Source organism: Nematostella vectensis, chromosome 5 (genome assembly GCF_932526225.1).
Source record: "Nematostella vectensis chromosome 5, jaNemVect1.1, whole genome shotgun sequence".
NCBI lineage: Eukaryota > Metazoa > Cnidaria > Anthozoa > Actiniaria > Edwardsiidae > Nematostella > Nematostella vectensis.
This window is the reverse complement of record NC_064038.1, coordinates 12,908,404-13,113,962: the sequence shown is the minus strand read 5'-3', so window position 1 is coordinate 13,113,962 and position 205,559 is coordinate 12,908,404. Positions and strand designations below refer to the sequence as shown.

Below are 205,559 nucleotides of genomic sequence, written 5' to 3'. Positions count from 1 at the left end.
GTCAGTCATCACTGTCATCGAATGTCGGAAGTCGTTCGTAAGAAAAGGTCGAAGGTCACGTCTCCTACCAGCAGTATCCTCAACCAGCGGTAACACCGGCATACGATGTTAACGGGCTTCTCAGATTATCTCTTCATTTCACCTCCGCCTCATACAGCGACCCAATTGCTACTGCGTGTAACGATCACAAAATGAACACTATGTTTTACTTCATAATCTTTGTCTTACTTCTCAGTTGCATCTTCGCAGATGTAAAAAGGTCAGTATAATTTATTATTACATAAATACGCGATAGTAGGCCGTAAACGCCGCCGGCTACTCTTTAGAATTCTTGCCCCGCCGAATCGCAGTATTCTGTTGCGCTAGTCACGTAAAGTGATATAAAATTTTAAATTTTAAGGCACCGGTACGTACCTAATTAGCGGCCGACGCGGAATTTTAGATAATTTTATAATTCTGTCGACAGTTAGCTTATCATTGCCAGCTTGATTATTGTACGCCTACATTATAAGGATTGTACTGTAACTGTATTAAAAAAATATTTTTGCGCTCACGAGAAAAGTAATCATGGATGGAATTACTAATTTTGCTCTTTATTGGTGATACGTTTTGCGTGTACGTATGATTTGGTGCACATTATTTTGCTTATAAGAGATTAGCAGTTTACGTGGAGAAACACGATGCATACCGATCTGCTGAGTGGCTGTTTAGAGTCATCAAAAGCTTTGAGTAGCCTTAGATGTCTACGAGGTCAAGGCAAAAAAAGTTTTTTAAGTCTGATCGAGTCCTCCATTACTCTCTAAATTTCCGTTATAGGTCGTGAGATAACTCACGAGAGAGAAAAAAGCATTACAGTAAATTGAACCACGACAACATCCGCAGTTTTGCAATAGATCCCCTTAGGCGGCAGTGTAATAGTATGATCATCAATAACACCCGGTACTAACTCCAATGAGAAAATATCTTAAATTTGAGTATCTTTGGTGCTGATTTTTTTTAAAAATTAAACCAACTAGGCTAACTAGCCTGGATTTATTATAAGAAACACCGATGAAAATGAACCGTTAGAAGTTTTTTTAATTCATGTCTCCCACGTTTGCAATAAATATAGCCAAATAGCTTATTTTTGTAGCAAAATGCCCATGTTCTGTATTTCTTAATTTTTTTCCCGCCTTAGAATACTGTTTTTTGCGTAGCCATTAAGCATTTTGAAGCACGTTTCAGCTGATCATCAAGAGTGAAAACACAATTATGATTCTAATGCAGTTTCCAAAGAAGATCACGGAAAAGGAATGTTTTCTTTTGCGCGTTAGGGTATACTGCAAGAAAACAACGTTTTGGTGATAGCGGAATTATTGACACATAGCTTACAAATATTTCCGCTTACGATTCATTCAATTGCTCTAAGAATTTGTGACGTAAAATGGATTTGTCAAAAATGCAAACGACGTTAGACTTTGGTCTTCAAGATAAAAGAAAACATACTGCGTGAGCTTATTCACGTCCCTTATTCAGCTAAGTATCAGCATTCTGCATTAGCAATTTTTTCTTCTAAATCAGCCGGTTTCATCTGACAATATTATCTTCAAGTGAAGTGGGTTTGTCTAAATGCCAGTTTAGATCTCAAAATAAAGTCACGCTACATATCTGGTTTATACTGAGTCCCAAATGTATATCGATGGTCTAAAGGCTGTAGTAAACAGTGTTAACAATGCCCATAGCTCTGCAATAATGCATGTGTATTGTGTACTTTAATGGTTTATTTCCAATACGCATGTGTTTAAAATAAATATTCACAAGTATCGCTCAACCCTCATTACCGCCCCCTACAACGCCTACCATAATCACCTTGAAGTCTAAGAGAGGCTTCAACAGTTCAAGAGAGGCTTAAAAAAGTCTGAAATGTCTAGAACTCTGAGTCTAAAATAAAGAGATAACAATATTTCTGAAACCTAAAAATGACGCTATTGTCGAATGTAGGATTATCGATGTATAATGAAAACTTAACCACAAATGACTTTTGGCCGTTTTTAAAATAGTTAGCCACGGGGTATAATTGATATAAGTAGTAGGCTAGTTATGCAATAAATGAGGCTAGTTATGTAATGAATGTGAATTATTAAGTACACAAATCTGTAAATGGAATCTTTTTATTTTTCTTTGGGGGGGGGGAGGGTAAACTCTGCCCAGCTACCACAGTTTCTCGTGAAACTTCGGGAAAATGAAACATAATTTGAAGAGTGTCTTGACTGTTTTCTAGTTACATAACCATATTAGCCTTGTGTGGTTTTTAAAGGGAATTGTGGCGCAGAAAGGAGTTGAGAGAAAACATCCCCAAGTTTTCGTGGGTTGCCTGTGCAGCTGCCACGGACAGGTTTAGGGCGACAAAGGCGGATCTAGCTTTTCGTGGTGGGGGGGGGGGGGGTGGGGGGGGGCTTGGCTCAGTGACAAAGGGGGGAGGGGGTATTTTTTGTTACCGCAGCCCAAACTCAATTAGCAGGGATAGCTGCAAGGTACATTTCCGAATGTTTCAAGCTAAGGGAAACGCTAATATGAAAAATTAAACCTAAAGCACAATAGAAATCTGAAGTACAAATACAAATACAAATAAAAATAAAAAAAGGAAAGGGAAAAAAAGGGAAGAAAAAAAGAAAAAAGAAAATACAATGTAAAACTAAGTAGTAACTAAAAACAATCAGAAAAGATTTAGAAAAAGAAAAAAAGAAAGAAAGGAAATACAATGTAAACTAAAACTAAGAACAATCACATAATAGCTGTTGTACGTCTTATATACGTACTATTTTACCTTTTTTTTAAAATTTTTTGGTCACTAACCGATGTAACTTTACTGTTTCAAGGGACCAATAAATAAAATCTGTCTATCTGTCTGTCTGTCTGTCTGTCTGTCCAAAGGGGGGGGGGGGGGGGGGGGGCGGGGTTAAACCCCCTAAACCCTCCCCCTAGATCCGCTACTGACTTGTGCTATTTTGTCTTTTGAGGCGCTCTTACCGAGAGAACCTCGATTTCATCGAGAACAAACGAAAACGAAACCATGTCTTCAGATATTGCGCACTTCACTCTTCTTTATAAAGACATTTATAGTTCAGTCTATGCTTGTTCATTCTTACTTTTTAAGCATTCTAAGGCTGAAAAAAATCCATAACCAGGGGCGGTGGACGGGGAGTTGCGGAGGTGGAGGCGCTTGGCACGACTGTTAGGCAGACTAATAAGCCTCGTCAATGATTAGTTCTCTACACGGGGCAGAATAATAAACAGCGGGACTAAACCCTCACACATTGGGGCGGGAATTAACTTTTTGTAGGATATCGAATTTTTGAAGATAGGTTTCAGCAGCATGTTAAGTGAAAACATGTGAAGCATTCTAGTTGCCGCGGGAGATTAAATGTCAGCATTCAAGGTAACATTGACTAAATAACATGAGAAGTGGGTTTTATTGAAAGAAAGCTTGGTAAATTACGTACGTTTCTTACGGGGCCAGGTAACTTATCCGTGGCGTATTTCTCTTGAGTAGCCATTATCAATGCCAGCCAAAATGTATGTTTGTCAAATTCTTGCGATCCCCAATCGGCCTGATATCTGACGGGAATCTAGCCTGCGTCGCAGCCAGAGATAACCTATAATATATGCAGGTAATTTCCGGCTGCGACGCAGGCAAACAAGGGAGGTATAACACATTTTTTTCACGTTAGATATTTTTATATTATCATCTCGTACATTTACAGCCTACATAAAAAAATACTGGAAGGATACATGGCGATGTGTTTTTTTTTTTCATAATAAGTCAGGCCCCAAAAGGCCAAATTTAATGCTATTCTAAAAACAAAACTGAAATGTGCGCTTTTTATGACTTTGATAAGCGTTTGATGTTATTACCCTATGATTTCTTTAAGCAATCCACCAAAGATCATAACTAAAGACGGTAATATTGTGATCAAGGCGGGTGAAGACGGGGATATCGTATTCGAGCCGAGTGCAGGGAGACAAGTCCGGATAGGTGCTGCTGTGCTGGTATGTTCTGGTTCCTTCTCCCTGACCACACCCATGCACCACAGCACCCCCTCTGATGTATTTATTGTTATCTATTGTTCATTTATTAATGTTACCATAAAGACAGCGTGCTCGTGCGGAGAGCACGCCAAACTTGATTGTTGAAAGCATAGTTAGTATGTTGAAAGTGAAAAAAATCAGTGTTGTGTTGAGAGTGTAAGTTCAGTGTTGTGTTGAGAGTAGAAGTTCAGTGTTGTGTTGAGAGTAGAAGTTCAGTGTTGTGTTGAGAGTAGAAGTTCAGTGTTGTGTTGAGAGTAGAAGCTCAGTGTTGTGTGGAGAGAAGAAGTTCAGTGTTGTGTTGAGAGTAGAAGTTCAGTGTTGTGTTGAGAGTAGAAGTTCAGTGTTGTGTTGAGAGTAGAAGTTCAGTGTTGTGTTGAGAGTAGAAGTTCAGTGTTGTGTTACGAGTAGAAGTTCAGTGTTGTGTTGAGAGTAGAAGTTCAGTGTTGTGTTGATAGTAGAAGTTCAGTGTTGTGTGGAGAGTAGAAGTTCAGTGTTGTGTGGAGAGTAGAAGTTCAGTGTTGTGTTGATAGTAGAAGTTCAGTGTTGTGTGGAGAGTAGAAGTTCAGTGTTGTGTGGAGAGTAGAAGTTCAGTGTTGTCTGGAGAGTAGAAGTTCAGTGTTGTGTTGAGAGTAGAAGTTCAGTGTTGTGTTGAGAGTAGAAGTTCAGTGTTGTGTTGAGAGTAGAAGTTCAGTGTTCTGTTGAAAGTAGAAGTTCAGTGTTGTGTGGAGAGTAGAAGTTCAGTGTTATGTTGAGAGTAGAAGTTCAGTGTTGTGTTGAGAGTAGAGGTTCATTGTTGTGTTGAGAGTAGAGGTTCAGTGTTGTGTTGAGAGTATAAGGCCAGTTTTGTGTGGAGAGTAGAAGTTCAGTGTTGTGTTGAGAGTAGAAGCTCAGTGTTGTGTGGAGAGTAGAAGTTCAGTGTTGTGTGGAGAGTAGAAGTTCAGTGTTGTGTGGAGAGTAGAAGTTCATTGTTGTGTTGAGAGTAGAAGTTCAGTGTTGTGTGGAGAGTAGAAGTTCAGTTTTGTGTGGAGAGTAGAAGTTCAGTGTTGTGTTGAGAGTAGAAGTTCAGTGTTGTGTTGAGAGTAGAAGTTCAGTGTTGTGTTGAGAGTAGAAGTTTAGTGTTGTGTTGAGAGTAGAAGTTTAGTGTTGTGTTGAGAGTAGAAGTTTAGTGTTATGTTAAGAGTAGAAGTTCAGTGTTGTGTTGAGAGTAGAAGTTCAGTGTTGTGTGGAGAGTAGAAGTTCAGTGTTGTGTTAAGAGTAGAAGTTCAGTGTTGTGTTGAGAGTAGAAGTTCAGTGTTGTGTGGAGAGTAGAAGTTCAGTGTTGTGTTGAGAGTAGAAGTTCAGTGTTGTGTTGAGAGTAGAAGTTCAGTGTTGTGTTGAGAGTAGAAGTTCAGTGTTGTGTTGAGAGTAGAAGTTCAGTGTTGTGTTGCGAGTAGAAGTTCAGTGTTGTGTTGAGAGTAGAAGTTCAGTGTTGTGTTGAGAGTAGAAGTTCAGTGTTGTGTCGAGAGTAGAAGTCCAGTGTTGTGTTGAGAGTAGAAGTCCAGTGTTGTGTTGAGAGTAGAAGTTCAGTGTTGTGTTGAGAGTAGAAGTCCAGTGTTGTGTTGAGAGTAGAAGTTCAGTGTTGTGTTTAGAGTATAAGTTCAGTGTTATGTTGAGAGTAAAAGTTCAGTGTTATGTTGAGAGTAGAAGTTCAGTGTTGTGTGGAGAGTAGAAGTTCAGTGTTATGTTGAGAGTAGAAGTTCAGTGTTGTGTTGAGAATAGAAGTTCAGTGTTATGTTGAGAGTAGAAGTTCAGTGTTATGTTGAGAGTAGAAGTTCAGTGTTGTGTTGAGAGTAGAAGTTCAGTGTTATGTTGAGAGTAGAAGTTCAGTGTTGTGTGGAGAGTAGAAGTTCAGTGTTGTCTGGAGAGTAGAAGTTCAGTGTTGTGTGGAGAGTAGAAGTTCAGTGTTGTGTGGAGAGTAGAAGTTCAGTGTTGTGTGGAGAGTAGAAGTTCAGTGTTGTGTGGAGAGTAGAAGTTTAGTGTTGTGTTGAGAGTAGAAGTTCAGTGTTGTGTTGAGAGTAGAAGTTCAGTGTTATGTTGAGAGTAGAAGTTCAGTGTTGTGTTGAGAGTAGAGGTTCAGTGTTGTGTTGAGAGTAGAAGTTCAGTGTTGTGTGGAGAGTAGAAGTTCAGTGTTGTGTGGAGAGTAGAAGTTCAGTGTTATGTTGAGAGTAAAAGTTCAGTGTTGTGTTGATAGTGGAAGTTTAGTGTTGTGTTGAGAGTAGAAGTTTAGTGTTGTGTTGAGAGTAGAAGTTTAGTGTTATGTTAAGAGTAGAAGTTCAGTGTTGTGTTGAGAGTAGAAGTTCAGTGTTGTGTGGAGAGTAGAAGTTCAGTGTTGTGTTAAGAGTAGAAGTTCAGTGTTGTGTTGAGAGTAGAAGTTCAGTGTTGTGTTACGAGTAGAAGTTCAGTGTTGTGTTGAGAGTAGAAGTTCAGTGTTGTGTTGAGAGTAGAAGTTCAGTGTTGTGTTGAGAGTAGAAGTTCAGTGTTGTGTTGAGAGTAGAAGTTCAGTGTTGTGTTGAGAGTAGAAGTTCAGTGTTGTGTTGAGAGTAGAAGTTCAGTGTTGTGTTGAGAGTAGAAGTTCAGTGTTGTGTCGAGAGTAGAAGTCCAGTGTTGTGTTGAGAGTAGAAGTCCAGTGTTGTGTTGAGAGTAGAAGTTCAGTGTTGTGTTGAGAGTAGAAGTCCAGTGTTGTGTTGAGAGTAGAAGTTCAGTGTTGTGTTGAGAGTAGAAGTTCAGTGTTATGTTGAGAGTAAAAGTTCAGTGTTATGTTGAGAGTAGAAGTTCAGTGTTGTGTGGAGAGTAGAAGTTCAGTGTTATGTTGAGAGTAGAAGTTCAGTGTTGTGTTGAGAGTAGAAGTTCAGTGTTATGTTGAGAGTAGAAGTTCAGTGTTATGTTGAGAGTAGAAGTTCAGTGTTGTGTTGAGAGTAGAAGTTCAGTGTTATGTTGAGAGTAGAAGTTCAGTGTTGTGTGGAGAGTAGAAGTTCAGTGTTGTGTGGAGAGTAGAAGTTCAGTGTTGTGTGGAGAGTAGAAGTTCAGTGTTGTGTGGAGAGTAGAAGTTTAGTGTTGTGTTGAGAGTAGAAGTTCAGTGTTGTGTTGAGAGTAAAAGTTCAGTGTTGTGTGGAGAGTAGAAGTTCAGTGTTGTGTGGAGAGTAGAAGTTCAGTGTTGTGTGGAGAGTAAAAGTTCAGTGTTGTGTGGAGAGTAGAAGTTCAGTGTTGTGTGGAGAGTAGAAGTTCAGTGTTGTGTGGAGAGTAAAAGTTTAGTGTTGTGTGGAGAGTAGAAGTCCAGTGTTGTGTGGAGAGTAGAAGTTCAGTGTTGTGTTGAGAGTAGAAGTTCAGTGTTGTGTGGAGAGTAGAAGTTCAGTGTTGTGTTACGAGTAGAAGTTCAGTGTTGTGTTACGAGTAGAAGTTCAGTGTTGTGTGGAGAGTAGAAGTTCAGTGTTCTCTAGAGAGTAGAAGTTCAGTGTTGTGTGGAGAGTAGAAGTTCAGTGTTGTGTGGAGAGTAGAAGCTCAGTGTTGTGTTGAGAGTAGAAGTTCAGTGTTGTGTGGAGAGTAGAAGTTTAGTGTTGTGTTGAGAGTAGAAGTTCAGTGTTGTGTTGAGAGTAAAAGTTCAGTGTTGTGTGGAGAGTAAAAGTTCAGTGTTGTGTGGAGAGTAGAAGTTCAGTGTTGTGTGGAGAGTAGAAGTTCAGTGTTGTGTGGAGAGTAGAAGTTCAGTGTTGTGTGGAGAGTAGAAGTTCAGTGTTGTCTGGAGAGTAGAAGCTCAGTGTTGTGTTGAGAGTAGAAGTTCAGTGTTGTGTTGAGAGTAGAAGTCCAGTTTTGTGTGGAGAGAAGAAGTTTAGTGTTGTGTTGAGAGTAGAAGTTCAGTGTTGTGTTGAGAGTAAAAGTTCAGTGTTGTGTTGATAGTGGAAGTTCAGTGTTGTGTTGAGAGTTGAAGTTCAGTGTTGTGTTGAGAGTAGAAGTTCAGTGTTGTGTTGAGAGTAGAAGTTCAGTGTTGTGTTGAGAGTAGAAGTTCAGTGTTGTGTTGAGAGTAGAAGTTCAGTGTTGTGTTGAGAGTAGAAGTTCAGTGTTGTGTTGAGAGTAGAAGCTCAGTGTTGTGTTGAGAGTAGAAGTTCAGTGTTGTGTTGAGATTAGAAGTTCAGTGTTGTGTTGAGAGTAGAAGTTCAGTGTTGTGTTGAGAGTAGAAGTTCAGTGTTGTGTTGAGAGAAGAAGTTCAGTGTTGTGTTGAGAGTAGAAGCTCAGTGTTGTGTTGAGAGTAGAAGTTCAGTGTTGTGTTGAGAGTAGAAGTTCAGTGTTGTGTTGAGAGTAGAAGTTCAGTGTTATGTTGAGAGTAGAAGTTCAGTGTTGTGTTGAGAGTAGAGGTTCAGTGTTATGTTGAGAGTAAAAGTTCAGTGTTGTGTTGATAGTGGAAGTTCAGTGTTGTGTTGAGAGTAGAAGTTCAGTGTTGTGTTGAGAGTAGAAGTTCAGTGTTGTGTTGAGAGAAGAAGTTCAGTGTTGTGTGGAGAGTAGAAGTTCAGTGTTATGTTGAGAGTAAAAGTTCAGTGTTGTGTTGAGAGTAGAAGTCCAGTTTTGTGTGGAGAGAACAAGTTTAGTGTTGTGTTGAGAGTAGAAGTTCAGTGTTGTGTTGAGAGTAGAAGTTCAGTGTTGTGTTGAGAGTAAAAGTTCAGTGTTGTGTGGAGAGTAGAAGTTCAGTGTTGTGTGGAGAGTAGAAGTTCAGTGTTGTGTGGAGAGTAGAAGTTCAGTGTTGTGTGGAGAGTAGAAGTTCAGTGTTGTCTGGAGAGTAGAAGCTCAGTGTTGTGTTGAGAGTAGAAGTTCAGTGTTGTGTTGAGAGTAGAAGTCCAGTTTTGTGTGGAGAGAAGAAGTTTAGTGTTGTGTTGAGAGTAGAAGTTCAGTGTTGTGTTGAGAGTAAAAGTTCAGTGTTGTGTTGATAGTGGAAGTTCAGTGTTGTGTTGAGAGTTGAAGTTCAGTGTTGTGTTGAGAGTAGAAGTTCAGTGTTGTGTTGACAGTAGAAGTTCAGTGTTGTGTTGAGAGAAGAAGTTCAGTGTTGTGTGGAGAGTAGAAGTTCAGTGTTATGTTGAGAGTAAAAGTTCAGTGTTGTGTTGAGAGTAGAAGTTCAGTGTTGTGTTGAGAGTAAAAGTTCAGTGTTGTGTGGAGAGTAAAAGTTCAGTGTTGTGTGGAGAGTAGAAGTTCAGTGTTGTGTGGAGAGTAGAAGTTCAGTGTTGTGTGGAGAGTAGAAGTTCAGTGTTGTGTGGAGAGTAGAAGTTCAGTGTTGTCTGGAGAGTAGAAGCTCAGTGTTGTGTTGAGAGTAGAAGTTCAGTGTTGTGTTGAGAGTAGAAGTCCAGTTTTGTGTGGAGAGAAGAAGTTTAGTGTTGTGTTGAGAGTAGAAGTTCAGTGTTGTGTTGAGAGTAAAAGTTCAGTGTTGTGTTGATAGTGGAAGTTCAGTGTTGTGTTGAGAGTTGAAGTTCAGTGTTGTGTTGAGAGTAGAAGTTCAGTGTTGTGTAGAGAGTAGAAGTTCAGTGTTGTGTTGAGAGTAGAAGTTCAGTGTTGTGTTGAGAGTAGAAGTTCAGTGTTGTGTGGAGAGTAGAAGTTCAGTGTTGTGTGGAGAGTAGAAGTTCAGTGTTGTGTTGAGAGTAGAAGTTCAGTGTTGTGTTGATAGCAGAAGTTCAGTGTTGTGTTGAGAGTAGAAGCTCAGTGTTGTGTTGAGAGTAGAAGTTCAGTGTTGTGTTGAGATTAGAAGTTCAGTGTTGTGTTGAGATTAGAAGTTCAGTGTTGTATATATACTGTAAATCTAACAATTAGACTTCGAGTTCGAGTTTTGTATTAGTCAATAGATTGTCAAGAGGCGCTGCGAGTCGACTATTTGACTCATAGAAAACGAAAAGGAGTAGTAGTCTAATTGTTTTAGTATAAATCCACTCACATACTACCTTAAAATAAATGACGATTTAAATCATTCTCAGTAATGAATAACCGCTTTTGTCGCCGCTTTTTCGCTAAACCTCTCCCTGAACAGATGGCCCTCTGCGACCCCTCTCTCTTATATATATTCTCATCTATGTCCAAATCTTATCTGATAACCACACCCAAGGACCGTCTGCACCCCTCTCTCCCTTATATAATTATATCCTTAGCACCCCCCTGCTCTGATAAAACACTACATAAGGACCCCTTTGCGCCCCTTCTCCCCTATCTTTACTCGTCTATGCCTTGCTGGTCTTCCTTACCACAACCAAGACACTTCTTCCACTAATCATCTTTCTTTATACCTTTTTTTTTCGTTTCCTAACAACACATGGGCAAAAGAAGACAAAGGACAAAGACCGCTCTCTAACCTGTTGCATTTTAAGACCCAATTTACCCTTTACTCCGGTTGACTTTCGAATGTGAATTCTTTTTTTTAATTTTGAGCCAATTATCTCCTGCCAGAATGCTACAAGCAGTCAAGGACCAAAAGGCGAGGTGAGCGTGTGGGTAATTTATAAAGTTTACCGGAACCCAGGGGTGGATCCACGAATTGCAGTAGGAAGGGGACAAAGCCAGGATATAAAGAAAGGTGGAAGCCTGATTAATTGTCCTTCCGTTGATTTTTTTTTTATACTTTTTATTTACTTTTTTAGCAAGATCTCTAAAAATGGGTCAGGGAGCTTGAGGATCCATTGGTCCACCTACGGACGCCATTATGTATACCTCTATATACTCAGGGAGACCTTATAAGCTAACCGTAAGTTTTTTCTTTTTTACTACAGCCTGGAGCAAGAGGACCCCCGGGTGTGGTAAGTGTATAAGCCAAAAAACACCATGGCTTGCGACATTCTAAGATTAACCGGAAAGAGAATATTTTGACAGATAAATGAAATGCTAGGTATCTAAGACAAACTTTTTATTTTCAATAGTTTTCCATGTGTTATCTCATTAGTACCATACGGTACGGGTTTAAGAGTCAGTCGAGTACGCAGGTCGCGTACGCAGGATTTGCTGAGGGGGGGGGGGGGGGGGTGGGGGAGTGACGTCTTAGGTATCATACGGAAAAGCATAGGATTTGACTATCCTTCAATAAGGAATGACCAACTTTTGGCGCCTAGTGAAGTGCAGGTTAACGTCCTTATCCTAAAAGATGAGGGATTCACAATCCCCAATACAGAAAGCCAGGCTTATAAACCATAAAAAATGACATAAAAAATTATTTTGTAACAGGCTGGTCCTAAAGGCGACAGAGGAGAGGTGAGTAAAGATTTCGTAGCTAGATGTGGGTTCATTCGCGCTCTTTCATAGCTGTGCAAATATGTATTAAATCTAAATAGAGTGATCAATAGGATAACCTTAAATTCTCTTAGCTTAGAGACGCACAATGTTCAACCCCTTTTAAATACATGCCGGTAATTCCCTATGCCGTGACCAGATCCATGTCAATACCCTCCCTTCTCCTTTTGCTAGACTGGTGCCCAGGGCCCGCGCGGACCACCGGGACAAGTCCTGTACATGGTGAGTTATCACTGTTTAAATGTACAATATACGACATTGTAATTAAAAAAGTTCGGATACATTTAAAGGCTCCTTGTGGATACGTCAGCCCTATGCAATATATCCTTAAGGAGTCGAAGTCAGTTCAATATTTGAAAATAATCTGTATAAAGAAATCTTGAAATATCCTTATTAATAAAAAAGTTTTATACATCAAATAAATTCGCAATCGCTTCCCTAAATCTGCCGTATGTTTGTTGCTAGGGCTTGTTCCAGATAAGACGAGGGAATAACGGTAGTTAACCCTATTCAGACCGGGCTTTCGGGGGGCTTTCTTTGACCGGGGGGTGGGGGAGGCTCTTTCGGCCCCCCATCCGTACCTTTTGAACCATTGGAATCATTGGAACTATTATGACCAAATTTTAAAAGAATCATTATCTGACAAAGAGAAACAAAATGATATATGACGTCATTATGACGTCATTTACGGACAGATGGCTATAAATAGCCTATCTTTCCAAACCTTTGCATAGAACATCCAAAATCCCAATTAATTATCATAATCAGTTCGTATTCAAAAAGCGTCCGATATTCTTATACAAATTGTCTTTGTGACGTCACGATGACGTCACTTAAAAGCAGAAACGGGCAATATTTCTGTTTTTTTAGATGCGTATTTCTGTATGTTTTTTTTCGATAGTCTTATTATCTTGCAGTAGACATATATTATTAGTGACACTGTTTCTATATCAACAATATATGACATCTGTGACGTCATTGATTGGCATAATACCTTTAATATAACAAGTTTGCGAATGGAATCTTAATTAAAGTAATAATTTTAATATCTTTCCCAACATTTTTTTCTACTTTTTATTTAAAATAGAGGAACATAAAAAGGATTTTGCCAAATTTAGAAACTTGGTTGCTATGGTTACCAGGGTACACATATCAAAATTTTGTTTACACCAAACTGATCCCAGATAAATTTTAGTAAAAGTCATCAAATGTCAATGCTCTAGCCCTACTAGTTTAAAAACTATTACAGATCAAAGGTGCTGGGGGCCTCAAAAGCCCCCGGTCTAAATAGGAAGAGAAGTTCAATAAAATCTGAGTTTGACATTATTCCAGGCGAATACACAAGCAGTCCTTGAAGTAGCTTTCTCGCGTTTATAACGCGCAAAAACTGTCATCGCCGCTTTGCAGTTCACAATTTACATGCAAGACCTTTGGCGCAACAAAACCAATAAAATCAGTTTCCGTGAAAACGTCAGTATTACAGCAGCAAATAAAGATTTAAGTGTCCCTTCACCGAGGGGCCGATCCAGGAGCTCCAGAAAGGGGGGGGGGGGGGGGGGCGAAACAAGGGTTTCAAGAAAGGGGGGCCGGATTCAATGCTCTTCCGTGTATTTCCTTAAAATCTGAAAATAGGGGCGGCCGGGGCCCGCTCGGGCCACTCCCAAATCCGCCTCTGGTACCACACGTTCCACCATCCCATATGCCTCCCCCGCTTCAAAACTATAGGTGACGTTTTACTTGTAATGTTCCTTTATTCACAGAATAGCACCAGCGGCAACACAACTGCCGTCCCAGGGCCAAAGGGAGACAAAGGAGATCCCGGCAGACCGGGGTTGAACGGGACCGATGGTCGTGTAAGTGAATTTTAAAGAAAGCCAATCACGCCGCCAATTTCAAGCTCTCGTTCAGTACCGACCGTGGATAGTTATTTTGAAGTTTCATGCAAATAAAACGATAAATGTTCAATTGTAAACAATAATAAAGGAGTGGACATTCTTTAACGGCAGTAGCGGCAGGTGGACAGGCCGACGGGTGCATTTACAGGCCCGCAGTAAAACAATAAGGAGAATAAATGTTGCTATGCGAGCTGACAGACGGATGGTCCTGTAAACTTGAGAAAATAAAATAAAAAACACGAAACAGATCGCCAATGTGAACAGAAAGAAAAATCTTATCGTTGCAAATGTTTGTTTCGTTTTCAGCCTGGACTTAAAGGTGAACCCGGAGAGGTATGTACCGTCTCCCCTGTGAAGTATTCACTGCGTAACAAAAAAAAAACCAGTAGCCGATAGGGAAGAGGGGCGGGGAAAACGGTGGGATGGTGAGAAGTTGGGGCGGTGGTGAGAAGGTGGGGCGGGGGAGAGGGTGGGATGGTGAGAAGGTGGGGCGGGGGAGGGGATGGGCTGGTGAGAAGGTAGGGCGGGGGAGGGGGTGGGGTGGTGAGAAGGTGGGGCGGGGGAGGGGTGGGGTGGTGATAAAGTAGGGAAGAGGTGGGGTGGTGAGAAGGTAGGGAGGGGGAGGGGTTGGGGTGGTGAGAAGGTAGGGTAGGGTAGGGGGTGGGGTGTTGAGAAGGTAGGGCAGGGGTGGGGAGGGGAAGAGGGTGGGATGTTAAAAAGGTGGGGCATCAGGGGTGGGGTGGTGAAAAGGTAGGGCGGGGGAGGGGGTGGGGTGGGGTGGTGAGAAGGTCGGGCGGGGTGGTGAGAAGGTAGGGAGGGGGAAGGGGTGGGGTGGTGAGAAGGTAGGGTAGGGTAGGGGGTGGGGTGGTGAGAAGGTAGGGCAGGGGTGGGGCGGGGGAGAGGGTGGGGTGTTGAAAAGGTAGGGCGGGGGAGGGGGTGGGGTGGTGAGAAGGTAGGGCGGGGGAGGGGTTGGGGTGGTGAGAAGGTGGGGCGGGGGAGGGGGTGGGGTGGTGAGAAGGTAGGGCGGGGGAGGGGTTGGGGTGGTGAGAAGGTGGGGCGGGGGAGGGAGAGGGGTGGTGAGAAGGTAGGGAAGGGGTGGGGTGGTGAGAAGGTAGGGAGGGGGAAGGGGTGGGGTGGTGAAAAGGTAGGGTAGGGTAGGGGGTGGGGTGGTGAGAAGGTGGGGCGGGGGAGAGGGTGGGGTGTTGAAAAGGTAGGGCGGGGGAGGGGGTGGGGTGGTGAGAAGGTAGGGCGGGGGAGGGGTTGGGGTGGTGAGAAGGTGGGGCGGGGGAGGGAGAGGGGTGGTGAGAAGGTAGGGAAGGGGTGGGGTGGTGAGAAGGTAGGGAGGGGGAAGGGGTGGGGTGGTGAGAAGGTAGGGTAGGGTAGGGGGTGGGGTGGTGAGAAGGTGGGGCGGGGGAGAGGGTGGGGTGTTGAAAAGGTAGGGCGGGGGAGGGGGTGGGGTGGTGAGAAGGTAGGGCGGGGGAGGGGTTGGGGTGGTGAGAAGGTGGGGCGGGGGAGGGAGATGGGTGGTGAGAAGGTAGGGAAGGGGTGGGGTGGTGAGAAGGTAGGGTAGGGTAGGGGGTGTGGTGGTGAGAAGGTAGGGCAGGGGTGGGGCGGGGGAGAGGGTGGGGTGTTGAAAAGGTGGGGCGGGGGAGGGGGTGGGGTGGTGAGAAGGTGGGGCGGGGGAGGGAGAGGGGTGGTGAGAAGGTAGGGAAGGGGTGGGGTGGTGAGAAGGTAGGAAGGTAGTAAGGATAGTTTGGCTATCCGACGGAGTTTTAGACTAGCAAAGGTCGCATGCGTGATCCGCACAATTGGCATCACGCTAGCCCGGTCGCAGCTCTAGATCCCACATGGATCTGAGCTGTGGTTTAAAGCACTTCGTTCGAGTCGAAGTTGCCCTGCAGTTTTTTTGCCGATGAAGTTTAACTGAGGCAAACCGGCTATGCCATGCTGACGAGTCCTAATAAGGACGAAACAGCTGTCCATGGTTGCCGAACTGCACGGGTAATAGACTGTGCTAGCGTCCCGTCTTGGCCCGACTGGTGCCAATATGTGTATGCTAGTGTGCTTCTAAAGTTCACATTTATGTATACATACTCGCAAGGATAGTTGGCTATCCGACGGAGTTTTAGACTAGCAAAGTTCGCATGCGTGATCCGCACAATTGGCATCACGCTAGCCCGGGCGCAGCTCTAGATCGAACATGGATCTAAGCTGTGGTTTAAAGCACTTCGTTCGAGTTGTAGTCGCCCTGCAGTTTTTTTTTGCCGATGAAGTTTAACTGAGGCAAACCGGCTATGCCATGCTGACGAGTCCTAATAAGGACGAAACAGCTGTCCATGGTTGCCGAACTGCACGGGTAATAGACTGTGCTAGCGTCCCATCTTGGCCCGACTGGTGCCAATGTGTGTATGCTAGTGTGCTTCTAAAGTTCACTGGAAGGTAGGGCGGGGGAGGGGGTGGGGTGGTGAGAAGGTGGGGCGGGGGAGGGAGTGGGGTGGTGAGAAGGTAGGGCAGGGGAGGGGGTGGGGTTGGGAAGGGGGTGGGGTGGTGAGAAGGTGGGGCCGGGGGAGGAGGTAGGGTGGTGAGAAGGTAGGGTGGGGTAGGGGGTGGGGGGGGGGGTAAGAAGGTGGGGCGGGGAAAGGGGTGGGGTGGTAAGAAGGTAGGGTGGGGGAGCTGAATTGCTTACTTAGTGAATACATTTTTTTATTACAGAAACATGTTATAAGACAATCCAGGCACAATCCTAGGTTGTAACCGTTTTGTATTAATCTACCGTTTAATGGTTCTTTGCCAGCGAGGATTGGACGGGGCTAAAGGAGCAAATGGCACCAGAGGGGAGCTGGGACCGAAGGGTGATAGGGGCTTGCCTGGGAGAGCCATCAGCCCGTCTTTTGCGAGGTAATGCGGTGATTATTTGTTACTAGTCTGCACACAAGATAGAGAGAGAGAGAAAGAGAGAGAGAGAGAGAGAGCCATTTTCCGTCCTTCCCTTATTTATTGATGTTCATATCTATTTCAGCTGCACAAATGAAAGCGATGTTGGACAGATGAGGTTTGATAATGGTTTCCTGCAGGTAAGATCAATCGCTTCCCTATGATAAATAAATATTTATTTTCCTCGCAATTTGTCAGCACGATTTTTTTTTAAGATGGCAACATTTAAATTTAAAACACTGCGAGAATGTTATATAAGGTATTTGTTGTTGGTAGGGATTTTTACCAAATAAAATCTAAAATATAATGCCATACATCATTGGGATGTGAAGTTTTCCTTTTCAACCTAATAATGTGTTTGTTACTTGGAACAACAAAAATGGGTTCTTGGAATATAAAACTGTCTTCTTTAATTATTCCCGTTTTTGCTGTTGATAGAAACATCAATAATGCAATAATTTATGGGTGTGTCGAACAGGGCACTTGTGAAAAGAGATCACGTGACCTTTTGATTGGCAAATTTAAAACGAAATATTAAAATCTTTAAATGAAAGCAAACCCTTCCTCAAAGAAAAACTTTCTGGCATTTTTCTTCACTGAATAAGTTACGTAGTTGCTGTTTTTTTTTTTTGGCCGCTATTTGATTGAAAATGCTTTTATGTGACTATGCCATTGAGTGGGAGCATAAAATGGCAGCTTGTTTGGCCTTCTTTAAAGCCGCATTGTCACCAGTTTACTTCCGGTCGATTACCTAACAAAATCCGATTATTTTTAACGGAAAGCGAGAAATATTTCAAAAAATTGAAAGCAGTGTGTCTATTAGAATTTTCTTTGAGGATGTGATTGATAATTTAGAGCGGATGGCCTGTTAAATATTTCGGCTTCTAATAGATTCAACGGTTGAGGTTTCCGTCGGACCTCCGGAAGTAAACTGGTGAAATGCGGCTTTAACCAATAGTGTGTTTATCGCGTTAGGTGTGTACCGGAACAGGGGGGTGGAGGTCTATGCAGTATCAGGGCTGCGAGCCCCTGAACGTGGCTCAGAGGAATTTGGACGCATTCAAAAAGTCAAGCTTTGCGGTGCTGTTTCAATTTAACAAAAACTTGGATGTCAATCTTGGCAATGGGACCACAGAAAACATTACAGCAGGTGAGTGGAATATGCGGGAAACAACCAAATAACATAGTTATATGCATGTCTTTATCTTGTTTTTTATGGATTTTTGAATCGATATTAGTATTTCTATGTTAGTTTTTCTAAATTTGTTAAAATATTCTATATGCTTGATCGAATATGATGATGATGATGATGATGATGATGATGATGATGATGGATCAAGATGATGTTAATGTAATGATGACGATGATTATGATGCTGAGGATGTTATCATCAATCCTTTCATGAGCTAGTTGTAGAATCACCCTGACCCACAATTTCTCGATTTCTTCAAATAAACCTAAATTTAATACTTGTAACTCGGTGTACGAATTGGCACCAGCTAGTCACATCACATTAGCTGCCCGGCCCCTCCCTTTCCATTGCCCCTGTGTCAGAATACCAACACCACCAACAACCTTTATCACTACCATTAAGTTCATAATTCTGATGTCATTGGTAATTTATCTATATTTCTTACCAACAGACTTCCAAAATGGTTCTCTATCCCCCTCCCCGAGCTACGAAGAAAGTGCAATGGGATCAGCGATTCACCTCACAGGAAATCAGCACATCAACTTCCAGGGCCTCCCCCTCAAGATGTGGAGCCGCTCTGATTGGTCCGTGATGGTATTTCTAAAGGTTATCGATAGTGGATTGAACGCGGACAAGGAGGTGCCCATATTGGGCTCTGGGACAACTCAAACTGGACGAGGATTCCATTTGGGTCTTCGACGAAAGGTAATAACAGGAATCCTTTCCTAGGAGCGTATAGCTGTACCATCTACTCTTACATTTGAACATGGATTATTGTTAAAGAGCTCTTGTCAGCCACACCTTTGTTATGTCTTCATTTATTTTTGGAAGGCACATACTGTAATGTGCTAAAATCTTGAAATAAGCATCTAAAAACAAATTTTAATAATTTATTTAATATAATAAATAATTAATAATAAATATTTAATTACCAAATTCAATTCAAAATATTGTATCAGCTTGCCCAAATCAGCCGATGGAAATGGATGTTTTTTCACACTTTTGTACTTTGCTAGAATGACAAAATGGCGGCTGGCAGAGGCTGTTTAAGGGATTAAAAAATAATGCAGAGATTTCTGATAATGGTAAATTGGCATCCAATAATGTTAAAATTTTAAGGTTAATCTTTTGTATTTTGATTTTTCTTCAGAAACTGCTGATTGGTTTCTATAGCAACGACATGGAAGGGAATACAGAATTAAACTATGACCAGTGGTACCACGTGACCTTTATTTGGAAGTCGTCAGGGTCGAGAGGGACTAGGTCAGACTTAAAAATACAATCGATTATATTGCTAAGGCTAAGTTCAAACGTCGTATTATCCATGAGTCGTATTCAATGCAAGTGAATGGAGTCGATTGTTTCATCTTTATTTGCATGCATTTGCATTGAATACGGCTCATGGATAATACGACGTTTGAGCTTACCCTTATTTTACCACTCCGCAGGCATCTTAACCTGGAAAGAAAAGAAAAAGGAAAGAAGAATCATGCCAAATTCAAATTCTAAACTCAAGGAAGTCGAGATCTAAAAAAACTAGAAAGGCTCTTTTTCTATTCTCTTTCACTGCCGTCCAGTTGGTTTAGGTTAAGGAATTACAACAGTATAGGCCGCTAACATAAAATAGAATTGGCGAAAAAAGATTATCGATCTAAGGAGACTTCTATATTCAGTAGAGCTCGCGTCAAGTAAATCACGCGACGTCAAAACTGTATGATAAGGACATACTAAAGTCATGTGACCGCAAACAGAAAAAAAAATATCATTAAAACCGAAAATAAATTCATATCTTGCATTTAATTCGTTGAGATGCCTGAGGAGACTACACTACAGCAAAGTTTTGACGCAATATTAATTTACCCGAATGACTAGATTTCAATGTTAAATATTTTAACAGCTGCAGGTTAACATATCAACACTTCTGCGTCCTCAAATCCTTGATCCAGCGCTCACGCGGTTATATATTCGAACAACTAGCAAGCAAAATGAACTCTCACTTACATGCTTTTGCATTTTCGGCACAAACAAACAATCAAACAAACAAACAAGCAAACAAACAATCAAACAAACAAACAAACAAAGAAACAAACAAGCAAACAAACAAACAATCAAACAAACAAACAAACAAACAAGCAAACAAACAAACAAACAAACAATCAAACAAACAAACAAACAAGCAAGGAAGCAAACAAACAAACAAACAAACAACAAGCAAGCAAGCAAACAAACAAACGAACGAACAAACACACAAACAAACAAAGAAAGGGACGTACAAAAGGAAAAGAAAAGAGGGTGGGGTGAAGAACACAACAACAACAAAAATTTTACACGGAACAAGAACACCTTACGAATGCATGCAGCCCAAACAAGACTGAAGTAAAGCAAAATGCACACAGAAAAGAAGCCCTAGGGACAAGAAGAAAAAAAAAACAAGCACATCTGAAACGCCCCGCCCTTTCCCCCCTCCCTCTCATTACTTTTATTTTTTCAATGGTCCGTCTCTTAAACATGTTGATTTATCTGAAACCCATCCCTTCGCAGACAAATATTTATTGATGGCGTCCTTGACAAGGAAGAAAACGATGTGGTCTACTATAGCGGCGACTCAGACAACAGTGAGATTGGAGCGTGGTGGGACTCATCAAATAAACCTACAAACCTGGTGATTGACACTCTTTACATTATAAATACTATAGTTGACTACAGAGTGCAACCCGACGCGCAGACACTCTGCCAGGCACGTGGAGTTAATTCAAACATGCCTTGAGCTAAATGTCCTAATAAACTAGTTCAAACGTTTTCATTCCAAAAAAAAATATGGGACACGCTGCAATAACTTGATTTAGTTTAGAGTTTTGCACTTTTGTTGATCCAGAAATTCCAGAAAAGACCCCCCTACCCCAACGGAATTTTCAATTCATTCCGTAAGGGGTAAGAATCTTTTTCGAAATCACGCATTTGATTAAAAAACCAATTGAAGTTTTAATATTATTATTATTGAAGAATAAATAGACCACAGATCAGTTCTAAAAGGACTAGGTAGTCTACGTAGCGTGGTAAAATCGGGATAAAATCAACTTGAAAATGTATGTTTTAAGCCTATGTGAAACTACTCTCTGACTTTTTTACAGAGGTGTAAAACACCTATTCTAATCTTGTTTGCCTGTTCTCGAAAAATGTTTTTCAATTTCGCTAGCTTATCAGGCGTTCACAATAGAGCAATCTCGTAAACTAGATTATGGGAGTACAGGGGGATTATATACTTGAGGCGAATGAGACATCTAGATGACAATAGTATTCTTGGACGTTCTAAACTCTTGGCGTGGAATTGTCTGACGGCGTTGGGTAAGATTTTTCCTATGACGTCACTGTACAAAACACTGGAAGCCCGATCCAATTTTCCTTGCAAATTCGACTATCATATCCAAGATCTTCTTATAATCAGCACTGATGTAGAAGTGAGTAAAAAGATATTTAAGCTAATGGGGTTGCTCTATTTGCCAGCACGTTAGTTGATATAATTTTGAAATTTGTCTTTGAAAAAATAGAGGGAAATTTTGATTGTAACTCGTTTTCGTTCGTTCTAAATTTTCGTTCTTTTGTAAAATCTACTGGTATAAATCTGTGACGTATTTAATAGTTGGTGATTGATTTGTTTATTAATAGAAAATAGAAACTGACAGGGACTTAAAAAAACAAAAGGAAACAGTCCAGAAATTTTGAGACGAGACGTGTTAACGCGTCGATTGTCGATTTTAACATTTCCGTGACCATAATTAGGAAAAATAATATATATATAAAGCCTATTTGATAATAAAGTAAGTTACATATTGAGAAGTTCTATTAATTTTTAATGATACTTTTAAACTTTTTATACTTTTCAGGTGGGGGGGGGGGGGTGTCGTCCGTGTAGTAGAATAGCATCATCTACCCCTTTCCTCTGAACTCTTCCAGGTACTTCAAACCAATTTTATGAAAAGTTAGGGGGAGGGGAGGGGGCCTGACAACATACCACGCCCCTCCTGGTCATTTCCTTATATATTTTTTAAGTTATTGGTGGGGGGGGGGGGGGGGGGGGGGGGCACGCTCCCCCAGTGTCCCACCCCCTGCTACGGCCCTATTCAATGTCTGATAATAGAATAAAATGCTGCCCATGGAAAATTCATAACGCAACCCCGGTTATAAGCCATCCCACCCCCTTTCCTCTGTGACCTTGACTGGTAGATTTTTATATTCGAGGAGTAATAATTGTATAACTACTTCCCTGACGCAACTAATGGACAAAATTTATAATTGATAATAATTGATGAAGGTTAAAGAGCGAGTGAGCATCAATTGGTATCAATTGAATTTTGAAAACCATTAAGTAAGTTGATATCAATTATCATCGAATTTATTAGTTGCCTTTAATTATCAATTAGTTACATCAAGGACGCTTCTTGATAGCCTTGTCCCCAGGCTACTCCCTTGCTGTCAGCTCCATGATGCTTTGCGCCCAGATTCACACTTTCCAATATGGCAGACGCTTCATGCTGGGGGCAGAACAGAAATGGCCAGTGACGTCATAGCCATGCAGAACGTGATAGGCCCGCCGAGAAACCTAGGGACGAGGCCAGCTTCTTCATATTATGCTGATAGATTCCGCTCGACTGCATGCAAAATAAAAGTACGGACAATTACGTTGTCTGCGCGCGAAAATGTTAATAAACGTTCAGATCTCGCCCTACAAAACTTTTTTCTCCTGTTTCTCGGATATACAAACCATTAATCATGTCTAGTACTCCTTCCCCCCCCCCCCCCCCCCCCCCCCCCGAGCAGTTCATCTACCGCGTGTGAACACAACACAATCTTCACAATACAATACTTTTGTGATAAATTCTTTTAATTATTCTTTTAATTTTATCTGTTTCTTAATTATTGAAAAAAACTGACTATGACTCTCTAACATGCTTATCACTTTTCAATATAAACAATTTTTTTCACTTCGCAAATAATTACATTTTGTTTACAACAAACACAGCTGCAACGTTTCCTCGACACTTCAGATCGTCGCCAACAGAAAGAAAATAGACATTTGCTTATAACACCTAATGCTTCGTTTCTTTAACATTACATCCTGATAACACCCAAAAGTTTCCCACAAACGCTTCGGTTACAAAAAACACTTTCGTTACAAAATGCAATCTGTCAAAAAATAAATTATATCCGTTGATGGCCAAGCGGTTAAATACAGCGCAGAGAAAGTAATTATAACTTTTTTTTTGTATTGACAAAACGACATGGCGCCCGATCAAGCCGCGTTTTTATTTTTTATTTATTCGGATTCAAATTCAATTAAAATGATATTGTTTTGGTTTGAAGCCCATGGACCTATCGCATCGAAACAATGTTTTTACAAAGTTTTTTTTTTTTTTTCAACCGAATCTTTCGAAATTACTATTTGAGGTCAATTGGCTACACAAATCAAACATTCACCATGATCCACAGAGTTTGTCTTGGTCTTATTCTTGTATTTCGCTTACAAAAAAGAACTTCTACTTACCTTTAAATCATTTTCATGAAAAAATGAGAAAATCATGCAGGTGCTTTCAGCATTTCCGCACCTTCACTTTTTAACCTTTCTGATAATGCGTTTCTTCCTATCGTTCTTAAGAGACTATCATGTTCTCTTCTATCGATTAAAAGAGCTCAAAATCACAAAATAATATGTTTTTTTTTTTTTAGTATGGGTGACTTTATGTGAAGTTCATTACCATTTTCAATATCTGGTGTGTAGTCTCTTTTTATCCACCAACGTCTTGTCAGCCTGTCAGTCTAAGCATCACCTTGTGAAGTGCAATCGAGGATCTTACTAACACCTCAGTCTTACCAAATTAATGAACAAGCATTTATGCTGTAAAGAACGCCGTGTATAGAACGCTTGTCCTTACTTTCCCTCGCACTCATCAACAACTTTGCCATAGTCGCTAAAAAGTCCGGGATGAGCGCGACCTTGCGTAAAATGCAACGGAAAATCTAAACCCCTTTTTCCTGGTTTTGATCTCTTCAACACAACACAGCTGAACACAAGAGGCTTAATTTCTAGCAAAGTTTTCGTGAATACATCGAAAGACAGGACATTTATTGAAGAAGTCTAAACGCTGTGAAAACGGGAAAAGTTTCAAAATGGATCGGTTTGATTTGGGTCAATATCTAGAGATGATCGCTCGGAAGCTGACGGTTTGAATCTTTGATAAGGTGAAATGCAACGGAAAATCTGAACCCATTTTCCTGGTTTAAATCTCTCCCATTTTTGCGTGCTTACTTTTGAAAGACTTATACACGGTGGTCGTCCAATCTTGTCGAATTCTCTCATCGATAGATATCGGTCGTTCCAAAAGAAGCAGGTGAAATAAATGTGTCAGGAGGATTATCGGCGGTCTATGTAGCACAGCGAGGGAAGAAAAAATTGCACAGCTCCAAAACACCGATCGTGAAGATTGTTTTCCATGGTGTGCATCGTGTACTGACAACAAGACAAAGTAAAACACAGTCATAACCATGAAGCAGTTTTTGTGCTCGCATCCTTGACCCTCGCGATACCATTAGGTGAAATATCTTTTACTGATTGGATCTGCATTTATCTGAACAATGTAATTAGATAGCTATCTGGTCTTATATTAAACGACGACCTGACTACATTGAATAATATATCCTGGACGAAATCCTAAAATACATTAGAGTAGAATCTGGACATCTGCATATACATCGAATGTTACCTAAAAATACGTTGAATAATATAATAAATGGTAAATCTGGATTTAATTTCAGACCGAATTTGAACCAAGCGATAAGATCAGGACTATATAGAACAAATATATGGGGAATTCTGAATAAATACAATCTGAAAGAAATATTCAGCACCTGGGCTATCGATGATGAACAGTAACAACTCCAGTTTGTCTCCTAACTATCAAACAATCTACATGAACGCCACCATCTTTGGAGGTATAGTCGTTCCTGGACTTATTCTCAATACCATGGCGGTCATCATCACGTGCACTGTGGCCAGGAAACATCTGGTTCCCACCAACATCTTCCTGGCAACACTAGCAGCCGTGGACTTGACAAGTATACTACTCACTACCACCCCCACTGCATTTTATTACATATTTGGAGGGTGGGGTCAGGTTGAACATAGCGTGTGCTTATATCAAGGGATTTTATCAGTTTTTAGCACCTTGGCGACTGGGTCGGTAGCAACGATAATCTCCGTAGATCGCTTCGTAGCAACTTTGAGGCCACTATGGTACCATGCTCACCGGCCTGACCATTCCGCGACCAAACTCGTACTGGGAGTTCTAGCATCTTCTTTTGCGTTTTCTCTGCTACCGCTGACCGGACTTGGGAAATTACAAGCTCATTACCCAGGATCCTTTTGTACACTGTCTTACTCGCCCCAATCCATGATGGCCGTTGGTTATGCTCTCGCCTTCGCTGTGCTTTGCCTACTGGAAGGTATAATAGTAGTCGGGTGCAACCTGATTATTTGTATCTATATGTTTCGGTATCGAAGACGAGTAGAGCCGTTGCTAAGCCATGTATTGTGCGTGTTGGCCACGCGGCGGAGAAAACGGGAGGCGCAATACTCACACGTCATGTTGGCAGTTTCTATGCTGTTTATTATCTGCTGGATTCCTTTTATGGTGAGTATAGCGTATTGCGTTAATAGTTGTAACGGCCGGGTTTGGAACACCGGTTCGACCGAATGGCTCGACCTTTTCGGGTGAAAGGTAAGAAATAACAACGAAACCACGCCGCACGACATCGGGACAGAAGTAAATTTATTGCAGAACATGCAGAAATCACACACGTGTAGACACTTTACCAATAAGGGCATGACATATAAGGAAATTTAACAAAGGCTTCCCAAAATATGAGAAATAAAAACATACACACTCTTTACACCCACACAAAATTGTCAGGTCCGTTTAATAAGCTATCAAATAGTTGTCAGCTACTTTGCTGCCGTGAGAACTAAGTGGCACGGGCTTTGTTTTTCAAGCCAGATTTTATCTTATTGATTTATTTATTCTTTACTGTACTTTTTTGTTTGTTAATTTATTAAAATAGTTATGTTCAGGAAGACGGAACATCATTATTAGCATCGATATATAACCAATGTTATTGTCGTGATCATCGCCACTGTCATCATGATCATCATTATCCTTATCTTGACCTCTGTCTCCTTGAAAGGAATACTTTCTTTGTGGACTGTATGTTTTTTTTTCTGCTTGACAAACAGCTCAATGAAATAGCATCCAATGTTGATGTTTTCAGATGCGTGCGCTCTGTGGCCTGTCCGGTGTCCGGGTATCGCCGGAGTATAGTGCTTGGGCCGTTCGCTTACTACTCTTCAAGTACACGCTTGACCCTTGTACTTACTTGCTGACCAGAAAAGAGTACCGTCACGCATTCACAACACTAATCAAGTGTCACGCGTCACGCAACGTGACACCACTGGCTGCACCGGCAGAGATGGCAGACACGGCTTTGTAAATATAGGCGTTACACATTCACAAACCTGATCACCTGTTACACATCACGCAACGACACCATGAATCCAAGAGATATTTGATATTTACAATCATGTGTGCGAGTAAGTGCGTAAGGACTTTCAATAAAGATGCAACCCAAGCCAGCGTCCCCCAGTGGTTCTTTTACGTCTCCAATACAGGCTAATAGGGACCTTATGTGTGTGTGTGTGTGGGGGGGGTGGGAGGGGGGGGGGGGGGGGTTCAACAAAATATTACGGCCAAATAGAAACAAAATAAGACATTTCTACAGTAGCGCTGTGCACGGGCCATAAATACGATCTAGGCTCTTCACTTGTCTCGACCTCGAGGGTGACAACTCAGGGCAACACTTTAGCATCATGGTTTATGGTTTACACCAGTTTACTTCCGGAGGTCCGACGGAAACCTCAACCGTTAAAAGACAAAAGAATCTATTAAAATCCGAGATATTTAACAGGCCATCCGCTCTAAATTATCAATCACACCCTCAAAGAAACTTCCAATAGACACACTGCTTTCAATAGTTTGAAGTATTTTTCGCGTTTTCCGTTAAAAAATCATCGGATATTGTTACGTAATCGACCGGAAGTAAACTGGTGACAATGCGGCTTTAAGCACCTGGAGTATCCTCAGTGGTGACTCTAACTATATACGGTCTAGAGGTAGCTTTGGAAGGCATGTTCTCAAATTGCGTTTCTTACTCGTTGTGTTGCCAGCAATTTGTTGCTAACAATAGATCAGCAGGTATCAACTAATTATGTTAATTTGGGCGACGCGTCGAGTCGAGCGATCATCCAAGAGAAATATCAACAACTCGATATTGTTATCATGATCCTATCACGCTAATTCAAAACATAGAGATAAAGCAAACATAACAACTAGAAAGAATGAAATCGGATAAAGTCCTCTTCACTTGCGCACGTTAGATTCGCGCGCGGACGATTTTTTTTTTTTTTTTTTTTTTTTTTTTTGTGGTTGTCGCGTCGTTTTCAGAAAGTCATTTTACGCATCCTCTTCAGGAAGCGACGCTGGCAAACTGAGCTTAATGAAAGGAAGGCTTAAAGTAAAGAACCCACTTTTTTCAAGAAAATCTATCCATTCTCGATTCATCCGTGCAATTGCTATAAGACCCCTCTCCGCAGGATCCCTTTTTAAAGACGTCACCAAAGAAAGGCAGTTATTCGCTCCCTAAGCCAAGTAGAACAATCCTCCACTTGCTGAACTTTGTGATAAAACTGGCTGGACGGAAGTCGCGCGAGTCCACTACACACAAACGTAACTTTGTGGCAGTCACAGCAAATTATTTGTCCCGTGTTGAGTAGGGTCTCTAAGCATTCCACGCAGAAAATGTGTGCGCACTTAAGAACCTTTAAAGCCTTTTTACTTTTTCCACATTTGCAGCAGTTGTGAGTCGGCCAGGTCTTGTTTTGGTCACCCAGTAATGTGTTAGGGCTTGAATCTTCCATGAACGAGACGACAGAATTTCCACGCACTTATAATTTTCAAACTGAACTGTCGAGCTTGTCAGAGGGGCAAAGGTCTTTTCGTCATTGAACCGCGAGAAGCACAATGCGTAATGCGATACCCACCACATTATCTGTCGATCACGACTTGCTTGCTTGCTCCATTCAAAAGTTTGAGGAAAGTAATAGTTTCAATAACGTTGTACTGTATCAAACTTGTGTACAACACGGTAATAATTTTCTTACTTCGTGCTCGAGTGTAACAATAAGCCACTTGCTGGGTACAATGTGATAACGGTGAAGCAGATTGCAATATAAACAAAAGACGCGAAATCATTAACGCCTTTTAATCTTTTTAAATATAATTACAGTGATAATAAGAAATCAGAAGCGCCGATCAGCCGAACTTTTTTTATAATAAAATTTCATGTTTTTCATCCAGGATTATTTTGTACCTTTGGAAAGTGTTCTGACTTTGACTTTTAAAATTCCCTCTGGTTTTGATAAAATATTAGCTCTTCATGAGAATGTTTGTCAGGTCTAGAATGCCATCAAAAATATATACTTTGGACAGAAAGGAAACATCGGTATATATTGGGACACTTTTTCGAAAACACAAAGATAATTATTTCGTCATTTCAAATGCTAGGCAAAATCCACAAAAATCCTTGCGAAAAAATATGTATTTTTTTAATAAAAAACCTTTTTATAAGAACGTCCAGGCTGAGATTTCACCAAATTTTAAGAAAATGCTAAGAACATGGCGAGGCTCAGATAGCAGCAAAATATTGCTTTTTTCAGTCCTGATGCGTTCTAAAATGCAGACGTTCTTATAAAAAAAGAGTTAAAAACAAAAAGATAAATAGAATTCAATAAAGACCCCGGCGGACAAACTTGAGGCAGCAATTCTGGCAGACTCTGGCGCTGTTTGTACGGGCTTTATTCCAACATACAGTTGTAACAAGCCTGCTAGCCGGCTTTACAGTTGGTTTATTCGCAAATTACAATTTTCGGAGTTTCGGAATTCCTGTGACGCGCAAAGCGTGCCTGGGGGAGGCACGTCACAGACATCCCGAAACTTACGAGTGCAATCTTATTTGAAATAAGCGTTCATTGTTTGTAAGTCACTTCTGCAGCACGATATCTAAAGCCTTTTACTACGAAGATTGCTACAATGCCTCCAAGAGTATCCAGTTTCATCTTAGCCTGCATATCAAGCCGAAAGGGTTGGAAAGGAGAAAGACGAGACGAGTTGTGCGCGCTAGGAAAGACGAGGCGCGCGCGCATAACCTCGTCTCGTCTGTCTTCTTCCCCAACTCTTTGGGCTCGCTACGCAGGATAGTTTCATCTGGGAAGTAGCAGTTTACTGTACTGCATGTGTACTGTATCATTGAAACAAATGACATTTCAGTGCTGCCACTGCAATAGCGCACATGGACATGTAACGTTATAGAAAATATCATTTTCCAGTGCTGATAACACAACACATTGAAGAGATTGCTGTAATAAGATCATTTTCTATTGGGCGTAAACTTAGTTGATGTTAGATTATTCTTTGAACTGCCACTCCTGGCGACACATAGGGCACAGTTGTTGATGGAGTTGTGAGTTGAGCCACTTGAGAATACAGTGCATATGAAACACGTGAGAACATCTTCCCCATACTGAAATAATAATAATAATAAATAATAATAATAATAATAATAATAATAATAATAATAATAATAATAATAATAATAATAATAATAATAACAAATAATAATAATAATAACAAATAATAATGATAATAACAAATAATAATAATAATAATAATAACAAATAATAATAATAATAATAATAATAATAATAATAATAATAATAATAATAATAATAATAATAATAATAATAATAATAACAGATAATAATAATAACAAATAATAATAATAATAATAACAAATAATAATAATAATAACAAATAATAATAATAATGACAATGACAATGGTAATGACAATGACAATGATAATGATAATTCTCAAGCAAAAGCAAAAAAGAAAATTAAAGAAAATATCTCCCATAGGGATGTTCTTATCCTGTTTTTTGCGAGGGAATACAGTATCCCTCACACATCCAAGCTACCCCATTTCCTGATATCCTTGATATTTCTTACTTGTTTTGAAAATGAGCTAAACAGTAATGATAACACACACAAAAAAATAATAGAAAAAATGAAGTACTTACAGCCAAATTCGTTGTTGTGCAACAACAACGACACAAGGTCTGGGGGTTTGTCTTGTTTTGGTTATTTGGTTTGATTGACGACGCGCTATTCCCAAACGAAGAAAGGAATTTTGTATTCTGGCAGGCCGCACAACAATGAATTTGGCTATAAATGTTTTCACTATTTGTTTTCAAATTTGATTCTAGTAATATTTATTATTCATCAATAGTTGAACCGAAAGCAGAGTGATGCTCTAAACAGCATGTGGACAGGGCTTATGGCTTTTGGAGGCTGAGATGAGTGAGAGGGGAGGTTTTAGGAGTTATTGACCACTCTTTATCGTAACCAACATACACAGGAAAGAGGGAAAAGAAAATTCACATTGTTCTCTTCCATCCATCCTATTTTGAGCCAACGCATATAGAGGGTTAGCGGTATCCCCATAAAATTCACTCCCATACTGCAATGGAATAGAATAGGAACCTAATAAAGTATCAGGTCTAGGTTTACACTTGAGTTGGAGCCGTGCTGTTGTGTCAACCTTACCACTATTTCAAGATGTGTTACAGTGGTAGAAGCCTTATTAATAAATAAATAAATAAATAAATAAATAAATAAATAAATAAATAAATAAATAAATAAATAAATAAATAAATAAATAAATAAATAAATAAATAAATAAATAAATAAATAAATAAATTTGACAGGTGCGGGCACTCGAGCGCATACTCGTGTAGGAGACGATACTCGGTTTGCAGAATACAACATTTTAGGTCCATTTCCTCATCATATGTATTTTCCCTTTCAATTGACAAAGGATATAATGAGAGTTTAAGGTTGGGGAGTTTAGTTTAGGGTTCCAAAATATGTAAAGTATTTTTCGCGCGATTCAAAAGCAGAATCACCCGCTCTTATATACTAAGTATTATAATCGGAGTTGAAGTCAAATTTTAAAATAATACCACTAGACTTTTTTGCCCCCAATTTCATTAACTAGCTAACTTAGCTAGTATTTGAATTCCCGATTCGTAAATAGATTTCTGTAAATAATAAGAACCTCAACTGATGGTCATCATTCTTTACGAAACACATTCCGCATTGTGAGCACATTCGCACTGTTTATGCGCCAACAAAAATACAGCTTTGTTGAAAAGCTTTATTATTGTCAATTTAGTGAACCTATGGAATAATAAAGAAGAATGATATTTTTTAAAATATTATTGATGATAAGTACAGAAAATTTTATTTCAAAGAAAATTGTTGTCATTCTCATCTTTTGCGATTATCGGATAGCCGGATGTTATTGGGCAGTTGAAAATGAAGCACACCGTTGAAGAGAGTACAATGTAAAGAAAATAGCCAAAAATATGGATATGATATGAATAATATGGATCGTTACACACACACGCGCATGCAGACAGACAGACAGACATGCATGCATGCATGCATGCAAGCAAACAAACAAACAAACAAACAAACAACTAAATAAAAAAATAAATAAATAAATAAAATCTGTTCAGCATTGTACCTACCTAGAGGGCAGTCATCGCCAGGGACCTTGCAATCTGGACAGCAACCATCAAATGGCATGCGGCAGATACCACAGTTATCGTCGTTTGCCATCCATTTCCATGTTGCCACACCAACCCACCTTCCAGAATGAAATCCTATTATCAGCTTATGAAATACTCACAACAGTTCTTTTTCAGTTGTTTTTAAAAAAATTCCAAAGTTTTCTACTTATTCTTTGGAATAATTTTTTTTGTAACATATTCATCTAATGCTGGATCTTTACCTCCATAATAATATGTAAGGAAAAGAAAAAAACGACCATGGCATAAGAAATTGTAAAAATATTTATAAAGTTTTTTTGTTATACTGTTGTAACCATAGAGCTAGATGATGCAAATAAAACTAATGTCAAAAGTGCATTCGCCACATACACCTATTTCAAAATACATTGTCAGCACAAACCGCAAATGGCAGTGCTACCATCCAAAAAAGGCAAGGGAATCATCATATTTTAAGGAAAGTAGGAAAATATGAATAACTCGTTTAATTAGTTTATTTACTTTTTAATCTTGGGGGTAAGGAATTGTCACTTATTCTCGCCTGGGACCTATTCTCGACCACACTAAATTAATTATTAAATAAACCCCTTCTGGCAGCTGGGATATCGGGGGATAATGTTCAAGGATGAGAAATGGTACGAAAAATAAACAGTGAAATTTTGAGGACCATTTCTCATCCGCGGGCATTATCTGCCGATATCACAGTGAGCCAAAGAAGGGGTTTATTTATTTTATATCCCAGTGACTCGTTATCGACTAATATTTGTCCTGAGAAATTGTGCATGTGACCCGTATTGACCAATGAGCGCGCGTGAAAATTCTTCATTGGGATATAATGTCAAATATTTCGTAAACTACAAAGAACAAGCCAAAAACGACCCATGGAGTCAAAAACAACAGCGTGAAACATCTAAAGCCTTTTACAAATGTTTATTATTTTGCTTAGCTTAGAGAATTTTTATATTACGCATCATAAAATAAGGTACAAAAATTATGTTTGACTGTACTATGTAAGGACGAAAAAATTCTGTAAAAATATTCAGCATTTACCGATTGTGATGAAAATCGCTCGGCCAATCTCCCATTCTGTTGTTGGTGTCCCAGGGTGCTTTCTGGCCTTTGTTTCAGCCTCAGCGTGACACGCACGCGTAATGTCAGTTTCTTTTGCAAACTACATTTATCAGAGATAATTGTCTGTGGTATCTTAGCTAAAAATTCAACAATTTTTCCTTGCTGTTTTCCCAAACGAACCAGAATAAGTTCAGAGCGGTCAAGAATAGGTTCAACTGGATGAGAATAGGTTCGGCAAAGGGTTCATATTTACTTTGATTTTTCGGGAATACATTCAAAAAATAAAGTGGTCGAGAATAGGTTCCAATACCTTAACTATACTTACAAGCAGTGATTTGTCTTATAACAATATCATCTCTACCAACTAGAGCTTATTTTGTTTTATACTATGCAAGGAAACTCTAGACAAAATATAAACACAATACAAGCTAACACAACCTTCAATTTTAATTTTGCCATTTTCTGCTCCTGTCCTGAGGAGATTTTCATTAAAGAAAAAATTAAAAAATATATTAAACCACAGGGTACCCAAAAATAGTTATAGAAAACAGCTCTAAAACTTGTTTTATCTATGGATTCGCTAAGTCAAATGAGCCATAACTTACCCTAAAACCACAAAAAGCCGGCAAATGTGCATGAAAAAGAGACAAACAACGATCGTTAGAAATAAACTCACTGACGTGACATAAGACATTCAAAAAAGTAATACTTCTTTGTTAAAATCAAGGACGGTAAATCTGTCAATTTAAATGACAATCAAACATTAATGTATAATTTAATCTAACCAAAAAGGCATAAAGTGAATTTAAAGCAAACTTACGTTTTATTTTCACCTTCATTCCGCAGTCTCCGACATAAACTGGATCATTGAAAATGGCGCCGAATATTCTAGTTCCCAGTCCCTTCTCTGCCTATGGATGGAAGGCCTGACGGTTTTGGCTCATAGTGAGTTTGTTACATAAAAATGTCAGTCTGTGTTCGGATATTCTTCCGAAATAGAGCTCTTTTTCGGGGTGCTCTTGGTATTTTACGGCATTATTCTTTGAAGTGCATAGGCAGCAGTGATCATTTAAAGAGCAATCGTGTAAGTTGCCATGACTAATTTACTAAAGAAAAAAGCGTCTCATGACAATTCAATTCGATCCTTTCTTATGTTTCCTGTTTAGATATACACTCCCAGATTTTTGGGTCAGTTGTTTTTCAAGCATGGCATAACAAGGTAATGTTAATGTACGGTACAAATGTACAACATCTATTGTATTTTGCAGGACACATCATTTGTTTATAAGTAGTCATAATTTAAACACACTCTCATACTTTCTAAATTTCAGTTACCTCCTGATTCTGCATTTGAATAGTGGAATCAATCAATCAATCAATCAATCAATCTTTTATTGAATATTTTAAATGTATATATATACAATAAGGAAAAAGCCGAAGCCAGAGGCTTATTAGGCTTGGTCAGCAAAGTATGTAAAACATGATAGGACTTTACAATTTTAGCAAACTTAAACACAAAAGCACACACACCCACGCACACACCAACGCACACACACACCCACTCGAGCATCACACACACACACAAAAAAAAATAATAAGTTCTGAATACTACTCTACATGCATAATAACTAAAAATTCTACTTGTCGACTTGTTGCTTTGTAGGCTTATGTACCCAGATTCAAAGTCTGACACTATTTTCTTTGCAAGTTTTCAGAGTGAAATAGCATTCCATAAAGTAACAGATGACACTCTAGATGGTTTGTCTGAATTCTTTGATGATTTCTGTGACAAATACCAATTGCCAAGGCCAGATGAATATGATGTACAGTTTCGAGTAAGTATACAATCACCAAGTCACCTTTGGAAGTCATCACATCCAAAGAATGCTAAAAATTTATTGCATCTACATAATATAATCACTGTTTATATTTCATGCAGTAGTATTATTTTTGCTCTTCTCAGAAATAGTCCAGTTTCTAATTCTGCTGTGCCCACTTAAGATGGACAGCATTCAGGTTGTATAAATAACACTTCAAGCTTTGGTTAGGGACAAACTCCATGTGCATACCAACAGAATCCCCTGGAATAAATGAATTTAAAAACTTAAGAATGATACTGAACCATTTGCCTGAAACAGAGGCTTGCACTGTGTTTATGCATTCTTATTGACTATGATCTTCACTCAGGCTTTCTGAGTGCTAGTATTTACAAGAAGTTAGCTAAGTAATTTTCTGACCACTTTCCTTTTTATAGGATGGTGTTCTTACTGTTAAATTTGGTGGTAAGTTTAATAGAAAATCTTTTATCATCAGTGTGAAGAAACCCATGGAAGAACAATGAATCTGCCCACCCTCTCATCTTGAAACCCTTGTTTGCCCCCCCCCCCCCCCCACCCCGTTGTAACTTCTGGATTCCCAGAAGGAGGGCTACGTGGATATTAACATGACAGGGGTGGGGTGGGGGGTAAATTGTTCACCCCTAATTTGTAGGATGAATTATAATGTAAATTGTAATTTGTCAAATGAATGCCATAATTTTCAGGCGAAATTGGTACCTATGTGATAAATAAACAGACTCCTAACAGACAGATCTGGCTGTCATCTCCTAACAGGTAGGTCTAATATCTAACCCATCCAACCCATCCATGCTGTTCAACTACAATTTATTATATCATAGTAAATCCCATAAACTTTGTTCACAAAGGTCATTTGACTCATTCAAATTTTACTTTATATTCCAAGGAATGATCAATGGAGTATGGATTGGGTTGGTATCCCCCCGCCCCATTTCGAAAGATTTCTGGTGCATTCATTTGTATTTCCCACCTCTTATGTTTATTTTGTGTCAATCTTCTTCAGAATCTGGATCTGCCAGTTTATTTTTCATTCATTTTATATTTTCTTTTCTGTCAGTGGTCCAAAAAGGTATGATTTCGTGGATGGAATCTGGGTGTACCACCACACAAATGAGTCCTTGCATTGCTTGTTATCCCGCGAGATGTCACAAATAACCGAGAAAGAGGTCAACATGAGGACTTTACCATTTGGCAAGGAATGGAAGGAAGAAAGTTGATGTGAACTTTGCTGCACTTTTGAGATCAAAGTCAAAGATGTAAAGTCAATATGCAAAACTTGACCCAGTAATGCAGCTTAACAATTTTTGAATTATCGAGCAACTGACCAAAAGAATTGTAAGATATCCAAGATAGATGAAAGAAACATCGAAATTACAGTGGCAGCGACAGCAACAATAATGGCACATTATTATTTTTATAAACATTGAACCATCTCCATAACATTATCAAAGACAACAACATTGTCAGCCATACCCTTTGTATTTATTTTCTTGTCACATATGGGTAGGCAATTTATGTGAAAAAATTTAGAAATAATATGTAAACATCGAAAACCAAAGTTTTATTATATTTAATTTAAGAAATTTGGAAATTAGTGGTGTGTTGTGGTGTTCATAGGTGTGTTGTGGTGTTTATATGTGTGTTGTGGTGTTCATAGGTGTGTTGTGGTGTTTATAGGTGTCTTGTGTTATGGTGTTTAATATATATATATATATATATATTTGTGATGTGGTTAGGTGGCTGTGACTCGATATTCTATGTTGTGGTATGGCGTGGCTTATTTGTGTGAGCGTGAGACCTAAAACCGGGAAAAAAGAAAACGCTCCCCTATTGACACATTCCCTGCTAGCAGAGGCCTCTTTTCTTTTAATTTTGCTGCGAACGCCAGCCCAGCGAAATGTAAATAAAAGAGACCTCTAATAGCAGGGAAGTTGACACTGTGGATAAGAAAATTGATACCCTCCCTACTTTTCAATTAAAAAAGACCAAAGTCTTTATTGAACCCCTCTTCTATTTCTACGCACATGATTATGGTTGTTGCGATGATAGACTATCACGTTGCGATTGTTATTTTAAAATTAAAAAAATATATCCTCTCCCGATAACCGAGGAATTTTGGAAGTGTGTTTGAGAAACTTAGAGGGGATTTTGTACTCTTAAAGGTAGGCTTTGGTAAGTGGTATTGACGAATTGATGTTTACAGGCGTACATGCCAGTATATAAGTGAAAAAAAATAAACAGAATCTGGTATGGTTTTTGCAAACTTCTGAAGCTAGTCATATTATGTTCGATGCCTGTTGTTGACAATCAGTCTTCGATGCGATTATTCTTGCCACGCCGGTAAGCATTTTTTTTAAAGCGCTCAAAATGCGTGGTAAAGAAGATGCGATCGCGACTTTACACTCAGCCCACAGTCGATTTGGTCAAATTTATTACAGAACATATTCTGGTATTCTCGGAGTCCCAGCGCTCGTCGAATGCGCCCCTAAATGACCTGACTTTCGCAGCCCGAGTAAGGAAAGCTCTGGGTCCGCGAGTATAAACCATCTGGCTTTCTTGAATCCTTCCATTTAAAACCTTAAAAAGGGCAAAGTAATACTTACTTTTATCTGTAATAACGTAAATACTTAACTGCTGCGGACGGCATTTGATAGGCTGTCTTGGCGTATTTTTTCTTAGATAATGCTTTCCAAAACTCGTGTTCGAGGAAAGAAAACCAGTAAAAGTGATCTATAGTTTCCGTTTGAGCAATATTTTCGTTTATACGAAATAATCTCTTTGGGGTCCAAGCACATCTGTACCATAACATACAACTTAAACTTAGTTCCGTCAACAAAATTAATCTAAGAAAATGAGACAAACAGAAAGTTGTTTGATAATTGCGGAAAATAGTGTACAGCAAAAGATTTACTTCTAATGAAATGACGCGATAAAAGTATGTATTATTTTGGTCCAAACGTATTTTTCTTTTTTCAGTTGATTTACGATGCACAAAGCACCCCTTGAAGGCAATAAGATTTGATGCTCATGAAATCATATGGTAAATGTGACCGTCCACGGGAAAACGTACACTTAGGTTTTCAATTAATTATGGTATGTGTCGGTCTTTCTTTTTATTTTTAATTATCTTAAGGATACAGAAAGCACTTGCAGGGAAAACACGGGTGTTCTACCTTGGTTGATTAGTCTCTTTTTGTTGTAAATTGTGTTTCTCCAAATTACTGAAGCAATGCACGTCATCCTCAATTTACCGGGCGCCTGAGTGAACCAGAGTTTAACAGAAAAGCCAAGGCAGTTAATCATTCGAATAATGACTTTAAATGGACAATGTAGCACATTGGTTCTCGTGTGCAACAAAATGCAATAGTCAAAATGTAGTATCCAAGGAAAAACAAAACATAATTATAGCGTTTCAGTGACAAATAAGCTTTTTATTCCACTCGGTTAAGGAAAAGCATCTTCCTTTGTGCATGAAAGGGACCAAACTTTTTTTTTTCAACTGCATTAAATTTTCGTTTTTTCTTATTGTCGAATCCGTTGTATCGCGACCCGCGTTTTCAAAACACGATTTGTTTTTGTTTTCTGTTCCGTCAGTAAAACCATTCTGAGCCAATAAAAGTCTCGCTTTATGCTGCACTTCCCTGGCTATCCTCTGGACAAAAACCAGACAGTGTCGCGACAGAAAGCCAGGCAACTGCACTAGGCGAGAGATGGCAAGAATCTGATTGGCTTAGAATAAATTGACTGGCGGAACAGAAAATCCCAAAAGACAAAAACAAATCGATGTTTTGAAAATGCGGCGTCGCGATACAGCGGATTCGACAGTAATTAACCTAACTAATTTATATTTGGAGACATTGTCGCGACATTAAGACTTTCTTCTATAAAACATGCATAACTATTTAATAATTTGACCAAATGCCTTAGGTTCAGTGGCGTCAAAAATGGCTGCCATAGCAATGCATCCTGGGTAGAGTTAGCTGTTCCCGTTAAAAGCTATATACTCTGCCACTCTCAAAGGGGCTATGTTATGGGTTGCGAAATCACGCGCGTGTTGTGAAGCGAAGTGCATATCCAAGAGAGGGCCTCTTCTGCAAAAAGTCTTTTGTCACATGTTGTCATAAATTTGTCGGGACTACTTAGTAATCGGGGTCAACCACTATGCCTACTGTGTAATCTACATTTTACTGACGAGGGAACCGCGTGATCTTATCTTCTCAAAACATTTTTTTTTTCGATATCTATATTTCGATATTTATGTACTAGAGGCAAAGACACAGTTTCTTGAATGCTACACCTTCTAACTTTTGAAACAAAGGGAAACGGATTCGATGTCATTTTGGACGGTTTGGGATTTTAGCCCGGGTTACAAAGACTAGTTTTTCAGGTTTGACAGAAAAGCAGCCATTGGCATAGACGAAGATGGATCTTTAGTGTGAATGAAAAGGGCAGCCCTCGGTGAAAACATAGTTGGAAAGTACGGCAGCTCTCGCCTCTAAAGGTTAAGAACGCACTTTTCGCTTAATCTTGTGAGTATCACTGTTCTTATTGTGTTCCATTACACTTAACATTGAATTCCTTATTTGAACAATATTATGTTCATAACTATTGTGAGTTTTTAGCTTATAACTGACTATCCTAGCTTCGTGAGGTCAATTAAAGCAAAATAAATGACAATGAACAAACTGACAAACTGGTACTAACGTAATGAAACTTGTATAAACAAAATCGTCTCGATTGAATAGGAAGGAAGTGATTCGGATACTTCGACTTTTTGTGATTAATTTGCAGTGTGCTGAAACTTTGTTAAGGTTTCTCTTTTGTAGAGTTTTGCGTCTAATACATAGCTTGCACATGGAGTTGAGAAAAACCAACCATATCGTCAATGAAAAAAAATTAAGTTTACGCTGGGTATATACATTGATGTGCGGCATAACTAGATTTTAGACAGAGTATTAAAAACTTTATCCTTATAGTAAAGAGCTCGAATATCTCCTTAAGGAGATGGACACGCTCCTTTGTGTTTTTTCATCTTCTCGTTACCTCCGTTACGATCACAATAAGCCAAAATGTAGGTGTCTTCTACTAAAAACCGATCAAATGTATTTCTAACACTTCCGAATCGATTATCTAGAAATGTAATTGCGAGTGGCATTTGTGTGCACTAAACTCGACGTCGATGGAAGTACTATATTTGACTTAAAGAGCACTTTGCTGAATGCAATTGAGCCTCAAAACAACCGAAAAAGGCCCAAAGAACTCAAGCTAATGCTTGAAATATAATTTTAGGCTATAAACATTCCATAAAGAAAATCTGATTTGTTTGACCAGAAGCTGAAGATCCTAAACTCGTGGTAACGGAGGTTTCAGGCGGTTAAGTTTGGATGATAGATGATATTAGCAAGCCGAAACTGAAGCCCGTGGTCCGTTCTTTATCAAATAAAATATTTTTTTCTTGATAATTGGTAACTTCGAGAAGTTACCTATGTTAAATAATGCCAAATTGGAGCGGAGAGATAAGAGCGTAACCTCCGTTACAGCATTTTTTCCAAGATCAAAAATTCTCAGTGGATTGTGAACTTTGTAGGTTTTACAACTGATTGGTATGTACGCAATACCCTATTATATATAGATATTTCTGCTAAGCGTGAATTCAAAGATATGACCATGCAACAAATGTGACAAAGCAACAGATTGTTTAAAAAGTAACTTCCGTTACCCAGCGTTCAACATAACTTCCGTTACCACGTTACCAGCTTTTCTTTATGGAATGTTTATAGCCTAAAATGTGACCATGCAACAGATGTGACAAAGCAACAGATTGTTTAAAAAGTAACTTCCGTTACCCAGCGTTCAACATAATATATGTTAATTAAGGTAACGGAGGTTATAAAGAAATTTTGGACATTGAATCATTGAAAGGTCTAGCTTCATACCTTGAAAAACATCAATATGTGATCTTGTAGGATAATATTCTGTCCACTTTAACAAAAAGACAGGTTTTAATCGTAATGTGTACATTTAGCGTAGAATGGGTGATATGATTGTGCTATGTCCACGTTGCATAACCACATGGATAAAGGCGCGCAGCTGCAAATCTAAGTTGGGAGAATTCCCTTAAGGTTAATGTTGGTGATTCAGCTTGATAATAGGGGAGATGCATTCATTTATTTCTTGATAATCAGCTTTTCCTCCATTGTTTTTGAGCTGTTTGCGCGTTGAGAGTATCTAGAGGGCTACAAATGTCATCACCTTGAAGAAACATATATGTCGAAAAGATTAAATATTGTAAGGCATATTTCAATATAAATAATATGAATTTAACTGTTTTAATCAACAAAATATTTTTCTATTTGCTGTTTGCAAAGAACTAGTTCATAATACTTTATTTATCCCTTTCTTTTTCTGTTTCTATTTGATTCTCTTTTATACTTTCAATTGAAAAAACAACATAATATAATTGTCTTTTTTGTTATAGCAACGAAACCAGCGCAAGCTGTTTTTTCTTCTTTTTTTTCTGTCAAAGATGCTGAGATATAATGATAAGCACTTCTAGAAATACCAAGTGAGTAATGGGACAAATTTTGTTTCCATTGGCTACGAATTACTTTAGTTTTGTTACCTCCATGACAGGCCACTTGATAAAGTGCTGAAGTCTTAAAGCTTTCACAGACTGCAAGGAGTAATATCACAAATGAACATTAGGTTGGCGAGAAGTTCTGCCCTGTTATCGATAACTCACTGGTCTGATATCGCCCTGATGTATCTCGAAGATGTGACTTGGTTGACTAACTTTGTCTGTCGATAGATGATTGATATCTACTTGGTGAAAGCACAAGAGCGACATTGACTTTAAGGTATTTTTTTTTATCAACAACAAATAATATATATATATATATATATATATATATATATATATATATATATATATGTACGCACGTGATCTATATATATATATATATATATATATATGTATCCCAGTTCACATCCGCTATTGGTAATGCAAGAAGAAAGAGAAATGAGGTTTTCTTGGAGTCAAACCCCATTTAGGCTCCCCCATTTATCTTCACTTGGCCATCTTGATGAAGTTCATATTAGCACAGCTACTGTAACGACTTTTTGGCGTTTTTTTTTTGTTTTTTCTTAACACTTTATTAAATACCCTTTAGCAATTGAACTCGTGTTACACCAATGTGCAAAATAACCTGCAAATTTTACACTTTAAATTTAACAAATGGAGACATGGTAGAACCTAATTTTTAAATAAAGCCAACAACTTTGAATTTCCCAAATCATTATCAAGTGCGTGTAAGCGAGAACCGTTTACTTGGCGGTACCAACACTTTGAAGCGGTTTGTTTGACCTTCTAGTCCGGATGATATCGACTACACTATGTTGAAAGAAAATGCTGTTAATAGGAAGTATTTGCTTAATTCAGAGCAGCATGTGGTTTAGAGAAGCTTCACCACAAATTATCATAAATAACACTCTCTTTTATTATCTGCCCCTCATATTTCTTTTTTTTTTTTCTATATCCAACTCAAAATCCGAAATTCGAGGAATCTTCATCCTATTTCTCCGTTGCCCTACTTCGTTCACGTGATCTTTTGAAGGCAAACGCTCAAACCAGTCAAACTGTAACAGCTTTAACAAACCTCGGTGATGGGTAATTTGGGGTTCCTGTGGTGGTGGTGTTTTTTTTAAGCTCGATTGTGTTCTAATGCAGTAACCATTGACGAATCAATCGAGCGATTACGTTTCTAAGCCTCAGATACTTTACAAAAGTCCACATTGTGCGGCGTTATACAGCAACGTATATTTCCTCTATATAATCACGCTATTATTTATCCCCGACTTGTATTATTGACGTTGGGAAGTTATGCTTTTGTGCACGACATATAGATCTCGATAAAAACTTGGTCTAACGGAAGTGATAGATCACCATTGTAAAAATACTGGTCAGATCAATGTTTTTTAGAATCCATCTGAAGTTGCTAGCCGAGGCTATTGATCACATGAAGTCTGGGCTTGAGGTAGTATAGCTAAATCTTAAAGAAGAGCTGTCTAGCAACAAGTAAGTCTGGCAAGAAATAAGAATAATCCCGATAGCATTGCGATATATAAATCACTTTGCGATATATAAATCTTTTAGTATTCTAATACAGGATGCGCATATGTCGGGATAAAATAATATTTATTTTGGAGTGCGTTTCTGTGTGTTTTTGGCGGGGGGAGGGGGAGGGGAGTTTTATATCAGTCGAACCGCTAGAAAAATGATATTCACTTTTCTTTTCTAATCTCAACCGGCATTTTCAGGTATGATAATTATATTTACCAGATGTTGATCGTGGTTTAAAAGGAAGTCTTTATTTTCTTGGTAATGGTGAAGGAAGATTGCTAAATGCATTTAGCCTGTTCATTTTCCACCACAACGCCTTTTAATTGTACTATTAACTTTTAGTAATACTGCAAACTCTCTACTGTTTTAGAAATTATTACTGCTGCGTCATGGAAAAATAGAATAAACTGAAAAATAAATAAAAAATTGTGGGTGGTCAACGCGAGATTTTCCGTCGTCAATATTTATTTCTTTTTTCGGAGTCCGTGATCAAGAAATGCCCTTGTTGAGACTCTGGAGAAAATCTAAGAGTGCAAAAACTTCGACACTTCGAGATTTCAATAATATTTTGCAAGATTTGGACAATTTTAGAGGTCATTCGCCAACCATAAATAAGGAAGTATTTTGATTGTGTTTTTTTATTTCCCCTTTCCCCTTATGTTACTTTTTACTTTTTTTCGAGTATTTTTTTCGAAATCTTTTGAGCAAAAAAGGGGTTACCAGAAAATACCAGTTTTTTTAAACAAGATTTATAGTCTGCTTCAGGCATTTAACATAAAAAATGCAATAAACCAATTATGCGATGAACCGTCAAAATCGGTAATTATACCCTAGCTCCTGGGCTCTCATTTTCTCTTTATTATCTCTCTTATTTATTATCTCTATATTCTTGAGGTTATAGATATATAGCTGTTATATTCTGGAAAATATGTGACGTCAGAAAATGAATCAGAAAAATTGAGAACCAATGCAGGCCTCGGAACCTCAATCTGATCACAATTGTGTCATAATAAAATCGGAAGAAGATTCTTGCTTTAATTTACTAGCCTTCCTCAAACAGAGCAAGCCAAGTTTAAGCGACAAATAACAAAGGTTTGTGATCATTAACGAGATCGTAATTCTTTTGAGAGAACAAAACATCAAGGAATAGGACCATCATTGATTATTTGCTAAACCAGTGTGCTTCGCAGTCAGTGTCTAATGCATTCGAACGCTATACTTAAAGTTTTGTTCGGTCTAAGAAATCATTTCAAAGGTGACAGACTTTGAATAAGATGGAACATTCTCGATCAGTGGGTTAAGCCAGCGGCGTAGCCAGTCCCCCAAAAGGGACTTTTAAGGCATTTTCATATGTATTTTAGATGGCTCATATATTTACTGTATTTTTGGCTGCTGAAAGGGGGGGCCCGGGCCCCCTAGGCCACCCCCCTGGCTATACCCCTGTCAGCACACGTTTGGGGCCTTGCAAAAGCTCCAAAAAGCTAAAGAAACTTGCTCAACATATTGACAAAAATATATTCAAAGGTTACCAAACGGTAACTCTACTGGTAGGAATGTCGAGATAGCCGTATTGTAATAACAATAGAAGACCCAAAAAAGCTATAAAAGTGCTCAAATTGTGGTTTATTATTTTAAAAAATCCTAGAATTTAGAGAAAAAAAAGCGTATCCAACATCATCGGCCTACTGAATGATCCGAAACACCCGAATAGAAAACCTCAATAACTGATTTAATGATTTGGGCTATTTTTATCAAATTTGGGTATAATATAATTAGATTATATAACTTGAAAACTCTTATTTGTTTAGAAATGAAGCTACTTATGGTGATCTCCCTGCTGTATGCCATCAACCCCAGCACTATGGTAACAGCATCAGACATGAGTTTGCAGTCCTTCTGTCCGACTTCTATCCACTCCATGGGCTCGAAAATCACCAAGGAAAACTTTGTGCTTAACGGGCACGTGAGCAAAACCTTTGAGGCTCAAAGCCTGGTCAGTTGTAGCCAGCGGTGTCTTCAAAAAGACTGGTGTATTTCTGTAAACTTTGGCGTGTCTCTTGCCGAGCGAGGAGACTGCCAATTGAACGCTAAGGGGGTGGAGAACGAGATATCGGATGACCTAGCTACGAGAGAAGGCTGGCTGTACGTGCAGCTGAGGTCTCCTCAGGTACCTTGAGCTTTTTTGACAGAAAATGAATGCATTTCTTAAAAAGTTATTGGTGTTTCTTTATCGCGCTATGGAAACCGAGGTATTTATTTGGATGAGTTCAAGTACAGATCAGTAGAGTATGATGGGAAAATTAGACTTAAAAATATTTTATAAATTATCGTCTTTACCAATCAGTGCGTTATAGGATTTTACAAAAAAAAACATAACTGCAGGTATCCTTTTGTTTTCTTATCCCCAAGTTCACAACCCTCGTAAATGCTTGTGCATCTAATAAATGCGTCCATGGAGGCACTTGTGAGTTTGATTGCTCGACATTAACATCCCGATGCCGATGCGTCGCAGGTTATACTGGAGAGCACTGTGAAGGTTTGTAGTCAAGGGTATGTCTTTATTAATAACGATACCGGTGACAATAGTGACAGCATTAACGGCGATAAAAGCAACAACAAAGCATAAAAAAAGCTGACTGATACATATCAATCAATGGCTGTCGTTTTTTCTAAATGGTCAAAAAGAGCTTGGGGCGAGCTCGCGGGAGACCTGTGATATTCTAAAACGTTAGAGACTAGGCTCCATATCTAAGTTGGCTGCCAGCAAAATCGTAGTAAACAGGAATTGCTGCAAGTTTATTTGGGAAACTCTGGACTTGCAAAGCTCTAGAGCGATAAAAAAGCAAAAAAAAAAGAAAAACAATTTCTATATTGTATAGAATTATGTGTTAAGACTAATGTGATACTTGCCAGTTAACGTTGATGACTGCGCAAGCAGCCCATGCACCAACAACGGAACGTGTGTTGATGGAATCAACTCTTTCGCATGCACATGTCCGTTGGGATTTACTGGAACAAGATGTGAAACAGGTAAACCAACGTTTAGCCTCTTAGGGGACGGTTAAGAAAGAGGAGTACCTATAGAAATGTTTCTTGTCAAAGAACAGCACGTGAAGGTAGAAGAGTTTTGTCATAACGCAACCGTAAGTCAAGAAGGGTTTTTTTCTGATGTTGTGCGATTGAGAAAATGCGTTTTTGTTTGTCAGGTTTGTAGTAGAAGTTTACACGCACTAAAATTTTGTCGTTAACTTAAATCACACAATTCGATGGTTATAGAAATTAAAGAATGCACCAGCGCTCCATGTCAAAACGGCGGAAGCTGCGTTGATAGAAGAGATGGATACACGTGCACTTGCGAAGCAGGATACAACGGAATAAACTGCGAAATAGGTGTGTATTTTACAAGCTTATGTGGCGAGATAATCTTTTTATTAAAGAAAGCTTATTCTCAAGTTTCGTTTTTATTTTATAGAAATAAACGAATGTGACAGCGGTCCATGTAATAACGGAGGAACATGCACCGATAGAGTAAATGGCTATGAATGTGTGTGCAATGCAGGGTACACCGGGACACGATGCGAAATAGGTAAATTTCAAAAGTTGTGTTCAGTTTTCGATTGCCTTAAAAAGCTTGTTGAAATTGCTATCCATGTTATATTTGCATTGGAGTTTGATGTTTATGTAAATATATTCACTGTATTTTACCTCAGATATTGACGAATGCACAAGCAGCCCATGCGTGAACGGTGGAACCTGCACAGATGCAGTCAATAACTATACGTGCGCCTGTCTTCCAGGATTTACTGGTCAAAGATGCGAAATAGGCAAGTTTTTTTTTCAACTATTGTATATAATGACAACCGCTTGGACAGAAAGTATTCAACTTTTAATTGTAAATAAAAATGATGTTGATGATGATGATGACTGGTATCAGTTAAACACAATTATATCCCATGCATTTGATTTATTTGGAAAAAAGGATATTTATTTGGAGTACTGTATATATTATAAATGTATCAATCAAAAAATTTAAATTTGGCAGGGTCGACTACTAGTTTTTGTGAGTCTTTGCATCATGGCAAGATACCCGATTTTTGACAAGGTCTTATCCCTCCAAACGGTGTCCCTTTAAACGGGGTTCTTTCCACTGTACTTATATCCTCTAAAGACTAACATTCAAAGCATTTAGCCAGGCAAAGTTACCTGTTATATTATAACTCTAATTAAAAGGCCTTAGGCTTTGAAAGGTTAACCCTATTAAGACCGGTCTTTTTGGGGATATTCCTCTGACCTGGGGGGGGGGGGAGGAAGGGGGGGGGGGGGGGGTGGGGGTCTCTTTCGGCCCCCCATCCGTAAATTTTGAATCTTTGGAGCTATCATGACCAAATTTTCAAAGAATCATTATTTGACAAAGAGGAACAAAATGATATATATATGATACATATAATGAACAAAATGATATTATGACGTCATATTGACATATTGACACAAACGGGCAATATTCCTGTTTATTTAGTATTTCTTTATGTCTTTTTTCGATTATCTTATTATCTTACAGTAGACATATATTATTAGTGACACTGTTTCTATGACAACAATATATCACACATGTGACGTCATTGATTGGCATGGCACTTTTAATATAGCATAAGTATGCAAATGGACTCTTAATTAAAGAAATAATTTAAATATCTTTCCCAAAAATGTTTTTTGTACTTTTTATTTAAAATAGAGGAATTTAAAAGGATTTGTCAAATTTAAATGCCATCTTGGATTAAATAACATTTATTTTTTTTAATCAATAAAAACTGGATGACAAAATCTAAAGCTTTTTGACAATATTTAATCTTCGTTTCAAGTGTTATTTATGATTTCAGGTGGATATGAATGTTTTTTTTATATTTCTACAAGCACTGTTTCGAGAGGGTCAAAAATTGACAAAAACACCACCCCTCCCCCTAAAATAGATATGTAATTTTTTATTGTGTTTTTTTTTTCAAAACTTTTAATAAAGCGTTTATATGACATGGATTTATGTTGATCACGTCGTATTAATAGTTGATCTTAACGACTTAAAGCGTTTTGCCTGATTTTCATTAAACCTATGTCTCAAAACTTGGTTGCTATGGTTACCAGGGTACACAAAATTTTGTTTACACCAAACTGATTCCAGATAAATCTTAGGAAAAGTCATCAAATTTCAATGCTCTAGCCCTACTAGTTCAAAACTTATTACAGATCAAAGGTGCTGGGGGCCTCAAAAGCCCACCCCCCGGTCTAAATAGCGTTAAGAAAAAAAAAGTATTTATGACGAACGCTACATGGAGCTCCAATTGCCTTGTGAGGAAGGTACCATGTTAGTGTGAATATATTTATGTTGCATTATCTTAGTAATTTAACCTATGGGAAAACATCGTCTTAGAACCGATGGTGGTGGCTTATGGAGGTGGCTTATGACATTCAAGGATATTTTATCGTAACTTGTGCAGATATCGATGAATGCGCAAGTAATCCTTGTATAAATGGCGGTACTTGTACTGACATGGTGAATGGATACAACTGCACCTGCCCGCCTGGGTACAACGGAACAACGTGCGAAATCGGTGAGTGATAACATGAACGCTTGAAACAAAATACTGTGCAACCCCGTTTGGGAAACTAGGTTATTAAGAACGCCTGGTCATTGGGACAGCTTTCAAGGTTCAAATGAGAACCAATCAGCCCGCTTAACAAGGACGCTTCGTTTATAAGGACATTTACGCACAAAGTCCTTGTTGAGTTCCGCTGTAATTGTTCTCTAAGCTGGTTCTGGTTGAGTCTGGCTCGTACAATCCTTGTAAATATCGAGGTTCCAGCGTTGATTAACTGAGATGTTTCAAATAATGTTGCACTCGGAAAACGCATTTAACCCGCATCGCTTCATGGGTATCATATAAACATATAAGTGTAATGGACCTATTTACATTTACTTCGGTTTCAGTTACCAACATTTATGTCATTAAACATACCCATAAACCACTGGGGGCTACTTTACATAGACTCTGGTGGGCAACCTTTTTTAAATAGTTTTTTGAATGAGTTAAATGTAAAAGGGACGGGTTGATCATCATCGTTTTCCTTAAGACGGCGAAGTTTGGATCTTCTTGTGTACTCCAAAATGATTCACCCGAGCACAAGGACTCTTTAAAGAGCTCCAGTTTCAATTTTCGGTACATTATTGATAATTCTAACCAATTTAAATCCCCACCACTAAAACGTTCTATTACATGTCATAGTGACATGCCATAGCATATTCTCTCGTATCACTAGCTACCATTTTTTTTTTGGGGGGGGGTGTGACGGGGGATGAATAGTCTTTTCGAATGATGTGAAGACTGTGGATTATTTTGAGACTGTTTATTTCTAGCTACAATTAACATAAGCCACTACTTCCTAAGGAAGCGATAAACATGAACACCCGTTCTTCAAGGGGAGATCTAAGACATTGTAATCTACAATCATTCCCTTATTTTTTTTTTTTTTTTTTGCCTCCTTGTAGACATCAATGAATGCGCTAGCAATCCTTGTTTGAACGGTGGTACTTGTAATGACTTGGTGAACGGATATAACTGCAACTGCCCGCCTGGATACAATGGTACAACATGCGAAATTGGTAAGTGATGTTTGTACATATATCAATAAACCCTGCAACTGTGGACATAAAAAAACATCGATACGTTGGTTGTAATTCTTACAAAATGAATGACTACCACCGCAAACATCTACTGTTCAGATAGATAGACAGATGAATTACTTTTAATGCTTCTGCATTCCTAAACTCTTTCAAATTCTGTAAAGGTTAGCTTTAACCCCATTGTAATTTCTTATACATAAAAACTTACAGCATCTACACATCCCACTTTTTGTAGATATCAATGAATGCGCCAGCAATCCATGTGTAAATGGGGGCACCTGTGCGGACTTGGTGAACGGATTTAACTGCACGTGCCCGCCTGGGTACAAAGGAACAAAATGCGAAATCGGTAAGTGCGTTTGCATTCACATGCTGTTTGTATTGCAGTGAGGCTCTACAATACAACGCGGCTTCTTTTTAGAGGCGTCACTGTATTAAAGACACAATATGGTTTTAATTAATTGAACGATTTTCAGTATTTTTTTTTATTTCATATAGTTAATAGCGCATTTGATCAAGCTAAGTAAAACGCATACAACTATTTCACAAAAAGGTTGTCAGTGCAATTGGCGAATGACAAATGGTAAATTGGTCCAAAATTACCGTCACCACTAGGGACGGTAATTTCAGTTAATGGAGCCGGAGCCAGGCTCAAAGGTCACTCATAATATCGTACGAGTACACGTATCATGCTACGATAGCACAGGTATTACTCAATATCTTTCACGTGAGATACCTTACTATACTCGTTCTTGATTCTTATTGGTCGCTATCTACCCATATAAAGCGCCACACCTAAAGTAAAGCTTTTTCGCTTAATAAGCTACGGGTACTGCAAAGAAACATTTGTAATCGGGAAAATATGCCTAAACGTTCGCGTTTGTCTGGAGGAGATGAGTTTTCTCGCCTGTCTACCGAGGTGCTTGGTCTGCGACTACAAGCCCTCAACCTGCCCTCTGGTGGAACACGGCAGCAACAAATAGATCGCCTCCGGCAAGCCACTCGAGGCGGTGAGGAGGCTTCACCTTCAGCCCCGAGTAGCAGAAGGGAGCGCCAAGCGCCCACCAGTAATCCGACGGATCCGACAACCAGTCATCCGACGAATCCGACCGGCTTTTCTGAAGCCCAGCTGTCTGTAATACGGAAAACTGTGTCCGACGCTCTCGCAAGTTGGCGACCACCACAACAGGACCCTCCATCACCACCAGTCGTCGCAAGCGAAGGCACTCCTGGCTCGGCGTCTCCCTTGGGCCTCGATCACTGGACGAGGCACTAGAGGGCAAGATTACTCGGGGTGAGTACATCGATTTTGCTCTCCTTCTCCCCGATAATCTTGCGCACGCCGGGCCCGAATTCCAACTTGGTTTCGCCGAAAACTCGGAGAGCGTCAGGCTCTTGCGCAATAAACGACAGAGCATAGACTCCTTCTATAAATGGGTCATCGCATACACGCGGTATGCGCTAGCGATCGTCACGGCATTTCCAAGACGGGCCCGGGAGATGATCCAGCACCAAGCGATCATTTCATCAGTGGTGGCAAAATACCGGGGTTTTGCGTGGCTAACATACAATGAGAACTTTCGCCGCTATGTCGCTCAGGATTGCTCAATTCCCTGGGATCGTGTCAATCTTGAACAGCGGACGGTAACATTCGCCGGGCTGGCTAAACCGCACTGCGCTTCGTGTTCCAGCCCCTTCCATCGCTCCGGAGACTGCCCTTCCGGTCAACACCGCCTCGCCACACACCGTTCACCGCGAATTCATCGTAACAACGTGTGCTTCGACTTCAACCGAGTCACCGGCTGTTCCCGTCAAGCCTGCATCTACCCCCACGTTTGCCAAAAATGCGCCGACTCCCATCCCGCTCACCAGTGTCGCGCCGAAATCTCCGCATCCGCAGGCCAGCGCCAAGGCAACAGAAGCCAAGCTCTGGTTCGCCCAGCTGCACAGTAAAAGGAAGGGAACGATAAGTACACCGATTAAAATAGATCTTCTAGAACAGGAACTATCTTCCCATCCAGATCGGGAATTCTTAACTTCCCTACTTAATTCTTTACGTTTCGGTGCCCGCATTGGTTTTGATGGCACCCAAACGTCTCGTGTTTCACCTAATCTTTTTTCACCTCGGGAGCACCCTGAGATAATTTCAAAAAACATAGAAAAAGAGGTAAACTTGATCGTATTGCAGGCTCGTATTGCCACCCAGTTGGGGTAGTGCCCAAAAAAACATTCGGCCGACTGAAGCACTATTTATCATTCATCCTTCGCCAAGGGAGATAGCATAAACGATGGAATTCCTAAAGACTCTTACTCACTCCAGTACGTTAGAGTGGACGACGCTATTAGCATTCTCACCTCACTCGGCAAAGGTGCCTTTATGGCAAAAACCGACCTCAAATCGGCGTTTCGTCTAATTCCAATACACCCGAACGACTGTAATTTACTGGGGGGCGCTGGGAGTCTCGTTATTATGTGGATTTATATTTGCCTTTTGGTTTACGCTCGACGCCGTTTTTATCTAATCAACTCTCCGAAGCGCTAGTGTGGGTTCTTAAACATAATTACAACGTTCGTAATGTTATTCATATATTGGATGACTTCTTCGTAGCGGAGTCATCTAAACTAGGTTGTTTAGAGAGTTTCACAAGACTGCTTAAATTCTTTATCTCAGTGGGGGCCCCTGTTGTGGCTTCCAAAACAATCGGTCCTAGTACAACACTTGAATTCATGGGAATCGAGCTCGATACCCTACGTATGGAGGCGTGCTTACCTTCAGATAAATTAGAACGTCTTAAAGCTTCCTTGCGGGATTTCAAGCGAAAGCGTTCCGCTCGCCTCATAGAGCTTCAATCCTTAATCGGCACTTTGCAATTCGTCTGCCGCGTTGTTGTTCCGGGTAGAACTTTCCTTCAGCGCATCATAGATCTCACGCGTCGGGTAAATAACCGATTTCATCACGTCAAATTGAGCCACGGTTTTTTTTCAGGATTTAGCAATTTGGCAGCAGTTTACGGAGAACTGGAACTCTAAAGCTTTCTTCCTCGAAGAAGAAATCCGTACCAGCCCGGATATGGAACTCTATTCCGACCCTAGCGGTAGTATCGGTTTCGGCGGTTACTTCTCTGGGCGCTGGTTCCAAGGCCGATGGCCGCCTCACCTCGCCATATCCAAAAAGACAGGCATTAGTATCGAATGGCAAGAATTATTTCCTATGGTAGTAGCCCGAGTTCTCGGGCAAGCGAACTCAGTTCTGGTGTGACAATCAATCAGTCGTTCACATTGTCAACACAGGTCACTCAAAAGCGCCCAGGATTATGTCACTTATGCGTCACTTTGTAGGCATTTTCATGGCTCATAATTTTGTTGTGCGTTGTCGCTTCGTACCAGGTCATTTCAACGGCCTTTCTGATGCACTTTCTCGGTTTCAGATGGCACGATTCAGAGAGCTCGCACCGGCCGCGGACCAGACCCCTTGTGTCATCCCGCCTTCGCTAATGACGCTCTAACGCGCGAGGTAAAACACTACGCTGATAAGGCCCTGGCTATCAACACCAAACGAACTTATCACGCAGGCGAGAAACAGTTCATTGACTTCGCCTCATGAATAGGCTTTTTGACAGCCACGGGGACATTTTCCCAGCTAGTGAGAGTACTCTTATCTATTTTGTTACCTTTCTCGCGTGTAGAGTAAAGCACGGTACTATTCGCACATACTTGGCGGCCGTTCGCAACATGCACATCGAAAACGGATTCCAGGACCCTAAACAGGGTCAGCTAATTAAAAAAAAGGTTTTGCGGGGCATTTTACGGGTGCAGGGTCAGCATAAAACAGCCCGTCAACCCGTAACTCCACAGCTCTTAAAAGCCATTCGACCGGTTTTGCTTAGCTGGCTAAGCGCGCACGATTTCCGTATGATTTGGGCGGCATTCACACTTGCCTTTTTCGTTTTTTTACGTTGTAGTGAGTTTACTTGCCCGGGCGTACGCAACTTTGACATAGTTTATAACTTATCTCCAGTCGACATAAATTTCCACCCTAACTCTTCAGCACCGCTTTACATGAAAGTCGCCATTAAGGCATCCAAAACCGACCCTTTCAGGCAAGGCACCGTTTTGACAATCGCACGCTCGGGTTGTGACCTATGCGCCGTGTCCGCGATGCAAGAGTTTGTTCGCATCTGTGGGTTTTTCGGTTTCGTTCCGGTAAATACCTAACTCGGTCATTGGTCTCTAGCATTCTTAGAGACGCAGCACGCGCTTGCGGCCTTCCTCATAGCAGTTTAAAGGGGCACTCATTTAGAATTGGGGCGGCAAGCTGTGCTGCCGCTGCAGGCCTGCCCGACTGGCTTATCAAAGTGCTTGGTCGTTGGTCCTCTGATTGCTACCAGCTATACGTACGTACACCACAAAACATTTTATTAACTGCTGCACCAAAAATGACGATAGTCCAGCCTGTCACTCTGACTTAAGCATTGTTGTTATTGCGCTTTGGGGGATGCATTCTGCATCTTGTGGCGATTAGTTCTGTCTGACGACTTCCCAAAGCTGGGTTTGTTTGCTATAAGGTGTGCTTGTGCGTTTGTGGACCAGCCAATACTCTTGTCCGATCCTTCACTCGGAGTGTAGGGGAGATGAGTGAGGCCTAAAGGTCATATGCTTACACTACAGTTGCTACGTCACGCGCTAGTCGTCACGTCACGCTAACTCGCTTTCGATCGGTCTGTCTCCCCCCATATTCTGCCATAGTCGTGCCTAGTGTATTCATCGCGTTGCAAAGCGGGCATTTCCTTTTTACGCGTAAAGCAACATTAACTTATGGGTATTAATTATTCGTAAAATTAAGGTATTAAATACAGTCCAGCAATGTCTGAGCGAAGCATTGGTAACCTTTTATGGATAATTGTTTTGATTTATCCATATCCTTCGAGACACATGGTTACTTTCGGTAGTAGAACTGCCATTTGCCAATCGCCATTAGCACTGACAATTTTTAGTGAATTAGGTGTATAATTTTACTGCACGTGCCCGCCTGGGTACAACGAAACAAAATGCGAAATTGGTAAGTGCGTTTGCATTCACCTATTATATGTATGCAGTGAGCCGAACATTCGGGGCCGAGGAAAAATAGCAGCTTCTATTAGAGGTGCCAAGGCACAAGATGATTTTGACGAATTTGTCGATTTTCAGTATCTTTATTTCATAGTTATAAGCATTTTTTCAAGCTATATAAAACGACACATATAATACACATTATGTGATATGCACACCCGCCTATGGTAAATGGTAAATGATAAAAAATTTGATAAATAATAGCTTTTGCATGCGTTATTATAATAATAAACATTTTTTTAGATATCAACGAGTGTGAAAGCAATCCGTGTGCCAATGGCGGGACTTGTGCAGACCAAGTCAACTCGTTCTCGTGTACCTGCGTATCGGGATATATAGGCCTCAAGTGCGAGACAGGTATTAAGATATAACGAAAGAGCGGTAGGTGGGTGGTTGCCTGAAGGCAAAATAAGAATTGTATCCAGAAAGGCCTACTTCGTAGGAAAATTTCACTTGTGGCGTAAAGAGCTGGGATGACTTCGCTTCCTTAGCCTGAGGACTTAAGCCAGGGTCCATGGTAATTGCCTCACCCTTGAAACTCCATATACATAAAACTTACAGCATTTACACATCACACTTTTTGTAGATATTAATGAATGCGCCAGCAATCCATGTGTCAATGGGGGCACCTGTACGGACTTAGTGAACGGATTTCACTGCACGTGCCCGCCTGGGTACAACGGAACAAAATGCGAAATTGGTAAGTGCGTTTGCATTCACCTATTATATATATGCAGTGAGCCGAACATTCGGGGCGAGGAAAAATAGCAGCTTCTATTAGAGGTGCCAAGGCACAAGATGATTCTGACGAATTTTTCGATTTTCAGTATCTTTATTTCATAGTTATAAGCATTTTTTCAAGCTATATAAAACGACACATATAATACACATTATGTGATATGTACACGCGTCAATGGTAAATGTCTATTGATAAAATATAGCTTTGGCATGCGCTATAACAAAAACAATAACAATAACGATAACGATAATAATAAGAAACAATTTTTTTAGATATCAACGAGTGTGATAGCAACCCGTGTGCCAATGGCGGGACTTGTGCAGACCAAGTCAACTCGTTCTCGTGTACCTGCGTATCGGGATATACAGGCCTCCAGTGCAAGACAGGTACAGTATTAAGATATAACGAGAAGGCGGTAGGTGGGTGGTTGCCTGAAGGTGAAATAAGAATGTATTCAGAAAGGCCTTATTCCGTTACAATGGTAATCCGGAGATCATTATACTATACGAATATAGCACTTGTTATGTGGTGTAAAGAGCTGCGATACGGGCTTCGCTTCTCGATTACTTCATCCAGGGTCAGATTAGCTTTGTGAGGTATAAAGACTGGCTCTTAACAACAGGGATTGCGAGTCCTTCGAATGAGGTGTTAACCCGGAGGTCTCGTGTGTCATAGCACTTCGTTTCTGTTTTCGAGGAAGTGAAAGAACCCCTTGGATGCTGACCCGTAAAACAAGTATAAGCACCTAATTACACACTCGTTATTGTAAGCTTGGTGGACTAAACCGTTTCTAAAGTATTTTAACCCCCAAATCTTTTGCATGCGAAGCGCAACACATATGATGTTTTACAATGTTGATTGGCGCTTTTCAAATACGAATAGTTTTCCTTAAGACGGCGATGTTTGGATCTTCTTGTGTACTCCAGCTACCTACCGTTCCAAAATGATTCACCCGAGCACAAGGACTCTTTAAAGAGCTCCAGTTTCAATTTTCTGTACATAATTGATAATTCTAACCAATTTAAATACCCACCACTAAAACGTTCTACCACGAGTCATAGTGTTTTCTCTCGTATTGCTAGTTACCACTTTTTTTTGGTGGGGGGGGGGGGGGGGGGGTTGGTGACGGGGGATGAATAGTCTTTTCGAATGTTGTGAAGACTGTGGATTATTTTGAGACTGTTTATTTCTAGCTACAATTAACATAAGCCACTACTTCCTAAGAAAGCCATAAACATGAACACCCCTTCTTCAAGGGGAGATCTAAGACATTGCAATCTACAATCATTCCCTTATTATTTTGCCTCCTTGTAGACATCAATGAATGCGCTAGCAATCCTTGTTTGAATGGTGGTACTTGTAATGACTTGGTGAATGGATATAACTGCAAATGCCAGCCTGGATACAATGGTACAACATGCGAAATTGGTAAGTGATGTTTGTACATATATCAATAAACCCTGCAACTGTGGATATAAAAAAACATCGATACGTTGGTTGTAATTCTTGCAAAAAAATGACTACCACCGCGGGTATCTGCTGATCAGATAGATAGACAGATGGATTCCTTTTAATGCTTCTGCATCCCTACACTCTTTCAAATTCTGTAAAGGGTAGCTTAAACCCCATTGTAATTTCTTATACATAAAAACTTACAGCATCTACACATCCCACTTTTTGTAGATATCAATGAATGCGCCAGCAATCAGTGTGTAAATGGGGGGACATGTACGGACTTGGTGAACGGATTTAACTGCACGTGCCCGCCTGGGTACAACGGAACAAAATGCGAAATCAGTAAGTGCGTTTGCATTCACATGCTGTTTGTATTGCAGTGAGGCTCCACAATACAACGCGGCTTCTTTTTAGAGGCGTCACTGTATTAAAGACAATATGGTTTTAATCAATTGATCGATTTTCAGTATTTTTTTATTTCATATAGTTAATAGCGCATTTGTTTAAGCTAAGTGAAACGCATACAACTATTCCACAAAAAGTTGTCAGTGCAACTGGCGAATGGCAAATGGCTTATGGGTACTAATTATTCGTAAAATTAAAGATGTCACACTATGTTTCTTTAATGAAATATATATATATATATATTTGATAACGTCAGCTTATTTTTGCTTTTATTGACGTCATGCTTCGTTTCTGAGATATGGATATTTTTGTTCTTAATGAAAGTGGAATAGTTTAGCTTATAGTGATGTCATTGATGACGTCAGAAATCACGTGACCATATTTCTGCACCCCTTGTCACAAAAATGGCAACTGCCAAGTTCGGTTGTGAAACAATGTTTCCTTCAAGTTTTTTTTTTGCTTTTTGTTTTTTTTGCTTTTAATTACGTTTTTTGCTTTAAGTGAGGTCATTGATGACGTCACACAACACGTGACCATATTGTTGCATCCCCCTTGACACCTCCATGACACCTACCGAGTTTGGTTGCCATCCGATGTTTCCTCTGGAAATATAAATCTTTTGTCTTTTTTATGACGTCAGCATATTTTTGCTTCTAGTGACATCATCGATGACGTCATAACCACGTGACTATATTGGTGCACCACCTTGACACATACATGTCACATACCAAGTTTAGTTGTCATATAATGTTTCGTTTAAGAAATATGAATATAGATATGACATCGGGATAGTTTTTCTGAAAGTGACTTCATCGATGACGTCACGCATCACGTGTCCATATCTTGTCACCGCCCTTGACACATACATGACACCTACCAAGTTTGGTTGTTATACAATATTTCTTTCAAGAAATATGAATGTTTTTGGTTTTTTGTATAAAGTAACGTCATTGATGACGTCAAACAACACGTGACCATTTTTTGCATCCCCCTTGACACCTACATGACACCTTCCGCGTTAGCTTGCCATATGATGTTTCCTTCGTGAAATAAAAATATTTTTTACTTTGATGACGTCAGCATATTTTTGCTTCTAGTGACGTCATCGATGACGTCACAAATCACGTGACTACATTTTTACAATATTTGTTACCATATTTGTTTTATATGCCACTTTTTCTTAGGTATGGGGCTCCTCTATGATAAAGTATAGCTTTCTCATGCGTTATAATAATAACAATCGCATCTTTTTTTAGATATCAACGAGTGTGAAAACAACCCCTGTGTCAATGGCGGGACTTGTGCAGACCAAGTCAACTCGTTCTCGTGTACCTGCGTATCGGGATATACAGGCCTCAAGTGCGAGACAGGTATTAAGATATAACGAAAAAGCGGTAGGTGGGTGGTTGCCTGAAGGTAAAATAATTTATTCAGAAAGGCCTTATTCGCAGGAAAATATCACTTGTGGCGTAAAGAGCTGGAATGACTTCGCTTCCTTAGCCTGAGGACTCAAGCCAGGGTCCATGGTAATTGCCTCACCCTTGAAACTCCATATACATAAAACTTACAGCATTTACACATCACACTTTTTGTAGATATTAATGAATGCGCCAGCAATCCATGTGTCAATGGGGGCACCTGTACGGACTTAGTGAACGGATTTCACTGCACGTGCCCGCCTGGGTACAACGGAACAAAATGCGAAATTGGTAAGTGCGTTTGCATTCACCTATTATATGTATGCAGTGAGCCGAACATTCGGGGCGAGGAAAAATAGCAGCTTCTATTAGAGGTGCCAAGGCACAAGATGATTCTGACGAATTTTTCGATTTTCAGTATCTTTATTTCATAGTTATAAGCATTTTTTCAAGCTATATAAAACGACACATATAATACACGTTATGTGATATGTACACGCGTCCAATGGTTAATGTCTATTGATAAAGTATAGCTTTGGAATGCTTTATAACAAAAACAATAACAATAACGATAACAATAATAAACAATTTTTTTTAGATATCAACGAGTGTGAAAGCAACCCGTGTGCCAATGGCGGGACATGTGCAGACCAAGTCAACTCGTTCTCGTGTACCTGCGTATTGGGATATACAGGCCTCAAGTGCGAGACAGGTATTAAGATATATAACAAGAAAACGATAATTTGGTGGTTGCGTGAAGGTAAAATAAGAATTGTATTCAAAAAGGCCTACTCCGTTTCAACTGTAATTCGGAGATCTTTATAATATACAGACCGCTCGTGGCGTAAAGAGCTCAGATAACTCAGTAATAAGGGCTTATGCTTCGTAAGGCCGACAACTTAATCCAGGGTTAGATTAGCTTTCTGGGGTTTAAAACCTGGCTCTTAACAACACGGATTGCGAGCCCCTCGAAGGAGGTGTTAACCCGGAGTACTCTGATGTCATCGCACTTCGTTGATTTCGAGAAAGTAAAAGAACCCCTTGGTATGCTGACTCGTGGAACAAGTATAAGCACCTAATTACACATTCGTTATTGTAAGCTTGGTGGAGTAAACCATTTCTAAAGTATTTTAACTCCCAGTATTTTAAATGCGAAGCGCAATTTATATGATGTTTTACGATGTTGATTGGCGCATTTCAAATAGGAATCGTTTTCCTTGAGACAGCGATGCTTAGACCTTCTTGTGTACTCCAGCTACCTACCGTTCTAAAATGATTCACCCGAGCACAAGGACTCTTTAAAGAGCTCCAGTTTCAATTTTCTGTACATAATCTGATAATTCTAACCAATTTATAATTCCCATCACTAAAACGTTCTACTACATGTCCTAGTGTTTTCTTTCGTATCGCTAGCTACCACTTTTTTGGCAGAGGGGGGGAGGTCTTTTCAAATGTTGATTGGCGCTTTTCAAACACGAAACAGTGAGGTTACTTTTTTATATGTTTTTACTACCTTTATTAGCGGTAATTGTAATAAAAACCTGTACATTTTTTCCTCAGCAAATAGATTATTTTCAGGAGCTTTTTCCCCTTTTTATTAACGTATTTTCTTTTGTAAATTATTTACCAATATTGCACCATGTGTTTTTGATAGCGAATACATTTCAAAATGCGAAAAACGTATGTAATGTGTCATTGATTTTGACTTTGTTTTGCTTGTTTTTTTAGACATTGATGAATGTGCCAGTAATCCTTGTATAAATGGCGGCACTTGTACGGAGCTAGTGAACGGATTCAAGTGCACGTGTGTTCCTGGGTACAATGGAACGAGATGTGAGATCGGTAAGTTCTATCATAAACGGCCTTACTTATCGCTTTGTGTTTTTTAAGTATCGGGCTCTCACACTTTGAAAAAAAAATTAGCTTATCTCGGGAAGCTAAAAAAAAAGAAATTGTACAGAATCAGTCAATTATATTCTCAATTTATAAGGTATACCATGGAGAGTTAGTCCGTTTCTGTTTATTATTCGTTAAAGGATACATTTAACGTTCTATTCAGCTTTATTAACTTCTTAAGGAAGGCATTTTAAAACCTGAGAAAACCTGGGCTCAGCAATCTTTAGATAAGCCAACTTTTTTCCATGGAGCATAGCCGTGCCGTCACTTATTAGTACAGTGAAAGTCAATTTTTTGTCACGTTTTTGTTTTTCTTTTTACTGTTGTGTGTTGCAAAGACGCAAAATGTCTCTATAGGGTCTAACACTATCTTGGTATTTGATCTCACAGGTGAGATCATGTTTCACATTGACTAAAAAAAGCAACCAAATGTGAAGAAAAATATCCACCTCCAATATCGGATGATTGGGTAGAGCCCTTGCATTAATTTTTTTTGTTGAATGTATTGTAAAACCTTTCAAGGTGGTTGTTTATGATATTTTTTTCACATAATTTTCCCTCCATTCTTATCAAATATATTCCCCACGGATAGTGTCCTTCGCATGTATTGCCTTATATTGGCATAGATGCCCATACTTAGAAGAGCTAAAGTTTTCCCTCTCGCTGATCCCCAGAAAACATGGTGAAAAATACTGAATCCTGTCAATTTGAGACTCGCGGCAAAAATTATTTAGCAAAACTTGCTTGCTTGGTCAAATCTTTTCTTACTAATCATATAAAGTCCTTAGACCCAGGCCTCCAAAAGATTGCCCGAGCAGGTTTGAAGGTCACCCAAATATTGATATGGAAAAAGGTGTTGCTGACCAGGGCAATTTAATCGCAGACATAGACGAGTGCAGCAGCAACCCTTGCCTTAATGGTGCAACATGTTCGGACTTACTCAACAACTACACATGTACCTGCGCTTCAGGATTCCAAGGAGAACGATGTGAACAAAGTGAGTTCTTTGACGCCCAGATTGTGCAAAATCGTTTAGTCCAATGGTGTAATATAAAGAAGAAGAAGAATCGAACACTAAGATTTCGTCCGTCAGCTTATTATCCTATTTAACGTTATCTTATAAATATTATTTAAACTATTTTAGATATTGATGATTGCGTTCCGGGAGTTTGTCTCAATGGTGGTACTTGCATCGATGGTGTCAACAGTTACACATGCTCATGCGTAACAGGATTTATTGGACCCTCATGTAAAACAGGTAGGGAATCCTAATCCATTCAGTCCAGTTTCCAGGTTTATTGATTTGTTTTTTCTATATTTTCACAAATTAACAATAAGTTCACGATAACCCAAATTACTTCACTTAAAAATAGATGAGCAAAGTTTCAGTAGAAGGTGAAAGAGGGGGAGGGGGGCCGGCCCTTAGAACTCTTTTAATCTCCTGGACTCGCCACTGAGATAAGAATGGGTGGCGCAGTTTGCATAGCATTGATAAGCATTGCTCTGTAGTGCCTGTGCTTCAGGGTTTCCGGTTTATTTCACGGTTCTGGTATGACTGAAAAAACTAGGTCGTTGAAGCAGGGAGATAGATTAACACAATGTTGAAATGGTATGTTTGACGCCTCTGTGAAGACAGGTGGTAGAATCAGAGTAGTTTTACTGACGTTTTAGAGCGGTTGCCCCTCGTTGGATCAAAAGCCTGAGTTGAGTTGTTCTTTTGTCTTTTCTCGAACGGTTTTCTCCCATTCTCCTCCCTCCACGCAATCCAAAAGTTTCACATGTCTATCCTTCTCACGTACAATTTTTAACGAGCCCCTGGCACGTAGGTGTTAACGTGGTTTAAGAGTTCAATGCGTTTTTACCAAGGGGGAGTCGCGTCTTGTGCGCCACTACACACTTGAGTACTTCATGATGATTAATTGCAAAATAAAGATTAAGATGCTTAGCGATCAGTCTTAAGGGATATATGGTCTTGAAGAAATGCATCCAACCAACGTGAAAGTTACTCGTCAGGCAAATTATTTTATTTGAATACGAGACTATGAAATAGGAATAGCACGATTCGGTCAATAATCCGACGGTTTTATAAAATCTTTAGGGGAGAGGTGGGCTTCCCAGAAAATAGCCGACTGTGCGTATCTGAAACAAAATGCCCTCGCTACGCCCGGCTGCGCACTAATAGTAATTTGTGGAATATTTCAGAGACTTCTTGTCAACTTGCGTTTTATGGGCGGAGCACAAGTAACTTTGCGGCAGTGACGATGCCTTTGATTAAATTTGAAGAGTTCACTATCTGTGCGTGGTACTCGCTCGCTCAGGAATGGCAAGAGAACGTCATCATGTCCTACGTGACAAGCAACAACAGATCACAGATACAGGTTGCTATAAGAAAAGATGGAAAACTTGAACTGATGGTTAATTGGAACACTGTGTAAGTTCATGCCACTTGAGATTATAGTGACGCCTCACTATAATAGCAGCTAAAGGTACGGTAATACGAGCAGTAAAAACCGTACAACGTTTGTGGCAGCAAAGCAAAAATGTTTGTAAGTGACTTTGCTCGTTTTACTACAAGCGCGAAACTTTTGTCGCAGCAATTCTTTTGTTGCAAGCTGAAAAATTATGCTGCAAAAGGTAGAAGATGGTTCTACTTTTTGCAACAAAACTCGGAGATGTAGCCTGTAATACTACATCAACCCAGCTTGTCTCGCAGCAAAAAGACGTCAAGCATACGCAAGCAGTTGCTATAAGGTTTGTGATTGGTTGACGAAAAGTCACACATCAGTTAAACGGAGGAAAACGATGGCGGATCAACAGCAAGAACAAGTCTTCTTTTTTTGCGTTTGTGCGCCGTAAAACGCGCAACATCGCCTTCGAACTTTTTTTTTGCAAATGCTGCCGCAAAAAGGTTGTACGATTTTGCTGCTCGTTTTACCGTACTTTACTGTCGAATCCGTTGTATCGCCGCATTTTCAAAACATCGATTTGTTTTTGTCTTTTGAGATTTTCTGTTTCGCCAGTCAAATTATTCTAAGCCAATCAGATTCTTGCCATCTCTCGCCTAGTGCGGTTGCCTGGCTTTCTGTCGCGACACTGCGACCTGGCTTCCTATCGCACAAAGCGATACTCTTATTGGCTACTACTGTCAGTTTAAACACTCTTGCATTCCTGTTCATACCGACTGACTAAGTAGAGACAGTGATTCATGCAATGCTATTCAGGCCTGGGGACCAAGGTGGCAGTTTTTTCTAACGTTTCCTAACCTTCCCAAGTCTGCTTTGCACTCGCTCTTAACTGGTCATTCAAGACGGCGCTTGAGCTTCGCTGGCTCAAGCTCCACCAAGCATGACATTCCTGACATTCAAATAGATATTTTGCCTCTTTTGCGAGCCATACAAATACAGTAGTATTGAATGAAACCTATAAAGCTTACTGGCGAACTCGTACGGTACCCGTGCGGCTGAATTGCGGCTCTTATTCTTGTGTAGACTTTATTCCTCTTTCTATTGAAATAATATGATTTAATATTTGTTAGACAACACCGATTACACCGATTCTAATCTGATGTTTGAAAAGGCATATGACTATTGACTCCACAGTTATTATGTCCAATTCAATAATTATTCTTAAAACTCCCACCAGAGTAGACTTATATGCTGGTTATCCAAAAAAGTTGTAATGTTGTCTTTGTTTTTAAAGTACTGTTCCTGTGAGCGCCAATTTTCTCAGCATCATTGGCTGGCACTTCTTGTGCGTACAGTGGAAGACTGATGGAAAGGCCACTGTCTATGGCGATAAGACGAGCTTTGGCGATGATACATTTGATAAGCTCAAGAACCTGGGCATCGTCGGTGGTGGTAAAGTCGTCCTTGGCGCGTCTCAAAGATGCCTGGAGGGATGTTTCGATGATCGTTTAACATTCCATGGAAATGTTTCTCAAGTAAACATCTGGAACAGCAAGCTCAGTAGTGGTGACATTGAGCTTGTTTTTGTGGGGAGCTGTCTAAGCTATGGAGCAGTTGATAGTCCTGTCCTTGGCTGGAAGACAATACAAGCGAGCCCTTTGAATGGTGCAGTTGGTGGAGTTTGTCCGGTCAGTTGCCCATTTGGACCAACGGGAGGTGAGATAGTAATTTGTATAGGTGATTATACAGTTCAATTCTGAATTAATTTTCAAATCATCGATTTGTTTTTGTCTTTTGGGATTTTCTGTTCTGCCAGTCAATTTATTCTAAGCCAATCAGATTCAAGTCATTTCTCGCCTATTGCAGTTGCCTTCCTATCGCGACACTGTCTGGTTTCCGTCCAGATAGTGCAGGAAAATGGTTAGTCTCCTTCGCAGCCCCCAGCGGTCATAGTCACACATCGCTCCCCGCCCGTAGGGGCTGCTCAGATTCGAACTACATTCGTTTCCCGCTTTTAGCCAATCAAATTTTGGGTACCATATTTCGGGAACCGTTCGCGCCATGGCAAGCAAACCAATCACGATCCGTGTATTATCCGCGGGGAGCGTTGTGTGACCGCTGGGGGCTGCGAAGGAGACTAGAAAATGGTTCAGAATTGTTCAAATTATGCAGATCTCATAAGGAAAAAAATCCCCTTCTTTCGGATGATTTGATTTTATCCCGGTCAATTTGAGTCCAGTTTATATTTAACTCTCCGTAATTGAAGCGCAGTTACTGTAGTTGATGTAGCTTGCGTGACGTCCAAGCGCGTGATCCAAGCGTGACTTCCACCTGGGTGGTCTTCACCGTTCACATCATTCATTATGTCGGCGCCAAAAAGTACAAAAGTAGACGATTGCTGTTTGAGCGCTAAATCGGTATAGAAACGTTTTAGAAATGGATATTATTGCTATTTCCTTGCGTATTGCATAGAAATTTGCTAGCGTCTAAAACCAGAAACCAGACAAGGGAATCTAATCAAACATTAGTTTAGGATCAAGGGCGTAGCTAAGGGGGTGGCCTAGGGGGCCCGGGCCCCCCCTTTAAGCAGCCAAAAATACAATAAATGTATAACGTTACCATATATCGCACTGATTGCGTATTTTTTAACCCTATAGTTAAGTTATTTTTTTATTAATTTTGATAAGTTCGGATGGGTAAAAGTTTGCCTCGCGCGGAAAACTAGTGTTTTCATTTAATTCAGCTATTACCATTAAATTCCACAAATATTTCCACCTAATCAGAGCGCGCGTAGAATTTAATATGGTATTATAAGAGTATTTTCGGTTTTATTGTCTGTTCCAGCCCTCTCCTGCGAGTTTCTATTTCCGGATGCAAGCATTTCTGAATTTCCTACTGTTACCATGGCGACTTCGCTGACCGAGTTTACCATCTGCTCGTGGTACTCAATAGCGGACAAGTGGTCGGACAGGACTATTGTGTCCTACATCACCGGCGACAACAGCAGCGAGCTGGAGGTTACCATCAGGAAGGATGGGAGAGTCGCACTAACAATCAACTGGAAGACAGTGTAAGCAGAAACACATGAGAGGGGGCACTCGAATATTTACTTGTGGGGGTGTTTCCTGGCCGTATTCCAGGTTTACTGTTCCAGTTTCTCTCATTTGCTATTGTTTTATTGCTCTCTACTCTCTCTGATTATATTCCAAAACCTTCTCCCTGTGTCTCGTTATGTACCCCTTTCTCTACCCCATCCATTACCCCCTTGTTGTCACCCTGGTGTCATGGTACGAGTACTCGCTTTTAAGCAACAACCTGGGCGAATATAGGAGAGAATAGAGATAGAAAGTGATGGGTACTTTTAATGATCGATGCCTATCTAAGAAGCATCACTCAGTTGAAGCAACCGCCACAAAAAGCTCTTAACCGCCTCTAGATTAAATGTAACCAAAGAAAGGGGAGGCATTCTAGATTATGGTAAGTACGAGGGATCTTTAAGCGCAGATTTCCAAGATTTAGAGGTGGTGACCCCGATTTTTCGCACTCATACACATTTATGAGTTTAGGCGAAGTTTGGGATAGGAAACGTCTTATAAAAATTCTTATAAACTTGTGGTACCTCTGCATAAATTATATTTTTTAACGAAATGTTTGTTTTTAAATTGCTTGTTTTTATTCATCACAGCATCGTCCCGAGTCAAGGCTACTTTCTCCCACTTTCAGGATGGCATCACTTCTGTCTCAACTGGGGAAGCGACGGGAAAGTCGCAGTTGTCAGCGAAAACGTTGATTTTGGCGATGACACGTTCGACGCTCTGAAAAGCCTCTCAATTACAGGAGGCGGCAAGCTCATGCTTGGCGTGGCCCAAAGATGCTATGGCGGCTGTTTTCAAGAATCTTCTAAGTTTCTTGGAAACCTGACGCAGCTGAATATGTGGAGCGGTAGGCTCAGTACTGGCGATTGTGAAAAAGTATTTGTGGGAGGATGTAAAACCTTCGGTGACGTAACTCTCCCATCAGCTGTTGATTGGAGGAGTATTCAAGCTCAGCCAATCAGCGGACCTGTCTCTACCACGTGCCCTGCCAAGTGCCAACCCAGCTCAGTTCAAGGTAAGACTCACATTTTAACTAGTTGTTATGATTTGATGGTGCCGTAGCGATGATTTCCCGACGATTGTGAGTCAGGGGATTAGTATGATGACGATGATGATTATGACGATGAGGACGACGACTAAGGCGTCGCAACGACGGCGACGGGACGGCGAAGACTACACGATAGTGCTGGTGATGGTGATGGCGGTGGCGGTGGCGTTGGTGTTGTCGTTGGTGATGGCGATGGTGAAAAGGAGTTGAGAGAAGAGGAGAGTTGGAGAAGAGGTTACGCGATTGCATCTCTTTGGCTTATAAGGCTTTTCTTATTTTTTTTTTTAAGAAATGTCACATGAATACGTATTCCCTGACCGTAGCACGTCAAACTTTGCTACCATTGGATTGGCCACCAGTTTTATGGAGTTCACCATTTGTGCCTGGTATTCGCTGGGAAGTTATGGCAGCAATAACGTCATAATGTCTTACGTTACCCATGACAACAGCAGTCAGTTCCAGATAGTCGTAAAGTCCAATGGAAAGATGGAAGTCATGATAAACTGGAAAAGCGCGTGAGTTTCTCTGTAGGGAAAAAGCTGCGGGAATGCGTTCATCTTCAATATAACATTATACTCCACTTATGGGACCGTTTATTGTTTGAGCATAGAAGGGGGCTTGGAAAATGGGTGGGAGATTATCAAAATCCTAATTTTTTCAGGCTTCTTTTGCGAATATGTATTTTTGTAGCCGGACGCTTCCATCGCCTCGTGTGCATTTTTCATACCCCCTCCCCTCCTTTGCCATAATAGTTTCATTGTGTATAGCTCCCCTTTTATTCTATCTATCATAATTTATTACAATTCTGTCATTTTCAGCGTTGTTCCCCCTATCCAAACTCTGCCACTGTCCGGCTGGCATCACTTCTGTCTGGTTTGGGGGGCAAGCGATGGCAAGCTGGAGCTGTTCAGCGACAGAGCAAGTATTGGATCACAGACCTTTGCCAGCCTGGAGAGTGTCACCATCCATGGCGGAGGACGGCTTGTGATTGGTCAAGCTCAGCGCTGTATGGGCGGGTGCTTTAATGGTGCACTGACATACCACGGCAACCTGACACAGGTCAACTTATGGAACTTCAAATTTGGAAGTTCGAAGAATGCGCAGCTGTACGATGCGACCTGTAAGAGCTTCGGGGATGTTCGTGACCCTATCGCCTTATACTGGGGGAGCATACTTGCCGAGCCAATCAGCGGGAGCGCGTACAAGAACTCACCGGCCTCCTGCTGAACTTTGTTTCTTACTTGACTATTATACATTTTCAAATGAAATTCATAGTGTCCTTTTAATATCAGTAGAAAAGGTGATTGGATAGTAATGTTACTTTGATACTTGAGACTACTCCCTTATAAAAAAAAGGGAATTTAGGAGTTACGAGAGCGGAGATACAACATGGCCGAGTAGGCAGCCGACATACTCATGTCTGATGGCTTATGTCTGATGGCTCATGTCTGATGGCTCCTTAAGAGTTCAGGCTCGCGAGATTCTACCGCATTACCACTATCCATAAGACCCGTCAGAGTTCGAGTTAGCGGGGTTCTATTGTATCACCACTATCCATAAGACCCGTCAGAGTTCGAGTGAGCGGGGTTCTATTGTATCACCACTATCCATAAGACACGTCAGAGTTCGAGTTAGCGGGGTTCTATTGTATCACCACTATCCATAAGACCCGTCAGAGTTCGAGTTAGCGGGGTTCTACTGTAATACCACTATCCATAAGACCCGTGAGAATTCGAGTTAGCGGGGTTCTACTGTATTACCACTGTCCATTAGACCCGTCAGAGTTCGAGTTAGCGGGGTTCTACTTTTTATTAACTATCTTTATTTACTTACTTATTTATTCACTATACTTTCATTAACATATTTTGTAACAGAACTTTTAATCAACAGTAAAATTATACATCTAATAACAAGGTAATGTTTCAATATATGTCAATAAAAAAAGGACAACTTTAATTTTTTAATGTTGTAACCAAAAGCTAATGAGGCTTGTATTCTGCCAAAATGAATAAACCTTCTCCTTAATAAGATAATGATGATGATCAGGATGTAATGATGATGACAATGATTGGTAAGGGTGATGGGATAGTGATGATGATGAGGAGGACGATAAGGATGATTATGGTGATGATGAGAAGGACAGGGATAGTCATAATGATAGGGATGTCAATGATTATAATTAGGGACGTACTCGTTCAGGGGAGTGGGGGTGAGTAAGGAACAAAAAAATTTCATACACGATTAAAAGCCTGGATAAAATGCATGCGTAAGGAAGCAAAATACATGCAACAATTTAAAAAAATTCATGGCCGTCTTAGAGACAAAAAAAAATGCACGACTGAAACCTCCCCACCCCCCACCCCCACCATTCTTTCCAATAGTCCCACCCTAGCAAAAAGACCAAATAAAAAGTATGTACGTAACAAAATGACGGCAGGTAGGTTAGCGACGGGTGTAACGTAACCCACCCCACTCCCCCCAAACCCCACCCTACCCTCTACCGATTCAGTGTTCTGTTAAACAACTTATTGTGATGAAGATGATGTTTACAATGAACACGACGCAAGGGGTTATTGAGATTATTATGTAACGAAGACGCTGAGTTATTTAGACATTGTCCTCCAAACATTCTTCTACTGTTATCACACTTGCTCGATATGATTGCTTGGTCTCATCTATTTCGTTAAGTTCCGCCCCAGAAATCCGCCTCTTCAGTGAGCTCTTGACCCTCCCGAACATGCTTTGCCGCCTGTTGCTTTTCACATCGAATGTGGCGTTTCTCTTCCGGTTGAGAGATCGTTTAATAGTACGCCCAATCGAGAATAATCTTGGGCGAGTGTAGCCTCCAACCAGATTCTCGGATTGGTCAAACAACCTTTGGTGTGCAATCAAGTCCTTGAGAACTCTTTTAGCGGAAGTATGCCCAAACACACCATGGAAATAAAATGTTAACTTCTCGCCAACTTTTTCTTTATTATTCAAGCTTAATATGTGAAGTTTTTGCTCGTGCTGACGTGCGCCGATAACTTCGTGCCACTCGAATTCAGACAACAACTTTCCCGGTTCTCCATCGGGTTTGCCCTCATAGAAAATCAGCCCTCTGTTGCAACAGCCAATAACAATTGAGTTTCCATTCTCGTCAGTTGCTCCGTGGTGTGTGCAAATACCATAAAAGGGAATGCTTTCGGCGGCTCTAAGAAAACGATTCCCGGCTCGCGCTGGTGACTCTCCGATGAGTTTCTTATGCATCTTTTTGACTATTTCTTCGTAGTCGCTTTCGTTGATCTCCCCATCGGAGTTCAGGCCATTTGGTGGCACAAAAAAACGGCTGTTTTCCCTAACAAGATACCCTTTAGAATTTTTCTTTGAATCGTAATCACCAAGTTTTAACTGAGCAAAGTAGCTGTCCAAAACAGCCTGTTGATCTATTGACACTGGCTTCAGAAATTTCCCGCGTATAATAGAATCCTTAACTTGTAAACATAGCAGCTCCCGCGAAATTTCACTAAGTAGATCAATGTTACGAGGATAAAATCGAACAGCAAACTGGAAACCTGTTAATTTAAGGAACTGTGAGCGTAGATCTTTCTCCATTTCGAGCCAGCTCAAAGCTCCATCTTCCCATTTCGTTGACTGGATGCCAAAGTAACCTTGGTCGCGGGGAGGAATATTCAGCTCAATGCAAACACGGCGTAGCAATTCTTTTCCCTTGGTTTCCTTCCGTTTCTCGAAACTTGTGGTAAAAGTACTGTTATCAAGAAGAACGACTTGGCACTTGAATAACCCAGATTCTCGAGGCATTTTTAGAAAAAAAAAACTTTCTCTCTTTTGCTTCACGTCCAACTCCTTGGCTAGCTTCCACGGCGTACTAACGGATTTGTAGCCCCCAACGGAGATAACATTCTTGTCAATCCGTGCAGTTGACAAAAACCATCTGATTGGTCGGGCAGAATGACTGACTAAATGACGTCTCTCTTGCCGAGCTTTTTTTAACAAAAGACCTTTGCAGCTTTTTTGAACGCGTGTCAGTCATTGTCAATCAACTGTTGGTGGCAGATGATTGACATTTTGAAGCTATCAAAGGTATCAGAGCTTTAATAAAGAAGAGGAAAAGCTTTGCGGGAGTATTCGGTGGATCGATGTTTTTTTTTGGGAGCTCGAGTTATCGGAATATTAGTAATATGGATAATATTGATGTTAAAATCTGTACCAGAAATTTTTGTTCATGACCGTGTTATGCAATAAAACGCATCACAATGAAATAATAGTACAAATATTATATGCGCCCTTTTGAAGGGAGGCTAAATTGCAATAAAATTTATTAATTAAGCAGGTCAGAAAAAATCCGTGAAAGGGGAGAGTGGTTATGAACTATGGAGTATTTTACACAGGTAGTCGTTAAGAAGGTAAGGAAAGTCCGTAAGACGGGAAAATTTTACGGGGGGAGGGGTGGAGTACACAGTTTTGGTTACTTTTCTGGTACTACAGTTTTTTTTTTTTTATCCCGCCTAAGAACTAAGGAAACTAAAGTTTCTTGGACTAAGGCCTGTGACAAAGACTGTAGCGTGCAACTTCTGATTATTGAAGACTTCAAAACACACTAATTAACAGAGCTAGAGTCGCTGTAAGCTAGGACTAGACAGCATGAGTGAAAATAAATAGAAGAACAATGTAACGCTAAACGGCAAAGCTAGCCAATCACCTGAACGCACAAGGAAGAACAAGATATGAAGGTGTGGTTTGAATTAGCCTATCAGCGCACCGCTCAATCGAGTATTTGCATCGCTCGGTTTCCTCCTTTCTGGGTAGTTGAAATGTGTACAAACTCAGCCTTTTATGGTTTAGAATTTGTTTGGGGGTCTGATACTCGCTGGGAATATGGAGACATTCATATTGTATCGTGCTGTGGTGGGTGTTTTGCGGGATTGTACTCGCATTTCAATTATTCCAATCGCGGCTTGACTGATCGCAGATCTCCGAAGCTTCTAAAGGTTACTGACCTTTATATTTTTTCTAGATAGATAGATAGATTTTTAGATAGATATAGCTTTATTAATCCTTTGCAGCCAGTAAGCTGGATTACAAACCATACATTTAAATAAAAAATATCAAATATTCAAGCCAAGTCGGTGCCGTAGTAGGCCTAGAATTAAGGACTTTAAAAAGCCCTGTGCAAACTGCGCCAACACCAACCACCATTGCTGGGCCAACAGTGCTGGCGGATTGCTGGGCCGTAGTTAGGTGTGCAAATAGGCTCGGTTTCCAGCCGGGTTGGTTTCGGTGCGCCCGCGATCCTCTCGCATTCCACGGCCTGCCGGCTGGGCACAGGGTACGAGGCTTTGTCTGGATTAGCCAATCAGAAAATTACAACTCGAAAGTCCGTCGGAAAATACGTTTGCATAATTATCACAACAAGAGTTCAAAATGGCGGCTGTCGTAGAAAGTGTTTAACTCAGCGTTTGAAGAGTACGTTTACAAAGACTAGACCCCAGCCACAGGTTGCCGTTAAAGAGCTTCTTTCTGGTAAGAATAAAGCAACCATTCATACTAAAAAACAATAACAACTACAATTGTTTTTTTGTAGCAATTTCACTTCATTTAAAATTTGCGCGCTTCTGAAGTGGCGGGAACGCAGGGAAACCCCGGTGCGTCCTCACATCACGAATAATTATCTCAGTTTTAAGGACCTGCGATATAAAAGGCTCGCGCCTGGTCCAAGTCGTCATCCCCACTAGACTTTGTCGAGAGCAGAGCTCCATAAAAAGAAGCAAGAGATCAAGTTCGAAATAATGTCTTAAACATCAATGGTGCAAAAACAACTATATTTTCAATCTTCTCTGTTGACTGGACAGATAAAAAATAGAGAAGGGAGCGATCTTGAAGCAAAAAGGCTTTCAGGTTTCGTTTAACAACGACGGCGACTGCAGGGAGAACGAGTGATCCCAAAAAGCTTTCAAAACCCGTTTATTTATCCTCCAAAAAAAAACTATAGTAAAGCCTTAGAATCTTTTCTAACATAGTGAACAAGGATAGTCTAGTTTTCAGGACACACGTTCCCGCCCTCGCTACACCATGAAACTTGGAGTTTTTGAGTTGTCGTTTGACTTTTTGAAGAAAAACGGCTGAAATGTATCAGACAGAATCCATTTCAGAGTATATTCACGTCTGGCTCTTCGAATTATCTATTGTTTTCTACGTTGCCGCTAAGTCCCTATATTATGGTGACACGATATAGAAACATTTAAAATGATGAGGGCACAGCCCTCCCTTATTGAAAATGTTAGGAACAACAACAGCAGCAGCAGCAGCAACAAGAACAACAACGACGACGACGACGACGATGATGATGCTGCTGATGCTGATGATGATGCTGATGATGATGCTGATGCTGATGCTGATGATGATGCTGATGATGATGATGATGATGATGATGATGATGATGATGATGATGATGATGATGATGATGATGATGCTGATGATGATGATGACGACGATGATGATGGTGATGCTGATGCTGATGCTGATGCTGATGCTGATGCTGATGATGATGATGATGATGATGATGATGATGATGATGATGCTGATGATGATGATGATGATGATGCTGATGATGATGATGATGCTGATGATGATGATGACGACGATGATGATGGTGATGCTGATGCTGATGCTGATGCTGATGATGATGATGATGATGATGATGATGATGATGATGATGATGATGATGATGATGATGATGATGATGATGCTGATGATGATGATGACGACGATGATGATGGTGATGATGATGATGATGATGATGATGATGATGATGATGATGATGATGATGATGATGATGATGCTGATGATAATGACGACAATGATGATGCTGATGCTGATGATGATGCTGATGCTGATGATGATGATGATGATGATGATGCTGATGATGATGATGATGATGACGACAATGCTGATGCTGATGCTGATGATGATTCTGATGCTGATGCTGATGCTGATGCTGATGCTGATGCTGATGCTGATGCTGATGCTGATGCTGATGCTGATGCTGATGCTGATGATGATGCTGATGATGATGATAGTACAACGGAATTGTGGCCGCCGAATAGAGGAAGGCCTCCTAATTAATCATTAGGCGGTTCTTATAAGGTACGGTAACACATGCAAAGCAAAATCGTACAACTAGAAAAGTAGAAAAGAAGTAGAAAAATGGTGGTTCTACTATTTGCAACAAAACCCAAAGATGTAGCCCGCATTACTTCTATTACTACATCAACCAAACTTGTTTCGCATCAAAAAGAAGTCAAGCATACGCAAGCAGTTGCAATAGCGTTTGTTATTGGTTGGACGAAAGTCGTATCGCTGTCTAGAAAAAAAAGACAGATCAACAGCAAGAACCAGTCTATCCTTTTCTGCGTAAAAACTGGTTCGCCGGTAGTAAAACGCGCAACATCGCCTTCGATTTTTTTTTTTTTTTTTTTTGCAAATGCTGCCACAAAAGTTCGGTACGGTATTGCTGCTCGTATTACCGTACCTATAAATCGCAAAGTCACCAGTTTGCTTCCGTTGGATATCTGATGGTTTTACAGGAACGCGAAAAATATTTCAAAATTGTAAAAGCAATGTGTTTTATATATGTTTCTTTGAGGATGTGTGAGTAATAATTTAGAGCGGGTGGCCTGTTAAATAGCATGGAATCTTATAGTATCTATTGTCTCTTGTCGGTTGAGGTTTTCGTCGGCCCTCCGGAAGTAGACTGGTGCGATTGCAAATTTAATAAAGCGACCACTGCTTACCACTTTTCTATACTAAAAGTCCATATATCTCTAGGCACTGTGCGTTTATATCTCAAGCGTTTAACAGTTTGCAGGACTTGCAACATTAGCAAAACCGTTGAATACGGCATAATCGCGAATCGTCTTCCATTGAAGAGCCAGATCGCTCTCTGCTATGACGTTATTTATGCAGCCAGCTTCAAACACGTCTTTTGTTTTACCTTTCCCCAAAGTATTGCTGTAGAATGCGAATCCCGAGATGTTGCCGCTTAGAGAGAAGGTTCCTCCCTGGCCAATTCTGAGAGTACCGTTTGCAGCAAAAAGTTTTTGATTCGTTGACAAAACATCTTGTTCGCCGGTTTTTTCCCCATTATCATAAAACTTAAATCTTCCGTTGTTGTGATCCCATTCTAGGCAGAAATGGTTCCATCCACTGCTCGTTGGTAAACTTTCAGCTAAGACAAAGGGGCTGCAACATACGCAGATAGGGTCCTTTATAATATTTTATATAAAAGCAACAAAACCAACACAAAAGTCTGTCCTCGAGTACTTTGTATTAATCTCGATCAAACGGAGATGATTAATAACCAGATGTAGGTTTCGAAAGATAGGCTATTAATAACCAAATGTCCTTAAATGACGTTATAATTACGTCATATTGTGCTGCTATGGCAACACAATATATATATACATACATATATATATATATATATATATATATATATATATATATATATATATATATATATATATATATATATATATATATATATATATATATATATATATATATATATATATATATACATATATATATATATACATATATATATATATATATATATATATATATATATATATATATATATATATATATATATATATATATATATATATATATATATATATATGTATATAATGATGGTTGAAGGCTTTCATAGAAAGTGCTCAATACTCGAAAGTAGAGCGGTGTATAGTGTTGGTTTGAGAAAAATACAAACTACATAGGTTTCCCTAAAGGTCTGTTTCGTGGTTGCCCACTCATCAGGGGATGAGTGGGCAACCACGAAACAGACCTTTAGGGAAACCTATGTAGTTTGTATTTTTCTCAAACCAACACTATATATGTATATGTATATATATGTATATATATGTATATATTTTTTCTCTTTGTCAGATAATGAAAATTTGGTCATAATAGCTCCAATAGTTCAGAATTTACGGATGGGGAGCCCCCCGCCGGTCAGAGGGACCCCCAAAAGCCCGGTCTGAATGTTTGACCAGAACCCCGTGAGAGCGAGAAAGAGCTGAACTCTCATCGTTTCTCATCAGCTCTCATCTCCGTTTGATCGAGGCTTTAGACTGTTAACAACTGTTTCAAACAGTGGACAATTTATCATCTATATCATTTGATCGATTCTACATCTATATTATTTCGTAAGGGTACTGTCTTAGATTTTGACAGAGGCTCCTATGACCCGAGAAAAAAACCTTTTGTGTTTTGGCGCTAAAGTTCTAGATGTTTTTATGCTGTTTATACACTTTAGCGATTTTGTACGCTCTTTGTACGAGTAAATTTTAATCGCCGGCTGAAAATATCAGGTATATCTGCTGCCGTGGCGGCGAATTCTAGACGTCTGATTTGTCCGATAATTGAGATCAAATTCGCTCGCGATCGCCGGAGATTGAATTCGCTCATAGGCTCATACGAGCGTACAAAATCGCCTAGTGTGTCGTTAAAGGCTTTAAGACGAACAAGAAGTTCGTCTTTAAGCCGAGAAAAAGTTCGAGAAAAAATCTTTCTATCCTTTAGGATTAGGAATAGCTTTACCTAATTTTATTGTTGTGCGCAACGTAAACGTCTTTTGATTTGAAGCCGAGTCCTAGTGCGTCTTTACCGTCGCCACTGATGTAAGAGAAGATGACATTCTCGTCCTCCCAGTTAGCAATCTGGTACCATGTACATACGGTAAACGCATTAAGAGAAGGCAACCGTGCGGTGATATCTATGAAGTTGTCTTTACTGTGGTTTCGAAACACAAACACGACTCCAACATCTAGAATTTAATGAAACACAAATAAAAACGAGACGTATACAAGGTACGGAGGAAGGTTTTCTATAAGGTTAAAGTTTTGTTTTTGTTTTACTTTATTAATTACATTTAGTTCATCTATGGCCTCTCGATGAAGGGAGAGGGGCGAGACTAGACTGCCTTTAACCCCCGCAGAGGGTGGATTAAAAAAATTCAAAAAAGGTTCGGGCTGGCGTGAGAGTACAGGGAAAGCCATTTAAAGGTCACATAATGTTCAGTAGCGGATCTAGGGGGAGGGTTTAGGGGGTTTAAACCCCCCTTTGGGCTGCCAGAAAGCCATATGTAACAACAAATTACCCCCTTCCCCCTCGGTCACTGAGCCAAACCCCCTTTAGCGAAAAGCTAGATCCGCCCCTGATGTTAGATGGGTTATTTAAAAAAATTGGGAAATGGCCATAATCAGAGAATCCCTGATCAAGGAAGGAGATAAAATATCAAATTTGCTGCAGTAAACAGCTCTTTTACCTAGTTAAATTACTTACCGACAGCACATTGACGGCCACCAAATCCTGGTGTGCACGCGCATGTAAAATTGTTGACGATATCTGTGCATGTGCCATTGTGGGCGCAGGGTGCGCTGGCGCACTCGTCAAAGTCAACTAATAACCACAACAGAAACAAACTAAAGTTTTGTGTATCAAGATTGAAAAAATAGCAACTAGCTGCTAAATAATGCTTTATGTTCCGTACCCTCTGTAACAACGTGCATGCTTACAATACAGGCGGGTAAGCAGGCGGGTACGCAGGCGGGTACGAAGGCGGGTACACAGGCGGGTACACAGGGGGGTACGCAGGGGGCTAGCGCAACCCCTCCCTCCCCCCCTTGGCCACCAAAAATGGGTCATTTCTTATATTAAGGAATCTTCAAATACTAGGCTATTTCCGTATGATACTTGAGACACACCATTCCCCCCTCAGACAATCTTAGGTACGCGCCTGCAATAGAGCGAAAGTAAAAGCGTATGGTTTGAGAAGTAGGAACACTTTTTAAGTCTCCGTCCTCTGTCCATTATTTCTATGCGTACACAGCCACACAATGATCACATTGATAACTATAACCTGGAAAGCAGAGGCAAGAACGGTCGACAATACCCAAATAAAAAGCTGACGGGTCTTATAGGGGAAGCCCACATAAAATGCATTCTATTTTAGATATTTGTCTGTGTTTTCTATTCACATATTCTTTGAATACAGGGTTTTACTGAATTGACGTACCTTCACATTTGGCCCCTGTATATCCGGATACACAGATGCAGTGATGTAAGTGCAGGTTCGTGCAGTTGACTTTACAAGTGGCTCCGTTATAGCAATCCGTGCAATTGCTCAGCAGCCGATTGAACTAGACAATTTCAAAGCCATTTAATTTTGATTTTTTGTTTCTTTTAAAGGAAATCGATCAGTCATTACTTAGTTATTACTTATATATGCCACTAACTATGTAACTAACACAGTTTTAGATTAACAGTCGGCGAATGGAGTCTCATACTAATTGATGCTTTTTGCGACTTCTATCTTTAACGTTTTTTTACCTGTGTGGTTCTGAGTCGTGAGTACACCCATCCTGCCCTAGGTTCGAACTCTGGATTTTGGGTTTTGACGTTTTCACCGCTTTCTATCTCATAATCCTTCAACTCGCACTTTCCTCCCTCCACGCGAGACATATCGTAGTTAATTGATATACACCAGTCTTTTTGGAGACACCGCTGACTGCATGTGATCAGACTTTGAGCCTGCAGGCTCTCGTTCACACGACCTAATAGATATTGGTCCATTTTTGTGATGCGCGCGCCTGGTGAGTGAATAGACGCTGGACAGAACGACTCAAGGCTCAGATCTGACGCAGATACCATTTCAATCAGGCTTATCACTTGAAATAAGCAAAGTATCCAGGACATCATCTTTAAAAGAAATAAGCTACAATTACAATTAAATGGGGGCTGAGCAGAACGATTCGAGGCTCAGAGGTCTGATGCGGCTTTTATAGCAATCACGGTTATATATATATTTTTTAATAAGCAATTCGTCATAGCCGTAGCAGTACACGAATTATTTGGGGGGGGGGCACGATGCGGAAACAATAAGAAAACAATGGGGGCACAGCCACGCCCCTACTGGTCATTTCCTTATTATTTTTTAATATTGGGGGGGGGGGGGGGGGGGGCTACTGCCCTGTTCATCATGTTAAGGAAAAGGTCATGTTCCAGTGACCTTTGCTTAACTAACTACTTTATGACCTAGATAGCCAAAATAAGCTCTGGCTTCCGGTAGCTGTGCTGTATCTGATTTCTGTGTGAACGGATAACAATGCATAATGAGTTTCTTAACGAATTGACTTTATTGGTGTGTTGCCATAGAACACAAAAGATATGACCAAATAGCAGTACCTTATTCTAATATGCTTTCATATACTTTGAATAATTCCCAGAGAAAATATGACTTTTTCCCCAGCTTACTTTCCCTTGCAGCATACGCAGTTTTGTTTTTTATTTACACTCAAATGACACTTAAAATATTGATATTTCGTTATTTCGAAAAAAAACAATAACAAAAATCCGACGATTTTAGTTTTTTTTCTTGATACGTATCGATTCTATAATACATAATACATTATAATTTTAAGTTTCAGATTTATACTTTGATAATTTTTCAATCATCACAAAGAAATTGAAATCGAAAAGCACTCGTCCTTTCATCCTCACACTATCCTAATGTCCGAACAAGCTTACCAAAATACGACCAAATCCGAAAACATCTACGCCACGGTGTTGTTACTCATTTGAACATAAGTGACACGCGCATGTAGCGTAGGCTTTAATTGATAATTTCAATTTCTACTTTTTAAAACATAGATTAACACATCTCCATTCCTTTTAGATACTGTACTTACATGTATCTGTGGAATTGCTTTCAGGGTTGCAAGGAAATCAGAGCTGTTGTAACCAGCACCTGGCGCTATAGCTAATGCCTGGATCGTGCAAAGCTTTTTATTCTATTTTTTAAAACTTTAAGCCAATGTTTGCTTGTCACTTAGCGACTATTGTTTGTCCCAAAGAAACTTTTGTGTCGTGGGGAGACTTTCATCTAGGCTCTGATTAGTTTTTTTTTTATAAAAGCGCAGCATTGACTGACTTTACCGACTCCAAATTGAATCTTCTTCTTTGATCATTTATTTTTGATCTGATATGAAAAATCAACAAAGGCGAAAGACCAATATCCGCTCAAGTAATTGGAGGCAAAACTCATCTCATAGAGGGTATGTGGTATTATGGCTAGGAAGACTATTGACAAGCTGTAGAAAAACTGGTCTGAGTAGGCGTGGTGGGATCACAAGAAAATATACTCTTTTTTATAAGAACCTTTTCTATAAAAACGTCCAGCCTGAGAAGTCGTTAGTTTTTAGAAGTTTTTAGAACATGCTAAGAACATGTCGAGGCTCAGATAGCAGTAAAGTTCTTTTTTTTTTATTAGCGGATCACTCACAACTCCCTTATGATGCTTTCTAAAATGCAGAATCAAATTCTGTTCGTAGCAACACTGATAGTAACAGGCGCGTACACGGGCGGATGCGCAGGGTGCGCGCGCACCCCCCCCCCCCCCCCCCCTGGCGGCCAAAGAGGGGTCATTTCTTGTTAAGGAATCTTCAAATACTATGCTTTTTCCATATGATACCTATGCTCAGAAGGCATTTTCTAGCATCAATCTCCTAAAAGTGCGAGACTCGAAATCCTTTTGTCCGTAAAGCGGGGTTAATTTTGTATTAAAAATGTCTTTCGGGACACAAGTGTCCGTTGTCCGTATTAACGGGTGTCCGTATAAAGCGAGTTAAATTATAAGAGAATATATGAGACTTTTGTCGGGATATTGAACACGTCCGTATTAAGCGGGTGTCCATGGAGCGGGGTTCCCTGCAAGCAGGTTAAAATCAGAGGCCATCGAAATCACGTCTTTCCTTACCCGTGGTGCAATTATTTAATACAATTTATTTTGTTTAAAAACTGATGATAAAAAAATTAAAGAGTCAGAACGAATTAAACTGTAACTGTTCTTGTTTACATTCTTTTTTCGTTAATGCGTTTGTATCAAAAAGCTATTTTTTTACCCTGCAAGCAGGTTAAAAATCAGAGGCCATCGACATCACGTCATTCCTTACCCGTGGTGCAACCATTTTGATACAATCTAATTTGTTAAAAAAATTATGATAAAATTATTAAAGAGTAAGAACAAATTAAACTGCAGCTGTTCTTGTCTACATTCTTTTTTCGTTATGCGTTCGTATAAAAAAGCTCTTAATAAAAAGATAATTTCTGGACGATTTCGCCAAGTGAGGGATGCGCCTTTTAAATTGTATTTCTAGTTTACACATCTTCCTTGAGGATTTATCTTCTGTTATTCCAGGTGTTATTATTTAAATGCAATTTTTTTGCAGGTTTGGAGATATTCTTATGTAGTCAGTATTTGACACAAGAAAACAAATGGCAAACCAAACTTTGTCAAGTGATCTAAAACTGGGCTGAAAGAAGAGGATCAAATATATAGAGAATACTACATGGAAAGTGCGCGCGTACGGTTTTTATTCACGGGTTGTGCAGTATCAAAAAACGAACGAGTGAGCGCAGCGAACGATTGGATTTTTTTTATACAAAACAACAACTAAATAAAAACTGTACAAAGCACTTTCCATTCTGTATTTTGTTTATTATATACAAACTGAGATATTTATAATAAGCTTATTATATAAAATTTTATTAGACTTGGCTGCGGGTTTGTGCTGTTCGACGGTTCAGTTAAAGACAGACAGAAACTTACATTGAAATGAATCTGTCACGCAAGAAATAAATAAATAACTAAATGGACAATGCTTGTACGATTTTTATGCACTCGTTGATGCTTGGGATTGAAGCTATTCAAGTGCAGTGAAAAAAATATCGTTCGTCCAATCAGAACCGCGAACGACTTTTCTTCACGGTGAAAAAAATATCGTTCGCGTCACTGATTTGCTAAGACCAATGAACGAACGAAAATTTACTGAATATGTTTTCAGTGAGTATTTCTCAGTATGTAAATAATACAATTTTATTACTTATATAGTGCAAAATACATTATGTATAAATGCATGACTTAATAGTAATCTCACATTAAAATATGTTAACTCATCCCCATTAGGCAGGTGCCACAAGATTTTGTACCTCATCACAAGCCTAATGTATGTGAGAATATTCATACATTCTCTGCGCAAATGTTCATACATTCTCCGTATTCACCCGCATTGGCTCTCTTGTTTGTTTTTTTAAACATATTTACTGTCTTTCACCCGATTTCACAAGATTTATGTCCAAGTTGGATTGACAGCTATGCAAAAGAACAGACAAGCTAGAAATAATTTCCAGGATCTGATGTTAGCAATATAGTTTTATGCAAATTCTCTGCATTCCCTACAAAGTGAACGCTTTGAGAGAAAACACAGTTTCATTTTTAATCATTTTATGTACTGTGTGGTTCTCCATTTCTCATCTCCTAGTTTAATAGCTGTCCTTCTGAGATGGGTACTTCTCTGACAAAGTACTGGCTTGACACTCTAGCTATACTTGGAGCCACTGAAGTTTTATCATCATCGCCATCAAGATTAAATATCTGCGCAATTTCTCCAGAAAAACAGGCTCTATTGTCTGATTCCCCATCCACTAGTGTAATATCCACTTCGCTCCCGGTTTTATCGGCTATCATCTTCTTTACTCCGTATTCATTCAGACTTTTGTTTTTGTGTTCGTTTCTATTTGTGACCTGATTAATGAACTGCTTATAGGCTATGTTTGTATAATTCCGTGTCAGTTTTGAGTTCTTCCCCACATCTGATTTCAAATCATTCTTGAATCCCTTTAACTGCTCTTGTCTAAGTTGTTCAAAGTACTCGTCGTCTGAACTTTCAGGAGAACTCAACTTAGCCGCCATCTTGGATAACTTAAGCCTCGCTCTCGTGATCCTGTTACCATAGAAACCTCACTACTCTCCTGTTGCCTTCAAAGCAGCGGCCTATTTCCGCCATTTCCTGAAATATCTCTTGATTTTTAATCTCAATATCAATAAATACAATACCAAAGCACATCGACATGAAAAAGGGAGCAGCAAAGGGTGCAAAGACGGTATGTAAACTCACTGCATTTCCTATGAAATGATTATTTTGTCTGTTTACGTCAGTAATTGGTCCGCCATGTTGGTTACTGGAGTTTACTGAAAAGCTTACGGATTTTTTTCGTGATTTTGCTCATTTATTTTATTTCGCTGAGCTATAGTTTTACATATCATTTTGTTCAGCATTTATTTAACTGTGTTGTGGTATACAAGTATTTTTCTTCTTAGCATAAGTAATCGGGATGTAAGAATGTCGGAGTTGTTGTTGATGGTGGGTCACATATTGTGCATAAGACAAATGTAGTGATGGATCTAGTCGTCTTGTTTTGTCGAAAAAATCGAGTCTTTAATTTGTGAATGTCTTCTGTACATGCCATTATCATTTACTAAAAAATTATTAAAATTTAAAATTATTTAAAATTTATTACCTTTTAGTGCTTATTAAATTTACGAGATTGAAACTACTTTATTAACTTATATTTCTATATTTGGCTATGTGCACGATGTTGGTACCCAACCATGTAACATGCGTACTGCAGCGCACTATGGACCGGGTTTGAAGCAGGTACCCTGTACGAGCATGGTTCTCGTATTTCAACCAAAGTACCATGCACCTTTGGTTTTAGATTCGTGCACGCTTCTTCCAAGCCTTAAATCAAAACCGTGCACGGCCCAACCATTCTTAATAGCCCGGTGCGTGCACGCTCTAAACAAGTCCATGCACGGTCCGGCTGTCTACAGATCGTGTGTTTCGAAGTTGAGTTAGCATACGATCCAACCGTTTATCGATATTCATTAAATAGAGGACAAGAAGAATGACGAGAGCTTGAGAACACAACCATTGAATTTGCCATCAAGAAAAATAGTACAATAGCTTTTACGAGTTTGATCGCGAAAACGTGCATTTACTCACTGTCAAAAAGATTACGGTTATCTTGCATAAGCCAAGAGCCTTTTCCTGCTAGCAGAGGCCTCTTTTCTCTGTATTTCGCTATGCTAGCCCAGCGAAATACAGAGAAAAGAGGCCTCTGCTAGCACGGAAAAGAGCCTCGGACGTGTTGTTAATAACTAATCTTAATTCAGCGCACTGTCTAAACAACAGTAGGTTAATTGGCTGCTGACATCTCCCGGTACAGTAAGCTTGTGAAGACGCACAAAACAAAAACCCATCTGACAAAACTTCCTATTTTATTATTTAAAAACCATTTTATCGGCTAAACGTTAGAATACCCGGAATAATTTGCATGTTCATTGTATTTACTGGCTCGTTATATAGAAATAGAGGTGTAAAGTCCTATTCAGCTGTTGGGTCGTTTAATTAACTACGACAATACACGAAACGAATGTTACGTATATCAATCACCAAAGGGGTTCATTCAAGTGCATGGTATTTGATAGTGAAGGAAGCGCTCACATACCAAAAGTGTGCGATAAAACTTTGAAGGCTTTTAGAGAGATAACACAATGCAGCCCGAAATATTTTTATAATTATTATTTGACAGTAAGATGTCGAAAATAGTGTTGAAAGTGAGAAATCCAGCTTGCTTATATAAGCGAAAAAAGAAATTAAACCTACATTCTCAGAGTTCAGAAAAGCCAAAACACGTTCCAACAACGAAAAATATATTATTCATTGGAAGATGAGTACCACACGTCGTATACTACCTCCAACTGCTACCCCCGTACTGGAATACGGATTGTTATTTTCCTCTTTTAAAACTTCAGGGCCACACTGCTAACTTTTAACAAGTAGTATTCTTCACCTGGGTCACCGGAAGCGACCGCGATCACGCTATCCCGCTTTGAGAGAGATCAGCGTTTCGATCTTGTCGGCTGTTCGGAGAGTGTAGTTGTTGTGCGCTCAGCAAAATTATCGTGCTCTAGATCACGAGTCTCCCATGCGTCTACATAATCAGAGTTGCTACAGTTCTCGTTGTCTCCTGCCAAACATGCTGCACAATTACATGGATGCGGGGTAGAATAGGGCTTGATGCGTGTTGGTTAGTGCGCTTAGATTATTCTAAACTGAGTTTGACTGGGTAAGATGCGGTATCCGACCAGGTATAAATATTTTCGAAGCGTTCAACTTTTCCCCGGTCTCTTATGCGCTTGAACACGGGTGTGGGTATAATAAAGGGCTTAATGCGTGTTACTTGGTGCGCTTATGATTCGAAACTGACTTCGACCGGGTAAGATGCGGTGTCATAGCCATGCTATTTACGAGATCTCAGAATAAGGGGGACACAGCGTTCTCTCCCGAAAATGTTGCATGTTATATTCACAAACTGTTGCTTTAAGAACGAAATTTAAGCGGATTTGGATATATCATCTCATGTTGAATCCCTGGGTTGGTAAGTCTTGACGTTAACAAGTTTTAATATAGACGATATTTTGAGTGCACTTTGAGTGCTCTCGCAGGGGGACATGTTGTCGTTACGCATTCATCGTTCAATTACTCCAAAAATCATTGTTGAGTATCAACATCGTGCACATAGCCATTTAAGCTTACTTACTTATGCACTAGTCAATTGAAACCCCCACCCCCATGGTCCCGGGGAAGGGTGGGGGATTAAACTTTGACCCTGTACAAAACAGAGAAAAGCCCCCACCCCCTCAGTGAAATGCCCCTACCCCTTGGGATGCAAACTATAGGCAACTACCCGACAACAAGTCATCTGAAATAAGCCTTTATATTTCAAAGCCAGTACACCTCAGCGACAAAAAAAAAAATTTGATATTCATATTTTTTTTTTCATATTTGTTTTCGCATATTTCGCCATGCAACTTGTCACATGCTGATACATGGAATTGCTTGCTACAGAAGAAAAAGAGTCTCAAACAAGCAACTGACATGACTTTTGCAAAGTACATTTGTGAGGCTATTCACTTGTCCCCAAGCCCGCAGGGTGGGGACAATTCTTAGAATCCAAAACATTCAATCCCCCAACCCCCTCGGGACAGATTCTTGTTCAAAAGTGCTCTAAACCCCCAACTTCATCGGGACCATGGGGGTGGGGGTTTCAAATGACTGGTGCATTAATTACTTACTTAAAGTAGTGATAGAATAGAGATAAATACTTTCTCTTGACAACAACGATAAAGAACCTCTTGGGCCAGGTTGTGCTCATACTTTTTGGATTTGAGTATTAAAATATATTACTTCTCAGAGTTATCATGCCTACCGATGGACAAAGGAGGTCAGTTTAGCCTCTAAATCACATTTTTGATTGATGCAAAATTCATAACTGATCAACTGGGCATTGGGGAACACATAGTATCTGGCGTGATTAGTTAATAAAATCCTATACCAAGGTCAGGTCACAGTTAAGTATACGTTATACTGTGTAGTAACACATCCACTATATCTTCTTTATTTCTAGCATTTAGATTGTGTGTTAATTATTGTTTAGGAAAAAAAGACTGGTGTTACACCATCCAATGCAGCTATCAAGTCAACTAGCAAAACTGCTGCCACTAAAACCAAGAGAAAGGTACACCCCACCCCAATTCACACTCATACAAGCAATTTGAATGCCACAAAAAGGTAACAAGAGCAAAGTACAGGAAAACTGTGGCATTCACAGGGAATATGTGGAATCATATTCTACAATCAACTGCATGCAACACAGAACAAGGTTTTGATGAATCTACCAAAAGTAATTTATGACAAAATTATTTCCTGGAAGAGCTTTTGGTTATTATGTAACTAAGGTCCTTTGGGTCTCACTTAAAAGCTTATCATCTATTTATGTAGTTGTTTAGTATTGTTTTATGTTTTGCATTATTGCTTACCATATGGGATTGTTTATTTTTAGGAAGAGGATGACATGACACAGATTGGTGACGACATGGATGAGTGGATGCAGGTATTCTGGGTCATCCTTTATGTGAAACTATGATATGAATCTATTATAGACTGATTTGTCTATCAATTCATTTCTTGAAACAAGCTATGATTTTAAAAATAAGCCCCATTTTCAAATAAGTCCCCCCTCTCTCTATTTAGTTGGTTGATTGGTTCAATATGCAATGGATGCCTGACTCTCAAAGAATTATGAAATTCCAAATAATCATGAAACTCCAAAAACCAAAGCTGACAGCATTTATTTTTTTCCTGATACAAGTTTTTTTGACAGCAGAGAAAAGGAGGTAGCTTCATATCCTGTTGTCTAATGATTTGTTGATTACTTGAATTCATTTAACTCATTTTTTGATTAGAAACATGGCTAAAGTAGTTGCATAATCATGGTATTTGACAAACAGAATAACTTTGTGTGATACTACACTTATCAGCAAATAAAAAAAATTAAATTGAACACTTATTAAACAAACAAATAATAATATGATAAATAACCAAAAAAGATGCTTGCTTGCTTTTTGTTTGCTTTGCTTGCTCATGCTCTGCAGCTAATAGAAATGGAATAAGTATCAGTAGCTGTGGGCATTTCTTGGCTGATTTTAGCTTTAATCCTGCTACTCTTAAGGCCATGTTTGTCAAACATTGAAATCGAATGTTTGCGCAAGCATGTTTGGCAAAGTGGCTAAACTTAAAAACATTTTTATAAAACATGAGCGCGCACACTTTTTCCGTTATGATTATCCGAGAAATCGAAGGGGTGACATGGGAATTTATAGCGGTGATTGGATAAAATCATGAAGCCCACACAATGTTTTGTGTGATGAGTGGCTAAACGATAATAAATATTTGCGTTCAACGCAAATGTTTGGTTAAAATGTTTTGATCTTGTTCAAACATCTGTACGTGTTGTGGAAGCCATTTGAGTACCATGTTTTGTGGGTGGCTGAACAAACAAAAATTTTAGTAAACACAATGTTTGACAAACATTTTTGAATGTTTAGCCAGGCCTTTATGCTATATTTTAAATATAGCTAAATAATTTAGCATTTTCTATATGTCTTTTATTAAAATTGTAAAAAAAAATCTGGTTAAGACAAGATGGCAAGTAAATAACCCCTGATTAAATTTACACTTTGCTTAATAAATCTTAAATGTATTATGGTTTAATAAATAAAATGCATTTCTCTCTACCTTATTATAAAATAACCCCCTTTTATCATTCTTTAAGTCTTGAGTAACAGCTGCTGTTTTTTTTTTGCCTTAAGTTTTATTTAATGATTAAACCTTTTAATGCTTTATGATTTCTTTAAAATTTATAAACTGCTAACAACTATCATTTGCAGCAACAACAGCATCATTCTAGATCCAATAGTCCTATACACCATACTGCAGCTCTGCCGTCCGCGAGTGCTGTAAGTTTGGCTGCTGCCGCTGCCAAGCATGGGAACATAACACTAATACAACTTATAACACTTCTTCTAAACACTTTAAATGTTATTTTTCTATTAACCACCTAAAGTTAGTAGTACACTTAACAACCTAACTAGAAAAACAAATTTAAAACAAATGGATATTTCAGCTAAATCGTAGTTTCCCACTACTCTCAGAATTCAAAATCTGTTTGTGGGTGTTGTGATGTTAATCATACCACATGGACAGGGCCATAGCAGGGGATGGGGGTAATAGGGGCATGTGCCCCGCCCTCCGCCAACCAATATTTTAAAAAAATGACCATTAGGGGTGGCTGCGCCCCCAATATTTTCTTAATGTTTCTGTATTGTGCCCTCTCCCCCCCCCCCCACCAATATTTAGAAGCCTGCTACAGCTCATCATACCGATTCCTTGCTTTTCTCAGTCATACATATGGTTTATGTTGTGAAGTCATTGATGGGTGGTTTAGATGTACATCGGATGATTGATTACATGTTATACCCAGATGGTTTTGAATTCTCAGTGTATGCATACTATGAATTTGGTTAAAAATGAAATGAAATGAAGAGTTTGGTTGCAAAGTTCTGTAAGTTATTTCAAGTGTTTACAATCAGTAAATGTCTCAATAAAATAAAGATTAATAGGTTGGGTGCATATTATCCAGAATTGGGATTTGGACTATCTAGTATTCATTCGCTTTTGTTGCATGTATTAGAGTAAAGCACTGTTTCACATTCCCTTCTGCACATTGTGCTTTCCTGAGCATGAAAATGTGCACGCACATGCAGTTACCATTTACATTTTTTCCACCTGTTAACTGTATGACTGTATTCCACACCCAGCCGAAACAACTCATCAAGCCTGATGACCAGCTGGAGCTCTCTGAAGCTGAACTAAAAGAGGAATTTACTCGGATACTAACAGCAAATAACCCCCATGCCCCCAGCAATATAGTCCGCTACAGTTTCAAGGTTGGTCTGTGTTAGTCCGTATGAAATTATTGGTTAGTTGTATATTGGTTAATGTTTTGTTGTTTTCTTCTCAGGAGCGATGTTACAAACAGACCTCAAGTGTAGATCAGCTGGCAATTCATTTTGCCCTTGATGGGTAAGCTACAGAACGGGGGCGCAGCTCTGCCATAAAGCCCAAATGTACCAAAAATATGCAACTAATAACCACAAATGGGCTTCTAGCCAAATTCATTGTTGCACCTAATAATTCAAATCCATTTCTCGTCTGGGATTAGCATGTAGTTAATCATACCACCGTGATCAATCAATTCCCTTGAGCTGTGTGCAGTGTGCAGTCAAAAGGAAAATGAAAGCCATTGGTTGGTTTAGACGAGACCAGGATTTTGGATTGCCAAGGTCGGGCAACAATTAATTCGGTCATAAAGCACATTAAGTTGTATTCTATAGTACAAGGAGGGGGTGTGGGTGTCTCTAACTTCCCCATCCATCAAAAATTGTTTTCGAAGAATCATAACACCATTTGATTATTGTAAAGAACATATGTATGTGCATTGTCAGCATTATCTGTGCCACACCCATGGCATTGGTCGCACCCTCAAACTCTGATGGCTTCCTCTGTTTGCATAGGAATATGCTACACAAAGACTCAGATGAGGCCAGGAGGCAGAGGACAAGGCAGGGGCTTGTTGACGGTAAGGGATGTTTATTTGTTAAAACCTACATGTCAAGTTTTATTGAGCAGTGAATGAGTCATTTGAATTAGAAGTCTAACATGTTATATAAGCCTCATTATGGTACTATATTTTGTTGGCATTTAATTTGGCACAAATAGCTAGTTTTGTTGTTGTTGTTGTTAGACTTATTTTCACGATCTAAGGAAAATTGTCATTTCTAGCTACAAGAACTACAGACAGGTGGTACATAGCTTTGATGACTTCAAAAAGTTTGGAGATATTAAAGTTTGCAGGAATGAAATTTGGAGCGAAAATTGAAAAATTTAAGTGACACAAAACATAGTACCAATAAGGTCATCCTTTCTGATGCTCTGGGAAAGATCTTGTTTGTTGTTTTGTCATACTTACAACCTCTACTAACTTTTTAACACTAATAATCATCATCTTGTTTTATTCCATACTGTGAAGTGCTTAATAGCCAGCTGACATTCTTATGTTAGTACACATAACACTAACAAGTTGTTTGACTTTTTTCATTAATTGCTTATTAGTTATAAGTGACTCATATAGGAAAGTAAGAATAACTCAAACATTTTTCCTTCAAGGGAAAACATATTGAACTTTTATTATATTTTTAGGTATCTCTGTACTTTAAGTTCTTTTACCTCATGAACTTCCTAAGCTACTAATTAACTTCCTACCTTGATTAAGCAGTCACTTTGTGCTGTCTCAGGCAGGGGTGTATCCAGAATTCTATAAGGGGGCGGGGATGGGTGTTCATTTGCATTATTTGCATCACATGCATTTAATCAAACAGAATTTTTTTACTCAAAATGGAGTTGGATATCCACTTAATCATCACAACCCCCTGATGTGAATCACGGGTGGCCCAGTGTGTTAGCCTGTTAGGATATGGGGGCCCCTCACCTCTGCTGAAACTGGTTTGATTTCCGTTCAAGACATGGATAGTATCTTTCTGTTTCTGAGCCCTGAATTTGACTTGTTGAATGTATGTGAGCTTACTAGAAGCTTGTGTTCCTCAGTTTAAAGATGGGACATTCTTAAAACAATAGGATTTTAAACGTGAGGCACTTAGAACATGGTTTGTATAAGCGCTATATAAATTCTATTTTTAGTTTTTATTTCAGGATAAAGTTTCGTCTTTCTGTTGTAACAGTCACGTAAATTGGTTGACATGACACCTAGGAATGCACCACATCCCCCCCCCCCCCACCCAATCACCAAATCATGAGTTTTCCCCTGCAGTTAATGTAGTCACTGGTACTAATCTACTCTTTTATCTCTCTCTTTTTACCTTATGAAGCCGAGACCAGTGAAGCTGGGGAGGAAGATGCTGATAAGGAGAATAAACCAGAGGAGGAAAAGGTACGGCCACACACTCATTTTCCAATTGAAGGCAGAATTTACTTTAAACTAGAATGCCAACCTTGTTGCCATTTCACTCTTTCACGCAATACCAGTAAAACCGAGCCTCACAAAGCATCAATTTCAATCAGCTTATTCAAACAAGTACAGGCATGTGTCCAGAAGGAGGGGCTTGAGGGCTCTACCCTGCTCATATGACGAGATGAGTTTGACTCCGGTTGACCTCTTTGTTTTTACTTAACAAGACGGTAAATGTTATCTTTGTATTTGGTAAGAAAATGTTTCTAGATGGATCTAGGGATATATTGCTACAGCAAAGAATGCTGATTTGAACTTAATTTATCCGTGGTCAATGAATGATTACTACGGACCCCACCCCTAAATAATACCAGACTCCAATCGTGATGGTTCAGTTTTCTTTTGAATAGATTATAATTCTCAAACGATTAGTTTTTAATTAACATTCTTTCAAGATATATTGTTTCCTTACCGTTTTATAGGAGAAAACAGATGAGGAAAAGCCAAGATCAGAGTCTATCATCGGTACTGGGAGCAGCAAGAAAGAGCAGAAGCTAACCAACCAGTTCAACTTCAGTGAGAGGGCCTCACAGACGTACAATAATCCTTACAGAGTAAGCAACACATAGATATATAAAAAAAAACTGGCGATTTAGCTGGTGGTCTCCTATGCCGTCATTCACACCTCTGTCAGTCTGTCACGTGATTCACTTGAACTCAGGAGTATTTAATAACAGATCAGAATGACTGTGTAAGAGGGTTTTAAGGCTGGTAATCTTTTAAGCCTATAAAAACTGTAGACAAGCTGAAGAATAATAGCTACATAATTGGTATGACTGGAAAAATACAGACAAGCTAAAGAATAACTAGGTGCTATCAATGGAAAAATACAGAAAAGCTGAAGAATAACTAGTTGGTATGAATGGAAAAACAGCAGACGAGCTGTAGAACAAATAGGTGGTATGAATGGAAAAATTGCAGACAAGCTGTAGAATAACTAGGTGTATGACTGGAAAAATACAGACAAGCTGTAGAATAACTAGATGGTATGATTAGAAAAAATACAGACAAGCTGTTGAATAACTAGGTGGTCTAGAAAAAACTACAGACAAGCTGTAGAATAACTAGTTGGTATGAATGGAAAAACTGCAGACAAGCTGAAGAATAACTAGGTGGTCTGCGTAGGCAAGGTGGAACAGGAAAATAAGTCAACCCAAGATTGAAATGGTGTGTTTTATGCCTCCCTGAAAACAGTGGTTTGGCTGTGGTTTTTGGCGTTAGCCCTTCGTTGGAACAAAGAGACTTATGTTGTATTCACACCAACACCACCATGTTTAGTTAAACAAGGTTTTCTTTGCCTGATAACTTACCAAGTTTCTCATTGTGTTGAATTCTTACTAGCTAAATGATCACTTAGTTACATGTGCAGCACAGTCTATTCAGTTTTGTTCTTGGTTCTGTCCACTCTTGGGATTGAGATTTAAATATTCTTTAAACTGGTTCAAGTACTGGTGTGAATGCGGTATAAGCCGGATCGGGGACTGTATTTATAGTGTAGTATTCAAACATTGAATAGTCGGCAGAAGCACCTGCGAGCCGACAAAAAGTCGAAAAGGTACAAAAGGCAATTAGATCGGGTGCTATGGGGATCTATGCAAGTTGGCAACTCTAAATAAGAGACTCAGTTAGTTGGGAAGGAAACTGTTCACACTCCATGATGAACACTTGATGCCACTTTGTGTTTATTTTTTAAAAAAGGAACGTGGTACGGCAACTGCTATGGGGATCTATGCAAGTTGGCAACTCTAAATAAGAGACCCAGTTAGTTGGGTACAATAGGCAATTAGATCGGGTGCTATGGGGATCTATGCAAGTTGGCAACTCTAAATAAGAGACCCAGTTGGTTGGGTACATTAGGCAATTAGATCGGGTTCTATGGGGATCTATGCAAGTTGGCAACTCTAAATAAGAGACCCAGTTAGTTGGGTACAATAGGCAATTAGATCGGGTGCTATGGGGATCTATGCAAGTTGGCAACTCTAAATAAGAGACCCAGTTAGTTGGGAAGGAAACTGAAGGCTATTTACACTCCATGATAAAAACTTGATACCACTTTGTGTTTTTGAAAAAAAGGAACGTGGTACTGCGACTGAACCCCCGCCACGAGCAAACTTCTCCGCCTCTGCCAACCAGGTAAGCACTTCTACAGGGAGGACAAGGGGCCTCCTTGGATCTGATCATAACCAAATTTGCTCTGTGATTTGCGATAACTGGGAATTGTGAACGTTATTCGTGATATCATCGTGACCCGTGAAATATCAACAGCACTTTTCATGGTGTCGCGTTCTGCTTTTTAATTTTCTATTTTCGCGAACATTATTTCAATTCGTGAGTCATAAAATTGGAATTTACGATAGATACACGCTCAAAGACCCAGCGTACTTTGCGACCGCTCCCAAACGTCACCCCCGCAAAGTACGCTGGATGTTCGAGCATGGAAAAATATTGTCAGTTCGTGAGGGTCAGTACGCAGCTCTTACAAGCTGCAATTTGATTGGGCAAATGAACATTTCCCGCACCTCGACACAAAGAACGAGAAGAATAGAGACAAAAGAACTCCTTTGTAGAACAAAGATAATAGGAGACAAAGCAGCTGCGTACTTACTCGTTCGTGATTGTTACCCCCACTTTCATTACCTGTACATACTTTGTTTTGTTAACTATAATTGTGCTAGTTGTGGCGAATTAAGTGTTCTGAATGACTGTCGTCTTTTTACGTGTCAGTGGGAGATCTATGATGCATACGTCGAGGATCTTGAACGACAGGTGAGTAGAATGTGTGACATGTCACCGAACATGACATTTTTTTGTATTCTTCCATCACACGCGTGGGGTCAGGGCGTCGTTGTTCGCCCATCTTGGCATGAATTGATCAAAGCAAATTTCCGTTATGCACCGGAACATAAAAAATACTCATTTTAAACATTTTACAAAATGATGCGAAACGCTGAAAAGCACAACGCGGTCATTATTGGTGGTTTTTTCGGACAATAGCAGCTTTGACTGGCCATTTGCACCTTTTCGCTTTGATACTTTGTTTGGTACTTTGATATAAAAGAAAATGAAAAATAGTTAAAGACTACTATCAACTACGATCTGCCAGAGCCGTAATTTTGCATTTACTATAAAAGGAAAATGAGCATGGTTGATTGTCACACAGGAAAAGATCAAAGAGAAAGAATCTCGCAAGACGCAAACACTGAAGAAAGAGGAGGACAAGAAAAAGAAACTCACGCAAGTGGAGATGCAGGTCAGTAAGAAATTAACAAACAAGCAAACAATCTAACAACAAACAAAAAGGAAATTAACAAGCAAACAAGCGCAAAAAACCAACAAACAAGCCAATAAAAACACCAAAAAGCGAGTAAAAAACTAACGCAGCAAACAGAAAACAAGCTAACAATGCAGTTAAATAAACAAGCAAACTAACAAACACAAGTAATCAAACAACAAGCAAACTAAAAAAACACTAAAAGGGAGAAAACTAATAAAAAAAACATACACAAGCAAACGAGCGGGCACAAGCAGCCAGACAACAAGAAAACAAATAAACAACAAATGAGCCACAAACAGCATACACACGAAAAACAAGCAATATTCAGCCAAACGATAAACAAATGACAATCGCACAAAAAAGGAAAACAGAAAAGAACACGATAAGCAATCAAAGGCATTATTCGAACCGTGTCATGTGCTGCACGATGTTTTCGATGTCTGGGAGATAACATGTTACTTGTTGACTCTACCTAGGGTGATGATATCACGAGGATTTCAAAGCCGGCGCAGATAGTTGAGCGAATGGTGAATCAGAACACATATGACGACATAGCACAGGGTAAGTAACGGCTAACGTGGACCTGCCACCTTTTTTTGGTGTTGTTTTGTGCAAGCCTTTTCCCTAATGTGAAAGCTTACCGTGTATTATACAGTACGTATACATCTATTTCAAATAAGGCTGCACTCGGAGAGAGTCTGTGTATCGCAACACGCATTGCCTCATGGGTATCTAATAGACAAGCAAAAAACGTAAAAAAAACCCACGCTTTTACAGCTGTAGCATCCTTGTGTATGTATGTCCTGTATGTTCCTTCGCACGGCTTTCAGATATACCCATATATTACCAATGGACCACTGTGGGTTATTCTCGTGTTCAATCTTATTTGAAATAGTTGTATACGTTTTCTTCGCTAATGAACAGCCATGAATTGTTATACATAGACGGTTATTCTTTAGCATCATGATGCATGTGTCGTTTCCCTGCAGACTTTAAGTACTGGGAAGACCCGTCCGATGAGTTTCGTGAACCTGACGGCACGCTACTTCCACTGTGGAAATTCTCCTGGGAAAAATCCAAGAGGCTTGCCGTCACCTCGCTCTGCTGGTGCATATGACCTTATTAACAGATTGATTTGATAGAAAGCATCCATAGTTATATCTGCCTGCGTTGTATTTTCTTTATGGTAAAAGTATGTGGCGCATACGACGTCGTAGGCAAAATCGTGCTGTACATGCAAATCATCATTGTTCGTGTGAAAATTGCGGATTAATGTTGTTATTGGCCTTATCCTATTTGTGATCAAAAATCACATTAACTTACAGGTTTGTAAAGTGCTATCGTTTTAGTAACAAGTATTTTGCTGTGTTCTTGTTATTGATAGGAACCCAATATATAACGATTTGTTTTCCGTGGCGCATGGTTCATGTAAGTACATTAATGACTATTTATCACTACAAGATTCCTAAAGTGTGCTAAAAAGAATACCAATCTTTCAACCTTGAAACCATGTTAATGTCGGTCGCTTTTCCGCAGACGACTTCCTAAAACAAGATGGTGGCGGCGCCATGAGTTTCTTTAGTTTGAAGAACCCTTCATACCCCGAGTAAGTAGAATGCAGCAACCATCAGATACAGTAAGACAATGTTAAAAGGATTTTCTGAGGTACAGCGGGGATCCACTCACTACGTTGTCAAAAGTCACCTGAATTCATAAATCTACGCCAAACATAAGTTTCGCAAGAATTAAAAATCGCGACAACTTGCGCTGGCTTCCGTTTCGTTTCGTAAGGGCTGTAAACAGTGTAAAGAGTGTCCATGTTAGTATATTTGACAGTTAGAAATCACTTCTGTTGTTGTAAGAGTAAAAAAAAAAAGAACCTTTATCTTTTTGTCTCCAGGTATGGCATCAAGACCGAAAGTGGCGTTATGTGCTTGGACATCCACCCGGAACACCCTCACATGCTTGCTGCTGGCTTTTATGATGGTGCGCCCACTTGTATCGCAAAGCCGTTTGTCCCATGTTTAATTGTAATAACTAAAAGCAAAATGCTCATAAGGCCTAACATTCGACCACTGGTTAGCCTTCTAGCGTCCCCCCATTTGGGGCAAATCAGACAATTTTTATTGTTGTTGTTGTTGTTGTTTTTCGAACGCGCGAAGGCTAGCAGGTTTAATATCGCTATGACGGGGAAATGTTTCTAAAAAGCTAATTTAACATGCGGATAATTTCTAGCGAGAAATAATAATAATTAATGACAAACAAAATATCCAATGCGACTAGAATTTTATGCGATCTTTTGTAAGGTGTCATTGAATTTTGGACTTCGCCACTCAGCGTTAATTATTAGCGCGAGAATGATCAAGGAAAAAACAGAGTTTCGCACTGGTATTTTGCTAGGACGACGGCTGTCATAAGCTCTTTTAAGCTCCCTACAGCCACCGTGGTATCTGCCTCTAGTGGTTATCTGGTTGAACTTGCTCTATCGATTGCACATACGCTATTCTTCTTTAACTAATAGAGCCGTGTTTGTTTGCATTTCCAGGCAGCGTGGCAGTGTATAGCATAAGCGAGAAGATGAACAAGCCTCTGCACCAGTCCACTGCAAAGACTGGCAAACACACGGACCCTGTTTGGCAGGTACGAGCCGGTATACACCCATTTCAAATAAGGTCACACCCGAAAATTCATATGTAGTAAGTCACAGTTCTTCATGAGTATGGATTCTCATCCTCGCCCGCTAAGGTCCACTTCTCCTTATACCAGGGGCAAGAGGGGTTCTCTTTCCCTCCTTGCCCCTGGATATGAGAAGGTTGGATCCTGGCATGCAAGGATATGGTATTCCTTGCCCTTAAAGGCGAAGTCTCGCTCCATTGACCACAAGATCAAAGAAATGCTGGCGAACTATTTTGCAGCCCCTCCAAACATATTGTACAAACAGCCCCAGCTGTTGCTGGGCCAGCGTCTCTCCAGCAGTGCTGGCGTGAATGCACCATCTCTCCTTTACAGACCATAGACTACGTGTTTATGTATCTTGTGTTAGAAATTCGGCACTCTCTTTAAGATAGGAACCTTAAAAACGTTCAGCCAGAGATTTCATCAAATTCTAACATATAAGAATATGTCGAGCAGCAGCATTTGTCATACTATAGCGACCTGAAATCATTTCATTTATGTAATTCTATTTTTAATACTCAATTGGTATCATAATCTTTAGTAAAATCTCAGATCATTCATAAAAACGTTTCCTGCCTTATAGTGCTCCAAAAATAAAAAAACGGCTAAGCCTCAACTGAAAACTAGATGTTATAAGGAAAAAGAGTGTGTACTAATTTCGCTCGACTACTTCCAGGTGAAATGGCAAAAAGACGATCTGGACAATAACCTGAACTTCTTTTCTGTGTCCTCTGATGGCCGAGTTGTTCAGTGGACCATCGTTAAGGTATTCGTGTCATATGAACTTTCCTTGAAAAAACATATGGTATTAAAGACCAAGATACCTTAGACATTTTAATTAATAAATCATAAAAAATATATTTCTTTTAATTTGTTGAAACTTATCAAGGTCTCCAGAAGGCTTTGTTCTCTGGTTGAATCAAATTTACTTTTATCCGTATATTGTCACGAAACATTGAAAAAATGTTGCCCTCGGCTGTGATTGATTTAATTTCAACTTAAAAACATGCGCGTATGGACCAAGAGTTTAAGGTTGTACACGACTTTTGGCCGTAGACTGCTCGAAGTTTTAGTTGAGACTTTTGCATGTCGTACCATTATGCAGAGCGAGCTGTCACACACGGATATCATCAACCTGGAACTCCCGGAGAAAAGCGAGGGGCCTGAGGGTACACAGATCAAAAGCCTTGGCTGCGGCACATCTTTCGACTTTCACAAGACCATCAATTACTTATTTCTTGTTGGTGAGTTTAAAGGCCTGGATAAACTAGAAGACATGAAGCGCGAAATGTTTCCTAGTTTAACCACCTCGAAAATCATTCTAGCATGCGCCCTACATGTTTTTGTTAGTGGTTAAACTAGTAAACATTTAGAACACATGTCGCACGCTACGTGTCTCCTAAGTTAGCCAGGCCTTAAGAAGAGCGTCCAATTTTTGACAAAAAGAAGTTCAATTAACAAGGCAATCACGTCTTGACCATTCATCTTCGAAACAAAACAGCACCCACAGTATCTTCCCATATTGGTTACGCTAGAAACCAAAGGCAATTCTAACAAGGGGTGGGTAAGGCGTACTTTTAGCCTCTGGGACCCAGGCTAATATTGGTGATACATTCGTTACACTTCCAACTCTTCTCGCGTTACATGAGGGCGGGCAGCCCTTGTCTACGATGAAATAAGCTGAGTTTTAAAGGGTCACTTGGTCCTTGTTCAAAAAACTGTTAGAAAAACTGACACAGTGTGCAATGATACAACGTAAAATCTCACTGTTACTTCTCACTTTACATCCAAGTATAAAAAATGGAGCGGAACGAGTATCTTATGTATGAATAAAGCCTGAACTGAAACAAACAAACAAAAAAATCTTCAATACTTTTCCATTCACTCGATGTACAGGGACACGTCCAGGAGTCTTACCACCACCGAACTAATGCCTAGTGCACACTAGCGACATATCGACGTAACGACATGGGCGCGCGCACTCTTATCTTCGACATAACGACATGGACATAACGACATAAGAGAAAAAACATGTTTTTTTCTTTTATGTCATTATGTCCATGTTGTTATGTCGGGCTAAACATAGTGCGCGCGACCATGTCGTTATGTTGCTAGTGTGCACTAGGCGTAAGACGCTCAAACCACTTTATATTATGTTCATATGAAAAACCAAAAGTCCATTAGTGAAGTTTGCCTGGTTATTTTGCCTAATCCACATGATTGTGATTGCTTTCTGGTTTCCCTAAATAACACTGCAACCTGACAAAGTGTCCCCTTAACGTTAGACGGCTAGTTTTTTTCTCCATACTATTTATCTTCTGCTGATTGTGTGTCTGCGCTTTATCAGGTACGGAGGAGGGAAAGATCCACAAGTGCTCCAAAACCTACACCAGCACATACCTCGATACCTTTGACGTAAGTTTTTTGATTCAGTCAAAGCTCTGTGGCCGACGCTGCTCTCGTTAGCGAGAACTTACAAATAAAGATGAGACAATCGACTTGGTTAAATTTTCCATTAAATACGGCTCATGAACTTGCTCTTAAACACTTAAATACCTGGCTTAATTGCTCGTTGTTCGAGTACTAAGAAAAATAATTTCGATTTGTTTGAGACAAGAGTATTACTTTTTGACAAGCTGGCAATGGTTAATGTTACTCAAGTTTTGCATAAAAAAATCTTGATGATGTGTAAATTTCGATACTTGTTAACTTGTCATCAAGTTTTTATTATTCTTATTATTAAAGGTATATGTATTATTTACAAGTGAATCTTTGTGACTATTTAGGCGCATCACATGTCCGTGTATTCAGTCAGGTGGAATCCGTTTCACCCGAAGACCTTCATCTCCTGCAGCGCAGACTGGACAGTCAAGATATGGGACCACACGCATCTGTAAGCTCACTCACACACTTCTGTAAGCTCATTCACATGCATCTGTAAGCTCACGTGACACGTATCTGCAAGCTCACGTGACACACAACTGTAAGCTCACTCACACACAACTGTAAGCTCACTCACACACATCTGTAAGCTCGCTCACACGCATATGTAAGCTCACTCACACGCATCTGTAAGCTCACTCACACTCTTCTGTAAGCTCACTCACACACATTTGTATACTCACATATTCACATCTGTAAGCTCACTCACACACTTCTGTGAGCTCACTCACACACATATGTAAGCTCACTCACACGCATCTGTAAGCTCGCTCACACGCATCTGTAAGCTCGCTCACACGCATCTGTAAGCTCACTCACACGCATCTGTAAGCTCGCTCACACGCATCTGTAAGCTCACTCACACACTTCTGTAAGCTCATTCACATGCATCTGTAAGCTCACTCACACACATCTGTAAGCTCGCTCACACGCATCTGTAAGCTCACTCACACTCTTCTGTAAGCTCACTCACACACATTTGTATACTCACATATTCACATCTGTAAGCTCACTCACACACTTCTGTGAGCTCACTCACACACATCTGTAACCTCACTCAAACACATCTTTAAGCTCACTCACACACATTTGTAAGCTCACATATTCACACCTGTAAGCTCACTCACACATCTGTAAGCTCAGGTGACACGTCTTACATTAGTCGTACATGATAAGACATTTCCCCAAACCACTGCAAAAGTTACAAACGAAATATAAAGTACGCAATAACATTTTCCAACGTTTGCAGTAATCCCCATTGTATCATCTCTGCATCTGACTTTCCAGAGAGCCGATGTTCACGTTTGATCTAAACAGCTCTGTCGGGGACGTTCAATGGGCTCCTTATGCGTCAACTGTATTCGCAGCTTGCACAGCAGATGGAAAGGTAAGACACCAGTGCCACATGTATCAAGCAAACGTAGCCCCCTCCGTAGGCGTATCTGAACGCGTGTCTGAACGTTAGAAAACCGGGAATGAACAAAATCCTATGTTAAGGGGAGAGAGGACAGTGCCAAATGGGGGTCGCTACAGGGCCTCCGAGTGGACTGAACTTGCTCCTTATCTGGTGGTGGCAAAGGCAAGTGCCAAGTTAAAGAGTAAAAGATAATTGGCCACGCGTGAAGTGTAGAAGGGCAAATAAAAACGGGAGGATGGGGCTCTGTCATCCCTCTCCCTAGGCGCGCTATTCCGCTTCTCATGCTACGATGGGGAACAGGTAAGAGCCATAGGAAGAACGTAGCAAGCACGTGGTATAGTTCAATGTTACGGGCATAAGCCAGAAGGTCTTGACACAAATACGGGTAAGGTCAACCAATGGACTGCACTCCTCATGAAACACTTTCGAAGCATCCCCAGTAACTGCACCCAATAGTTATTCCTATACATGTGTCTAGAAGAAGAGAAAAGATAAATATTTTGCCCTATTTTCTTTTAGATCCATGTTTACGACTTGAATGTGAATAAATACGAGCCGCTCTGCGAGCAATCAGGTGAGTGATAGTTGATGTTTCGGTTTTTGAAACTAATTCATTCGGGTGCATCGCAAATGGTTCGCTTTGTATTACGTAATAAAGCCTCGCCTGTGACACAACTCACTTATAGATTTAAAGTATAATAGAGGCTTTACTATAAATAACTGCAGTGTATTCTAACTTGATGGTATAACTCATGTATTTTATGTCACAAAACGCTGCAAAACAAGGCACAATGCGTTTATGCTTTCTGGGCCTTTTATTCCAATCTACATCCGAGCCACTTAGTATTAGTCGATAGCCTGTGTACATAGACGCTCGAAGTGAGTAAACGCTAAGGAAGAAATCTCAGAACAGACTCCCGACCCAGCCTCCTTTTCTTTGTCCACGCGCACAAAGACCCTGCATATATGTAGGCTAGCCTGCTAGCTGATCGGTGGCATTGTTGTTCCTTTTCAGTGGTAGCGAAGAAAAAATCTAAACTGACGCATCTCGCGTTCAACCCCGATCATCCTATACTCATTGTCGGTGATAGCAGGTAAATTGAAAATTGAAATTGAACAAAGGAATTACACATGTCTTGACTATCCTATTTGGGTCAGGGTGTATCGAATGTTTTTTTTATTAACAAAATCAGGTTATCAAACTGAGCGATTATTAAAATGATGATCCAAATGTAAAAGCTTGTCCAAACAAGATGTCTGAGAAGTTAAATGCTATCTTTTTTGTGTCTGCGATATGCTGATTTTGTTATTTTTGAGCAGGGGTTACGTCAACTCTCTCAAAGTGTCTCCGAATCTGCGCAAGGCCACACAGCCGAAGGTGCGTAGAAACGTCAATACAATCTTCACCAAGATGACTGGCAATTATTGTCCATAAGTTCATGTCATTTCACTGTTATCTTCCTCACTGTTATCTTCCTCGCGGATTCCTGTTTTAACTACTACGTACTTGTAATCTTTTGTTCATTCTGTCTATGACTGGCAAAATCTGTATTTCGTTTCTGTAGTTCGTTTGTTTTCATTCATTGTATTAAAGCCGCATTGTCACCAGTTTACTTTCGGAGGTCCGACGGAAATCTCAACCGTTAAAAGACAAAAGGCCATCCGCTCTAAATTATCAATCACATCCTCAAAGAAACTACCAGTAAACACACTGCTTTCAATATTTTGAAACATTTTTCGCGTTTTCCGTTAAAAATAATCAAAATTACGTAATCGAACGGAAGTAAACTGATGACAATGCGGCTTTAAAGTTAACTTGCTGATAACCCTCTATTCATTTCTTGTCTTCTCTTGTATTTTGACTTCTCTCTTCCGCTTCTTAAGGAGATCATTCCTGTTCTCGTTGACGAGGATAGTATCTTCATTCCTGTCCCACAACAAGACACGGTAACCTTTCCTTTCTTGGAGCTTCTTTGCTTTATGCAATACTTTCTACTTTCTACCCACTTTGTCTTTTTTTCTCTGTCTTGGCCCATTCTTCTGGCTCTTGAGTCGAGAATTCATCGCCGGGGAAGATGTTTTGTTTTCGCTCAACAGCAACTATAGTAAAAAAATAGCAACTGTAACAACATAAGAACAATAACGACGACAACTTCTTCAGCAACAGCGGCTACAACTGTAACAACAAAAACACAACAACACCAGCGTAATAACAACAGCGACACAAACAACAACAGAAGCAATGATAATTGCAGCGACAGCAACATCACTAGCAGCAACTACAGTGAAAACAATATCAACAGCAGCAGCAACGAAAACATCAGCAGCCTTTGATAACAACAATAATTAGAACAAACAACGACAACATCAGCAGCCTTCTGATAACAACAATAATGAGAACAAACAACGACAACATCAGCAACCTTATGATAACAACAACAATGAAAAAAACACGACAACATCAGCAGCCTTATGATGACAACAATAATGAGAACTAACAACAACAACATCATCGGCAGCCTAAAAAGTCTGATAATAACAACAGCAACCTAGTAAAAACAACAACAATAACATTACCAGCCTGATAGTAACAACGAGAACATCAGCAGCCTGATGATAACAACAACGAAAACATTAGCAGCCTTTGATAACAACAATAATGAGAACAAACAACGACAACATCATCGGCAGCCTAAAAAAAGCCTTATAATAACAACAGCAACCTAGTAAAAACAACGACAATGACATTACCAGCCCGATAGTAACAACGAGAACATCAGCAGCCTGATGATAACAACAACGAAAACATTAGCAGCCTGATGATAACAACAACGAGAACATTTGCAGCCTGTTAATAACAACAATAAAAACAAACAATGACAACATCATCAGCAGGCTGATAAATAACAACAGCGAAAAGATCATCAGCAGTCTGATAATAGCAACCATGATAACATCAGCAGCCTTGTGAAACAGCAGCGAAACAGCCGTATCAGCAACATAGCAATGACAATATTAACAACAATAACAACAATAAGAGTTATGCAATAACATCAAAAGTAGCAGAAGAAATAGCAGATTAGCAGCAACTATAGTAGCAAAAACTTTAAAAAAATACAAAACTATTGTTATTATAGTCGTCCTAATAGCAATAGTGATAACTAAACCCCACTGTCTCTTTATTACAGGAGAAGGCAAAAGGCGTTGAGAATGAAGTCGCCAAGATGGACAAGCTCTTGAGCCTTGTGCGGGAACCCCCAGAGAAGAAATAAACCGCGATTAACTCATCTAAGCAATCATACTCATAAGATGTAAATAGCGGGTGGACCACACAAACCAATGGTCTTAAGTTTTCATAGCAACAGTTGCCCCTAAGGCCACTGACCTGTGGTCTCTGAGGGCTCCATATTTTGGGGTATTACCAAGAGTTATTTGGACATATGTACAGTTAGTGTTTTTGACAAATAAAATTCAAGGCTTGATCGTGCCCTCGCAAGGATGTATTTGCAAATAAACAGAATGTTGACATAATGTCGGTCCAATACTTCAACTTATTAGTGCGACGCGCGCTACCGTGCATACGTTGGCCAAGTAGCTTGCACGGACCACAGTTTTGATTTTTACACACACTTCATAACTAGGAGTATTCCATCGTGTTCCATATGTCCTCAAGCAGGTAACGATCAGGCTAGTCCCAGAAGTTCTCTCCTGTGCTCGGAGATAACCGTGAGGCGGCTTGGGGCTGGGACGAGCTCCATGTGACGTCGAAACCCTACCATCCACTGGAAACCCGATAAGAGTAATGCCAGGTTCAAATCACAAAGTACACTTCTCGCATCTTTCCTGCTTTTTATTAGTTTGCTTCACAAAATGGTCACGCGCGTCTCTGTAAAACTAATCATTAGATTAACGCATCACTTGATTGACTTTCCCTCGTGCAGAACTTTAGCATATTAATAAAATGGTGCGACCGAAAGGAAAGCATATGGCATTCTCGAGTGTGGAAATAATACTCTTGAATATTAGTATGGCCTAGTCAAATAGTCGGAGCTCCGATGGAAGTGCGAGTTTCAGGTGATGCCGATATGAAGAAAAAGTTGTGGTTTTAGGGCAAAAAATCGGCCGGACTGGCACGAAACCAGAAACCGCATTGGTTTGACTTGAGACAAAGAAAACTACCAAAAAATATGGTACGCAACAGTGTTTGGGCGAGTACTACTGACTTTTTAACAGCAAGCGCTATTTGAATGAATACGGGCAGTCGCAACAAGATTCGCGAGGCTCAGTAATTATCAATCAAGTTCGACTGAAAATTTCTGAAGATTGTACAGCCAACAAAAATAGAATCAAGCCATCTTCATGAAGATGCGCGCAAGTAGACTTGCAGCAAACCCCCTTTCATGATGACCATGTGCGCCAATACACCCCACGTGATATAAAACCTGGTGTAGACGCCCCGATTTTATGTATGTGTATTCGGCGTCGATACAGCTTATTTCAGCACCGTGGTGAAGGTACGGTCACGGTACAAGTGTAGATGTAAATTAGCAAACGAGGACAAAAATGTCAAAACTTATCATTCATTTTATTATATACACTGCAAACGCTTGGCCCATTACAACCCATAACATCAGACTCCATAAATCCGAAATTCTGATGTCTCAGGAATATTAATTCGTCAAAAGTAAATTTGTATATTTTTGTCCTAAGGTCTATGTACAAGGAGGTTAAGATAGATGGTTGCGAAACTCAGTTTGTTGAAAATTTGCTTCTGTATGAGGCGAGCAGGCGGGCAGGATGCACTTTGTCGATTTGTGGTCGTTTCAGGGCTTCTTTGAGCTTGCGTTGATATTCACGTTCGGCCTCCTGGTGAAAGGAAAGAGAGTCGGTATATTAACATGGAACGACCAACGATTAGGCGCATAGACAGAATTTGCTTGGTGATGGAATAATCACAAAGAAAGGTTTATACATAAAAAAGGCCATAAAGGATCGTGGCTGATTTCTACCGAACAATTTGCACCCTATCCCATTCGCTCTTTTACCCCCTTGAAACGCTAGGCTTTCGCGCAAGCGGAAAAAAAAAAAAAAAAAAAAACTCTCTAGCTCCCCTTCCCGGTAAGGAAAACTTCTGAAAATTGAGCTGCGGTGTGACAAATAATTATCCAATCAAATGAGCTCTTTTGCGCATCTTCTAGCAACAAAACAATAGAGCATTGTCTTGTAGCATTCAGACAAGTCACGCGCGGCAGCAATATTTGATTCCTGGCGACTCGACAGCAGAAGATCGGAATATACCCCAGCCACCCGTACCTGTCCGAGAAGGAACTCCTCTCTCTCGTCTTCTTTGCTCCTCTCCTTCAGGTGATTCTGGTAGTCGATCTGCATATCAAGATCTCGCTGGTGCCCAGCCTCCCTCTGCCGAATGCGTTCCTGGTTCTCTCGTTCCAGTCTCTCGTGCTCTAGCCACGCTTTGTGCATTCTCTCCTTCTCCGCTCGTTCTGCTTCAGCCTCAGCTTCCGCGATTTGTTCTGAACAAAAACAACAGTCAGTCAGAACATGATGGACAATTATGAAAAGTTTTACGTGACTTTCATTGCTGTACTTTTATAATAACTAAGTTTATGTCATTGATAATTTAGGCCGACTTACATCAAATAGACAGGAATTTTCAGAATTGATAATAATAATTACACTTTCCGTAGCTTTTACGTTATCCAAAGTAATTATTTTACTATAGGGTTTGCTGCCAAATCAGGAATCAAACATTTTAAATTCCAAACTCTGCGAGAACATTATGTGAAAAAACTCTCAACAGCTCTCGTTGACATATCATGACGTCTCTCTTTTAATTAATTATCATGTCGATGTTGAACAAAATTTAGAGTCAATGAGAATAATTAGACGGTCGTTCGAGTTGAAACTTTCATAGACTCTAAACAACTATTTTCTCCGCTAGATCGAGTCTTAAACACGCTAGTTGACTAGAGATCTGGGTAGAGACCAAGCAGCAGCAATTGCACTTACTTCTCTCATGCATCTGTAATTGTCTGGTTTGTAGAACATTGTCCAGTAACTTCTTCCTGGCTGCTCGTTCTATCCTGTATTGCTCCATCTTCTTCGCCCACTGTTTTTCTACCTCTGCATTCACGTGAGCCTCAAGGGCCCTCTCTCGGTCTTCCTCATCTTTGCGGTTCATCTCACAGTATTTCATGAAGCGTAGATTCTCTTCTCGGAGCTCCTTCTTCCGTTGTGATTCCTCCATGGCTTCATTGCGTGTGTCGTCAAGGAGTTTTTCAAGGATTTTCATGTCTAGCGCAAGCTCTTCTTGTTTCTCCTTGGCCTGTGATAAGATAAGCAATCAGTTGGTCTGAAGACATTATAAAAGATCTATCATTTAATATGTGCAAAAGGCTTCAAACTTCTGAACCTCTCTTTGGCTTAGAGCAAAAAGTAAAGCACAAGGCCTCTGATAAACGAGGTTAATACAAAGGGTCATAATACCCCATTTTAATATGTCTTTAGTCACACATTAAAATATCTCACCTCCTTTTCATTCTTGAGTCTTATAGATACATCTCGTGCACGCTTAGCTGCCTCCTGCTTACGGAGCTTCTCTTGCTTGAGGAATTCCTCCTCCTGAGCTCTCATTGCATTCTGCTCCTTCAGCCATTCCGCCTCAAGCTCCTTAAGTCTTCTCTCCTCCTCTCTCTGTTTAGCGTTCGCTTCAGACTGTAGCTGGAGTACCCGCAGTGTCTCTCTATTCCTCTCCATTTGTTCCATGGCCTCCTGTTCCTCACGCTGTGCCTTCGCCTTGACGTCACGTTCCCAGAGATCAGCATACATTTTTTCTAGATCCTTCTCACGTTGTTTCTGCTCGTTCTTCATTCTGATCTGGTCTGAGCGCTCACTGAATACCTCATCTTGATGACGACGGGACAAATGGCTCCTGAGCTCCTCGCATTCCTCCCTGGGAAAGATGATGAGATGAGCAGGTTGGTTTGTTGCAAATAAAGTAAACTCAGGAGGGTACATGGCCTTTTAAGCTATAAGTCACCTTGTGGAATATTAAGGTCATTTTACATGAGGCAATTTCACCTGCAACTTGCAGTGAAAACCTTGTTGTGTGTTACTTCCAATTTTTCCTTCAACTTTCAATGCTACAGAAAATATATTGCAAGTATAAGAAAAAATTGGTTTCTACTTTTAATAACATTTCAAGAAAATGTTTTACTGTGTATCATGTTTCCACAAACTGCATTTTTTATTTATCATCGCTGCATTGAAAGTTGCAGAACAAATTGCCTTGTGTGAACATGGCCTAAATGTTGATGCTATATTTCTGCATATCCTAGTTCCTACCTCCATCTCTGATCATATTTCTCTTTAACAATTTGCAGTCTTTCTGCCTCTCTTTTCTCCTTTAAGAATCTTGCTCTCTCTCTCATTTTTGCTTGTCTTTCAAGAGTTGTCTCCTCTTTTGCTTCCATTTCTTGTATGAACTGCTGCTCTTCATTTAGTAAAAGATCACGCAACCTAAGAGTTTCAATGTTACCAGTTAAAATAGCTCAATACTGTAGGTAATCAGAGACAAAGACAATTTGCTTATATATACAATGAACATTTTGTTATGAAAATATTGTGCAATCATACCTTTCTCTGCGATCTTCGAGTTTGAATTTCTCTTTTTGGACCAGTCTGTCTACCCTTCTTATAACAGTATTCTTCAGGATTCTTTTATCAGTAGCTTTTTCCCATTCAGACTGAAAATACAAATAATAGTGTTTAAAAAGTGCCAGAATAATTGCATCAACAATAAAATGTACATAGGATATAAGCACACAAATGTATGTATCTTATAACAGTTTATTAGACTAAATATATAAATATAACGAGGCATCATCTTACAGTGTCTATGGTAAGCAATTTTTAGTTATCCAATCTTTACCTTTAGATCGCATTGCTGTTGATATTTTGACTCTGCGATCGCCTCATCTCTTAACTCGTCTCGTCGTCTTCCCTCGAGAATAAGATGCTCAACGGGTCGCTTGTTTGTCGGTTTAGCTTTCTATAATCGAAAGAAAGTTAATGGTTTATCGATTATCATGTATGGTAGTCAACAAATTTACATATTGTTCACATTGTACTCAATATCAAATTTAACCAAATTTTGGAATGTTTTTAAGCTGTTAACAAAATATTGGTGACACAAACATGCTTCTAAACTTCCCAGTATATATTAATTCTTTAGATACTGTTTTCATTGCGACATACTCGCTTAGAAACAAATAATAACAGACAGGCAAAATAAGCGATGAGGATAAATGAAGAGTCCATAAGTTCGTCGCAAAAACCGTTTAATTCGAGGTAAATTGCGCGAAACTTACGATTGCTACTGAGTTAGGAGTTGGTCCGGTAAACTCCCGACAGCGGCGTACATGTTGGACCATCATTTTGAGAGTATTTCAGGGAGGAAATCGTTTCCACTTCGCTTTATCAGTGAGTCGTGTCTAGATCTGAATTGTTCATGGCATGGAGTCGGTGTTAGTTCAACTTTCCTGAGTTTCCATAGTAACGAGAGCCAAATAGACTCGCTCTGACGTGGCAGAAAGGAGACTGGGAAAAAGTAACACAGGAAGCCCATAAATAGAATCTAATACCAATAAAACGAAGGCTTGTAACTATGTCTTCTGAACACTTTTTCGTCGCATTCTGAAAAGAAAATTTATTTTAGGCTCAAGGGGCTTGAATTAAAAAGGCTTACTTTTCAAAACTAATGCCTTTTTCGCCTCCTTTTCAAAAACGATTCTAAAGAATTAAAAAATGGACCTGCGGTATTCGATGTGAGCTAGAAAGAGCAAATGACAATAGAAAAGAAAAAAATATTAATAATAAATAGGATTCCCCCCTTTCCCCTCACCACCCCCTTTTATTTTCAGCGAAGTCTGGTAACGAGTTGTGTTGATGCTGAATATGCGCCCGCGAGCTGAGTGCACGTGTGTACGACAGCTGAGGACATACTTGACAAATATCACCCAAACATCGTTATTTACGCCATTTTTCACCATCATTCTCGCCCTAACGATGTAAGAAAGCGACGAAAAAGACTCAGTATGTCTAAGGAGGTCCCAGAATCGCTGAAACAGTTTATCCGGGCTCTACTATTATCCGCGAAAAATGGCGTTAAACAGACTCGGTTCATATCTGAGTACAAAACATACACAGGCGAATCTAGCTTGAATTTCCAAGAACTGGGTTACCAAAGCCTCTACGAGTTTCTTTTAGCCATCCCTGATGTTGCCAGGGTTAACTATTCACCTAAACATTGCGAGAATTTAGTATTTGGGGTTGCGCAAAAGGATGTTTATGCGTCGGACCACGCTAAGAAAGCTTCCAAAAAGTCAACCGGATTGCCTCCTAGACCACCGTCGCAATGGGAAAAGAAAGAAAACAACACTACTAATAGCAAGAAATCCGGTGCTAAAGGTGGCAAAACGTCGAACAGTCTGGTGAATTCACAAAGATCAGTAAATATTAGCACGAAATCACTTAAAGTAACTGTAGATTGTTCCTCTGGGATCCAGATTTCCCCCAACGCTAAAGGCTGGTATGGGGTGCTTATATCCAATCTGCCAGAGCCTTTTACAGAGGTATGGTTTGTTTTGTAGTTCTGCCATGAAAAAGCCTGAATTATCAGGTGCTCTGAGATTGTTCACTTCACTTCACCTCACCCCCCTCACATCTGACTATATTTTATGTATCTCTTCTGCGACACCATCTGTAGTATTTGACCCTTATTATCAAATATCCTGAAAATAGCCTGAAATATCCGATACCCAGTGATTGTTCACTTCACCTTTCTGTCCCCCACTTCCACCACTGCAAGCTGATTTCAATAATAATAAGCTTTTAAACAACCACCACTATTAGGTTCCTCTGGTAGATATTAGATGACTGCTTTCTATTCAATCCTAGGTTTTACAAGAGCTATACACTTTTGAAGTTCCCATAAAGCTTTTTGTTTTTTTTAATTAGAATTAACCTTGTCCATACTAACCTTCATCGTAGTCACCAATCCTTTGAAATTCAGACTTAAAGTTTGATCTTCAAAGTTCTGTAAAAACTATTGAATTTAATCAAAGGTTTATGTACTCCAATTTTCTCTTGTGTGTTTTTTAGTAGTATGGCACTCAGTTTTCATGATGAATTAGTTATCTTGTAAGAAAAACTACAGACAGGCTGTAGAAAAAACAATGTGATCTGTACAGGCATGCTGGAACATAGAATTTAAACGACACAGTGCCTTTTAGCAAAAAGCTAGGTCTATAGTACTCTATCCCTGATCGTCTACTTCTATATTTTAGGAGGATATAAAAGGACTCTTTTCCAAGTTTGGAACACTAAAAGAGGCAAAGATAGTTCAATTGGAGACAAGCAGGTTAGTGATCATTATTTTTTTACAAAGGAAACTTTGGATGGATGACATATTTCTTTTGGCTCCAATCTAAAATATCAAGAGGGCCATACTGTTGGTCAGTTCATGATGTCTTATCAATTCTAGAAATATAGAAAAAAATTGTATTGAATGTTTGTATATTTTATAGAGAGAGACCTTTAAATGCCCAACAAATAAAGGCCTGTTTACACTAGAAGTTTTTTGTTGTGAGACAAAGGTTGTGTTTTTATATTTTTTTTATTGAACCAAAATCAATTTGGGGTTGCTATAAAAATCTCTGTTTGCTATCCATGGGTATCCACTTGATAGTGGTTTAACTATAAAATTGAATATTAGCAGCATATTTTACTGCAGTTATATTATCTAGCTCTACACAAATGCAGTAAATTGTTAATGTGGCCATTTTGCTTGCTTATGAAAGGAAATTTGCGTTTGCCAAATATTCTGAGCATGATGCTGCTGTGTCTGCTTTACTGGAAATGGATGGCTATGTGATCAGGGGATCCCAACTGAGGTTAAAACCAGCTACACAAAAGCAAGCACCACAGACCACAGCCCAGCCAAGTAGTTTATTCAACACATCCAAAGCGAATATGGTGGGCAAATAATGTTGAATTCCTAATTGCCACAGGCCTGTAGCCTGTAGACCAAGGTGCTTAGCCCCAATCCCCCTTTCCTTGTATATTCCACACTTATTTGACTGTGAGATGTACTGTACTCAAATAGAAAAATGTATGACTGACAAAAGCTATATTTTAACTGTCTGGCATGGAATAAGTAAAAACATCCCTCTGCCCTTGCCCCAAAACCTGGCTATGGCTTAGTGCCATTTGACAGCCATGCCAAGGGTAAAGAGAGTACCTGCTGAAATTGAACCCTGCCTGCTGTTTCCTAATGTAAGGCATGTTTATGTATTTTCAGCAAAAAGTAGTCAAGGAGCTTAAAAAAGTGGAAATCTCTGGTATACAATCTTCAAACAGCAATGACCCAAAGTGCTTTACTGTTATTGTTAGATTTGCGAAACCTATAAAAGGGATAACAGAGGTATGTGGTTATGCTGTCTTTTTGTGAAAATTGATTAAAAGTTAATGAGAAATTGCATCAAATATAATATACAAGCATTGCTATATAATTCAACTTTTTCTGTTAATCAGTTTGATGCCTTTGATCACTTTTCCTGCATTAAATGCCTTATGTTTAATTTCTTTGTGAGTAGAAATCAAAATCGTTACAGTTGTGGTCAACTTTTAAAGGAGCTTTATTATATGTGTTATTTTGCAGAGCTTTTTTAACCTTCTTTTGGGTGGTATTTTTTGTGTGAAAATAATTCACCAATTGACTCATTGGCTGCCATCTTGAATTTAAGGGTAAATTTGGCTCTACATGTAAACTAAAATTCTACATCAATAATACTGCAAAGGTCGGAAACATTTTCTACATTATTTGAGCTCGTAGAGGTGAACTCACTGAGCTAACTGGGTGCATTTGGCCTCAAATAAACCGCTTAGAAACAGGTTAAGCTTTATTATGTGTATTATAAATCATTTCAGGTTGAGCTGTATCAAATCTTCTCTGCCCATGGATCCGCTACGAAGATAGAAAAATATGACAGGTGACATTATAACGGTTTTTGTTTCGTTAAACTTTTTTTTGTTAAACATTTTTTTATCAAATCATTTTTTTTTTTAATCAACTCCAACAGCTATGCCATACTCGGGTTTGACACGGTGGAAAATGTAATAGGTGTTCTTCAACACAAGCCATACTTTTACAACAAGATCTTACTGACAGTTGAGCCCTGGACTGAAAGCTCTGCACCAATTAGTCCCCAGTCTCCAAGGCAAGACCAGGCCACAGGCTTCAGTTCACTGGGCACCACAGTAGCTCAGCCAACTGTCCCTACAAGAAGTGATGTGAAAGAAATTTTATTGACTGGTGTGTATGTTGTTTATTTTTAGTCGTTTTGGTACATTAGGGTCCTTATGATTTACGACTATAGACAACAACGAAACTCATCCTAGAACTCAACACGTTGCCACATCACAATCAATGTGACATACGCCCGTTATTTGGTGCCCATTATAGCCCTTTCACCAGGAAGCAATAGAAATTGTTGCCCTTTCCCCTTGCTCAAGTGCTTTGTCTACACAGTCGCTATAAAGGCAGAATAATAATCCCCCTCGTCCACTTTGTTTAGTCTTTTAAACCCCATGCAATCAGCGCAAACATTCCCGGTGAAGACAGCCGGCCCAGCAATGTTGGCGTGATTTCTACATCATGTCAGGAGCATGCTCGAAGGTTCAGCGTACTTTGCGGACCTTTGGGAGCGCCCGCAAAGTATGCTGGATCTTCGAACGCAAAGTATGCTGGATCTTCGAGCATGTGTCAGGAGCTGTTGTGTAGAAGTTTGCCAACATTGTCTTTTTGTCAGCTTAGCAAGTTGGTGCCAAGAATGGCCGATGTTGACGCTGTACTCTATTTTTATCCATAACAGGCTACTCTTTCCGCCATTTCTTTTTTTTAAGAGACTCAACTTCACCCACATCCTCACGCACCCGTCTGCAGCCGTAAAATTGTCAATAAAGTGATCTGTACTTTATTATGGCCATTGCTCAAAAGTCTATATCATCGTTATTTTGGGGTGGAAAATGCGCACATTGGTGCTTGCGATGCTGTTTCGAGGTCCTGTTCCTGCGTTTTTTGTCAACATATTATCGTCTTTCGAGAGCTGGAGTTCTGTCTGCACGACAGTACATAGAAATGAATGCGATTACAGCAATTAAAGTTGACACACGTTACGGAAAGATCACGGTACTTTTACCTCGATGCACGCAGAGATAACCCTACTGTCACACGGCACGGAAAAATCGCGATTACATCACTGTCCCCTCGATACGGAAATCGCGAAGGATTCTTGTCGGCACCTAAATATCAAAGACTGCGAGTGGGGCTATTGCACGGAATGGTTGCGAGGTTGCTGTCCGCATAGATCCACTATATTAGGTGTTGAACACTTTGTTTCCGTTTTTCTGCAAGTCAAAGTTTTCTTTTAAATTCTATCGTTTTTTCCGTCTACTACGTTCATCGTTTTGCACTCGGTGCGAAAGCTAAGTTTGTGAATTAGTTTTGCCGGGCTACCTGTGCGGTATAACGTGTGGAATCACGTGGTACGTCTATTCAATCTCTGCAAGTTTTCCGCCATTTTCGAATAACGAAGTGAACAATTTCACGCTATTGGGTAAATACTTGTGCATTGTTGGTAGGTTAGCTAATTGTTATTGATTTTTTTTTTTTACTTAGTGCACATCGTTGGTTCGTGTCAAATCATTCTAACTAGCATTCATATACAAAAAACCGAGCATTTCGTCTCGTGCTTAGAAATTTGTTTGACTCCATCTTGAGGTGCCAAATTCAACAATCGACGATTCTGTTTTGAATCAGTCTGACCCCTTTTTTTCATGATGAGGGATGTCATCTTCAGAGATCGAGCTCAATTTGCTGCTGTTCAAGTAAAAGTATTTTTAAATTAGATTAATTCACGATCACCCGAAACCCACGAATACTTAAGTTACTTACTAAAGTTCGTGAACGTTTTGATATTCAAAAATGTTACCCAAACACAGCAACGTTTTTCCAACTTTCGACAACTTATCTCTCCGCAGCGAGAATGTTTCGAATCTCGATAAGGTTCCAATGGTACGAAACGGAACAGTATTGCGTCCAAGAACGAAAATTCACAAAGGATAAATTTCTATCTTCTAATTCCATCAAGTAGCTGTGTCACACAAAGCATCCATTTTCATCAGCTAATTCATACAAGCAACTAGGATACTTTTAATCAATTATTGTTAACTGAGCACCAGACTTTGTGGATCGTGGATAGTTACATAACAAAGTAGAGGCTGTCTGACATTCTTTAATATACATGCTTACCAGTTTTTCAAGTCCTCTTCAGGATTCACCACCAAATGCTATAAGAACGACATTGTATTTTTATAAATTCTCAAAAATTCTGGCTAGTGAACAAGAAATACCACATTTAAGAATTAAGAGATTATCATTATTTTACTACAAAAATAGTTATACTTTTTTTCCTGCATGTTCCTCCTATTCTTTTTCCCTGAATAAGATATGATTGATTTGCAAACTTTTTCCAAAGGGTTTTCTTATGGATAGGGAAAAATATTAGGGCTGCCTAACTTAACTGTTGTTAAGGAAGAATGCTGGTGATCAAGAGAGCAACAAAAATTTTTATTTTTTGCTTGTGTTTGCAATTTGTCATCTATGTCTGCTTTTTGAATACTTTTGTTTAATTTTCAGATAAAGCAAGGAAAAATTCCAACAGTTCGTCCTCAAGTTTTGGCGACGCTGGATATATTTCAGGCAATGGTAGCAGGGACTCCAACCCAGCATTGAATACAGTTACCCCTAGCCACCAAGGGTTACCTGGCAACCAGATACCTGAGACATCTTATGTAATTCAGAATGAAGATGTTGAAGCTAAAGTTTTGCTGACTGTAGATGAGATGGACATTATGTTGAAGACAAGTGGTCAAAAAGGATTTAGAACTTTTGAAAATTTCCCCAATGAGATAAATGTGCTGGTCACAGAAATTGTTGACAGTTGCCACTTTTGGGTCATCGTATCTGATGGGGTGAGAAGGAATTGCTTGTTTGTTGTAATAAATTGTTTTGGTTCTATGACTTTTTTAAATTACATTACAATCCCCCCCCCCAAAAAAAAAAAACATGAATAGTACATCTTACTAACAGAGCCTATTTCTACTAACACCATTTTAACAGCCTACCAATTTAAAAATGTGTGTAAAATGGACTGAACATTTCTTGCCAAATTGCTTTAAGGCAAATGCAACTACATTGTTTAATACTTTTTTAGAGTGGTAACTGGGACAAATTGGAGAAGTTACGAGAGGAGTTGCAGCGTATTGAAGTGAAGCCAGGACAAGCAGACAAATATTGCTTAGGGGCTGCTAAATTTAGTGATGATAACCTTTGGTACAGGTAGGTAAAACATTGCTCTGTAGCGGGCAAATAGCTCAATCAATAGAGGGTCGGAATTTTATGTTGTATGCTTCTCTGAAACCAGAGTAATTTTTTTTATGTTTCAAGCATCAGCTCTTTTATCAATAGAGGGTCGAAATTTTATGTTGTATGCTTCTCTGAAACCAGAGTAATTTTTTTTCAAGCATTAGCTCTTTTTTGGTGAAAAATGCTTGAAAGATTTGAGGTACATGAGGGTGTAAAATTCATCGTCAGATATATCACTTGATTTTTAATTCAAATTAAATTTATTTTAGAATAAATGCAGTGATTGGTTACTCCCTGCATTTATTGAGCTTATCGTTTTCCTTCCACAGGTGCTTTGTACTTGATATGTCGCCTGACAGGCAGCGCGCCAAGGTTCTTTACGCTGATTATGGCAACTCTGAATGGGTGTCAGTGCAAGACTTCACCCTCCTTGACAAGTCCTTCTGGTCTCTCCCTCCCCAAGCTCTCCCTGTTCGTCTCGCAGGTCTTGAGCCAGCCTGCCCACCAGGCAAAAACTTGAGTGATGGTGGAGTAGAGCTAAGTCGACTAATTTGCAACAAGGCTTGCATGGCAAGGAAACACAAGAACACCACACTCAATCTGGTGTGTAAAACAATTGACGATCTCATTTTCCTCCCCCACCCTCTCGTTTTGACCAAAAATTAAGAAGAAATTTATAGAACTGTGCACAGTATTTTTTTAAATCAGCCATTCTAGATCAATCCCTTGAATAATAATCCTAATATGCTAAGGATTTCTATATATAGAACTGGAGGTGAAATCTTTGGGGACTGACTATAGGCAGCTATCTACTCAATCCTCAGGTGTAAAAGTTCTGCTTATGCTGGGACTGAATCTTTGAGAGCTTTCATAAACAACCATCTACTTCATCCTGTTATGTGTAGTGTTCAGCTTTTTATGTCTTCAAAGCCAAGTTCTGGGGATATGATATGGTGACACAGGCAGACTATACACAACCATTTTATCAACATATGTGTAATAGTTATGCTTTCTGTCTTTAGCCCCATATACTTGAGGTAGATATCTTTGTGGACGGCCAGTGTATAAATACCCTGATGGAGTCTAGAGGGTTTGCCCAAGGAGTCAAGATATCAAAAAGCATGTTTAAGAGGACGAACATGACACAAATCAGCATTACTTGGGTATGCATGACATTACTAGGTTGAAAGGGGGGTGGGGGGTAGGCTATTTGGGTATTATGACATTACTGGGGGGGGGGTACTGGGTATGTGTGAAATTGTTTGGAGGGGTAGGCTATTTGGGTATTATGACATTACTAGGGGGGTACTGGGTATGTGTGAAATTGTTTGGAGGGGTAGGCTATCTGGTATTATGACATTGCTAGGTGGGGGGTACTGGGTATGTGTGAAATTGTTTGGAGGGGTAGGCTATCTGGGTATTATGACATTGCTAGGTGGGGGGGTACTGGGTATGTGTGAAATTGTTTGGAGGGGTAGGCTATTTGGGTATTATGACATTACTTGGGGGGTACTGGGTATGTGTGAAATTGTTTGGAGGGGTAGGCTATCTGGGTATTATGACATTGCTAGGTGGGGGGGTACTGGGTATGTATGAAATTGTTTGGAGGGGTAGGCTATCTGGGTATTATGACATTGCTAGGTGGGGGGGTACTGGGTATGTGTGAAATTGTTTGGAGGGGTAGGCTATCTGGGTATTATGACATTGCTAGGTGGGGGGGTACTGGGTATGTGTGAAATTGTTTGGAGGGGTAGGCTATCTGGATATTATGACATTACTAGGGGGGGGTACTGGGTATGTGTGAAATTGTTTGGAGGGGTAGAATAACAGGGTATTATGACATTGCTAGGTGGGGGGTACTGGCTATGTTTGAAATTGTTTGGAGGGGTAGGCTATCTGGGTATTATGACATTGCTAGGTGGGGAGGGGGGTACTGGGTATGTGTGAAATTGTTTGGAGGGGTAGGCTATCTGGGTATTATGACATTGCTAGGTGGGGGGGTACTGGGTATGTGTGAAATTGTTTGAAGGGGTAGGCCATCTGGGTATTATGACATTAGAGAGCTTAAGCAAGTCAACACGACCGGCATCAAAAACGGCACGCGCTCTGACGAATTGTTGGAAAAACGGTGTTGACGTCCGTGACCGCTCGCGTAGAACGTTAAAATAGGGAAAATGCCGTTCTAGATTTCCTGTCAGGGACGTCAACGCCGTTTTTCAGCAATTCGTGACCGCGAGCGCCGTTTTTGATGCCGTTCGTGTTGACTTGCTTAAGCTCTCTATTGCTAGGTGTGTGTGTGTGTGTGGGGAGGGGGGGGGGTACTGGGTATGTTTGAAATTGTTTGGAGGGGTAGGCTATCTGGGTATTATGACATTGCTAGGTGGGGAAGGGGGTACTGGGTATGTGTGAAATTGTTTGGAGGGGTAGGCTATCTGGGTATTATGACATTGCTAGGTGGGGGGGTACTAGGTATGTGTGAAATTGTTTGGAGGGGTAGGTTATCTGGGTATTATGACATTGCTAGGTGGGGGGTACTAGGTATGTGTGAAATTGTTTGGAGGGGTAGGCTATTTGGGTATTATGACATTGCTAGGTGGGGGGGTACTAGGTATGTGTGAAATTGTTTGGAGGGGTAGGCTATTTGGGTATTATGACATTGCTAGGTGGGGGGTACTAGGTATGTGTGAAATTGTTTGGAGGGGTAGGCTATTTGGGTATTATGACATTGCTAGGTGGGGGGGTACTAGGTATGTGTGAAATTGTTTGGAGGGGTAGGCTATTTGGGTATTATGACATTGCTAGGTTGGGTATGTAGGCCTGTAGCCACTCTATAAACAGGTTCGGACTAACCCCCCCCCCCTCCCTATTAATAGGGATCTTTAAAATATATTTTAAATACAAGATTGTATTTATTTGAAGTATTTATTGCCTAATGCAATAAGACGAGGGGAGAGGTATACCAGAAATTTGGTATACCACAAATCCTGGCTACGGGCCTGGTATGAAATTAGAGAGTTTAAGCAAATCAACTGGAACGACATCGATAGACAGTTATTATGGTGTAGGAAGTAAAAATACCCGAGGTTCATTTTTTAGTGAATGGTTTTGATTAACAAAGAGCTAGGGGAACACATTGACAAGTGAAATCCTTGTAGCTTTAAGTCCCATCGTTTTCTTTTTTTTTCATTTTTACCAGGTTTATGGCATTGAGAAATTTCTATATCAAGAAGTGAGTGAACCTGCAAAGAGAGAGCTTGAGCAAATAAACAAGGAGTTGAAAGCTATCCCCCTCACAGAGCAGGTGAGTATGATAAGAGGTCTACCAACATCAAATGGAAGAGCTACATGAGGAAGATATACCTACAGATGTTCTATTGTAAGGAAAAAAAGGTCGCAAATGCAAAATGGTATACCCTCTAGTTTATGTTAGTCTCCCGCGGCTGTTGACCAGCCATGCAAGGTTTGAGAGCTTTCAAAAATTGGCAAAGCAAACTATATATTTGGCGAATTTACCCCAAAAGTATCGTCAGTCAAGTTTCAATTTTTTTTAAAGAAATACAGCTGAAGCTATACCATGAGATCTCATGAATCTTGTTCTGATTATGATTAAGTCTTGATTATAAGTTGGGATGGCAAAAAAAGTTAAGCCTTGTGTAAACGGTTCTAGCACCTCTGGCAAAGACAACCACCAGCAATGCTAGCGCTGTCTGTACATCATGCTGAGCAGTGGCATATCCAGAGTTGGCTCCTTGGGTTCTAATAAAACTGTCCTTTAAGTAAAATGATGCCTGTACTTTCGGACGACTTGTCATAAATTCGACCACCTTTTGAATCTGACTCGATCAGCTACTGCCAATAGAAGGCGCTGTCATGTAGCTGGCCACCATTTTTGTTGTCTGGTGGCTAGATGTTGGTCATGTTTGCTCTGGGTTTTAGATTGAATTGCTCTTTGTTTGCAGCTGTTTCCTCAAGTGGGTTCCCTCGCATGCTTGCTACTTCCTGGTGGAGAAAGGGCACGTGTCAAGATAGTGGGGCTTCAGGGTGGATTCCATAATGGCATGATGTTTCCAGTGATCCAGGTAAGGCAAGGGAGCACGACAGAATGTTTTTTAATTTACACGCGACTACGACTCTTACGAAAAATAAACCACTTCTTTATGCAACGCATCACGTTTGTTTGTTTTGTAAGGGGAGTTATCACTTGCGCTGTTGGGGGCACAGGCTCGGATTATGTCTGTCAACAGGGTCTTTGTTCGTATAATGGACAAGACAGAGAGTTATAGTAGAAATGACGGGGAGTGACAGGGCTTTCATTAACTTTCAGAGTAGGCAGTGGAGATTGATAAGTAAGGGGTGGAAGTCATTTTATCTTCTTAGTTCAAACCTTTTTTTTTTTTAATAAGTAGCCGGCGCTCGGTGGAAAATAGCCGCCGCTTCCGCCGGCAACCGGGGCCTAATGAATCCCCTGAGTGAAACTGTAACTCTGGTATGTTGTGATGTAATGATCGGAACAGAAATTGCTATCAAGCTATGTCAGTATTATCCTCAGTAATACCATAACCTCTCTCAACTATGTAAAGTCTTTCGAACCTTCATGAGTGTGATTTTTTCTCTTTCGCATTCTGGAAGTTTTGTTGACTTTTATCAGTGGGATTTTTATCTCCTTATTACGCGCTCTCCCAATTTGAGTGTCCTACATTGCGTTGTATTTTGGTTTCTAATTTGGCGATTCAGTAATCAGCTTTAATTCCTTAAAGAATATTGAATACATTTGCCTCTTTGCCTGGAAATTAACTTGATGTAGATGAAGCATTCCGAGTATTTTGCAATGAGTGCGGAAGGTTGGACATCGTTTTAGTCATCGCTATTCCTAGTTTAGTGGCAGTCCGTCAAGTACTACATCTAGCTCTCCCTGACACAAGAAACGAAGAATAAGAGTGAAGGAGGGCGACAGAAAGTATCCGTTAAATTGCTTTGTGTGGTCCATCTTGGTGGAATATTTCTTGTCGTGGCTAAGCTTATTTGTAATGGAATTGTATACCTCGTGTTTCTCCTCACAGTTAACTTTAGATCCCTTATTTCAGTCAAATATCTTCTAGGAAACTATCACACGCATAGGGAGAAGACACACCTCCAAAACTGCAGCTCTGATTGGCTTAGAGCCATCAAGCCCACCACAGTTTCACTCCCCTTTATTTATTTATTTTTTGCCTCTCCAAGGCACCCGATGCACTTGATGCCTCTCTTGTCGGCACTTCCTGCCTAACCTGCACATATCCAATATCTTTGGGTGGTCTGTAACCGATAAAACGAACAAAAGCCAGTTGACAAATACAATCCACTGCCCAATCAGTGCAAGTAGTTCCCTTACAAAACAGACACAGATGACGGGTCGCATAACAAAAGCTCTCAATCTACACATTCTACCATGCTATCTTGGGTAAGCTGGATGGAAAGGAAATATACATTTTTTTTAGATTTTGTTTTTTAATAGTGCCTTCTTGGTAGATTTTTCAAGACTTTTTCTACCTTGATCCCAACAAGCCCAAATAGCCCAAATTAGCTGGTGCATCTGCATAAAAACAGTAACAAAGGTTTGGCTGACTCAGTCACAGAAGAACTGTTAATCTCCCCGGCCTCTTGCTCTGCTTTTTTTTTCTCCCGCCCAAGGACCCCTTCCCCCTCCCCTTAGCGCCGCTATGCAGACTAGAATCAGAAAAACTACACAGACACTCCTGTGGTGAACAGCTCCTTGTGCTCCATGCTCATTACACGAGACAACAGGGCAGCCTTTATTTTCCTGAGCTTTCTGCCGATGCAGGCTATGGCTGACTTAGACGTAAATTTATCCTCTGCAGGCAGATGTCCTCTTGATCGACTTAGGCTGTATGAAGAAAGTGCATGTAAATAAGCTCCTTCGAATCAACAACTCCTTGGCAAGCTACCAAGCGCAGGTCAGATATGGAACCCTCGCTGGTTTAAAGCACTTCCCTGAAGAACCAGGGAGGAGGCAAGGCATGGAGGCGCTAATCAAACATCGGTTTAAGGTGGGTTACCATGGCGTTCAATATTATGACTGCCTTCCATGATTACCACATTTGTTTAGACGTGTATAGTCCAGTCATTCTATTGATTTAGTTGCAAGTAGCTGCAGGCTAGTCAACCTAGGTCTTAGGGTATGAAATTTTAGTCTCTATATACCAACTATCAACCAGCCAGCCACAGCACTTGGGTCCGTTTTTATAACCTAACATCCCCCTTGCTTTAAGGCAACCCGAAATTATGCTGAGCACCATCTGCTATAGCATTGACTGCATAAACTCAGTCAGAGCTTGAGAGCGATATATAATTTCACAACTCTACAGAAGAGCTCAAATCCCTCTTTTTATATATAATTTCACAACTCTACATAAGAGCTCAAATCCCTCTTTTTATATATAATTTCACAACTCTACATAAGAGCTCAAATCCCTCTTTTTATGCAAATAGAATCCTTAAGTAATGTAAATAAAAACTACTGTTACAGGACGGGTTGTCATATTGTTTAGGTTATTGTTACCTGTCGTCTAGTATTTCATGTTCCTATCATAGGGATATACACCTATCTCAAATAACGTTGTCAGTGCAAATGGCCATTGTCAAATGGCAGTTCTTCTATCAAAAAATACCACGGAACTCGTCAAATTTCTACTGAATGTAGTGACATGTGGAAAATTTTTGTGATTATATTACTTATGGTCTTTATTCTTACAAAAAATTATACCTATAAGCAGTGATTATACCTATAAGCAGCCTATTGCCATTCGCCATTTGCACTGACAACGTTTATTGAAATAGGTGTATATAATAGCGTAATTGTTCTGGGTATTTTCTAGGGGGCTGGGAGAAGATAATTTTATAATAATAGGAATAGTAAAAGTTATAAGCATTTTAGATAGGGTTGATTTGGGGGAAGGTGAGATACCTGAAGCATAATTAAAGTGTAGAATCCTGTCTCTATGTGTGTCCCTCGCTGAAGTTTGGTCTTCGTAGGGGTTTTGGGGGGGAGGGGGGGTGTTGATGGGGGACATACCTATAATTTAGAGTAAAAAAAAAATTGCTGGCTCCGCTTTTAGGTAGTGCCTAAATCTATACAATATATTAAAACTCTGACTTTACTACAACTTTTTTGCTTCACTAAATTGGGTCATTTTGTAGTAGTTTTTTTGGTGGGACACCTAGGTTTTTTAAATAACGATTGATTTTTTGTCAGTCATCTTATTTCGTTATTTATCAGGACAGCAAGAATCTCAAGTACTCGAGTACAACCTTTAGGCTAGGGAATTATATATTATTTGATTTCATGTGCAGTGGTTTCTATCACTTTGGTTGGATGCATATTTCCATAGTATCTATCCCTTAGACTAATTTTTGAGTATTTTGAGCTCATAGAAGTTTTTTCGCCGGCTGGTTTAATGTGGTATGGAATTAATGTGTTTTTGCGCTTTCCTTCTAATCCTACATTTGGTAGGGTTAGAAAATTGGTCCCCTGATATCTGTCAGTGTTTTAACCTACTGTTTTGTTTTTGTTATTGTTGTTCTTCTGAATCGAAACGCTATAAGCCTGCGTTGTAAATTGGTACCTGATATCTGTCAGTGTGCTAAACTACTGCTTTTTTTCCTTCTGAGTTTAGACGCTAGAAGCTTCAGTTGTGAATTGGTTCCCTGACATCTGTGAGCTAGAAGTGTTTGACAGTGATGGCTCAAGTATCAATCTTGAGATAGCTGAGTTGTTGAGATCACATAGGGAAAATTCCATCACCTCACAAACCAGCCTAGTGTCGAATGGCCTGGACAAGTTATCAGACAGAACAACAGGTACGTCATTAATACAGCAAAACTTGTAAAACCAGGCATGTTGAGGCCTGTGATTTCTGTCCTCATATTTTCGCACCCCGAAGAAAATGCCATTTTTGCCTGCCATAGCGAGTTCTAGTTCATTTTATTAAAAAGAGACTGCGGCGAGCGCCTTTCGGACCCCACCCTGTAAACGCAGGTTTTAGAATACTCAAGATATGACATAACGGTGAAAGAAAATTTGTATAATCTTTACAGGCACATGCCCCGAGGGTTCAGCGGTTGATACGAGTATGGCACATCCCTATCTAAATGTGTGTACAGTACACTAAAAGCACCTTTTTGCCTACCATAGACTTCTATCTTTAATCACCTTACATGTCTATCTATCATTTTTCCGCGGAGAGTTTCTCTTGTTTTTATCTTATCTTACCTATTATTAGATGCAAGAACTAATTGTTGTTTCTTTAGAACGTCGCTTTTCTCAGAGCAGCGCGGGCAGCGATTGGGAAAAGCCCGGGCCAACGAGCGGACCAATGGCATTGCCCTCAATTAGCCAATCAGAAACGAGTAACCAGACACGTGTTCACGATGTAACCGAGCCAATCATTGTGACGGGATCACCGCTACAAGCTGGTAGTGATTTTTACATGCCCCCACCCCCAATGGATTCTCCAGCAATGGCCAGCCAAGGTACAACTGAAACAAAATAATAAAAAATACCACCAAACTAAATAGCCTTTTCCACCAAATTCCCAAGAGAAAAAAATCCATTTTTCAACGGCTTATTTTGGGAAGCTTTCAGAATTGCGTATATTATTATACGTTGTGCAGGCCCGTAGCCAAGATTTTGAGCGGGGGGGTTCGTTTATCCATTTAGCGGACCATTTTCTCTTAGGTAGCTCGTCTTAGCTTGCAGCCCCCCCCCCCCCCCCCCCCCCCCCGGGCCTGTTGTGTTGACTATTTCGAGAGCGCGCGCTTTTTTTAGATCCACGCAATTTGAGTGTCTTCACTAGTGAATAATCAGCTAGCAGATTCGATTTTGAGAAGTGGCGTCCTTTGTAAATTGGGCATACATTTTGTTTTCGAGAAAGTGTGTTTTACTGAATCAATTTATAACAAAACCGTTATTGAATTCGTTTTTAGTGCCTGGAGTGAACAATATCTCGCCAAGTGGCCGGCCTTCGGCCTCGCCTGATTTCGCTTGTCTGGACATCGATTATTCCCGATATCACTAAAACCCCATCCAATTATTGTTTAAGAGTTGATCTTTAGATGGGTATTTCAAGATTTTATCACATATAATTCGCCCTTACGGGATTACTGTCGAATCTCTTGTATCGCGACGACGCATTTTCAAATCATCGATTTGTTTTTGTCTTTTGGGAATTTCTGTTCCGCCAGTCAAATTATTCTAAGCCAATCAGATTCTTGCCATCTCTCGCCTAGTGCAGTTGCTGCCTGGCTTTCTGTCGTAACACTTTCTGGTTTTTGTCCAGAGGATAGCCAGGGAAGTGCACAAAGAGAGGCTCTGATTGACTCAAAATGGTTTTACTGACGGAACAGAAAACCAAAACAAATCGTGTTTTGAAAACGCGGGTTGCGATACAACGGATTCGGCAGTAAAAAGAATCAGTTTATCTGAATTAATTCAGATTCTACAGTCCATGGAAAAAGTGCCCTATATAGGTTTATTTCAGCCCACTTATTTACGGTTTACCTATGAAATATTACCTTGAATAACAGAGTCTGCTTATCTGTTTAGGCATGGCAGTGGCACAGAAGCAACCCCTGGACAACACTACCAAGGGTGGGATATCCAGAGGACAGCCAACACTCACTGTACCAGCGAGAACTAGCGTGGCAACCCATCAACAGCCTAGGCCCCACACGCAACCTTCTGCTCAGTCCCGTAGTTATGGATTACCTCCTCAACAGCCTGGAAGTCACCCAGTCTTTGGTACTACAAGCGAGCAGCGTGGATTACCTCCTCAACAGCCTGCAAGTCACCCAGTCTTTGGTACTACAAGCGAGCAGCGTGGATTACCTCCTCAACAGCCTGCAAGTCACCCAGTCTTTGGTACTACAAGCGAGAAGCGTGGATTACCTCCTCAACAGCCTGCAAGTCACCCAGTTTTTGGTACTACAAGCGAGCAGCCTATATTACCTCCTCAACAGCCTGCAAGTCACCCAGTCTTTGGTACTACAAGCGAGCAGCCTATATTACCTCCTCAACAGCCTGCAAGTCACCCAGTCTTTGGTACTACCAGCGAGCAGCGTCAAGGAGGTGGTGGACGGGGCTCGCCACGTGGCTCTCCGCAGCCCTTAGAGAATATCTACCATAGAAAGCCTGGTCAATCAATCAGGGGCTTTCAACCGACTGGAGTGTCACAGACGGCACAACCTATTAGCAGGGGTAGTGTGGGGAGTGGTTTACCCCCAAGGAACGTTAACATGGGGTCACCTACAACGACAATTGGACACAGCGATCAACATGTTTCTAGACCCTATTCAGAAAAAATACCACAGGCTCCCCAGCAAGCTATTGAAAGCTCTAGACCAACACAAAACACTGGAACACCCAGCAGACTTGATCAAAATCCAGATAGCCTCAACCCTAAATATTATAATGCTGCGCCGTTACCCGTAACTGCCGTGCGACAGGGGTTACCGGCATGCTCGTCTGCTATAAATAGGGAGGCCGAGTGGAAAAATGAGCGGGAATTGCTGGTCAAGCGTCTTGATGAACAGAGGACAAGGATATTCGTTCTTCAGGAGGATATCAGTAGGCAGTCAGACCTGGAGGTGTTGAAGGCGAAACTAGAGAAGCAAGTCAGGTGAGAAGGCTTGTACCACATGTGATGAATTACAGTAGACCCCCATTAGAACTGAGTTCCATCTACCTTCGATTCACCTTCGATTCTGACCTTCTTTAGTATTTTTAGCTTAAATTCTCAAAACTATCTGCAGACGGAACCTCTCTGAAGCCCTTAGTCATAACGTTCGTGCTTGTATTGGCACTTGTGTTGGTGGCAGTCCGTCGATACCGGTAGGAATTCACTGTTTTACTCTTGTTCCTTTGTATAGAATTACCACAATTGAAAACGAGGTCTTGAAGCTACGTAAAGAGATTGAACAGCTGGAGGCTTCAAAGGCGAGTCTACAACTGACACTGATGAAGTAGAGTACGGACACATCAAAGTTTAGATGGATGTTCAAGTTGTGATAACTAATGCTCTACAAGAAGTGTCGACCTAAGAGCAGAGTCTTAGAATCGACTAGAAAGATCTTGGTCAAGGGTTTTAAGAATATTTCTTTAAAAAGAGCGTCGACCTAAAAGCAGAGCTGTGGTCTCGTCTAGAAGGATATAGATCAACGACTGATCTTGGAGGATGTGGAACGGAGAGTGGTCAAGAAGGAACGAGAAATGGTCTGGAAGGATCTAGAACAAGGCGTGGTTTATAACGATCTAGAACAAGAAATGGTCTAGGTGGATCTAGAACGACGAGTTGTCTAGAAGGATCTAGAACGACGAGTTGTCTAGGTGGATCTAGAACGACGAGTGGTCTAGAAGGATCTAGAACGACGAGTGGTCTAGAAGGATCTAGAACGACGAGTGGTTTAGAAGGGCCTAGAACGACGAGTGGTCTAGAAGGATCTGGTACGAGGAGTGGTCTAGCGAGTACTAGAACAAGAAGTGGTGAGTGATCTAGAAGGATATAGAACAAAGAATGGTGTAGAACGATCTGGAACTAGGAGTGGCCCAAGAACGAGAATGTTGTCGTCGGCCTTACACTCCCCCTGTGAGAAGGGTCATAAAACATTCAGTGTATTTTGTAATGGGACCAAGAGTTATGTTGTGGATAAAAGGACGAAAAAATGACAGGCTTTTGGAGAAATGATTGTTTTACTGTTTTAGCAGCTGAACTGATGTTGAATATATCGATATATTCTCACAAATAAAAATAAGAATATTATTATTACTATCTATTAATATATCTTACGCATTTTCTACTATTAGTACTATTTCTTTTGGCTTGACGTTTTGTTTTTGTTTAGGTGTTGTCTATATTTTGTCAAATGTTATTTTCTTTCATTTGCCCTTTGAAAAATACCAACTCTATTGGATCTTTTTCGGTATAGTCTTCAGACCAGCTAGACCCCATTATCTCGACCAGTAGCTGGTATCCCTTGTAATACCTCAATTAAGACAACCTGTGTATTCCGACTACCATACACCCCGATGTTTCCATCAGTAGCAGTTATTGGTACTACCTCAATATGTCGGTTTTCCGGCCACAAATCACCCCACCTTTCTCGACCGTACCTCTTGCTCTACTTCAATATGATTACCTTCTGTCACCCAACCAGTGGATCTTATTCTTAGAATTTTCTTGTATTCCTCTCGGAACATAGGATTCATCACCCCATATATCAAAGGATTAATAACTGTGGAAAGTAATCCAAGCCAAGAGTAAAGAATATAAAGTTCTCTGGGAAGAAATAATATTCCGCGGGCAAATTCGATCAAGTCCATAATCAAAATTGGCGTCCAACAACACAGGAAACCCACGACTGTCACAAAGAGAGTTCGCGTCACTTTAACATCCTGGATGTTTGGTCCTGCGATGGAGTCGGCGTTGTTCTGCATGTTAGCCACTCTATGTTTGTGACTTTGAATGGTTTTGAAGACCTTGTAATATGAAGCGATTATAAAACACATCGGGATAAAAACGATCACGGACACAAACAATGTAGATGGCTTAAAGCTGTTTTCTTGAAAACAAAAGCATTTCCCAGGATGGAAAATGTACCTCTCGCCGATTGCCACGTATTGAATTGGCGCTATCGAGGCCAGGACCCAAATTCCACCAACTAGGAGCCTTGTGTGCATTGGGGTGAAGATCAGTCGATAGAAGTTTGTACGCACGACTTGGAAATACCGGTTGACCGCGGTACCGGCCATGAGCAATAGAGATACGGTCGCGAGAAAGACAACAAGGAATCCTTGAAATTGACAGATTGTATCAGAAAATGGCCATTTTCCAAGTACCCTAACCATTAGTGAAGTAACTGATGACAACACCACCATTAGAATATCCGAGAAAGCCAAAGCACCGATAAAAAGATAGATTGCTTTTCCTTCGTTCTTCTTTTTGTTGACGATCCACAACACGACAGCGTTGCCAACAAAGCCTATAACATAAAGTAGTCCAAACATCAAAACCTCGATGGCGACTCGATAAGTTGGTCTTGAAGCCAATTGGACTTGTACGTTCTTAAATCTCGCTTCAACGTACGTTAAATTCATATTAGTTGCTGACCTTATCCGATTAATCTAGTGCGACTTATGGGATAACTTTACGAACAGCAAACCCTCAAATACATTCATATTTGATTGACCATCTGCTCCTTGAGTGGTTTTAATGTGGATCTAATTCATGGATTTACAACATTGTTGTGGATACGCAGCGGGACTACGCAAACTTTGCAAAAATTAGTTATATTGCTTGCAGTTATTTTCTCTACCAGAAGGGAAAATACAATGGCTTGAAAAGAGTCAGTCATGGCAGATCCAGGATATTTCAAGCAGCTGGGCAAATAACGAAAACTATATTTTAATTTAAAAGTTTTAGTTTAAAAGGTCGCTCGCGCGTTAATCAACAGATCATAAACAGAGGGCGTTATTAATTTTAAACTTCGCACAGAACCGTCAATGCCGTTGCTCTAGATTTGTTACCAACAATGACCCAATATATGGAGAATGCACACATTTGAAAAAAACGAGCTGTTCTTGTAAACCTAGATACCACTAGATACGCCACGCTGGGTTTCCCCTGTTTATTGCTTTATTTGTTTAACACACCTGCTTTCAAAACATTTGATTGCATACACCTATTCCAAAAGCGTTTTTAATGCAATGACAGCTCTCAAACCGAGAGCTGGTGGTAAATATTCACCTACTTATTCCTTTTGAGCCCCCCAAGCCCGTAAAATAAGGCCCGACTCCAAAACGTCAGAAAGGCAAATTAAGGGTGTACTGACATACTCAAGGATTCACCCAAGGGTGAGATGATCTTCAATAGCAAACTACAAGCAAAACTGTTGTCAACAACAGGCTGTCACACCGCCATCCACTGCTGGACTTGAAATAAGTTTATACTTTTGGTTCCGGCGCTGTAAATTATGTATATAATAACCGCATGCTAGTCTATGCCCTCTACACCCATAGAGAGCAGCATTTGGTGTTTGCTTAGGTATAGAACAAGTGGATATAGAATACTTTCCCACGGTCACGTGACATAGACTGCCGACTTCATGATCCTTTTCATGACGTGGAGGCTGTTTTTTTGCAAGTTTGAGTGAAATCCGAATAATTCATGCTGAACTAGGGGAAATGTACCCACGGTCACGTGATATATGACATAACGGCTTTCGGCCTTTCGCTTACCTAATTGCCCTGGTAAACACGCCATATTGTGCGGGTTTGCTTGAAATGAATGTAGTTTGTGCCGGATTAATTAACATCTATTTTTCCACGGTCGCGTGGCGTCATAACGTTTGGTTGATTTGAAAGGTTTTGTAGGTTGTCAGAGTAAGTACGCAGCTGCTTTGTCTCCTATTATCTGTGTTCTACAAAGGAGTTCTTTTGTCTCTATTCTTCTCGTTCTTTGTGTCGAGGTGCGGATATTGTTCATTTGCCCAATCAAATTGGGCGTATCCAGGGCGATGGCCCAGGGGGGCCGGGCCCTCCCTTTTAGCAGCCAAAAATACAGTAAATGTATGAAACATCTAAAATACAGGAGAAAACGCCTTGAAAGGGCCTTTTGGGCCCCCTCCTGTTAAAAATCCTGGCTACGCCGCTGTGCACGAGGGTATCTAATCGTAACGAATTTCATTAACAAGAGTGAAGAAAGGGTAACGTATGTACATAGATATTTTTGCAGTTTTTTTAGGATTTTTCTACAATCTAGCTAACACCACTGTTAATTTGGGAAGCTGGCTATTTCGTCGAACCGAAGCAACGAGAATCATTGATGTTTTCTAAAATTGTAAAGGTTACAGCGTAAACCTAATAGCAGGATAATCTCCATAGATCACATGCCATTTTCTCATTAGAGGCTTACTTTATCAGTCGCGCTGTACACGACGCATATCAAGAAAATTCAGCCAAAAATTTTCGTTTTTGCGGTCACTTCCATATAAGGAAACTAATATATTCCTTATTTGGAAAATCTGCATGATTCTTGTAATTTTTAAGGTGAGCGTACCCCAGGGGCTTCGTAAACTTTATGACTTGTAAGCAAAAGAGAAAAACAGTTACTGTGACCATCTTTAGTTAGTTGAGAAGGTCCCTCGAAGAAACTAAATTTCCTCGGTACCAGACCCCCAAAACGACAACGTTATACAGATTCTTTATTTATTTATTTTCTACAAAGAATCTCACAAATTTATAACTTTTCTAAGCTTTCTCTAATTTTCTTCGTTTTTAACTGTTTACTGTTAAAAGGACGCCATATCTTTTACAAAACTGATGGTTTCAGGCGCGTACCAAGGATTGGCTGAGGAGGGGTACGCAGTCATAGGTATCATGGAAAAAGCATGGTATTTTGGCCGCCGGGGGAGGGTGCGCGCGCACCCTGCGCACCCCTCTTGTGCACCCCCGTGTTCGCGCCTTGGTTTAACCGCGTGGTACAGGATCTGGTATCGCGACTTTTAGCACTGGGCAGTCCAGGGTGCGGTCATTCACTGTTCTTGGTGTTCTGGGAGCTTTGTCCAAGCAGTACTTATTTAAAGCCAAGACTGCTCAGACCCAGTGACCGCTCCTTCTGCTGACAAACCTGGCCTTCACACGTGGTGCATCCACGTTTTGCCGCTGACCAAGTATGTGGGTGATGGCTAGTGTGATGATGCCGATGATGACAACAGCAAGCATGACCCAGCCACCGACCTGAAGATAAGAGATACTCTAAGACGGATAATGAGAAATGAACGATTACACATGACACATCTAACGGGCCACGGAAAACTCTTGGCACAACCCCTTTATTAGCAGACAAAAGCTCTTTCTCAAGAAAAAGTGGGGGCGAAATAAGAGGGAGAGGATATTTCTGTATTTCTCTGTATAGTTTCTGTATTTCCATGGATACGTCGCTTGGAACGTATCCATGGCGTAGCGGAAGTTAAATTACGCGTTTTGACATAAAGTAGAACCTAACGAGTCAGATATTATCACCAGTTAATAGGATGTTAAGTGAAAAAAGAAAGTATAAGCAACGTAGCCTTGCCCTAAGGGCACACTAGAACCTTTTCACGATTTTAGAACAAAAAAATATTCTATTCAGTGAAAGTATTAATAAAATTTTATTTTTTTCTTTCTTTATGTTATTTACGAATTTCTCTAAGAAGTATATATACTCTAAGACGGATAATGGGGAAATGAACGATTACGCATGGCACATTTTGTTGTAAGGTATAAATTGAATATAGATAACTTATGATGAGTAGCGGGGTTTAAAAAGAGGAATAAACCAAAAGTTAAATCTATAAAGGAATCCTTAATTCTCGCGGTGCGGGCTTACCTTTAAATAAAACTCAAACCAGTGAGCCACATATTTATCGCGTGGAAAGTCTACCGTAACACTTGTGTGGTTTCCCTGGTGGTTTATGTCCATCAAACTCAAATTCATAGTTCTTGTTGGCCAAGCTGTAGCACGTAAGCACTTGACTGTTATTCCCACAAGACTACCCAATGACTTTGAAGTAGAGTAAAAAGTTTTGTAGGCCTTTATTCTCGACGTACTTGTAAAACTCGCCATATCCCTTGCAGTTGCAAGTGTGTCACTTGAATACATTCGATGCAAAGCCCTATTTGATATTCGTGAAAATCTCGAATAGTTGGTTTCAGCCAAGGTTTTAGTTGGAGAAATTGAGAATTTTGTTTTCAATGAGGCAAAAAAGTGAGGTGTTGCTTCGACAGACGATTTTTTGCTTGGTGCAGACTGTGACCCCACGTTGTATTCTTGTCCTAGATTCCTTCCGACGCCTAATGAAACTAGGAAGACTGCTATCTTGCAAGGAATCATGATTTCTTCTCCTTCGAGTTTGAAAATAACGAGAAAGAATAGATTTGCATTTATTTGTAGGTCGTTATGTTCAATTGCCTTACTCCCATTTAGTACATTAAGCTGGAGATTAAAGTATCCAAAGTACCTGTCAGCCTTGTAAGTTCTTAGAGAATTCGACAAATCGCAAAGGACTTCCACTTGACTTGCTCTCAAAGAACAACCCACAACTTTCCCCCACCTTACAGTGGCGCAGATATGTGCTTAACTTATAGATATGCTAATAACTTTGCCAAGCCTAAAGGTGATATTTTAATGTGATTTGATGGTATTAAATGGAATCACTCCAAGCAACACCGAAGTAATCTAGCGGCTTGTGAATATCGTGTTCCCGTCCATTAGTATTTAATCAGAGGGGAATAATCTTGCTTTCACTACGACGCGAATCGCTTTGTTCGTATCCTAAGCAGGCTTATCTATGATCGGTGATACATGGTCAGCGGCAACAGATAGTACGATTTTCGATAAGTCATTTAACCAAAATAAAAAGTGTAATAGAAATGACGTTCTCATAGCAGATATGGTTTGAATGCTTTACCAAAATGTTAAAAAAAAAGATTGGAACATAAGGAACAAAATAAAATAACAAATTATGCATCAGGATAAAATTCTTTAAAAGCAATATCTGGTAGACGAATTTAAAATCCGCTCGACACGGGCTGGTAACCATATTTTGACTATCTCAAATCTTCATGTATCAGCTATCGACTGACATTATTTTAAACATTTATTTTCTTTGTATTTTATTTTATTGTTGGTCGCGACTGTTTGTTTGAGCTTCACACATTTAGACTTGAAACGTTTTTGTCTAATTAATCATTTATTTTAGACATAAATTTTGGTCTAGCTATCAAATTTTGTCATTTCCCCTTTTTTAGTCATTTTCGACATGGATTTCCGCCAACCTATTATATATCAACATAAATTTCTTCCAATTACCAGTTTTCGAGCTGGAAGCTGTTTAAAGAATATAGTGCTTTTGAAATTATCAATTTATGAAACATTGCTGTAATATTCATCTTGTCACTGACGTTTACTTTCATATCGATTTTCTACGCTGCCGTCATAGGAACCCCAGACCCGGAGTTGTTCCGAAATAGATCCGAAGTATAGCCGAAACGACTTCCGAACTGTTACACAGGTAACCCAACCCTTGAAGGTCTTATCAATTTATATGAATTTATATTGATTTTAAAATTCAATGATAGAAAACACAAATATACATAGCAAAATGCAGGCTGAAAAGTTGCATATTGAGAGTTGCCAAATCTACCGCGTCCATGGATTTAGATATGACTTTGAAAAGAAATGAAAACATAATGTATTTCCCTTAGTGTGTTTCAGTCTTTATTTTCTTTGGTTTTCAGTGAACCGTGAACTACACACAAGTTTGTTTACCGCTGTTTTCTCGCGACATTGGCAGGTTCTTGCCCAATAACAGTCGCAAAGTGGGATTATACAGTATTTCAGTAATAGAAAAGAAAAATTAACCGAAGTCTCCATAAAGATGCACAACATTTCGAACAAGTGTCGAGTAGATGCATTCAACAAGTCAAAAATCAGTCACCTGGTCACGGATCGTATACTCGCAAGGGTTGAAAAGCGTATTGATCCTGTTCCTATTATCACATTCACGCAAGTTGAGAAATTCTGCTGCAGTTTTCACCCTCGCTGAAGAGATATTCTCACTTGTGTCAATGTACCACAAGCCAATCCATTTATGAACCTGTAAATGAAGCATAATGAAGCCCAGGCGAACAGCTAGTGATTAGCCTGTTCGGTACACGACATTGAACACGAACTCGTCAAGTTTTTATTTTGCTGGACGACAGTACATGGTAAAGTTTGATTCGAGAACGGAAACAATACCCTTAAAGATGAACTTGGAATCGTGGAAACTGGAAAGGCGGAGCTCGGTAGGCAGGTGGTTCCACCTTGCGAAACGTATTGCAGCTACGATAAATAATTAAGATAGTCAAATGAACAATGACAATGGCTAAGAGTCCTCGTGAAAATGGAATCTTTTGGAATGTATTTGCGTTAACAAGCGACTGTAGTTCGACTACAAAAGGGAGATAGCAACAATGAGATATGAGAATTCCACCTTTACTCTGCCCGGGTAGGCCATGACTATCCCTATCCGTGCGTTATTCGCGCTAGTTATAGCGTTTTCCGCGGTGGTTGTTATATTCTACGGAACAAGCTACACAGGAGATCGATACCACTGCCAAAAAGAAAGGTAAACGGTGTTATTTTAGTTAATGGCAATGGTTTTTAAACCCGATTAATATGGTTACACTCAAAAAGCTTTTAATCGCTTGCGGTTATGCATATCTACTCTCGAACAATATAATCTTGGACAACAACCCTAACTAATTCACATTACCAAACAAAAGCTTGAAAATAAATTAAATCATTTTATCGAGTTTTTCAGTTCAACAGATGAGTTCTCTCAGCGTTTAAAGAAATGATGGTTATCAATTTACGTTTAGTTTTAAAATCCAATGAATGTGATTTTTTGTCAGTATCAAAGCAGACAGGTTTTAAAGGGTAAGTACAATAAAAGGGGATTTTTTTTGCAAAAATAGTGACTTTTCAAGATATTTAAGTGAAGTAAATTTCTCGTTTTTCTTATCCCTTATCAGGGGAGCCATATTTCTTAACTTCCTGGTGTCGAGAGATGCTAATGTCTAACTTGTTTTATATTGCGTTGTTATCATAGCCAGGAACTTCCTGTGGGGCAATAAAGTAGAATGCTTTTAAATTTTGTTATTCAATAATTAGTTTAAACAAATTTAAGTATCTGAAGTGATCTGTGAAACTCGACTGGATAAATTTTGCTAGATCGCCATCAAAACAGTGAAAACTGTTAGCTCACAGGGAGAAAATTGCTGAAGTTTTGGAATCGTTAGATCAAAAATACAGGCCAATGTGAAATATAAAATAAAATAAATAAATATTAAAATAAACTCTGCATTTTTTGATAAGACGACAGTATTTGATATATATAGTATGATAAATTAAAGTCAGCCTAGGGGAACAGTTTTATTTTTTTAGAATTTCCCGCTATCGAAAAAGTAGGATTGGTAGTAGCGGATCTAGGGGGAGGGTTTAGGGGGCTTAATTAAACCCCCCTTTGGGCTGCTTGAAAGCCATATGTAACAAAACAAATTACCCCCCCCCCCCCCTCCCTTTGTCACTGAGTAACACCTGAGTCACTGAGAAAAAAGCTAGGTCCGTCCCTGATTGAAGGTCAGGCCCTTTATTTTTGTTCCCTATGAAGGATATATCTTTTAGCGAAAAATAGTTCTATTTTTTCCTCTCCAATCTTAGAAAAAAAAAGAGCGCGTTATACACAAGCAATCAATGTAGCCATATGCACACCAAATAGTATACAACTATTTGAAATACGGCTGCACTCAGAGAATTTGTATATCGTAACCCGCTTGTTCTTATGAACATTGACACGGCTTTTAGATACAAGGATTAAGCCGTTTATACGTTACCCATGAACCACCGCGGGTTACGACACATGGATTCTCGAGTGCAACCTTATTTGAAATAGATATCTTACACAATTCCACGTGGGTCTAATACAAATAACATTTGTGTGAATTACAGGAGCATTAGCCTAAAAGCAGAAGAAGAAAGCGAAAGAATCACCTTAACAAACCAACAAAGCGACACACACAAAGTATCACCCAGAAAACTACCTTCTAGAGCGCACAGAAAAGATTCCAAGAAATCTGTCAAGTCCAAGAAAAGTACTCACGTGTCGTCCACGAAAAGCTGCCAGAGAGTCGACCACGTGCTTTTCCTAAAAACCCACAAGACTGGAGGGAGTACGGTCACAAATATCTTGAACCGATATGCAGACAAATGGAACCTTACGGTCGTGTTGCCATCTCAGAAACACCTTTTTACATTTCTTTGGCCAACAAGGTTTCGCCTGACATATACGGCTCCACTTTATAAAATAGACGCGAACATTTTATGTAACCACGCTAGGTATAACAGCAAGCCTATGCATTGGTTGTTTCCCAAGCCGAAAACGAAGTACATATCAATTCTCCGAGACCCTGTGTTACAATACGAGTCCGTGTTTAACTTTATGCATTTTGCAAACCCCTTAGGGTTTAACCAAGAGATTGACCCCTTAGGCACGTTTCTTAAATACCCGCCGTCTTTTAAAGACAGTAGACCTTTTATGAAGAAAACCTTAGCGTTGCATTTATTGCGGAATCCGATGATGTTTGATTTAGGGCTTGATTTTAGATACTTTCAGAACGCTACCGCCGTAGATCATTATCTAAAGTTCCTGAATGAAGAGTTCGACCTTGTTATGATAATGGAGCACTTCGATGAGTCCCTAGTTCTTCTAAAGAGACTTATGTGCTGGACATACGAGGATATTTTGTACTTCAAACTCAACGAGCGCCAAGATAAGCACAAGAGGAAATCACTTGATGAAGAGGTTAGACAAGACATCTTAAGCTGGAATCGCGCCGACTCACTTCTTTACGATCACTTCAACAAGACCTTATGGGCCAAGATCAAGGAGCAAGGGGCACCATTCCAGAGGGAGCTTAAAATCTTCCGGCGCATCAACAAAAGAATTTCAAATCAGTGTTTACAAAAGGGGGATTATCTGGACGAAGCGTACACAGGAGTGTACGTAAAGGGGTACTCCCTTAAGCAGGACCTCCCTGGAGCTCTACTTAAGCGATGCGAGAGCATGAAAAGGAACGAGATTTCCTATGTTAAGTACTTCAGGAGGAATATGATGCAAAAGTTCATGGATATCGAGGAGCCGGAGGAGTATCTGGATGACCCAGCCAACGACTGGGACACGGCCACGGATTACGAACACGTGCCCGAGTTGTCGGGATTCGGGTCGGCCGAGTATAGTGCTTCAGGAAGGACGTACGCACACAAAGAGATGAGGTGATATCACGCGGTATAACGGTACAGAAGGGGCTGGGTCTTAAAATATTTGCGGGATAACGCTGAATAGCTTGGCTGTTGGTACACAGAAAAAAAGGCGCCACCTGGAGGAATAAGGGTGGAATTGAGCAGGGTTGAATAAGAGGGTTGAACAAGATATGCAAGATGTTGCTGGCGCAAGGTTACAGCAATAGGTGCGGGGTCCAACAAAATATACAGTGCCAGTGTGGCTTGGTCTTGGATACACAACAGATGAGACGACTCCAAAATGTGTTAAGGACAATAGCTGCTGTATGTAACAAATTGTGTTATTGTCCTTAACCTGTCATGCCAGCTTGGTATGGTGCTAAGGGAGTACGTTTGCCTAAAAAGATATCAAATGACCGCAAAACGACATATGAAAAAAATGCTTAAAGCCAGTCGATCGATTTGCGTGACGCGTGGTTTTGTAGGCTATGAAAACCCCATGCATGTGAATTAAACCCGCTTGAATCATGCTGAAATTCAATCCATCCTACAATAAAATCAACTCGATTATAATTCTACGATATCAAACAATGCTGGGTAAGTTATATTTTTCAAAATGGTGGGAGTTCTAAACATTCGAAACAAAAACATAACAGTATCACGCAAGATTTACGGACTTTAAAGAAATATGCAGTGTCTGCGCAGCTACTCTTTTCGCGCACAGACTGGCGGACCATAGTTAATAAAAGATGATGCGGACAAAGGGGAATTCTGCAAAAGAATCACTCTGGCAGCTTTTTCTATAGCTTCGTCTGTAGACTTGACTTTGTACGCCATTTTAGATCAGCTGTATCCCGCCAGTCTGTGGCATTTTGGATGCGCGCGCAACATCGTGTAAACGGTCTATAGCTGGCAGATTTGACATATGTGGGTTGTACTTGAGCTGTCGTGGGTTACTGGAGTATAGTCTTCAAGAAGCCACCTGTTACCCTAAAGAAGATGTATCAGAAAAAAGCGTACTGGAACAAGAATAGTCTAGGTGTCCAGATAAACAAATGCGATGCCACTCGTAACCCTGAAAAGATTATCAGGAACGAGTGTAGTGGTTCAACGGGGTCGTGGAATCAAAAGAAAATGAAATGACACAAATTATTAGATGATTGAAGGATGTCGGTTTATCAGATTTGATCTTAGGATGTGAAATAGTAATGTGTATCCATAGAATACTTCGTATCGGGGCAGGATTAGTGATATGGCAGCCTGGAATCAGAGAAAAAACTATGCATGGTAAACTAAGTAGAGATTTATTTATATAAAAAATATACACTAGAATGCTTAATATTTTACAAATATCTACTTTGTACATAACCACAAATTTGAAGTACCGATTTACAGTCTCACTTTGCTATTTGCGTGACACATCAGATAAAGTGACTTAATCGCTTGCGTGACGCATTGTTTTATGATCAATTTACGTCACGCATCCGATTAAGTCACTCGCTTGTGTAACATACTGTTTTATTATCAACTGCGTGACGCATCCAATTGGGTCACTTATTCGCTTGCGTGACGCATTGTTTTGCGTGACGTTTATGAAATCGCATAGCGTATATTTACATTCGTTATATATTTACTTGCGTGACGTAACCAAACGCACAAGATTGCTGTGTTTTTGTGTCACTCTATAGCACCGCTTTCTACATCTCTATACCATTCACAAACGACATGACGGAAAATCCTGGAAAACGCGCAATTCCAGATAAAGAGAGAAGACACATTTACTTACAATGGCTATAGGTTCCTTGTATTACGGACTGATTTTCAAAACACAAATAACGTGAGGCCGAAGTGCACATAACCAGATTTTGGCTTTTTAAGATAATTTTTCCTTGCTCATCATTGCATTGTGTATCAGTTCAGGGACGAAAAGCTCAAATTTCAATGACAATTTATAAAAAGTCGCATCAATTTAAAAAAAGTCGCACTTGATATTTTGTTTGCTATAAGTTACTAAGTACCCAGAGAATTCTCCGCCTTATTCGATGTGAAATGGGCTTATTTGAAGCGTCACGTCATGTTTTTCCGTCATGTCTCCACAAACACATTCTGCATTCGTATGCATAGAGCATCCAAGTGCTACACGTGAGTGCATTCTCGATATTATACCAACATACCCAAACGATGTGTTGACTCGTATTCTCTCTGGGATGAACGGTACCCGCACTGATTCATATAATTTCTGTCAGTCTCAGTACGTATCGGTCACAGTCCTTGCGAGAGCTTTAGCAAGCGCAAGCGTTTCCACAGGTAACCCGCGCTTACCCCGACTACACCGATTCATATTCTTTCTGCCACTCTCTGTACTTATCGGTCAGCGTCCTCGCGGAGGGTTTGGTATGCGCCAGCGCAGCTTCGACGTCAGAGGTCTCAACAGGGTCTATCTCGAGCTTAGGGAGAGGGGTGGCACGCCCATCGGAATTTGCTGTAAAACACCGAGAGGAAGGGGAACAATTAATTCCAGAATAGATTATGCAAGTGGCTGCAAGTCTGATTAAAAAGAGAACGTAGAGCAAAGTCTGAGAGCATCCTCAGATGGCCTTGTAGTTAACTTGTTAATTTTGCACAAGCGCTTCATCTTGAACAAACTTAATTATTTCCTAGGTACGTATTTGATTATGCAGAGGTCTTCAGCTGAACAAAGATTACACTCTTTCTTATGGCAGGAAGTGTACCGCATCAGACTTGCCTGGACACCTACCCCCTTTCCTCTTATATTGTACACCAAATACCAGGTTGGTGGGACTTATTTTTTTCTACTTTTGTTCACTCAAAGTTGAGTGGACACCCCTACTATACGACACAACATATACCAGGTTATACGACACACCATGTACCAGGTTATGCGACACGCCATGTACCAGGTAATACGACACACCATGTACCAGGTAATACGACACACCATGTACAGGTTATGCGACACGCCATGTACCAGGTAATACGACACACCATGTACAGGTTATGTGACACGCCATGTACCAGGTTATACGACACTCCATGTACAGGCTATGCGACACGCCATGTACCAGGTAATACAACACACCATGTACCAGGTAATACAACACACCATGTACCAGGTAATACAACACACCATGTACCAGGTAATACGACACACCATGTACCAGGTTATACGACACACCATGTACCAGGTAATACAACACACCATGTACCAGGTTATGCGACACACCATGTACCAGGTTATACGACACACCATGTACCAGGTAATACGACACACCATGTACCAGGTTATACGACACACCATGTACCAGGTAATACAACACACCATGTACAGGTTATACGACACACCATGTACCAGGTAATACGACACACCATGTACCAGGTAATACAACACACCATGTACAGGTTATACGACACACCATGTACCAGGTAATACGACACACCATGTACCAGGTAATACGACACACCATGTACAGGTTATACGGTACACCATGTACCAGGTAATACGACACACCATGTACCAGGTAATACGGCACACCATGTACCAGGTTATACGACACACCATGTACCAGGTTATACGGTACACCATGTACCAGGTAATACAACACACCATGTACCAGGTTATACGGTACACCATGTACCAGGTAATACAACACACCATGTACCAGGTTATACGGCACACCATGTACCAGGTTATACGACACACCATGTACCAGGTTATACGGTACACCATGTACCAGGTAATACAACACACCATGTACCAGGTTATACGGCACACCATGTACCAGGTTATACGACACACCAAGTACCAGGTTATACGACACACCATGTACCAGGTTATACAACACACCATGTACCAGGTAATACAACACACCATGTACCAGGTAATACGACACACCATGTACCAGGTAATACAACACACCAAGTATCAGGTTATACGACACACCAAGTACCAGGTTATACGGCACACCATGTACCAGGTTATACAACACACCATGTACCAGGTAATACAACACACCATGTACCAGGTAATACGACACACCATGTACCAGGTAATACGACACACCAAGTATCAGGTTATACAACACACCATGTACCAGGTAATACGACACACCATGTACCAGGTTATACGGCACACCATGTACTAGGTTATACGACACGCCATGTACCAGGTTATACGGCACACCATGTACCAGGTAATAAGACACACCATGTACCAGGTTATACAACACACCATGTACCAGGTAATACGACACACCATGTACCAGGTAATACAACACACCATGTACCAGGTAATACGACACACCATGTACCAGGTAATACGACACACCATGTACCAGGTAATACGACACACCATGTACCAGGTAATACGACACACCATGTATCAGGTTATACGACACACCATGTACCAGGTAATACGACACACCATGTACCAGGTAATACGACACACCATGTACCAGGTAATACAACACACCATGTACCAGGTAATACGACACACCATGTACCAGGTAATACGACACACCATGTATCAGGTTATACGACACACCATGTACCAGGTAATACGACACACCATGTACCAGGTTATACGGCACACCATGTACTAGGTTATACGACACGCCATGTACCAGGTTATACGGCACACCATGTACCAGGTAATAAGACACACCATGTACCAGGTTATACAACACACCATGTACCAGGTAATACGACACACCATGTACCAGGTAATACAACACACCATGTACCAGGTTATACAACACACCATGTACAAGGTAATACGGCACACCATGTACCAGGTAATAAGACACACCATGTACCAGGTTATACAACACACCATGTACCAGGTAATACGACACACCATGTACAAGGTAATACGGCACACCATGTACCAGGTAATACGACACACCATGTACCAGGTAATACGACATACCATGTACAAGGTAATACGGCACACCATGTACCAGGTAATAAGACACACCATGTACCAGGTTATACAACACACCATGTACCAGGTAATACGACACACCATGTACCAGGTAATACAACACACCATGTACCAGGTTATACAACACACCATGTACCAGGTAATACGACAGACCATGTACCAGGTAATACGACAGACCATGTACCAGGTAATACGACACACCATGTACCAGGTTATACGGTACACCATGTACCAGGTAATACGACACACCATGTACGAGGCTGAGTGGACCTACCAGCATGATGTCCCTCTAAGATGTCGAAGATCTTGCGGACTTTCCTCATGGCAGCCTCCTTGGCTAGAAGCTTGATGTCTGATCCCGAGTAGCCCTCTGCTCGCTGAACAAACAAGGACATGTTGAACATTAAACTCATCGTCAGATAAGTTGGGGTGAAGTATTAGAGCGCGTACTGGTCGCCCGACTAAGCGCTACCCAGGGAACCATGGCAACCGGGCCACAGCTTCCCACCACAGGGGATACCTGTCACCCTGATTTCTCAGTGAAATATACTTACTATAAGCTTTGGGTGGGTGGTTGGGGACTGAAAAGCATGGATCATACGTTAGCGTTATTTGCTCACTCGAAACGCTGCCAGTGCAAGAAAGGCGTGGGGTGGTCGTTTTCCTGACCAGGGGCCAGCAATTCGGCCCCAGGGCGCGCGACCCTGACCCGGTTTAACTTTGTCTAAATTTCATTCAGACACATTTCAATCAAGGGTGCACGTAGCGTCAGCGCAGGCGTTTTTAGCCAGGTCGCATACAGTGTCTAAAAACGCCAGCGGAAGAGACGAGGTTCTAAGTTCAACTTTTATATAACGGACTTCCATAAAGATGGAAGGTTCCAAACTCGTCAGTCAAACGCTCTATATAATACTTCTATAGTAGTATGGAAAAGACAGACAAGACAGAAGTCGAAATATTAAAACGGTTCGGACTTTACTTGAAGTCCTTCATCAGGTCGGCTAAGGAAACCGTTACAAGATAATGCGTGTTTAAATATGTTATAATCTTTGGACTTCTGCTTTGTCTGTTTTCGCCATACTGTACTATACGTATCCAATTGGATCCAGAGGCGAAGCTGTTTGAGTTTTTCAGTTTTCCGTCCCATATAAAACCTCTATAAAACGGACACTATGATATAACGGACAATATTTTCGGCACCGATAATGAATATCTATCATAGTGAGGTTCCACTGTCACCTTTGCTAGCATGTCATAGTCGATTTCTGTGCGAATCTCGACCCCCTTCCCGTCAGATGCCGAGATGACTGGCGGCAGGTTCTGCATCAGCATGGCTTTGCGCGCCTCGAGTGTGGGTAGATCAACAAGAATCCGCTTCTCCAGTCTGCGCAACATCGCGTGATCCAGCTCCCTGTGGCACAACAACATGCTAGACCACACCCAGTCACTGCCCTACAAGGTGGGCTCCCAACAATTATCCCGATTGTATTAGTTTAGCACGATTTGAAACGGCGTGGAGAGCAGTAAATAAAAAAACGTAGAACCAGGATAGGGCCTAAATATGGTACACCATATTTAAGGTTACACAATACTAAGGGGTTCGTGTTTAGAATCATGAACGGCAGCTCGAGGAATGGCAGGACACTCAGCTTTGAAAACTGGTTCTCAAAATATGACTTTCACGCAAAATTTGATCAACGCCGACTTGTTAAATATCATTCTTGAAGATAGTGCAACTGTGATAAATGCTGCGTGTTCATGTGACAGAAGCGAGTCTTTGACAAGGCATTCGTCCCAACAACCCTACAAATATCATCACCCAAATTGCAACGAGCGTTATTGGTAGTTTATGTAAGCTAATTAGTATCTGATTGACCTGGACAATAAGTAAAATAAAAATATCCAGTACGAATATGAATCTGACTGATTACTCATAGTTATGGTCTTATAAAGAGGGGTGGGGGGGTGGGAGAACACCTCTTACCGTCGTGCCTTTCGCTATAAATTTCACACTTCTAAGCTGAATGAACTGAGAAGCGGCGAGATCGTAGCGTGTGTTTGAGAGCTTTGCGCTCCTCTCAGAGAGCGTCCAACGGCAAAACACGCTATCCCCTGGCGTTATTTGTCTTGGTGGATCGGCAGCGCGAGTCACACTAAAAGTACGTGCCTTTGTCTCACTTCGCCCTTTATGTCATAAGGTATGTTTGTCCCTCTGGGCACTTACCAGGGTAGATTAGAGGCAGCGAGGAGAAAGACCAAGTCGTCCGAGCGAGCTAGACCGTCCATCTGCACCAAGAGCTCTGTCTTCATCCGGAGGCTGCCTTCGTGTTCAGCTCTACGAGAAGCAAGGCACACACTAGATCAACCTAAATCTGGTGTTTCTCTCCTTATAAGTCTTTTCTCTCCTTTTGGTGTGAGCTTTTCTTTCCCTCTTCCTAATAAGTTTTTTTTTTGGCTATTTCTCATGGTACTTCAAGCGAGACCTCATGAACTACCTAACTCTACATGAAGTTCTGATCCATGGAGTCTTTTATAGAATACTGAGTGGGATGATGGCTATATTTGACATCGCAACTCTGACGAACCACAGGATGAAATCCGATAAGAACCCCCGGTAAGAGATAACACCTGAGACAACGCTGCTTATTTCCGTTTGAAATCAGGTAATATAAAAACAAAATATTCAAATCGAGCCCAGAGATGACAGGCATATAGCGAGGTGAGGGCAAAAGAGGATCGCACATCCCTTTAAACTAAAATTAAAGTAGGCCAATCACGCCGCCATTTTATGCTCCCGTTCAATGCCGAGTCACAAAAAGCATTCATTTCCACATCGGCTTATCCAAGAAAGTAACCAAGATATTTTCAATCAAATTTCGTCAATATCAGACCTCATTCATAGATTGTTATTTTGAAGTTTCCTTGCGAATTAGGCGTTTTTCTTTCAATAATAAACAATAACAAAGGAGAGGTTGATCGACATTCTTTGAGCGTAACTTTCCCTTACGCAGTTATGGAAGAATATTGCTACATCTTATAGACTTTCTTGCATATGATATCAGGCACATACCGGCTATCAAGAACAAATTCTACTTACCCTCCCCCTCCTGTGCCTCTTTGGCTCATGAGAGACTCCAGCTCATCTAGGAAGATGGTGGAGGGGGCATGGAACCTAGCCAACTCAAACAGAACCTGAAAAAGAGAATTGTAAATTTTAATACAAAATTTATGTTTCAACCATAGTAACATAATATCAAGTGTACTACCGTTTAGTCGCAATTAATAAATTTCTTTATTTAAAAACGGTACTCCATTAACGCAAGTAAAGTAACTCAGTTTCAATCCTTTTAATTTAATAAATGGAAGTTTGACGCGTATTGTGTGAGGTTTAAAATTGTGGCTCGATAAGCCTTGTTTATGTCAGAAAAGAATGGTCTCATATAAAAAAAACATCTAAATAACCACCCACGATTTAATTCTGATACCTTATTAATGACATTTGATTAAAAACATATCAGTTAATTGTTTTAAACAGACGATGGAAATGGATGCTTTGTAAGACTTGGTACTGTGCAGGAGCGTAAAATGGCAGCCTGATAAGCCTTGTTCATGAAAATGCAAGGGTCTACAATAAAAAAAAAACACCCACGATTAAGTCTGATACCTTATCTACGATATTTGATTTAAAATATCCCAGTTACGCATTTTTAATAGACGATGGAAATGGATGCTTTTAAGACGTAAAATGGCAGCCTGATAAGCCCTGTTCATGAAAATGCAGTGGTCTACAATAAAAGAAAACATAAAAAAACACCCACGATAAAGTCTGATATCTTATTAACGATATTTGATTAAACATATCCCAGTTACACGTTTTAAATAGACGATGGAAATGGATGCTTTGCAAAACTTGGTATTGCCCAGGAGCGTAAAATGGCGGCGGCGCGATTGCCTTGTCCTTACCCTGACAAGTTTTTCTGAGTCACCGCGCCACTTGCTGACGATAGACGATGCCGAGATATTGAAGAACGTTGTGTTACACTCAGTCGCCACCGCCTTGGCAAGCAGCGTCTTACCAGTACCTGCACGCAAACCAAATAACATTTAAGATACTATAATCACCCTTTGTGCAGCTCGTATGCTGCATAACGAAAGCGCAGACACAACGTGGTCGAGTTTAAAGCATATGAAAGCGTGCTAACAATCCTAACAACCCTAAAAGATACTAAAATGGGCGTGGTTAGACATGAATTTACCCCCTTAAAGATACCTCAAACAAACGTAAATAATTTGTAATAAAAACGTTCATTTAAAACCAACTTTAATGGAAGATTCCATGTTTTAACGCTCTTTCATGAGCTACAAGTTAGATGAGTGATGGCTTTAATAGCACCCTAAAAGATACCGGGGTAAAAAAAATCTGGGCATTCTCATTTTCACCCCTGAAGATACCAAAGGCTCCAAATTTACACCCTAAAAGATAGGACGAAGATCCCCGTCCGATGGATATATGGAGTACCCCCCCCCCCCTCCCCCCCGGGATGTCGCAACCTTTACGACTCATGACTGACCACACAAAAGACTAACACTAAAGCCCCGTGCAAACTGCGCCAGAACCTTCCAGCATTGTTGGCGAATTTTCACTTAACTGACTATAGGACAAAGGAAATATCAAAATGGGAAATGGACTTTCTGACATTTCCTTTGTCTTGTGGTAAGTCGAGCAAGAATTCGCCAGCAATGCTGGCCGGTGCTGGCGCAGTTTGCAAAGGGCTTAAGGACGGCTGCGCCGGAGACAGCACACAACACAGCTTAGATCACAATTATTCTGCATTTTTGTGGAGGGAGGAAAACCGGAGAGCCCAGGAAAACAAACCAACAAACTAAAAACTTATGTTGGGACTATGATTTTAAGGTAGTTCCCTTGAATTGCACTACGCAACCCAACGCAACCCAACTGCGCATAGTGACGCGCACTGTTTGTTCGAATTCTCCATTACTAAGTGCGCCGCGCCACAGTTGTAACAAAGCAAAACAAAAACAAAACAAAGCAAAAGGCGCGCGTTTTTTTACTTAAAATCGCTTTGACAGAAAAAACGAAGTCGGTTACACCCATTTTTTTATTTGCTCAAATAGTTGAATATTAATGGAAAAATGATATACTAAAAGAAGAAAAAAAGTAGGCTTGTAGAAGTTTGTTAATGTTCTCTTAAAAGCCGTAAAAACGCTTCAAAATGGCGCTTTTTACCGTATGAATAGTAGCGAAAACAGTGTCTTTTAGTGCGATCTCTTAAAATGTGATTTGTTTTGAACATTTGCTACTACGGGTTATTGTTTAGGAGATCGGATTTTGGCAGCTCGACAAACAGAACTTAATTTTCTAAAAGGCACTTCTTTTGAAAATTTAGAGCTGTGATTTTTCCTCGCACGATCAGTAAAAACGCATCAAAAGTACGCCCTTCTGTTGTGAGAACGAGGTAGGTTACCCCCATTTTTCATCACACTTTAAAAAATCCTGTGTTTTAGAACTATTTCAAGGGAATTACCTTAACACCAAGTGGCACTAGCATGTGAAACAGGAGGTTTGTCTCCCCAAGTTGCCTTTTTTGGTCGCGCGAGAGAGCAAGCAAGTGTAAGGGGAATCCGAAAAGAAGTCAGGACGGGCGGGAAAAACAAAGGGGAATCCAGTGCGGCCAAACAAAAAAATAGCAAAACAAACTACGAACGTTTTTGCGTATTCGCGAACTGCTCTGGAACTTAACTAAACCGCCAGCTACGCAGACTACAAATGGTATACACATATTTCAATACAGCTTGTCAGTGAAGATGGCAAAAGGCGATTGGAAAATGGCAGTTCTACGACCGAAAGTAACCATGCGTCTCGAAGAATATAGAAAAATCAAAACAATTATCCATTAAAGGTTACAAATGCTTGGCTCTGACATTGTTGGACTTAATACCTTTAATTTTACGAATAATTAGTACCCATAAGCCATTTACCATTCGCCATTTGCACTAAAAACCTTTTGTGAAATAGGTGTATCTTCACACTCACAAAGCACCTAAGGGTCGAGAGATAAACTACAGAAGTGTACCTGGAGGTCCGTACAATAGAAGGCCTTTCCACGGAGACAGAATACCAGTGAACAGCTGAGGATACTGATAAACAATACTGTGTTAGTTTGCTTACTCAGTGGGAACGTTTAAAGGCATATTACCAGCACTAGTACCTTGATAGGATAAACAACAGCTTCCTTCACGAGTCGCTTGGCCGCATCTAAACCAATGATGTCATCCCATCGTACATCGGGGTTGTGCAAGTAGATATCCTTCAAAGGTCATTCACACAAATCAACAAGCGGTGTCTGAGAAGAAGGTACCACAGGGTGGGGAGATGCCTTTTTTTTTTTTTTTTTTAGGGGCCATAATGCCTTCTCCCTCTCCAATCTCCATACTGGTTTATGAAGTGTGTTTGGGAAAACTAGACCTCCACTTAAAGCCGCATTGTCACCAGTTTACTTCCGGAGGTCCGACGGAAACCTCAGCCGTTAAATAACAAAAAAATCTATTAAAATCCGAGATATTAAACAGGCCATCCGCTCTAAATAATAAATCACATCCTCAAAGAAACGTCCAAAAAACACACTGCTTTCAATATTTTGAAATATTTTTCGCGTTTTCCGTTAAAAATCATCGGATATTGTTACGTAATCGACAGGAAGTAAACTGGTGACAATGCGGCTTTAAAGTCCTTATCAATCAAACAAGGGATTCACGGGTCAGTACGCAGCTCTTACGAGCTGCAATTTGATTGGGCAAATGAACAATATCCGCACCTCGACACAAAGAACGAGAAGAATAGAGACAAAAGAACTCCTTTGTAGAACAAAGATAATAGGAGACAAAGCAGCTGCGTACTTACTCATTCACGGGTCAGTACGCAGCTCTTACAAGCTGCAATTTGATTGGGCAAATGAACAATATCCGCACCTCGACACAAAGAACGAGAAGAATAGAGACAAAAGAACTCCTTTGTAGAACAACGATAATAGGAGACAAAGTAGCTGCGTACTTACTCATTCACGGGTCAGTACGCAGCTCTTACAAGCTGCAATTTGATTGGGCAAATGAACAATATCCGCACCTCGACACAAAGAACGAGAAGAATAGAGACAAAAGAACTCCTTTGTAGAACAAAGATAATAGGAGACAAAGCAGTTGCGTACTTACTCGGATTCACACATCTGGAAAAATACCAGCATGGCCTGTGATAGATCCTGCAACCTAGCTAATGGCACTCTCTAATACAATCACTCCACTAGCATGTTAGCTCTTACCCTGCTAATTACGGCAGCCAAATCCCGCCATTCGCCTGTTAAACCAGCAAAACCTCCAAGAGGCTTGAAAAGGCGACTCTAGCAAGTTAGCTCTTACCCTGCTAATTACGGCAGCCAAATCCCGCCATTCGCCTGTCAAACCAGCAAAACCTCCAAGAGGCTTGAGAAGGCGACTCTAAAAAACCAAAAGGTATCACTATAGTTATTATAATTTACAGTTATCTCAAGGAGCAATGGATGAAAAGTGTGTAATTGTTTTTGAAAGCTGGGTTTTAAAATTTTAAAAAGCCACGATTTTGTCTCATGTTAGCAAAATATCAAATGCAAGAAAACATCCTTTTCAACTGGATAAGGGAGGAGTTTTTTTGCAATATTTCAACTGAATTTGGTTTATGAAACATAAAACTTTGTTTTTGAATGTTCTTTCTATTTCATTATAAGTTGTCTTTGCAATATTAACAGCACAACAGTAAAAAAACGTGAACACCGGAAATATATATGGAATAGTTGTTCCAAGCAATCACTCGCGAGATAATCAAACAGTCAACTAGAAACATGTCTTAACAAGTCTCAGTGTCTGAATTCTCGCGTCTGATTCGTCAGAAGACAAAAAATATTCTAGGTGTTCAAGGTTTTACTGGTTTCGCTGTAACAAATTATATTAATCATGCCGTGGGTTATTACCGGCTGAGTAAAGATTTTTTGGCTTTAATTCATCTTGCAAAATCTTCCAGCCAGCCAGCTAGAAAAGCAGGGACAGCCCTGTATACTCACAGATGGGTCATTATCAGGGACATCCCTGTATACTCACAGATGGGTCATTGTCAGGGACATCCCTGTATACTCACAGATGGGTCATTATCAGGGACACCCCTGTATACTCACGGATGGGTCATTATCAGGGACACCCCTGTATACTCACAGATGGGTCATTATCAGTAACATCCCTGTATACTCACAGATGGGTCATTATCAGGGACATCCCTGTATACTCACAGATGGGTCATTATCAGGGACACCCCTGTATACTCACAGATGGGTCATTATCAGGGACATCCCTGTATACTCACAGATGGGTCATTATCAGGGACATCCCTGTATTCTCACAGATGGGTCATTATCAGGGACATCCCTGTATACTCACAGATGGGTCATTATCAGGGACATCCCTGTATACTCACAGATGGGTCATTATCAGGGACATCCCTGTATACTCACAGATGGGTCATTATCAGGGACATCCCTGTATACTCACAGATGGGTCATTATCAGGGACATCCCTGTATACTCATGGTGGGCCATTATCAGGGACAGCCCTGTATACTCACAGATGGGTCATTATCAGGGACATCCCTGTATACTCACAGATGGGCCATTATCAGGGACAACCCTGTATACTCAAAGATGGGTCATTATCAGGGACATCCCGGTATACTCACAGATGGGTCATTATTAGGGACATCCCTGTATACTCACAGATGGGTCATTATCAGGGACATCCCTGTATACTCATAATGGGTCATTATCAGGGACATCCCGGTATACTCACAGATGGGCCATTATCAGGGACAACCCTGTATACTCAAAGATGGGTCATTATCAGGGACATCCCGGTATACTCACAGATGGGTCATTATTAGGGACATCCCGGTATACTCACAGATGGGTCATTATCAGGGACACCCCTGTATACTCATGGTGGGCCATTATCAGGGACATCCCTGTATACTCACAGATGGGTCATTATCAGGGACATCCCGGTATACTCACAGATGGGTCATTATCAGGGACATCCCTGTATACTCACAGATGGGTCATTATTAGGGACATCCCGGTATACTCACAGATGGGTCATTATCAGGGACACCCCTGTATACTCACAGATGGGTCATTATCAGGGACACCCCTGTATACTCACAGATGGGTCATTATCAGGGACATCGCTGTATACTCACAGATGGGTCATTATCAGGGACACCCCTGTATACTCACAGATGGGTCATTATCAGGGACATCGCTGTATACTCACAGATGGGTCATTATCAGGGACACCCCTGTATACTCATGATGGGTCATTATCAGGGACATCCCTGTATGCTCACAGATGGGTCATTATCAGGGACATCCCTGTATACTCACAGATGGGTCATTATCAGGGACACCCCTGTATACTCACAGATGGGTCATTGTCCAAGGCTGCATTATACTCTCCCTTGATGGCATTATTCAACATGGCTCTCATGTCAACTATGACCCGCTGCAGAAATAAAAAGTTATAGTGTATAATAATAACAAGCATTTGTATAACAACTTCTATAGAACTTCTTTAGAACTACTTTTACATGACAAATGGAAAATACATTACAAATGTTGTTGTTGTTGCAGTTCATTGCTGCAGAAGAGCTTCTCTTGATGTACAAAAAAGAGGGGGTTTTCCCTGTAATTTTTACATGCCATTGGTTTTTAGGTGAAGAGTTTTTCCTACAATTTAGACCTTGTCATGTTTTCATTGTTTAAGGTAACTTGAAAGAAATTCCAAGCCAGCTCAAGCACATTTAGTCCAAGCACCCTTGCACAATGCGCACTTGGAACTTGGAATGCATACTTGGAACACATAACAATCTACCCTTCTGTAATATTGGTTGGTATATAGTCAGTTTTTCCCAATCATTGTCTCCTCACCATTTTGCCTAGCCTTAGCTACCAGAAAAAGCTTTTCCCCTGCATCGCTCACCTTCCCATGTCTGATTGGTTGCTAGGAAAGGGGTTTCCCCCACTGCATTGCTCACCTTTCCATGTCTGATTGGTTGCTAGGAAAGGGGTTTCCCCCCTACATTTCTCACCTTCCCATGTCTGATTGGTTTCTATGAAAGGGGTTTCTCCACAGCAGTTCTCACCTTTCCATGTTCTGCCTGATTACTAGGAAGAGGGTTTTTCCCTGTAGTTGTAATAGATGTCCCAGCAAGATTGAGTTCAGAAGATGTGCTTTGTGGACTGACGGTAGGAGGTGATGAAGACCTTGAATTCTATAAAAAAAACTTTGGTATGTTTACTTGGATAGGTCCACCACTTAATAAAGTACTTTTCTTTTCTGCAAGAAAAGTAATCACAACTGCAATCAAGTATTTTTTCATATTTTTTATATTTATTTATGGACTAACATATCTCAATTGTTAACTGCATTTTATGTATTTGGATGAAGAAAGAAATATCTTTGTGCACTGGGGGCACCAAAAATAAAGGGATTGGGGCATGAAAGGGGGTGTATGGATTTTTTCCTCCTAAGGGGGGGGGGGCAATTAATTTAAGTCCTTCTTTTATCAAAATCCTCCCCCCCCACCCACAACCCCCCCCCCCCCTTTCAGGTTATTAAATATTAAATTCCCTAATACTTCTAGCATATAGAGTGGTTTTCAAAATCCCGTGAAATACTATTTAGTTTATTTAGTACTAATACACTGTAATGTCTTTGTTATCTTTTGTTATGGCTTGAAAATTACACTTTAACAATTACATTTTGTTTCACGGGATTTTGAAAACCACTCCATTCCAATAGTGGCACGAACAGCACACCTGTTTGGTGACTTTTGTCTTCTTCCTTGTGTCACTGCTGGGTCTCTTGGATGAGGGTGAGCTATCGGATGCCGAGTTGTGTATACTTGGCAAAGACACTGAATCCTTCCTAGAGCTGAAAAACACATTAAATTATAATATATATTAAACTATAAATATTGATTATTATAGACTGTAATTGTAATAGATATATTAAATGATATTACATAATAATTCAATGAAGGAAAATACATAAAGTAGGGGTATGGGGGACTGATCTCATGAATCTACTATTAATTATAGTGTTGAAACTCTGTTTACTTGAACTCTTGTCTAAGTAGAGATGAATGAAAATTAGACTAAAGTATTTGTGTTAAAAAGCAAGTTAAAGTTCTTGATATCAAGATGTCAGGTAAATGAAAAGCTTTTGTCAAGTTAGCAAAAATTATGTATTTTTTTTTAAATTTCTATTTGAAGAATTAAAAATTCTCAGCATTGTTCCATCAATTAGACCTTACTCATTGTAGCTAGTATACTCGAAGTTGACAGAAGTGACAATTTCCCAAAGTACAGTTGCTGGCCCTTACTTTTTGTTCAGAGACTTTAATTTTGGAGGAAGGCCCTTGGTGGCATCAGCTAATAGGAGATACAGAACACATCTAAATATAATTAGGCCATTTTAAACATTTTTAGGACTTGAATGCACAATGGCCAAAAATAGGACATAAAAAGAGTGTGAAGAATGTTCCTGAAAATAAATAAAACATTAATAGTTTTTTTGAACACCATTGATGCTAAGACAATTAGGAAACACTGATAAAATAAAAAATAGAACAATGACCACTCACCACTTGATGGAGATTTCTTGATGATTTTTGGTGCCTTGTTGAACTTGACACAATAATACGCTTCAAACTCCTAAAAATGGTGTTAATTTAAAAAAAAAATTATAATTTATATAATATTGATGATCACCAGTATAAATTTGAATCTACTGTATGGAGCTTTTTGATCAGTCTTCTAATTAATTTGTCAATCTGCCTAACCATACCACATGCCTGTCAACCCCGAGACAAAAAAAGGAGAACAAAATAATAGAAATATACCTGGGAGCCTGGGAGATTACAGCAAACATATGGGAAGTTTGAATTTTTTTTTTTTTTTGGAGTAAAGTGAAAAAAACGAGTCTACCACACGAGAACACGGAGAGTTGGCAGGTATAAAAACATATGTCTGCCAGTGCCGATATGAAAGAAAAACCTGGAAAATTTGCAATTCGAGATAGAGAAAGAAGACACAATTTCTAACAATGGCCATCTCTTCCTTGTATTTTGGACTGATTTAAAAAAAAAAGTGTGGCTGTTACCTGTAATATCGTTGGCAGGTCGACATTATCACAAACTTCAAATTTGGTCAGACTGACTCCACCTTCCCTCTCTAGCATATGAGCGGCATCTGTATAGCTAGTGTAAATATCACATACAGATACGTCAAGAAGGAGGTTTGAAAGGCAGGGCTTTAATTTACTTTCAGAGTAGGCGGTGGAGAGTGATAAGTAGGGGATGGAGGTTATTTTATCTTTTTACTTCGAATTTTTTTTTTTTTAAAGTGTAAAATAGCCGGCACTTCCACCAGCCGCCGTGGCCTAATGAAACCCCTGAAAGGTATTAAATGAAAGGGGGAGAAGGGAGGAATCTGCAATTCTAACAAAACCCAGAAGGTCCATCAGACATCCAGCCCTTCTCTCAAGGAATAACTGTCTCTATTGATTAGCATCCCTAATTCTTATCAATAGCAAGTGTGAGTGTGGAGGTTTTAAAATTTCTTCACCAGTAACTCCTCTTGTTTGTAATCCAAATTACAATAGGGTGATCCATGGAGATGGCAATGGGATGTAAGCTTTTGTATGTTAAATTGCCAGTACACACTCTTTTTCGCCAGTTAATGCTAAAGAGGATATATGTTGAGAAAACTTGAAATACCACCCTGAATACATGCTCCAGTAATCAAATGAGTGCCAACTTGGGCCTTGTTGGGGAAGGGGGGGGGGGGGGGGGGGTATTTGAATGACACTCTTTATCAAAAGAGTTTTCCACTAACCCTTCTTCACGTAAATAGTGTAGAATTAGCACAAGAAGAGTCTTTTTCCTTTGGTCTGCTCTGACCTCCTCCTATAGACAAAAGTATGTGTCAATCGTGTAAGCTAGCTTAGGTAAAGCTTACTTTAAAGTACTTAACTTTCACAAATTTATTACTACAACATCAACGCGCGACTGGCCATACAACTCACACTATTATGGCCGTATTAGAGGTGAAAAAGAGAAAGGGAATTGCCAAATCAGTAACCTGACAAACGCAAGAAAATCACGGGACAATGTAAACTGTAGTGTGCTCACAATTCGAGCGCCAAATTCAAGTTTCAATCTTTCTTACAATATCAAATTAGAGCGTTCAAAAACTCACCGCTTGCCTGGCTTCATTGGCAGTCTTTAGCTGCAGATAACTCAGCTCTTGAGTCATTTATAACAGGGAGAAAACGGCTTTTTCAGCTCTGGGTTTCCTCAAATTCACTAATTTCTTGTTGTCAAGGTGTGGACGCCATCTTGGTTTTGAACTAAGACACACAGGGACCCCGTCAACTTATTTACAAAAAATATTAAAGTAAAAACATCTTAGTCTTTGTGTATCAATTTCTAGAATAAAAATATCACCTACACTTATGTAGGTGGTATTTTTTTTTCGATAATTAAATCACCAACTTTCTCTGTAATGTTTTTTTTTTTTTTTTTTTTTTTTTTGCTGAGTGACCGACAGCCTTATAGAGGGTGAGCCCGCAAATTTCGAGGTCATCTGTGTTTTGCTATCGTAACTTCGCGGTAACTTCTGCAAAAATTCCAAGTGGTAAAATCAGGCGTTACTTCATTGACGGGTAAGTTTGTCTGATTATAAAGTTAACGGGTTACGTTTAGTGAGGCTACTGTCCCGGTAAAGGGACTCAAGTGTGTAATACCTCGATTAGGATCGTTTATTTCTCCGGGGCACGAGTTTGTGTGTTTCCACGTGGGGTCTCGCTTGTAGCTTTTAGAGACACATCTCTACAGATACGCTAAGTACTGGTGCTGCGGTCCGTGGTGCAGAGGTAAAAGCGTGAATTGATATAGAACAGAGATACCCCAAGTTCTGGCGCCGCGGCCCGCAGTGGGGTGGTTCCATTTGTATATTATCACGGGTAAACCTACCCTAGGTACCAAAGCTTCAAGCCTCATATATCACTACCAGTACCAAAAAGCCACGAAGCTGCGACGATTATCGCTTTGCTCAGTCGCTGTCTGTTAAAGTGGAGCTGGGGGCCTCTGCTTCACAGAGTAGGGTGAAACAGACGAACTACTTATATTTGTGTACGGAATATGTATAAAGTCAATTTTCTGCAGTAGTTGTCAAAAAAGTTTTAGATCTGTAATAAACTATTTTTATCACTAATGGGCAAGAGATTAACAGGGTTGAGGAGAAAAAATAGCTCAAAATGGTAGGAATCCAGGCTAAAATAGATCTAGAACAATCTTATGATAACAGCTTCAAGAAATTAACTTTATCATGGATGTTCCATACTGTTCACAAAGAAATCTTCTGGTCATAGCTGGTCCCTGTGTTAGTACTGGCACCATGGTCCATAATGCAGAGATTTTTTAACCGTGACTGCACACCACAGACCACTATACAGGCTTAAAATTGTGGACGGGTATTGAGCAGTCTAGACACCTAGACCCTACAAATAAAAACACTAGACTCAAATCTGCATGGAAGCTTGGTTGGTTATTGTCATTGACTTATTTTGTGGTACCTTCCCTTTAGAAATGAGCATCAACCTGGTGGAAACACGTCCAAAAGTCACATGTGAACAAGCTATCCATCTCTCAAAAAATATATATGGTGTACACGTGCCATCCACATCAGTCTCATTAGTAAAGGAGCTCATAAGCTATGATGACAGGAACTTCTATCTTCAAGGTTTCATCCAAAATGAGGAACAAGAACCTGCAAATCTAAGGGGATTTCTACTCAAAGTGAGCAACCCTGCATTTTCGAAATCACAGTCTATCCTTAAAGGAAACTCTGACTTGTTGCTTTATCTCAGTAAGAGAGACATTACTTGTCCAGTGCCTTATTCCTCTCGAAATGGAGAGTTACACACCATGTGTAATTTCTCAGGTCAACTTGGCAACGCAACAGCCTGCGGCAGCTACAAAGTATTGTCGAAGGATGAGGACAATGCGGATGGTGCCTGTGCTGTTAGATTGTTTAGCTATGTGTCTGGGAGCTTACTGGAGAAAGTTGCGCTGACGGAAGATGTTCTATATGACTTGGGAGCTAGTGTCGCAAGCATGCATAAAGCAATGAAGGTAATTTTGTTTGACACAGTCTCTCTGCCCAAACCCCCACAAGAGAACAGTCCCCCCTTCCCTCTTACCCTTGTCTCTTGGGATATATTATCACTTGCTTAGGATGAGGACAGGAAGGTTTAGAAGAAATGTATGTTTTCCTCAGAAAAAAAAAATTAGCTCCATGCTTCACGCCATGCTTTCAGATTCCAGAACTTTCTAGGGAATTTTTGGGAATACATCCCAAGCAGCCCATGACCAAAAATCTGTTGGAATGTACCTTAATTTGCACTTATGTCAATAAACATTCTTTTTGTAGGATTTCAGCAACACATATCCATCAATCCATGAACTCAGTCGTGATAATTTCATCTGGAATATAAGGAATGCCCCACGTGTAGTCAACAAGCTATCCCATGTATTTGATTGTGGAGTGAAACTAGATCTTATCAACACTGCCATGAAAAGATTCCAGAACATTCTATCAAAGCTGGATACTATAGAAAAACAAATTATCCATGGAGATATGAATGAGAAAAACATACTAGTTCAGGAAAAATTAGACAAAAATACTTTTGGATTTATAGATTTTAATGACTTCTATTTTTCCAATCGTGTGGTGGATCTTGGGATAGCTCTTGCCTACATTATGATGCTTCCCCAGGTGAATTCTCACTTGACAAGGCCACAAGCTGTAGGTCACATGTTTGCTGGCTACCAATCGGAATGGCCTCTGCCCAAAGAGGAGGTTGAGATGTTGGGTGCTATTGCTGCAGCGCGGTGCTCACAATCACTCGTGGTTGGTGCGTATCAACATGCCTATGTACACCTAGACAATGAGTATTTATTAGTGAGTCAAAAGGGCAGTTGGAAAGCTCTGAATAGTCTTGTAAACACAGGCGAGTTTGAAGAGGCTATCATGGCGCATGCGCAAGACAAGGTAACACAGTAGTTGCATAGAAAACGATGTTCATGGTCATGCCTTTATATAACCCAACTTGGTTAGGAAGTAAAACTTGGGAGATGCAAGACTGATGATGATTAATGATGATGATAAAGATGATTGATAATCATATTAATGATGATGACATTTATAAAGGAGGGTGCTAGGGATATGATAAGTGACATTTTTTATCATGTCAATATGATGATAATAATAACGAGGAATTGATATGGATGATGATGAAGAAGAATGTTGATAGTGATGGTGATGATAAGTGAGTGTAATAGGGATAATAGTAATAATCACAGAAATTGAAGAAACAACCATTGATTCCATCACTTTTTTTATTTTTGAAACTGCACAATAAGACTTTCATAACTTCACTCAGCAAGAAATTTTTTTGCGAAGGCAGCCATACAATCTTTTTTAACAAAAAACGTTTTTATAACAATGTTCAGCCTGAGATTTCACCAGGTTTTTAGTACGTGATAAAAAAGGCCGATGTTTAGAAAGAAGTAAAATATTTTTTATCAAGAGTAATACATACTAAGGACGCAGAATCAATGTTTTATAAAAGCTAGAAATGGCCTTGAAATGAAAATGGCCTCAGTGTAATGACTGCGTTCCTTTTTTTTCAAAATGATTTTATACTATTTTCTGAATTGATTAAAAGTGTTATCATTTAAAGTATCAAAACTATCAATTGTGCTGTGTTTTATTTATCTTTCATGTTTCTATTTAGTGTCGGTGTTGGCCTTGCCGTGACCTAGCGCCTGTTTTCACTTTTCACCATGTATTTTGTTTCTCTTTATTTCGTTGTTTAATCATCTTAGTGTGAAGTAAGTCTAAATAAATAAATAAGTAACAACAATATCTCTTTACCGTTTAGTATGAAATAGAATGGGGCTTGTTTATATAGTTGGGGGGGGGGGGAGTTCAGTTGAGTTCAGTATATTTGTCATGGTTTGTAGATTATGCATACCCAAAAAAATATGTACTCTGTGAATACGAAACAGTCCCTCTTCTGAATTGTCTGTTAAATATGCTTGCAATTCAGTGCTTGCTTATTCAAATTTTCAAATACAACATAAATCAAAGGCCCATTATTCTTAGCAAATAAGTGGAATTGTCGCTTTTTATTTCTGTTCCTTAGTTTTTCTTGGCATATTCTTCAAAAGGTCCCTTGTAGAATTTCTCTTCACCAAAGACCCTTATACCAACGGGTCTCAAAACCACCTTAAGGTACTTATGCAAATAGGTCCCTCCAGACCCAAGGTAATGTGGCGCCATGCTATAAAAAGATCTCAAAGGGGACATGAGTGAGTTAGCCAAATCATGATCCGAAATATCCGCGAAGCAAGACACAAGCACCCCATTTACTAGCATGGTCCCTTCAGCAGTAACCGGCGCAAATGCCCCAACCTCTCTACCCAGGGCGACTCCGACAACTTTCTCCGCATGCGTAGTATCCTCTCCAGGTGTCTGGACGTAAACGTAGTCACCAGGCCTTACGCGTGCAGCGTAGACCGCGTCTCGCCTGTGAAGGCCGTTGCTGGAGACCTGGAGGTTCTTGGTAAAGATCAAATGTGACTCGGTCATGGTGACCTGGGCACCACTTTCTGTCATCAGAGTGTAGTATTTTGCGAGGTGGCTCGGCTCGCGCTGAAGAAATGTCACAACCTTTAACGACAAGAGAACGCAGCTGCTTAGTTTTCATGATCTTACAAAGGCGAACTTTAAAAGCACACGAGCGTACACACTTTGGCACCAGTCGAGCCAAGACGGGACGCTAGCACAGTTTATTACCCGTACAGTTCGTCAACCATGGACAGCTGTTTCGTCCTGATTAGGGCTCGTCAGCATGGCATTGCCGGTTTGCCTCAGTTAAACTTCATCGACTGGTGCCAATGTTTGTTTGCTATGTGCTTTTAAAGCTTAGGCGTTAGGAACAGAGTTTGTAAGGCTAAATTCCGATAAAAAAAAACCACAAAATTCCCTTAAATTTGGCTGAAATGTGCCTTCTTTTCGACATGCTTCCCATTTGTTATTGGAAACCAGGTCAAGTTACGTTGCCCGTGGCGCGCGAACTGTCCCCGACGCGCTGACCGAAATGTGTCCGACTTTATCCCAACCACGAAGTAGAAGCGTAGGTCGCACAACGTAACATGACCGGGTTTTCTAGTGAACACAGAGAGCGCGTCGCAAACAAGGCACATTTCGGCCAAATAGAGGGAAATTCGTGGTTCATTATCAGAATTTAGCCTATCAAACTCTGTTCCCACCGCCCTTGATCCAACGCTAGTGTTTGGCCAATACCCTCTTGCTTCTTGTTTGCGTAATACTGAAGAATACAATTTACCTTAGTGTAGAAGGCCTCTCCCTGCTTATCAGTGGTTTTTACAGCGTCCCCGATTCTTAGCTCGCTCATGGCGACTCGCTCGCCCGAGTCCAGCTCCACCTGTGCCGCTGACGGAAAACACAGAAGGCTCTCTGATTTCTCTCCTTGGACGATTGAGCAGGGCTCTTTTGATCCGAAAAAAAAAGAAAAAAATTTTTTTAAGATACCCATTCTCGAAAAAAACCTAAAGGAAATTTTTCCGAGGGAAGGGGATTCGTATTATCCATGAGCCGTAATCAATGCAAATGCATGCAAATGAATCAAGTCGTTTGAACTTAGTCTAACTTCCCCCCATCCCCATTTTTTTTCCATGCGGGGTTTTCCAGAGATGATTGACATGTTCGTATGACGTGGCTAGCCATGTGACTACTTAAGAAGTAGATGATTGACAGGTTTGTGTGACATTACTTTCCACGTGACTACTTACCATCCAGGATTTGCCAGAACATATCAATCAATGGCTGTCGTTTTTCTAAATAGTCTAAAAGAGCCTGGGGCGAGCGCGCGGGAGACCTGTGATATTCTAAAACGATAGGGACTAGGCTCCATTTCCAAGATGGCTGCCAGCAAAATGGTAGTTAACACGAATTCCTGCAAGTTTACGTGGAAATTCTTGACTTACAAAGTTCCAGAGCGATAAAAAAGCAAAAAAAAAAAAATGATTGAGGCGGGACTCCCAAATATGGTATGTAGTGCCTAATAAGAAAATGACCGAGCGAGCTAGAAAAACGACAATTTTTGAAACAAGATTGACTGATATGTAGATGATTGGCAGGTTCGTTTGACATCAGTAACCCCGTGACTATTTGCCATCCGGGGTTTTCCAGAAGTAGATGATTGACAGGTTCGTGTAGCATCAGTAACCCCGTGACTACTTACTATCCAAGGTTTGCCAGAAGTAGATGATTGACAGGTTCGTGTAGCATCAGTAACCACGTGACTACTTACCATCCGGGGTTTGCCAGAAGTAGATGATTGGCAGATTCGTGTGACATCAGTAACCCCGTGACTACTTACCATCCGGGGTTTTCCAGAAGTAGATGATTGACAGGTTCGTGTAGCATCAGTAACCACGTGACTACTTACTATCCGGGGTTTGCCAGAAGTAGATGATTGGTAGATTCGTGTGACATCAGTAACCACGTAACTACTTACCATCCGGGGTTTGCCAAAAGTAGATGGCTGACATGTTCGTATATCGCAAGAAGGCTCGAGCCTGAAAGAATCCGTAACCATCCCAGAGGACTGCGCCGCACTGGTTATCACGACCGTCAGACATAGAGATCAGCATGATCCCCAGTTTGTTCTTGAAGTCTTCAACCTGGCAAAACCGATCAACGGTAGCATTAGTCTGACTCTTCCTTTTTCACTGCTCACGGGTATTCTTAGCCTACCTGTAGGCTTTGATAGTTTTTCCGGCACGAAAACCCCGAAAACACGGAGCTCGCATAACCTGGCCGCCATCTTGGATAATGTGCTCCGCATGGGGAGGTGGAAGAGCGCATTTTTTCTCCCTCTGCGGAGCGCATTATCCAAGATGGCGGCCGTGGTCAAAACACACGTGGTCTGCGTGTTGAGCCCTACCCTGGAGCTGACCAGCGGCTGTCCGTAAACGCGATTCATGTGCGCCATCAGAGCCTCGTTGTCAAGCATGAAGTACATGGAGGTGTTAAATTGAGCGGAAGTGATTATCATCTCGTGGTATTGGGAATCATTTAGGCCTGGAAGATAAGACAGAGCCTAATAAGCTGACCGGTATCAGCTGGTGTAGGGGGGGGGGGGGGGGGGGGCTCTTACAAACACTAACAAAAGTACAAGACCTTTTTGTCATAACTTCTAAGACTCGAACTTTTTATAAATGCCGATTGGGTGATCAAAGCCCCTCCCTCTCCGCATCCTCTTGAGTATCATATGATATATATGATATATAGCAATTGAATCTGACCACGGGCGGTAGGATAGTCCCAGTCTTTATATCTATATTTGAAAATTTGAATTCTAATCAGAATCGTTATTTGTGTAGTGTGCATCTAGTGAAATATTGATATCCGCTTAAACTGAGCCAATACATTTTTGCACCTTTAAAATGATACCAATTTAGTTCAAGCCAAGCCAAGTTAATTCAGCCGAAGTGCCTTATAAAAGTACTTTATAAACGGGTATATAATACTTTAATAACGGTTTAGTTTAGCGGATATCAATAGTTCACTAGATGCACAGACTGGGACTATCCTACCGCCCGTGATTTGACTGGAATTCATACCTTTCGGGAGGCTGGATATTTGATGGAAAGGTATGAAGTTGAGCATGATGCTGATTCGCAGTGCGCATGTGTTGTTGATGGTCCGGTTTTCAGCTTTGACAGACAGCATCACGTTATCATCAGTGTACAATCCCCCTTGACTCGCATGGCCTGGGTACGACGACTTGAGAGCGCTGAACGGCGGCAGATTTCCTAAACGAGTAAGACGAGTTAGGAGAACTGAACAGGTGTTTAGAATCACGCAAGTCAAATAAGCCGAACAAGCAAAACGAGCCGAGCAAGGCAAACGAGTCGAATAAGTAAAACAAGTCGAGCAAGGCAATCAAGACGAGCAAGGCAAACGAGTCGAATAAGTAAAACGAGTCGAGCAAGGCAAACGAGTCGAATGAGTCAAACGTGTCGAATAAGTGAATGAGTCGACCAAGGTCAACGAGCCGAGCAAGTCGAATAGGCCGAATGAGGCAGACATTAGTCGAATCCAGTCGAACAAGGCAAAGGACTCGAACGAGTGAGCTTTAACGAATCAACGCGAGATGGGAAAGTCAAGCAGCCTTTTGTATAGTAAATAAGTCAAAAGAGAAAAAAATGAGCCTCAAAGGAGTTCTCTTTATACAATATTATAATTAAGCTCAGTATATCTCTCCCTGCAACGAATAATTCTTGGAGCAACTTACTTTAAAAAAATAATAAATTCGACAGAACGGGAATATTGAAACTCTTTCTGGCAAGGCTCAAAAACATTTTAAATCAATATCAGCATGAGGACGATGCCAGTTCTTTTTTCTTTTTACGGCGAGCATTGAAAAAAAGGACTATGACACCATTGCGCATACTATGCAAATGAAATGAAAAACAAAATTATTAGGGGACTGTTCCGAAGCCTTTTTAGTGATGGAGCTTAGATGCTTACGAAATATTTCTGGCTATTTCCAAAATTTGAATGCTATCAAAATTAGATAAAATTGCTTCAACCCTTGAAACTTGAAAGTGTGAATTTTTATTTGTTGTTGAAATTTCCAAACACATTTTCCCAGCATGTGAGAGGATGAAATATAGGCCAAGAACCAGCGTTTACTTTAATGACTTTGATGGAGTTTTCATATGAAATAAAGTGCAAACGGTTTTCATAAGGTTGCTCGCATTAATAAAACTAAACTTTCATGCTATCTAAGATTTCTTTTTTTGTTTTTGTATTTTGCCAGTGACAGACATATATTTAGAGAGAAACAAAAACATTTCCTCTGGCACTTGCCGTGCAAATACAACATACATACTTGCAAATGCCACATTTGCCCATGCAGCAAGAAAAACAGCAGCAACTTCCATTGAGCCTCTCATTTCTGCAACTTAGGAGTCTGTTGATTTTTTGTTTTACTGCTGATTTAGGTCTTGGTAATACCAAAGGTTGTTCGGCAGGGTCTATAAGCGTTATGCCGCGCTGTGTTCAATAGAAACTCTAAGTTCCCTAAGTGCGTCGGGCGAGTCGTGTGAATAATTTAGGCGAGTTCTGACAGTTTTTTTCCTTTTGACGCGAGTTCCGACAGGTGGCAACTCATATATTGAACCTGCTGCGTACGGAAGCCTGGCCACCAGGAAGTTTAGTTTTGAGTTTCACTTGTGACTTTAACTATCAAATTGCAATCTGTTATTGAACTCCAACTTTGAAATTGTAGTTCTATTATCGAATTCTAACTTTGAAATCACTCTCTCCAATATCGGGCTACACCTTAATAAAACAAAAACAAACTCCCAAGTCGATCTTTATTTTTTTGTCAACAACAGAGTTGAGGCGCGAAGCTCAGGGCGGCTACCACTGGACCAAGGTTTGATTACGTGGATCGTGGTTCTCGCTAGGACACAAGCGTAAATGCAAACGGAATTGAACACAAGTGAGAATCGGTCAAACATAAGCGCAAGCGCAAGAAAATCAAGCAGTTGCGTTCTCTTGCGCCTCCACTTGCGCTTTTGTTACAGTCAGAATCGGAAAATTACGTGCGTTGCGCTTGCGCTTAATATAACCAAGTGTGAACCAACCTTAAGCACAATCTACACTAACAATTTTTAGTTGACAGGTTTTAGTTGACAACTATATTAGTTGGCATCTACACTAGCAATTTTCATGTGTGACAATTTTTAATTGCCGGGAAAAGCAAACCTACTAGCTTTTGAGCAACTATAATTGCCACATAAAAATTGCCGACTTTGACCCATCTACACTACAAATGAAAATTGTCAACTAAAAATTGTCAACTAAAATTGTTAGTAGATGGGGCTTTAAAGTTAGTTGATTACGCGGAGTGTGCGTGCGCTTTGCTGAAAGTTATTGAGACCCTGTCCCCACGTATCCGTTTTCGTTTGAAAACGCAACCTTTTTGTTTCCGTTTTCATCCGCGTCCACACGAAGCGTTTTTATTTTGACAAGACATGGGTTTCTAAGAGTGCTTTTACTTAGCTCTTCCTAAAAGTTGTTTACAAGTAAAGGCACATTACAGAAGTGCCCCTATCGGAATAACTCACAGAATTAGTCAAAATGACATGCTGTTCGCGTACTTCTTTAGCTGGTATCGCATTGCATATTCCTCACTCGAAAACACGACATCAAAAGCGAATGCTCTTCTTTTTAGCGATACTTAAAGAATGTCGATCAACAACTCATTTGCTACTCACTTCATTAAAAAGTTGATTGAAGTTTGATAGATTATTATATGCTTAATAATGTTATGTGAGAAATTTTCTTAGTTACTTGCTTGAATTCGTCGATGAAAAATTGAAAAAGGATTCTTTGAGTCGACCCGTATTGTATGTGAAAGTTTCTTAGTTATTTGCTTGAATCAGCCGATGAAAAACTGGAAAAGGATCTTTTTTGAGTCGTCCCGTATTGCTGGGGATCGTAAAATCATAAATGAAAAAACGATCCAGACCGACAAATGAAGGCATGTCTTCCTTGACCAGTCTCAACTAGCAGGGGCAGGGGCAGGGGCAGGGGTAGGGGCAGGGGCAGGGGTAGGGGTAGGGGTAGGGGCAGGGGCAGGGGTAGGGGTAGGGGTAGGGGCAGGGGCAGGGGCAGGGGTAGAGGCAGGGGCAGGGGCAGGGGTAGGGGCAGGGGTAGAGGCAGGGGCAGGGGCAGGGGCAGGGGCAGGGGCAGGGGCAGGGGCAGGGGCAGGGGCAGGGGTAGGGGCAGGGGCAGGGGCAGGGGCAGGGGCAGGGGTAGGGGTAGGGGCAGGGGCAGGGGCAGGGGTAGGGGTAGGGGTAGGGGTAGGGGTAGGGGTAGGGGTAGGGAGGGCGTAGCCCCTCATCCCGCATTCCCGTGAAGATTTCATAGCTCCCGCTTTTGGATTTGAAATTGGCGTCAGTGCATGAGACTTTTGAGAATATTACACGATCCTTCTGTCATCTTCTATCTGAAATAGGACTTTAGTCGTCGCGTGGCACTGAACCACATAACAATCTGTTTGGAAATCATCTGTAGACTGCCATGATAAAGAAAATTATAGTTTTTATCCTCATCATATATAGAAAACTACGTACATAAAAATGAACGAGTAAACATTTGATTTCTTCCCCTCGTTATGCAAATAAGATCGCCAATTTTTTTGCAGTCCAGTGACTGTAGGCCTAAAATCACGAGACAACCAGCCGACTATTCGTTACCTGTGAAATTACTCAGCCTTATAATTTTTATATACTTGCCAAATTATATTAAATGTGCTCGTTGATAACTATTGCTTAAAATTCACGACCTGTGCAAATGAACAGCATGGCGGAGCAAATCGACTTATTCCGTAAACTGTCAGAATTTTCAAAGTAAAGTCCTTATCCGACGTGCGTAACAAGTCGTTTGTAATTGTTAAAAAAAATCCTAATCAAACACTGACTGTATTTCTAAAGGGACAATCCCTCGTAAGCGGACAATTTCCCATAAGCGGACGAGGGCAGATTCTTGGGAATGCGCATTTGTTTGTGCCTTTGGTGTTAGGGGAAGACGACGGAATACCAGAGAGGTAACTAGGTCGTGATACCGGGAGCAATTCTCTAGTCATACACCCCTCTGTAACAGACATGGCGAAAGCTATATCTTCGTCGGGTTTTTGGAGGAACAGGGGAACTCACTGGGTTCGAAATTTCCGCCGGAGCAGCTAACTTAACTTACTTGTCGGGTAATAAGAAAGAAACTGTTTGGGTTAGTTGATTTAAAAATTTCACCAGGTGCCGTGGAGGCTAAAAGCTCGTCGGATAGGCCGAAAATTTCCGTCGGGTCTGGCTGTGCCGGGTCTGTTGAGGGTTTTTTTTATAGCACACGAAAGAGAAGCTAACTCAACCCATGAGCAGCACATATTCAAATCTAGACCTGAATCAAGAAAAAAAAACAAATTTCACAGTCGGGATTTTAACCCGTACCGTAGCAAAGAGAGGCCAGTGCTAAGCACTAGCCTTATAAGGAATGACCAAAATTGAGTGTCCGTCTGCAAGAGCGACTCTCGTAATCTGACAGTGCCCTCGCATTGGACATCTTTGACAGTCCCAAAGGTTGCCGCTTACTCAGGGGATGGCTGTTTATGGGGTCCGAATCACATCAATTTAGTCCATTAGGACAAAATCTTGAGGGACTGAGGCTGTATAGTCTCATTTTTATTGATTGCTGGCTCGGAAACCATCCCCCAAAAAGTTTCAACTTGAGTGACAAAAAATTACTATTATGTTTTTGATTATACTTTTTAGCTATCATAGAACCGGAACTGGATCTCGAAAATCAGGGGCCTGAAATTGAATGGCCAACAAGCTCCCCCCACCCCCCACCCCCTGAAACTAGACTAAGGCTCTACGTGTAAAAAAAGTGCGACGCTCACCATTCTTCCATATGTATTTTATTAGTCTGTACCACTTCCCTAAAAAGCTGCTAGCGACTGATATCCTTCTTTTCTTATTGCTTTTTAAACACTTTTTTCCGTAAGCTCCTGCCATGCAATATTTAACGATAAACGAAGTTTTAAAATCTCATTTCTTTATTGTCCACCTTGCGCTATTTAGCGCTGAACTCTTCCAACAACTGTTACAAATATTAAGGCGCTCATATGCACGTGTGCTGTCATCCAGAGGGCGGCAATTAGCAGGCTAAGCTTATCAAGAAAATTATGACCCTGATCTAAGCGGACGCTTTCTCCGATTGCATGTTAGGGTGATAAAAATACACAAGGAACGCCGCGATCGAGATGGCTCTAGGCCAGCGCTATAAGATCAATTGCATCTCGTCAACTATTGATATCCGCTATTTTAAAATTAGCAAAGTTAAACTTTTCTTACTTTTCTTTTCTTTTCTTTCTTATTAAATTAATTATCCAAAAGTACTTTTATATTCTCGCACTTCGGCTGGATTAACTATTTTTTCATGGCGCTTTGCGTTCTACTATACCCTAAGCGGGGGGGGGGGGGGGGGGGGGGGGGGGGGGGGGGGGGGGGGGGGGGGGGGGAGGTGAATAGGTTCGCGGATCGGCGGATTCGGCCCAGAAATGCTCACGGATTACGGATTTTGACGATTATTTCAGCGGATTGGCGGATTTTGGAAATTCGACGGATAACGGATCTGTCGACAATTTGGGCGCGGATTTCGGATTTTGACTGCTTTGACGGTCCAATTTCGGATTTTAAATGAATTTCGATCGATGCTTTTGTTTATCTGTCAAACCATGCGGATCTAAAAATATCTGCGGATCCACGGATTTGCCCCGAAAATGTAGCGGATCGGCGGATTTACGTACCCCTATTCACCCCCCCCCCCCCCCCTTAGCACAGCTTTCTTCCTGTTTGATCCTAACACTAACAGTTCACATATCTGTCAACTTTCTGTCCTTTCGCGTTTTAGTTTGTTTATGTCCGTGATAAAGTGAACCGATAGAAACAAATAGGATAAAACTTCTGCTAGCGGGGTAGTTGTGCAATCAAACCATGCGCGGGTCACTACGCATACATACAGTGCATTGAATTTAAAGAGAATAACGGTGTAATTGTGTGTGTGTGTGTGTGTGGGGGGGGGGGGGGGGGGGGGGTGGAGGGTCTTCAAAGGTCAGGATGTTCTCAAAAATTCTGACACAGATCAGATGCAGACTCGTGCTCTTTGATGGATACTACTGTAGCACTTTAAGATATCAAAACTTTGACAAGATCTTCTTGTGGTTAACATAAATCTCTAATGAGTACCGAGTGAACTTCGCTAATCCTATTTAGGAATAATCCTTAAGATTATATAAGACTTAACTTATCGCCGGTACACTCCCTAGATGTAACACGTTTAATCCCACTTGACGTTTTTCTCCACGCGAGATATTTAATGCTGGTTACTCTCTAGTGTAGTTTGATATCATCTGAAATATCCTTGTAGTTACGGGGAGCGGTGTTTCCGTGTTATCTTTATAAGTTTCTAAACATGAACAGATCAGATGCGTACTATGGATTGGCTTAAGGTGGTGGTGGTGGTGGTGGTGAGGGGGGGGGGGGGGGGGGGGGTGCGCAGTAATAGGTCTCATATGGAAAAAGCCTAGTACTCGAAGATTCCTTTATCATAAATGACCCACTTTTTGGCCGCCCTGTTTGCGCGCCTGCACAACGTGCAACCTTTATTACCATCAGTGGAAGACGCGGTATTCTGCGGAACCGTCCAAAGTGTCGGTCTGAACCGACAGTAAGGACGGTAGCCCGAGTCTATGGAAGACGGTGCACTTCAAAGATATTACCAAATGAGTGAGTAACTGTAAGTTACTCTTCTTCACAGAGGCATTGGACGGAAAGGGTGAAGAGTTATATGTATGAATCAATTGCTTGGTAAAAGATGACATTTTTAAGCTGTTTGTATTCATTTTTGGGGTACTCTACGTCAAACCCAGAATAGAAAACCATGAAATAAGAATGGTATTAATGGAATTGGATGAATTACGATAGCAGCGCTGTAATAGCCATGCGATACCCTCATGGCTTCCTCGTGCCGTTAATTGCGGATACCCATTAACAGTCATATTCCTCGGTAGTCTATTTAAAGCCACTGGCCATCATTTAGGTTAGAATGTTGGACATGAGAGTCATTTTCGAATCAAATACAAACTCCATGGAGTATTTGCATTCACTCCACGATAGATAGGGCACTGCGATATTTATCTAGTGAATGTTTGCCATTACATCCGCAGGCGCGTAAACAGGGGGGTGCGCAGGGTGCGCGCAGACCCCGCCTTGGCAGCCTGTGCACCCCCCTTCCCCCTTCCCTCGGCCAATCCTGGAAATGTGCCTGATCCGGATGGGCCAGGTGCTCTATACGGGAAGGGGCGCAAGGTTATAAGGAGCCTACCACTGGGGAGAGAGGGGTGGGCTTTCAAATTGAGCACCATTTGTTTTTATTTTTCACTGTACATGACGAGCAGGGTGTTTTGGCATTTACTGCGGCTATTTTTCTTTGGAATTTTTTTACACCTAAAGGACATACGTGAAATTAGAAACCCCTACCCTCAACTCAAAAGTTGAATGTTTGGTTTGAACTTGCAAGCGCAGGACGGCCGCGGTGAAAAGTTACCAATCCTATCAATTCCTTAAGCCTTACAAACCCATCAGAGAAAAATTGTTAGAAATCAAAAGCTGTTCGTGCACGGAAAATTTCTCAAAGAAAACGCCGTAGTCACGGTAGACCGCCTTCGGCAAGTAGCGGATCTAGGGGGGGGGGGGGGGGGGTGTAGGGGATTTAAAGCCTCTTTTGTGCTACCCAGGGAAAGTGATATGTTCCAAATAAATGCATACAGAATTTAATAACTGCGTCTGCGTTTATTCAAGCAATTCTGGTAATAAATGTTGTAACGAAAATGTTTATTTCTGAGCAAAAAGCTAGATCCTGCCCTGCGTGCCCGTATTTTATATTCCACTTTTCTGTTAGATCCATTAGGTCCTCGATGATGTTTTAATAAGATTTTAGGAAAATACTATATCATTTTGTGATCACGAATTGAGAAAAGATGAAAACCATATTTCCATACATTGTATTGTATGTATTCAATTAGACGCATTTTAAAGTATTCCAGATTAAAAATCTAATCACTGCAATCTGATTTTAATTAATGAAATCCCCTTACGAACAAGTGAAGAACACTTCTTTGACATGAAAGCTGTTTAATTGTCCACTATATGAAATAACCTTGGCTTGGTATGTTTAAAATTGAATAATATAATCCCAGGTAAATGGTATATTTTTATATTATATTATTGTTTGTATATTTCAGTGTTCGTGCGGGAAAGTGGACCGACTATCAGTTAATCCACTTTTAAGTACACACAATAACATTCCGCCATCCTGCATTAACCCTGGGTCACTGAGATCCACTGAGCTATGCACGTAGAAGTGCGCAAGGAACCCGCATTGGGTCGAATATGGACGCGAGGAAACCGCGAACTCAGGTCTTTGAGATTTCTCTCAGGGAAAATCAAATCCCGTCTGTATTCATTTTTTAATTGAAAGATGCAACTTTTTAGCACAGAGATTGAATGCCACACGCCACTACTTTTGTTTCTATAACCATAAAGGAAATAGTCATTCAGACGTAAAACAGAGAATAAAATACGAATAGCTTGATGTTGTATCTTGTAATTCCGTATATTCGATCGCCTCGTCGTACGTTCTAGATCCACGAAGCTAGTCAACCCCCCCCCCCCCCCCACACCCACCAGCCCTCTATAAACACACATCACCACGACGCACACAATCAACATTTTTTCTGGTGTATATGGCAAATCTATCTTACATTTCTTTTCTTTCTAATAAAGATGTAGCTGCTCGGAGGCTGTGGTCAACCAGACACGGCCACGAAATCGGCAAAACGAGAGCTAACAATAGCTGTACAATTTCACGACGACATGGAGCGAGTAAGATTAACATGGCTCTAACCAAGTCCTGCCGACTTGTCGACGCTTTATCAATCGCCTCTTATCATAACTGAAGCACTTTTGTCGCTAATTGTAATTTGGATGAATTCACTTCCCTACCTTAACGCCAAAACAACAATTCATATTTACTCTGTTAACACTTAAGACGCTCTAAAAGCATTCGTGTTTGCTTTTGCTGTAAAATGGTTGCTCTGTGGACCTGTCGACGTCGCGTTCTTTGCTCCGTTTGACCCTCCCGCGGAGTGCATTTCCGGTTCCGGTTGCATTTGATTGGCTTACTTGTCTATTAGGCGCAAGAACGTGAAGCAAATAAACTCAACAACAACAGTTCCAAGGATCAAATGACAAATCTAGCCAATGGATGTATTGTGGTGAATTTAGCGGTCCAAGAACAGTCTTTATTGAAACTTCGATACGTTGTGAAGCTCAGAGGCATAGTTTTTCATAGGCTTGACGCTTTCGATGCGTTAGCTTCAATATGGTAAAACCCGAACTGAAATCGGAAGTTCTAAAACCGCCATTGCTGCCTCCTACGAGTGGTGACTCGGAAATAGACTTAGAGGGGAACAAAGTGGCAAAAGAAGATTCAGAAGTTGGCCTTGTGGTACATTTTGACACTGAAAGAAGCGCAAAAACGCCGAGAATATGTTTGTTTGCTGGTCTCTTCGTGTTTATTCTCCTGGTCGGGTTTTTAGCCGTGTATCTCATTGGTAGGACGCATGGGTAAGTCTTAAAGCTTTCGTGCAGGGTGCAAATCCATGCAAGAAAATAGGATTTCTAAGTATCTAAAGTATACAGTGTTTTAGTATTGAGCGAAACTGTAACGTAATTACCGCTAGAAGGACTTACTCGCGCGATACAACTTTTGGATTTCGATGGTGCTAAAATACCAATGTCAAAAGATATGTGTTTGCGCGTTTGGTATTTCGTGATTGAGACTGAATAAACAACATGAGAATTGCAATCAAAATACCATGGTTTCCTACCAAAAACATACGCAAGTCATTTCTTTGACTGTGGACTGACTGTTTTCGAGTGCGCTCAAGTCGTAATGGGCTGACGCGTGGAAAGATAAGGCGGGAATAAAATCGTATTTCTTGATCGCTCCAAATGATCACAAATCCTCGTGAACAGCGACGTGTAGCTTTTCGATCAAACCGAGTTTTATGAAATAACAAACTACTAGAATAATTGAGGCATTTGCCTTATTTCCTTAATGGTTTTTCGTTATGTTTTTTACGTTTCTTTATTTTTGGCGACCTTTCTTGTGTGTGTTTGATATAAAAAAGCGTTCTGATATCACTTATTATTATTATTATCTTTGCGTTTTAAAAAGCGCACTAGCGTCAATCGTGGACGGAATGTCCCAATTTATGCTGGTAAACACAATTAATTGCATTTGTTATAAAACACAATGAATTTGAATGCTTGATGTGATTGCTCTCTCGTGTAAGAAAGATGTCCCAAGGGGCCGTGGTATTCGGTTTTCATCGATTCCAGTTATTAAACCGTGTGTTTGCTGAAGATTTAATTAGTTCCCCCTGTCGATTTTGTCACATCGGTTTTAAAGTCTAAAAACGCCAAAACAAAACCAGGCTTCCCTGAATAGTATAGAAGTTGCCATTGTTATCTGATTTTCAAAACAGGAACAAATAACGAACCCATTTTACTGTTAGGGAATCCATTTCAATGTCACAGCTGTAGATAAGGAAATTGACGTAACACGAAAATGGTTTCCAAAACGTAATTTGTTGCAGGAGTCTGTGTGCTCTTGAGGGATGTTACAGATAAGAAAAAACTTCTGTTTTCTGTTTTGAGGAAATCCACTTTAAAGATCAAACAAGATTATATCCAGGTGTACTTTGATTTCATTAGGAAATGTTCTATCTTTTTTCAAATTAAAATCAGCCACTTTTATTAAATTTGTTTTAATATGATGCTATAAGGAATGTATTTCTGGGTTGTCCGGCCTCGGCCTAGTTTGGCAGTTCGATTGTAACCACTGTTTTGTGTTCTAAATAGTTGTGCACACATATTGCATTATTCAAAACAGATGAGTCCCACTTATGTATTTAAACTTGAAAGTCTCAAACTTTTGTTTCCTAATACAGATGCTGCTATTCTAGCTTTCATACAGTTTCTTTTGTTAAACACAAAAAAACTAAAATTACTTGGTAAAGCATTTTACTTGTTAATCTGTCCATATGTTTTAAGTAGAATTCATAAAAAACTTAACCCAATTAACCATGAAAATGATATACCATAATACATGGATTGTCAACAAAACTTTTGGTTTCCTGTTTATAGTTAAAAGTGGTGTAATTATAGGAAATTCCGGAAAAAAGGTAGTATAGGGGATTTGACAGACAATTTGTTCATGAAAACAAGATTCTCCAACAGTGAATTTATGTATGATTTTAAACCTGCCCCCTACTGGTTGAGCTTAAAGTCAACCACATTGATTTGCCTCTTTCACCACATGGTCTAGTCTTGGTTTGCCTTGATTTGCCTCTTTCCCGCTATTAGATGCATGCATGTCTGTTTAGGCCACAACCATTCTGAAATATCATCATACTGATATCCTGAATGTTTTATGTATCTTGCTGTAAGTCAAATCCATCACTAGGTGGCTTATTTTGATTCAATTCAGCTGTTATGGTGATGTGTAGAGTGCTTGAGGCTGTTTCTTGTGGTTTTTTGGTGATCATCATGAAGTGTGAATTGAGTGAAGTAGCCAAGGTGCCATGAAAATGAGTATCACATTTATTTGTCTGATGTAAGATAAGGATTAGGGATCTATAGTGACTTTCTTGGCTCTGTTTTATATCCACATCTGTGGTATATTTCTCTTAAGTAGGGATTACTTGGTGTATGTGTTGAACAATAAAAGCTTTTTGCAATTGTTTGACCTCTTGCCACACTGTATCTTTGTAATGTATTTAATCCTTGAATTTGGGGGAGAGGGGTGGGGTGAATAGATGATGTTTATATCTCACTTGTGAAAACCTTTTTCTTTTCTAAATCTCTTATGTATTCATAGAAACAGTCCTGAAGCCAGACAAGCCAATATGGCTGATGACATGGCTGTTGTTCCTGAACGTGAAGCTAACACAAGCTCCATGTGGAAGCAGAATGTTTCATGGGAGACGAAGGAGGAATTATTCCAGCTTTCTGATGCCATTGGCAATTCTGATAACATCATTAGTTTGCGGCCTATATACAGGAAGGATCTGCCTCCTGCATATATTGCCTACTGGGAGTTAAAACTTCATGGAAAAACAGGAGAAAGATATGTAATCATATCAGCAGGTATGACTACGGGTGGGCTCATAGAACAAATGCAAATGAGTTGGGACTGTACCCTCAGGCAGATCTAAGGGAAGGGTTGTGGGGATTGCAATCTTGTCTATAATAGAACAAAATGCTATGAGAAAAAAGCCACCTTGTTGGTGGCTGCTTTTTTGTTGTTTCAATCTCCCCCCTCCTCTCCCCCCTCCCCGATTTCATGCTACACTACAACCCCACCCCCCCTTTTAAAAATAAAATTTACTGGGACCTTTATCCCAGTTTTTATTGGGGAAATGGCCTTGGTTCCAGAGGCTGAAAGGTCGCTTCACCCACCCTCTGTTAAATTAAAGGGAAAGAAAGCGGCTCCTTGGCTTTCTGCTTTTTCTCTGCTGTAAAAAGGAATGTTCAGGATATTCTATATAACTCGTGTGCTTTTATTTCATTTTTTAAAAATATTTTTAAAAATTTGAAAAAAAAAATTGGGAAATCACGACATTATGCTGACACCATTCTATCTTAGAATGTGTTATAACTCCCTGGAAGCATTCATTATGGTCGTTCGCCAAATCATAGATTCAAAGTAACTATCAAAACTTAATTAATTCATTAATCCAACAGCTAAAGAGACCGGGGACCACCGGCTTGCCGAAGAGGGACCCGTCCCCAGTCCCATTGACCTAATGGCCGACCAGGCTGAGAGGCTTGGTTACCGATGCCATCGCGTGTACCGGCTGACGCCCACAGGGCTAATGGTATGCGAGGACAGAAACCTCAAGAGACTGGTGTCGGCAACCAACGATATCGTCAATACGAACTCAATGGTATGCGACATCCGATTTATTTAGCCTCGGGGAAGGGCTGGTATGACCGCAACGGCGGACATCGCCTTGAAATAAAGCCAAGAAACAAACGATATACGACATTGATTCAACAACATACAATGTTGTAAATGCGGAGCATTACTTCCACTTCTCTCGCATTTTTCTTACGTACATGAAACGACGTAAAACCATTGGACCTGAGACGGTACAAACCTTTTTTTGTAAAACATATTGTCAAAGTGTCACATGTCAGTTCTTCTGCACTATTTGATTTATTACCATAGTTCTCGGTCTCGGAAAACTGCTGTTTTCCTTTACCATTCGCCATTTGTACTTACGTTTTTTTTTTAAATAGCCAAAAGGCAAGTTGCACTAGGATTGAAGTTATATATAACATATACAATATATATAACATATACAATATATATAACATATACAATATATATATAACATATACAATATATATAACATATACAATATATATAACATATACAATATATATAACATATACAATATATATGTTATATTGCTAAGGCGATCAAACTGCTGATGATTGATAATACCTTGGCCACGTGACCACTAAGTGCCCATATTTGTAGTTCTACAGTGTCAAGTGGCGCGCCCTGGACAAACAAGTGGCGAATGCGTTGACGGGATATCGAAAGGACTGGCGGGAGCTCGCAAACAGAGTTAAAAAATTGCCGGAGTGGAACCGTTTTAAGTGGCTATCTATGAAGTCAGGTAATATGTCGTCTTCGTTTTGCTCGTACCGTGTTCGTATCATTCTCGACTTCTTATCGTGGTTCTTACATCACCGTTTGCTGTTCATGTCGAGTTCTTGTTATTCTCATTTGTGCCTCGGTTTGCATCTAATGATGGACTCTCTTTGCTACTTTCGCACTCTCGTTGTGTTTGTTTTGTGCTCTTGTCGTGTTCGTGTCATGTTGCCCTTGTTTTGTACTGTTGCCTTACTACTCCCGTCAACTTTCCTATCATGTGAAAATTGCGTCGGACTCGTGTTGTACTCTTGTTGTGCTGCGGTTGCACTCGCGTCGACTCCTCGGTTTATGCTTTAATCTTCCTCATGACTTTCATGATTAGATAAAAAGCTTCCGAAATGAACTTATACTTTCTCGTGCGTTTAAGCGTCTCCTTTATTTAAAGGCAAATGGCCGGTTCCGGAACCAACCCGAATCTCATCCGAATCGTACGAAGAGAAGCACACGCACGAGAATGGTGAAGACGCGGATAAGCCGAAAGGGAAATGGCACCGAAATCGCTCCCGAAACAAACACAAACAACACCGCGAAGACGATAACGAAGAGGAGGAGACCGAACTCGGGCTGCGTCCGGGCGAGATCGTCCGCCTTCCGATAGGCCGACACCTAAACGAAGTATATATTCGTTTCTCGGGATTCAGCAAAATGAGTCGCCATCCCTCGCGAAAAAGCACGAGCCGCTGGCAGCGCCGTCTTTGCCGCGTGTTGTGTGACGCGTGCGAGGGTTCTGATTACACGCGCGTTAAGCGGAAATACGTGAAGAAAACCCGATTGGGAGATCGTTATATCAAGCTCCGGATCGAATCCGATTCACGTTTTGTCCGAAAGCAGCTCCAAGGACAAGAGATTCGGTTCCGCATTGAAGTGATGACCGGCCGATTGAAGATCGTAGTGGTGAATTACGGAATCGTGTTAAAGTCCTCGCGCCATCCGCGCTCTGTCGCCACCGAACTGTACAAGATCCCACGACCCGAATTGTTTCCAGACTTTCAACACTTCTCGCGCGGTACATGCGCGGCAGGGTGTGGCGCGGCGGCCTGGGCTATGATTCTTGGTTACTATGGTAACATGGGGGAGCAGATGGCTGGCACGACTCACAGGTCAGTTCAGTACAATTTTTCATGTTAGTCTTGGGAAAGAAACCTCTTCATGATTTTATATCATGGAAATTCAGGTGGCGCGGGGGGAGAGAACGGTTTGGCGTCAAAAGCAGATGGAGAGAGAGTAGTAGGGTAGGGTAGAAAGGGATAGGAAGATAATTGAGAGGGTGGTAAAGACAGATGGAGGAATTAGGAGTTGAGGGAAAGCAATAAGTAGATAAGATAAAATAAGAAGAAAAGGAAGAAAAACAAGGTATGGAATGATGGTAAAAGTCCCCCCCCTTTTCACAAATTATAAGGAAATGATGACCAGTAGGGGCTGTGACCCCCTGTTTTCTTGATGCCCCTTGTATTACCCCCCCCCCCCCCCCCTCTGATGTCTGTCTGATACAAATCCCTTCACAGGCAAAGTCCCCCGAACTCCACCACTCTCTCACCGATGGCTAAGCGGACCTTTCTTCTTGTCGAGCGCATCACACGAAAACTGAACCCCAACTGCAGTACGTCCACGGAGGCCGTGAGACGCATCGGTCAGTCAATCCAGGATATTTCCCACACCGCACTTACTCTCATCACGGAGAACGACCATGGCAATACTGAAACTGCGACAAGCACATCTTTACAGCTTCTAAAAAGCGGAGTGCCTGTGGTGATGAGCAAGGAGCGCGGGGATTCGGGCGAGCACCAGTACGCGGTTGCTACGCAACTGAGAGAAAGGCAGCGCCAATACAGAGTATGCGGCACAGAGTGTTCCGAGTGGCGAGAGGAGACTACAAGCGAAGTGTGCGTCCATTCATCCGGCACGGGTACACAGGCGTGCAAGTGGGAGAGCGCGGACACTCATTTTGCAGGGGCTCTCGTCAAGAAAGGGACATAATGTGTTTAAGCGGAGCAACCCCGTGTAAATAGTCCCGAATTTCAGGCGAAAGAAGAAGAGAGACGGTTGTAAATCACGTTTAGTGATAAACTATCAGAAGTCAAGGTTATGCAAACTGGTATCATTACGTTGGTGGTTCTGTGGCGAGTCTGCCACTCTACGTGCACAGGGAACCCGTGAACTTGTACTTGGTACTGTAAATGGAAGTCTGCGTTAACAACTTAATAGACTCCAAATTGTAACTCGATGATTGGTATTCTAACGTTCAAGAATTGAATCTCTGTAGATGTAACGAATCCACTAGAAGATATCCGAACTCAAGCAAATATGGTTAAGCAGCATGTAAACATTTATGAACACTCGCACTGGCATTACTCGGGTTGAGAGCCTCATACGTCTCTGTGCTTAGCTCATCTCTGTGCTTACCCCCCCCTCCCCCCCCCCGTCGACCTCTCTGAAAGTGTGTCATTTCAAATTGAAGTTTCATTAAATATTTTAGTTATTTTCCATATGATATCTATGACTATGCACACCTCCCGCAAATCCTGGCTATACGCATGTATTAATTTGTATAGCTTGTATTTGTTAACAAGCATAGATAGAGGTGGTTCGATCTGAGAGACGTTCGAAGCTCTGGAACCATGGTAAACTGGCCTTGGACAGTTTTTATAAAATAACTTTCAAGCATTTTAAATATTGGTATGTTACCCATAGAAATTGCTACTGAAAATAAAAACCTAGAAGACAGAGTAAATATTTTTTGGTTTTGTCCCGTCAAATCAACCCTAGGTCTCCCCGCAAATCCCCAATTCAATGGTGGATTTAATAAACTGTATATAAACCCATCACTGAAGAATATAATAGGGGCGTTGCTTCACCCACTTTTCTTAATCGCCCTTTTACCCCCAAGTTTTTCTCTGTTACGTCCCTGAGAAACTTCAAATTACTGAACAAACTTTCCTGCGACACGCATCCACATTTCTAAGAGAAGTTTTTTAGTAAATATATCTTTATATCTTCTGTGTAGGATTTAAAGCGTAAGAAGACCTCTACGATCAAAAGGCCATTCCAGCTATAAGCATACGCGCGCACTCACCATGAAAACCTACCTCAAGTACCGCCATGCAGCGCGCGCTTCGTTTGGTGCAAGCTTAAAAATGCGCGCGCAAACATATAGCTGGAATGACCTATTCGAGTTGAAAACGAAGTATATGCTAGAACTTTTTATTTATTTTTGGGGTTAGAACTAAGATAATGTCTTCGTTTGAGGTTCATTTTAGGAGGATTAGTACCCTAGGTACCGAGTAGCGGATCTAGGGGGAGGGTGAAGGGGGTTTAAACCCCCCTTTAGGCTGCCAGAAAGCAATATGTAACAAAAAAAGAAATACCCCCCCTCCCTTTGTCACTGAACCAAACCCCCCTTAGCGAAAAGCAAGATCCGCCCTTGGTACCAGAGGCTCCGACCTTCGCGGCGACAACGTAGAGGAAGGTAGCGTTGTGTGTAAATACAGAATGTATTTTAAAATCGACAAAGTCAGTAGCGACACCTGGACTGGTGAGAATTATTAGAAATTCTATTGCTATATAAGAGGTACCAATTTATTCAGCAAAGCAAGGGCAAACGACGTGTTTAACAGCTCAATATTTTTTTTTTTAAGCGAGTACTAACTAAAAGAGGAAGTAACAGTTCTTAAACTGGAATAGCTCTAAGTCCATTGATTTTTTTAATATCCTTAAACTACAACCACGTGTTAATTACATTACAAGACGGGAAAAGCTGCCTCAGATGATTTGTGAATGATATCATTTTGAGTATCATCTTCGCCTTAGTCTCGTCACAGGCAGCTAAAGTAGACTGACAAACACCAAGCAAGCAACATATAGCAGGACATACAGACAATAAACACGCAAGATAGATACGAAACACAAAACAGAGACATAGAAAACAGAATCAATGACAAACATTATAAAGAATTGGTCGACAAGAGACGCGAGCAAATTCAGATTGAAAACTTTTGTAAGCAACATACAACGAAGACTTCGTTATTCACAACTGCTTGTTATCCACATGCTGCTACGAACGTGTCGAGTCAAACCACAGCGACAAACAAGCGAAGACAGACGCAACAACACTACGACACAACACAAACACAACTAAACGAACGAAAAGAACGAAAAGAACCAAAGACAAGCCCGAGAGTGATACTGGGTACTAATACGGTTGTCGCTGGACAAAATATCGTGTGCATTCCACAGGGATACCAAGAACTTTATGGCGCAGTTGTTGCAATTATAAGTTATGAAGCAAAGTTAGTGCATGCTTCTTCCAAGACAAAATATTTCCATGACAACCCTGTAATTATAAGAACAATAGACACTTGCAAAATTTAGGGGTATTACATCCATTAGTTAGACTAACATTAGCTCGCATTACCATAGAAGTACCTGTAAAGTGCACACACAACAGGGATCCCATTCCAAGCCTCTTGTAATTTTGACAGGGACGCGATAAGATCTGACATGATGTCAATCAAATATCGATTTGGGACCTCTGCCCATGCGCAGAAAGAACCACTCATTGTTTTGCCGCCAGGTTTCGAAATGATGACTGATTACAACGCGTAAAACTGGGAAAATATTTGATTTGCCAAGATCACATGAGTTTTCCCTCCCAAAGTAGCGTCAGAGGAAACCATGCAGCTGATAAGGCCACAAGACATCGGCTTGAACTGCAGGACAAAGTGTTTCACTCGGCAAGTGACGCGTTAGAAGCCTACATCGCCGATTTCGAGAAACGGACACAACTTTATTCGCGTCGTCCATCAGATCTTCTTGCACCCAAACCGAAATACTACTTCATGGATGCTTTAGAGAGAAGCCTTAGGGGTGATTCCTCGCCTGCAAAGAAAGCTGAGCAGCTAGTGCAGTGGGTTAACCAGACATACAACCGCGATCTGTCTGCTAGAGTTGAACCGTTTGGTCACAAATCTTCTCCCGAGTTACCCGTCTCATGTAAGTCAAGTGCATCATAAAACGATAGATTACGGATTTTTAACTGATATCTGTAATCTTTATTTTACTTCTATTTCCGACAGCGTACTCTTTTTAGTATCAATGAATGATCAGGTCATAAAATGCTTTTGTTTTGGTTGCGTTGATACCGGTCGTTTTGAATATTTTTTTTGTTTGAATGTGTCAAATAATTTGTGTATGAGACGCACAATTTATTCCTTGATATTTAATATACCTTCACTTTCTCTCCTTGTGAATGATATAACAGCTTTAATTTATTACTACCGTTCTTAGAAAAAAAAAATGACCGATGTCAGTCACTGACTGCGCTATTTTGGAAAATTTCTCTGAGTTTGTTACCAAAACCGCAAAAGACACAGAGATTATAAAGTGCAAACGAAACCAGTAACTTAGACATAACCTTAGAACTATAGATTTTCCCAAAAAGTTCTAATACCATGGAAAGTCAAAGTAATTTTAGAGCATATATACTTTACATTTTCATTGTAGAACACTGTTTGCAGTACAGAAGTTTCGGTTTAGACAATGACCGTCTTTGTTGTTATCGTTAGTAAAAAGGAATGATGCATTATTTAGCGAAATAAGTTGTTGTCGTCTTTTGTTTTAATCTATATTTTCCTTTAAATCATTAAACAATTCATAAACGATAGAAGTTCCGTTAATGATAAATCGTTGAAGAATTTATGGCTTGATTCATGTTGAGAATTAGGTAATCTTCTAAGTGGCGTCCCCGTTGCTAAGGACGAACCACGCTTGCATTTTGTGTTGTGGCTACTCTATTTCGACTTTTCCTCTGATTGCTCGGATACGTGCTCTCAATATGAGATGTTCTATTCTTAAAGAGCTAGATATGTTTAATTTTAGTAAAAGTGTAAGTCTGCTGTTATCTGAGTTTGGGTTATTTTTATACGGAAAATCTGCTCTACTCTAAATTTAGAGCAATTCTCTACATTAAATCTAACATTACACCAAAAACTGGTATTCGACTCTGCCAAATTTTCGTCTTTAATAAGACTTCTTCAGGGCAGATTGCCAGAGGGATAAAATTTTAAGATCTGGATCACAAAGCACTGCTAGAAAATTTTACTGATGCAACCAATAAATTGATTTATTGCAATTAGTTTCAAGGGTCTGTAATTTGAATATGCAAAAAAAATAGTTGGAAATTGTGTTTTCATTAATCGATTTTAAGTCATTTTTTATGACTAGAGATTCTATAGGCAAGTCATACTTTTTTAAAGAAATTGTGTTTGCCAAAGTAAAAGCCTTTCCTTTCCTTAGCCCTGATATGTAATCTGTTAAATGGTATCCTTTTTTCTAGAATTCAGCATTCTTTTGATGGTTATAAGACTATTACTACTGTTCCATAAACAGGCCCATTGGTGCTCTATCTTTCCACCTATCCTCTTGAGAGAGAGGGCTGGGTGAAAGGGGGGGGGGGGGGATGTAAGATAGACCTAGGGTTTCAAGGCATTTTTGAAGTTCCTTATTTAGGCCAATAATTGTATAAGTCATAATCTAATAAAAAGTCATTTTTGGTCAAGAAAGTGTATATCGTGTCAGTTAGACTTTTCTGAGCAATTGTTTAATTAGATTTAGTTAAAATTTCTGATTTCTTTTTTCTTAAACAAATGCTAACATTTTATTTTTGTCTAATTGTTCATGTTCCTAGCATTAAAGCAAAGGACAACGCAAAGTAAAGGTGCTCATTCAAACAGGAAATCAGGCCATGTAGCGATGCACCAACAAGTATCTCCCCATCGATACAGGGATGATGATGATTTGTCATCCCTACCCTCCGCTAGTTCATCTGTCGTTGACCTTGATAGTAATGCAGAGACTGTGGAAACTGATGTGTTGCTCAGCAGCTACAAAGGAGACTCTGATGGTAATGCTCCACTTACATCCTAAAAGAGAAATCCTTGTCTCTCTTTGGCATATAGTTGCATGACGTCAATCAAACAGTCAAACTTGATATACAGTGGATCCCAAAGACTAAATACCAAATTAAGAACCTAAAAATTTGTTATTTACACCCTAGCCTCTCTCACAGGCATTTTTAGGCAGGCATCGCTTGCTGGTACTGACTTTGTGTTCCCTATAAACAGAGGTTTTTTTTTTATTCCTACTCTGATAAACTTGAACTCTCTTTTAAATCAAACCGTTTTTGTTTCCCTTGTGGATTTCACTGTAATACCAAATCAGAAAAAAGGTTTTAAATTCTGAGCTTCACCAATCACACAGGCAAATGCACAATAAATATTAGAAATGGAAATGGAAAAAGTTTTCAAGGTGATACGTTTTTTTTTATAAAAAGATATTGAAATACACCCTTTTTTATACAAACATCTAATTTTCAGTTGTGCCTGGGCTGTTCTTATTTTTGGAGCGTTTTAAGGCTGAATATGTCCTTAACAATTTTCTTAAATGTTAGTGTATATAAAAATATAATACCCAATTAATTATTAGGGACAGAATTACACAATTGATCAATAGCAACAATTTATAAGGTTGTTGTTATGAGCAGAATTTGATTCATCAATTTAGAACGAATCAGGACTAAAAAAGGCAATATTTTTTTGCTATCTGAGCCTTAGCATGTTCTTAGTATGTTCTTAAAATTTGGTGAAATCTCAGGCTGGATGAAAAAAAGGTTCTTATAAAAAAAGAGTGTACCCATTCACAATAGTCCATTGTGCCCACTATGTGTACAATAAACTAAAGAACCCTGAAGACTGGATTAGCCAGCACGATTTTTATTAAGCAACTGGCCCACACCACTTCTACAAATCAAGTTGTAGAGTGTGAATCAGTATAAGACTCCCCGACGATGCTAGACTATGAAAGTCAAGTATGTTTGAGGCTTAGAATATAGATAAAACTGCCAACAGTTTGAATGTCTGAACCAATGGCTTCCATAATAGATTGCATAATGGGATTTGAAACTGACCAGTAACTTTAACAGCATTTGATTGAAAGTCTCTTGAACTGTTATAATGGAAGCAATGCCTAATGACAGAGCAAAAAAATGTCATGAAATTTTCCAATTCTCAATATATAAGCTCAAGATTCCGCATACAAGGAGTTCCTCTGACCAAAAGCTTAATTCCAAATTTTAATGAAATTTAGAAGATATGAAATTTAGATATTAGCAAGCAAAGTTGGCTTAATTTTTTATTAGAGCCTGACTTCTCCCTAAAATCAAGGAGAATTCATACTTTGAACATTTAAAAATTGCACTTCAAGCCTCATATCTCGAAGACGAATCCATTTGAAAAAAAAAACACTTTTTGATATGTTGGTTTACATAACATAAGGAACCTCTATGCACAAAATTCAAGCTAAGCAAAGTTAACCAGACCTTATTTTGGAAAAACATGCCATTTTTTGGCTCTGCCCTGCCTTATGGAAATGCCTACTTTGCCTTGCATGACTCCGTATTGTATGGGGTTGTAAAGTGGTGGCATTCATATATCCTGTTGGTATCTAACTATTCTTTTTACACCACTGTATTACAGATTATCCCATACAAAGATCAAGAGAAAGCCCCGGAAGCCATGCCTATGGCCACCCCTCTCACAGCATGGAGGGAAGCACTGAGTACCCCAGCTGGGTGTCGGCCGTTGGCAAGGAATATCCCACATGGGTAGAAGACCTGGACAGCACTTCAGTCTCCAGGGCACACAGAAGGTATTAACTAAGATTCTAACAGTAATTTCTCTGGAGAGCTTTGGCTTGTATGTACATATTTATGTATTTATTTGACTTCGCCATAAACAGCAACAAAAAATCTAACAAAAAACGAAACACAGGCCACTACAGACTGGGCCAATAACAGTTGTCCCCTAACATTAAAACATATATAAAAGTTAATAGAAGCACATCTTAAAATAATGTTAGCCTCCTGGTAGATATTTTCCATTAGGCTATGAAGAAATTAAGGTCAGTATCTCGTTTTCTTTGGATGGAACCAAATGAGGTTGAGTTTCTAGGCGAAAATCCCAGAGTAAACGACTGCTAGAAGCCAAATGAAATGGAGAACTCTTGAAACATTTTCTGTGCCTCCATTGTATTGCAAACGCCTAAACGGATGAAAAAGAGTGTTGATGTTGACTGCTGTATGTTGTAGATTCTCTATAAAGGTAATGCTAGAAGAGGCTGTTTTTCGTGCATCTTGCACGGCAATTTTTGTTGTGTTGCAAGTTGCAAAAAAGTAGAACATTGCGGGGGGGGGGGGGGGGATCTGCTATGCAACCTGCAATACCAGAAAATCAATGCGCTTCATTTATCCCGGAAGAAGGAGGATGATTTATTCACCATCGTTGCTTAGCAAGTTGCAGGAAATTTGGCTCGTGTAATAGTGTATGATTGATTCGCACGTCTGTTTTAGTCCTCAGCACCGTCACAGCCCGTCGTCCAGTTCCGATTTGAAGCACTCCAGTTCATCCTCTCTTAAAGTATCTGACCTCAGGTCCAAATCAAGTCCGGGTAGACCACACCCAAAACGCGATTGGCCAGATACCGCAAGTATAGACACTGATATGCTGGTCTCCCAGTCCATATATGGCACCAAGCCTGTAAACATGGGCGGTGACTTCCATAAGAGCCTCTACGAGGACAAAAACGTTGCAAGACTCAATAAAGAGTCTACTAGGAAACTGAAAAAAGGGGAGAGATCTCGTACAAGAACTCGAAGTGAGAGTTCTCCTAAGTCAAAGAGTCTGATTCACACGCCTAGTGGGCGACCTTTGTCTCCTAGGGGGTATCAAAGCGTGCCCCCCAAGACAAGCAGACGGCCGGAAGCGAGCGTATCGCCCAGTACCTACAGGGACTATTCGCCATTAAGGTCGGAGCACTTACGCGCTGCAAGCTCGAGTGAGAGGTTAGAGCCTCGGACTGGGGGTTATATTTCTTTACGAGAGGGGAATCAGAGTGGAGATAGAGAAAGGGGACAGAGATATGTATCACCTTCGACTTTGATAAAGCAGAAAGTGTCTGGTCAGTATAATGAGGAGTATTCGCCGAGTTCGAGGAAAGATCACGAGGGAACAATGCACTCAACTTACCCTGGAACACGTAAGGAGCTGGATTCGAATCAATACAGAGAGGACGAGTTTTCGCCAAGCTCTCGAAGACATTACGACCGAACGAAGCCGTTTTCTTACTCGAAGAATAACTCACGGGAAGATCACGAGCGAACAAGACAGTCTGTTCATGGACAATCAGTCACACAAAGTCAAAACCACTCGTCCAGTAACGCAAGACGAATAGAAAAGCACTCACCCAGTCACTCAAAACATTATGTGCCTCGCTCTAAAAGAACAAAGGGTTCCAAGCAAAAAAGTAAGGAGAGAAAGGAGTTTGAGGGGGAGTCTTCCGACACTGACCGAGAGATGAGAAAATCGCCTACTGGGATCCGCATGGAGAAGATGTACCGTGAGCCATCGACCATGTACCCATGGAAAACAGTGATCCAGTCAGGTAGCCTGCAAGATAAATCAGTCTCATTCAGCGATAACCAGGGCTATGGGCACCCTGTGTACGAATCCACACCTGCAGTAATGCCAAAAGAAGACATAAAATACGTTTCTAAAGGTCCGAGAAGCGATCCTAATGAAACGCCGCATTATGATTTCCGTGAGACGTATACAACTAAACGAGTCACCCATTACGAAAAGAGACCGCCAGGGAACTTGAAATCTAGCCCCAAACCAGTTTTTACTAGTACGACAAAGCAAGAGAGTAGTGTTCGCCACAAGCCGCCGTCTGGGCCTAAAAGTACTCAAAGGGTCGGACACCGCAGAAGTCGGACGATGCCTGACTTGCGAAAGGTCGCAACGAAATCGCGGCACCTTCCGCGAGGTTCTCGTCACAGTTACGATGATGACATGCTCAGTGTCGTGACTTCCGATACAGAAGTCCTTGTCACGCAACCATCGATGCCAATTGTCGATGTAAGTCCTTCATTGACATCTGTTTCGGACAGTAGCGATACCCTTGTCGGGACGGACTCGGAAAGTGATCGTAATGTTCGGGAGAGGACTCGTGGTAAATTGGGAAAAGGAACGAGTACTGTTAGGTTTAGTTCTGAGATTACCGACGAGCAAAAGTTGGTGCCGAATTCCGTGTTCGCTTCCTCAAGTCCGTACGCTGCCGTCAGGGAGGAGTTACCCAAAAGATACCACCTTTGGAAACTGTAAGTTCACACGGCATATCTTTGCCTGTTGATTAACATGTTCACCATCAATCATCATGGTTACAGTGATCATATTTACTCTTATTTCTATCATACAATTAGTAGAACATGGATGGATACAGCTACGTACGGCCGAATTGTCACCTGTTTATCCGGTCGTTCCGGTCGATTACGTAATAATCTCCGATGGGTTTTAACGGAAAACACGAAAAATATTTCAAAATATTGAAAGCAGTGTGTCTATTGGGAGTTTCTTTGAGGATGTGATTTATAATTTAGAGCGGATGGCCTGTTACATAAATAACACGGATTCTAATAGATTCTATTGTATTTTAATAGTTGAGGTTTCCTCCAGACCTCCGGAAGTAACGGTGACAATAAGGCTTTAATATCTGATATTTATTTTCAGAGATGATGATACAACAGCCCCAGATAGTTTCATACGTAAAAAGCACACACCCAACGACAAGACTACTATCATCTCATCGTTCCTTGAAGACTGTCTTAACATTGACGAGAACCAAAACGAAATAAAGCCACGGGTGAGTAATATCGCTAAAAGACTAAATCTAGGATGCTTGCTACCACAAAAGCCATCGCGATAGAGCTACCCTCTTCCTTCCCTATGTTTCTCTGTTTCCGCTTTCTATCCAATCTACGAAGCTGTATAAGTATAAACAATAGAGAGAGTGTTAATAACTGAATAACTGTATCATAACGTTCAACTGAAATATCTACGACAGTATCCCTTTTGAGCCAGTTGAATTATGCATCTCAAATTATTGATAGAACACTCGTGACCCATAATCACTAATAAAGAAAACGTTGCCATAGAAACCCATGCTCCCAGCGAAGGGTGTGAACATACAAAAGCCTGTAAACTTCAATAAAAAATATTCATCCCGACTTCCAGGCGCCTGAATCCTCTAATTATGAAGAAACCTTTATTGCGGACAAGACGGAAGCCAGTCGCTGGACCGGGCGGATCAGAGCCCCCGGTCCAGTGGAAGCACTGAAAAACATGCTGTTCACAATGCAGGACATGGCGCACCGCGAAGATGGCGAGGACGAAGGAGAATCTACAACATACAGGGTAAGGATGGGTCACGAAAAACTAGGGGAAAGAAATCACGCAAGGATGGTCACGAGAAATATACACTTACATCATACAGTATGGAAACGTACCGGGAAAGGCTGTGAGAAGTGTCACTAAAAACTAGGATGGAAATCATAAAGGGTAAGGATGTGGGAATTGTCATGAAGAACTACATAGGAGATAGATCCATTAAAAAGGATCGACTGAATGATCTTGCACTTAAAGCCGCATTGTCACCAGTTTATTTCCGGTCGATAACGTAACTCCGATGATTATTAACAGAAAACGCGAAAAATATTTCAAAATATTGAAAGCAGTGTGTCTATTGGAAGCTCCTTTGAGGATGCGATTGATAATTTAGAGCGGATGGCCTGTTAAATATCTTGGATTCTAATGGGTTCTTTTGTCTTTTAACGGTTGAGGTTTCCGTCGGACCTCCGGAAGAAAACTGGTGACAATGCGGCTTTAAAGCTGTAACATTATACGCGTGTGAAAGGTCATTCGTACTGAGTGAGACTGAGAAAAAGCATCAGACAAAATGATGCTGAAATAGTAAGGACCAAACAGTAACATCTAACAATTATTTGTTCTCTTTTACAGCCATCGCGTACGCCTGAATTGCGTGTTAACGATCTCGCTAGTGTTTCAGGTGAGTGGATGTTATCCTCCTTTGGAAGAAAAGACGGAGAACACCACTATTTGTTGTAGTTGGTGGCAGTGGAGATGATGATGGTGATGATGTTGTAGGATTGTGATGATGCTTGTGATGGTGTTAGAGATGGTGATGGTGGTGATGATGATGATTGTGATGGTTGTGGCGATGGTGATAGTGATGGTGGTGGTGATGTTGGTGGTGGTGAAGGTGTTGGTGATTGTGTTGGTGATGGTGATGTTGGTGGTGGTGTTGGTGATTGTGTTGGTGATGGTGATGGTGATGTTGGTGGTGGTGTTGGTGATGGTGATGGTGATGGTGATGTTGGTGTTGGTGATGGTGATGGTGATGGTAATGGTTATGTTGGTGGTGGTTGTGGTTGTGGTTGTGTTGTTGGTGATGGTATGGTGGCGATGGTGGTGGTGGGTGATGGTGATGTTTATGGTGGTGGTGATGATGTCGCGATGGTGATGGTGATGATGATGTTTGTGGTGGTGTAGGATGATAATGATGGTGATGATCATAATAATGGTGGTGGTGGTTGTGGTGATTTTGTTTTTACTATGGCACTGTATTTTGTTGGTAATAATTCTTATGATTCTAATCTTAGACGATACGAGTGAATACTCGGATATATTCCGTGGCCACGAGTCATTACAAAGGTTTGCGAAAAAATGATTATAAGGTTACACCTATTTTATAGATGGTTGCACTCGAAAATCCATGTCTTGTACCCCGCAGTGGCTCAAGGGTAACGTATAGATGGCTAAATCTGGCCTTGAAACCTATGTGAATGTTTACATAAACAGGCATGCTACTGTTTCGCAAACCTGCAAGATCGTTTTATTTACGCTTATTTGCTCATTTATTTGATACTCATGAATGACTGTTGGTTGACATGTCGACCCTTCGAGTGCAACCTTAATTGAAATAAGTGTATACAAGGATGGGAGATGGAACGGGATTTTTTTGGTATTTCTCCTCATCGTGGCCTGTGTCCCTTCCATTTCAGAGCATACCATCACTTGGAGCGACTCAAACAGCTGGTGGGGAGTGAGGACGATAGATCGACCGCCAGCTCAGAGTTCTGAGTCGGGCGCCTTCATGCTATGATGGTAGGTTAGGCATTGTGTAACATCTTGTACTATTGTTAAAATGGGCACCGTTTCCGTGGGGGTCCTGTGTAATACAAGATTGATACAAGACTGCTGAGGCTGACTGGGGGGGGGGGGCATAGGATAGTATTTCATATCAAGAAAATTGAGCCCAAAATTGTCGATTTTGGCAGACGCGGTCACTTCCATATAAGGAAACTAACATATTCCTTATTTGGAAAATCTGCATGATTCTTGTAATTTTTAAGGTTAGCGTACCCCAGGGGCTTCGTAAACTTTATGACTTGTAACCAGAAGAGAAAAACAGTTACTGTGACCATCTTTAGTTAGTTGAGAAGGTCCCTCAAAGAAACTAAATTTCCTCGGTACCAGACCCCCAAAACGACAACGTTTTCTTCATTTGCTTTCTTGGGAATGCACTCCTCCGAGATAACAAGTGTGAATTATATATATAGAAACTGCCATCGAGTCTGGGAAAGCCAGAAAGTCAACGTAACGAAATATTTTCTTTCTCACCCCTATTGACATTAGGTCTCGGCATTTATTATTATTTTTTTATCAACTTTTTTTTTGTTTTTTTAAGGTGGCCCAAGCTATATCATGAGACAAGGTTTAATTAATAGGTACTCGATTTTGTGATAAACAGTTATATATTTATTACAGTGGATGTGTATATATTTTCTAGCATACGCCGTAAAAACGCACATCCTCATTACAATATACTTTATAAATTAACAGTAGTTAGGTCTAAAAATAGTGGAATTATAAAAACAATAGATATTATGTGGAATATCTTTCCTAAAAAGTGATTTTAATTGATATATTTTGCTATAAAATAAAATTATTCCAAAATTGTATGTCTGTGTTTTTATGCTATAAATAGCCCTTATTTGTTAAAAGTTCATGCTAACAATTTTTTTGAAAATTTTAAGGCTTATGGAAATTGTTTACATCGAAGTGTCGAGACGGACATAGTCATGTTTATCGATCAACCATCTATAAAGGCTCAAAAAGGGTCAATGATGAATTGTTTATTGTTTTATTTTTTTCTGTGTCATAGCGGAATATAGAGAGTTACGGGAAAAAAGCAATACACGCGTCACACTCACAATTATACTGACTTATACAGTAATTCCTATGTTATACGTCATTGATAAACTTAAGAAATTAGAAATAATCACGTGATAAAAACTCAGCAAATAGACTATTTTAGCGAATTTAAAAACAAAAAGCAATTTTGTAGACTATTCGTCCTATTTTTATTTCTCACCTGACATAAGTTTTGCCTATGAAATGTGACTGTTGTGGTATCGTTTATCCCCCGACTCTCCATGTCCTATGTTATGACGTGACGTCACCACACTATTGTGTTACTGGGAAATATGCACTGCGCATGTCACAGCGCAAGGGTTTAGAATTAATTATTTGGAAGGAGCGCAGCGACCGGAGAGCAAGTCTAATCTTGGTATCGCTTTTGCGAAAAGCTGATTTTTCGTGTCCACACCAGTCGGCTGATTTGAATTTTGTCATGCTGATCAGCGGTCTTTTTAGCGCATGCGCGAGTCTCATACAGTGGATGCAATTTTTCGTGTCCACACCACAGGTTTCCCAGTCGGCTGATTTGTATTTTGATTTCATATCGATCAACGGTGTATTTAGCGCATGCGCGAGTTTTATATAGTGGATGCAAGTTTTTGTGTCCAAACCACAGGCTTCCCTTCAGGCTTATTTTATTTTGATTTCATGCTGATCAGCATCAGGTCATTTTCGAGAAACTCTGTACTGAAACATGTTCGTCTTATATGGCGGCCTTAAAGACCACAATATCGGTGCTACTGCCTACAACACTCTCTGGCAGGTTGTTCCCTAGGGAAATCGCTCTTGGGATGAAACTGTTCTTAAAAATGTCAGTCCTTGTTAGGGGAACTACATAGGGCGGGGGTGCATATGGCGTGATCTTCTGATTGGCACACGTAGATCATCGAGGGGGAGGTTTTCTTTTGCGTTTTCTATTATAACAGGCGAACCGTTGAAAGAACACTGCGCGATTTCAGTGGCTCCCATGCCAAGTTTGCCATGTGGCGTATGATCGCCTGTATCCGAATCAGACGTCTTGATATCGGCGAATTCGCCGCCGCGGCAGCAGACGGACTTTGGCGATTTTGAGCGGGCGATTGCAACTCGCTCGTACGAGTCTACAAAATTTCCTAGTGTGTTGTAGGCTTTAGCGGGTCTTTAAAGAACATCTTAAGTGACTTGATCCAGGAAAACAGCAATTTCACATCCTGGACAACAAACATTTTCTAGAAATAAAAATTAGAATGCGCATTAGTGATATATAGACCCCCCCATTCTCCCCAATCCCCTCCGTCTTCAGAGAGGTGTCTTCAGAAGCAGTCAAGTATCGCTATGTGTGGAACCCAAGTGTATAGCTAATCTGCTGAAGCCTAAGACACTCTTTTGTGATTTTATACGCTCGCATGAGCGAGTTCAATTGCCGGCGATCGCCAGCGAATTTGACTGCCAATTTGACGAATCAGACGTCTAGATATCGGCGTGGCGGCAGCAGATATTTAGCCGGCGCTCGCACGAGCGTACGTGTGGTAGTGTTATAGTCTAGCGAGGTAGAAATCGTCCCATGCTTGCAACGGTCCTTGATACTAGAAACTTCTCGGGATCATTTAAACATCCTGTTGTTGTTTTTCCGGACTACATGGGGGGGGGGGGGGGGGGGATTCGATGCTGGCTTTGTTAGAGAGTGGGTATATTTCTTAGGTTTGAAAAACAAGAAAGCCTTTTTTTAAGTCTTCAATATTGATACTAACGTCTAAAACTATATTTTAGAACACTATTCTTTTCAATAACGAAGCACAATCAGGGAAGTGGTACAATCAAACATGCTGTACGTGTATGATGACTTCTGTCCCTATCTTTAAATATCTATTTATTTTGGGATAAAGCAGCTGTGAGCATTCACAACAAATTGACGGAAAATTATTTGCTACCGAAACTATGAAGTTTTACATGACACAAAAAAGGAAGTTTAAAACCTTAGCTCCAAGGAAATGGTGTTTTTAGAGTGTGAATGGAAAGTGATTTTGTATATCAGCAGAAATACAGTAGATGACTCCCTATGAAGGCAAATGCTAATTCGTTAATCCAATTATCGTCCCATTTCACTCATAGATTACTCGTTTTTCTCGCTAAGAGTTTGTGCAAACAATGGAGTTGATTTTATCATTTGGCTCTTAACACTAGTTTCCACCAGCTGGAAATCGCTACTTCGCTTCTTCCATTTTTTAATTTTTCGCCATTTGCTCTCGGAAAAAACCCTGCCACATTTGATCTAATGACCAATTTAACTCTCATTTTTCAACAAGTAGACTCGCTCAACGCACAAGCCGTTGTTTCTTTGTTTTATAATAACAAACGGAATTAACCTTTCAGGGAAACATTATTTGACGAAATGAAAAATAATTAACATTTTTATTCTCAGTAAAGTCGATTTGTCAACCCCTGCGATTTAATTGTTAGTGGGTTGAAACGTGGGTGCTTAGTACGTGCAGCTATCAAATTTTATGGACGCAAAACCGGCAATTTCTGGCGATTAGTGGGGGCTGCATTTAAAATTCGGACTCTCCAGTATATTTACTTGCTGTCTACCAGGTGGTAAAGAATTCTTCTGTGAAAACCGATTTCGCCTTTTTGTTTTTTACCTGGTGTGTTATAGCGTGAGTTGTCAGCTATGGCTGACATGAATATTTGGACTGTATGTTTGTTTCTCTCAAAATACGTTTAAAACTGATACCAAGACAAGAGGGTCATATCTAAACCTTACTTATATTGACTTAGATAAAACTATTTCTACGTCAAGAGGATAATTGTGCTTGGGAGCTTTAAAACGCCACGGGTTCTTATCACCTAAGATGTCCCACCTCTAAATTGAACCCTTTATGAATAAGAAATTTGAAATTCCAAGCAACAGTGGAATGGAAAGTGAACAGTTTGTTGTAACATCAGAATCGATGTAGTGTTTAATCTTAAATGCATAGAGCAGCTATATTCAGCTATATTCCTTCTAAAGCCCAGTGCAAACTGCGCCAACACCTGCCAGCATTGCTGGCGAATTTTCGCTTGAATGAATATAGGACAAAGGATATTTCAAAATAGGAAATGGAAAGGAAAGGTCACCTTCTGGCGTGTGTTGGCACAGTTTCCATTGGGCTTAAGCGAAGAATGATAGCCAGGTGTTTCAGAAGTTTTCGAAAGGGCTGATGACAGTTGCTATAAATTGTTAAGATTAAATTGAAAAATATTATTTTTTGAAAAATTTTCAGTTTATGTTTCATTTTATGTGGATCTAAATTCGAATAAAAGTATCTCGATCAATAATGCATCTCATCACTATGTCGTCAACATGTTCTCCTTCCTAATCTTACACAAACAGAGGTGGTTACAATCAAATGAAGTTTTGATAACTCTACTTGTGCATAACAAATACACAACGCAAACAAACCTGCAGATTTTTGCCTACGGATTTCATAATAAAATTTAACACTTATGTGTTTCTATTTACAATAAAAGAAATAGGATTTGGATTAGCGCACATACAAGTTCAAAAGTACTAGCGGATGTTAAAAAAAGATCAAGAATCTATGGCGAATTTCATTTTTCCTGATCTTGAATAACTAAAAAAAACCATCTAGGCTTAATGGGGAAAATTATCTGGTCTTTTTACGTCGATATTGTGCGTTGGCTTGCGATTGGTCGTGGTTAGCACTTATCTTTAGCTACCTTACTCTAATTGCATTCTGGTTTTAACAATTGCGCCAATCAAGCATGCCCCTCGTGGTCCTAACCAGAGTCATTCTGTTGATAAGGAAGTTCCAAGTTTCAGCCTGGTCATTGTGATGTATATATAAGCGCGTCTTTTTAGTGTTTAAGACACAAGTCAAGGGGAAGACCAAACTAAACACATAAGGTAAGAGTACAGGCCAACATCTCTATAACCATTTTATCCCTAGCATTTATTCCCTTGATCTCCTGAACGCACACCACCTTTACTGGACCAACTAAAGGACATAGCTGGGTGGTTTATGAAACGCCGTTACCGTTCCGAAATCGTTTAATCCACTATTCTCATATTCCCGTACTATACTCCTCCCATAGCAGAATGGTTAAATCTCAATGGTTAAAACTATAAGCATTGAAATTGTGCAGACAAATCGAATACCAATTCTTCCTGTTTTTAATGATTTTTTTTTAATTAATGCCCCTCCCCCTCAAAGAAAAAAAACAGTTCCAAAATGTTTGTAAAAGAAAGTAGACAATTCTGATGTATACGTTACTTATTTTTATCCTGGGACTTAATACTTTATTTACAACAAGTACGGTTGCTTGCTTTGATCTCATCTTTGATCTGATCTTTTTTCGACTAGCCGAGGTGAATAGAAGTAATGAAGTGGTAGTTTCAATCAACGTTGGGGCTTGTATATAGGGACCTAGAAGCGCCTTTTTTCCGGTTTGATACATTGACCGTTTTTTGATCAAGTATAATCGGTTGTATTCAATAGCAATCTCCCCCAAAATGTCCTGAAAATTTAAACCGCTTGCGCACTTCTCCCTTTTTCAAGAAAAAGATGTGTTTTTTATGTCATTATTTAGGATTTAGATTTCTATTGCGCATGACAATAGATATCCGCTGACCTCCAGGTGTTTCCGGCGATAATTTGCCCAAACCACAAGAGAGCGCGGGGCTATTATCCACGGGTGTTAAAGAAAGGACACCTCTTTGTTTCCGAATAATTTTATTATACATGTCTTTTTCTTTATTTTGGATTATAAATATTATTTTCTTGTTTTACATCATAAATCTTTCTTTTTCAAGTGAGAGTAAATCAACATAGTGTTGAAATGTATGGTAATGGTTTACCTGGAAACAGCTGGCATTTCAAGCGTCATACCATTGTCTTCTTTGCTCTTACATAGCTTTTTGGTATACACAGAGGCATATAAAACATACCAGTTCAGTTTGTGTTTATGGATTTCCGAGGAAAAAAAAGCGTTAGGATAGCCCATAGTCGTTAGCTTTTCGTTTCGAGTAAGAGCTGACTATCGAAACGTCAGTGAACATTAAAACACACAATTTCAACCGTGGGTTGATTTATTTCCTTGTTTCCACCACGCCTACTCAGACCACCTTGTTATTCTACTGCTTGTCCATGCTTTTTCTTATCATACCATCTCTTATTTTAAATTTTATTTTTGTTAAAAAAAATATATTTTTGTGTAAAACTGTATAAAAAAGGAAATAGATTTAACCATGGATAGGCAAAAGTGTATGATAATGCATAAGAAGTATCGCTCTATAATCTGAAAAATAGATTGCGCTTCAAATGATCACATATTGTTAATGGCGTTTTAAAACTCTCTTGTCTTTCTAATCAAAAATAATGTACAAAAAATAGACTTTCGAAATCACATTCATTAAGTTAACAGCTTTTAAAGTGTCATTACTTCTTTGGAGATATTCAAGGGTGGTTTACGAGGATTTATATCCGTTTTGGAATTCGGCAAATGCTCACTTAAGACGATCCGTAATTCCCACCCTTGCCTCTAGATTGATATGCTTTTGAAACAAGATTAATTGTTATAAAATTGTGCGCTTCTTTAAGTTTTTTTGACGTAGTTAGTGAGTTACAGCCTTCTTATGATTTTGTAATTAGCTGATTTAGATAATTTTGTAAGCTAGAAACGGTGAGAATATTCAAGCGAACTCTTGGGAAAACGTTTTTTTCCTAGATATCTGCGTGGGCTTGAACATGTCACCACTTGATAAAGAAAAAAAACACCTTTGAACACATTCAAAATGAGCCAATTTTGCACTCCTCTCTTAGTCGCAAGATAAGAGTCCCCTATCCTAGCCACATAGTTAATTGCCGAGCACGATATCGGGCAACTTTTCAATTATGTTCACATACCAGTAATTTCCTATCCGTGGCATGTTTGACTACAGGGCTCAGACAGCCAATGAACCTTCCCTGCGGCTAAGTTGTATTTGGTCTTACTTTACTGCGGTTTTGCGCGTTTAAAGGTTTTTCTGGGTTAGCTATCAGATAGGACCGCGCTTTGTTAATAAGGGAACGCTTTTAATTTTCCTTGTGAGTAAGATAAAGCTACAGACCCTGCATTTGTTTGCAGGCGCGTCGCACCCAGTACCTTGAGACAGCCCCTTCGGAACGGACGACATTGGCAAGGTACGCGTCAAACCTTTCTGTTCCCATCTTTCTCGTTGTATTTTCAAGTTTCAAAATTTTTCATTACCATATTTTGTGTTTCTCGTCTCTTTATTTATAAAATCATACCATTTTTATATAGGAATCATGATTTTAATGCAGTGATATAGTATTCAAGATTCGAAAAGGAATGGCCAATGCAAGATAAGGTGTTTTGGATCGTCTCTTTGTAGTATTAAAAAGTCTATTTTCAAATTCGTAGTTATCTCTGACGGTTACCAATTCAAGAAAAAGAAAGCATTTAAAGAGTTACGCGTTTCATAAACACCCAGTTTAATATGTGTTGATTTTTATTTTTGGCAAAAACTTCGTGTGAATTATAACAAAATTTTAACATTTTGTTTCTTTTTATTTGCTTTATTAGCTCATATGAACTTTCAAATTTGTGACTAAGATAAGGAGGCTAAATAATCAAGCATTCTTTGCTTCTAATTCTAATAAAACACCTTTTAATAAAAACGTTTAATTTTCAGTTGAGGTTGGGCCACTCATAGTCGGAGCACCTTAAGATTGAAAATTTTCTTACTTAGTTTTTCTTATTTAGTTTTGCTTTTGCAACATGCTATTATGAAACAACAACCCTTTTGGGAAGGTGAAAACTTCTTTCTGTATATGTTTTAACATGCGCTAAAAGAATGCGAATGTGAACTTTTAGAAATGCAACATTATATATTAAAAAAAACTGCCAAATTAACCATCCACAATTAAAGCCCGATATTTGAGTTACAATATTTGTTTGAAAATATTTCTATTACTAGTTGAATTAAACGATGCTTTTTGCGTCTCGGTATTGAGTGCGAGTGGTGCTGGAAGATACAGGGAATAGGGGTTGGGGTGTAAGTAGTATTTAAGTGGTCTTCTACATCTACATTTGGGGGGCCTTGCAAAGGGGGTACCCATCAGGCAAGACAGTACCCATCAGGCAAGGGGGCACAAAGGATTTGTATGCCAATAATTTCAAAGGAACACCAAAAAATACTGACATCGTTACAAAGGGTACTTTTTCTTTGTGTGTATGTCTTAATACGTGGTGTTATTTTGTATTCCCACTAAAAATGGTGATTTTATCCAATTCCATTCGCAACAAAAGTAGTAATACCCAGTCTCCTTTCAGAAGAATCATGTTGTCTTTGGTCGCCTTGGTAACGCTGGCCCTGATAAGCCCTGAGCTTGCATCGGGCTCCCCCTTCAGTCAGATGCGACGATCGCTATTGGAGGAGCAGTGCCTGCCTGGTGTATGGGGATGCAAACGAGGCGCGCCTGCGGCCCTCAACGAGCAGCGACGAACCGCCAGCGAAGAGAGCGACGAGCAATGCTTGCCAGGTGTATGGGGCTGCAAAAAGAGAACAGTTATCCAAGAGCGACAATGTCTACCGGGCGTCTGGGGATGCAAGCGAGGATTCGATATCCCAATTCAAGCCAAGAAAAAGCAGAAGACTCCTGAAGAATGCCCCCCTGGATTGTGGGGCTGCAAACGCGGTTTTCTGGGAGGTTATTATCCAGAGACATCTCCAGACTACTACCAGCAGGGGATGCCCAGTGAATACTCCGAGTACCAGCAAGGATACCCCAGCGATTACCAGAACCTGGCGAGCTACTATAAACGACGTCTAGCGATTAGAATGAGACGGTCGGTCGAGAAGGAGGACGAGCAGTGTCTGCCCGGTGTATGGGGCTGCAAGAAAGACAAGATCGAGGCGAAGAAATCCGAAGATCAATGTCTGCCCGGTGTATGGGGGTGCAAAAGGGACAAAATAGCGAAGAAACAAGCAGAGGAACAATGCCCGCCCGGCTTATGGGGATGCAAGAAAGATAATATTGAGATTGAGAAGACGGAAGAGACCAAGAAGTCCGAAGACCAATGCCTGCCCGGGGTATGGGGATGCAAAAAACGCAGCGTCACATCGAACTAGCCCTCCCCTCCCTGGGAATACCACATCGCTGGAAACCAAGCATTCAATCATACCACTACGTCTCTGAACTCTAAACTTACTGTTATAGAAACAGTTTAATTCATCCTATCGGCTATAGAGCCGGTGTGACGTCACTCGGGACTATGGAGGCGTACTCAGCGACTGTTGTGTACAGAGTATATTTAATGGCCGCTGCAAATATTTAGTTTTATTCATGGAAAATGTCCTATAAGTGTATGATTGAAAACAAATAAAGGCCGAAAGAGGCTTCCTGAAATGTTTCTATGCTTTATTTTATATCAGGCATAGTAACGGTTCATCTACCATTTTTTCTTCTTTTTATCTTCTACGCTTTTTGTAAATGATATATAATTTTACACTTACTAAACAAACTTAAGAAACCTCCAGGAGTGTACTGATTTAGAGGACTGATTTTAAGGAGCCGACCTTTCACTTTTTTGGGGCGGGGGGGGGGGGGGGGCAGAAATCATGCACTTTACTGTAAAAAAAACCTCAAGCAACATTGAGTTCAAAACTCCCACAAGGTAAAAAAAACATTGTGCACGCCAAACACCTTCGAAATTGAATCAAATGTTAAAGCATCACTGAAAGTGACTGTGCAATCTGTTAGGAGAGAAGGGTAAGAAAGAAGGAAAACCATTTGGTAAAGTTAAGCCTCCTTCCTATCTCGCAAACGTCTCACCTAAACAGCCTTTCTACATACGACAAGACAAATAGTCTTCACTCCCTCCCCCCCTCGACACATTAGTTGAACTACCACTTAATAACCTTGTGTTGATCTATCATGCGTGTGTTTAAGGGGGGAGGGGTCTGGCCGCGCCCTGCTCTTGTCTTCGTTTGATCGGTTGACACTGCTTTTGGTGTGAATTTTGATAGAAAAAATTTAGAGAATCATGATGTTGATGATGATATGGGCGAATCAGAGTTCGTCGTAAAACATAAGAAAGCTGCCGTTTATTACAAAATACAGCATCATTGCGTCGTTATATACGTATAATTATATTACACCAATTTTAGAGACAAGGGGGGGACTGGGTGGTTTGAGTGAAACCCCGCTGGGGGCCGCGGCGGGCCCCTCCGACCCCCCCAACCCCATCTTAGGCTTGGGAGGCGCGGCGCGCCCCTCCGAGCACCCCAGCCCCCAGCCCCTTCTCATGCAGATGAGGCCCCGCGTAGATTGCTAATTATCCATCTACGTCGGGACCACTTCGCGTTGATGGATAAATCTACGCAAAACCTACGGAGCGCGGAATAACCGTTTTTCGGCCGTAAATTCAAAGCCGCTGGCGTGGCGTTTAAACCTGAGTTTTACTCACGTGGTGCTTGAATTGCTCCCAATCCCCCAGTTTGGTCGTGCATGTTTTCATGTCTTCGGACTTCTCTCGGGATTTCTCTGCTAAAGCAGCGATAATAGGGCGATGAATACCGTCGTGTGTTTTTTTTATCGAACGCTCGATCACCGGCCACGGGTCTACGATTTTATGGCAGTCATTGTTTGCCACAGAAGCCTCCTGTTTCCGAAATACAGTTTCAGAGAGGCGGTCGAACTCTTTAAAACTCCATCTACGAAGGCGTCCTCCTCTTTCCCCTCGGTTGTTACTGAAAGTTTCCAGCCAAGCACTTTAGGTCTAATTCCTTGTTTGAGTCGAGCCGCCATCTTGGATAACTAAGCTTGGTACTTCATGACATACGTTTTTAAGGGCTTTGTGGCTCGCACCCTAAAAAATGGAGCTGTTATGAAGTATCATGGCTATGTTTTTCCAATGATGCAGTTCGAACCCCCAAGGACTTGCAATTAGACTTCCGTCTGTCCTGTGGTATACCGAGCGTTCAAAGGATGAGGTGCAGAAAGGATTATTGCGGGTGGCTAAAGGTCGGCTACGCAAACACGTGCGACCGGAGGTGCATGGACACCTACTGCAAGGTGCACCTCCAAAGGCTCCGTAAGGGCATCCCCCTCCCCGTGCCGTGCAGGATCTGCGGCATAGGGACTCGGTCGGAGACGCGGTTGTGCCGCCCCTGCGGAGCGAATCGTGAAGGGCAGAGGATGCGTGGCGTCGAGAGGCGCGCTCGGAAATGGTTCGCACTCATCCTGTCTGACATCGCAGCCCGCGGTACGGGCAATTGACACTGGGTGGCACAAGGCATACCCAAACGCTCGTCCTGTCCGACACCGCGGCCCGCGGTACGGGCGATTAGAGACTGGGTGGCACAAGGCATACCCAAACGCTCGTCCCGCCGGCTGTGGTACAGGCATCTAGAGACTGGGTGGCACAAGGCATTCCCAAACGCTCGTCCCGCCGGCTGTGGTACGGGCAATTAGAGACTGGGTGGCACGGGTTATACCCGAACACTCGTCCCGCCGGTTGTGATACGGGCAGTCGGAGACTGGGTGGCACAGGGTATACCCAAACATGGACGCTTATATAGAGAAGATTCTCGATAGCATGCCTGACAAAGAGGCGCCCGCCGTACTGGCAGGGCTGGTCCAGATCATCCTGGACGAGGACATCCCCGACGATGTCAAACACAAGCTGCTTAAGCCGCTCGTACCGGCGAAAGTGTGGACAGAGGAAGTCGACCCTTTGCTGCCGGGACGGCGGCAAGAGGGCCCAGAGAGCTTAGACCCCGAGGAGTACTATTCTCTCTTCCTCGGCGGCGCCCATCTTCGGTTCCCAAGCGTGGATGCCACTCTTCGGGGCCAAGACATAAGGGCCGGTGTTTACCAGGAGATACGAGATCTTGGTGGAACAGATGTCATTGCTCTAAAGCCGGTTATGCGGGGGCCTGATATTAATGACGACGGCTCGGTGTGGTGGGTCTCGCACGAGCGAGAGTCTCTGAGGGCAAACGCAGTGCTGTCGCTGGTGCTCGAGATGGTAGACCCCGACCGGCGTTACGGACTCTTCACGGTCGTTGGTAAGGCCCCCGCAGAGCCATTGGCGCCAATCACAGAGGAGGAAGGGCGCTCGGAGCACAAAATTGGTGAGTCGTTAGTCAAAAGAGGGGACCAAATCGCAGTCGGCGCCCTGGAAGGCATCGATGCGGGTATTTGGGAGGAAGGACGGGAGTACCTCGTCTACGTGAGATACGAGCTTCGCCCTTTACCTGAGCAAAATGGGGAGCCTGGGCCAATGTTTCAGCGAGAGTGGAGTGACGCCTTCGCTAACTGTGTTGTGAGCTACGTTGCCGACTTCTTGAGGAATCGCGGCACCTCGCGCTCCCTTGGTCTGACCAAGACACGAGGCAAGATCCTCGAGCGATTTGACAAGAAGCTGGCCACTACGGGATGCACCAAAGAAGACCTCTTTGAGATGGAAAAGAAGCTCGAGATGGATGCCCTGGGCAACGTTATGTGGGACTCGGGGAAGTACGAGAGGGGGTACACACAAATCCGCATCCCTTGCCACAATAACCACGCCTGAGCGGAGCTTCCGACCGAACCACCTGCGATCGCGAGCGTCCACGGCCTAGACTTCGAGGCTGAGGGGGAGCTTCGTTCGTTATGTCAGGAGAAGGTGGCGCCTCGCGCTACCAGTGCCGCCACAAAAACGCGCGAGGCAAAAGTGCGAGAGGTGCTCATTCGCTTTATAAACAGGGCGATCCCCAGAAGCACGAGAATCTGGCTGTGTGGGCGTGGTATAGTCACGCACGAAGGCAAACTGTACCGATCGGGACAAGACGGATGGGCTATCGACAGGGCGTTTACAGACGAGACTGATGACCACCCAGCCTACCAAGAGTACACCGAAGCTACGCACTCGATGGGCGGTGCAGTAGGGTATCGCTTCAAGAAGTGGACCCAAAGAGAGAACATCAGGCCAACGCCTCTTAAATACAGGGACGTCTGGCGAGCGGCGCAGGTTGAGTCCAAAGTGTGGAATAGCAAGGAAAACTTAGGGGCGCAGCCTCATGCGCACATCGACATGCGTGCGGCGTACCTAGGATGCGAGGACAGTGTCTTCGGCGGCGCCTCGGACGACATTGATCTGGTACGGAAATACGGCTTCCCTATGAACGTGTATCGTATCGCGGATGTTGTGGGACGGCCATTGAGCGAGGTTCTTCAACTAACCGGGGCCATTCAGCTGACCGAGTGGGAGTTCTCTGAGGCCTGCCACTCCTACACTTCCGGGAGGGTGGGGCAGCACTTGGAGCAGAACGAGGGCTGGATCACCACGCCAGAGCTCAAGGACCTGTTAGACTCGGGTGACCTCGTCATGGCCACGTTGAGGGAGGTATTGTATAGCGTCGGAAAAAAGGACTCCATCAAGTTCCCCCACTCCATCGCGTGCCGCCCCGGCGGCAAAGACTCGCAGTACCCCGAGGGTCGAGATCTCGCTGTCCGTTTCGTAGGCAAGTGCGCTCGCCACGGCGACGAGTCCTCGATCGTAGTCCGCGACCGTGAAGAAGCCGCGTATTTGACAAACCTCCTTGCGGGCACCGACCACTTACTTAACTTCGAGCATGCCGACGGGGCTCATCTGATCCAATACAAAGACGGAGTCCGGCGCTCACAATGCGGCGCATGTTGAGGTGGATCCCTCGCGAAGACGTCCTCCGAGTGTGCACAGATGCCATATACGCAAAGGCGGTGCCC

General features: G+C 40.6%; 19 protein-coding genes and 4 long non-coding RNA genes across 38 annotated transcripts in view; 12 read left to right on the top strand and 11 right to left on the bottom strand.

Moving 5' to 3' along the window:
- The window catches only part of LOC5507619, a gene marked incomplete in the record, with an annotated part of 25,722 nt that extends 4,515 nt beyond the window's left edge, over positions 1–21,207 (top strand). The window contains 14 exon segments of the mRNA XM_048727283.1: positions 1–259; positions 3,912–4,029; positions 10,519–10,551; positions 10,839–10,865; positions 11,287–11,313; positions 11,527–11,574; positions 13,113–13,205; positions 13,554–13,580; positions 16,042–16,145; positions 16,267–16,321; positions 17,157–17,331; positions 17,825–18,078; positions 18,524–18,636; positions 19,915–21,207. Coding sequence (XP_048583240.1) covers positions 192–259; positions 3,912–4,029; positions 10,519–10,551; positions 10,839–10,865; positions 11,287–11,313; positions 11,527–11,574; positions 13,113–13,205; positions 13,554–13,580; positions 16,042–16,145; positions 16,267–16,321; positions 17,157–17,331; positions 17,825–18,078; positions 18,524–18,636; positions 19,915–20,140 — 1,368 coding nt within the window.
- A 543-nt stretch (positions 21,208–21,750) lies between these two features.
- LOC116614850 lies at positions 21,751–24,019 on the bottom strand. Its single transcript, XR_007308012.1, has 2 exons — positions 22,916–24,019; positions 21,751–22,022 (listed from the first exon to the last, which is right to left on the bottom strand). It is a non-coding gene; the product is annotated as an uncharacterized LOC116614850 (long non-coding RNA).
- A 141-nt stretch (positions 24,020–24,160) lies between these two features.
- LOC116614849 (prostaglandin E2 receptor EP3 subtype) lies at positions 24,161–26,053 on the top strand. Its single transcript, XM_032376368.2, has 2 exons — positions 24,161–25,058; positions 25,693–26,053. The coding sequence occupies exons 1-2, from the start codon at positions 24,288–24,290 to the stop codon at positions 25,909–25,911; spliced, it is 990 nt and encodes a 329-aa protein (XP_032232259.1). The 5' UTR covers positions 24,161–24,287; the 3' UTR covers positions 25,912–26,053.
- A 2,261-nt stretch (positions 26,054–28,314) lies between these two features.
- Positions 28,315–32,661, bottom strand: LOC5507645 (anaphase-promoting complex subunit 11-like). Its single transcript, XM_048727285.1, is given in 4 exon segments — positions 28,315–29,019; positions 29,021–29,055; positions 31,122–31,240; positions 32,211–32,661. Coding segments are annotated over 4 exon segments (306 nt in total). The 5' UTR covers positions 32,246–32,661; the 3' UTR covers positions 28,315–28,902.
- A 496-nt stretch (positions 32,662–33,157) lies between these two features.
- LOC5507635 (frataxin, mitochondrial) lies at positions 33,158–35,670 on the top strand. Its single transcript, XM_001628207.3, has 6 exons — positions 33,158–33,315; positions 33,398–33,450; positions 33,940–34,066; positions 34,486–34,513; positions 34,774–34,843; positions 35,145–35,670. Exons 1-6 carry the CDS (start codon positions 33,196–33,198, stop codon positions 35,302–35,304), a joined length of 558 nt encoding a protein of 185 aa, XP_001628257.3. The 5' UTR covers positions 33,158–33,195; the 3' UTR covers positions 35,305–35,670.
- Positions 35,671–38,112: 2,442 nt separating this feature from the next.
- On the top strand, positions 38,113–68,482 carry LOC5507636 (neurogenic locus Notch protein). Of its 10 annotated transcripts, none has more exons than XM_032376364.2 (29): positions 38,113–38,616; positions 40,614–40,652; positions 40,896–40,944; positions 44,015–44,373; positions 44,616–44,742; positions 45,120–45,236; positions 45,483–45,596; positions 45,679–45,792; positions 45,917–46,030; positions 47,696–47,809; positions 48,745–48,858; positions 49,115–49,228; positions 54,232–54,345; positions 54,575–54,688; positions 55,000–55,113; positions 56,042–56,155; positions 56,411–56,524; positions 57,844–57,957; positions 58,183–58,296; positions 58,604–58,717; positions 59,734–59,847; positions 60,785–60,898; positions 61,046–61,159; positions 62,104–62,332; positions 63,601–64,022; positions 65,151–65,376; positions 65,992–66,416; positions 66,739–66,964; positions 67,268–68,482. In XM_032376364.2, the coding sequence occupies exons 4-29, from the start codon at positions 44,017–44,019 to the stop codon at positions 67,674–67,676; spliced, it is 4,476 nt and encodes a 1,491-aa protein (XP_032232255.1). In that variant the 5' UTR covers positions 38,113–38,616; positions 40,614–40,652; positions 40,896–40,944; positions 44,015–44,016; the 3' UTR covers positions 67,677–68,482. The 10 variants fall into 10 exon arrangements, with proteins under 10 accessions (XP_032232255.1, XP_032232254.1, XP_001628259.2 ...); XM_032376363.2 differs by having other exon boundaries at positions 40,566–40,652; XM_001628209.3 differs by lacking the exons at positions 40,614–40,652; positions 40,896–40,944.
- LOC116615284 lies at positions 40,234–40,811 on the bottom strand. The gene is made up of 2 exons (XR_004294859.2): positions 40,710–40,811; positions 40,234–40,339 (listed from the first exon to the last, which is right to left on the bottom strand). It is a non-coding gene; the product is annotated as an uncharacterized LOC116615284 (long non-coding RNA).
- LOC125562937 lies at positions 48,734–51,754 on the bottom strand. The gene is made up of 2 exons (XR_007308013.1): positions 51,650–51,754; positions 48,734–50,821 (listed from the first exon to the last, which is right to left on the bottom strand). It is a non-coding gene; the product is annotated as an uncharacterized LOC125562937 (long non-coding RNA).
- LOC5507638 (band 4.1-like protein 4A) lies at positions 68,313–70,337 on the bottom strand. Its single transcript, XM_001628223.3, has one exon. It carries the CDS (start codon positions 70,248–70,250, stop codon positions 69,057–69,059), a length of 1,194 nt encoding a protein of 397 aa, XP_001628273.1. The 5' UTR covers positions 70,251–70,337; the 3' UTR covers positions 68,313–69,056.
- A 1,540-nt stretch (positions 70,338–71,877) lies between these two features.
- On the top strand, positions 71,878–77,573 carry LOC116614838. The gene is made up of 2 exons (XR_004294749.1): positions 71,878–71,972; positions 77,509–77,573. It is a non-coding gene; the product is annotated as an uncharacterized LOC116614838 (long non-coding RNA).
- Positions 73,930–79,842, bottom strand: LOC5507647 (sushi, von Willebrand factor type A, EGF and pentraxin domain-containing protein 1). The gene is made up of 6 exons (XM_001628224.3): positions 79,202–79,842; positions 77,844–78,212; positions 77,530–77,653; positions 76,797–76,913; positions 76,053–76,278; positions 73,930–74,690 (listed from the first exon to the last, which is right to left on the bottom strand). Exons 2-6 carry the CDS (start codon positions 78,210–78,212, stop codon positions 74,303–74,305), a joined length of 1,224 nt encoding a protein of 407 aa, XP_001628274.2. The 5' UTR covers positions 79,202–79,842; the 3' UTR covers positions 73,930–74,302.
- A 2,473-nt stretch (positions 79,843–82,315) lies between these two features.
- Positions 82,316–104,182, top strand: LOC5507639 (dynein intermediate chain 2, ciliary). 2 transcript variants are annotated; one of them, XM_032376308.1, is made up of 27 exons: positions 82,316–82,454; positions 85,854–85,934; positions 86,259–86,309; positions 87,646–87,714; positions 88,576–88,704; positions 88,779–88,840; positions 89,332–89,396; positions 90,703–90,764; positions 91,265–91,396; positions 92,916–92,975; positions 93,567–93,608; positions 94,003–94,092; positions 94,593–94,677; positions 95,106–95,223; positions 95,501–95,544; positions 95,653–95,722; positions 96,017–96,102; positions 96,662–96,756; positions 97,469–97,558; positions 97,898–98,036; positions 99,140–99,207; positions 99,579–99,685; positions 100,522–100,621; positions 101,171–101,225; positions 101,667–101,745; positions 101,972–102,029; positions 103,840–104,182. In XM_032376308.1, the coding sequence occupies exons 1-27, from the start codon at positions 82,422–82,424 to the stop codon at positions 103,921–103,923; spliced, it is 2,154 nt and encodes a 717-aa protein (XP_032232199.1). In that variant the 5' UTR covers positions 82,316–82,421; the 3' UTR covers positions 103,924–104,182. The 2 variants fall into 2 exon arrangements, with proteins under 2 accessions (XP_032232199.1, XP_032232200.1); XM_032376309.1 differs by lacking the exon at positions 87,646–87,714.
- A 1,035-nt stretch (positions 104,183–105,217) lies between these two features.
- Positions 105,218–109,213, bottom strand: LOC5507640 (cilia- and flagella-associated protein 53). Its single transcript, XM_032376310.2, has 8 exons — positions 109,039–109,213; positions 108,600–108,719; positions 108,305–108,414; positions 108,014–108,187; positions 107,198–107,621; positions 106,679–106,994; positions 105,965–106,182; positions 105,218–105,517 (listed from the first exon to the last, which is right to left on the bottom strand). Exons 1-8 carry the CDS (start codon positions 109,102–109,104, stop codon positions 105,401–105,403), a joined length of 1,545 nt encoding a protein of 514 aa, XP_032232201.2. The 5' UTR covers positions 109,105–109,213; the 3' UTR covers positions 105,218–105,400.
- A 394-nt stretch (positions 109,214–109,607) lies between these two features.
- Positions 109,608–127,972, top strand: LOC116614836. 2 transcript variants are annotated; one of them, XM_048728251.1, is made up of 18 exons: positions 109,608–110,301; positions 111,016–111,089; positions 111,529–111,703; positions 112,029–112,151; positions 112,658–112,719; positions 112,810–113,042; positions 115,428–115,762; positions 116,005–116,129; positions 116,486–116,759; positions 117,179–117,319; positions 119,353–119,457; positions 120,116–120,235; positions 122,015–122,203; positions 123,830–124,013; positions 124,464–124,685; positions 125,758–125,952; positions 126,013–126,829; positions 127,080–127,972. In XM_048728251.1, the coding sequence occupies exons 1-18, from the start codon at positions 109,765–109,767 to the stop codon at positions 127,174–127,176; spliced, it is 4,008 nt and encodes a 1,335-aa protein (XP_048584208.1). In that variant the 5' UTR covers positions 109,608–109,764; the 3' UTR covers positions 127,177–127,972. The 2 variants fall into 2 exon arrangements, with proteins under 2 accessions (XP_048584208.1, XP_032232202.2); XM_032376311.2 differs by having other exon boundaries at positions 125,758–126,829.
- LOC5507641 (melatonin receptor type 1A) lies at positions 127,881–130,099 on the bottom strand. Its single transcript, XM_001628226.3, has one exon. It carries the CDS (start codon positions 129,301–129,303, stop codon positions 128,296–128,298), a length of 1,008 nt encoding a protein of 335 aa, XP_001628276.3. The 5' UTR covers positions 129,304–130,099; the 3' UTR covers positions 127,881–128,295.
- A 1,299-nt stretch (positions 130,100–131,398) lies between these two features.
- LOC116614847 lies at positions 131,399–133,536 on the bottom strand. Its single transcript, XM_032376357.2, has 2 exons — positions 132,575–133,536; positions 131,399–131,943 (listed from the first exon to the last, which is right to left on the bottom strand). The coding sequence occupies exons 1-2, from the start codon at positions 133,076–133,078 to the stop codon at positions 131,800–131,802; spliced, it is 648 nt and encodes a 215-aa protein (XP_032232248.2). The 5' UTR covers positions 133,079–133,536; the 3' UTR covers positions 131,399–131,799.
- Positions 133,537–134,503: 967 nt separating this feature from the next.
- Positions 134,504–140,207, top strand: LOC5507642 (galactose-3-O-sulfotransferase 3). Its single transcript, XM_032376356.2, has 2 exons — positions 134,504–135,356; positions 136,739–140,207. Exons 1-2 carry the CDS (start codon positions 135,244–135,246, stop codon positions 138,063–138,065), a joined length of 1,440 nt encoding a protein of 479 aa, XP_032232247.2. The 5' UTR covers positions 134,504–135,243; the 3' UTR covers positions 138,066–140,207.
- Positions 139,317–156,505, bottom strand: LOC5507643 (katanin p60 ATPase-containing subunit A-like 2). The gene is made up of 17 exons (XM_032376355.2): positions 156,341–156,505; positions 155,978–156,048; positions 155,244–155,340; positions 154,726–154,795; positions 154,465–154,513; positions 153,899–154,013; positions 153,223–153,351; positions 152,502–152,582; positions 150,423–150,500; positions 149,219–149,317; positions 149,084–149,147; positions 146,952–147,070; positions 146,086–146,180; positions 145,213–145,323; positions 144,228–144,399; positions 143,263–143,365; positions 139,317–140,510 (listed from the first exon to the last, which is right to left on the bottom strand). Exons 1-17 carry the CDS (start codon positions 156,395–156,397, stop codon positions 140,356–140,358), a joined length of 1,665 nt encoding a protein of 554 aa, XP_032232246.1. The 5' UTR covers positions 156,398–156,505; the 3' UTR covers positions 139,317–140,355.
- On the top strand, positions 153,263–159,898 carry LOC5507644 (hydroxylysine kinase). The gene is made up of 4 exons (XM_032376362.2): positions 153,263–153,368; positions 156,692–156,806; positions 157,730–158,277; positions 158,576–159,898. The coding sequence occupies exons 3-4, from the start codon at positions 157,732–157,734 to the stop codon at positions 159,206–159,208; spliced, it is 1,179 nt and encodes a 392-aa protein (XP_032232253.1). The 5' UTR covers positions 153,263–153,368; positions 156,692–156,806; positions 157,730–157,731; the 3' UTR covers positions 159,209–159,898.
- Positions 159,530–165,351, bottom strand: LOC5507649. Its single transcript, XM_048728252.1, has 6 exons — positions 165,135–165,351; positions 163,861–164,052; positions 163,182–163,318; positions 162,753–162,918; positions 161,559–161,722; positions 159,530–160,879 (listed from the first exon to the last, which is right to left on the bottom strand). Exons 1-6 carry the CDS (start codon positions 165,196–165,198, stop codon positions 160,349–160,351), a joined length of 1,254 nt encoding a protein of 417 aa, XP_048584209.1. The 5' UTR covers positions 165,199–165,351; the 3' UTR covers positions 159,530–160,348.
- Positions 165,352–173,069: 7,718 nt separating this feature from the next.
- Positions 173,070–180,392, top strand: LOC5507650. The gene is made up of 6 exons (XM_001628215.3): positions 173,070–173,496; positions 175,814–176,082; positions 176,680–176,882; positions 177,482–177,623; positions 178,047–178,761; positions 179,167–180,392. Exons 1-6 carry the CDS (start codon positions 173,252–173,254, stop codon positions 179,636–179,638), a joined length of 2,046 nt encoding a protein of 681 aa, XP_001628265.1. The 5' UTR covers positions 173,070–173,251; the 3' UTR covers positions 179,639–180,392.
- Positions 180,393–182,204: 1,812 nt separating this feature from the next.
- On the top strand, positions 182,205–192,587 carry LOC116614840. Of its 2 annotated transcripts, XM_048727784.1 has the most exons (10): positions 182,206–182,650; positions 184,344–184,559; positions 186,190–186,361; positions 187,062–188,867; positions 189,277–189,409; positions 189,781–189,960; positions 190,564–190,612; positions 191,226–191,277; positions 191,628–191,730; positions 192,314–192,587. In XM_048727784.1, exons 1-9 carry the CDS (start codon positions 182,296–182,298, stop codon positions 191,704–191,706), a joined length of 3,042 nt encoding a protein of 1,013 aa, XP_048583741.1. In that variant the 5' UTR covers positions 182,206–182,295; the 3' UTR covers positions 191,707–191,730; positions 192,314–192,587. The 2 variants fall into 2 exon arrangements, with proteins under 2 accessions (XP_048583742.1, XP_048583741.1); XM_048727785.1 differs by lacking the exon at positions 184,344–184,559 and having other exon boundaries at positions 182,205–182,650.
- Positions 192,588–196,558: 3,971 nt separating this feature from the next.
- On the top strand, positions 196,559–201,215 carry LOC5514164 (LWamide neuropeptides). 4 transcript variants are annotated; one of them, XM_032383739.2, is made up of 3 exons: positions 196,566–196,711; positions 198,931–198,986; positions 200,143–201,215. In XM_032383739.2, the coding sequence occupies exon 3, from the start codon at positions 200,147–200,149 to the stop codon at positions 200,936–200,938; it is 792 nt and encodes a 263-aa protein (XP_032239630.1). In that variant the 5' UTR covers positions 196,566–196,711; positions 198,931–198,986; positions 200,143–200,146; the 3' UTR covers positions 200,939–201,215. The 4 variants fall into 4 exon arrangements, with proteins under 4 accessions (XP_048583863.1, XP_032239630.1, XP_001634396.2 ...); XM_001634346.3 differs by having other exon boundaries at positions 200,140–201,215; XM_048727906.1 differs by lacking the exon at positions 198,931–198,986 and having other exon boundaries at positions 196,559–196,711; positions 200,140–201,215.
- Positions 201,216–205,559: the final 4,344 nt, after the last annotated feature.

Bases quoted from the DNA above. Each gene is read 5' to 3' on its own strand.
- LOC5507647 (XM_001628224.3), bottom strand. From the start codon at position 78,212: ATGATGTCCTGGATACTTTGCTTATTTCAAGTGATAAGCCTGATTGAA. The intron at 77,654-77,843 runs GTAAAAAAACGT...GAAATTGTCTAG, and splicing joins CACGACTCAGAACCACACAG to TTCAATCGGCTGCTGAGCAA. The intron at 76,914-77,529 runs GTACGTCAATTC...TGTGGTTATTAG, and splicing joins TACAGGGGCCAAATGTGAAG to TTGACTTTGACGAGTGCGCC.
- LOC5507649 (XM_048728252.1), bottom strand. From the start codon at position 165,198: ATGAGAGGCTCAATGGAAGTTGCTGCTGTTTTTCTTGCTGCATGGGCA. The intron at 162,919-163,181 runs GTAGGGCTCAAC...CGGTTTTGCCAG, and splicing joins AGCCGCTGGTCAGCTCCAGG to GTTGAAGACTTCAAGAACAA. The intron at 161,723-162,752 runs GTAAGTAGTTAC...TCGGATCAAAAG, and splicing joins CTTTTGGCAAACCCCGGATG to AGCCCTGCTCAATCGTCCAA.
- LOC5507650 (XM_001628215.3), top strand. From the start codon at position 173,252: ATGGTAAAACCCGAACTGAAATCGGAAGTTCTAAAACCGCCATTGCTG. The intron at 173,497-175,813 runs GTAAGTCTTAAA...ATGTATTCATAG, and splicing joins CTCATTGGTAGGACGCATGG to AAACAGTCCTGAAGCCAGAC. The intron at 178,762-179,166 runs GTCAGTTCAGTA...ATCCCTTCACAG, and splicing joins ATGGCTGGCACGACTCACAG to GCAAAGTCCCCCGAACTCCA.
- LOC5507643 (XM_032376355.2), bottom strand. From the start codon at position 156,397: ATGACTCAAGAGCTGAGTTATCTGCAGCTAAAGACTGCCAATGAAGCC. The intron at 156,049-156,340 runs GTGAGTTTTTGA...TTTTGTCTATAG, and splicing joins CCAATGAAGCCAGGCAAGCG to GAGGAGGTCAGAGCAGACCA. The intron at 154,796-155,243 runs GTAACAGCCACA...CACCATTTTTAG, and splicing joins ACCTGCCAACGATATTACAG to GAGTTTGAAGCGTATTATTG.
- LOC5514164 (XM_048727906.1), top strand. From the start codon at position 200,147: ATGTTGTCTTTGGTCGCCTTGGTAACGCTGGCCCTGATAAGCCCTGAG.
- LOC116614840 (XM_048727784.1), top strand. From the start codon at position 182,296: ATGAGTTTTCCCTCCCAAAGTAGCGTCAGAGGAAACCATGCAGCTGAT. The intron at 186,362-187,061 runs GTATTAACTAAG...CGTCTGTTTTAG, and splicing joins GTCTCCAGGGCACACAGAAG to TCCTCAGCACCGTCACAGCC. The intron at 189,961-190,563 runs GTAAGGATGGGT...TCTCTTTTACAG, and splicing joins GAGAATCTACAACATACAGG to CCATCGCGTACGCCTGAATT.
- LOC5507644 (XM_032376362.2), top strand. From the start codon at position 157,732: ATGAGCATCAACCTGGTGGAAACACGTCCAAAAGTCACATGTGAACAA. The intron at 158,278-158,575 runs GTAATTTTGTTT...TTCTTTTTGTAG, and splicing joins GCATGCATAAAGCAATGAAG to GATTTCAGCAACACATATCC.
- LOC5507635 (XM_001628207.3), top strand. From the start codon at position 33,196: ATGTCAGTCTGTGTTCGGATATTCTTCCGAAATAGAGCTCTTTTTCGG. The intron at 33,316-33,397 runs GTAAGTTGCCAT...TTTCCTGTTTAG, and splicing joins ATCATTTAAAGAGCAATCGT to ATATACACTCCCAGATTTTT. The intron at 33,451-33,939 runs GTAATGTTAATG...TTTCTTTGCAAG, and splicing joins TTCAAGCATGGCATAACAAG to TTTTCAGAGTGAAATAGCAT.
- LOC116614849 (XM_032376368.2), top strand. From the start codon at position 24,288: ATGATGAACAGTAACAACTCCAGTTTGTCTCCTAACTATCAAACAATC. The intron at 25,059-25,692 runs GTGAGTATAGCG...TGATGTTTTCAG, and splicing joins TCTGCTGGATTCCTTTTATG to ATGCGTGCGCTCTGTGGCCT.
- LOC5507636 (XM_001628209.3), top strand. From the start codon at position 44,017: ATGAAGCTACTTATGGTGATCTCCCTGCTGTATGCCATCAACCCCAGC. The intron at 44,743-45,119 runs GTTTGTAGTCAA...GATACTTGCCAG, and splicing joins TACTGGAGAGCACTGTGAAG to TTAACGTTGATGACTGCGCA. The intron at 56,525-57,843 runs GTAAGTGCGTTT...ATCTTTTTTTAG, and splicing joins CGGAACAAAATGCGAAATCA to ATATCAACGAGTGTGAAAAC.
- LOC5507642 (XM_032376356.2), top strand. From the start codon at position 135,244: ATGACTATCCCTATCCGTGCGTTATTCGCGCTAGTTATAGCGTTTTCC. The intron at 135,357-136,738 runs GTAAACGGTGTT...TGTGAATTACAG, and splicing joins TACCACTGCCAAAAAGAAAG to GAGCATTAGCCTAAAAGCAG.
- LOC5507641 (XM_001628226.3), bottom strand. From the start codon at position 129,303: ATGAATTTAACGTACGTTGAAGCGAGATTTAAGAACGTACAAGTCCAA.
- LOC5507640 (XM_032376310.2), bottom strand. From the start codon at position 109,104: ATGATGGTCCAACATGTACGCCGCTGTCGGGAGTTTACCGGACCAACT. The intron at 108,415-108,599 runs GTAAAGATTGGA...TTGTATTTTCAG, and splicing joins AACAGCAATGCGATCTAAAG to TCTGAATGGGAAAAAGCTAC. The intron at 108,188-108,304 runs GTATGATTGCAC...TGAAACTCTTAG, and splicing joins CTCGAAGATCGCAGAGAAAG to GTTGCGTGATCTTTTACTAA.
- LOC116614847 (XM_032376357.2), bottom strand. From the start codon at position 133,078: ATGATTCCTTGCAAGATAGCAGTCTTCCTAGTTTCATTAGGCGTCGGA. The intron at 131,944-132,574 runs GTAAGCCCGCAC...TCTTATCTTCAG, and splicing joins GGTTTGAGTTTTATTTAAAG to GTCGGTGGCTGGGTCATGCT.
- LOC116614836 (XM_032376311.2), top strand. From the start codon at position 109,765: ATGTCTAAGGAGGTCCCAGAATCGCTGAAACAGTTTATCCGGGCTCTA. The intron at 112,720-112,809 runs GTGACATTATAA...CAACTCCAACAG, and splicing joins AAGATAGAAAAATATGACAG to CTATGCCATACTCGGGTTTG. The intron at 116,130-116,485 runs GTAGGTAAAACA...TTCCTTCCACAG, and splicing joins GATGATAACCTTTGGTACAG to GTGCTTTGTACTTGATATGT.
- LOC5507638 (XM_001628223.3), bottom strand. From the start codon at position 70,250: ATGCCTCGAGAATCTGGGTTATTCAAGTGCCAAGTCGTTCTTCTTGAT.
- LOC5507639 (XM_032376308.1), top strand. From the start codon at position 82,422: ATGAAAAAGGGAGCAGCAAAGGGTGCAAAGACG. The intron at 94,093-94,592 runs GTCAGTAAGAAA...GACTCTACCTAG, and splicing joins TCACGCAAGTGGAGATGCAG to GGTGATGATATCACGAGGAT. The intron at 95,545-95,652 runs GTAAGTACATTA...GCTTTTCCGCAG, and splicing joins TTCCGTGGCGCATGGTTCAT to ACGACTTCCTAAAACAAGAT.